The following is a 270,291-nucleotide window of genomic DNA, read 5'->3' on the forward strand; positions in this document are numbered from 1 at the left end:
ACCAAAACTTTAATAAAAATATAAACCAATAATTAAACCTTTCCACAAAGAAAACTAAGCTCTGATGGCTTTAAAAGTGAGTTTTTTTATGCACTTAAGAAAAGTAACTCTAATATTACACAAACTCTTTCAGAAATTAGAAAACACCTGTAAACTTTCTAGCTTGTTTTAAAAAGCCAACATAATTTTGATAACAAAACCTGATAAGGATATTATTAAAAAGGAAATACAGTCCAATCTCTCTCATGAATGAAAATACAAAATTCTTAACACTAGCAAATTGAATACAGAGTATGTCCAAAGATAGTACATAGTTGAATTTATGATAGGAGTGCATGGTTGGTTTATCTCTGGAAAATCAATTAATGCAATTCACCTCATAATCAGATAAAGGAAAGAAATCATGTATGATTATATTAATAGAGTCAGAAAAAAATCATTTGATTAGATTCAACACCCATTCATGATTTTAAAAAAGAAAAAATAAACTCAGTAACTTAAGAATGGAAAGGAGCATTTCTTAATTTGATAAAAGGATATTTATATATCATAACTCTCAGACTTAATGATAAATAAATGAAATCTCCCTGAAACCAAAAAATGAGTTATGGAGGCACATTTTCAGCACTTCTGTTCATTAGCCTGGTGATCCTAGCTTGTAGAATAAGGTAAGAATAAGGAATTAAAGAATAAATGACTGAGAAGAGAGATATAAAACATAGTCTTTATCCTTAGATTTTAGGTGTGTTTTATGTAAACAGTATATAGCATGATAGTGTATATTTTAGTTATCTGTTTATGTATAACAAATTACCTAAAACTTAGAAGCCTAAAGCCACAAATATTTATTATAGATTCTGTGGGTCAGGAATTCAGAAGTGGCTTGTCCGGTTGATTTGGCTTAAGATCTTTCATGACATCAGTCAAGGTTGCAATCATCCAAAGGCTTGATTGGGGCAGCAAAGGATCCATTTCCAAGATTGCTCATTCACAGATTGTTGGCAGAAGCCTTCGGTTCCTTGATTAGTATGCAATTTTCATAAACAGTCCTTGCATGCTTGAGGAAAAAAGCTCATATTCTGCAGTTGTTGTTGACTGTAATTTTCTAGATACGTCCATTATATCAAGATTGTTAGTTTTATTTTTAAAATCTTATATATTCCTATTGATTTCTGTCTGATTGTTCTGTCAAATACTGATAAAGTTATCTTAATCTTCCTTAATGATAGTAGTTAATTAATTCTTATCAGGAATTCTGTTCATATTTGCCTTACATATTCTGAAGCTTTGTTATAAGATGCATATATATATGCAAGTTTAAATTTTTTATACCTTCATGGTAAATAGAATTGTTTTCAATAATATTGATCTACTTTCTCCCTGGTACTGCTTTTCACCTTAAAATCTATTTTATCTACTATAATAGATAGCAATGTGCATATATTAATTTTTAAAATTGTAATTTAAATAATAATAATAATAATTTTTTAAATATATTTAATTATCTCTTTCAACATTACTATACAGAGTTGGGTAAATGGAATTTTTTACCCAGAGTTCCCAGAATTTCCCTCCTGGCCTTCGTCCATTTACAGACCAATGCGTGTTTACCACATCAGAGCTTCCAGTCAATCCAGGGCAAGGGGTGGAAAGAAAATGGCTTTTCTCTCTGCCCCTCTCTTCCTGGCTCTCCTCACCAGTCACCAAGGACCTGCCCATGGAGTTCCTGATGGAAAGGGCAAGCATGGGGGCAGAAAAACAGGCCCCTGCCAGAGGGGGCAGATGGAGCGAGGACTGGCTAGCGAATTCAAATAAGGTGTGAGCAATAAAAACTCTTTCTCACAGCCTACGCTTTTTCTTGTCCTCCTTTGGTTTCAACGGATTCATAGGGAACTTGTGACAGGAGGGGAACCCCCTTACTGCTGGAGCTACATATGGTCTTTACCCTTAGATTTTAGGTGTGTTTTATGTAAACCGTATATAGCTGAATTTTTGAAACTCTAGTCTGTCAATCTTTGCCTTTTAACTAGACATGCGATCCATTTTCATTGATTGCAATTTGTATTATAATTGGAGTAACTTCTACCATCTTTTTTACTATAATTTTTGTTATTTTTACTGTTTTCCAATTCCCACAGGGAAGAGAAGCCAAAAGGTCAGTTTTAATATCTATGTCATGTATGTAATTTTACTATTGATTACTCACTATTGATTATTTCAATGTTACTTTATTTTATATGTTTTTTATTATTTCAATGTCCTATTTTAATTTTTGGAAAAATTTTCACGTATGTCAAACACACTTGTTTTTATACTCTATGTCTGATAATTCCTACAACTATATTCCTTGAAGGTTTGGAACTGTACATTGTTAATTTTATTGATTCTTGCTCCTGACGGCTTGTGCAGGTATGTGTTTTATAATTTTTTATTGTGATTCATGTTGGAACTTTAACTGGGAGAATTATTTGAGAATTTGATTAAAATTAAATGTGTTGGAAAAGATTTACACCTACTTTTGCCAGGTATTAATTTTTGTCTTAGTTTCTCAGGCAAAAAAGACAGCATATATTCTGTCTCAGAATCTGGATGACAGTGGACAATTAATGCAAAGAGTTAAGGCAAGGTTTTCATGTAAAAATTTTTTTCTAATGTACTCACCAAGGTTATTGTTTTTCATATTCAACTGACTTCTAATAGTGAATGATTAAAGATAAAGCACTAAAACCATCAGAGGTATTTAGATGACCTGAGGCAAAAGTCAGTTCAGTGCTTCTGCTAACACTCAATGGCATCCCATAAGGGGAAATGATTTTCCTCTGCATTGATTCAATTCTGTACCATGACACAGGCCTTGAGGGGCCAAGTGTGTGGACTAAATATTGCCTCACTTTTCACCTTGACTGGGTGCTCTTATGCAGGGCACAACTTCATTAATGTGTGTAGAAGCCTGTGCCAGTGTTATCTCACCTTTTGGAAATCTTTTCTACCAGGCTTAGCCATGTATTTAAAAAATGTTTAAAAAAATATTGTATTAATAATTTTTAGGTGTATGTTCTGAGAATCTTCCTTTGAACACTAGATCTATCAAACTGTCAAACTGTAGGAAATAGCAGTTACCTCGTCCATTTAGTTTCACACTTTTGTTCCTTCAAGAAATATTCATTAAAGAGGGCCTACATGAGCCAATGTGTTTGGAAAACAAAAACACAGGGGTGTACAAAGTAGATGAAGTCTCTGTCTTCATAAATCATCTAGTCCAGTAATCCTTTATTTTCATTTTCAAGGTGTGTTTTTTCTCAGGGATTGCACTTTCTAGGAGGATATTTTCTGGAGAGGGTGGGGTCATAGGAAGCAAGAGCATACATATAACCTTGAAATCCTTATCCCTCTAAGTGCTTTCCAGTAAGTGGAACACATGTGCCTCAGACAACCACACCAAACCCAACTGAAGGAATACCAACTGCCCACCATACATCTGTTTCAAATAATCTAAGGACCACCCCCTAAGACAGCCCATTTTACAAGTGGGAAGAATTTGTTTGCCTCGAAACACAACCTTCTTGTTGCAATCCCACTGGCTCCACTATTTCCAGGGCTATTTTACAACGAGACAGTCAGGTGTATGCCAAACCCATATAATCCAGGGTATTGCTTTTCTAGTTTTTCTCCTGGTGCTTCCATTCAGCAGTCTCATTTATAGCTACTACTGTAGCTGTTGATGGGTTTACCCCTCTTTGCTGGAGCCACTTACCAGTTATACTTCACAGGCAGGGTTCCTCACAGTGTGCCCAAAGAATCTGGTTCTTGCTGCCATGCCACACCTGAAGTTTTCTGTGGTATCGTGTGGAAGCTCTGCTTGTCCTGCCAAGGGCAATGCTGCTGCTTCGAGACCATTTTGCCTCCTCAAACCCCACACCTAATTAACTGGTGCTAGATGAATAATGCTTCTCTTCCACCTGACCAATGGTCTTCAGTCACTACCTGGGGAAGAGCTCAGCAACTGCAGGTCTGCAGACCCACAGGCCTGTGGGAGGAGTCACATGCTCAGCTATTTCCATTAAAGTTTGGTGTCTGTCTCAGTCATTTCCCATGGTAGGACATCTGCCTGTTCCCTGCAAAGTGGGGATCCATGGCCATCAGATTCTTTACACTGACTCCTTTTTTCCTTACACTCTCTAGGCTTATGTTTGTGGATGAGCCTGGAGCTTTTGCTTCTGACTTCTCCAAGTCTTCTCCTGTGGAAGATCAGGCATACATGGAAGGTCCTATAACCCTTCTTTGTTTATTACTGAGAATCAGAGTAAAATACAAACTTTTATAAACTTGCTCTGTGTTATTGCTTGAATTGAATTGGTATAAAATGGGACTCAGTGATGTTTGTAAATTGATATAAAAAACCATCATTCTATCCTTGTATTTCATATATACTCTAAATAAAATGTCAGAGAGAGTCATCTGGCAGAGAATAAGTACTGTCTGTGTTAGGCAGTAAAAGCAATATGAAGGCGCCGGCGGGAACCCGAATTCCTGATTTCCTTTACCAGCTTTATTATCTACCAGGTCATGAACTCTGACATAGCAGGGATGATATGTTACTCATTTTTGTGTGTCCAGAGCATGGCATGAGGCCTGGAACATAATAACACTCAAATTGTTAAACTGAAATAATATCTTTGCTTCATCTTCTCCAAGTAGCTTTTCTGGGGGAATTTTATTGGGTCCACTCTATTTCTACTTTCAGCACAAGATCCCCTAGAGAGCAACTGTGGGCAGGAATCTCCACAGGGAATCAGCCTGTCCAGGCCTCTTTCTCTGTCATTGAGCCATATGAAACGGGTGTGTGTGTGTGACACACAACTCCAACTATAATTGAGGGAATACCTCAATGTGGCAGGTTTGAGATGCTCATGCATATTATTAGCAATAGTTGGGAGTGACTGCATTTTAAAAGGAGATTATCCTCACTCAGTGTGACTTAGTTGGAAGAGGGGATTGGTGATGCTGTTGAGGAAAATCCTGTGGAAAATTTTACTGTAGATAGAAAGGGGAAGAGTTGCCTGAGATCAAATTCTAATACGAGACTAGAAAAACATAGCTTCAGTGGGGAATTGCTTACCAAGATGGATGTCAACAATTCTTCCCATCACTGTACATATACACACATTCTACTCCTCCTGTCAAGTGCTGAAGTCTATGATCCCACTCCTTGAACTGGGACTAGCTCTCTGACTTGCTTTGACCAATAGACTGGGGCATAAGTGATGCTGTGTGACTTCAGGACCTAGGCCTTAAAGGCCTTGTAGCTTCTGTTTTTATCCTCTCAGAAGCCAGGTGCCATGTAAAGAAGTCTGGGCTGTCCTGCAGAGAAGACCTGGAAGATGAAAGTCCATATAAAGGAGAAATTAGGCTCCCAGTTGACAGGAGGCATCAACTGCTGGGCATGTGAGTGAGGCCATCTCAGATTCTTCATCTATGGTTGAGCCTCCCAGTTGACAGCACATGGAGCCGAGATGAGCCATTCTGTGGATCCCTGCTTGAATTCTGCATCAAAGAATCACAAGCAATGAAATGGTTGTCACAGATAACTCAAAACAGTTTCAAGGATTGGCCAGGCGACAGAGTGACTCCTAGTGGCATTTGTGTGGTGTCTTTGTTACTCATGGCAGTGGACCTGGGAACACATACATTCCCTGTAAAGCTTGAGATGGTCTCATTCAGACAGAACATGAGAGTTCACTTCAGGTCTTCCTGTCTGTGGACCATGTAAAGGAAGGGCAGGTTCTCAGTCCACAGTCACTTCCCTTGGTTGGGCTTGGCTCGACACCCAGAAGGCACAGATGAAAGAATGAATCTTCAGTTTAGTGAAATCAAGTTATCTTAGGAGCACACTATATGAGTTAGTAAGTAAGGGCACTAAGGAGGTCCTGAGTGAATTTCGAGTCCAAATTGCTGGATTGGCTATGCTTCTGGGTGCCTAGGATTGAGGCTGTGATGCTAAATTTGGACGTGTGACTCGCAGGTGTGTTAGATTACTGTCTTGTTCTTTGGGTCAGTACCTTGCCTGTTATGCCAGTCTGTCTAGTGAGAAGACCCAGCCATTCTCTTATCAGTCTGTTTTCCTGGGGATTAATGTTCTAGTCTTGAACTGCAGCCTGAGAGTCCTGCCCATTCTGTCAGTGTTCCAGCCTGCCTGTATCTCTAGATATCACCTGTTTAGGACTTTGTCCTGCTTGTCTGTCTAAACCTGGCTTTTCTCCCTGTTAAAACTTCCTATTGGCTTAGATTACCACCTGTTGTTTGCTGACATCTGTATAGTACCTGTTCCATCTGTTTTCTTCACTTCCTTACCGTTCCTGAAACTTGATTTTTCTACCTCATTTCTTGTTAGGTCTTCACTGCATCTGCTCCATTGCATCAAAATGTTGGGGTCAAGTTAGGCTGTGTCCAAAACACAGAGTCTAATTCTTCTTACACATAATCACCTTTAGATATTTGATAATAATATTTTTATCACCTTTAATCATTTTTTAAGGCTAAATCTTGCTGGCTCCCACATTATCAAGGTCACCCATCTATGGATATGATTTAGCTTGTTAATATCACACTTAAAAGGTGGCATATAGAAGTGATTCACATGCTTCAACAGAGATATAGTAGGGATACCATTTCCCATAAGGTCATTATATTCTATTAATTATGCCTACATTTATGTTATTATTTTGCATTAGCATTATAAAGGGTTTCATCAGGGATTGAGCAAGGTTTTATGGACCCTGAAGCTCATATAACTTTAGGACTCTCTTCAATAAAAAAAGTTTATAAATATACAGTTAGTTTCAAAGTCTGTGAAAATGATGGATCTTGAAGCTTAAGTTTTGTTAGTTTCATGGCAAATCTGCCTCAAATTTCCTTACTATTATTTCTTAAAATTCTGCAGTCTTCTTTACCAGAACTGGTATCTAATCAGGTTTCCTCTCTGCATTTGTGTGCCTTATTAAGTTTAACTTCGGTACTTAGCATATGGGGGATTAAGTAAGTGAACACATGAGAGGGACTTAGAACAATGTCTGAAAGCACGAGATAAATGCTAGCTATTATTATTATTTTATTACTTACTAGCAAGATTTTAGCAAACAGTTTATCTTTCTGATCTTAACTTTTTCTTTGATGTAATGGAGATAATATTTGCCCTGCCTTCTTCAAAAAGTTGTTAGGATCAAATGATAAAAGATGTGAATGTGCTTTTTGTTAACTGAATCATACACATAGTTTCACTCGACATTGTTAATTTCAGAAAAGGTTATGATTAGGAAAGAAAATATTTAACTTTGGTCGAGGTGGAGTCACTAAAGACCTCCGCAGAGATGGAAGGAGGCAAAGGACAAGAGGTGCATGCATGGAGGATAACATGCACATCCTGTTTGACCTGCCAACATTCAAAGATGAAATAAATAGAACCTGAGAGAAAGCGGTGTAATTTTACAAATCAAAGAGCCCGGAGGTATCCTGTGTGTGTCTGTCCACAGTTGGGCCCGCCCTAGGTCTCCAGCCTCTTTTTGAGCCTTGCTCTGCTCTGCAATGCAGGCCTCTGCGGCGGAGAAATCCTGCTCACATTTTGGGTTCAGCAAAATAGCCCCTCCTCCATGGGGAGTTTCCCGGTCTCTCATATTCCCCCCCACAGGAAGAATAAATGGCTTTTTTCAGCGCCCTCTCTGTAAAAGCGCTTCTAGCACTTTATATTTAGGGGCACCTTCTTTTCCTTAATTCTGTGACTCCAGGACCTAGCCTCCTGTTTGCCTTCGAATATTCAGTAAAGGTTTTGTCAGTGAATGCACTTCGAAGAAGTAACTTTTAAAAGCTGACTAAAAGGCCGTTAAGGCCGGGTTCGCGGGTAAGAACGCCTTGCATACTTTATTAGCAGTCATTATCCAGAACAGTTCTGGGGGCGCGACACGCCCCTCCAGCGCCCGGCACCCGGCGACAGCTCGCGGCGAATCCCGCGGGAAGGGCTGCCCCGGGGGCGTGGCTTGGGAGCGGGGGGCGTGGCGCGGCCCGTGGGGGTTTCCGTGCCGGGGGCGCGCCCGGCGGGGGCTTAGGAGGGGCTTCCGCCGCGAGGGGGCGGGGCTGGCGCGCAGAGTCTTCTGACGGCCCCAGCCAGGGAATTTCAATTTGAAACCTAGCGGAGGGAGGAGGCGGAGGGAGGAGGCGGGCCCCGCAGGTCGGCGCTGGAGCTGCAGCAGGACGGTCCCAGCGGCTGGCAACCTCCTGAGGCGCGGTGTCCGGGTAAGGAGGAGTGCGGGGCTACGGATTGGTGGGCTTGGGGCGCGGAGCCCGGGCCGAGTGACGAGTCCCTGAGGAGCTGCAGGGGCGGCTCAGATTTTTCCTCTGGCTGCAGCTGGGAAGCTGATCCCTGGCAGGAAGCGGTGGCGGGACGGTCCGACCGCGGGGGGCAGGGCGGCCGGCTTTGGGATTTTCTGCGGCTCCCTCTCTCTTCCCCTTTGCGTTACCCCAGTCCTGTCCCGCGGTCCGGGTGCTATAGCTCCGGGCCGGATCGCCGCTTCCCCGCTCTCTGCGGTCCTCCTCTCACCTCCTTCCCGGGAGCCAGGAGAGGTGGGGGCTTGGGGTCACGCGTCGCGAGGACCGCGCAAGGGCCGGAGGAGGAATCCGGCTCCGTCCCGGGCGCGGGCTGTGGCTCACGAGCCTATCCCGGCAGGGAGCGGCCGCCCACCTTCGGCGCCTGGCGTTGTGCGCGGGAGCTCGGGGGCGGCGGCGGCGGCGTCCTTCGAGAGGATGACTTTGGGAGAGGAAATGGGGGCGAGGACGCCGCGCCTCCCTGGGCCCGCCGCTCGCGTGGGCACCGCGGGGAGCAGGGCGAGGGCGGCGCGCCACCTCCACGCGCAGCTCATGCCGGGCCGGCGTGGGTCCCCGGGCGCCCCAGGTTGCCGCCCGCGCAGTCGCGGAGGACGCCCGCCGCTGGGGCGGATGCGGGAAGGGAAGCACGTTTTTGCGCTCCGATCCTTACAGTTCCAGTGCCCGGGCTGTCTCACTACAGATTGCTTATTTTCCTTCTCCCGGGCTGGGGCAGAGGGTTGGGAGCGTTTTTTAGGTGAGTTGTAGGGTAAAGACGAGAACAGAGCCGAGCAGGCAGGATAGTAATTGGCCACCGGGGCCGCATCCTCAATCCTGAGACTGTGCCCCAGCTGCGGTGGGAGGGGAAGGAACGGGATGGACGGTGGGGGTGGGGCCGGGCGTCGGTCCCTGTGCTTCCCGAGATTACAAACCTCTCCTGACGTCAAGTTTTTGATGAGGTTAGAAGGGCTCTTGTCTAGTCTATTATTTTCGGGATGGGTGGTGGGGGTCTCTGTGTGGAGCCTTCCTGACCCGGGATGCTTTAAATTGGACCACCATCACCACATCCGCTGCTCCTGTTTTTAAGAGGGAGGGAAGGTGGAACCTGGAAGCCATGGATGTCTTTTATTTATTTTTTTGAATTAACATCTTTTCCTCAGTTTCTTGAACTTCTTGCATCTGAAATGGTGTCTTGGAGTGTGCCTGGCGTCTTGTTCTTCTTACGGTTTTTTAAGATTTTAAAAAAATGATTCTTACAGTTTTCCCCTTATTCTTCCATTTTCTTCAGTTCCCTTTATTTTTCCCCTTGTTTTGTTCTTTTCTCACCAGAATCCATTATTTCCACATTTTCTACTTACAAATGTATGAAAAATTAGCATTTTAGTCGATGGGTTTAGCATTTGAGGGAAAATGACTCAGTTTCTCTACTAACGGAGCTGGGACGTAGAATTTCTCAGGCTTTGAACAGGTTTACTGGGCAACGAATAGCACCTAATTTCTATTTTGCAGGCACATTGCTGTGAGAAATCACTGGATTGCTCTTGTAACCACTGATGGGGCTGTATTGCAATGCAATCTTGGATTGTGATAAGGGCCAACGGGTACATCCATCAGTCTGACATTTTTTAAAGAGCTAGGCAGTTCACCTGCCAGAGTTTGGGTGATCAGTCCTATAATTCAGTTTGAGAACAACCATCAAACCTCAGATAGTTATTCTTTAGAATTTATTGGAGAACAATGGTGTGGATTTAGGGCTAATTTAATCCTATCCTGTCTTCCTAATTTCTTGGGCAGAATTCCCACCGTAGTCAGTAGTGGTCTTGTGTGCAGAAGGACTGCTGAGAACAAGAGGCTGCTCATTTAGAGTAAGGAGAGGAGACAGTTTCTTTCCTTTTAAAACATTTCTCTTTAAGAAAGACTTAGTCATACAGTTCTTCAGTCTTTTACCTTCAGTCGAAGTAGAGCATTGTTGTGTGCAAAGACTTTCTAGAGAAAATAGGGTAAGTTGAGCCCCCAGCTTCAAATTCTTAATAGTTAAATTAGACAGGAATTGTTTAAAATGATTAAAAGTGGTAAATCATTTAACAAAAGTTAGAATTTCAGTAAAATTATTACTAACTCATGTAAAAATTTTAAACTGGTATGGAATATTTTCAATTGGGTATGTATATTCAACTGGGTATGTGTACAACCGTGTATATATATTAAAACCTGAAATTCAATTCTGAGCAGAAATAAGCCAATTTGCAGATTTAGAGGATGAAGCTAAAGACAGGCCCACCAAAAAATAACTGCAAATATAAAACCAGGAAATTCAGATAAGTCTTAACCGTATTTGGAGAGGGAGCTGTTAGTACAGTTTGCATATGTACATGCGTTAGTGACTGCCAGCTCATCATTAAGTGTGTTAGCACTTGGAGGTTTCCAGTTTAGCTTTGTGCTGACCTGAGTTGGTAAGCTTGTGAGGTTCTTTGCTTCTTAACGTAACATTCTTGTGGTTTACCCTTTCCAAATTACCAGTTGTACAGAATTGAGTTTAGAAAACCTATCCAGTTACCAGATTTTAAAAATAGATTTTTAAAAATCATAACCATGTCCACGTGTACTACCCATCAGCTTGCTTTCAATTAAAAATGCACACAAGATGACAAAGCAGTGTTTAACCAAAATATTTATTGGTAAAATTACTCTAATTAGTAATATCGTATAGTTATGTTTAAAATAGGTTTTGCTTTGAATCACCACTCTCATATTACTGTGGCTGGAGAACTACAAAGGTTTTATCTTTGCTATTTTATGTAGGAATAATATGGAGGTTTATATTTTATATAGTAGAATGCTAAATATTTTGAAAGATTTGCCTTTGTTTCTGTTTCCACTGGAAAGTATGGGTCTTTTTCTCTGTTTTGAGCTGAAGTAGTCTTTAAAGGCTGTGTGTGGACTTTTTTGTAAAGTATGAATTGCTAGTATTTTTATAAGGCAGTAAAATAGTTTATAGTGATCAATACTGCTGAGAGTTTAATTTTGCATTTCTAAAATTTGTGTTGTTTACTTGGAGAAAACAATGAAGTGCCCACCTCTCCCACCCCACCTTTTTTGGGGTTTACTTAGAAACATTTCCAGTGGCCTTGTTTGTTTTTTCAGATTCAGAATTACTGTACCTAACCACTGGGTACCCTTACAGATTTAAAAGCCTCAAGTAAATGTTTATGCTGGCTTCAGTAGTCAGCAACTACTGGCCAAACCCTAATTTACTACCCTTTTATGGAATTTTGGAATCTCAGGGTTGGACCTTTAGGAGTCAGAAAGCCCACTCAGCCCTTGCCTTTCTCCCCAATGCACAAACATTTCCAGCCTCTTAGGAAGACCTGAGTTAATAGATTTGTGTGTGATGCCCCTACAGATTGCAGACAGAGTATCCTTTGGGAATGCCCAAAGGATGTTTTGTGTTTGGCACAAAGCAGCAATTTTATATTCATAAGATTTTTAGATTGACCTGACTGGGCAGTTCCTCAGACTAAAATCTAAAGTGGAGTTAATGCCTGGTATCATTAACTGTAGGGGAAATAGCTTGAATACCATGTTGGAGTGGAAGCTACAGGTAAGCTAAAAAGGAAAGAAAGAAATCCTCTCTAATAGCTAGAAATAACTGATAGTGATAACCAGTGCCTTTTTAGTTTTTCTATAAAGTGTGTATGAACGTGTATTTTGTGCGAGAGAGGGAATACATCTATCTGTACATAATATATAATTGTACACATATACATGTATGTATATATGTTATGTGAAGCACCTGTAACATTTGTACTTAGTACGTTTGATGAATCTATTCATTGACTGTTCTGTAAAATATTGGAGGCACTTTGAGTGAAGATTCTTTGAAAGTTGGAGTTGACATTGAAGAACCTGGTACTATTTAATGTAGAAAGGAAATGTAGGTAATATTTCATAGAGGGGATTTACTTTTCTTACTATTGGATGTTGTTTCCCCTTGTTTTGTGGTTGGCTTGAGGTCTGTGGGTTTCTTGGATGCGTGTTTTTCATGTCTAGAAGGGCCCATTTTCTAAATACCTGATGTTTGGGATAGTATTTATTTCAATGAGGATTTCAGTGGTTTTCTAAATTTTCTCATTTTTAAATTGATGTCTCTTACCCCTTAGGAGAAGGGAGCATGCCGCCTATGAGTACATTCTTAATGCTTCTGGATTTTTTTTTGAAAGATCGAAATTAGGCTCATTTCATATTCTCAGCTACTTTTAGAATGGAACTGTCCTTTTATTTCACAGATACAGCTCTACATTTTAGCATTTTTTTGCATTAGTGTATTAGAGTCATACAGGTCTAAATGTATATGGATTGTCTTCCAAATAATCTTTATAGTGTATGGATTACATTTGAGGAATAAAAATGATCTTTTTATTTACTCTGAGAAGTATCTTAGATAAGGTTTCGCTTTAGGTAGCCAAGCTGATATTTCACAAGTGTAACTAAATTCTGTGTTAAGAACCAGAGGGCATGGAAAGGGTTCCAGGGTGATTTTGTCACTGTTCATCTGTAGGACCATCTTGCCTAGGTCAGGCAGGGAAGTCCATCATACCTAAACTAAGTCTTTCATGCTGTGATTGAAAAGCTCATTTCCTCTTGCTTTGCTCTTTTTATTGCCTCACTGTCTACCTCCATGAAATAATTTTCAAATGTTTAAAAGACTTATGTTACCCTCTAATTGATTTTTTTCAAGGTAATTGTGATTTTAAAAACTTTTCAGATAGGTCTGATACCAGCTCTCTAATCATCTCTTCCAAGCCCTTAATTCAGGTTTCCAGACCTCCTGGTGAGGTGGACCCATATAACTTACAGTGCTGAGTTTAATAATATTTTTGAGTTTCCTGTATTCTACCAATATATGTACATGTTCCAGTATTTTGAAGACATTAAATTAAAATATAATTTACACTTACCATAATTTTTAGGTTCTTTTTCTTTTTGCCTGAACAGGTTACTTACTTTTCACCTGAGGTCCATTTCCCTAGAGGACCAGAAAGGAGAGTGGGTTCAAGTTCAGACTCTTGACCTTGAGTGGGGTTAGTAGGGAAGGTGTTGCCCCGTGTGTGGGCCTCCGGGTTCAGGAATCACCTGAGACTGTTAGCAGAGAGTGAGTGAGTTAGTGTGTGTGTGTGTGTGTGTGTGTGTGTGTGTGTGTGAGAGAGAGAGAGAGAGAGAGAGAGAGAGAGAGAGAGAGGTTGTTGATGGAGTAATTGGACCACCTCATTTTGTGTGTACTGCCCCAAGCTGCTCTCTGGGTCTGAGTTGTCTGAGACCAGAGCTTTTCCTCCTTCAACATGTCTAGAGGGTAAACCTCCTGTCTTCTGGCTGCAAAGGTTTGGAGAGAGAGAGGGAGAGAGTGTGTGGGTTGGGGTGTGTGTTAGTGTAGGAGGGGTTTAAATGTTCCTTGTATTTCCAGCCGGTCTCCTGTTTTGAGCCCTGTCTTTTACCCCAGCCCTCAGAGGTATCTGGAACCTTTAATTTCTAAGGGTCCCAAGGGCTTCTCCAACTGTCAGATTGTTTCTTGTAGGCCCCCACCAAAACAGGAATTCAGGTTTTGGCTTCCTCTGTTCTGCTAAGTCAGTTACTTTGTACATCTGTTTTCCATCTTATAAAATTCTGTTGATATATCTCATCTGCTGGCCTGTATGTGTTTTTTTGTATGTGTGGATTTGTACCTTTTTTTTTAAACTTACTTAACTGTCATTTTGGTGTGGCTTTGGGAGGGAGCGGAAATTAAGTCATGTTCCATCCACTGATTTTAGGGTTTTAAATTGACAAAAATAAAATTCCCAAGTTTGCCGTGGTGCTCACAGTTTGGTAAGGACTGCAGCCATAATAAAATTGTCCTTTTTCACTCATGCCATATGTTGAATTGAACTTCAGTTATATAATATATAGAGAGAAGTCAGGTGATTGAGTGACCATGTAGAGTGAATGAGAGTGGATGACCGATATGTCATTAACAAAAAGGTGTTTTCCAGGAAGAGTTCAGCAAATGTGTATATTTTTTCCTGTGATATTTCAGGGATTAGTTCAGTGCACTTATAAATCTTACAATAATATGCTTGAGTTAGATTTAAAAATACACAATAACATTGGTGGATATGTATTAGAAATGACAACCTTATTTTAGAGTGTACCAAATATTTATATTTAGACTCACACATGGTTTACATGCAAAAATTTAAATATTTGAAAATTGATTTGGTGATTAGAAGGAACCTTTGAACTCATGTGGGCCCTGTTAAATACTTGTAGGGAGAAAAATTTCATTACTAGGGCAAGCATAGTGAGAATTACACTAATGTAAAGACAAACACAAGTTAGGGATTTTTGTCTGGGGTTTGGGGAAAGTGAAACAAAAATGGAGATCCTGAATAAGGTAGTGGCTGTGAGATTTAAAGAGGCTTCAGGAAGGAAGGTCCAAAGGCTCATGCATGTGTGTGGTTAGTGTTAAGTTGCCCAGTAGGTTTTAGAGATTTATAAATTCAAGTACTCTATTCACTTAATATAGAAGATGTTCCGGGCAATAGTTTGGGACAGTATTTCCTCAAAGTGTGGTGGTACATTAAAATGATTTGAGGTGGTACACAGGGGAATCTTTTTCTTTTAATTGTTAAATATATATGCCAGAGTGCATCAGAAATACATACAAGTACTTCAAAACTATGATCTCATTGATATTATTTAGCATAAGATGAAAGTAGGTATTTTTTAAGTAAACTGATTTTAAGATAAGTATTAAATAATACAGTGGCTGTTTGTATTTGGCAACAATTATGAAGTAGGTATGTGAATAAAGTTTAAGAAACATTGGGGGGTTCAAAATGTGATTTTCTTGAGATCACAATACATTTCTTTCAATAGGTAGTAGCATGAAACTATGGTGACTTCTGGCATAGACTTTTTTTTTTGTTAATTCTGTTTTAGTATGTAAAGTTTTTTCTTTTCAAAATAATCTCTTAAAATGTTTCCACTTGGTTCTTAAAAAATTTCATACCATAGGTGTGACAGATAAGAAAAGTGACCCAGGAAAAGGTTAAACTTACCCAAAGTCATTCAGCAATTTAGTAATAAGAGTTTCAGGTATAGGCAGGGTCTCCTCCTGTCTGGAGTTCTTCCCTCCACACTATGCTCTTTTGCTGTTTAAATAGAGTTGCCAGTTGAAGTTTTCTTGGAGAACTCAGGAAGCCTGCCAAGTTTTTTAGCTGGAGGGCTGTCCTGTAGCTTTCATATATTTGTGTCTTGAGCCCTGAAGGTAGACAGCTAAGGTCTTCCAAATAGTTCAATAAATGTGTCAACATTTTGAAATACTACTGAAAAAACAAGAAGTAGGAGTCCTATGGGATTATGGGAAGATGGTGCCAGATGCCTTCACAAGTATGGGAAGCAAATGTGGCAGTGGTTTTATGCTAGACGGTGGTAAATACTCAGGCTTCATTTTTTGGAGCCCGTTTTTTATTATGATAATATTTCACTTTTCCCCAGTATGCTCTGTTTAGTTGCTTTTAGACTCTGGTAGAAAAGCTGCTAAATGAACATCTTCCTTGAAAGATTTTCTTTAATCCACTATCTTCAGGAGAAAGAGGAAAAAACATTTTTTCTTGAAAAACTGAATAAAAATTGCATATGGGAAAGGTTAAAGTGCCAGGTAATGAATTGGGTCTGTCTACTGACAAAGGAATCAAGTTTATCCATAAGCTTGTAACCAGAACTGCTTTTGGATTTTGGCCATTAAAATCAACATCAGTAAAGACTGTGTCTTAATTTCCTTAATGCCAAGATTGTCTGTTTTAAATTGCGCACATGTGGAATGTGAATACATCCGTCCTTCCCCCCATCTCCCCTAACCCACAAATAGAAAAATAAAGGTATGTGGAAGATATTTTTTCTTGACTTTTGCAACTCTGCAGTGAAGAGCCAGAGATGTGGGCAGCATATGTAGGGCAGATGTGGCTCTAACTTTTCTCCTAATTGAGGCCAGTTCACTTTCATCCCCCATTCTGGAAGCTTAAATGGAAAGAATCCAGGGTGGATTTGAGAGCATTCTATAGATCAGTGATCTGTGTGTTACTTGCTGTGTGCAGCACACAGCAGTGAAAGATAATGTCTCCCTTCTTGAAGGACCGTTTTTTGTTAGATATTTTTTAAGCCACATTTTTACTGTATCTGATTATCTATTGAAGTGGTTTTTTGGGAGAAACAATGCATCATTGTTGGTTATAGAAAACTTTAAAAAACTTTTTATTATGGAAATTTAAAATGTATTCAGAAGTAGAGAGAATAGTAGTATAATGAACCCCATGTGCCCTCCCCCAGCTTTGACAATTCCCAGCCGGTGGGCCAGCTTTGTTTCATCTGTGTTTCCTTTCCACTCCCTGAAACCCCCTTTCCACAAATTCTTTTGAAGCAAATTCTAGACATTGTGTCATTTCATTTATATATAAGTAAGGTATTTTCTCCTGCCATTTCTTTTTGGCGTGTGATTTCTTCTGATCTCTAAAATAGAGGTCATGTTCATTATTGCTTCTGTAGAAATACAGAAATTAGTTTATGACATATTCAGTTGTCATGTTTTTGGAATAAATATCTGAATATTGTTATCAGTGAAAGCAGTTTCATTTAAATGTAGTATTGTGGACATGGGAAATGCCTTTGTCAGTGCTAAAAAAACCTAACAATTTCTAAACGACATCGGAACCAATTTTCAAATTCCACTATATTCTTAGGGTAATTTTAATGTTCAGTATTTTTTTCCCATTGCTCCTATGTTTATACTAGATTTTAATATTTTAATATTTTCCTTTTTACTCCCCTCCCTTTCCTTTGCCTCCTTGCCCCCATCCCTCTCTCTTCTCTCTTTCCTTCTTTTGCTAGCATGGTTTAGTTGGTAATATATTGGAATTAGATCAAGTGGAATATTTCTTTTTTCAGCTGACTGAATTTTAATGGACTGCGCAGTTACTATGAAATTACATGAATCCCGCCACGTCTATAGTCTGCCTGGCAGTGTGGAAGGGAAAGTACATGCCTCAAACGTTGATTATATATTAGTGTAGAAATCATATGTAGGACGCTGATATTGTAGCTGAAGCTGACAATCATTTAATAGTTGAAGTGCTTTTTCTAACTAATGTGGGCAGAATTTTTATGTTGGTGATAGTTTATATTTTAATTCATACTTTTAATTAAAATATAGTATATTTTTGTAGTCATTGCATATTGAATTAGTTTAAATTGTACTTTCATTAAAATATAGTTCCATATATTTTCTTTGTAAAGACATTGCATGTTAAATTAGAAAATACATTTCTTGAATACATAAAATGTGTCAGACACAGTTCTATAAGCACTTTTACATATATTTATTCATTGAATCTTTACAGTAACCTTGTGTGCAGATACTTTTATCCTAGGCTCGCCTGGTAAGAAAACTGAGGAATCACAGTGTCAGCGTCACTCAGTTAATGGCCAAGCATAGATTTGAACCCAGGCTGTCTGGTTCTGGAACCTAGAGTTGTAACTATTGTCCTGCATTATCCTTGAGAGTATGTAAATTCCTTTTTCACACCTTTTCCTACGTGCATTTCTGTTCCCAGAGGTAAGTGTTTGAACCAGAGCCAATGCTACGTTATTGTATCAGGGTATATAACTTGATGACGGGTAGTTTTCATTCATAAACTTGAAAGCAGTTAATGAGATTCTATTCATGTTCATTTACTGCGCTTTAGTTATCAAGGAGAAAGGGAGGAAAGTGGAAGCACATAGAAAGTAAGGTGGTAACCACTGATGTCTTCTCTCCCACTGTTTTTTTAAATGAAATGTTGAGTCCACCTGGAATGTTGACAGGTTACCAAGAAATTGCTGAAGTTAACAGTCAGAGTAACATTGACTGATGAAAATTTTTGTCTTTGCATGGTTATCTTGAAATGCCAGGTGTATTGTGGGAACTTTGGCTATCACTGATTCATCCTGAAAAGTATAGACTTCTGTGGGAGTTTGTCCTGGGTCTACAGTGATTGGAATTTTAACGGACAAGTAACTGATTTTTTTCTGAAAAGAGAAGAGGGTAGAAAGAAAACTGTTGTAACTCCAAGTTCCCCCCAGCCCCAGTTTATCAGTTACTAAGTGTGACATGGGGCAAGTGATATTTCTTCTGTGTCTTTCTCTTAAGTGTTTCTGATGCCCTGGAATAAGTCCTAATCCACATAAGATATTGTCTGTGTCTCATTCATTTGTCTCTGTTTGTAGAGAAGTTGATTTAAAGTACCTTTCCTTAGAAGAAAAACATAGATGTAGGATTTTGGTAAAACATTTGGTAAAGCTTTCATGATATCTTTATAGAAACTTTGGGAAAAACTCGTGGAGGGAAGTTGTAGTGGTTGTGGTTATTTATGAAATTTTAACCCTGATCATCTCTTCTCTGAAATATTTTTGCCAGTAATACTTAGGGTGACAGACAAGGACTGCCGATAACATTTACAGATTTCATGGAAGTTTGTAGGGAAATCTAATAAGCCCTCTACATATTGTCTTACTAGCTACAAAATGGGTTGATATAAATAAACAAGATGAAATTTGCTAGAAATAAAAGTTAAGTCTGCTTAATTATAAGCTCCTTGGAAAGAGTTGTAAAACAGTACAGTCGTGGCCTTCTATTCATTGTGAAATTTTATTAAAAAGAAGTAGATGGCTTTTATATTCTTCAGTACAAGACATTCTGACTTCTGGTCTCTCAACTCCACTGAAATTTGTTCTTTTCCAGGTAATAGATGGTCCTGTTGCCAAATCTATTGAATATATTTTTTCCCTTTATTTTTGACATTGTTGACCAAACATACTGTTTTTGAAATTCTCTCTTTACATGTTAGAACTCTTTGTTTTACTTTTTCTTCAGCTCTGTGCAGATTTCTTTTCCTCTATTTCTTCAGTATTTCCTGTTGCCCAAGGTTCTATCCTCAACCTTGATTCTTAGCTCTGATTTATTTCATCACCTAAGACTTCATCTGCCATCATAATCTATTAGCCCAAATCTCTTTCCAGGCTGTCGTCCTCTTGAACTCTGGATGCTTATATGACTTAGAAGAATTTCTACCAGTATCTCAAAGAAAGTTTTTACATGAATATGTGAAATATTTATGCAGAACCGTGGGCTGTAACTGATTATTCTGCATTGACCTAGAATATTTTGTTAATTTTTCGATACTGCATTTTATGGGTATGTAGTATGCACTAAGTATGTATTTGTTCAGTAAAAATGAGCAGAAGCTTAGACAAACTGACACCATATGGGTCCATGGATGTTAAGCTTAGGAGAAATTATAGCACATGAGGAACTAGCTGTTGAAATAAATGAAGGGTTGAGACTTGCTGGAGTGAGCAACTTGAGCAACCCATTTATTGAGCACTGGCTTTCTAACTTTTTTTGACATAATCCACTGTAAGATAGATTTTATATCTTGGCCCTTTTTCAATATGGAAGTCTGTGTGTATATATTGAATAACAGATTGTGTATTGAATAGCATGTGTATTGAGTAACAGAAACAAGCTTCATAAATTAGTTCTTGGCCTTAGTATGTGCATTATGCTCCAAGATTTTTTCTACATAGTAATAATAATAATAATAATAAATGCTGGTCAACCATTCACAAATTTGATTTCACAGCTCACCAATGGATTGTGATCTGTTTTTGAAAAACTCTTTTTCCATGGGTAAAACTAAGAAGTTTTGGAGAAGGGACGTTTCCTTCTTAGTATGGAAGGAACTTTTAACAGTTGGAGCAGGCAGAGAATGGAATGGGCTGCCTTGGGAGGGAGTGACTTTCCTAGGGATTGAAAGTCGCAGGCTTGAGGCTGGTAATTGCCTGTTAGAAGGTGGGAGGAAGATTCACTGGGTGGAACATGGGACTTGGTGACCACTAAGGGTTCCTCCAAATCTAAGATTTTGTGATTCTTATTTTGTGACTTGTTGGCATTTGAAGGCGATTGAAGTTACTTAAAGATGAAAAATATTAATTCTGAATTTATTTAATATTCTATGTAAGTCAAAATGTTCTTTTTTAGACCTTAAAAATTTTAAAAACTAAGAATAATTTTGTAAGCTAACTTTATTTCCTTTTTTTAATGAAAAATCTCCATTTGGAAGGTTTTAAATATATACAAAAGTAAATTGACTAGTGTAATGACCAACCCCCTGTAGAACAGTCCTATCACCTAGTTTTACTTTCTGAGCTCATAACTAGCCCTGTTTTTTTATCTATATGCCTATTCATTCCACCCCCAATGTACTATTTGAAGCAACTCCCAGGCATCTTGTCATTCCATCTAAGTATATTTCATTATATATTTCTAAAAGCTAAGACTGTTGAAAAAAATCACTATGCACTTAAAAAATTAACAGTAAAATCCTTAATATCATGAAATATTCACTGTTCAGATTTCCATTTGTCTGTGTTTTCAGTTTTTTGTTTGCTGGATTTATCCCTGTGGTTTAGTTTAACTTGTTTTTCTGTTCTGTAAATTGGTAGTTATATAGATGCTTTTTTTTTATTAGCTTCAGGTTCAGTTTTTAAAATACTTTTTTGCCACAAATATTTCATTGGTTCTTTTATTTCTTAAAACCACTCAGAGTTTACCAAACTTAATTGTAAAGGCGACTGGATTTCTTACTTAGTTCTTCATTGTTTGAAGTCATTTTCAGCCAAATTCCCCATAAAAACAGATGGAACCACTTAGAAATTTGGGAAGATAATAATCCTGTGCAAACACCACATCCAAATACAAATTACCCAAGATTTTCTAGTCCAGCTTCATTTTCAAAAAAGAAAGGGAGAAAGTAGATTGCTTAGTAATTTCTACAAACCACAAACCCAGTTTTCAGTTAAAGTGAGACATTTCACAGTAAAATCAGCCTCGATTTTTCTAGCACAATGTGGAAACATTTCAGTTTTGCTGGTCAAATTCCCACCCAGTGAGCAAGTATTGTTAGTGACTACTTACTCCCCATATCTCTCTTGGCAGTTACAAGTAGAAGGTTAAAAGTGGGAAGATGGCAAGTCAGAAATAAATAAACGCATTCTGCACTGACTGAAGGATATATGTAACCTTGTTTTTCCCTCTTTTTATCATGGAAAATTTCAGATATACAAATAAATAGATAAGATAGCACATCCATATCCTCAGCACCTAGTTTTTTTCCCCTCATGTTTAGTACATTTTCTAAAAGTTGGGTATTGGGTCACATTGCTGTTCACTAGAATCTTCTCCTTTTTCGTTTGTTCTGAGGCTTGTGGCATAAGCCTTACATCTTTTTTCTTTCTTCTGTCAATGTTGTTCAGTCTTTTGCTAGATTTTATCTTACTTAATTTAGTTGGTGTTCATTATGTTAGGTAGTAGATGCAGAAGGCTCTGTGATTAGGCTCCATTCCCTGCCTCCTTCTTAATTTTTTTTTAAATAATGGAAGCATGTATAAACATAGAATAGAATAATGAATCTCCATATACCCATTTTCTGGCTAATTATCAACATATGATCAAATTTGTGTTATCTGTGTACCCCCAAATCCTTGTCACCCCCTTGTATGTGGGTTGTTTTAAAGCAAATCCCAGATATTCTATTAATTCATTCAAAAATACTTTTTTATATGTCTGTGATGAGTAAGCATTAAAAAAAAACCCCACAAATCCGTTGTCATTTCTAAAAAGTTTAGTATTTCCTTAATGTCAAATAGTCAATGAAGTGTTCATATCTTCCCATATTTTTGATAAATTTTTTGTAGTTGGTTTGTTCAAGTGAGGACCCAAATAAGGACCACATTTCATATGGTTGGTATATCTGTTAGAGCCCTAACATACAGCGTCTTCCTCTTTTTCTTTCAGCTCATTTGTTGAGGAAACATATTCATTTTCTTAGAAACCACCACTTTCTGGTTTCTGTTGATTTCATCCCTTGGTCAACAACAATCCTAACAAATTGATTTGGTGGTGTTTAGTATGTTTCTCTCTTGAATTTCCTGTGAATTGTAGGAATATCTGAGGCTTAATAAGATTCAAGGTTGATTTTGGTGGTGGTCATGGTTTGGAGAATCCCTCAGAATTGGTGTTTATTTCTAATTTAATCTCTTTGGAATACAGTGTATGGTGGGCAGTCTTTTGGGATGAAGGTTGATCAGTGAGTTCAGGTGTTGTCAGCCAGTTTGATCCACCTATTGTGAAGTTTCCCATGAAGCTTTGCCTAATGTTTTTTAAAAAGCTGCCATTGATGATCATTGCTTACTTATGTCCTTTTTCATTGCGTTAACTTTTTACCATATAATTTTTCTCTGAAGTAACTTATATTATGGAACTCATGACATCTCACCTCCATTTCTTTATTATATCTTTGTAAAAAATATGGATATTTCCCCATTTAGCCAGAATACCATTATATATAACAATCAATTGGCAATAATTCTCTAATATTATCATATATACTCTATATTAAAATTTCTCCAGTCATCCCCAGGACATCTTTCCTAGCTTATCAAAGCAGGATCCTGTCATGGAGAACATACTGCTTCTGGTTATGTATGTTTATGTGACATTTAAGTCTCTCCTGATCTAAAATATAAAATAGGTCTGCTCCCTTACTTTCACTGTCTTTTCATCACAGTGATCTGCTGGAGAGAGAACAAGAGAAGGCCTAATATCTAGTAGAATCTTCTTCTGGGTTTGTTTGATTATTTCTATGTGGTGGTACTTAATTCAGTCTTCTATACTCTTTATTTAATGTAAAGTAGAATTTAGAGCTAAAGGCTTGATTAGATTCAGAATAAACATTTTTGGTAAGAATATTTAACAGCCAAGTTTTATATATCATATTGCATCATATCAGCAGTCACATAATGTAGTTTACTCACTATTAGTGAGGCTAAGATTGATTAAGATGATGACTGATCTCCCTGTTGTAAAATTGTATTTTTCCCTTTGAGACTGGCACATAATCAGGGAGGATGGGGACATTGGCGCCATCCAAATATCTAGTGCCTTGTCAATCTTTCACTTGTTAAATGAGTCACTTTTGGTGATGTTTACCTGAATTAGTTTTCTTATTGGCAGTGGCAAAATGGTCACCAAACGGGATTTAAAAAATTGTGAGAAAATACACACACGTAACATAAAGTTTACCATCTTAACTGTTTTTTAAGCATACAGCTCAGTAATGTTAAGTACACTGATGTTGTGCAACTAATTGCCAGAACTTCACGTTTTGCAAAACTGATACACTGTACTCTAAAGTGGGATTTTTAAGTTTTGTCATTCCTTCAACTTTATAAGCCTGCAATTTTCTGTGCAAAATAGCTGTCCTTCATCAAGTGGTCTGTTTGATTCCCATGGACTACAGTTTTCTATTTGAAGTACGGGATAAAATTACCAAATTTCATAATAAGCCCTTATTGGTTCTCTCAAGTTTTTTGTTTGTCTTTTTCTTTTCGAGTGTAATTTAATTATTGGCATGTGGATTTCTATATATTCAGTATATTTCAGTTAAGCACAGGCTTTCTTCTAATGTTCAAATTGTCTTAACTTTGGCTAGTAGGAGCCCCTTCAGATTGGCTCCTGAGTCCCTTTGAAGTGACCCTATCAGATGCTGAAAGCAAGGAATGTATTTATTTAAAAGCGATAAAATTTCCTTTGAAGTACAGGGTCAAATCTCTATTAGGCGTAGCACAGAAAGCATCTACATTATGGAAATGTGCCATAGAGCAGAATAAAACCTTGATACCGAGGCTTTAATTTGTCAACATATGGAAAAACAGGGTGAAGTTTGATTATGACTAAGGCCTCTTCTCATTTTATGTTCTGTGATCTTTTACCATCTATAAAATTGTTTTGCTCTTTGGTTATTATTGGAACAAAATATTTCAAGAGTTTGTATGTTGTCAGATTTTCTCTTAAGCAAACATCTTTATTACCTTCTTACTATTTTGATAGTCAGCTTCCTTGGGCTGTGGATTAAAGGACCATGAATTTGGAAATGCAAGGACTCCAGTGTATTTCACAGTTATGAAGTCCATCCTCAGAGGAAATGAGAAGGGTTTTGCATCCTAACCTTTGTCTTTTATTCCAATGTAATGTGGCTAAACATTCTGCATAGAGAAGGTTAACCTTCTGTAATGCTGGATCCGTTTGAGTAAATGAATGAAGTTTCAAGAGTTTAAATGTATCACAGTTTGTGAAGACCTGTTTTGTATATCATAATACTTGTATCATGTTTCCAAACATGTGGGAGATCACTGTCTGACATTAAAAAAAAACACGTTAGTTTTCTAAATTGACTTCGCTTTACCATTTTTAGAATTTTATGTGGATAAATTCTATATAAGCAATAGCTCTTTTCAGTTTAGTGTAGTTTCTTTTCTAGAATGAATGTGGCCCAGTTTTATCATTATGCTCCCAATAGTCACTTTCATGACTCTTTTAACTATTAAGTATGAATTGCCAGTTTTTTAATACTTCCAACACTTACTGAATGTTGGGCAAAAGTGCAAATAATACAGCTGCATACCATACTAATAAAAATAAAATGATGTGCCTTGAAAAACTATTTCTTCTCCAAGAATAGAAATAAGTATTATGAAATCCTGTGTTTATTCATCAATGAGTTAAGCTTTTAGGGGTAAATAAAAGATTATATTGTATTTTAGTTAGAAGTGTTAGGCATGGTTGGTTTGTAAAATAACCTTTTAAGATATTTATGTCCATAAGAAGACTATTAATTTTTTTTTTACAAAAGCCAACACTTTTTAAAAAAGTGTGAAATTGCTTTAACTGTATAAACTGTGAATATCATTATATCTAGTAAATAAAGTCTAGTTTGTGAAATTTCCAGATGTGACAGCAATTGGAAGAATTTGATTCATTTCTTTCCCATTGATGATATTAATGAATTGTGAATTAGTGCAATTGAAATCTACTGGATTGTCCACAGAGGCTTGGTGTTTCCTGTATGAAAATACCAGTGTATGTATTTAGAGAAGTAGTTATGTATGTACTCAGAGAGGTAGTTTTTCCCCCTATCATTGTATAGTAAAGGTTTTGAGGCATCTTATAAGGAATATATATAATAAAATCGCTTAAATAAAGACAAATTGAGGTCAGGTAAATTAGGAATAAAAAGCAAATATTAACATGAAGATCTGCCCTCCACGTGGCTCCATGTTTATTCTGTTTTTATGTCATCTTTGTGCACATATTTGTGTATGTTTTGTTTTTGCTCCAGAAATAATTTTAAAGAATATAATGCTTGATAAAACCATTACTCTTCTCTGAAATGTCTGCTGGAAATTATTGAAAAGTTTTTCCCATGAATATGATCCTTAAAGGTTTTGGCCTTTTTTTTTTTTTTTTTTAAATAATTATTTTTTATTGAAGGGTAGTTGACGCACAGTATTACATTACAGTAGTTTCAAGTGTACAACACAGTGGTAGAACATTTATATACATAATTCTAGGTTCCAGCTATCACCCTACCAAGCTGTTACAATATCTTGACTATATTCCTTATGCTATACATTACATCCCGGTTACTTATTTATTTTACCATTGGAAGTCCTTTTTTTTTTTTTTTTTTTTTTTTGTGAGGGCATTTCTCATATTTATTTATCAAATGGTTGTTAACGACAATAAAATTCTGTATAGGGGAGTCAATGCTCAATGCACAATCATTAATCCACCCCAAGCCTAATTTTCGTCAGTCTCCAATCTTCTGAGGCATAACAAACAAGTTCTTAAATGGAGAACAAATTCTTACATAATGAATAAGTTACATAGTGAACAGTACAAGGGCAGTCATCACAGAAACTTTCGGTTTTGCTCATGCATTATGAACTATAAACAGTTCAAATATGAATACTCATTTGGTTTTTATACTTGATTTATATGTGGATACCACATTTCTCTCTTTATTATTATTATTTTTAATAAAATGCTGAAGTGGTAGGTAGATACAAGATAAAGGTAGAAAACATAGTTTAGTGTTGTAAGAGAGCAAATGTAGATGATCAGGTGTGTGCCTGTAGACTATGTGTTCATCCAAGCTAGACCAGGGCAATAAAACATCCACGTATGCAGAAGATTTCTCTCAGAACAGGGGGGGTGAGGTTCTAAGCCTCACCTCTGTTGATCCCCAATTTCTCACCTTATGGCCCCCCTGCGACTGTGCCTGTCTTAGGTTGTTCCTCCCTTGAGGAATCTTACCCGTCTCTGGCTAACCAGTCATCTTCCGGGGCCATACAGGGAAATGTGAAGTTGGTAAGTGAGAGGGAAGCCTTATTGTTTGAAAAGGTTAGCTTTTTACTTCTTTGCATATTTATGCCCTGTGGCTTCTATGCCCAGCATTTGTCTTGAGGTATCTTTACCACTTGGAAGAATTGTGATACTCGGTAAATTTGATATGAGGTACGAATTCTATTTAAGGGTTGTAATTAGGAAGGAAGAAGAAAAGCTATAGAAGTAGCAGGCGGAAGAAAACATGGGAAGATTGATTATTTCTTTGACATATCTTCTTGTAGAGTAACTTCAGCATGTATAGGTTTTAAGCTACTACTTAAATTGCGCACACACATTAACATAATAGGAGTATAGTTACATAACCAAAGCATATCTGTAATTACCAGCCATCTCCAGTGAAACCAAGAAAACCAGTTAGGCACCTTAGGCATTTGTGAAAACTTATCTATGATATGGTGGATATTGTCCAACTGAACTTGAACAGTCTGAGAGAAATCAGACAAATTAAAACAACCCATTCCTGGGGACTGTTCACATGCCATATGTTCTTTTAACAGTAAATAGTCTGTAGTTGTAAGACTTTGGAGCGCTACAATTTGCACTTCTCCAAATTCTTGGTTGAGTTCCAACAGTATAGATCCAGTCAAATTTGTTGTTTTACTGTATGCACAGGCCAGCTTAGATATCTCCTTCCTCATTCCCATGGCAAGTCCAGGAACTGGTGGGATGAGTGCATCTACAGCTGTAGCAGTGCGTGGATCTTTGTTGGGGTTTTTTGATGATCATCTTCTGGCATGAGTCTTCCAGAGAGTGCAGATGTTGGAAGTTCTTTTTCATATCGTATCTTAGTTCATTTTCGGGGTAGCCCAATTAGGCTTTGATCCTCTGTATAAACACAAACAGACCCTTTGCCTACACTTTTATATGCCCTTTATACCCTTGTGTAGAACTCATTGGAGGTTACCACACAGGAACTGCCCTTTTTTTTTTTTTTTTTTGCTTTGTTTTTGGTATCACTAATCTACACTTACATGACGAATATTATGTTTACTAGGCTCTCCCGTATACCAGGTCTCCCCTATAAACCCCTTTACAGTCACTGTCCATCAGCATAGCAAAATGTTATAGAATCACTACTTGCCTTCTCTGTGTTGTACAGCCCTCCCTTTTCTCCTACCCCCCCATGCATGTTAATCTTAATACCCCCCTACTTCTCCCCCCCTTATCCCTCCCTACCCACCCATCCTCCCCTTTCCCTTTGGTACCTGTTAGTCCATTCTTGAGTTCTGTGATTCTGCTGCTGTTTTGTTCCTTCAGTTTTTCCTTTGTTCTTATATTCCACAGATAAGTGAAATCATTTGGTATTTCTCTTTCTCTGCTTGGCTTGTTTCACTGAGCATAATACCCTCCAGCTCCATCCATGTTGCTGCAAATGATTGGATTTGCCCTTTTCTTATGGCTGAGTAGTATTCCATTGTGTATATGTACCACATCATCTTTATCCATTCATCTATTGATGGACATTTAGGTTGCTTCCAATTCTTGGCTATTGTAAATAGTGCTGCAATAAACATAGGGGTGCATCTGTCTTTCTCAAACTTGATTGCTGCGTTCTTAGGGTAAATTCCTAGGAGTGGAATTCCTGGGTCAAATGTTAAGTCTGTTTTGAGCATTTTGATGTACCTCCATACTGCTTTCCACAATGGTTGAACTAACTTACATTCCCACCAGCAGTGTAGGAGGGTTCCCCTTTCTCCACAGCCTCGCCAACATTTGTTGTTGTTTGTCTTTTGGATGGCAGCCATCCTTACTGGTGTGAGGTGATACCTCATTGTAGTTTTAATTTGCATTTCTCTGATAATTAGCGATGTGGAGCATCTTTTCATGTGTCTGTTGGCCATCTGTATTTCTTTTTTGGAGAACTGTCTGTTCAGTTCCTCTGCCCATTTTTTAATTGGGTTATTTGTTTTTTGTTTGTTGAGGCATGTGAGCTCCTTATATATTCTGGACGTCAAGCCTTTATCGGATGTGTCATTTTCAAATATATTCTCCCATACTGTAGGGATCCTTCTTGTTCTATTGATGGTGTCTTTTGCTGTACAGAAGCTTTTCAGCTTAATATAGTCCCACTTACTCATTTTTGCTGTTGTTTTCCTTGCCCGGGGAGATATGTTCAAGAAGAGGTCACTCATGTTTATGTCTAAGAGGTTTTTGCCTATGTTTTCTTCCAAGAGTTTAATGGTTTCATGGCTTACATTCAGGTCTTTGATCCATTTTGAGTTTACTTTTGTATATGGGGTTAGACAATGGTCCAGTTTCATTCTCCTACATGTAGCTGTCCAGTTTTGCCAGCACCACCTGTTGAAGAGACTGTCATTTCGCCATTGTATGTCCATGGCTCCTTTATCAAATATTAATTGACCATATATGTCTGTGTTAATGTCTGGATTCTCTAGTCTGTTCCATTGGTCTGTGGCTCTGCTCTTGTGCCAGTACCAAATTGTCTTGATTACTATGGCTTTATAGTAGAGCTTGAAGTTGGGGAGTGAGATCCCCCCTACTTTATTCTTCTTTCTCAGGATTGCTTTGGCTATTCGGGGTCTTTGGTGTTTCCATATGAATTTTTGAATTATTTGTTCCAGTTCATTGAAGAATGTTGCTGGTAGTTTCATAGGGATTGCATCAAATCTGTATATTGCTTTGGGCAGGATGGCCATTTTGACGATATTAATTCTTCCTAGCCACGAGCATGGGACGAGTTTCCATCTGTTAGTGTCCCCTTTAATTTCTCTTAAGAGTGACTTGTAGTTTTCAGAGTATAAGACTTTCACTTCTTTGGTTAGGTTTATTCCTAGGTATTTTATTTTTTTTGATGCAATTGTGAATGGAGTTGTTTTCCTGATTTCTCTTTCTGTTGGTTCATTGTTAGTATATAGGAAAGCCACAGATTTCTGTGTGTTGATTTTGTGTCCTGCAACTTTGCTGTATTCCGATATCAGTTCTAGTAGTTTTGGGGTGGAGTCTTTAGGGTTTTTTATGTACAGTATCATGTCATCTGCAAATAGTGACAGTTTAACTTCTTCTTTACCAATCTGGATTCCTTGTATTTCTTTATTTTGTCTGATTGCCGTGGCTAGGACTTCCAGTACTATGTTAAATAACAGTGGAGAGAGTGGGCATCCCTGTCTAGTTCCCGATCTCAGAGGAAATGCTTTCAGCTTCTCACTGTTCAATATAATGTTGGCTGTGGGTTTATCATAGATGGCCTTTATTATGTTGAGGTACTTGCCCTCTATTCCCATTTTGCTGAGAGTTTTTAACATGAATGGATGTTGAACTTTGTCAAATGCTTTTTCAGCATCTATGGAGATGATCATGTGGTTTTTGTCTTTCTTTTTGTTGATGTGGTGGATGATGTTGATGGACTTTCGAATGTTGTACCATCCGTGCATCCCTGGGATGAATCCCACTTGGTCATGGTGTATGATCCTTTGGATGTATTTTTGAATTCGGTTTGCTATTATTTTGTTGAGTATTTTTGCATCTACGTTCATCAGGGATATTGGTCTGTAGTTTTCTTTTTTGGTGGGGTCTTTGCCTGGTTTTGGTATTAGGGTGATAAGGTTTTGGCCTTTTAAAGCATAAAAATGAATAGCATTTTTGAAAAAAGAAAATTATGGTAATTAATAGTTGCAGTATATTTTTTTCAGTTTTTAAGAAAATGATAAACATTTATATGCTTAAGAGCCTGTTTTTTTAAAGTACCATTGATACATAATTTTATGCATATGCAATATACAATACATGTATAATATATGCATTCACATATACAATGAAGTGTGCCCACATTATTAAATCCTCATCCCCTCTAGTGCAGTCACTATTTATCAATGTAGTAAGATGTTACAGAATCATTAATTGTATTCTCTGTGCTGTACTACCATCCCCGTGACCAACCTATATTGTGATTGCGAATTATTTTGCCTCTTTATCCCCTTCCCCCTCCTACCCAGCCCTCCCCAAGCCCTCTATCTTGGTAGCCATTAGTCCCTTCTCCGTGTCTGTTAGTCTACTGCAATTTTGTTCCTTCTGTTTTGCTTTGTTTTTATACTCCACAAAAAAGTGAAATAAGTGAAACCATTTGGTATTTATCTTTCTTTGCCTGGAGAGCCAGTTCTTTGAAGCCCTGGTCCCTGTGAAAGTCATATCATCCAAGGCACACAGCTCATATGTCAGCTTTTCTGTGAAGTCTTTTCTAATTTCTTCAAGTAGAGTTAGTATCTCTGTTTTCTGTGTCTCCCAGGAAATTTAGTGGCACTGACCATGTTAGACTTTGCAATCCTAAAAATGTCAGTTTTTCCCATTATGTAAGTTTTTCCAGGGCAACAATGCATTGTTTCTACCTTTTGGCTATTGTGAATAATACTGCTATGAATATTGGTGTACAAGTATTTGTTTGGTTCCTGTTTTCAGTTCCTTTGGGTATACATCTAAGAGGAATTTCTGGATCATAAAATAATTGTTAAAGTTTTGAGACTCTGTCCAACTGTTTCCACTGCAGCTATACCATTTATCATTTCTGCCATGAATTCACAAGGTTTCTAATTTCTATACGTCCTTGTATGTACTTATTTTCCTCTTTTCAGAAAAAAAAAAAGTTATATTAGCCATCCTAATGGGTGTGAAGGTTGTTTCAATTTACATTTGCCTAATGATTTAATGATACGGGATATCTTTTCATATGCTTTTTGGCTATTTGTATTTCTTCTTTGGAGAAATGTCTATTCAAGCCTTTACCTGTTTTTGAATTGGGTTTTTGTTGTTACTGAGTTGTTAGCTTTTGATTTTCAAATGTAACATGAATAAGAAGGTACCTTTATGAGGTTAAGTATACTCAGCTCACCATTGGTGTGTGTTTAAGATGGTTACCCTACAGTTATTTTTTTGACAGGGCTGGTAGCTAAGAAAATTCCCTCTTTCAAGCAGTTTCTCACCAGTACAAGTTGTCTGTGACTTGGGATATTAACTGATGTAGTAAAGGGCACTTGGATTTTAAAGTTCAAGACCTGAGATACGTCCTTGCCTTTCCAAGTTAACTTGGTAAGTAAGCCAACCTGCAGCATCCTGAGGTGAGGGTCACATGCTGCACTCCTGGCTCTCGAGATTAAAGTATGATTCTGAAAGCACTTTGTAAAGTGGATAGTGCCTTTTAATATTTTTTTACTTTGGCCCATTGAGATACTGTGACCTGTGCCAACCAGTTTTTGAATTTTGAGAAGAAAATGAAGCATTTTCTCCAAAGGAACTAAAATATTTATTTCATTGATTCCCCTTGCATTCTCAGGAGCTGACAGGAGGTAAAGGCTACTGTATACTATGGATGGAAGAAAATAAAAGAAGGATGAAGCTTTTGTACTGTTCCACAGTTTTCTAAACCGCTATGCCTAAATCTCTTTAAGCAAGACTTCATTGGGCTGTTGTAAGACTGTTAACTTTTTCTGTGGTTGTTGATATAATAATATACAGGAAACTCTTTGACTCGTAAATTTGGTCCAGGGTTTATCTGGTAAGCATTTCTTTGAGTGATTTTTCTCTTCGAATGTATTTTCAGGAATTTCTGTCTCAGAACCAAAGCCATTTTGAGATTTGCTGTATAGTTTAAACAGATGCCTGCTTCCTCTTCCTCTTTACACATTGTTCCCTTGGGAATAAGTGTCCTTTGTCATATGTGGCTACGCCCTCTTTTTCCTCAAGAAGCCGTTCTGTGGTATTTAAGCAGGTTAAATACATCTTCTGCCAACGTAAATATTAAAACAGAAATTTTTCTCATTCTCATTTGCATACATGTTTAAATTCAACCTTCAGAACTGGAGAAAGATTGAGGTAGAAAACATTAGAGCTTCATACTCAAAATCCTAGAAAACACAAACTCCGTAATTTCCATGGCTCATTTTAGAGTGAATATAATTAGTAACTCATGGGTTAGATTATTTATTTGTTTTGCTTATAAATGTTTATAATTCTAGGCTTTTCAGTTATTATGTTTATAAATTATTTTATTTTTTGTGGCAATTCCCACCTAATGGAAGAATTGAATGAGGCAATTAGGAAGTTCTGAGCTGTAACATTGTCTGAGTTGGATTTAATTTGTAGTTAGTAAAACTTGCCGTTACTTAAATTGGGTAATTCTAATTCTTAGAATTTAGGATGTATTCTCTCAAACTGCTTATTGGCACAAAGCTACTGAATTTACTACCTGTATGCTGGATTATTTTTTAATCATTTTGGGTACCTGGTCAGCCCTTTCTGTGGCATATTTTTGTGTGCTATTATTTAAGTAGCTTACTTGCTTTTATCTTCCTGTTTAATCTTTCTGTGTTTTCTCATTCTTAACCTATTTGCTTATTTTTTTACCCATTAGTCCAAATGGATATTGAGGTAAATCTGTCCTTGAAGGTGAGTACTTAAACCAACAATTCTATCATTTTGCCTCTTTTTTTGGAGGTGCCTACTAGGTATTTAGCGCTGTGCTACATTTATATTTTCTATAGTCCTCAATAAACTTTGAGTCAGAGCCTTAGGTACCTCTAGGCTGAGGATGTCATTAATTTTTAATAGCAGCTGATTTTGTATACATGTAATTATATTTGACTACAAGTGCACTTTTACAAGAAGAGTCTGCTGGAGTCATTATATAAATGATTCAGATTAAGAAAATTATTTAATACCAAAGTAAATGCTTGAGAAATCACCTGTTTAGAAATGCAGTGCATTCTAAAGAAATAATACCTGGGGATCTTTGCTCCATATATTATTTTGAACTTACTATCATACAAAGGAAAGTTTACATTAAAATGACTTGCCACTCACTTTCAGCTCTCTGAAGGTGTAACAGTTATGCAAGTAGGTCCTGGCCCTTTAGTCAATAGAGAAATGCTTTCAATAGAAGCCTGTTGATATAGTTTTGACCATTAATGGAGCACCTACTTTAGTGGTTGCTTTTAAATACTTTAAAATCAATGGTTGGAGAGGCAGTCATGAGAGGAGGAAGTTTAGGTAGCAGGGAGGGCTGCTGAGCCCAGCCACGCTGTGAGAGGCTGCAGTGCCCGGTGGTTAATGAAGGGGTCAGGCCCTTTGCCTCCTTCTGGCTTTGTTCTTGAGCATGTCACTTCTCTGAGGCTCTGGTTTCTCATAAGGTTGTCCTGAGCTTATAGAGCACAGGTCCTGGTATGGAGCAGCTAATAGTTGGGTCTTCACTCTTAGTAGACCCCTGAACCTCTTGTTAAAGTAATTGAAGCATTTCAAACAGTGGTACAGTGGTTTTGAGAGTGTGTGTGTGTGTGTGTGTGTGTGGCTGACTGCAATCCACATGCATGTTATCCTCATTGTGTTCGGGTGCTGCATAGAAAAAACAAACCAAAACAAACCCTCCCCTGAGGGTTTCATTGTTGGATAAAGGGTTCAGCACAATCAAATCATGGTTCAGACTTTTTAGGTAGTGTGGCACCAACAGCTGTGTCCTATTAAACATCAACTTATAGCAGTTTGGTAGCAGTTAAATGTCACTGGAATGTTTGTGCAATTGCTTTGTAATTTGATAGGCACCTTCAGGTTTCCAAAGTAAATGTATGAAATATAAGTCATTCTTTGACATGTGAATCATATTCAGGATTCCCTGGAGAGAAATGTACTTTTAATTTCTGGAATTAATTTGGCAATTTAGAAACAGAGCCACAGCTCTAATCCTTTAGGCCTGTTTCCCCACTCCCCGCTTTCTGCATGTTTTAAAAACTTTATTTCCATAGAATGGTAGAATGTAAATTTAGCTTTTGAAAGGACAGCGATTAATGTACTATTTACCCAAGTGATTCTTCAGAATTTGACTAGAGGAATTTACTAACAATGCCTTTTCACAAATGCTTAAGTGGGGAGTGGGGTAGGAGATATTTTCAAGTTTTTGCAAAATAAACACTAAACTGTTAAGCTTTTCAATCCTAAGCAAACAGAGGTGGCCTCAGCCTTCATTTGATGCTTTTCCCAAGTATAGCCCACCAAAAGGGAAGTAAGTCATAAAGAGATGAAGTCTTGTATTTCCTTGCCAGAAGTTTGGAAAGGAGAGAGGTACTAGGGAGGAAAACACCCATGTAAATGTGGAATGTTGAAGAAAAAAAAAAACTGTTTAGTATTCTCTCTTTAGGGTTATGACTGAATTACACTGTGTCTAGGGTTATGACTGAGTTACACTGTTTGGAGGAAGGGAAGGTTGAAATGTTTGCTCTCTGGTCAAAGCAACCGATCACCAAAACTCCAGAGAGAATTGTTCTACCTAAGCGCAGCTCTATCCAGCTGAGTTGAGCAGTCATGGTGTACTGTCAGTAAATTGCCCACTCACAAATGCAGCAGGACTTATGGGATGTGTGGAGAATTGGGAACATACGGAATAAAGACATTACAAGTTCAGATTATTTCTGAGTGAGGAACATTGCTTTTAAGTAATTATTTATAGCATTTGAGTCATATGATGACTCAAGTCTGATTGGAGAGCAATAATGAAGACAAAAATATATGTGTAAGTATGCATTAACTTGAAGAACTTGCATGAAACTGGTATAATTTAGTAGATGATTTAGATAATTTGTTATCTGATTTAGAGACTGCATAACCTTCTTCTGATTATGGAGACAAAAAGTTCTGTTGTCTGAAGGCTACTTCAGTGAGGGACCTATACTTAGACAGTGTAGTATTTCAGTGTTCAAAGTACTGGATCAGATTTAATGATTCCATCATACGTTTATAGTTAACATTTTCCCTTTTAAAATAATCAACTGGTAAGAATCAACTTCTTGTATTGTCTAGTATGTCTTGAGCATCAGACATTGGGGTATTTTTTCTTCATTGCTTTATTCCCTGGAGAGAAAATTACTACCCTGAGGGATGACCCAGTCCATTAGTGACAAATAGCACATGACTGGTAGTCTCAGAAGGGGAAAATGAGTTTTGTACACAGAACAGAAAACTTGCTTTGTGCACATGTCACAAAGGACTTAAATACTAAATACTTTTCTAAGCGTCCTGATAATTTCTTTGACTTCTCTGGAAATAGTCTTTTACAACAGGTATTAATTCTTAGAGCGTTTCAATAATTCTGATGTTACTGTGGAGTGACTGGTGATTTGAGTTGGTTTGATCTCTCTGTTTGCAGTAGTAATGAAGGACAAATCTACTAAATGAATTATAACTGCTTTTAAAAACTCAGATATCTAATTTACAAAAACATGTTGGAATGTTGGCTTTCTGTTTACTTTTATGTTTTTGTCAGATCTTTTGAAATTATTTTGGCAGCCATCAAATATGTGTACTACAGAAGGGATGTTTGAATTTTGTTTAGGCACTTACAATAGAAGTTAGGATGCAGAATTTCCAGTTTGCCTTCCTTGGAAATATTTCAAGGTCTGGCAGTTTCAAATAAACTATTTAAAATTGGGTATCAGCACAGTTAATGATTCTGTAACATCTTACTACATTTTTGGATAGTGACCACACTGGAGGGGGTGCAGACTTGGTCATATGGGTTAATGTTGAACCACTGTGTTATGTGTTTGAAACCAACATAAGGTTGTATATTGACACTTAATAAAAAAAATATCAGCAGAGAGCTGAATTAACTTTGGAATAGTATGAGACTCTTGGAAACATGAATATAAATTAGATAATTAAAATTTTGGGGGGGAAGATCAAGCTCATGTTCATTGTTAAATCTCTAATTCCTAGTTTAGGAATGCAATACATTTTTGTTGAATGAATAGGTTTTTTTGGGGGGATGGGGAGGCTTAATAATTTGAAGCTTTCCTAGTTTGGGGACTATCTTAAGGCAGTGCTCATTTAAAACACATAGTTGTACCTAGGAAATTGCACTTACACACAGCTTTTGTAAACTGTTGTGAAAAATCAGAATTAACTTTCCATGTTTTCCTCATGTGATATAGAAAGAGTTGATCTCTATTGGGCATGAAAACTGAATAAGGATTAAGGTTCTCATAGATTATCCTTCATTTATTTAGAAAAGATGATCAAGCTGCTATCCTTTAGTGAATCTAGTGATAAACACTGTAACAAGAACTTAAAACCACACACGTATTTCTTTTTTGCTGATGGAATGTCCCCATAGAGTTTCTGGAGTGACCAGTCAATCCTCTTGCTGTGACGTCTGGTGGCACATGAGCCATTGTTCATTGGCTGCATTCGCCGTTGGCCTTGTATCTTTTTGGCAAACATTGTGTCTCTGCAGGTTTGTGAAGTAATGGGTAATAATTGTCTGACTTCCTAGGCAACAGTCCGTGGAGACCCAGCCTGTGTTCCAGTGGGAGTTACATTTGTGTTGGGGCCTGGCCCTGTGCAAAGGATGCTTATTTTCTTATTGTCAGCTTTTGTTATATTAAAATTCATATTTGGATGTAAGTGATACACACTTGGAAAAAGAGTCTAAGTTATAGGCTTTGCTGTTAGGACTAAGTGTATTTCAGATTTAAAGGAATCAATTATGCCTAATCATTCTGGCTTGAAGAAAGAAAAAAATTTCAAACCCAAACCTGCTACAGACAGGAAATTTAACTGTTCTTTTAGTATTTGTTTATCATCATGTACTTTTCATCATTAGAAAAATGTGTCTTTTTCCTATGCATTTTGTCTGGTCCTGTATATGGTATGTACTTGGAATGAGGGGTGAATCTAAAAGTGGTAAAAATGTTTGTATTTGAGCTTACATAAAGTTAGGTAATGAGTAAAATAGATAAAACATTGACAGAGTAATTTTAAGCCCAGTAATAAGTATTTTTGAGGTACCTAAAGGAATTTATAGTAAGGGACGTTTAGGAAGGATCGATGAGTTCAGTTAGAAAAAAGGGGCCTGTGGGAAAATAATGAAAGTCAACCAAACAGTCTACTAAGATGGGTGAATGGGAGGGGGCAGACCGTGGCTAGAGAACTGGGCAGAGTGGACCTCCCCTGCAAACCAGAGGAGTCAAAATGTGATCTAAACAACGATAGGGATCCATTGTAGCTGCTAAGGTGTGGCAAGATGAAAATAACACTGAAAAAAATGAGTAGGATTTGGCAGCCAGGTGCAAGGTTTGTGTGAAAGTCCTGATTTGGTGGTGTACACTAGGAGAGACTGGTTTATTGATACATAGTGGCTTCCCTTTCAGCGAGACATTTATGTTATTAGACCACTTTAGCCCAGAGTTTTGTCAGTCAGTATCTTGTTAGTAATGGAGCTTGGAAAAGCTTAATCTTGCCCTTAATCTTTCCCTGCCAAGCTGGAAAACAAATAATCTAACGCTGTACTCCTACAAACAAATAATGAACCTTTAAAAGAGATGGAAGGCTCTAAATTATTAGAATGCCAGTTTATTAACTTATAGTGGGAAATAAATGGGCAGGAAGAGTAAGTATGAACATCTCTCTAGTGTTCTGCTGGTTGGCTACATGAAACATTGTCAAGTGGTGATTTCTGAGTGTGGACTCACAACTGGAAGGTCAGTTGTAATATTAAGAGAAGGTTTGTGAGTAATTCTTTGCTGTGTTTTGTATCCATTATCTGCCTGTTCCTGGATTCGGTGCTTTGTCTTGCTCATATTAGCATCAACAAAATGGATCCATTCCCTGCTCTCATCCATCCTCACAATAAGGCTGTTCTTGTTAGAAAGGACTAGAATGTGGGTCAGTCTGACCACATACTTTCTCCCTCTGTCTGTATTGTTGGCTGCTCTTTAAGACTGACAAACTTGTCTTAAGTCATTTTGGTAATTTCAGTCATAGTGCCTCAGGTGTTAGTGACCTGGGGGCTGTTTGGTATCTTTTAGCTATTTTGCACAGCTTTGCTTTAATCCACTTTGTGATGAACTTTTCCTATGCTATTAGTGGATAATCTTGTATTTAGGTTTCCCTTGGCCCCTGTGAACTGCATACAATGCCAGCTCAGTGGTTCAGCCTCTACTAACAATGATATTCCAGCTCTGAGGTTGCCATGCTGCTTACATGGTATTTCCATACCTTAGAGGACTTGATGTACAGGGTTTGCTGTGGGAATAAAGACAAAGGATGAATCTACCAACCTTTGCAAAAAACAGGTGACAGATGCTAGTTATGATGAATGTGGGTGTGGGAGAAAATAGTTAGACACAACTTGGAAGTGAAAACCCAGGGGGAAGTTGACTCTGTGCGAAGATAATTGATCTTTAACAAAGGCCCAGCAGATCATCCAAGTGGGGATAAATATGGGCCAGAGGTTTGGTTGATTTTGGTGATTAAGGCTAGAAGTGTATATTTGGGCAGTCTACATTAGAAATAAGGGCTGGCTGGTCTTGAACAAGTCTATTAAAAGTAAAAATTCATGCCCTAACTTTCTTAGGATATTGTTTAATAATTAATAAAATAGCCAGCATTGTGGTATTAAGTACTTTTGTATGCAGTATCTCATTTAATTGTCAAAACAAATTTAGGAATTGGATACCCTTATCCCTGTCATATGGGAGGAGGAACAGGCCTAGAGAGGCAGCCCAAGATCACATGCTTACCAAGGGTGGAGTTGGGACATGTGCTTGTCTGACTGCTGAGCTTCCACCCTTCACCACTATACTGCATTGCCTCTCAATTAAATAATGTATATGAAAACATTCAAAAAGGCATATGGCTTAAAAGGAACACTGAAAAAATATGAAATAAGCAGAGTAGAATGAGACCTCTAGAGGAGAAGGAAATGGGCTGGACTGAGTTTTAGAATGATACCCATAGAGAATGAGGAACATAGAGAAAGCAGACTAAGAAACAGAATTCAGTGGATGGCTTTGAATCCAAATAGAAGTGTGTTAGGAATGAGGTCATTTATTGTTAAACATCAGCAGAGGATATAGTAGAGGTTTGGAACTGAAAATTGTACAGGTTCGTCTTTTCTCATCCTCAGTTATCACCTTAAATATCACTTCATCAGAGATGCCTAGAATTGTTGTGATGGGACAGTATAAGCTTCCTGAGTATCCAGTGCTTAGTATAATTTCTAGTGTACCGTAGGCCCTTATCATCTGTTAAATAAAGGAATTGTGGCAGTATACTTCGGGGGATATAAACTTTAATAAGACATGGTGGTCCCTGCCCTCAGTGACCTCACAGTCTTGTCAGGGAGCTTAAAGCATAAGTACATTGTCTTGTGCTAGTGAATAACTTGCCTAGGTGGCCTGAGTGCTTTGGCTCCTGGTCCTGCTTATTCACCATCTGTCTGTCACATGCCCTTCTGTGACAGAAGTGGGAACTTCTTGAGTAGGGGAGGTTTAGTAATGTCGTAGCCTCTTCTTGGCCTGGAAAGAAGGTCCTTTTTAATGAGCACTCCTCCTGCCTGGCAGCTCTGCACTCTCAATTCCCAGCTGTCTCAGCCGGAAGCACCCTGCCCTAGTGATACCAAATCACAAGTGGTTTTGCTCAGAAACATGGAGTTTGGCCACATCTTGGGCTTTGTTCCTCTTACTCCCTCTGGCTGTTTGTCCTTTCCTCACCTGCCAGATTTCTCTTGATCTTCAGAGTTCAGCTGGAAAGGTGGTCATCCGAATTAACTTCCCTTGCGGTGCCCTCAGCCCTGCTGCCGCCGGTATCTCCTTCCTCTGTGCCTCTGCCTCTGGTGGGGACCTTTCATACAGCTTTATAATTATGTGTTCACATTGGTCTCTTGATGGTGACTGGGAGGGCTTGGAGAACATGAGCCATGTCTTTCTTCCCTTCCTCCTTTTTTCTCAGCGTTTAGCCCAATGCTTGAGTCATATGGAGTGCTCAATGACTAGATCCTGAATGAGTGAAATCATAATGGCTGATTGCCACTTAGGAACTGCCAGGTTTCTCCAGTATTTGTTTTTCAAAAGGTTTATTTACTTGATAGGAAAAGAAAGTAAATACTCCTGTAGACATTGAGTTCTGTTCAGGAAAGAGACGTTTGTATTTGTATCCACTGAACTCTTTGGCTCATGAAAGATTAAGTGGAACTAATTTTGGAGGGAAGATGAAGGACAAAAGGAAAAGAAATATATAGTAAAGCTGTTTATATCCTCCCAGTGATTTTTTAGGTCATTGTGATTATGTAAACTTTTAAAATAGCATGTAAAATATTAATGCATTTTAAGTGTTTGATTTACTACTTAGTAATTACACATACATATTAAAATAGCAGGATATCATTCATTAATGTGGAAGACTGCTTTTGCCATTTTTCAATTTTATGAAACATTTTGTGTTTCTTTTTATCTAAGACAGTTTTCTAGGACATCACATCTTCATTTCCTTCTAAATGATTTCAGATTGAGCATTTTTAAAATTAATTCATTCAATGTACATCAATGCCAAGTAGTATTGTAGGTTATGGAACTAGAATGATTTACACAACAGACAAAAAAATTCATGTCTACATGGAAATCACGTTCTAGATTTGAATCTGGTATGATGATGTCTCAGAAATTTTATCCAGAGAGATGTCACTGAATATCTGTGATATCTGTGATGGCCACAAAAGGTTAGTCTTACAGAATTCCATTTTTAAAAGGCTATTATACAATGACATTATTTATAATTGAAAGGAAATACCCTCTAGGAACAATGGATGATGACATACGGTTCTTAAAGAGGTAGCTTACCATATGCCATAATATAACTAGAATATTTTAATTCATTTAAACTCCACTCTCAATTTATGGTGTGATAATGTCAGTAATGTTCATTTTGGAGATGAGGAAACTGAGGAAAGGAGATTAAAATGCTTGTGGAACAGCAGCTAGTTGGTTGAGCCAGAATTCGAACTCAAGCATGTTAATAATTTATTATTCAAAATAAAGCAATTAAGAAATTGTTCCCTTTGATGAGAGACTGTGAAGATTTTACTATAAAGGTGGTGGAGGATAATCTGTAGGAGATGGTATAGAACGTGTAATATGAGGTATATTGTGTAATGATTAGAATCTCTGCTGAAGCCAGGATGCCTGGGTTTTTGTCACTTAGCAGCTGTGTGCCATAGTTCCATCATCCATGGAATAGGAACAAGAACAGTACCTACCTGTAGGGTTTCTGTAAGGTTTGCAGTAGTATATGCAAAAGCTCTTAGCAGACTGCCCCGTGTTTGGGAAGTGTTAATTTTGTTATTGCTCTATTATTGCTAATATTACCAGTTTTAAAAAGGAGTCCCTCTTTACTGAGGGTTTGTTTGTTTAAGTGTATACTTATTTCCTGATCTATTTTTCTTTTTTGTGTCCATTTGGTGTTCTTGGACAGGGTTTTGCTCAGGAGGGTGGAATGCGGTTCTGTGAATCAGTGTAGGGTTTTTAATGTTTTTCGTTAATTCTTGTTCACTGTACCTGCTAACAAATAGTTAGAACCACGAGTATATAATATCACAAGTCCTCCAGTCTTGCTTGCTGAATAGATAGTCTTCCGGGTGAGCTTTCTTCTGTGGTAGAATCACAGCACTCGCAAAGCCAAGTGAGGAGATGTTAAAGGGAGGGATTCGAGTGAACGCAAGGGCTGTTCCGAGAGCCTGAGGAGCAGCAGTGTGAGTGCTAAAGAGCTGGGGATGCGTGGGGGATCCCACCAGTAAACAGGGCAACTTTGATTATAGTCATCCGTGATGGCCTGCTTGATTTCATCTAAACTGTTGATTGGCATCTCTCCCTGAATATATTTTAGGTATTTAGCATGGAAAATCAATTCATTCGTCTTTTTGCTGTCATTGCATTCAGCCATGGATAACTCCAGTGTTGGTAGTATCTGGGAATGTGTGTAAGCAATAGATAGCGAAAGGAAACTACTTTGAGTCAAGGAAAATAAACAAGCTAGAATTACAGATCATTTGGAACATATTACCAAGGAGAACAGTACAATAGCACTACTACAGCAAAACTTGAGAGAGGCTTTACAAAAGCTGTAACCAGATATTCATAGCTTTAAATTACTGTCGTATTAAATGAAAAAATCTGAATAAACTAAACATTACATTTAAGACAATAGAAGAGAACCAAAAATAAGCACCAGTAAATAAGGAAGTGGGAGTTAATGACATGAACAAAAGTTGGAAGAGAAAAAACAAATGGAATTCTGTGAGGTGGGGAGTGATGGGAAGTCACCCAATAAAGGGTAAGCCTTTAGCTATTTTAGCTAGGAAAATAATGAGAAAAAATTGTATAGCTTCAGATTAGAAGACATTATGAAGATAAAACTCTAGTACCTTAGAAATTAATCAACAAAATAGAAACATTCCTAGGAATATATATAATGTTTTCCTCCATAAGAAATAGAAAATCTTGGAAATTAATAACCATAGAAGAGATTGAAAAATGAGTTGCTGGGCCTAGATTATGGAAAAGTGTTTTTATATTATTATGGAACAGAACACTCCCTTACTGTTCCAGAAAAATAGAACTCCATTAAAGCATTCTTGAGAATTTCAAGACCAATGTAACCCTGATAACAAACTGACCAGGGTGTTGAAGAAAAAAAAGAAAATTATAGGCTAACATCACTCATAAATTATGTAAAGATACAGTTAAAAAAAAAATAAGCCTACTATAAGCCTACATCCAGTGAATTTACAAAGAAACAGATTCCAAGATCACTCCCTGCATCCCCCACAAATTCTGTTCTTTCTTTTTCTCTCCATTATAGATTGGTTTTTTAAGTGCTGTGAGCTTTTTTTGTTCATTTTGGTATTCTCCACAGCATCAGCCGTGTGTGTGTGTGTGTGTGTGTGTGTGGTGTTGTGTTTCCCTGTTAGGTGCTTAATAAATGTTTGTAGGATGAATTCAGGAAGAACTTTCTGAAAGTGAATACCTGAACAAAACTAGTACTATATTAATCATGGATGGAGAAGAGTAGACAAAACTAGTACTATATTAATCATGGATGGAGAAGAGTAGAAAGGATTTCAGTGCTCAAAAGTTATACAGGTTCTGAAATTGGTTTTCAGTTAACCTGTTAAGCAGTATTTTCAAACATTCCTTCACTAGCAAGATCATTTAAAACCACTGATTATAAAATTCCAGGGAAGGATTGTCCAGGAAAAGGTGTAATAGAAAATAATAGTAAATGGGGAAAAATCACAGTATTTTGTACAAGTATATAAGCCAGCTTGGAAGTTTACAGTTTTCTTCTTAGAGAAGTTGTTCTCTAGCACCAGCTTCTGCGAATTGTTAAGCCCATTGGCAGCCACACAGAAGACTGCCCTTTTCACCCTTTCCAGCCCACAAATGTAGACGATTCATAGCTGGAACCTATCTTGAAGAAACTGCTGGCTTTATTGAGGCCAAATGTGTAGAGTTTTTCATTTAGACACATGAAGGGCCTTCAGTGCTTTTGCCATGTATAAAGTAAACCACACAGAAATACTTAAAAAAAGCCAAAAACGCACAAGCAGGCAAACAAAACACCCTTGACTAATTGTGTGTAAATACAGATGCAAACATAACTTATTTGGTAATAAATACATCTCTGTCTTGTGCCTCTTTATCCTTCTCAGGGATAGCTGTGTGCTTTTTAACATAGTAACTGTACAATATATAACTAATTGAATATGGGGGGAAGTGGGATGAGAACTGATAGGAATCAGTGACTAATTCCACATTTTTCATCTCTTTTTCTGTTTAAAAGTCCAATTATATTTTAAGATGGGTTTTCTAATAGTTTGGGAAATTTAAATGTGTGACAATAGTAAAGCGATTCCTTACTTGCCCATTGTCTTGCCAGTGGATTTTGCCTCCAGGCAAGTTCTCTATGGATTCAATGTGACCAAAGAAATGGACAGCAAAACGTTTTTTGGGGTGAAAGGGTTTATACCCAACTTTATTTCCAGGTGGCAGATCAGTCACTAAAATCCCGTTCACTCAGAGCGAGTCTGCTTGCAGCAAGCCAGTCTCTGCCTCTGGGCCCCTCTGTCCACACAGCTGTCCTCTGGGCTTCTCTGCACAGTCGTCCTGCACAGCTGTCCTCTGGGCCTCTGTCCTTGGCGCTGCCACCACTCCAGCCTCTGCTCTCCTGCAATCTTGCAGCCATGCCACCGTGTCGTGCCCAGAGCACTGGGCAGAGCTCTTTATATAGAGCCACCAGCCATGTATTGCCCACAGGTGTGCAGTGAGCTAGTCAACCACGGCCAGGTGAGAATCCTGGCCACAGGAACTCTCATTTTATCCACACCCATATAGCCCAGATCTGAAGTAAACTTTTCCAGGCTGAACTTCCCTAACATGGGACAGAAAACCCATGTGTTGGAACAGTGAACTTGAGTGCTTGGACTTCTCATGCCAGACTTCTGGATAACCTTTGGCAGCTGTTCTGTTGTGACTTATTTGAAAGTATGGGGACAGTTAGTTAACTCAAGAAATGCTTTTACTGTTTCTTTGGTGATTATCTTACAGGCTATTTCATGCTGGTGTTGAACAGCACACAAGACTACCTTGTACCCCCAGAGTGAATAAATCTCCAACAGGGAGTCCAGTTCTTCCTGCTCCTTCTGCAGAGACTCATAAGTGTTAAAAATTAGATGTACTTTGAAGATGCTGATAAGTGATAACAATAGTATGAAATTTCTTTGATACTCTGTTTTGCTTATGGAGATGAAAGATGGTCTGGTTCATTATCAGTGAAGGCAAGCAGTGAATGAAAGCATGTTTATAATTAACCTCCATGTGTGGTTCATCTATTTAAATTTTCTGGAATGATTACCTAAAGTAACAAGGTATGCCTTTTATACTTAGATACAGGCAAGCCAGGCCTTTTTCCCTACTAGACATTAAGAATTTTAGTTTGTATTCCTTGGTTTGCTTCCCAGAATCATCTATAGGATTTATTTTGGGGGAATAGTTCAGTCAACTTCAGAACTTGAACATATTTTAAAATAATGTTAATATTGGACTCTGAAAAATATATTTTTTTATTATCTTTTATTGAAGTTATTGGTGTGCATAATTGAATAGAGGTTCCTTTGCTTATCATTTTGTCTGTGTGGTTTGGATAGTTTCTGATATTGTACCCTTTTGGAGAAGTTGCCTTTGTGTCATTATTGGAATGTGTTTGAGATTGCAAGTCATTTTTGGAGACAGAAAATGTTCCCTGGAAGATACAGGGCTGATTTGCCTTTTCAGTCTTTTCCAGTGTGAGTTTTGTTCACCAGATTGAGTTTTGGCATTTGACTTTCCCAGGGCGGTGCAGTATCCAGCTTCATTTTGTGAGTAACTGCAGATGCCTTTTTGCCGTTTGGACTTCTTTCTTTCTTTCTTTTTTAATAAATGACCAGTCTGTGAAATTTTTAGCCAAATGGGGTACAAAGCAATTCCTGGTTTTCAAAGGCTCTTCTTTAATTTATATTCAAAAGACAATTTGACTTTATTTTTAGAAATTAAGTATGTCCACAGATGTTGAGTGATTTACGACCTCCTGCCCTCACCTCACTTAAATAACTGGAGGAGAAAAATACACAGCAGATTGATTTTGTATGCCTGAAAAAAAGAGCTGAGAAGAGCTTCATCTTCATTTGTGGCTTGCCCAAATACCTTTATGTGATCCTTAATAAGATTGTAGAAAAACCTCAGGTTCAAAGGGAAGATTTGAGGTCTTTTTTTTTTTTTTTTAAATCAAAAGGCAGATGTACCTATTTGAACTATTTGAAACATGGCAAGTTGCAAATAGTGGGAAGCCGAGGACAATTAAGCGTCAGGAAATGGCTTCACGTGTTGCCTCTTGCATCCTGGACAATTTGGATAAAACAGAAACAGCTGTGATGCCAAATGCCCTGTAAATTCAAATGCTGGCGTAAAGAGTGGTGTAGCACACTTTATGAGCTGATTTAATAGAGCGCTTTGCCCACAGGTCTTTGGTGACTTGCTTTCAGTTTTCTTCACAAAAATGCAAAATATTTGGGGCCCTTTCATATTGCTAAATGAAAAGTTGTGTGCATTTGGCCCCATCAAGCAAGTAGCCTTGAGAAATGGGCCTGCCTAGAAATTGACTACATTTTTGTGGGAGAACGGGTGAAAAGGGCAGTTTCCTGTGTTGCTGCCAAAAGGTCTGAACAATTTGTAGTAGCTTGTGGCTAGAAAACAACTTCTGTGAGGCAAAAACAGCAACTGCAAACTGGCTCAGGGTATGTGTGAGAAAATGCTCTTCTTTCCTACTCAGTTGTTAGGCTTTATAGAAAATTTATGTAGTGTTTTTTTAAACTCAGCCGCTTAAAAGGCTGTTTTGGTTGATTTGGACAAAAGCCTTGGAATATATTTGGAGTTAGCACAAGTGGTATGTAGCGGGGTCCTTAAAAAAAGGGCAACATTTATATTTTGTTTTTATTTTATTCATAGCTTGGATGGTAATCAGTTTTTTCTCTTGCCTTAAAAAAGTGCATATAAACCTTGGCATCTAAGTGTGTGTTTTTACAGGAATGGGCTTTTTCAGTTAACTTACTTGGAGTGTGTTTTCTTAGTTCACTTGGACAGTGTGTTCCATTTTGTATTAGAAGTATGTTTATAAAATATGTATATGAAACTACTGGTGACAGCCACTTACTAGTACTTACAGTATTCCAGGCACCATGCTAATGTCTTTATATTGGTTATTTCGTTTACCTCTCTGGATGAGGCACACAGTTTAGAGAGGCCAAGCGTCATATAGCTAGAAAATGGTTGAAGCTGGCTGGGATTTGGAGTCTGGCCTGTGTATTCCTAATTATTTCAAAATGGTTGCTACTTCAGATACTCACTTTGCAGAATTAAAACCTGTTAAAGATTTTTTTTTTTTTTTGGTAGAATGGGCTTGGATTTGTGGACTGAAGATAGATTTGTTTGATTTAGTTTTAATGTTTTCACTAAGCTCCTCTTCGGTTGCAGCTTCCACCACACCTGAGCACCTGTGTACTTATTGTTACTTAAATGCTCTAGACTCTGCTTTACGTTTTTGGCCTTAGTTTTGACCTTTTCTCTTTTTTGGTGATATCTATTAGCTTTTCACTTAAATGCAAGTAATAGCTGGTTAAGACATAACATTTTTTTCTCTTAATATTTTGCCCTGTTCTTCAACATGTTTCTGCTTCATTGCATATTTAACAAATAGCCTGATGGTCATAATCAAGCACAGTGGTTCTCAGTTGGGCTGGGGGTGGGTGGGTGATTTTTGTCCCCTAAGGGATGTTTGGCAATTTCTGGAGACAGCTTTGGTCACCAGAACTTGAGGGCCCACTAATGGCATCCAGCGTATAGAGGCCGAAGCTGTAGCTGAACCCCCTGTGCTATACAGGACAGCTCCTCACAGCAAAGAGTTAATCTGGCTAGAATGTCAACAGCACAGAGGTTGACAAACTCTGATCTAGCTAACATAGCATACAGACCAAATCTAATTAACTCCAAACTGCTCCTGCCTTCATGGGACGTTTTCGTAACAAACCAGCTCAGAGTAAGGAGACGAGCTCTCCTATTCAGCAGGTGGAGGAAGAGGCTATCTGTCTGTCTGTTCACCCAGCCCTACACCAAATAACACAAGTTGACCTTACACGAGGTTCTGTCTTCGAAGTGCTTTCTACCTACATCCTCTATCCCGACTTAAAAGCGCTCACACCTTAAATAAACTGTTAACTGCCATTATTTTAGTGACATTGGGCTGCCTAGTAAGATGGTGCATGCACAGCCTTGGCCTGGCGTGGGAAAGAAGCAAATGAATGAAAGGATGCCCACCACAGTTTTGACTGGGATGAGGGTCGTGGTGTGCCTCTCAGAATCATATTGAGTATGGAGGGTGCAGTTGGGAGTGATAACACAGAGGTCAACACGTATCTACCAGGTCGAGTGTTGATTAGCTTTGTAAACTAAAATGTAATGGGAAAATGGAATTTTTAGATAATCTTTAAAAGAAGAACTCTCTGTGTCCACTATCTGTCAAAGAGCTACCCTGCTAGTAGGGAAACTGACTTGACTTTTGCATTTTATTCTCTTATGTGTTCTTGGGCCTAACCTTTGTGATTTTGGTTAAATGTAAAATGTTTAAGGAGCAATTTGTTATGGTATCTTGATGCCTTTGCAGGCATTCTTTTCTTTGCTCCTTCATCCTGCAGAGATGGCTGTGATACTACCTCACTCCATTCTCTGCTCTTACACTTTTTATAGATGCTTTATTTAGGTTATTTCTCAGAATGAGTTATCATCATTGGCTTCCTCCCTTTTTCCCTTACACAGTGGACATTTCCTAATGTTGAGTGAATGAGTGGTGGAGGAGGAGAAGCAAATACTTTAGCAGTCTTAAAATGAAATAACAGTGGTTGGTAGGGCTTTTGAAAGTTAGGGTGCTGGAAAAAGAACCTAAATGAGTGAAGTCAGGAATTGCATTGGCATGATCATGTCGGTGTGGTTTAGTGCTGTACTGGGTGACTGAGGTTGGTTGGGTAGCCTTGGCCTTGGCTACGTGTATGAATCCAGGTGGTGGTCATGTCTGCTACCTGAGGGTCCTCCAAGGTAAATTATCCTCTTGCTCTGGAGGGCTCAAAGCCTTTGCATGTTCTGGTATATAATCTGCCTATTTGCTGGCATATGTGATTTCAGTGTAGGCATCTCAGTTGTGTTAGTCATGTGCTCCCCCTTCTACTCCTCACTGAAGAACTGAATTTTAAAGTGATAGGAATGACTATGTAAGTCCCGCAGTGCTTTCCCAAGGGCAGCACTCTTAACAGTACATTAAATTCAGGGCTTGACTTTGTATTGCTTCCTTGGGCAGATACATCTCCTTAGCTTTCACCTCTAGTGGCGCTTGAATTTCAAGAGACACAGCTTCATTTTACTCTGGGGTTTATGATATGCATTATGTCACCATTAGTGGCCTGGGTTAGAATAAATAGCATCTCCATAATGTGTGTGTTCTGCTTTTCTGTTGAACTGCACGAAGGCATTTATTAGACATTTTGATTCAAAGTAGACATAATTATGGGAAAAGCTGTTCAGCAAAAGGCCCACTGACAGGGCATCAGTGCTTCTCACTGTGGCCTTGCTGTTGGACTTGTCCCTTGCAAATTGAACATGCCTGATTGCACAGGTGTTTGCTTGGTTGAACAAATTATTTTTGAACAGTAAACTGTTATGCCTGACTGTGGTTAGAGAGGCAGGGCAGACTTGCACATGGACTACTTTGGTAAGAGAATTCAAGAGAGAATATTACCAAACACTTTAATACAAGAAGACAAACAAAAACACTTTGAAAGTAGATATACTTTAGCTTTTATTCTTTAATGATTAAGTGCCCTTAAACTTAATAATATTGTAAGTTAGTTTGTACTGGGCAGATTTTTTTTTTTTTAATGAATGGCTAGTATAACACTGAGGTGTTAAACAATACCAGGTTTTCCTTATTGGAGGAAAACTTGTAGTTAGATTGTAGGAAGATCCAATTTCCAGTGTCATATTATTTATAATTTTTTGTTTTATATGTAGGTATGAAATGTATGTCCAGAAGCGGGGGTGTGGGTTGATTAGGGAACTGTTGTATTTCTGGAGATCTCTATGAGATTGGTTAAAATTTGTGGCTATGAATTTAAATTGAGGAAATTATCCTAATTAGTTTTGTTTGGCTGGGTGCAAGTCTGAAGTAAGGCCTGCGTTAGATGGAACCATACAGCATGAGAAGGTACTGGAGGAGGGAGGGCCTGGGAGTTAGGGTATAATAGTGGCCTGTGGAATCCAAGCTGCTGAGGAGGGTAGTGAGGACAGGGCTATGGGAAGGTGGTGGGAGCACAGACTGCTCAGGGTCAAAGAATTGTTGAAGTTGGGGTTCAAGAGGGATTGAGCTGGAAAGATGCATGAAATTGGAATAATTGAGTTTATAGAGGTAGGGCAGAATTTTTCAAGGAGTCATTTTAGAAGGCCATACCTGGCATTTTAGAAAATGAAATAGAATAAACAACATGAAAGTCAGAGCCTTATTTAGCCTATATAGACCTTTTGTATTCATTAAAGAAAGGCTTCTTCCCCTTTGTGAAAAGTTTTCAGTTTAGCAATAATCACGCCTTGTATAAACCTCATTAACTGCTATACTGCCGCTGCCCAAAGCTGCTGCTTTTGGAGAGAAAAGAAAAAGGCGAGTGGGAGGAGCTTTTTTTCCGGGCTGAGGCCCTCCACTGGCAGGGAGGGGCAGAAAGGTTGCGGCTGGATTTAGCACAAACTGCCTGAGTTTAGGTTTAGTCCTGATCAGAGTGGATTACATAGTCATTTTGAAAATTTTGTTTCCATTAAAACTGAGTGTGTTTACCATGTATTAGGTTGCAATGTAAGTATTTTACCCTGGGTCACAATTGGAAAAATTTGAACTCAGGGATATGATCATGGGAATGGGTAGCTTAGATGGTGAGGAGGGCAGGATCATTGGGATTTGCTTTTTGAGTTAAGAATGAAAGCATACCCACATATCCTACAAACTCTTCTTTGTAGAAAGTGGGGGGTATGGGTAATAAAAACTACTTTGACTTGGAATGCATTATATTTGTGAAAGTTTGGGATTCAACTCCCCTCTCCCCTAGGAAGAACTTTAAGCATTGTGAGGTAGTAGAGAAAAATACGGCTGGGAATATTGGTTGAGCTTCTGGCTCAACACTGCATCTTCACTCTCCAGTCTGAGGGAAACAGATTGGAAAAATGCCAGAGTCTGGGTCATCTCTAGGATCCTGTGATTCTGTAAAAGCTGGGCAGTGAGGAGAGGGGTCATAGGGAGAGGGCTTTCTGAGGTGTAGGCAGTTATGGGTTGACCACAAAACACATAATCAACAATAGAAAATTGAAAATTAAGGTTTAGAGAGTTGTGAGGGTAACAGCTGTAAAAGATCAAATAGACAGTCTTGGAAATTGCAAGATACAGGTTTCTAGCTTTTTTCCTCCTGAATTGATGATTTTTAAAAATTAAACAAAATTTAACATTAGCATCCAAGTGTGATTTCGATTTCGGCTTTGCCTTTAGAATAAGTAAAAACAGACTTTCCTTGCCCATCTCCCCATTGCTATGAGTAGTAAAATCTTGATAGTAAGCATTCCAGACTGAACTTGGGAGGTGGAGAGTCTACTTTCCCTTCATACAAGATCATATTGGTTCTGGAAGCAGGGGGTTGCATTCTGTGGCTCTTAGAAAGGGAATGAAAGGTGACCAGGGCATTGTGGAGTGGAGTTCGGAAATTTTGGTGGAGGCCCAGGTATCTTTAGCACTTCATCCCCCATCTCCCAGAGTTCCCATCCCAATCTGTTGTCAGGTACCCCATCTCTGGTGGGCCCCGTGTGGAGGAGTGGTGGGGCAGGGATTCTGCATTGGACTATCTAGTATGAATGGAGGGTGGCAGGATGTGTCATCTCCCACTCATTCTTCCAGGACGCAAATATGTTTTAGTTGAAACTCTGTTTTGTCTGTTTTCCTTAGAAGTATTAAAATTTGTGGTTTACAAGTACTTTCAGGGGCATTATAGACTAATTGGACCTTCTTTAGGAGGTTTGGAGAGTTACACTTCCTTTAAGGAGTGTTTCTGCAGTGAAAAGTACTAAAAGCTAACATTTCCTGAGTCCTTATGTCAGAAACCATCATTCTACCTACATTAATTGATCTTATGTGCAAGATAGCCAGGCATAGTGTTCTTAGCCTCATCTTACAGGATGAGGATGGAGGTGCACACCCCCAACTTCAGTTTTGTCCCCATCATCTCAGGCCCCCACTATGCCCAGCCCTTCTTCCCCAACCAAATCCTCAGTTCATCTGAAGTTCGGGTGTATGGATGGTTCTTTTATTCAGGCCAGTGACTCAAAGTCAGGCCTATTGTGAGTTGGGGATTGCCTGTAGACAGCCATGCAGAGTGAGTCCTCCTCAGGCCTGCCAGGTATTAAGAAAGGTTTAGCGCGGCTGAAGTTTGGCCTTCCAATGATGGTCCTGTCAGATAGTTGATGCTGTGCTCTATACAACCTTTAAAGCTGAAAACTTGCCAGTACAGGGCTTTGTAAGCCAAGCACAGTCAAGTGTGACAGATTTCCTAGGCCAGGAAGGACTGTATTTTTAATGTTAAATACCATTAGGTGGGTCAAGGGATTATGGCCACAGCTGCAGTCCAGAGGCAGTTCAGAGCCATGGCTAGTAATGACATCACCTCTCCAGGTGGCAAATTCTCTTTTTTCTATATATGGCCTGCCCATTTTTTGTTTTTTTCCCTTCTTCTTTCTTCTTTTTTTAAAGGACATTTAAGTTACTACCATGAGGTTTTGTTGCAAAAGTAAGTATGAAATCCAGTTCTGGGTGTGTGTGCAGAGGGAGAAATATCAAAATACAGTGCTTTTTGAAAATCACAGTCCCAGAAATTCCAGTTTTAGGTTACTTTCGTTCAATCACTCCCAAGAGATTTTTGTGGGGAAGAGTAAGGACAGAGGAGGGGATTCAGCCTAGATGAGAAAAGTAGTTGTGGAAAAACAAAGTTGAGGGGTTTACATCCCCTTTTTCCCTCCTAATTGAAGACTAGACTACAGTGATTCTAAAATAATTAGATTCTAGCATATTTCATAGAGGCTGAAAAACTGTGATTCCAGCTGTTGAGCTTGGATTCAAGGGATTGGAACTTTTTAATGATACATCTGTGTTATGTTGAATAAAATTTGGAATATAGAGAAACATAATAGCCAACCTTATTACCACTTTCAGATGCAATCACTGTCTAATGTTAGGTTGTTTTTATCCTTGTACACTATGTTCATCACTTATAGAGTATTTTAGTAAATGAGTATTTGTATACATTTCACAAACTGGGACTTATATATTTGTTTTTAATGGCTATTTGCTTTCAACTTTATTTTATGTACAGTTTGCTGTGCCACGTAATTTTTTTTAAGTGTAGAATTTTAGAACTGTGAGGCACTTTTAAGAGATAATTAATCTTCTGTTTTATCGATGAGGGAATTTAGTAAAGTGAAAATTAAATGACTTGCTCAGTTACTGTTAATTTCAGAGCTGGAATTAGGACTGATTCCATCTATTTCAGTATACTTTTAACTGCCATTCTGCCTATTTTATTTTCTTTACTGAGGAGAATTTGTGAGATATTATCCTCAAGTATAAATTAGAGCTCACTGCCCAGAAAGCTAAATCTGTCTAACTATAACTTTGAGTACGAAAAAAGTGAAACATTGAGACTATGCAAACACACCTGTGTAGTTAAATTAATTTGCTCTGAGTGATTTGGAGAAGTTTGAAACCATTAACCATTAAAATATGGCTGGATCACTGCTGTTTTAAGGTTATTTGATGTGAACCTGAAAGAAGTAGAGTTTAGAACTGTACGTTTTAAGTTTAGAATAAGCATAAGCATGTCAGAAGTTTTTCTTTTCCACCATGTTGAAATCCAGTGAGTTTCCTAAACTTTTTAGTGGTTTTGCTAGCTGTTAATTATTATGTTATGTGAAATTTCTCCTACTCTGTAATATATTTGCTTTCTTGTGCTGAATTCCTATAGGAATTCTTAACTGTTTGACTGTTGGCAGTTGCTCACATAGTCTTATAACATTTTTTTTCTACTGTTGGCTTGAAATTTGAACATTTTTTGACTGTTAACTTTCCATGGGTGTGTGTGTTAGCAGTCTAGATTATCAGCTCTTCAAGGATGAGGATATTGTCTTGTTATTCTCCTTCCTTCCTTTTTGCCTCTCTCATCTCCATTTTGTTTCATCACCATAGTACTACTAGCAGAGCACCTTATAGGTTCTCGCTGTTATTATTAGGACTTGTGAAAAAGGTTCTGAGCACATTTAGAGCAAATTAGGGAATGTGGCCTCTTCTCTCTTCTCTGTGGGATGATAGTCATGCCAGCACCACTGATCTGGGAAATACTCTGTAGGAAAAGCAAGTCTAGCAAGATTTACACATTTTTTTGTTTGGTCAACAGGTAGATGTCCTTTTTGTGGCAGTTGTTGTGGTTTCAGACTGTACTGGCACACACAGCCTCAGACTCAATGTCACCTCTGTTTGAACTTAGTCAATCTAGAAGAAACTATGTATATAAGACAGCTGAAGTGACTGGTGAGATGGGAGGGATGTCTGAGAAGTAGGTGATGGAGAATCCTCAGTTTTTGTTATTCTTGGAAAGATCCCTCCACGAGAAGCATTCAGCATTATTAAATTCTGCGTCTTGAAGACTTAACAATTTTGTACATTGAGGGAAGGCTTGCTGAAGGTGAAATGAGGGGAATGAAGAAATTCAGTGTTGAGAATCTGAGGAATAGGGAGTGAGGAAGAAAGGAAATAATTAGGATACATTTGTAGGTGGGAGAAGGAAAAGGAGAAAGGATAGAAAGAGATCGAGAAATCGGGATAAAGAGCCAAGTAGTAGGGTGGGGACAAAATCTGAAAGTCATTTGACAAAGTTGATTATACTTTTGGATCTTTGCCAGAAGTTTTTCAGATGATTGGAGTGGGTAGGGAAACTCCAGTGGAGATGACCTCTTGAAGTGGTGAAGAAATGGGGTGGAAATAGCCTGAGTGGCTAACGTAGGAAGAAACAGAATTAAGAAAATTTTTTTCTAGCAGTGCTTTTCAGTTCTTGTAATGCTGGGCTTAATTTGTTTCTCCAGTGTTGTACGAAAAAGTTCGTTCAATATACTACAGAGTATCTCCTTTTTGTTCAACCGCTTGCTTTTTCCTTGTCTCTCTATAAGCTATTTGCCTTAAAATGGGCATCGGAGCCCTCCCCTCCTCCCAGTTTGTTCACTGTGGAAGAGTGTCAGGATATAGAATGTGTGATCCAACAGGAGACTGATTCCAGGAGCTGCACACGCAGGCAGCCTTGGCACTGTATGGACTTGTGTGATGTGCGTGTACACACATGTATGCTCTTTTTCCTTAAAAATAAGTACATAGTTGTGGTGTGCATAAAGTTTCATGTGTTCCAAGAGTGTGATCTTAATTCTCTTGAAGTCTTTTCTTATTCACTGTATTTCAGTAATAACGAATCTGCATTCTTTCCAGCCTCTTTGTAATTATTTTCCACCTGCTTCAAGTTGGTTCTGTGAAAAGAGTAAAATAATTTGGGAATTGAAACTCTACTTCCTAAAGATATTTATGTTTGGAAAAAGAAACTCTTACTTCCTGAAGATATTTATGTTTACCATTATATCTTTGGAAAAGAAACTCTACTTCCTAAAGATATTTATGTTTACCATTGGATTCTAGTATCAGTCACATTATTTCCTGACCTGGGGCTGGGCCATCTCTGAAGGAAGCATTGGGAGCTGAGTCGTGTCAGCACTGCTACTTAAGGCGTTTATCCTAATCTGTCCTTGGGTTGTGCGGTGCAGTGATCTCAGACCTGGCTGCAGGTATGAGTTCTGAGGTCTGAGATTGCCCAGCAAATCCGTTACCAGTAATTGTGAATTGGTGTTTTCCTTTGGTGGTTCTGTTTTGACCACATGAGGGGTAGTGGTATTTATGTTGTTTACAATGTCATTTTCCTAGAAATGGAAAGAGTATCTGGGAATTCTGTGTCAGGGGACCACTATGCAGCAAAAGCAAGTCGCAGAGCTGGTTGAGATGTGGTCCTGATTTGGGTTTTCGGTGTTGGGGTGGCCAAGTTTCCTGGAAGACAAACATATATTGTATTTGTGTAGCTATATCCTAAACAGTTCTGTGTAATTGTTGCCCAATTATATTTGTGTACGGAAGAGTAAATTAGCTTCAGCTCTGACAGCCACAGCTACTGCTTTCTTGGACAGGCACCCCTTCAGTTTTCCAGCTGTTCCTTGTCCCTGCCTTCTGCTGTGATACCAGCATGAGCAGTGAAAGGAAGATCCTCCAGACCTTCATCTGATAAATGGAGAGATTACAGTAATGCCTGTAGTTAAAAAGAAGATGAACAAACTAGTCACTAGTCTACATTTTCATACAGTTTTACACCTGTAGGGAATCAGAAGCTGAGCAGTGTGAGATGCATTGAGAAAAGAAGATGCCAAAAGGAAAGTGTGTGTGGAAAAATAAGCTCCATTTGAGAAAATGCTGAGGGGCAAATTCATTCAGAAATGTGAGCTCTCATCACCTGGTTGATGTAACAGGTTAATGCAGATGAAAAATACGTGGCAGATATCCTTTGCCATGAAGTTAGGTTTCTGCATTTTCTCAGGATAGTCTAAAAGAAAAGGGGGTGGGTGGGTATCCCTCAGTCACTTAGCTCAATTTAAAATTTCTTAGATTCTGTAATATCTAAATTATTTTTTCAGTTCCCTCCCAGATCTAAAATGATATGATTCAGGAGGACAGTATATCCCAAGATAAATTACCATAGGATTTATTTCAGAGCCGTCTAAATTTTCTTCTTGCTTTTCTTAGAATTTAATACCTTTTTAAAGTTAATGACCCTTTAGATCGGTCTTAACCCATGAGAACCAATCATGCAGGGAGAAAGTAATAAATACCACTCTGTATATTTTCATAATATGAATCTTAAAAGATGGCATGAGATTTCTTGTTACCAACATGATAAATAATATTTGTTTCATTAGCTTGCTGCTTAATTTTAATATTAGTCTTACTTTATTGAATTGTTAAGGTGATTATCTTGGATAATAGAAAAATAAGATGATGATGCCTGGGATTGTTTGACAAAGTAGGTGTGCTGATGTTCTTAAAGGTGTTTTCTTATAACGTCATTTCTTTTCCACTCAGATAGACTAAGAATAACTTGTGTAAAGGGTGTGTGTGTGTGTTTTTGCTGTGGAGGATGTAAGGATGAGTAAGTCTTATTTAGTAGGTGGGTCAGGTGCAGACATCAGGCCTCTCCTGTAGAAGAGAGGGAGGGAGAGCTGGAGTATCTGAGCAGGGAAGGATGGTGTCAAGCCGGGAGTGGCAGGGAAGGTGGCAAGGTCATAGCACGGTAGCTGGGCTTTGCTCAGTGGGTTGTGGTGGTGATGTGCATGCCACTTGGCTGGCTGGCTTTTGGGAAGAGGCTGGAGTAATGAGCCTGGAGACTGGAGTGACTTATTTACCCGCTGAACAATAGAATTCATCATGGACGGTACTGAGCTGGAGGACTAGAAAGGAAGGGCTAGCCAGGGCCTGGAGGACTCTGCATTTCAGATGGAAGACTTTGGGTTTTATTTTAACAGTTAACTGAGGTTTTCCAAACAGTTCAATGATATGATCAGAACTGGAGTTTAGGAAAATAAGTTGGGTGGGGATTCAAAGTAGGGCTAACTAGTAACTTATTAGAAACAAGTAGAAAAGTGTACCTTTTGGTAACTTACTGGTTTTACTCTAATCAGAACCAATTGTTTCTAATTCTCACTGAAGGTTCTCCACCCCCTCCCCCACCCCCCACAACAATACAAAAGTCATCATATTGTTTTTTAGGGTACTATCCGCTAAAGATAACCATGTATGTACACTTGAGATAAAAATGAGGAACAATCAGCATCTGGTCCTGATTACAATCTTTCTCCACCCAGTATGTCTAGATATTTATTTTGTAATTAACCCTGGCTCTTGGCATTCTCTGTTCTTTTTCTGAAGACATTTCTTAAGCCTTTCTCTTTCCTTACATGAAATGTTACTTGGTTAAGAGTGGGTATATCCCAATTTCCCTTTCACTCCATTTATTAAGCTTCCAGTTCCATTTTAGTATGCTATTTTAGGCAAGTTCTTGTTCCATTTTTAACAATAGTTTGTCTTAAATCACTGTGAATGTTCTTTGATGCTGATAGTGTTGAAATTCATAGTAAAAGTACCTCGGGGAAGAGTTGGAGAAATTCAGATCTGCCTGATAATGCGTTTGTATCTGTAAGTCTTAGCTTCCTTATCTGTAAAGTGGAGGCACTGTAACACGTCTCATAGAGTGGTCATGAGAAATTAAATGGAATGATACTTGCAGTTTGCTCAACATAATGCTGGCATAGAAGCACAGTGTTTCTGACTCTAAAATTAAACTTGGTTGATTCAATTGGTAAGAATCCCATGTTGAATTTTTCTTTTTCTTTTCAATCCTAGTGTTTGAAATTGTCCAATTTTGAAAATGTTCAGCACTCTTTTACTTTTTTGTTCGATAATAAGTGAAATGTATACCCTCAATAGTTTCTTTTAGTTTTTCCCTACAGGCTGTCATTCTACCGTTCAGTTCTGTTTTGTGTTAATTTTGACTGCCTTTTCCACCCTGAAATGCAAGAGTCCTGTAGTGTCCTAGTGGAAACATTGTTCTCTTTGTTAGGGCTAAAGAAGTGCCTTTGTCATTCCTTTAAGACATTCTGCAGATGCCATTTTGCAGTTCTGAAAAATATGTCCCTGTCCCAGTTGTGCTGTGTTAAGCTGTGTGTGTGTATGACTTGGTATTTTAATGAAGTTGTAGTGAAAACTTGACAGTGATACTTGTCATATGATAGTAAAACAAAGAAGGGCTCTTTCTTGATTGGATGTAGATACGTGTTCCCTGTCTCTCCATGGCGCTGTGTGGTCTGAAAGTAGATCCCTCCTGCACTTAGATGTGACTGCAGATGTTTGATGCTTTTTGACTAACTTCACAGGAAACTGTTAAAACAACTTCTGTGCAGGAACTCTAAGCCTTTTGTTGCTGTGTATTGCTTTTTAAAGACCTCTTAACTTTTATGTTCTGAATAGCATTTTAAGTGGCAAGTATACACTCTAATTTGGTAAGTGGCTTTAATCGTTGTATTAAAATGAAGCAGGGGGCAAAAATCTGTTGAAAAATTGCTCTGATAAAAGCCAGGAAATTCCATTCATTCTTTTAAATCCAGTTAAAGTCTAACTTAAAAAAAAAAGTCCTCTGATATAACAGTGTCTGAAAGCATGTGCTTCTTGGAGTCCAGTGATACCTTGTATATACTGCCAAACTCAGAAAGGAATAGTATAAATGTACCTCTGTGTGTTAGGTAGATCTATACCACATGATGGCACAATATATACCAGATTACTATAATTTTTCTGGGACATAGTCATCTTATTTTATACTGCTTTAAAAACTGTTCAAGTAGGGGTATAGACATAAAAGGAGGAGGTATCATTTTTTTGTTTTAATGGACTTTAATCTATTTACAGTTTTTTCTTAATTACAGTAATAACATACTCAGTGAAGAAGACTTGGTAATATAGGAAAATACAAATAGAGCAAAATTTCCTGTTGCCCAAATTCAGCAACAACTATTATTACCGTTTTGAAGTAAGAATACGTACTTCTGTCTTTCATCTGAATTATGTACAGATGAAATTGTATGAATTGAGTTTATGGGTTAAAACAATGGCATTATCCTTTTAAGCCTCATTTTTCCTTGGCTAAATATGGTGAAAGTGTCTCTGTAAATTCTTATGATAGTAGTATTAAATTTTGGAAATGTTCATCCACAGGGCATTCACTTGTTTAAATAGACTATCTTGAAACTTCTTAATTAGTAGAAAGTGTGTACATTTATTGCCTAAAGATATATGAGTCATAAAGGGATTGGCTAATCATTTTGGATGTTTTCTGGGATCATAAAAGCATAATTAGTTTATATTAGAACTGTTAAGAAACCTTTGAAACAAGTAAAGATCTGATCATATAAGCCCTGGGCTCATCCTGGACAGCTGGCTCACTGATTTCCAGCGAGAGCTGATTCTCCTGTGTCCCAGCTCCTGTCATTTGGGGCAGAGGCACACAGGGATTACATTGTATATGTCTGGCCATCAGCTCAGCTTGTTTTATGTAATGATACCAAGCACTGTGTCATGCCATTCCATCTGTTTCTTTTAAAGATAAATATACAGTTGGTACAGGACAGATGTTACAATAAACCCAGTGGCAGAAATAAATTCTTTCTTTATATGGATATTCCTGTATAATTAGGGGTCAGAGTGGGAGGAAACCCTCCCCAGGAGATTGGTGGATACTGGAACCATTCCTTCTCCAGAAGAGGAAGAAGTACCTCGGGCCCCATTCTGAGTATTCTGGGGTTCAATGGAAAGAATACTTCTGACGTACAGACAGTAAGAAAGCAAAAACAAATGATCTTGTTCTAAGTGTTCTGTTTTATTGGTTCAGATAACATTTACTGAATTTAGATGTTCTAGTATGGTCAACAGAGAGTTATAGGGGATAATGAGAGGAGGTAAAAGGGACTGACAAGGAGGTTATGAGAGCCAGATTATGGCTCAACCCACGTGACTTGAATAGAACTAGTCAAAATCATTAGACTGGGGTTGACACTGGTGGGTAGAAAAGATCAGGGAGATGGTGACAAACAAGTTTGGTGTGGCAGCTAAGTTGATTGTTGTGAGTGCTACATTTCACCCCTTTTGTCTGATAAACATGCACACATTTCTGTACACTTAAGTGTAATATGTAAATGTGTTTGTGTTCTTTCAGTTCAGCTTTTATAGGTCCAGTCGCAGGTACAGTCCTTTGCTCACCAATAGCAGATTATACAAAGTCCTGTTGACCTACTGTGTCTAGAGGCAGTATCTTGTCTCGTAGAACTCTGTCTATTGGTGATGGTCATTCCTCTTTTTCTGTTTCCGTCCAGCCCTCGTTAGTGGGCAGCCCCGTTGTTTAGGTTTCTCCCAGGAGAGCTTTGCCCTGCGCTGTCCCCATCAAACAGCCTTGAATAACTTCCTGTAGGTCATCGGTTGTGTAGTTCATGGGGTTAATGATGAGGTAAAGTAAGAGCACTGATCCTCTGGGCATAGGTTGTCCTTGAAGTGTGCTTCCTGATCAGATCCTAACTGCTGGTGGTTCTCTTGCTGGGAGGATTGCCTTTACCTTCATGTGTCTCTCAGGGCTGCCTTGAAGAAGGGGCTGCATTGCTCTAGCCTCAATTTAGTCTTACTTTCCTTTTCTTGGCATCTTGCCTACTCTGTCAGTGGGTATTGCTGGGTGGTGGAAACTCCCTATTGGGTTGGCTTGCTGTCTACCAGACTTCTCTTTCCCAGCCCTGTGATTTATGAGTATGTCTGTGTACCATAAATTCACAAATAACTTGATTGGGCTTCCCCAGCCCCACTTTTTTTGCTGGCTCTCCGTGCTTTAAAAAATCAGTAAGGAAACTAGTGTTACTTAGGTTTGGTCATAAACTGCTTATTTTTGATCTCATATCTAGAAGCTTGGGTTGGACTTTTTGGTCCCCAAGTGTAGACATGGGAAGTGGACAGTCTAGACAGAGGATAGTCAGCATTAATGAGGAGACGGAAGCATGAAAGTTCATTTCCTTTTGAGGAGGCTGGTATGGCTGGAGTTCAGGTGATGGGAAGCAGAAGACAAGCTGCAAATCTGGATTGGAGCCAGCTAGTGCTGAATCTGCACAGAGGAGCTTGGTTTCCATTCGCCTTGCAGAGCTACTGGAAGCCTTTAAAAAATTATTATTGTTATTATTTTTTTTTCAAGTAAGAGATATAGTTACAAACATCTGTGTTTTAGAAACATTACATGCCAGGTTTTATGGAGAATACCTGAGTTCCCTTAGCATACCCTGTCCAAGGAAGCCTCGTTTGATATTTCTTTTATTTGTAGCTTCTAGGTGACATATCCGACTTCATTAGCACTTGTGTATTTCTCTCTCTGCAGTAAAATCTGGTGCTGTGATGTTTCCTTTCTCAGTGCTATTTATTATAAAGGCGACTACGATCAAATATTTAACTTAATTACAACAGTAAGTCTCAATGTTACCAATTTAATACATTGTGTTTACTGTAGAATAATAATCTTAAATTTGGGAATGCTGATTTAAGAAAGTATGTTTGAATCTGTTGCACTGTTGTGAAACAAATTTGTGCCCAGTCTTCCTCTCTGCCAGGCTGGGGATTCAGAGATAAGTAAGAAGGCTGAGGTGCTACTAAGTTCATGGTAAACTAAAGTGGTAGAGTTCAAAAGTGGTCATTTCAGCAGTAGAAATACATGTGGAGAAAGGACAACAAAGTGAGCCTAGATGAAGAGAGAGATCGGACTGATGCCTGTTCTGAGTCTATTTTTTTGTGTTACTTGGATTTTGTTTGTAGCTGTGTACTACTTAATGAATATGATCTAATTATTCATTCACTGGTCATGTTCCTTTGAGTACACTGCTGTATGCCACTACTGTATTAGGCAGTGGGGGATATGGATGTAAGATTTCAGTCTTTGCCCCTAGGAATCTTGTTGCTCACATGGAGAGTCAGCCAGTTAATAGCAAAGAGAGGCATTCTGGGGACTGGAAATTACCCTGCAAAACTGTGGATAAGTAAACATTTATTTGGCATCATTTTGTTTAATATTTAATGGAATCTTAGCATGTATCAAGTATGTGAAAGGGAGAATCCTTTTGTAAATTACCTCATTAATAGTTCAAGTAATAACTTGAGTGAATTAATTAATATATCTTTTGTGTAAGAATAGGTTTTTACAAATTAGTATTAATTGAAAAGAACAGTTACATTATTTACTACTGGCTATCCTTTCATGGAAAGGATATTTTTTATTTTTTATTTTTTTTATGTTGAATTTTCCAGGAAGTATCACTGTCCTAGGGTTTCTGTCCAAGCACTTCCTGAAGCCAATGGGTGGGTTTGTGTTTAGATCCAAGAGAAACAAATTATAATCATGAATGTGAACTTTTCAGTTTTCTCAAAATAAAAGCTTGAAAAAAGAATACTTATGTTTCTATTTTGCAAGGATATATTTAAGAAATATCCTTTCCTAAAGAGGAATAAAACAAAGATAACATGTTAAACATACTGGATCTTCACATTGTTTCCACCTTCCATAGTAATTAGCACAACGTTTCAAAATGTTCATTGAGAATTTTTGGCCATAATTTCAAATCTTAAAAATTGGTAAAAAGAACTATGTATGTGCCAAAATTCAAATAACATCAGACATTGCTGTTTTAAAGAATGTAAACATTTTGGGAGTCAAGGAACAAAAATACAGCATTAAAATTTGAAAGCGAGCAAAATAAAATACAGATATCTAATAATAGCTTTCAATTGTATGAAACATAAATTAGGCACTTTGAAAGCCTCTTTAATTTATTAACTATGAATGCAATTGGGAAATGAAGGCTTTATAAGTTAAAAAGCCCCTATAAATGCATACTCAGTATAGTACACAGATTTCATAAGGCTCCCCAGTCCTTGACTGCCATCGTGGTTTGTGTGAGTGTGGAGGAGGACGCAGCCATAGAGATGCATGTTACTAACCTGGTTGAAGAGGGGAGTGGAAATAAGGGTAAGAAAGGAGTACCACAGCCGTGAATTGACATATTTTAGGTTCACAACTGCTGGTGTTTCCAAGTCATAGACTTTGAATCAGGATTGCACAGTTTAGTACTGAAATTTACTTTATACAGGTTGTAAGCACTTTCAGGACATTTACTTACATATTCTAAGCATGGTGTGGACCACACATATTTGTCATATTGAATTGTTTTTACCAGACTTTGTTCCCTTGCTGTTGCACCAAACAGAGCACCTCATTTGTGCTGTCTTGAGCCATCTCTTTGCTTTGCCATCACAATTCTTTCTGTATATCACAATTTGCTTTATACCATTTTTCTTGTTCCTAGTCCTTATATTTAAAATAGACTTCTCATAGCTTAGAATTGGGCATTACTTTTTACCCAATCTGAAAATCTGTCCTTTAATTGGTGCATTTAGACCATTTACATTTTATTTAATTATTGATGATATTGGGTACCATACTGCTGTTTGTTTTCTATTTGTCCTGTCTACTCTGTTTCTTTTTCTTGTTTTCGTGTCTTCCTCTGGATTATTTTTTCTGATTCCATTTTATCTCCACTGTTGTCTTACTCATTATTATTCTTTGTTTTCTTATCCAGTTTAAATTGAGCTCATTAACTTGTCTCTAAATGCTCTGTTCCTCCTTGGTAACTATTTCAGTGACTGGCTTTGCCATCCAGTTAACTGCTTGCTCTTTACTTTCTCTCTCCCTTAACTCTCATGTGTCTCTGGATTCTTACCATTGTACCAGTTCAATATTTTTTGAATTTACCCACTTGATTCCTTTGACACATTCCATAATTTCAGATACTGTAACCTGCATAAGGTTGAATACTCTCATGGTCCAGTTGTAACTTTGGTAGCCAAAGAAATACAGTTCTCAACACTAACAAAGATATGATAGACTATTTATGTTTTTACTCTGGTTTCTTGAAAAACAAAGTAAGTGTTTTCATTGTAACAGCAAAGCTTAAAAGAAATTCTCTTCATCAGTTTATGAACTTTTCCCCATCACAGTATATAGAGCAGTCCTCATATTCTCCCTTAAACCAATCTCCTCCCAAACAATAAACACCAGCTCTCCCTCAGTTTCAGTTTGTCCTTATGGACCTGTTATTTTATTTTCTCTAAGTAATGGGTAAACTCATACCATTCCACAGTAAATCAGTTAAGTTGCTTGCAAAATTGAGATTAACAGTGGCAGAATTCTCTTTGGAGGAGACAGAGCAGAAACTATGGCTACCCATTTGTTAGTACTTTTTTTTTTTTTAATGTTAATACAGCTATCATTTCTTGTCTAGATAATGTCATATTCTCTCTAGTTTTCCTGCTGTTTTTTCTAGATTTTCTTTAATTTGTCATATAGTAGACCGAGTAGTAGTTTTATGTTTGAAATCCTGCATGGTACCATTTTGCTTTTCAGAAGAGGCCCAAACTTTTTAATGTAGCTTATAATGACGTACCCTAGAAGATACTTGCTGTTCTAGATTTTAACTTTCTAATCAGGTATTCCTGCACACCTGTCAGGTTTTCTCTCATCTTTAGGTGTTTGTATGTGTTGCCAGGCATATTCTACTCTCAGTTCTCAATTTAGATATGACTTCCTCTGGGCAGCCTGCCTTCTATGGTTCTTATTCCTTCTCCCTCCCTGTTGTATATACCCACTCTGTGTGCTTCAGAATAGTCTCCATCTTCTCAGTTAACTCTTTACTACCCTTTCTCCCCTGGATACTTCTAAGCTCCACAAAGGCATTTATTACATATGTGTTTACAGTTGTCTGGCACTTAATGGGCTCTCAATAATTATTTCCTGAATGATCTGCTGTTGGGCTTCCTGCCCTTCATTCTTGGTGCTTATTTTGCCATGCTGGGCTGGTTTTGTAGCCAGTGTTCCTTTGGTGGGTTAGCCTGATATTAAGGCTTCTTTCTGAATATTTTCTCACTAAGCACATGTAGGTGACTGTACCTGCTTGAGAAGGTCGATCCCATCTATCATGTGTATTTTTTATACTGACTTGAATTCTATTTTGTTATGTAGATTTTTATCTAGTTGTAGTCCCTTTGGATGCCCTGCCAGTCAAGTAGATCTTCCTTGGTTTTAAGATGCTTTATCTCTATTATTGTATTACCAAAACTGTCAAGAATAGTCACTTGGTTGAAAAGAGGGTAAAACGATTAGTAATAGTAACAATATTTAACAATATCTAACAAGCTAGAATATTAGGGTCATTCCTTTAGCTTATGGGGTGACTACCAAATAATCAGATCTTTCCTTGGTTTCTGTAACCCTCTTCTAAGAACTTAGATGTTATATTATCACTTCAAACTCCATGTGCCTAGAAGTCCCCAGGTCTTGCAGCTTCTCCTAGTTTTTTTGGGCTTGAAATCTTAGCATTATATTTTAATTATGCCACTTATTTTTTTTTTTTTGAAGTATCATTGATAAACAATCTTATGAAAGTTTAACATGAACATTGTGTTTTCAACATTCACCCATGTTATCAAGTCCTTACCTTCCCACTCCATTGCAGTCATTGTCTATTAGCTTAGTAAGATGCTGTAGAATCATTACTTGTCTTCTCCGTGTTGTACTGCCTTCCCTGTGACCTACATATATTGCGATTGTGAATTATAGTGCCCCTTAATCCCCTTCTCCCTCCCTTTCCACTCCCCTTCCCCAACCCCTTCCCTTTGATAATGCTAGTCCCTACTTGGAATCTGTGAGTCTGCTGCCATTTTGTTCCTCAGTTTTGCTTTGTTGTTATACTCCACAAATGAGTGAAATCATTTGGTACTTGTCTTTCTCCTCTTGGTTTATTTCACTGAACATAATACCCTCCAGCTCCATCCATATTGTTGCAAATGGTAGGATTTGTTTTCTTCTTATGGTTGAATAATATTCCATTGTGTATATGTATCACCTCTTCTTTATCCATTCATCTGCTGATGGACACTTAGGTTGCTTTCATGACTTGGCTATTGTAAATAGTGCTACGATAAACATAGGGGTGCATGTGTCCTTTTGAATCTGGCATCTTGTTTTCTTCAGGTAAATTCCTAGGAGTGGAATTCCTGGGTCAAATGGTACTTCTATTTTGAGTTTTTTGAGGAACCTCCATACTGCTTTCCACAATAGCTGAACTAATTTACATTCCCACCAGCAGTGTAGGAGGGTTCCCCTTTCTCCACAACCTTGCCAACATTTGTTGTTTGTCTTTTGTATGTTGGCTATCCTAACTGGTGTGAGGGGTTATCTCTTTGTGGTTTTAATTTGCATTTCCCTGATAATTAGCGATGTGCAGCATCTTTTCATGTGCCTGTTGGCCATCTGAATTTCTTCTTTGGAGAAGTGTCTGTTCATATCCTCTGCCCATTTTTTAATCGGGTTATTTGCTTTTTGGGTGTTGAGGCATGTGAGTTCTTTATATATTTTGGATGTTAACTCCTTATCAGGTAAGTTATTTATTAATATATTCTCCCATACTGTAGGATGTCTTTATGTTTTGCTGATGGATAACCTTTGCTGTACAGAAGCTTTTTAGTTTGATGTAATCTAGTCCCACTTGCTCATTTTTGGTTTTGTTTCCCTTGTCCAAGGAAAAAGTTGCTCATGTTAGTATTTGAGATATTTCTGCCTATGTTTTCTTCTGAGAGTTTTATGGTTTCATTACTTACATGCAGGTCTTTAATCCATTTCAAGTTTATTTTTGTGTGTGGAGTTTGTTCTCTTACATGTAGCTGTTCAGTTTTGCCAACACCAGTTGTTTAAGAGGTTGTCTTTTCCCCATTGTATATTCATGGCTCCTTTATCATATATTAATTGAATTAATCCTCTTCATTATCTGTTATGTATATGGAGATCAACTCTATGAATGTTTTTCTCTGAAATTTATTATCATTATCTTACTCCTCATTACTGCTTCCAACACAGGCCTTTTTTTCCTCCCCATTTTATAGAGGCATAATTAACAAAATTGTAATATATTTAAAGTGTACAACATGATTTGATATACATGTTCATTGTGAATGATTCCTACAATCAAGTTACACATCTATCACTTTATTGTTACCTTTTTTTTTTTTGGTAAGAATGCTTAAGATCTCTCAGCAAATTTCAAGTATATAATACAGTATTACTGTTATTGCATTTTAAATGTTTTTCTTATAGAAACTTTTAAACATATACTCAAGTAGAGAGTGATAAAATGATCCCCTTTGTACCCATCGCCCAGTTTCAACTAATATCAACTCATGGCCCATCATCCTCTCCTTCAATACACAAGACAGTATTATTATAGTCAGTATTGCTGTATTCAGAACTTACTCATCCTATAACTGGAAGTTCATACCCTTTGACCAACATCTCTCCATTTCTTCCATCCACATGATCTTTTTTAATGTTGCTTTCCATTTGGACTGTCCCTGCTTCTGTCTCTCCTTTTCTGTTCAGGGTTCTCAAGTGTGTCTTCCTCAGGCAACATTTAGTGGTCATCCTGCTTGGCCACAATCAGATATTCAGGGGATTGAAACCTGTGTATGATGCTGGTGGTAATGTCAAATAGTGCAGCCATTTTGGAAAACAGTCTGGCAGTTCTTCAAAAATACTAACATAGAGCTGTCATTTGACGTATACTCCTAGGTATCTGCCTAAGAGAAATGAAAACTTGTGTGCATACAAAAAGTTATATACTAATTTTCACAAAAGCAGCATTCATAATAGCCAAAAATGGAAACAACAACAATGTCCATCAGTTGATAAATAAGTGAACAAAATGTGGTATAGCCATAAAATGTGATATTATTTGGGCATACAAAGGAACAATGTACTGATACATGCTACAGCATGGATGAACCTTGAAAATACTATGCCAAGTGAAAGAAGCCAGATCTAATAGGCCATATATGATATAATTGTCTTTCTGTAAAATGTCCAGTCTAGTGAAATCTATAGAGACAGAAGATAGGAATTGCCTAGGTCTCGCAGTTTTGGGAATGATAGCTAAATAGTATGAGAGGTTTTTTTCCTTTTTTTTTTAAACAAGTGATAAAATTCATATAACATGAAAGTCATCATTTTAAAGTGTACAATTCATTTGTTTTTATTACATTCAAAATGTTGGGCAGCCATTGCCCCATCTTAGAACATTTTCATCTCGCCAAAAGAAACCTTGTATCCCTTAAGCATCCAGTCCCTGCTCCACTCTACCTGCAGTGCCCTCTGAACCTTGTTGTGCCATTTTATATTCTCTAGCAGCAATATATGAGGGTTCTAATCTCTCCAAATTCTTGTCAACACTTGCTAGAGTCTTTTCAATAGCCATTCTAGTGAATTTGAAGAGATATCTCTATGTGATCTTATTTCCAGTTTCTGGTGACTAATGTTGAGCATCTTTTCCTGTGATGATTGACCATTTGTATGTCTTATTTGGAGAAATATTTATTCAAGTCCTTTGCCTATTTTTAAATTGGGTTGTTTGTCTTTTTGTTGTTGAGTTGTAAGAGTGCTTTATATTACATATTCTGCATACTAGATACCCTTATTGGATATGTGGTTTATAAATACTTTCTCCCACTTTGTGGGTTGTCTTTTCATTTTCTTGGTAGTGTCCTTTGACTCACAAATGTTTTTGATTTTGGTGAAGTCCAATTCATATATATTTTTCTTTTGTTGCTTGTGTTTGAGGTGTCATTTAAGAATGTGTTTCCAAGGTCATTAAGTTTTAAACTACTTTCTTTCAAAGCGCTTTATAGTTTAAACACCTATATTTTAGGCCTTTCATCCATTTTGAGTTATATATGGTGTGAGGTAGGGGTACAGAGTCATTCTTCTGTAAGTGGATATCCTGTTGTCAGTATCATTTGTTGAAAGATTATTCTTTTTTCATTGTATGGCTATGGCACCCTTGTCAAAATCAGCTGGCTATGGATGTATGGGTTTGGGACTTTCAGTTCTATTTCACTGATGTGAATATCGATCCTTATGCCAATGTCACAGTATTTTGATTACTCTAGCTTTGTAGTAAGTTTTGAAATCAGCAAGTGTGAATCATCTCACTCTGTTCTTCTGTTTCAAAATTAGTTTGGCTATCTGGGGTTCCTTGCAATGCCATATGAATTTTAGGATTAGTCTGTTCATCTCTGCAAAAAAAGTGGTTGGAATTTTGATAGGGATTATATTGAATCTGTCAGTCAATTTGGGGATTGTTGCTATCTTAACAATATCAAGTCTTTGAATCCATGCATATGGATGTTTTTTAGGTTTTCTTTGATCTTGAGCAGTGCTTCATAGCTTTCAGTATACAGGTCTTGTGCTTCTTTGGTTAAATTTACTTCTATATATTTTAGTCTTTTTGATGCCAAGTGGGATTATTTTTTGGATTATTTATTGCTTATGTATAGAAATACAACTGAGTTTGTATATTGATCTTATACCCTGCAACTTTGCTGAATTCCCTTATTTTTTTGTGGATTCTTCAGGATATTTTATGTATATTGTCATGCCATCTGCGAATATAGTTTACCTTTTTCTTATTTGAATATTTTTTGTTTATTTTTGTTGCCTAATTGGCCTGGTTTGAAGTTTTAAGTACAACATTCAATAGAAGTGGTGAAAAGGGTACATCCTATTTTGTTCCTGATCTTAGGGGGAAAGTTTTCAATCTTTTCACTGTTACATATGTTAACTGGGGGTTTTTCTAGATGTTCTTAATCATACTGAGGAAGTTCCCTTCTATCCCTATTTTGTTGAGTGTTTTTATCATGAAAGGATATTGGATTTTGTCCCATGCTTTTTCTGTCTGTTGAGATGGTCATGTATTTTTTTCTTCTATTAATATGATATATAGATTGAAGTTCAAATGTTGAGTCACCTTGGTATGACTCTAATTCATTTGGGTACGGTGTAAGATTTTTTAATATGTTGCTAAATTTTGGTTTTGTTAAGAACTATTGTTTCTATATTTATTAGGGATATTGGTCTATAATTTTCTTTTTTGGGATGTCTTTGTTTGGGTTTGTTATGAGGCCTCTTAGAATGAGGTGGGATGTTTGGGGTTTCTTTTTGGGTTGATAAAAATGTTCTAAAATTGTTCATGGTGATGATTGCACATCTGACTATACTAAAAACCATTGAATTGCGTACTTCAAGTGGGTGACTCAATAAAGCTGTTACCGACAAAAAAAAAAGTCTTTAGGAGAGCTGACCTATTTTCCTTAGCCCAAAGTCCTTCTCCCGGCTGTCAAATCCCTCAAGATCCAACTATCATATTTCAGCATTACCTCTTAACTTATCTTTGTATGTGACTGATCCAGTGATGGTAGTCAGCCCACTGATCCATTCAGTACTTCCCAGTCCCCAGATCTCCAGGACATCTTGTACATCTTGCTGCTTCCCTCTGTTCCCACTTATCTTGAATGTCCCTATCCCTTTTTCTCACCAGTAACAGTCCACTCTTTTCTTGCAAAGTTCTGCTCAAGTTGCTTCTATTTATCACTTTAGCCACAGTACATTAGTCTCAAACCCCAAAATCTGATAATTATGTTACTCCACTTGAAAAAAAAAATTTACATGTGATCTGGAATATGTGAGTTTCCTTAAGGGGACAGTGAGGCAGAATATTTGAAATCAGAACTGTTCTGGGAAATCTGGTATATGTGTTTGTAATACCCATGGGCATATACTTTTTAAAAATGCTTTTACAGGTAACTCAAGTTTATAAGGGTGGTTTTCCATTTGCACTTTTCTTCTCCTCTCCCCAAATGGTTCTTAATGCTTTGAAGAAAGGCATGATGTGATGGTACATAGTCATTTCATATGCCTGGTAAGTGTCTGTTGATGTATATGTATGTGTTTGGAAGATAGGAAGATTGCAGAATTTTCACTTGTGTCTCACAGTTTTCCTTATGTATTTCTAAAAAACATGTTTTTTAGAAAATGTATTTTAATAGAAACAGTTGAGTAAAGTCCTAATGTATAAAGTCCATGTGCAAATGTGAGACATGGGTAGGTGAGACTGTTGATGCAAAGCTGTTCTGGTGTTTTGTAAAGTATAGCTGGGAGGTTGCATAAGCATCTGGTATAATGTCAGGAACATACTTAAAACAAAATGCAGTTGGATTCAAATCTCAGGTATCTATCTTACACATCATTAGGGTATTAAGCCAGGATCCAAATTCAGGTTTGTCTAACTCTAGGACTGATGATTAACCACTATATTATTTTGTATTCCATGCTTATTTAGGGAAGTTATTTCAGTTCTCTGAGCCTCTATTCACATATAAAATGAACGTGATAATACTTGCTGTGCAGAGAGATTGGGAGGCATAAATAAGGATTTTTGTAAATCATTTAGCAGAGAACTCACTCACAAAACAGGCAGGCCTGTTACTATTAGTAAAATATTTTGTTACTTCAAAACAATAGCACCAACAAGAGAGAGTTTGAAAGCATGTCTGAAACTTATTAAGAGAGATTTGCTTATCTCTTCACTTTAGAATATTGAATTCTTTGCTTTACATTTTGGCATGAAGTTTTCCAGTATTCTGTTTCTCTAGAAGTTAGATAATTTTCCAAGGAAGTCATTTGTTAATAATTTCTCTCTCATGTCTTTTTTTTTCAGAATGAGTTATTGTTAAAGAAGTAATAGAATTATGCCTTCTGGCATTAACTTCCCTTCTGAAAAATTGTAGAATATCTTACAGTTGTGGTTAACTGCAACTTTTACATATTTAAGCCTTAGGTTTTGAAGTTTCTGGAATGACGTTTAGGAAGACTGATTTTTTATTGGAAGCCATGATACAAATGAACTAGAGAAGTGGTTATTGGTTTTCATCTTGGCTGCAGAAGTACTTCTCTAAGAGTATGTGTTGGTGTTGCTATAGAAACGTTGTCAAAACTACAGCAAAGAAAGCATCACACATAGAGCACTGATTTAGTTACCTTAAACTATTGTTCTCACTTTTGTGGTGTTATTCCTGATTGATTTCAAAATGCCTCTGATCTTTTTTTCCGCAGGTGTCATAAGAATCCAGATATGTGTTCAACATACATCAATATTGAGAATATTAATACAATCATCTAAAACTTTTTGGTCCCTGTTACTCCTTTGAGATTTGAGGGGGAAAGTTCTGCTAAGGCGAATCCAAATCTGTTTGCGATGGTGATGGATTATAATGTAAAAAGAGTGTATCTCTGTGTAGCTTTGGTACAGCTGGGGATTTTTCTCAATGAAAACCATAAATAGGTACTTTTTTCAAGTTTTATTTTATATTTTCCCTTACAAATTTATTATGGAGCTATATACTGGCCGTGCTGTCCATGTTAGCTTTTTAATAAAGCTACAATTTGGACCAGGAGAAAGTGGTTCCACTAAGCAGTTTGTAGGGGAAAATAGCTCTGCTTTTGGCTTTTATAGACTCTCTTGCTCAAAGGAAGGACTGCTATTGAGTCAGTTACAACTCCAGTGGAAGATGTCTTGCAGCTGTGCCTCTTTGGCTTTGTTCCAGAGATAGTGTTTGCACTGTCAGAATGCCTTAAAGGCCCACCCTGGAAAGGATTCAACTCTATAAAAGGAGTTTTGTTTTATACCCTTTCACATATTCTTAAGGGGTTCTGGTGGTGATGGTGGTCTTTACTGTCTTGTCTTTTAAACTGGCATTTTATTGAGACACAGGCCTCACAGTTTGAGAATAGGAATTAGTTATAGTTACTGTATCTTGTAAAATACATTTAGCCAAGCCCTTGGAACATATTATTGTTAAAACAGAACAAAACACCCCTCTTCAAACCTTGGGATTTCAGTGAGTTATTTATTAACTTCTTCTCTGCCTCTACACTGGTATGAAGATGGCACTCACTAGATTATATTCTTCTGGGTGGTTTAATAGATACTGGTTTATAAGTCAAGTTTATACTAGAAGATTATGCAGGGAAAAGTTTAAAATGCTAATAACTTTTCATTTTGAAAAATGTTCATTTAACCTGTTTTGAATCATATGTTGACATGAATACTTAGAAAATTATCACCGAATATATTCTAGGATACTTACCATCTATTCTCAAAAAATTTCCCTTTTCTCCTCATTTTTTTTTCCCTTCCCTTAAAATGCTCCAAAGTTATCAAAGCTATTTGGGATGGAGAACATTCCTATCTTTCTAGCTTTCTTAAACACCCCCTACCTCTTCCAGACCATGTGTGTTTCCAATTACCTTCCCTTTGGCCTCCGGGATGGAGGTACCCCTCCTCCTGTCCAAGATTAAACTTTTTTGTGGTTTTGATCTTTTTCTGCTTTCTCTTGTGAACTACCTGCTGTTCATTTTTTAAATTCTCCTTTGTGTCTTGAACCTGTCCCCACTTTGTCTCCCCCAACAAAAGCTTGCTCACAACAAAGTGATCAGGTTATCATCTGTCCCTTAACATCTTCTTGCAGCCTTGAATATGCAGTTCTTACTTCCCTTTTCTCTAGTTTTTCCTTCATCACTAAACTTGTGATTAATTTTCAGTTATCTCTTACTTCCTCTCTTCAATATTTTTTCTTTTGCTAGTTGGTTTCTCTGTCACTGTCCACTGAACTTGTCCTTTGAGGTTACCAGCACTCTTGTCATCACACTTGGAAAACCTGGTTGCCTGCAGTGATCTGCATTTGGTCCTGTCGTCCACTTTCCCCAGCTTGACTCTTTTCTCCTGGCAAATACTTTCTTGGTTTGCTGTCTTTCTCTTACGCTGATCCTTCCCAGCCTCCTTTATAGGTTCCTTACTCTCTGCCTGGGGATGCATTATTATGAGCATTGTTCTTTCTCTGTTTTGCCTGGTGTTTCATCTACTTCCATAGCTTGAAATAACATTGATTGACTAAGAAGTTCCATATCTTGGCATGGAAACCTGAACTCTGCTGTTCAGACACGTATCTCCAACCATCCTGATTTTCCATCTGGATGTCACACAATCACTTCAATCCACATGCATTAAAAGTAGAAGCTTGTGCAAACAAAACGAACAAAAATAGCAGTAGACTCAAACACTAAGAAGTGATGGTGGTTACCATGGGTGAGGGGATAAAGGGGCACAAAAATTCTCAATCATAATATAAGGTGGTCACAGGGATAGTAGTGCAGCATGGAGAATATCGCCAGTGATTCTGTAATGTCTTCCTCTGTTGACAGATAGTAGCTGCCCTAGTTGGGGTGAGGATTTAATAATATGAGTAACTGTTGAACCACTGTGCTGTATATTTGAAACCAATATAAGATTGTTTATCACCAATGCTTGAATAAAAAAAAAAAGAGGAGAAATAAAAGAAGCTTATGCTTCTTTCATCTCTGTTTTCTACTGTTTGGAAATCACTCCCTAAGTTAATGGCAACAGTATCTGAGCTTTGACTGCTGGGAACCTGGGAACTTGATTCGTCCTCACACCCATAGTCCAATTCACTATCAAGTCCTGTCTACTTTATCTACTAAAATCCTTACTGACTCCATCTCTTTTGCATCTTTGTTGCCTCTGTCTTAGTTTAGATGCTATTTCTGTGATCCCTGGAGCTCATTGTAACCACTTTCCTTTCATTGTGTCACTTGTTCACACATGACTGCCAGTTCAGAATTACAAAATTAATATTAATTTCCATTAGCTACAGGATAGAGTTCGAACATCTGACCTTAGCATGCTTTGTCCCATCGCCACTCCCCGCCCTGTGTTCCAGGCAGATGAGGTACGGAACGTTCTCTACAATGCATTTATCTTTCACGATTGTGTGCCCTTCACTTACTGTTCCCACGGTGAGGAGTGTGCTATACCCACTGACAGTCAGCCCATTAAGCCCCTCCTTATCCTTCAAGGTCAGCTCTAATGTCACTTTGGGGAACATTCTTCCCTCATGAAGTCAGTTACTGTTTAATTGCTTATGCCTACATTCTGGCTTTTACTGTTTTTGCAGTATAGTTATTTATTTAAATACCCTTCTCTTATGCTTCTGGAACCAAGTTTTCACAGGTTTGTATCCTCAGCAGCTATCAGTAAGCAAAGATTCCTCATTGGGTGAACAGATTTTAGCAAAACCCAAAAGTGCAGAATTAAAATCAAGACCTCATAGGCAACAGTAAAAGTGCATTAAAAGTAGTGAGTTAAATTAATTGTGAGTACTCTGGTTTGATGTTGGATGTATTTTGTTCATTGTTTTTTGTGGGTTAGGGGCTGTGGATTGAGAAGATTATTAGCCCTAGTGCTTAGGGTATTCTTTTATAATTGAAGTTTGGAGAGTTAAGTGTTAAAGGTGAAGCTCGAGGAGGACATGAGTGGAGCTACAGTTTCAAATTTTGGAGCCAATAAAGTTGTGTCACGTTTGAAGTACACTGGGTTCTCAAGCAAGTGCCCAAACTGTGCTGATGGCACCTATCAGGCAGAAGGAAGACTGAGATGCAGGTGAAGAGAGGAGAGGGCCCTAGATGGCGTTGTACCTGCCTAGGGCATGATGTATAGCTGTGCTCTGTTTATCACATGTACCCCCCATATTTTCCGAGCTGGCCCTAGTAGAAACAGTGTTACTTTATACAACACATTTTTTGACAATAGCCTTGTGTTGATATGTTTGCTATTACATGGTTTTAATAAAGTCTCTTGAAAAGGAGAGAAAAGAAAGAAGGGAAAATAAGGAAGGTGGTTTAGTGTGGGGAAGCAGTTTTCTTTCCACAAATTGGGGAAAAAATGGATAAATGGAATTGGTGGAGATTACTATATGTTAGCATTTGGTTTTTAAAAATAGGGATAATGTAATGATATATTTAAGGACTTTTTAGGAATTTTTTGACCATTGAAATTCTATGTTTCATAGTAGCTTGCTTTCATATATCATTTTGCACTCTGCCAGGAGCTGGGGTGGTGATTGTTCTGCGGTTACCAGCAATCTCATTACACAGGCAGGTTATCTGCTGTACCTTCATTTTACAGATTTAGCTAAGTTGCAACATGAATACATCCAGGCTGTTTGAGTATGAATTTAATGTTCTTTCAGATTGGGAAAAGTAGATGATTTCATGGCAATTACCTCTTTATTTTTGGAAACCTGTAATTTTTGGGGAATGGGACGGTTTAAGGTTTTTCTTAAATCCAGAGGGTGAAGCAGCGCTGGGCAGCGTTTGAGGTTGGCTAGATGCCTAGTCCCAGGGATCTTTTTTCCTTCTGGTCCTCAGACCAGCCACAAAGAGCCTCTCTCTATTCCTTATTCTCTTCTTAACAGTGTCTCTCCCTTTTCCTTCTCCTCCAGGCAGGGCAATCTGCTATAGGGAAAGAAAATGGAATGATTAGATCTGACATCCAACCTGGGTTCTGCTACTGACTTACTGTGTAACCTGGACAAGTAACCTAGCTTCTGGGCTTTAGGTTGTCCACCTGTGAAAGGCAGAGGCTATTTGGGCTATAAATTTCGTCATTCTGTAAAAACCCCAGTTTGCTCAGTCATATGTAGAGTGTTGCACAGGTGCTAGCAAGATCTTTGTTTCTACTTGGTATGTAATGGGCTTCATGATAGGTGGTTTTATTTTATTCCTTTACTCCCTAAGGCAAGGTGTGTGTCATTAGCACATTATTAGCAGTAGCATTTGTTCATTTAAAATGAGAGACAAATGAACCCAAACATTGTAAGCCTATAATACTTCCCTTGACCTCCCCAAGGGAGTTGTCCTCTTTGCTGTGCTCTTCCTGTACCTCTGTTATGGCCTTTATCACATATGGTCTCATTATTTGTTTATGTATCTGTCTTATTTGCTAGCCTATGAATTCCTTGGAGACTCGTATTGCAAGAACCTTCCAGTCTAAGGGCTTAGACCAGTGTCTGGTGAAATGAGGAACTCAGCAAATGTTTCTTAGACACAGGTGGAGTGAAAATAATACATTTTAGAGTAAATGCTGGATTATTACTGGTCTGAATGTATAATTCTAGTAGTGATGTTTTTGACTTTTGTAGTTAAAAAAAGATTTGTTAAGAGCTTTGTCCTAACACTTTTTAGATGGTTTCAGAACATTTTTATTATATGTTCCCAACCTGCTCCTATTATCTCACCAAACCCCCTATAAAAATCTGGGTGCATACAAGCATATTTCTTTCCCAGAGTCTCATAAATCTGTGGTACTTTCTATGGTTACATTTTTAAAGATGTGGGAGGGAAGAAACTTTGCAAATGACTTGTGCAGTTATGCAAATTATTCTGGATTTAGAACTTGAGAGAAGTTAAACTGTGGTGATGTGTGTTCAGAAGAGAAGTTAGGCATAGAAGCCATGGAACTAGTGGGGTTATTTTTGTTCTTTTTTTCTTTTTGCTGACATCAGATAGCAATGATCCTTTGAAATGTGGGCTGTTAGAAAGTTTAATAGACTAGTTGACGTTCATCCAGATTGAAAGAGTCTTAAAACTTAGCCCTTGTTTTTTTTTGGGGGGGTAGGTACAGACTTGCACGATGATTGCTAGATGGAAGGTCAGATTCTCTGTAAACTCAGTAGAATCAAAAACAGGTGGGTCTTTTTTTTTTTTTTAATGCTTTTTAGCTTACTTTAGGGTTATGCCAGAAAATTGTGTTTGCTTTTTTTCTGGTGTGGCAGATGATTCCTTCTCAGGCAGAGGCTAGATGAATAAAGGTAGGAAGACTGAAAAGATCTGTCTTCCTCTGTCTTTCTGCAACCCTGATAATTCTATTTTTTAACTTTATTTTCCTTATGGTTTTGTTCCTTATGGTTTTAGAGTTTATGTTCCTTATGGTTTTGGAGCTTTGCGTGAGCACTCATATTTTGGGTTATCTACATCCTACTCAATTCCATTTTTTGTCCCCATTGAAGCCCGTAGGACAGTTTTAAAAAGCCAAGAAATTATCATGCTGGGTTTAAGGTAAAATTCTGTTAGACACAAACTCACATATACAAAAACAGGGAAAAATGTCCCTCACCCTAATCCCAACCAACTTCTTTGACTACTTAAAAAATATAGTATTCTGAGGATAAACTTCTAATATCCCTTTTAAAAAAAAAAGGAATAATGACACAGTGTCAAAACATGGCTATTTAGGATCTTCCCAAGACAGATATAATGGATATAAATTCATATCGATGATTTTTTATATTAAGATATTTGTGGATGTTTCAACTTAGGTATTTATATGCACTTTAATGTGTTTAAAATCTTACTGGAAATGAATAATTTAAGTGACACTGGACCTGGTTTGTGTACTTCTGCCAGTAACCCACTGAGTAACCTTATAAAAGTTATTTCAATTCTTTGGGTTTTCAGTTTACTCATCCAGGAAACAAAGGCATTAAAATAGAGGTAATACAGCATCGGTGGAAAAGCACACTGGCTTTGGAAGGCAGCTGTGCTTACTGCTATATTTCCCGATGCTACTAAGCATTGGTTTTGAAGATAGACCAAACTGGTGTACAGGTTCTGGCTGTACCACTATTGGGTATATGAGTTTGGAAACTCATTTAAAATACTCTGGATTCTTGTTTTATTTACTGTATTAATGGCTCTATTTCCAAATCAGAATGTCATACAACTCTCTTTATCTTAATTCTCTTAACCTTTGAACATGAGATTCAGAAGCGTTATGAGCAGGATCCTGTAGCGTATTGAAGCCTGTAGGAGTATGAGCGACAGCAGTGGGCCCCATAATTAAGAAAGTAGGTGCCTTAGTCAGTTTGGGCTGCTATAAAAAATTCCATAGATTGGGTGACTTAAACAGCAGGTTTATTTTCTCACAGTTCTGGAGGCTTGAAGTTCAAGGTCAAGGTGCCAGCATGGTCAATTTCTGGTGAGGGTACCCTCTGTGGCTTCTAGATGGCTGCCATTTCTCTGTCCTCTCATAGCAAGACCAGAGCAGGAGAGAGTGAGAATGAGCTAGCTGTCTGGTCTCTTCTAAGGGCACTGATTCCATCATGAAGGCCCCACCCATATGACCCCATCTAAATATTATCTCCCAAAGATCCCTTCTCCAAATACCATCACATTGGGTTTAGTGTGTCAACTCTGAATTTGATGGTGGTGGGGGGCTGCTGGGGGACACATGACGACAGTTCAGTCCATAGCAGTAGCGGAGTTAAGAGGGCAGGAGGAACTGGGGTAATGAGAGATGCCTGGGATGGATTGTAGAGGTCTATCTATGTCAACTTTACCTAATTCAGGGCTGTGATCAGTAGTTGTGGGACTTCTGGATTCCACAGAGCAGTACATTTCAGAATAAAGGTTTAGAGCCAGTACTGTTCCAAGTAAGTATATTGAAATAAATTTGCCATTGTACTGCATTATTTATTAAAAAAATACATGTAACGTTTAAAAAAGGATGGATGTAATCTGAATGAAAGATGATGATTTGGATAGAATAAAATTGGCTCTCCTGTAAAAATCACCTGATTGCCCTTTTGTGAATCAATGAAAATTTTGTGGTGGATAAGAAAGTTTACTTCATTATATAGAATTATTATTTTTTCTTTTTTTGTAAGTTTTGTATCTGTTCATTTTTGACAGAGATAAATCTCTTTAGAGTTGCTACTGAATCGTAATTTATTAAGTTCCCATAAAGCAAACCTTACCTTTTCTTTACCAGTTGGTACAGATGACATCTTATTTAAATATCTAAAAGTGTTTTCTTTGTAATTAGAAAAAGATTTATTATTTTTTTAAGACTGCTGTAGGTGAGTGTGAACATATAGTACTCATTGAGTAATGAGCTGCTTGCCCGGAGATCAGTGTGGTAGCAGGGTGAAGTAAAAATTCATTTCTTGGATTCAGAGTCTGCCTATCTTGTTCCTGATTTGTTAATGTTAATGTCTGCATTGGAAATAAAGCAACAATAACCAGAATTTAAGTTGTAGAAATGAAAAGTGGCAGTGGGGGATTGGTGTTACAGAATTAAGGAAGATTAGCTGCTTCTCTGATATCGCTGTCCCGAATCTTAAAATTAATGCATTTTCCCTTAGCAACTTTAAATTTACTTTTCTTCCATATGCATTTGTATTCATATGACAAATGGATGTAGGATTACCTTTTGTGCCCATCATTTCTCAGTTAAGGATTGACAGCATAATAATAAAACAGGACTTTTGCAGCTTCATAACTATATATATATGATGGTACCTATAAATCTAGATTAAAACGAGCCTCCATTTTAAAATACAATGAGAATGAGTGAGCAAATTCTTTTACAAATGAATCACAGTAGATAGTTCATTTTTATGTTGATAACCGGACTATATATTTGCATGGTCTGTCTGTATCAGAAAATGTATATATCAGCTTATAGTAGTTTAAATAAAGCTGATTAGATTATTAGACTCCATGTTGTATAAATACACTTTTGGTGTCTGTAGGGTGAATTCAAAGGACAGAAACAGAAACAAAGTTGAGGGGTAGAAACTCACAGCAAAGCAAAAATGATACCCACAAAAACGGAAGACAATTTTTTTAGCAATAGTGGAATTATAAAAATTTGAATCATAGAATTACAATTGCATCATGAAAACTATTCTTCATATAAAGTGTTCTTCATCTCGTGGGTAGCATAGGCAGCAGGGAGTTGACTTTTTCTTTGACCCACGTGGATTTTCTCACTGAGGAATGAAGTTGGAACCAGGCTGGGCTTTTTCTACTGAGCATGTTCTTTTCCAGCAGGGTCTGGCCTGGGAGGGGCCAGTCTTGCTCATTAAGCTTTTGGAAGCTGGATTTCCATCAGCTTTCCAGTCTTCTAATGACAGGCAGCAGCAGACAACGAGCTCAATGTACTTTTTAAAAATCTGCGTATGTATTTCATGGGGGAGATTTTTTTAGGAAATTACTTTTGTAGCATTTGGGGTTTGTGGTATATGCCTGATTATTTTTGCTTTTGAGGAAAGTTTGCCTTTAAGACTATCAGTACCCAGGGAATTGAAAATCTGAAAAGTATAATGTACAGAGTACATGGAATCTGGGTATGTACACTGTTTGGCAAGTGAAAAAAGTTGTTATATTTGAACCAAGTCCTATGAAAAAATTTGGTCTGAATTTAGTTTCAGTGTACTTGTTTGATGTTTCTAGTCAGATGTTGGATTTTGTCAAGTTATTTTTAGGGTAATTGCCTTTTCAGATATTGATCTATGAGAATAATACAACTAGTGGGTTTATTTTATATACTTGTCCTGCTGTTTCACAATTGATTTATTCAGTGGTCTAATATACTATATGAAAGTTAATTTATTCCTAAGGCACAATGAGGACTATGTAAGGCTAATAGTATACAGTTATTTTTAAACATGTTAAATCATGGCAGATTTCATCTTAATTAATTTATTCAGTGCTTCATTTTCACGCTAACTGGTTTGATTAAAATAAGTTGTACTGTGGCCAGCAGGGATTTGAATTCACATTTGTTACCATCTGCAGATAGTGGTCATTAACAGTTACCTAGTACTGTATATTGTTTTGATGTTGTCACAGTCTAAATACTGGGTGAGTAAGGTCAGGTATCAACATCTTTCACTAAATTTTTTATCTGTTGTCACATTGAAAAAATGTGAAAACTCACCATGTTGCCCAGATTCTGACATCCAGACTTGGAAAAAATTATCTCCCTGCTTTTTCTTGATGTAATTTACCAGTCTAACGACCTTCTTTCAAAAAGAAGCTTGTTTCAGGGTAATTTTTAACAAAATGAAAGCAGTACTACTCTTTAAGGCCAGATGATCTCTGTGAGGTCCTGCTTTGTTGCTGACACTGCAGGGAATGCGCTTACACTTTAGCAATTTGGAGAGGGGTAGGGGGGATGCACACATGCGTACTTGTGAGGTTGGAGTTTCTATGTTTAGTCCTAACAAAGAATTGTCTCTTCAAATTATTGGCAACTTGGGTGTTTGAATAAATAACTGTGGAGCTGATGCTGATTACACGGACAACCACCCTAACCCCCCATTGCTGCCCCATCCATCGCCTTTGTAGTGTTCCTATATTGATGACCTGAAGTGAGCACCGAAGCTGGATCACAGCATTGGGGAGGGAAATTTTAAACTTACATTTAGTTGGATTGAATGCTTTGGTGGACTTAAAAGGTTGAATGCCTGGCATATTCCTCAGCAGGATCCTTTTCCAGATCATGTTTACAAATGTAGAATTTTGAGAATCTTACCTGCAAAGAAACAAATATATTTAGCTGAAATAAAAACTAGTTGTAGCTAGCATCACCTAAAAAGTACTTATTTGAAGCTCTTATTAATAAAGTTGTTTTGAACTAAACTAATGCTCAGAGTAGAAATACTTGGGGGAAAAAAAGGTTTTAAACATTCCAAATTACATGTCTTTAATTCCATTGTGGTTCCCGCCTGGGGAAAATTGCTTTTACCATGACATGCCAGGCTTAGAGGATCTGTACGCCACGTTTGGTGGAGGATTGGCATCAACATTTTGATCTGCTTACCTAAGCTAGAAAAATCACTCAGTTTATAGTCTCACATTTTAAGAATAGATGCTATACACTGGTGTAACTCTTTCGTTGTGCTATTCATATTTAAAATGGCAGAAGAGCTAATGACCAAATTTTAAAAAATAAGGGGTGTTTTTTGACAAGGTTTACATAATTATGCCTGTCCACTGCAGTGTTCCAAAGCTTAACGGAGAAGAGGATTTAAAAGTGAGTTCAGTGTAGGCTCCAGCTTGGTAGCCTTGTCATCCTGTGGGGAGTTGATTGAATTTGACAGGCTTTTGTCTTATGACCTATTAAAATGCAGCGTCTGCAGCCTGTGCCTTTATCCCGTGCAGTTAACCTTGGTGGATTTGTTGTTAGCTTATTGGGGAAAAGCCTCCTGAAACCAGTGTTATCTTTTAGCTAAAGAATTTAGAGTTTGATTTGCCCAGAAATAGTATTCGAGTGGTTGTAGATTACCAGTTGATACCAAGTGAATTGTATGATGGGGCTGGGTAAGGATCCTATGCTAAGGTAGTTGTGGGATGAGCTCAGAGAATCTATACCCCCAGGTGTCGGTTATAATCGAGAGAGCTGGTCGGTGATGGCCTTGTTCTCTTTTGAGCCTGGTTATGGTGTCACTGAAAGAATCTGCGCAGTTGTGTATTTTTCTTTTCTGTAGAACGTTTTATGATGGTAGTCCAAAGGTTCCCCCAATGCTAGGGACACCAAAAGATTTCATGGAGAAGGCACCTGGATGCATACACTGCCCTAGGAACGGGTAGTTGATCATGTGCACGAAAGTTTCACCCTCTTCCTGTGAACATAGCAGATGGAGGGCAGGGAAGGGGTGTGGACAGGAAACATATCCATGTGCTTGGCAGGGCAATTTTGTTCCTGCTTTTTCCTATAAAGGAGGAGGAAGCTACTGACAGAGATTGGGGATGTTGATGTAAGATCAGCTTAGAAATTTAAATCTCTTAATTTTATTTAATGAGAAATTTAAATTCTTATTGCTTTGCTCTCCTTTAAAAAAATTTCCTCAACTTTCAGAGAAATTAACTTCCAAGTTCCCTGTTTCCCCTTCTCTAGCAGAGAATAGGAATGATCTTTTTTGGCCTACTTGTGTATGCACTAATATTATTAACAAAAGATAACTTTTTGTTTTAACTCCACACTGAGGAGAAAAAGTATAAAAAATCTGGCAAGGTTTTCTCAGGAATTAACATAGGTATGTGGCTTTAAAAAAAAGAATAATTAATACACTTTAAAAGATGTCTAGTTGCTCTAAAAGCTTAGGTTTTGAGCAATCCCTACTTATGAGGGCAGTCTGTATAGTGTGAGGGGTGATTTGTGAAATATGCTAAATTGGAGGATAGCAGAAATCAGGTTCTTTGAGGGTGTAGAGACAATCTTAAATTTTGTATGCCAGCAAATCAATTTTATTTGAGTCTAAATACTGCTGCTGAGCTGGAATATCCTGGAAGGCTTTTTTTCCCATACTGTTTGCTCATTTGTGAGGCCAGGGCTCTGTGTAGGGCAAGGTGGCACTGTTGTTTATGGCTATTGGGTTGTCTCTAAGGAAGCAGATCAAAAATCTGGGTTCACTTAATGCATAAGGTACTTTTAAGCATAAATATTGTCCTCCTAATAGAGTATTTAGGTGCTTCAGTTTGTGCAAAGTTATGCTTAGTGAAAACTTTGTCTCCCAGATCTGTGCCTCTGCACCTCATCTACTCAGCGTTATCCATCATTCCCCATATCACTGTTACTCTCTATAACCTTCCCTATTTTCTTTATGTACATACAGGTGTATATGTGCATGTGTTATCACTTACTGATACCTCCCACATGCTTTGCTTTCCATCCATAAGATATAGTATATCATGTGCTATAATCTTGCTTTTCTTCTTAATAGTGTAACTTGGAGATATTTCTGTAATTGAGATGGAAACTTGGCCTCTATTTCTTTATAGCCGCATATTACTGTTGGTGTGAATGTAGTATGTCACCTATTGCCGGACATTGATCTGCTATTACCATGTTACAGTGACTCATCTGTATATAATTATTTTATATATGTGCAGATATATCTGTAATACATATTCCTACAGGCAGGGTAACTGATTTAGAGTATATACACATGTGGAATTTTGATAGCTGCTGGCAAAATGACTTCCCTTGGTTCTATACCAGTTTACTCTTCTGACAGGTATGTGAGTATACCTCTGTGCCCATAGTCTTGCTCAGCAGTTACATGATTAACCTTTTGGATTTTTCCATTCTGAATTTTTAGCTTGCCACATATGCTTTTGTGTCCTTTGTATTTCTTTTTATGTTAACTCTGTAGTCATCCTTGAGCCACGTTTTTTTCCAACTGGGGGCTTAGCCCAGCGAGTTAAAAAATGAATCTGTTTTAGATTTTTGATGTTGAGGAAATTTATAACCAGGACTGTTTTACTTGGGTTTTACTCAATTTACTTAAATTTCAGTGACAAACAAATATGTCTGTAGCAAATGCACTTGAGAATGAGAATCAAATGCTCTTTATAAAGAGAGATGCCTATTTGTATTTCATGAGTGTTTAGCATTTCCCTTGAAGGGACCCCATTGTGTTACTTCCTGAAGAGATGACAACGGTAGTTTTAAAACTGTTGTTTTTTTTTTCAAACTAATAATAATTTCTGAATCTGAATTTCCAAGATAAATTAGGGACAACTGGTTTGAATATATATTAATGTTAATCTTGCTACCTGTGTCCCCCCACTAGGCTGAGAGCAGGATTCTTTAATCAATATTGCTGGTATCTGGTGTGTGTATAATATATATATACATGTTACGAAAGTACTTGAGAAACATTTGCTTTGAAAGAAGGGGCTGAGATACTGATACAACCCACATATTGAAAGTGGGTGAAATTTATCAAGGGCTTAGAACATGTTGCTTATGATTGTAAACCTTAAATGGTAGTTTTGATTATTGATTTTTGCTTTTGAAACAGATAATGAGTGTCAGGCATTATTTTAGGTGCTCAGTACTAGGTATTGGTTTTACAATAGTGAAGTTTTTGGGATTGGTGACAGTATTGCATAAGGCCTCTGGAACTGGACCCTTGGCTTTGAATCTTGGCTCTTTCATTTATTGGGTATGTGGCTTCTTGTAAGTTATTTATCCTTTTTTTCCCTTCTTCATCTGTAATATGGGAATAATTTTAATTCTTAACCTCAAAAGGTTGTAAAGTTTAATGAAATGGCTACATCAGAGTCTCTAGAACAGTACTCAACAAGAAATTGGTATTACCATTATTTTTATTTCTGTTCTTAATATTACAACTATTGCTATTGTTATTTTTAGTGAACAAACAGACTTAGTTCCTTTTTTCTCAAAATCTCTGTTTGGTGACAGTGGCCCACCATTTATTATGAATTTATTATGTGCCAGCCACTTTATGTATAGCATCTGATTTAATCCTTAGAGCCACCCAGTGACTGTGTATCACATCCCTGCTTTGCTTACGAGGAAACAAATTCAGCAAGACTAACTAACTTGTCCATGGTTACATGGCTAAGAAGAGGCAGAGCTGGAATTCTAATCCTGGTCTCTTTAGTTCCCAGTCTTCATCCCCAAACTACCATGTTATTTTATCCAAACGTGAGTTAGCTTTGCACAGAAAGAATATAGCTCCAGCTCTGGCCATTAGAGAAATTAGAGGCCTATCTGAGAGAAGGAATTGAGCAATTGAAGTTCATCCATATTATATCTGACCACACAACTCAGTGTGAGTAATTGGTTGATGAAATGCCAGCAGGGTTCTGGATGTTGCTATCACCTTGATTAGTGTGTACTGTTGGAGTGCCCAGTGCTTCAAGGTTATGTGCATTTTGATTATGAGAATCATGATGACCAGTATTGTCATCCTTAATGATTATGCAGTGCCTCTGGCTAATTGAACTCTTACTCCAGGAAAAGGTAGCTGTTTCTGGGATGACCCCAGTTGCTTGTGGAGAAGACTTTGCCTGGCATAGATCCCTTTCTTGACATAATTCTTAATGAGAGCAGCAACGACTTGCTTTAAACAAATAGGGTTGTTAGCACCTATCCTGTTAGGGTGTTACTGAATTGGACATTATTGAAAGTTGTGCCTTGATTTTCATATAGCTCCCTCCAGTATATGAAGAATGGAAATCTTTTATACTTTGATGAACTTTAAGATTTGTTTTGTTTCATTCTTATTTAGAGTTGTTGGAATAAAGAATTAATGACTTACCTCACTAATCTTAACTCAGATACTAGGTTTTTAAAAATTCAGCATCTGGAGAAAATGAAACGTTTTGACAACCATGGTCCTCAGGCGAGAGGGTCATAACGTCCAGGGGAGACAGTTCTGGGTGTGCTTCTGGTTTCTAGGGCTTATCCTCTATACTGCTCGCCTCAGAATATGCAGCGGCTAGTAGAGGCTGCAAGGAACTGAAACCCCTGGCTCAATTGTTTGAACAAGGGTTAGGATGTTATCTCACGTAACAGGAAGCTCAAGCTTGGGACTCGGGGCTGGTCCTCTTCTCTGGAATTCTCTTGCCACTGCCCTGACTAGCTGTCACTTTGTCTTCAGGCTTCCTCCTTCCCTTCATGGATTTTCAAGGTGGCAACAGCATTTCTAGGAGTCATGTACAGTGCTTAGAGACAGAAGAGAGACCTCTAACTTGTGGCCCGTTTTAGAGAGAGGAATCTTTTCCGGGAGCCCACTAACAGGCTTCCTGCATGTCTCCTTGGCACAGGGAGGAGGACTACATGATTGCCCTAGACCAGTAGATGATTGCCTTGGGGCCTGGCCTGGAACCAGCCTCCACTGGCATGCATGTGGAGGGCGAGAAAAGCTGAACAAAATTTGGGTTCTCTTTGAAAAGGAGAAAGGGTGGAGGAAATACATGGTCTGAATGTAATCCGATCTGCCTAGACTTGACCTAGCAAAAGGCAACAGTTCATATCTTTTGTATATGTGGGTTTAATTTAAACCAGATGCTAGCTTATATCTTTATAGAAATAGTTCTGTCTGTCTTATAGGTCCTTCTTATGCCTTTAAGAAGAATCAAACGATATAGGGTGTTATTAAGGTAACTAGGGTGGACAACATTGGATTATTAAAAAAAAAACAACTTTGTTTAGCCTCACCATATAGGTATTTTAAACTAACCAGTGGTCCCTTTGAAATATAGTTGTACTTTAAATGTGGGATATTATTTTTTAGACCTTCTGCCACTTGAGAAAAAGAAACCTACCAAGGAGAGGAATGACTTGTAGTCTGCTTTGAGTCAGCCTGTTTTTGTTACTCCTTCTCACTCTCCAGGCTTTCTTTTTTCTCTTTCCTTCTTCTCCTCTTTTCCCTCCTCCCCTCCTTTTACATGTTGGATATATTTGGAAAGCATCACTCTTATTATTTCCTAAGTAGAGTTAGGTGGCTGCTGAATCATTCCTATATCGGGATTGCTGTTTTATTTTTCTCACATTTGATGCTTCAAGGGAAGGTAATGGGATATTAAAAGACCTCTTGGGCTCTAGGCTATTTGGGGAGATACACATAAGTGATTCTGGGTATCAGAAAGTTGTTTGAAAGATCCTTTGCCCACTCACAATGGATGAAAACAAGTTTTGGCAGACTTAGGAGGTGACCAAATAGGAACTGTGTGCACATTATCAATACTATTGTTATTTTTGCATAATTTTCTTTCCCAAATTTCAAAGGAAAGCCTCTCTTCATCCTCATCATCATTTTGAAGCTAAGAGGTACATGCTTTCTCATTTTGTAAATCTTGATTCCCCTAACTAATGGATGGAGCTTTGTTGGTAGAAATTAAAGGCCTCCTATTGCTCTGACCTCAGCTGAGGATAAGAGCCCCTCAGCTACCAGCAGCACCCTTTCTGCTCCCTACACGGGAATTTGTTAGGGCAGCCCTGGTTCTCTCAAGGTTTTAAGGAAACATTTGGACCCAATTTAGCATGAACTCCTTGCTCAAAGCTCTTTGTATAAGTGTCTAGAGTTGTGTATCTGTGCTCTTCTTGCTGTAGGTCTCTGTTAAGGGCCAGTGTTCTCAGTAGCATACTGTTAAGTGGTAGGTAGTTCAGACTAGTGATAGAGACAGCACCTTGGAATTTACCTCCATTTTTAAACATATGACAAAAGAATGGTCTTGCATAACACAGCTCCTTACCTATTCAGTGCTGATCCTCCATTGGTGATGGTTTCTGCGTTGTCACTTGTTAAATGATGCCTGCTTTTCTTCAAGGAGCAGTTACAGTAATGACTACTTTATCAACCCAGATGGAGCATGCCAACATGTAATTGTGTCAAAACCACATGCTTGTGTAATGGACCCCTGTTCATAGTAATGTTCTTTCTGGTTGCTGAAAACTGAAACAGTCTTTACTTAATATGTTATATAACTGTACTAATGGTAGATTTTAGGTATTTGTAATTAAAGCTTACTGGAATAAGCATTGCTGGAATTTAGCAAACCGTAGTTCTGCTTTTGGCTTCATGCATCTAACTTTGTGATCTCAGGCAAATCTAATCTCTCTGAGCCTCAGTTTCCTTGTTGATGAGATAAAATGATAAGTTGTTAAGATAAAAAGATAGATGATTTCACAATACTCATTCAGTAAATATCCAGAGCCTCTTACGTGCCAATCTAAATGATGGGAGAATAGTAGTAAAGAAAAGAAAGATTCCAGCCTCATAGGGCTTCCGTTTTAGTGGAAGGGCTTGGGTTCCACTGTAGGAATTTTCGTATTAGTGGGTGATGGAGTTTCAAGGCTTAGCCACATTTGAAATTCTGAGAGTACAGGTCATGATAAGTATGGTGAATGGACATGCTGTGATCATGTTTTCTTGATGGTAATTTGTTCAAGAAACCATTTTATCAACAAAGAAGGTACTGTTAAGGTTTGAGGTATTTTGATCTTGACACTATTTTAAGAATGTACTTATTTACATATAGTTATATTCACCTTTATTATTATTCACAGTCGGACCAAACATTTCCATTGTTTTTTGTTTGGATGGGCAAATAAAAAAAAAGTTCCATTTGGATGGGCAACATTGACCAGCTTTAAGGTTCTTAAAAGTGTTGCGAATGCAGTAGTGGTTGAGGGAGGGTTACGCTCTGAGGTGTAATGGTCAGGTTTATCTGTGCTCTTTGCATTAGCACCTTGTCTTCAGCTCACTTGTGATTCTGTGGCCAAGTAATAACCTTCAAATATGATTTTCTATGTGTTGGGGACTCAAATAAGAAATTTCTTATTTGGGGAGGGGCAGGGCTAATTACAGTAAATCACAGAATAAATTCATGTTGTTTTGTAGTCATTTTCACAAACGGATGTGAATCTTTGAGGACTGAGCCAAGGGCTCTGGTTGATTTGATCATTAGTAAACAATGGAATTGTGACTGCTTCATGAAATGCAGGTGACAAAGGTGTAAATAGCTGTGTGGTCCCCACTAGCCCTGGACAAGTCCCTTAACTTTTAGTCTTCAGTGTGTTATCTGCAAAATGGTGGGAATAACTATTCTGTGGGATGTTTTGACGAGTAGTAATTATGTGCACAATGTCTGACACAGTAAGTAGTGAGTAATAACTGTTATGATTACAACACAAACATTAATGCATTTAACACAGTAGTGTAAGCTTTAGTTTTATATTTCATTTGTTCTAAAATATTTTGACCAAAAATTAGCTTTAGTTGACTCATCTCCAGATTACTTCTCACAGCTTAAGTTGTTAGAGAGCTGCCAATTATCTGGTTAACTTGGGCACATAAGAGATATTCTTATTTTAATTTTTGCCAGGGTATTGATTCAACTCTCAAAATGTAATTAGAGAGTGTATGCTTAAAATCAACTCTGCACATTTCATGATTAATGTAAATTATACCTACTTAAGGGGTCCATGGAAAATGGTAACTTAAGGAAAAAAACTTTTTTGTGCAACATGGAGCCAATTCAGGTACTCATAAGGGTCTTACTGGAAGACATTATTTTGAATTTTAAATGTCTAATAGTGGTACCACCACTGTGAAAAACAGTATGGAGATTTCTCAAAAGATTAAAAACAAGTACCATATAATCCAGTAATTCCATATCTGGGTATTTATCCAAAGAAAATGAAAGCACTAACTCAAAAAGATATATGTACCCATGTTCATTGCAGCATTATTTACATTGTCCAGCTATGGAAGTAGCCTGAATGTATTGATGGATGAATGGGCAAAGAATTTGTGGTATAGATTTATAATGGAAATATTATTTAGCTATAAAAGTGAATGAAGTCTTGGACATTTCTGACAACATGGGTGGACCTCAAGAGAATTATGCTAAGTGAAATAAGTCATGCAGAGAAAGACAAATAGTGCATGGTCTCTCTTATATGGTATCTTAAATAATAAGAACCACAACCAACTCATAGATAAGAGAAGAGATTGGTGGTTGTCAGAGGTGGGGGTGAGTGGTGGGGGAAATGGGAGAGCTGTTCGTGTATGTTTTACAGTTTAAGTAGAGAAAAACAGCAACTTAGAATAGAGTTGCCATTCATAAAGCTATTAACCTGGGCTTTCATCTCAGATCTTAGGAGGAAAAAGCTCAGTAATAATATTGAGCTTTTTTCTTGATAGGAAAGAAGCTTGATATAATGACTTTACAACATATATTTGCCTTACGTCTTCCTAAATGAAAATGATGCTTTAAAGTATTTTACACATTTTAGTTTATATTGTAGTAGCTTTCATACAAAGCTATATAAAGCAGATACAGTTTAATATTGAGCTATGTACAATATACCTGCCCATTTCTGATCTTCAGATAGTCTGATATTATTTTTCTACAGTATAACAGGCTGAAACTATACAGCTAACCTGGCTCTATCTGTTATGTTTACTTCCCAGTAAATGTTGACAAATATATAATGTTTTAAATTTGATGATCTGATATCAATACAGGTATAAGTTAAACATGTTACTACAGACATTCACATATATACATTTATACATTCTAGAGATACTGAACTCATATGTGCATATTTCCAAACATGGATAGAATTATATAATTTAAAAAAAATGTCTAAGGATGAGAAGTAAGCCTGGACATGTAAATGTTACAGTTACCTAACTATTCCCTGTTTTGTAGCATTTCAAGGACAGTATTGCCCCTGATCCCTCTGTCTCACTATGTATTTCTTTTCCTCATGCCTTTTCTTACTGTCTCTTAAATATTGGTGGTGATAAGAGTTCTTTTCAGGACCCTTTCAGCTCGAACCGCACATTTCTTTAGGTGATGTCAGTGTCTCCTGTGCTTTTAGCTGTCACTCAGATGAGGACAACTCCCAAATGTGCACCTCTCCTGCCTACACTCTGCCTCCTTTCGAGACTTGTGTGTCAAGTGGCCAACTAGACACCTCCACAAACTTCTCAATTGCAATGAATTCAGAATTTAGTTTTATTGTCTCAACCAGACCCTCTTTTCCTCATGTTCCCTATTCCCATGGATAGTTCTGCCTTCTCTCTATAGTCTCCCATGACCTGGGACTTTTTCTTGGTTCTTTCTTTTTTTTTGATTTGCCATATTCAGCGTGGATACCATGTCATGTCCAGTCTACTTCTTTACCATTAGATTCATTTCTTACCCCTTGTCTTAATGCTTATGCCTTAGAACAGAGCGTCATCTTCTCATGCCTGGATTACTGGAGCAGCCGCTTGCACATCTATTTCAGTCTCTTCTCTTCAACCTGTACTTCACAGCCAGATTGGACTATGTGAAATGTGAATCTAATTATATTACTCCTCTACTTAGAGTGCTTGTATGACTTCTCATTGCCTTTAAATAAACCTCCAGACCTTTCTTAGCATGATACACAAAACCTTTCACGTTCTGTTTTGTGCTTGCTCATCATTACTAATTCACCTCCCTCCTTCCTTCCTATTCCCACTCACAAGCCCCTGCTTCAGTTGTACAGTGCATTTTTTGTTCAGTACTTGGGGTTTCCTATTGAAAGAATATTCTCACATTTCCACTCTTCCCTGTGCCTGGCGCATGCCTACTATCTGGCTCCCTTGCTTGAATAATGAGGGCTCATCATTTTAAAGCAACGCAGGTGTCAACTTCTGCAGAAAGACTGCCTAATGGCTCCTCCTCTCCTAATCTGGTGAAGTGTCTGTCATGTACTTTTTGAGCAGCATGCTCTTGACTTGTACTGCCCATTCCTCAGCTCCTTGCAGGCAGTCTCTTCATGTGCTCAGTACTTGGCACATTGTAGGTGTCCATTAAATTTAGGCTGACTGACTGACTGAATGTTTTTATCCTTGCATATTAGAAATGAACAACATTTTAAAAAATATTTTTTATCATTGAGATATTACCCTTTTAAAGGTTACAATTCAGGGGTTTTAAGTATGTTCAGAAGGTTGTGCAACAATCACCACTGTCTACTTCTGGGACGTTTACATCGCCCCAAAAAGAAACCCTGTACCCATTAGCAGTTGCTCCCTATTCTCCTCTCCTTCCAGCCCTTTGTTACCACATATCTACTTTGTTTCTGTGGATCTGCCTTTTCTGGAATCTTATAAATGGTATCATACAACAGATTCGACTTTTGAACCTGGCTTTTTTTACTTAGCACAGTGTTTCCAAGGTTTGGATGTGGCTGCGTGTTATCAGTACTTTATTCCTTTTGGTGACTTCACAATATCCTCTTGTGTGCACATAGCACATTTGGTTTATCCATTCATTGGTGGCTGGGCATTTGGGTTTCTTCCATTCTTGGGTTATTATGAATAATGCTGTTAGGAATGTTCACTGACAAGTGTTTTTGTGAACATATGTTTTTGTTTCTCTTGGGTATATACCTGGGAGTAGAATTGCTGGTTCGTATGGTAATATATATTTAACTTTCTGAGAAACTGCCAAACTGTTCTCCAAAGTGGCTGCACCATTTTACGTTCTGCCAGCAATGTTTGAGAGTTCCAAGTTTTCCATGTACTCACCAGTACCTGTTACCATCTGTTTTGATTATAGCCAGCTAGCATAGGTGAAGTGGTATGTCACTGTGGTTTTGATTTGCATTTTCCTAATTTCCTAACACTGATGGTGTTCAGCATCTTTTCAAGTGCTTGTGGCCATCTCTATATCTTCTTTGGATAAGTGTCTACTCAAATCTTTTGCCCTTTTGAAGTTTTTTTTTTTTTTTTTTTTACTGTTTTTTACTATTTGTAAGAATTTTTAAAAATGTATTTTGGATACTAGCCTCTTTAACAGGTACATGGTTTGTAAAAATGATGGTGAACCTATTTTAAGAAACAAGTATAATACTGATACATGCTACAGCATGGATGAACCTTGAAAACATTAAGCTAAGTGAAAATGCTACATGTATAATTTCATTTATTTGCAATGCCCAGATAGGCAAATCCATAGACTGAAAGTACACTTAGTAGTTGCCAGAGGCTGGGAGGAGGGGATACTAGAGAATAACTATTCATGGAAGCAGTGTTTCTTTTTGCAATGATGAAAATGTTCTCAAAAATAAGTTATGTTTAATTAGAAAACATTCTCAAATTAGGTAGTGGTGATAGTTGCAAAACCTTGTGAATATAGTCAAAGCCATTAACTGTACACTTTAAAACAGTGAGTTTTATGGTATGTGAGTTATATCTCAAAGAAATGTACTGTGTTTTTTGAGCTCTCCAACTTTGTACCACTTTTGAAGATAGCTGGGAAATTATGCTTTTGGCCAGGCCTCTGAACACTTTTATCACTGGCAAGAGAGGAGAGAGTGTGCTGTCTCTACCATTCCTTCCTGTTGTTTTTTTGGTCAGTATTGCTGATATATTTTGAAAGCCCCTCTTTGCTTGTGTAAAATTTAAACAACCAGTTACTTTCAATTTTGTTTTCATTAGTTGTGATAGAATCAATCATTGCATGCATTCTTTTTCCATCCTCCCATGTCTTCATTTGGTTCAGATTAGGGGCCCCTAGATACTCTTTTTATAATCCTACATACAAGGAAAACTGTGTTTGAGGTTGGGTGGTGGTGGAAGGTTTGGAGTTTGGATTATCGTTTGAATACCTTTCCCAGAAGACTTAACTTTTGCATTGGAATAATGATGGTGAATTATAGGATTTAATATTGGAACAAAAAGAATACATTTCTGCTCCAGGTTTAAATCTCTCACTATGAAGCCCCCAACATTTAAAATTCATTTCCATAACCCCTAATTTTAGTTTTGACATATGCAGCTGTGAAGTGTAGCTCAGTACTTTATAACATTATCAGTACCATTTCATATAATAGAAGAAAGGATACCAATTATAGAGGAAAGCTATTTGCCTTAAAAAAATGGCTTTTTGGGGGGCAAATTTTTGTTAATAGCTATAAAACCCAATAAAAGCAAGCACTCTCTCTAGAGCTCTTGGTGATTTTAAGTTCCATCTTGGTGATTTTAAGTTCCATCTATACAGCTGTTGTGACGTCAATGTTGGTTTTTAGATTTGTTAGAGAATTCTTAAAGATGGAGTAGTAATCTCCTTTTTTCTCTTGTGCTTAAGAACCTTCTTTCTCTACCTGTTTTCTCCCCATCATCTTTCCCACCCTTCATTACCCTGCTCTTTGCCTCCAAACTAAACCTGGGAGACTTTGTTAAGTAACATTTTGCAAATTCTGTTCTGTTTAGAGCACAAGCTGTGACCATGACTACTGAAGTAGGTTCTGCACCCGAAGTTAAGGAGGAATCTGACCAGTTAGGAGCAGAAGCAACCAAGGAGGAGCCCGACGAAGTGGTGGAAAATCAGCAGAATCAGTCATCTGGTCCAGAGGAGGAAAAAGGTTCCCAGTCATCTCCTACAGCTGAAAGCCAAAGTAGTTCACGCCGCCGCAAGAGAGAGAAGGATCCGTCTGAGAGAAGGGGCATATCTCGGTTCATACCCCCATGGCTCAAGAAACAAAAGTCCTACAACTTAGTCTTGGTCAAAGATGGAGGAGATAGAAAAGAGCCTACCCAAGCTGTTGTGGAAGAACAGATTTTAGGTAAAGTGGAATCTCTTCCTGCTGAAGAACGGCAGGCCAAGGGTGATGCTGAAGAAATAGCTCAGAGAAAACAAGAGGTTAAGGTTGATGTCAAAGAAGAGAAACCTTCAGTGAGCGGTCCTGAGACACAGGTAGGTTCAAGAAGTGATTGTCTGGAAAGGAAAGCTTGATGGCATGACCACGTACCAGAAAGGATTTGTTTTGAATCATTTCTGGAGTTCTTTTGTTAAGATAGTACTTCAGATTACTCTATCTGGAATGTGGGTCTTGGATGGTCTGCCCAGCCTTCTCTTGTTACTTCTTTTAAAACCTTCCAAAATAATAAAACAAAGCAAAAATCTATATATGCAAACCGTAAAAAAAATCTCTTTCTTTTAAAGAGATACTCTCAGAATTCTGCCTCCTCCTCTTTTAAATAGTACGTACTTGTTTTTTTTTTTCCCCCAAGACAAAATAATTTAATAAGAGTGGTATTGTTTTACATTTTTTGCAAAGCTCTTTACTCTCTAGCATAATGGAAGACAACTGGGTTTTCATACATACTTTTGTATCCAGTCTGTTGTTATATGTTATTTTGGCTGAAATATATAAAGAAAATCTAGCCTCATAAAGATAAATAGTTGGAACAGGGAGGAGTATTTTAATAGCCTTTTCAGATAATTATAGATGTCTTTCTTTTATACTGCACCCAAACTGGACAAGTAGTGATTTCTTAAAGTTACAATGTGGAAACTGAAACCACATAAATGAACTACTTGTACCCTGCTACATTCATGTATTGGTCTATTTTGCATTATGCATGGATTTTTTACCCACTCATGATTTTGTTACATCATACATTGGTCATTTTGAAAACAGTGACTTACTTAATTTGAGGATCTTCAAATGTTAATATTCATAATATAATAGTGTTGACATTTGTTCATATCACCAAAGAGCTTATCCAAAAAATCTTAAGTACTGAAAAGCTACCAATCTCATAGTAGCAGATATGTTTTCCTATTTTTTTTTCTTAAAAGCTCAAATATTTGGCAACAAATACTGTTAGTTGTTTTTCTTGAAGTGTCATCTCACTTCATTTTAAATAAAATGTTCTTCCATATACCCATATTTGAGTCACTGTATTTTTTGTCTGTAAGTCATTTTTTCAGATGGTGTTCCTTGAAAAAAGTAGCCAGTTGAGCTTGCAGCTCAAACAGTTGCACAAGCGCTTCCTCTCATGACAACCTTCACAGCTCAGTGTGCAGCAGCAGTACTTTATGGGTTCTTCCCATCCCATGATACAGAATACTAAAGAGATGTGTACTCTAAATTTAGTAGAAATTTAATAAAATTAGTAACTTTTATCACTTCTTATCAAGAACATTTTAAGTAAAACTGCCTTTTTTATTTTTGGGTCAATGCAAACGAATGGGATGAACCAAGTCAATGATAGTTTAATGTTACTTGCCTTGACTAATGCTAATAAGTGACAGTAGTTTACTCACCACTTTTTTTTTTCAAAATGTTAAATGAATCACTTTTTGTTTTCATTTTTTTTGTACATGTCTTAGTATTACTGTGAAAGTAGTTAAAAATTTTTTTTTAAATTTTCCTTATTTTTTTATTAAGGTATCGTTGATACACAATCTTATGAAGGTTTCACATGAGCAACATTGTGGTTACTACATTCACCCCTATTATCAAGTCACCGCCTCATACCCCATTACAGTCACTGTCTATCAACATAGTAAGATGCTATGGAGTCACTCCTTGTCTTCTCTGTTCTATACTGCCTTCCCCGTGACCTGCCCTACATTATGTGCTAATCATAATACCCCTTAATCCTCTTCTCCCTTCCTCCCCACCTACCCTCCCCACCTCCTTTCCCTTTGGTAACTGCTAGTCCCTTCTTGGGGTCTGTCAGTCTGCTGCTGTTTTGTTATTTCAGTTTTGCTTTGTTGTTATACTCCACAAATGAGTGAAGTCATTTGGTACTTGTCTTTCTCTGCCTGGCTTATTTCACTGAACATAATACCCTCTAGCTCCATCCATGTTGTTGCAAATGGTAGGATTTGTTTTCTTCTTATGGCTGAATAATATTCCATTGTGTATGTGTACCACCTCTTCTTTATCCACTCATCTACTGATGGACACTTAGGTTGTTTCCATATCTTGGCTATTATAAATAGTGCTGTGATAAACATAGGGGAGCATATGTCTTTTTGAATCAGGGATCTTGTTTGCTTTGGGTAAATTCCTGGGAGTGGAATTCCCGGGTCAAATGGTATTTCCATTTTTAGTTTTTTGAGGAACCTCCATATCGCTTTCCACAATGGTTGAACTAATTTACATTCCCTCCATCAATATAGGAGGGCTCCCCTTTCTCTGCATCCTTGCCGGCATTTGTTGTTCCTTGTTTTTTGGATATTGACCATTCTAACTGGTGTGAGGTGGTCTCTCGTTGTGGTTTTAATTTGTATTTCCCTGATGATTAGTGATGTGGAGCATCTTTTCATGTGCCTGTTGGCCATCTGAATTTCATTTTTGGAAAACTGTTCAGATCCTCTACCCATTTTTTAATTGGGTTGTTTGCTTTTTGGGTGTTGAGGCATGTGATTTCTTTATATATTTTGGATGTTAACCCCTTATTGAATATGTCATTTGTGAATGTATTCTCCCATACTGTAGGATGCGTTTTTGTTCTGCTGATGGTGTCCATTGCTGTACAGAATATAGTATGTACTTTTATACCTCTTTGATTTATTTAAGTCTTTAGGAAGTAGGAGGAGGTACATTTCTGTGTGTATGCAAGTCAGTTGCCTAATGTAGCCTAGGTTTTGCCATGGTATGAGATTATAACTGGAAGTTTTATTATTGAAATGATATTTAAATTGTGGTTGCAGGATATAGTTTATTAATTGAATGCTGAAATTACCAAATTGGCAACATGAGAAAGGTTGCAGTGGATTTGGGGGAAAGAAGATATAGGAAATATCTTTTCTCACAGAATTTTGAAGGTTTTAAAAGTCTTAGGCCTTCAGTGTTTTAACAATCACAGTTCTTACTAAAAATTTTCCTTTTAATATGTTGTCTTCTGCAAATTGGTTAACTTCAGTATGAACTTAATTTTTTTCATCAATAGCCTGCTGAAGAAGTAAGTGAGGAGAAAGAAGAGAAGATAAATGAAATACAGGAAGATAAATCAGAGGAAATAACAAAAAGGGAGACAAAGGAAGTACAGACCAATGAGCTACAAGCTGTGAAGCCCTCTCAAAAAACTGCCAAGAAGACCAAAACTGTCCCGTGTAAAGTGACCCTCCTGGATGGCACTGAGTACAGCTGTGACCTGGAGGTGAGGCAGGGACTGATTGGAGAGCTGTCTGTGTTGGGGGAAACAGCACTAGCCTGTCGTTGTGGCATGGCACAGTGGACACAGTTTTGTGTTCCTATAAGCGGGTGTGTCAATTTTGCGCTAAATACAAGAAAACTTAGAAGAGGGTCATTGTTTCCATTACAGGTGATATTTCTTGACCCATGGGTGTAAGCAGGGCTGATGCTCTGCCTGTCTGCCCTGGTATATTGACTGGTGTCTATTCTGAATGGGCATTAAATAGTTTGAGTATTAGCTCTGTCTGTATATAAGGTGTTTCTTTTAAGGAGAAATGGTAGCACTAGGCTGATATTTCAGTCATGAAGTTTCAGCATTTTAACCCCAAGTGTTTTTATCCTGAGAAAAATAATGGCTTTAAATCTAGTTCATTTATTTAGTTTCTCTTAATTAAAAAACACTTATCATTTGCAAAGCAAATAATTTGTTAGCACCAATGTTGATTGAAGCCCGTATAATTTTTTTAAAGCACCTACACTTTTATAACTTATGTCAATCAAAAGAGTTTATTGCTTTTCATAACGAAGTTACTTTCTTTACAAGACATACTAACATAGGTAATGTCTACAGAAGAAGTGTGTGAAGACCTCTGAATGGATTGCCTCATGTATTGTTTACATAAGAATCTATATGGGTGGGTAGGTGTTGTTATGGGTGTCTGTGTTGTTACAGTGCAGTATGTTAGATAACTAGAGAGGTTCAGTAGCTCGCCCAGAATTTCACAGCTACTTAGTGGCTGAGCCAGAATTCCTGTCCTGGCAGTTTGACTCTGGAGGTCATGAACCTGACCACTGAACTACACTGCTTTATCTGCTACATATGGGACTGATCTTGCTCATTTAAGATAATAAGAGTCTTTGATCTTCAAATCTATTGAATGTCAAAACCATTTTTTCCCTAATCTCTTTCACTCTTGTTTATTAAAAACTGAATTTATACTTTAACAACAATAAAAATATTCAGTGTGGTAAGATAGAAATCTTAGGTCTGTCTGTTTGAACAATAATTTATTATATGTTTCAGTATGTATTGTAGTGCAAGGCGTGGAGGGTACTAAGATGAATGATTCATGGGTCCTTGCCTTTAATCTTCATATTAGCTAAAATTTTATTCTACTCATTTCCTTTACAGTTGTTCTGATATTTCAGTTATTTCAAGAAGAGAAGTGACAAAAGAAAATGAAAAAAATTCCTAAAGTTTTGTGTGTGGTGTGTGTATGTGAGAGAGAGAAAGAAGCTGATACTTGTGTGTCTCAGGAGTGAGGTGGGGGCAATAAAGAAAACAACAGAATGGTGTTTTGAGTTTGATTTACAGTGTATTTTACCACACGTCCATTGTTTTTCCTTCCTATCCTAGAAGTTAGAGAGTCGATTTTGAGAACCAACTTGATGATTACTTGTTATGTGAGCTTGAGTCTTTTACTTTGCCTCTGTGGGCCACACTGATGCCCAGGAACTGACTTCAGCTATAGGACATAGGCTTACTTAGATAATCTAGAAGGCTGCTGTCATCTCTAGAGTTCTTTATATCACCAAGCCTCAAGATTGACCAGTGTGCTTTATGGTTTAAAACTCTTTCTGTTCCCTATCTTTTTAAAAACCACAATATATTTAAGACCTACAAAAAATAAAATAATAAAAGAGACATATATTTATCATAAAAATTTTAATCAGATATTACCATTTTGCAATGTGCTTTAGATTTTTTTAAAGGACATACAACATTAAAGACATTGCTAAAGACTCCTTCCCATCTCCTCTCTTGCTCTGCATGTATCTTTTTACGTTTAAATCTACCTTATTCATTGTAACTGCTGTATAGTATTCCTTTGAATGACTAAACCAGTTTATCCATTTCCTTCCCGAGGGATGATTGATTTCTTTATATAGTATAATAATCACTGCTTCAGTGAACATTACACATTTCCATGTTGTGCAAGAATTCTTTCAGGGTAGACACCTAGTAGTGGAATTATTAGGTTAATAAGATGCAGTTTTACATCTTCAGTTTTCCCAGATGCTGCCAAAGTAATCTCCAAGGTGCTTGTGCCAATTTAAATTCCAACCAGCAACTACTAAATTTAATTCTTCCGCATTGTCTACAGCACTTCTAACTATCAGACTTAACTAATTTTGACCAAATCATATGGATATGAAATAACATCTCAATATTTTGATTTGCATTTATTTCATCACTGTCAACTTTCACCAGGTTGTGCTGCAGTAACAGCTTCCAAATCTTCTGGGCTTACAGTAACAGTCGTTTATTCCTTGCTTATGTTACATTCCCTCGGTGGGTTGGCTGTGGTTCTGTCCGTGTCTTCTTGATTTTTGGACCAAGACTGAAGGTTGAAAGTGTAACCTCTACCTAGAACATGTTGGTCTCACAATAGAGGGAAAAGGAAACACAACAGAACCCACTGTGGCTCCTGAATCTTCTGCTTGCAAGTGGTACATATCACTCTTCATCTATATCTCACTCGCCAAGCAAGTCACATGGTGAAGGCTGAAGATCATATACTAGGTGGGCAGGTATGATCCTCTCACAGGAAGAAGGTGGTAAATAATTGAAAACATGGAGATAGTATTACAGTTTACAACTCAGGAAGCAGAGCATCTTTTTATAAGTTTTATCTAGGTTTCTGGGATTGCACTAGGATTTTTTAAAATAGATATTCTTTCTCAGATTAAGACTATTTTCTTAGTTTCTAAGACTGAAACTGGAAAGCTTCAAGATTGGTTGGTGATGATGAATAAGTGTTGAATTTTATCAAATGTATTTTCTACATCAATTGAGAGGATCCTGTGCTTTTGTACATCTGTTAATGTTTGATTTACATCACTGTTTTCTCATGTTAAAATGTCTTTTGAAATTCCTGATATGAAACTCTGCTTTCTCAGGATGACTTGGCATTTGTTTTGTATTTTTTAATCTAGGATTTTGCATATTAACCTTGATTCTCTTTTGTCAATTTGTCTTCATCAGATTTTGCTTATCTGGGTTATATACACTAGCCTTAAAAAGTTGCTTCCCTCTTAATAGTCTCTGGAAAATCTTGGATAAATTAGGGATGAACTTTTCTTTGGAGATCTAGTAGGACTTTCCTTTAAAACTGTCTTGGCATTGCCTTTTTGTGGAAAGAGTATGGTTGGAGAGTAGGTTTTTAAAAAAAGCATCGATTTGATTCTCTTATAGTCTGTTTCTGTTTTTTCTTTAAGTCAGTTTTAGTAATTAACATTTTCAGTGGAAAACTGTCCATTTTATCTAACTGGAAAAATCTACTGATTGACATAAAGTGTATTATATTATTCTCATTTTGTATATTTTATTTTGATCCCTTCTTCATTTCTAGCGGTGTTTGCCTTTTTTTTCCTTCAACATTAGTGCTATGGAGTTAGTATATTTTCAAAGAAACAACTTAGTTTTGTTTGTTGTTTCTTTTCTCTTCTATTTTGTAACATTTTGTCCCCCTTACTCTCTCTTTTTTCTTTAGAATTAGCCTGTTCTTTTTCCAATTCCTGAGATGAGTATTAAAAAAACTTTTATGGCCCTGCTTTTCCCTTAAGTACCTCTTGTTGAGTATGTAAGTCTTGAATTTAGCGCTTTCCATTGCCACCTAGTTCTTAATAATTTCTCATCTGATTACAGGTCATTTTTGACTACTGAAGTTTTTATAAGTGTGTTTTTAAATGTCTATAGTCTGTATTTATCTGTGAATATATGTGTGCATGTCTCATGGGAAGAGGGCATTTTTCTTTTGTTCAGATTTCCTGTTTTATTACACTGTGGTCAGAGTGTGACCTAAATAGGATATTCTGTTGTATTTGTTCAGGTTTTTGTCTAATATTTAGTTCGTTTTTGTCATAGTTCTTTTTCAGTTTGCAAAAGGACATTATCCTTTCATTGTTAGTACAGGTTTCCAGATCTGTCCTCTTGATCAGACTTAGTAAATTATGGGGTTATGTTGTCTATATCTTCATTAATTGTTGAACTGGTTAGTTTATCAACTGAGAGAGTTGTGTTGAAATTTCTCCCTATAATTGTTGATTTTGTAATTTCTTTTTGTAATTCTGCAAATTTATGCTTTCTAAAATTTAAGGCTAGATTATTACATGCACACATTTGCAGAATTATATGTTCTTGGTCTCCCCGCACTCAGCATCCCCCTTAAACCTCATATAGTACCTTAAAATTTGTTGTATTCGGTGTTAATATTACTGTACTGGCTTTATTTAGGTTAGTATTTGCTGGAATATTTTCTTCCATTTGTTTGCTTTTAAACATTGTGTTTTTATGTCTTTAACTAGATGTTTTAAAATCCCATTTGAGGATTCTATCTTTTAACTGGTAAATTTAGGCCATTTATTTTATGTAATTACTGATACAGGTGACCATATTATACCATCTAATTTTGGGTTGTCTGTTATTTGTTTACTTGAATTTATTTCCTTTTTTCTCCTTAACTGATGCTCTTATGAATAATCTTTAAGTCTTTTACAGACATAGTTGACTTTATTAAGTCTAGTATTAATTACTGTGCCTATCCTCTTCTTTCTGCATCTTGTTTAGCTCTCATCATTTTTTGATGTTTGATCTCATTTTGAAATGGTACAAAATGAAGTAATTTCTTACCTGTATGACTACTCCCTCTTCTATGATTCTAGTACTCATGGGGAATCAAGTTACTGTGTTGCTTAAAGCAGAACTGAGAAGTGTCCAAACTTAAAAGCAGCAGCTTAGTCCTTTAATTCGTGAAAATTTATATTGGTTGTAAAGCATAGGAGTCTTTATTTTTATGACTATATTCATTTATAGAAAGATTGTCTTTTCAGTTAATGGTAACAATATTCCATTAAGAATGAATTTCTAAAGATAGATAAATTTGATGTTTTTAATAGGTAAGTGTAAAATAAGTGTAGCATATAAATGTTGGGCAAACCTTTTTTCCCTTTCAAGAGCAAAGCAAAACAATTTGAGTAGACTTTAGTGATGTGATCTCACAGCAGATTTTATGTACCAAGAGTTCACTGGAATTCTAGGCAGTTACTGACCATAAGCTGTAATTCATCTGTGCCATAATAGTATTTTAGAACAATCGAGATGTTATAAGTTGTATTCCCTATTTTGACTAATTTCTTTTTTATCCAATTCTCCTTCCCATTTTGGTCCCCTAGTTGTTGCGTTAGTATCCTTAGGATGGGTCTGATACTCATCAGACATGCTGTTACTTCCTCCTCAGATGAGGAGCCCAGAGAGATAGCTCCATGTGGTTTGAGTGTGCTCATGCTTCCCACCCCAGAACTGGCTTAGACAGATGGGTGATAAGCGCGTGCTGCTGATCTGTGGGTCGGTGGCTTTATACCGGAAATCTGTGTCTGAGGACTACTTGAGGAAGTTGTGGGAAACTAGCTATTGATGAGCTTGCAAGCACTCAAAAAGGATGAATACAATGTGGGAAGTAAATACTTTACTTCATTTGGTTTGGAAGATTAGATTTGTGAGATTAGATTTGTTTCCATCTGTTTACTGTTATTAAAGATTATGTCTATCATGAGTTTTTAGAAGCCTATGGTTATTTCTTTGGTTTCTGTATGTACCTGTGTCTAAATTTCAATTACTCCTTTAGATCATAGCATGCTCACTGAAGAGGGTTTAATTGTCTCCACTTACGGCACCTTTAACAGTAGAGAGAAGCACGGCCTGTGCAGGAAGTCTCAAGGAGTTGGAATTACCTGACTTGTTGGGACCTTAAAGGGTACAGTGAGGTTCTAGAAGCCCTCCAATGCCAGGAGGTGAAGATTAAAACTGATCCCTAGAGCAAAAAGCTTCTTATGGATGAGGTTGTAAAGTCATTGGTATATAAGACCTAGCAAGGTGAAGAATGCTATTTAGATTTTAGAGCATGGTTGCTAATTATATGGCTACAGTAATTTAAGGGGGACATTTTTATTCACCACATTGGTTAAGGTGTATATCAGTGGTCTTTATAGATACGATTTTATTAAAGTGACTAGAGCAGTGGGAAAGTTAGGCAGTTTCCTGTTTGTGTTACCTATCAGTATACCTTTAGTCAACAAAAACACCCCTTTAAAACCATTTAATATAAATATTACTGTATTAACTGAATAGGTTTTTTTTTAAATCAAGGAACATAATTCTTGGGGATGTTTTTGTTCATTTGGTGTCCTAATATTATCTCTGCTTCTTAAATTACTCCCTTAGAATAGATACCTAGGTAAGTGGGTAAGTAGATTGATCTCTGTATATATATCTATATCCCTTCTTCCTCCCCACTCCCCATACTTTTTATTGCTCCCTGTTTTTCCTTCTTCTGTGAACCTTCTGAGCCTATTCTTTCTTGAGCTTCAGGAATTAAATGACTAAGACTGCCCAGGGAGCCAAAGCTGCTCTGGTTTCAAAAACTTACCATCTTTGAAGTCTGCATTCTTTTGAGGAAAGAGTATATGTTTCTATTAGGTGGATAAAAATGCCTCTCACATGTTTTATGTCAGCATTTATGAACATAAATTGGGTAATGGTGCATTTTTAGAGTATGGTTATGATTAAGTAAAAAACAATATGGAAATGGCTTGACTATAACTATTATTTTTGGCTTCTGTGACAATAGGCTTATTGCTAAGCCATGTATTAATTTTGACCCTAGGCCTCTGCAGTCTTCATGCATTTGTTCTAAATCTCTGTGTGAAGTATTTTTTTAATTGTAGTTAATAAAAACTGCATTTTATGTCCATTTATCATCTATTGATAGTAAACTGAGGTCCCCAATGATTTTTTAGAAAAACTGAAGATTATTACATTTTTTATTGAAGGAACTATAATTTCAGTTCTTTGGTAGATCAATTTTACCCTATTGAAATATTTAATGGTGTGTGACAAGCTCCTTTGGTACCAGAATTTACATGTGAAGAACTTTGGAGAGGGTCCTGGATTCTTCAGGCTTGCTCCAGTGACCCAGCTGTAGAACTTGTAATACTGCTGCTGAAGTCACTTACACACTGTGTATTAAAACAGCGGGGAGGTTTCCTCTAAGGAAAAATACAGTAAGATTTAAGTAAGTTGAAGCCATAGATATAAAGTCAGATCTATGTTTACTTTTCTTTGGACTCTTTGGATGTCTTGGGGAAGTCACTTCCTTTTCTTTCTAATTCAAATGGCAAAGTCAGAATGAAAGCTTAAACTTCCTCTATTTCTAAGATTGAGCTGGTTTCACTACAGCTGGTAAGTCTGTATATATTTTTTTAAACTCTGAAAACAAATGTGAAAGCTCCTGCAAGACTTTGGAAGCAGTAGAGCTGCTCACATTTTCCTCTGGCATCTGAAAGTTGTTCCCACGTGTTGATTTTGTCTGAGAATTGAGGGCATTGTTTCTGCCCACACAGGAATGTCAGTGCCGTTTTTTCTTAGTGCTGTGAATAAGGCTCTTTTCCTCAGTGTTCTGATGATAATAGTATTTATCAGAAAGTAGAATGTGTCAAGGTCTTCTTGACTTTCTTGTATAGAGTACTGGTCCCAGAAATCCAATTTGATATCATTGCTTTCAAGTGTGTTTTATTTACTTGATTGTTTATGTCTACTTTCACCCTCCAAGGTTGTTTATTCAGACCTCTGGTACAGACCCTTACTAGGTTTATTAAATAGTTTTAACTATCTACGTATTTGTGGAGCATCTAGAAGTTGTGGCACCCTGTGAACGCCCATAAAATAGTGTTAGATTTAATATGGTTTAGGAACTGGAAACAATTTAATAAGTGTGTATTAATGTGCAATTTAAAATTCAAACAGTGTAAGTCCAGCATAGGTCTGGCTAACTGTTAATCTATCCCTTTGGTTTAAAAAAAGATTTAAGGTGATAATTCTATGCAGTACCTCAATTTTTATTTGTTAAATGGGAAACAGCTGCCATGCTACATGTGATTGAATACTTCCGTCCAGCTTGAAGAGCACTAGGGATTCACAGGAGCAGAGCAGAGCATGGCCTTCTCACCAGGCCACTCTTCAGCTGGGCATTCAGGACTCTGGTTAGGTAGGGCTGCAGCCTGTCTTTTGATCTATTTCTGCTGAATTTTCTGAGTCTTCCCCTGCCAGCCAAACTGGTGTTTTAATCAGGTATATCCTGAATTATCTGTCCTGTAAATTTCTGTTTAGATCATCTCCACATTTTTTAGGATTTCCTCCCTAGCCACACGAATCCTTTCTATCTTTTAATGTCTAACTGAAATCCAGCTTTCAGAATGTTTAGTTCCTCTGACCTTGTTTGCACCATTACTTAGGCAATTCATCATGCACTGCCTTGTGAAAGAATCTCTTGTATTGAACAACTGCTAAACTCTTGTAGTGTTGTTTGATTTTTCTCATGCTTGTATTGTTTTTTCCCTGGATTATTAGTTCCTTGAGAAAAAACTTTCTTCTTCTCTCTCCCCATAGGACATGAACACAGGACTTTGCCTATATAATTCTCATAGAAAGTAATTGTTGATTTCTCTCTAGTTTCTTGTGTATTGTATACAATTTTTATTCTTCTTCTCTAAGCTACATGATCACATTTGCTTATTTATGTTCCTAATAATTCTGTCCATCCTCTTCAATTAGAAAAGAAAGATTTGGATGTGTGTATACTGCCCCATCCCTGAGCATGGCTACTTCTCTGCACAACTGCCCTGCCTTTTACATACTTAAAGAAACAGCAGGCTAACTTCTTGGAGAAATGCTTCAAGCTTCAGTAAATGAAAACCATTTATTAAAGTTCTGCAAAAGGCTATGAATTTGCTAGGCGTGAGAGTGATGGAGAAGTGGGTCAGATGTGACCTTGGCCCCTTAGGTGTTCACAGCCTCCAGGGGAAGGCAGACTCCCAGAAGCTTAAGAGTTCTATCACCTGAATGGGAGCTGCCACGGTTAGGTTGCTTGCTGAGTGGGAGGAGGACACAATTAATACTTTATTCCTTGCCTCTTTTTCTCTACTAATGCTCCTCTTGAGCAAAGTAATGAATGATATGGTTTTTATCTCTCAGCAGTCAAGAATTCTACCGCATGCTTTATCCTTTTTGTCTTCCTCACTTTTGCTTTCCAAATCTGGGGGTTGCCTTTTTTGCTCTTGCGTCAATGGTATTTTGAAAGTATTAAACTTGACACTTGAAAGTAACTTCTCTTTATGAATAAACATCTTGACATATTTTGAAGGCCACAGCCATCTCTTCCTGGCCCTATCTTGCTGTGCTGCCAGGCAAGCTAACTCCTTGGTAATTTAGCACTTTGTTAGCTTTCACTCTAGCCTCAGGGTGGTGATCAAACAGGCGCCGGATCTTTGAATTACTTTTCTGTTTTGGATTGAAAATTATTTGAAGGTTGAGTTAGATTAGAAATGGCAGGGAAGGACATTTTCAGGATAAGAGTCATACTTTAAAATCCATTTGGATACATTTTTCTCATTCTCTAAAATATGTAGTATTAGAGTTCCTGAAATGAAAACATATAATCTAATTTCTCCCTGAGCCAAGAAAAATATAAAATATCTTTTGTTAAACCCACTCTCTGTTGAGAGTCCCTGTATTTTCATCACTGTTTTATTTCGTCTCCTTTCCCTACTATTTTCTCTTCTCCTAAGCAAATGAAAGACAGTGATACTGATAAAATTTTTATTTCTCAACTGCTAGGATGAGGAAGGAGAATATCAAGTAAAATTCCTGCCTCCCTATTCGCCTTCCCCCATTAAGATTCCTGTGGAGATGTGTATAAGAGCTTGACTGGGGACAGAGATTTGAGAATCCTGCCTCTACCTGTGAGTGTATTTATTTCACAAAAGCTGGAGCTGGGGCCATTCTTCTCATCCATACATTCCACAGCAAGATGCATACTCTGTGGCCCAGAATAAACAAAGACAGAATTTATCACTAGTATTTACAAGTCTGTAATATAATAATGTGCTAACATTTGGATCTTAAAGGGGACTGAATGTAATATAATGTAATAGAACGCCATCTGTAAAAAGCCCTGGATTACTCAGAAAAAGAATTTCTTCATGGCTAAATGATTAAAGCACTGATAAATGACCTGTCACATTGCCTTTGTATATTTGTGTAATTAATTCTGCCCCAGATTTCCACATTAACTGTGTTGGAAAAAATATAACCAGGAATGTTACTTTTCACTTGTTTTTAGCTCTTCTATAGAGAGGCATCTCAAGACTGCTCCATTCTACCTATTAACTGAATCTCACAACTGTGTGCTTCATTTGTAGAATATGCTATTTTAACCTTTTTTGAGGTTGAGTCTGAGCATCGTCTAGTTATTCACATGGAGAGGAAATGTGATCTGAGTCTTATCATGATCTGTTTGTTATGTTCATTGATCTTTTTCCATGTGTCTTCCAGTAGAAATTTAAAGTGAATTGAACAGGAATGTACTACCAAGCTATTCTTCAATAGTAAAGAAAGCCTGTATGAATCAAATGTCAAAATTCATTCTAGACAAATAGCTTACAGAGAATGTGCTAGCCTACAGAAATTTGCTGCTTACGGTTTTTGAAATAAATTTTAATGGAAATGGTATTTAGCTACTTTAAAAAAAGATACCTAAAATTTGCTGTGCTTATCTGGCTAAATAAATAAGCCAGCGTTTTTATTTATCTCACAATTTTAGTCATTTTCATAGATTTTATATATTTTATATTTTCTCATAGGTTTATACCACATCTTGCTATTCAAAGTTGGATAATAGAAAAAAGTTGGACAAAAGGAAGTTAGATTTTCATTTCCTTCTTTTTTTGGTTTATTTATTTTTTCTCTATCTTGGATTTTCGTTTCTTGATTATTTTCATGACTAGGTTGCTAATGTCCCTTAATGATGATAGGTAAATCTTTTTTTTAAATAGGAAAAAATAAGAAAAATGGGAAGTTAAGAAAGACATATTTGTACAGCATTTTACAAATTTGGTCTCAAAGTAGTAGTCCTTTAAATATATCTTGTGTGTTCAGAAATAATTGTTATCTCCAAATATTTTTTTGGTTCCTATCTTTTCTGAGAAGATAAAAAGAAAAGTATAAGGTATAATTTTCCTCTTAGGCTGCTTATAAGTTTTACTTTCAGAGATACACTTTACACATGAAACAAGAATAGGAATATAATTAATAAACTACTGTCTATGGTTTAGATAAATAATATAGAAGTGCCATATAGCTATGTGATGGAATTGGTAAGCAAATCTTCATCAAGGAGAAGGGAACTCCTGGATTTTGAAGAATGAAGGAAGTGTTTAGGAAAACTCATCATCACCTAGCCTATTACATTGTTAATTTGAAAATGGCTAAATAGTAAAATCCAAGCAGAATTTGGGGGCTAAAAGAAAAGGTTTTAATGCCTTATTTCCTGATATGTCAAGGATAACAACGTATTGTAAACTTTGTTAGGAGAAAGCCAGTGTTGCTATTTTTGAGCCTCACTTACCTTGGGTTGGCTTTACCTAGAAATCTTCCCATCTTGCAAAACCAGTGTATCTGAGATTTACTTCTGCTAAATGTTAGGGGAAGGTTGAGCTCCCATCCATAAGAGAGGTTGTAAAGAAATATTCAGACCTATCTATGGGCTCTATCTCCTATGCATTCTGTTTGCTTTCTGAAATTATGTTGGCGCCGATTTCATTCTCTTTCTTCTTTCTCTTGTGTCAGGGTGGAAAAAAATGAATATGTAATGTGCTTGTATGTGCATATGTGTTCACGCTACATTATTTTAGAGTCTGAATAGCTTCCCTAGGGAGCAGAGCTAAATGTATATGTTTAGCCTTCCATCTTTAATTGGAATTGTACTTTCTACTTAGAAAAATTTGAGCAATGAGTATGTTTTATTACTTGGATAAAGTAAAATGCCCCCCGTCAATATAGCACATATCAGAGTTGCTAGGAAGCTTTTGGATATCTTGCTATAAAAAGACTTTTGATTGGTTGTGGTAGCTTTAATAAGATCTATTTTAATATTGTCCATTGTTTTCTTGCACATGCTTTTTGTTAGTTTTCATTTTCTTCCTTATTTCCTGCAGGTCTCTAGATAATCCATTTTCTTTTGCATGTATGTTTAATGGGATGGTGTAGAGAGGTGGGTCATAGGAGATGAAAGGATGGAAATGCTATCTGCTTAAAATGCTATTTTGTTTTTTTGCAATTAATAGGTGTAATTCAGTTCTTATCCACTTGGTTTGGGTCATTATCTTTTTATAAGGTATGTGGTTTTGGTCATCAAGCATTTGGTGACACCTTTAGGAATAATTATAGACTCCTCTGGCCCTGGTTGGAGCCCATGCAGCAAAGGGTGGGGCTGCATTCCCATGCCTGGGGCTGGAATTCAGACTCTCCCCATAGTAAGACTCTGTTCTGGATGTGGTAATTTGGGGAAGCATCAAATGTTAACATTTCTGTATAGCTTTTTAATTTATAGAGTGGTTCTTAATTATATTCTCATTTATCCTCATAGTAATTGATGGGGAGAGGGTGGGGTGTTATAGACAAAGCACCGCTTTTGTGTAGCAGCTCTGAAATTTAAAAGGCACTTCATTTCATCGTCAACATTAGTGTTTTGAACTCTGGGTGTATCTCACAATATATGTCAGAAGAAACTTGATTGCTGTTTTCTCCCCACTTTCTTGCTGAAGTCTTTGATAATTTTTCAGAGATAATGATACTATTTGAAATCTGCAGAGTAAGCTGAGAGTCCAGTTGGAGACCAGTAGGATGCTGAGGCAGGAAGGGGGGGTTAGGAGGGATGCTCAACAAGATAGGACTTGGCAGTTTCACTGTACAGGGTCTGGTCCTCAGCTTTGGGGTATACATTAGTTCTTTATTCACTGTGCTGAAGTCAGGCAGAGGAAAACTGGCCCATACTGACCAGTCCTATGAACGTAGACATTTGATTGCCAGGAAGTGAATTCACAGTGAGAAATAACTGCCAGTAAGAGTGATATTCTGTCATTGATGGGTCAACTCATTCTTTACTTCATTGTAAGAAAGTCATCAAATGGTGCCAGATGATAATCGTTAAGATGTAAAGCCATTAAGGATGAAATTAAAAGCAGGTGGTATTATAGCAGCATAGTAACTGGTGTCTTCAACCCACTTTGGCTTGATCCAAAGCCATTGTGGAGCATTGAATACATCTGCCAAGGTTAAGAGTAATTGTTTTTAGGCCAGGTCCCCTTCTTCCAAGTGATGCTGATGAATTCTCAGTGTTTGTTGTTACCCAGGAAGCCTAGTTGGGACTGTAGATTTGGATGCATGTGCGCATGCACACACACACACACACTTTTCCGTCTCCTGCAATCAGATCATTTCATCCCTTACATATATTGATTTTACTTTAATTTCTCAGTACATGTTAAACTATCTCCAAGTTCTGCTGGAAACCTTATTACAGACTTTAGTATTTATAGTTGGGTATATTGTCTTCCCTAATAGGCTTGGGATAGGAATTGAAGTTGGGAAGGAGAATGATTGGCCTGAAACTCATGCTCCATGTAAAAATACTGTTTGTTGGAAAAAAGTGTAAATTTCAAATAGATGTCACATATTACTTTGCATTTTAAGGCAGAAAAAATATAGGGGGGCTTTGAGTTGACCATCTGGAAATACATAGTGCAGAAAGTTTTCAGTTTATGAACAGGTTATCTGCATACACCATACATCAACAAATGACAGTGTGTTTTCCTGTGGAAACATGCTCAAATTATTAGCTTTCCACATTGATTTGTAGAAGTCTATACCTTTAAGTTTTTGAAATGAGTTCTGGGTGTTCAATCTCTGAGCAGGTGGATAAAGATAGAATTTCTACCCCACTTTCTTAACTTAGGCCAAAATTTAAAATTCCTTTTTTTCATATTATTTCATAGTTCTTGGTGCTTTTTCCCCAGAGACTTTCTTGTTCTTTGCTATCTTATTATTCTGTATTATTATGATACAAAAAAAATGTTCTATATGCTTCCTGACTACTTTTTCCTCCCTCAATAATTGGAAATCCTAGTTCTTCAAATGTAGCAGATCTCTCAGCTAAGTACTGAGAGGGTCAGCAATTTGAGTGAATGACTTCAGTGTGAATAATTTCCTGTACTGCCTTTTAGAAGAAACCTGTCCAGTCTAAAGAGTGATAAGTGATAGAATTTCAGTACTGAAGCCAAGAGAAGTGAAAAATTAAGGCAGTTGTTGAGGCTGGAAGGCTGGACTTGTAGTGTCTTTGGGTCAGGTGGACACATTGTTGGTAAGGTAGCCTTTTTGAGAGGCATGCCTCAGGGCCACACTTCCTGCTTCTGAGTCCCCATGTTTCTCTCTGATATCTTGTGTAGTTCAATAAATTGATGTGTGTGTGTTTTAAGTCAGCAAAGTCTTAAAGATTCACCCAGGTTCTTCCCCCACTGCTGACAAAGATTTCGTTGTCACTTTCTCTTTTGTTTTATGTTAGTGTGTTAGCCATCCACCAGGAATGAAAAAGTTTTACTTGGGGAAAATGTCAAGCTGAATGGAAACACTGTTGTCTCAGACCAATGTATTAAAAACAGATATTTCAAAATGAATTTTTTCCCCAGATTGCCCAAAAGTTGCTTGTCATTGAATTTCAAGAGTCAGAAATTCAAAGTGATAAGAAAAGGAAAGTCTTATCTCTAAAAAAAACTCAAGACCTCTCTCTTTGCATCAGATCCTGATTCTCTCTGTTTTACAACCCTAGTAAAGTAAATATTTAAGTGATTAATACTTGTCATTACAACTTGACTTCCACTTTGTAAGTTGTTAAAAAATACTTTAAACACTCCCTACGGGTAGAAGTGAGCATAGTTTCCCTGGGCTTGGTTTGTGATGCAGTATGTACTGTCAAACGGATGTCCTGTGCTTTTTCACCTGGTATTTCTTTTTCAAAGGTAGTTTCAAATACAGTTTTCATTAAAGATTACCAGATAAATTTTTTATTACCAAGCTATATGAACTAGTCATTTCTTTTTAAAGGATTTTAAGTGAACATGTGAGCAATTGATATTTTTTCCAGTCAGTCCTGGCTTTTGTGTCCAGGTCTTTGAAAGGGAAGAGAGCCAGATGGAAAATGGAAAGTTCATGGATTTGTAGTGTGAGGGCGGATAGCCTTTCTCTGGGAGAGGGGATCTCTTTGCTGACCTGGGGATCAGCCTTGCTTCATTCACGGTCAGAATCCTTGGTTAAGCTTTTTAAAAATAATGGAGTACAGAAGAGTTTAGAGCAGTGAAACTACTCCTGATGGTAGGAGTAATAGTGGAGGTGGATACATTCGTCCAAACCCACAAAATGTGCAGCACCAAGAATGAGCCCCAATGTTAACTGTGGACTTAGGGTAATTATGATGTGCCAGTGCAGGTTCATCAGTTGTAACAAATGTTCCACCTTGTGGGGGATGTTGGTATTTGTGGGGGGCGCTATGCATATGTGGGGATAGAGGTTGTTTGAGGAACCTCTATATCTTCTCGATTTTTCTGTGAACCTAAAATTGTTCAAAGAAAACACAATCAGATGCCCAAATCACATTTGAAGGTTCTGACTCAGCAGGTCTAATTCCAGGCTCAAGCACAGCCGCAGTTAAAACCTGCTTTGAGAGGTTGTATCATGCTGCCTGGCAAAGCACTCCATGCCACAGTACCTGCTCCCAGGTGTAGGTGAATTCATCAGTCAGCTCCTTGTTACAATGTTAATATGGCTGGTGGGGAATTTCCCCTAGTGATAGGAAAGTGAACTGAATAGGACCCTACATTAAGACTGCAGAAGCTCTTATTAAGTGTCTCAGGATTCACTCACTTGACAGATAACTTATTTCTTAACTTGAATTAGTGGCTGACTTTGGTTCTGATTTGCTTGAGCAATGCCCAGCATATAATAAGCATTAGTTGCAATTATTATCATTTTATTTAAAAACCCTGATTATATTTTTCTCAAGATCACATACTGTTTTGAATTTTTGAGGAAAATAAGTTCTCTGCCTTGGATAAATTCTAAATATTATTGTTATATTTTTATCAATAACTCAGTGACTTGGAAGGCCCATAATGTAAACATATGCCACTTACATATTCACGATGACTTTGTAATTTAAAGAACTTGCTTAGACTCAAAAATCAAACTTTAGTTAGTCCTTTTATAGTAAGGAAAAACCACAAGATTTAGAAACAATATACTTTCTCTTGAAATTTTGAATAAACCAATCCCTTTTGATGGAGACTCAGAAGAGAGCTATTGGCTATAACGTATTGGGTTAAAAAAAAAGAAGAATGTCAAAGCTGAATTTATTTACTTTGCCAATAAAATAAACTCTGTGAATAGAAATACAGTTGGATTTTGCAAATGAGAAATTGCAGGCTATTTGGCAGATATTCACTTAGATCAAATGAAGATTTAGGTGATTCTTCCTCATTTGCTACAATACCATCCCATTAAACTTTTATTACCAAAGGAAGGCATTCCAGGGACCCTGCTTTATGAGCAGCTGAGCAACTGACATACATTAGAAACTGACAGGGGTGTTTATTATTTCTTATCATTTAGTTAAAGCCAAAAAATGAGTAATATTCTTTGTGTAAAATTTGTGTGTGGAAATTTACATTTCATCAGTAAATATGGTTTGCTTAACAAGCTTCAAGATCCATCGCTCTGGCATTTTTTTGCAGCTCCGATTCCAGATGTTGGCTTTGGGATTCCTCTGGAGCCATCATGTTGGTAAGAGGAGTGGGAACTGGCTCTTGGCATAGCTTCCCGCAGGCCTGGTCCGCGGCATGCAGGTAGAAGTCATCCGAGAGGGCGCCCTCTGGTCTGCTAGCTGATTGTCGCGTCCTGAAAATGATGAAAACCTCCGGCTGCTGAAAATAAAACCTAAAACCACCTTAGAAATACAGGATGTGATTGTGGGTGACAGATTAAAAGTTTAATGTTTTTTTAAAACTAAAAATTAGCATTTATTTGCGTTGGTAGGTGGAAGAAAGTCATGTCCACAGACTTAAATTTGTGGTTGTGTTTGTGAATAGTAATATTTAGGAGCAGGATTTCTGTTGTTGTTTTACATTTTCCTCGTAGCATAGAAATGAAATATTTTTTCTTTCTTTTTTTTTTTGATCTAAACTTACCTGGTTGCTTATGAGATAAATTGTGTACTCAGTTAAGAAATCTGAAATGTTTCAAAACCCAGCCTACTGGGGTAGAAGACACTGTGTGTGAATACTTCATTGATCCTGGCAGCATTGTGCTCATGAAATAGGATCTTACAACATGTAAGAATCTGGCAAGCTGCTCTGTCCTTGAGGAGTTAATTAAGGTATGTAGTGTATGGTTTTATTAAAGGTGAGCCCATATTGCTTCAGCTGCAGTAGGGTTTCCTTTAAAATTATTGCAGGATACAGTTACTGGGAGGGTATTGTGCAGTCTGTTCTGGTCTAGTGTTTGTTTTTTGTTCCAGTAGTAGCCTTTTAATATATATTCCCAGTACCTAAAACTACTTTGAATAGTATTTTATGTTGTTCATGACCGTAGCACTTGGAAGTTTCCCCAGTGATCTATCATGATCCCCTGGATCCTGTAGAATGGAAAACAGATTCTGCGATGACCCTGTGACAAGTTTAGTTCTTTCTCTCTCCTCCCTTTTGTAACCTAGTTTTGAAGGAAAGTTTCTTCCTATCATTCTCTGTAGTGATTTATAAGAAACCTACATGCTTACATAACCTTGATAATGCATGTTTGTGTTTTTCTGTCTATGGATGTACATGTGTATAGTTTATAGATCACTAATGAAAAATTTATTTTTCAACTAAAAAAAGGGAAGCGTCATGTATTTATATATGTATGTGTGTATATATATAATGTATGTATACGCACACATTTCTTTATGTATTTTATATATATATAAACACATACCTTTTTTCTGACTAGTTGGGAGAACTTTTTCAAACTTAATTCTTATTAATGATCAGAAGAACTTAAAACTCTTCTTTTACTATAAATGAGTTATTTACTTCTGAAATTTTTAACACACACAAAATCACTTGATGTGGGTATTTTTTGTTGTTGAGGTTTGAATGGATTTGGAGACAGAGGTGTAGGCCGACAGCTCACTCAGATTGGTAGGAAAAGAATTAGCTGATAAATGATGCCTTAGGCTATTTCAGAGGCTCTCTTTCCCCTCCTGTATGGTTTTCTTTGATTTCCTTCAGACCCGCTTGACAATGTATCAGTTGTGTTTGCTCTTTGCATACCTTTCTTTCCTTGGCCTTTTATATTTGCATAGTGTAGTGTAGGGCTAGCGCAGAATATACAGCTCAAGGGCTGTGATGTATGGATTGCATTGTGTGCTTCCCAGCACTGTCTCCTCGGCACACAATAACTGCAGTGTGGACAGGCCTACACGGAGACAGTGATGGTGTTTTATAAAACGCCAGTGGTGTGTGGCATTGACTGCAGTCTGCCGGGTAAGCAGTTGCACAAATTCCTTCAAGTTGAGAGGCCTCCAGAAATGTCATGTTTTGGCCTCAACAATGAATGCCACAAATAACAGCACAGGCACGGGGACTTTGCTCAGCATCTCAGATTCCAGCCTGCCTTTCTTTAGCTGGGTCAGCTGAAGATTGCTTTGCCTTTTCTTTTTTTAAATGAAGTTCCCCCAAGCTAGTCTTCCAATTTGTGAATAATGTATTTTAAACCCATCTAAATTATCTTGTTTTGTCTCTATCCTTTGGATATCTCTCATGTATTAATGCAGTCTTTTAAAGAAAAAAAAATCTGAAATGTGGGAAGTAGAACAAATGACTTTTTTTGTTTTGTATTTTAAGTTTTTAACCCATTGATTTTTCTGCTGGTCAGTGGAATAAGTGGGGTTAGAGCAAAGGCAGATGGGAAAAAATAGATTGTAAAGGTTCTTTGTATTTAATATAAAAAATAAGATTTTTGGAGTATACTTGGCAAGTTTTATTAACAGTTTTATGGTTTTAATTGTTTAACTTGATGCAACATAATCACAGTAGAGATTGACATAATATGTACTCTATAAAGATTCCAGTTTAAGAAGAGATACAAGCAAAGGTATGCTTCTGATGGCAAGAAAGCAGTGAAACTGATGTTGTAGTGAAGGAATGTGCAAAGACTCTGCAAACACCCCAGTGTTACCTTCTGCACGGGAGATGGCCTGCTCCTAAGAGAAAGGGGCAGACTGCCCTTTCTGCTTTCATCATTCCTCTACTTCCCAAGAAATATTTAGAAGTGCTGTAGTTACTAAGGAAGAGTTTAAGTACAGTGTTGACTTGTGCAGGAAAATGTAGGTCTGTGGCTGTTCTCCTCCCAGAATCTAGTTGGCAGTATGTGTTTGGTTCAGTTCCTTGAATATCTACGGCTTGGTAGTCCATGAGCTAGATCCAGGAGATGGCATGAGACTGCGAGCCAGAAGGCTTGAATTCTAGACTCAACTATGCCAGTTTTTGGCTGGTGTCATAGCACTGAGCCATTCCCTCCAACAGACATCTTTCTGGCTCTGGAACTAGTGAGTAGTGAGCTAGTTACTCAGTGAGGGGCTGCAGTAGGAGACATTGAAGTGAGTAAGACATACTTCTGCTTAAAGAACTCAGTTTCCAAAAGTAGTATCACAAGGAGTAGAATGTAAGAGTAAGTAACACAGATGTGAAATAAAATGCTTGGAGGAGAAAGATGAATATTGGGAGTTTGGAGTAGACTTCATAAAGGAAGGAGAATTTGGAGATTTATCTGGAGGTAGAGTTTTAACAGTTGGAAATAAATCAAGGTAAGCCAGAAATTTAGAGTATGTCTTGGCAAGTCAGCAGTCCTCTCTATCTGGGGCAGTACCACCGCCTTGCTGTAACAGCTAGTGAACCAGCTGTATGTTCTGGAATCCTGGAATCTTATACATTGTAAAACAAAACATATTCTTGGTTAATAAATATACATTTGTAGTCCTTGTGTGTAATAGAATGCAAGTTGTTGTTTATAAAAAAAATCAGGACAATAATGATAGAAGAAAATCGCCTTCCTGATAGAAATAGAGAGTACTAGTGTTTATGGCTGTCACAAATAGAGTTCAATTCTTTAAAAGAAATTTATGAAACCAGACTGAAAAGTTAGATTGGTTACACTCTCTATAACCTTAGTTTTCTCATTTATGAAATGAGATTGGATGAAATAAGTGTGAAAGGTCTTTAATAATACCTAAAATCAATTACTATTTTTAGAGCAGCTCAGAATGGTCCTGTGATTTCAGCTGCCTTTAATGAATCCATGTAATGTGCCAAACATTTTATTAAGCACTTTAAATACACCTGAGTTAATTCTTGTATCAACATTACAAGGTGAGTATTTTTATTTTAAAGAGAGGAAACTGAGGTATAGCAAATATAAGTAATTTGCCTGAGGTTACACAGCTGTTCAGAAGTAGAGTTGGCATTCAGAAGCATGTCGCTGGGATCCTCCTGCAATACCTTCTCCCTTATTGAGAATCCACGATTCTAATGAAAATGGTGCATATGAAATCAGGGAGGGGAGAAGGAACAACAGCTGGCATGCTCCTATACGTTTTTCTGTATTACCGTTATGAGTTGTGTCCTGGCTCCTTTCCCCCAAGTGGTAAGAATTATTATTTATGGAGTGTTGTGAGCAGCGTGAAGACAAAAAAAGTTGTGAATCACTGGGTCATCTTGCTGTCAGAGCATACCTAGGCAGGTTTGGTTGCAGCTTAATACTTACACAATGTAATAACTTGGAGCATTAAATGTGTAACATTTAATATGTGTCTTGATAATCTGACATACTCTTGTTTATGTTGATGAGATAAGAAATGTGCTATTTTGTTTGCCTTTTTGAGTTAGCTTCTGAAAGCAGATCACTTTCAGGTTTCTTAAGAGTAATTTATCTGGGTTTTGTGTTATACTTTTCTTTACTCAGTCCTTAGTCCTTAGCTCATGTTTCTTTCCCTCTTGTTTCATGGCTTTATTATATCTATTGTTGTTTTGTGTGTGTGTGTGTGTTTGGCTTCTTTTATTCAGTATGTTTCTTTTGAGATTCATTCATGTTTTTATGTATATCAGTGGTTTGCCTTGTAAAAAAATCACTCCATTGGTACCACAATTTATTTATACATTTCCCACTGATGGACATTTGAGTTATTTCCAGTTTTTGGCTGTCATGAAAAAAAAAAAAGGTATATGTACATTCTATGTACCTGTCTTTAGGTGGATATATGACCTCATTTCTCTTATATATCTTGGAGTGAAATTGCTAGGTCATAGGATACATAGCTATTTATTTAGCTTTAGTAGATACTGCCAAACATTACATCTATTGTTTTTAAATAATGACTGTCAAAACCTTTTTAATGAGTATGAATGAGAAATTAATTGAATTAAGTTGTATTTTATCTGGCTAGAGATCCATTGAGTTTCCTTACATTGAGAGTTTTAGCCTTTGTCAGCCACTGTGTCCTTTAATAGTACCACTTTCTTATGTCTTCATCTAGAACTCTGAGGATATATATATATATATATATATATATATACATACACACATACCACCTTATTCTGTCTTCTATGTTTGAAATTCTTTTATAGTTTCCATCTTTTGGTGCTTTATACAGAGTAGTTTTTCAGGTCTATCTTCCAGTTCACTGGTTTTCTTTTTAACTGTGTCAAACCCTATCCATTTGGTTTTTATTTCTAGATGTTTTGTTTGGTTCTTTTCAGAATGTGCTTCTTGCTAGTTTCCCTTGATGGTATTTAAAATATTCGTTTATTTATTTAAACATATAAAACATTTATTTTGTGTTCTGTACTTGATAATTCCAATATCTGTAGTTTCTGAAGATCTGATTCTGATATTGTATCTAATGTTCAATTATAGTGACTGGTTTCCTTGTGTGTTGTTTTTTTTTTTTTTTTGGGATTTTATCTGTGGGAATCATTTGCTTTGGCAAACAGCTGGCATATCCAATCCTGGACCAGTTTAAACTGAATTTCTTTTTTTACATTTTTAAAAAAGATAATGGATGAACGGTGGCTCTCCCCACCCCCTCACCCCGCTTTTTTCCTTTTTTCTAGTTTAGAGAAATAGTTTATTTATTTATTTTTTTAAAGGATACTGTTAATGTCAGTCTCCACATTTGTCTCCTAGACCATCGGTCAGATCATGGTCATTTTTCCTTTCCCTCAGTGCTTGAGATATGATTAGTGGAACAGTAGTTCTTCTGTCAAGAAGTTAGTGAGTGTTATATTAAAAAAGATAGTGCTTCATTTAGCTAAATAATTTTGGAAAACATCAGGTTGAATGATGAGAAACAAGGTTTTTCACCATAGAATTTCTCAGGTATCTTAATATGCAAGTAGGAGTTTTGATGCTCTATGATTATGTACATTAAACAGAATTTTTCTTCTACTCTTCTCTCCTTTGGGGGATGTGGGTATGTATGTAGAACGTCACAGGGGACCAGTAGAACATACTTTGTCAAGTGCATGCTGCCTCTTGATAGCCTTGGCTTCTGCCTTCTCTTGCCTTCTGTATTTGCACCACTCTGTTCTATGTCTGTGTGTGTGTGTATACATAAAGTATGTGTATATATCAATCTTATATTTAAACTCTTTGAGGGAAGATGTGATTGTATCTGGGAATCTTTATTCCCAGAAGAAGACCTGCACTTTGGTAGACTCTTGTGTCAGGATGTCTCATAGGCCATTGGTCAGTGTCCTTTGGACCAGTTGCACCAGGTACCTAGTTAAATCTAGAAAGATAGATTGATAGGACTTATTTTGGAGGGGGGGTTCTTTTTTATTTTCTGTCTCTGCCATTTGAATGTTTCCTGAGACCATGTATGTCTTATTTATTATTGTTTCCCCAATGTCTTAACATAGGACCTCGTACATATTAGATGCCGGATGAATATATGTTGATCGTTTAACCTGGCAAGCTCTTGCAGTCATCTGAGATTGGGACAATATAACTGGCAGTTGTATTGCATAGCTTGTCCATTATGGATGGGTTACTTTTTAAATATAACTGTATACTCTAATATCTTTTAAATAGAAATTGGCTCTGTCAGACTCTCTATAAACATCCAAAGTGAAAAATAAGTTCTTTGGAATATGCTGTTTCTCTGCATAGAAAAAATCATTTCCTTGTTAAAGATTCATTGCAGATGCCACAGTCTTGGTGAAACCATGATTTTTCTCAGATACCATTACTTGATCCGTTCTTGGTGTTCCCACAGCCCTTACACACAGCTTTCAGCACAGACCTCACTATATTGTGCATTTTGTCTTTGCAGCCAGACTTTGAATTCATTAAGGTGGAGATGCTGACTAGAAGCTTAAGTAATGTATGTATACAGTTAAGATCTTATCATGTATTTAAAATATCTATTTCCTGGAGAAGGAAAGCAGAGAATAGTAGAGAAGCAACCTGAACATCCAGAAGATACTTTCATGTTAGATGTGGGCTAATGATAGGACACCTGGGAATAGAATTCATCTGTGATCGAGTAAGGCACTTGGTTAGCACCTTGACATGCACCTTCCTGTTGGGCTAATTTGACACTCACTGTGAGCTGTGAGATAACTGTGATTACATTTCACAGTTAAGGAGACTAAGTGGTTTGCCCATTGCCACACTTGTCTGGTTATAGCAAAGTGCTTACAAAATGTTGAATGAGGTAGGAACAGTGTCTGACTCTAGCCCCTCACCTGCCCAGCATACCAACACCAAGTTGTGGTGGTGAGCTTCATAGATGTTTTTCTCATTTTCTTTTAGGGGAATTCTGTCCATGAGAGCATGTTTCTGTTTTTTGAAATAGAAACCAGTAGGAAAATATGATTTATTAATAAAAAATTGGCTTTAAGCCAGTGTTGGAATGTTTTCTCTTTGAACTGAGGTATGCATTTATAGGCACCAGTTGTGTTAAGTATTTTTTTAATCCTAATTTCAAAGAGCATTCACCAAATAAAATAGTATGAATCTCCTTAAGACTCTGTCACATGTCTTCACATTTCTACAGCTAATTAGTTTCAGTAGTTAGCTTATTTGAAAGTAGTTATCATTTCTGTCCAGATGTTTCATAGAAATGATAACTTTGGGAACTGTATCTGATTAAAGGTCAACTTCTTATACAAGCTTCCATCGAGTTCTTAATGTCTTTCTAAATAAGAAGATAATTTCTGCTTTATAGTAGATAAATTGTGATTCATTATAATGCATTATAAATGCATAGTGTATGATGTCCAACTAGATGTGGCAGGAGCTATAATTAGCTTGCTCTCTTTGTTACCTCAGATAAGGAAATTTCCTAATTACAAAGTAGGTGCTGAAATTATAGTTATGGTCAGTCACTGTGAGCCTAAGTGGGTTAAATGTCACTTCATTTAAAGCAAGTACTTTATTTATCATTTAAATTTGAAGCAGGAATTAAATGGTTTTCTGATACAAGTTGAAGGAATTCAGCACCACTAAACCATCCCTACAGGATATGTTAAAGCTGTAGATGGAAATGTTCCTAAGGCCAAATAGCTTTCACCAGTGAAAATAAACCCACAGTAAAGGTAGCAGACCAAGTAATTCCAAGCAAGTATGAAATAAAATAAAACAAAAGACGCAGAACAACTACTCACAAAATCAGTCAAGGGATACACAAAAAGGCAGATTATGACATCTAATACAAAAAATGTGGAGGAGGAGGAAGAAGAAGAAAAGTATCTTTAGACTGTGTTTGAAACAGAGTAATCAGCAATTTAAGATAGACTGTTGCACAGTAAGGAAGCTGTCCTTGAACATTCGGTAACAACAAAAGTAAAGGCTGCAATAGATGAGAGAGAGAGAGAGAGAGAAAGAGAGAGAAGACATCCATCAAATAAAAAGAGAAGAGGATAAAAGGGAAAAGGAACAAAGAGGAGATATAAAATAAGTACTTTACATGTATATAGTACACTGTAGTTGTTTTTCAATTGATTCAGCAAGTATTTTTTTGAGCATCTATTATGGCTGGGTAGTCTTCTACTCCCTGGAGATTCAAGAGTGAACAATGTTGAAATTAATGTCAAAGAAAGTGAACTCTTCCTTAGATTATTGATTATCTTTAAAATACTCTTTGCTATTACTTGCCACCAAATCTCTTTGGCACCACATCTGCTCTGGGCTCCTGTAAAGAAGACACAGTGGATTTTACTGCATACTTAAGAAAGTAACTGTCATAATTTGACTCACTGCTTCAAAGTTAATTTAAAATAACCTACAAACTCAGAATTTTGATTATATAGATTAATAATTGCGTACAAATATATAATGTGATAATGAAATTTAGAACCTTTCATTTTAAAAGCTTAGTCAAAATTTCATATGCAAGTAAAATTACAATCATATTTCATGTTATAAAACTCCCCAGCTTGTAACAATAAGAGCCAATATTGATTAAACACTATGTGCCACACACTGTTCTAAGCTCTTGTTATGTATTACAACTCAGTACCACACGCTTTTTGGTAGATTCTAGTGTGCCCATTTCACAGATGTGCGAAATAAGGCCAGTAGAAATAAATATCTTGTCCCTGGTCCCAGCCAGAGCTTGTAAATAATGGACACGTATTACAGCTTTGCTATTTGGAATGCAGAGCCCAACACTCTTATTTACTATACTTTATTTGTATGTACATTGAATATGTGGACATATAAACACAAAACTGTCTTAAATATACTTAATAATTTAATTTTCTGAATCTTCAGTGGTGTGGACAACACTTTGCTTGTTATGTTGAAGTAATGTAATCTGTGTGGCATTCTCCCTCAACCCTCGACTTTTTGATATAATTGAATTTTTTTTAAAGGAATGTTTTAATAATAAAAGTTCCAGATTCTCTTTCACAAGTCTTTCAGGCATGAATTTCTTCCTTCAGCTCCCACAGAGAGGAGGAAGGAAAGGTTAGAAGGGAGAAACAAGCACTTGAATTGGGTTTTTATGAAGACTATCTTGTGAAACCCTTATCAGAGTTGTACTTGAAGTTGCAATGTCTTTTCTGTCTTACTCTGTTACTTATATATGTGTGGGGAACCAGTAATGTTTACACACTAGGTGAACTGACAAGTATACTTTTGGTAGTGTGAGGGCATTTATCTTGAGGGTGAAAATGTCTGATGGCTTATTCATTTTTCGCTGTGGTCCAGGGGTTGCTTCTATCAATGCAGGAGGCGGGAGGCGTGTGTCTGGCCTGCCCCTGCAGTGGGGCATTCCCAGGGGTGTGCATCATGATTGGAAATGAGTCACCACTTTGTTTTGCCATTGATTAGACAATGAGCTTTTCTTCTGTGACTGTCAAAAGCTTTTATATCTCTGTTGATCACAGCTTCTTAAAAAATAAAACACAGTAAACTATTTAAGGCAAAAATATGTTGAATCCTTTGAGGCAACTGATTTATTATCCCTGTTCTATTACCTTATATTTTAAAATTTTGTTCTACAGAGTAAATGTTCTATCATTCTTGTAAAAAAGTATATCTTGTATTGAAAAAATTTTTTTTCTATTTTACAAATACCACAGGACAAAATCAAACCTAAGTGCTGATGGGATAAATTATGTTAGGATACACTGAGGAATGGGGCTATGTAATTTTCCTCCTGGTGGGGACGGCGTATACCTTGTAGAAATGACATGGGCCACCTTGAAGAATTGAGGGAGGCAGTTTGGACATATTTTTGTCCTGTTGTAAAAATAAATAAATGAATTCTTTTAAGTCCTTTTTGTTTTTTCACAGAGTAGCCCTAAACATAGAGCATCTGTCTGAATGCTTTCATTTTAGAATTTAGAATAACATGTGTATGTGGGTTATCTAAAGTGAAAAAAATATTAATCACTTCTTTGTATTCTAAAAGAAGATTGGGAAATATTTATATTCACTTAAGCTAAGAATGTTGTCTGACACGATGCCCTTTATTTGCTGCCCTCATAGAATCCTTAGTGCTTGGAAAGTAAAGATATTATTTCTTTTCCCTCAGAAACGTGCAAAGGGACAAGTGTTATTTGACAGAGTGTGTGAGTATCTCAATCTCTTGGAGAAGGACTACTTTGGACTTATGTTCCAGGAAAACCCTGAGCAGAAAGTAAGTGAAGTTATTTCAAGTTTATTGATACTTCTTTAGAAAAATACTGTATTTTTTTCTTAGCTAGTATAAAATTTAGCTTTAAAATATCTTATATTTTTATTATGCCATATTTTATGTTCATTGTAGTTATTTGGTAAATATTGAAAGCTTTTATAGAAAGAATCACCTAGATCTTTTTGCCATTGTGTGTGTCTGCTTCTCCATTTGATAAGCAGAATGGAATGTCTTATCCTATGCTAATCATTAGAGACTGAAAGGAATTGATTTAAGCAGTTTTCTGTTTAACTTTTAGCTTTTGAATTCACCTGTCTGCTAGAAAGCATGCCTGAAAAGCTGGGAAGGTGATGTATTGGAAAGATCATCAGGAGTACCTCATGTACTTGTCTGGAGTTTGGGAGAGAGCATTTGCTTTGATAAACAGACTAGTGACTGTATGGGATGAAGGTGTTCCTTGCCCTGCTGTTGGGTTATTGGGGTCAAAAGAAGTGAGGCCCAGCCTAACTCGGGCTAGATTTGACTGGCCAGGACCCTGTAGATATATGCCTGACATCAGAAGTATGTTGAGATTGTTCCTGCTCCAGGAATTTCTCAAGACACTAAGCAGGAGCATCAGAATGCTCTAATGTTTAATGATAATTCCAGGGAACTTCAGGGCTTCTCGGTTCCATACATAAATTAAAGAGAGAAATATTAACCAGTTGGCAGTTTACCCGACTTAACCTGTAGCCTTCTGTCTTAGTTCAGGCATTTCCAACAAAGTACCACACAGACTGAATGGCTTATAAACAACAGACATGTATTTCTATTAGTTCTAGAGGCTGGGAAGTCCAAGATCAAGGTGCCAGCAGATTCTGTGTCTGAGGAGGGCCCACTCCTGGTTCATACATGGTGGCTTCTTACATGTCCTCATGTGGTGGAAGGGACTAGGAGCTCTCTGAGCCTCATAGGGCACTAATCCCATTTGTGAGGGCTCTGTCTTCTATGGCCTAATCACTTCCTGGAGTCCCCACCCTCAAATACTGTCACATTTGCATTATATTTTCAGCATAGGAATTTTGGGGAGCAGGGGAGGATGCAAACATTCAGTCCCTAGCACTTCCTCATTGTTAAGAAAGGAATTCTCCCCTTCTACTTCCCTTTGTGAGTCCCGGAGTTAATTGGTTGGAGAAGATACTGAATATAGGAGCAAAGAGTAAAGGTTTGGTCCAGGGTTGTACCACAAGCTGTTGGATTATGGCTGTGGACAGACTCACTGAGATTGTTCTGTCTGAGGATGTTCACAGTACTTGGTCACAGTGAAGGGAGTTAATTTTCAGTATCTAGCATTCACCTCACAGTCATAGAACAGAGCAGTACTCGGTAGATGAATGTAGGCTGTAAATTTTGTTATTGGCCCACATGCCATCATTATTTGTACTTATATGCCCTGGTAATGAAATACAGGGTACTAAGGGTGATAATTATATATAAATTAAATTTTCTCAGCTTGCTTAGTTTTAAATTCTTGATACCTAATTTGTGGTTTCATTACACATTTAAACTAAAGACAATTAAATTGCATGCTCGCGTGCTGAATAGTAGTGCGAGTATCTTATTAGAACTCTATTTAGAATACTTTTTTCAGAAGTAATAACATAGTAGACATGCAACTAAATAAACTAGGACCTCTTTTTAGACTTAAATTATAAGGTGGTCTTGATAATGTTTTAACCATTGTACCCTTCTGTTGGCTCTCAGAGCCACAAAACAGAAAGTGGTGGGAATTTGATTATCATCTACTTTTTTCTGTGATTACTTATTGGTAGATTCCTAAAAGCATTTAATCTGTAAAATAAAGGGAAATCACCCATTATGATGTAAAATGTGTCAAATAACATGGTCTGTTAGTAGAAACAGATAGGCTACATTAAGACATCTGGTATTTCTGGAATACTAGATTTGCATAAGAGAGTGTTACTTAGTAGAATTCACTATTTTTTATTTTGATGACTCCCAATGTAAATGTCCAATCCATATTTTTCGCCTGAGTCTCAGACTCCTCATATACTTAACTTCCTGCTGACACTACACTCAGTTGTCTCTAAGCAAACTGGTCATCTTCCCTTTAAACTTTCATCTGTCTCCTGAAGAGGGGGTATAGATTCCTTCCACTTCTTATGCCCACTTTTTCATTGCTTATTAGTCAACAAGATCTGTTTTTTCTACCTGCATATATCCCTCTCCTGGTTCTCTCTGTCCACTATTCTTTGGTTTAGACCCCATCCTCTCTTGTTTTGACTATTTTGTTAGCCTCCTAAACATTCCCAGTCCCAGGCCCTTCTGATCATTCTTCACACTGTGATAGATTGAGCTGTCAGGAGAGTGTATGAGATTTTCACCCTTCCTGGTTTAAAACCATTTAATAGATACAATCTTACCCTCTTGGTGTGGTTTATAGGACTCTTGGTCATATGACTTCAGTCTATTTCTTTATCTTCATTTTTCAGTGACCTCTCACATACTGCCTATATTCAGTCCACACCAGATTTCTCTACTAAAAGAAGCCTTGTTGGTCTGTATCTATTACATCTGCTTGAATACACTATTCCTTACATTTGGATTGTCCTTCCCATTTTTTTCTTTTTCTTTTTCCTGAATACCTACCTTTCCTAAGATCCAGCTTAGGTTTGGATTTTCCTTAACCACTTTCTACCACCGTCCTCCCTGCCCCCATTCAAGGAGGGTTGACAGTTGTCTTCATCAGCTATCTAGACACATAGCACAAACCTTATTTGTGTGTCAGTCTTTTTCCCTATTACTCTAGGAACTTCTTTAGGATAGAGACTCTATCTTTTTAATCTGTGTAGACTCTGTATCTCTAGACATTAGCAAATATTTATTAAATACTATCTGTGTGCATCTCACACCCATTAGGATGTCCACCATCAAGAAAACAAAAAATAACAAGTTTGGTGAAGAAATTAGACCCCTTGTGCACTGGTGGTGGAAATGTAGAATGGTGCAGCTGCTCTGGAAATCAGTATGGTGGTTACTGAAAAAACTATAAGTGGACTTGCCATGATCCAGAAATCCCACTTCTGGATATATATCCAAAATAATTTAAGGCTTTTGAAGAGATATTTATATACCCATGTTCACTGCAGCGTTCTTCAGAATAGCCAAGAGGTGGAACCAACCCAAATGTCCACTGATGGATGAATTGGATAAACAAAATGTGGTGTGTGGAATACTACTGAGCCTTAAAAAGAAGGAAATCCTGTCACATGTTATAACATGGATGAACCTAGAGGATATTAAGTGATATAAGCCAGTCATAAGAAAACTAGTATAGTATGATTCCACCTATATGAGGTATCTATAGTCAAACTCAAGGAAACAGAAAGTAGAATGGTGGTTGCCAGGAACTGGAGAGAAGGGAAAATGGGGATTCATTTGATGGGTATAGAGTTCCAGGTTTGCAAGATGAAAAAGTTCTGGAATCTGTTACACAATATACATATTGTTAGTATGGCTGAACTGTACACTAAAAAATGGTTAAGGCAGTAAATTTTGTGTTTTGTGTTTTTTACCACAATTAAAAAAAATTCTACCTGTGTGGAAACCAGTGTACTATGAATCTTGCAGTAAACAAGTTTCTCTACACTGTGGGATATAATATAATATTATATCCCCTACATTGGGGATATAATAAAGACCCTGCCTTCACGGATGTCCCCACTTAACATTCTGTTTGAAGAGACAGTAAAAAGTTGGAATTAGAGTTACTGAATTTTGATTACTGCTTTATGGGAAAGATTCATGGTACTAATGGGGAAGATTTCTTAGGAGAGAATGATGCTACTGCAGAAACCTAAAGTATGAGTGGCTTTTGGCTGGGTGAGGGGATATATAGGGCTCTGAGGCAGGAATAGGAGGCTGCTTGAAAATTGTCAAGTGTGGTCAGAAGGGGAAGGATGACATTAGGCTGGGAGAAGAGGGTAGAGGTCAGGTCATTCAGGGTCATCTAGGCTAAATATTAAGGCTTGGGAGATTTACTTACTCCCAAGAAAAATGATAACTCATGGATGGGCTGAAGCAGTGATGTGTGATAGCCAGTTTTACTTTAAAATTGTCACTTTTGTTGGTAGAGAAACTGGAATGAGAGGAACTTGAACAGGACAGATCACCCAAAGCACAAAAGTGGCCTCAGTTGAGGTTATGGTAGTGAAAGTAGACAAGCAAACAATCTAAGAAAGGTTCAGAAAGGAGGGAGACTCAATATGATGATTGACTGGGTGTAAGGGATGACAAACACAAGGACTAAGGCCTGGGCTTCTGGATGGGTGGAGGTGCCATTCAGTGAGGAAGGTGGGGAGGACCCATCTGGGGCATGGCAGGGTATATCAGGACTTTAGTTTCAGACATGTTGAAATGTAGGTCAGACAACAACTTTTGGAAGGACAAGTAAATCAATAAATGAATTTTTGATATGCTTTAAAGAATGGCAGCTAGCATTGAACAAATACTCCAGGTGGAATCTACCTCAACAGTGCAAAGTAGTGGAGTGGTTTCATTTCCTGATGGGATCATCGTATTTATCAATTGAGGCCTGTAGTCAGGCATGCTTATTTTAACTTACTTCTTTTTAGAAGAATCTGAGGTGGCTTTTATCATAAAAATATTACAAATAAAATAGGCATGACTATTAACAACTAATCATTCTGGAATTCTTACAATGCAAGAGGCAGCATTCTAAGCACTTTACATGTATTATCATATAGTTCTGAGAATGGCCCTAAAAGGTGTTATCATCCAAACTTGAGAGATGTAGAAAGTTGAGATTTTGAGAAGTTAAAAAATACACCCAAGGTCACTTACGGAAAAAAAGCTGAAGTTGAAGGTAAGGTTCAAAACCAGGCAAAGGAGGAGGAAAAGAAAATGCAACAATTCTAAATTTCCTGTCAGTTAAGGTAAAAATGGGTATACTATTTTATAGCTATCATAACTAGAAAACTAGAAGAATGTCATCTCTTAGAGGAATTTTTCATCTTACCAAATTCATAACTAGAAAACTAGAAGAATGTCATCTCTTAGAGGAATTTTTCATCTTACCAAATTCTGAAAGTCATCTTGCAAGACTTCATGTATGGGGCATTGAAGGGTGTTGTGGGCTGGGTTCCCAGTATGGGTTTTATTATATCCCCTACATTGTTAAACATCCCAGTTGTTGTTTCTATAATAAATTGTGTCAATAAATTTAAGAGATGACCTGATTTACTGATGGTGATTCTCAGGAGTCCATGCCCATGCTCCTCAAAAGGGACTTCTTCCTTTTTGTGAGAACCACCTGGGAGATGAATTTCCAACTAGAAATCTTATTTCTCTTCTGCCCTCATTGTTCACACGTAATCTCTCTCTCTCTCACACACACACATACACACACACACACCCTGGTACTTGTGCTCACTGTGTATGCCATGATTCCTCCCTTCCCGGTTAAAAAATAGTGCTATCAATGGATAAAGAAGATGTGGTACATATACACAATGGAATATTATTCAGCCATAAGAAAGAAAACAAATCCTACCATTTTCAACAACATGGATGGAGCTAGATGGTATTATGCTCAGTGAAATAAGCCAGGTGGAGAAAGACAAGTACCAAATGATTTCCCTCATTTGTGAAGTGTAACAACAAAGCAAAACTGAAGGAACAAAATAGCAGCAGACTCACAGACTCCAAGAAGGGACTAGCCGTTACCAAAGGGGAGGGTTTAGGGAGTGTGGGTGGGGAGGGAGGGAGAAAGGGATTAAGGGGCATTATGATCAGCACACATAATGTAGGGGGAGGCACGGGGAAGGCAGTATAGCACAGAGAAGACAAGTAGTGACTTTATAGCATCTTACTATCCTGATGGACAGTGACTGCAATGGGGTGTGTGTGGGGGGGACTTGATAATAGATGTGAATGTAATAACCACAGTGTTCATGTGAAACCTTCATAAGATTGTATATCAATGATATCTTATTAAAAAAATAGTGCTATCACTGTTTACATAACGGATATTGAAGAATGCTATAGTTAGTTGTGTTACCAGGTGAGATATGTCATATCTCTCACATGTCTTGGAGCAGAAATAGATTCTTAACTTTTTGGTCAATTTCTTAGCCTATTTGGACTTCTATACCAAAATACCAAAGGTTTATAAACAACAGAAATTCATTGCATTTGTGGAGGCTGGAAAGTCCAAGATTAGGGCTCTGACATATTCAGTATCTGGTGAGGACCTGCCTCCTGGTTCACAGACACTGCCTTCTCACTGTGTCCACACATGAGGGGATGAGGGAGTTCTCTGGAGCCTCTCTCAGAAGGGCACTAATTCCAATCATGAGGGCTTCATCTTCATTTACCCCTCAGAAGCCCCACTTCTTAACACCATCACATTGGGTATTAGGATTATTGGGTATTAGGATTTCAACATAAGAATTTTAGGAGGACATAAACCTTCAGACCATAGCAGTCAGGTTCATATTACCAAGTATATAGGCTTCTAGTAATCTGAGTTCCATGGCAGAACTTAACATACCTTGTCCTAAATACCAGCTGAACATTTGTTACTGATTAGATAGACACTTCTAAGTTTTACTACCTGACAAGGCCCTGTGGTATGAATATTTTGTATTGTTGTTATAAAGGCAGATCTGTAAATTTTGGAAATATTAATGGTTTAATATTAACATTCTGTTGTAAAAATTGAGAAGTAACCAATATTCTGGATATGTGGAGGGAAGGGACATTTGCCTAGGAGAAAGGTAATGGCTCCATGATGGCAGCTCACTGTCCGTGAATGGTCCTGGTGTGCACCAGGAAATGCAGGCAGTTTGACTGGGCTGGGGGGTGTGGCAGCTCCACGGCCTGTACAGGAGGGACCTGTGAGCAATGGGGAAGTTAGAAGGAGTTGGAGATTTTTCTGGAAGCTGTGTTTTATCAGCAAGCACAATGTTTTAACTTACATCATGGGTTAATTTAAGATGGCTTAGTGGGAGGTGCTGACAGAGATTATAGGAAGGCTAGGCAAAGATCATTGTTTGGAAGGCCTTGTGTCCTGTGCTAAGGAATCTAGATTTTTATCTTGATGTGAAGGATTTTAAATAAGAAGTGACGTGGTCAGATTTTCATTTCAGGAGAAGTATCCTGTTCCTGGTGTGGAGAGAGATTTTAGGGGACTGAATCTGGAGGCAGGAAGGTCAGTTGTTCAGTCCAGACGTGATGGAAACTAGGGTAGTGACTTGAGGGGTGAAGATGAAAAGACAGATACCGAGTGGGTGATGTCTCTTCAACTCTGAGGTCTGACGGTGAGGGCGGGGTTGAGGGTGAGATCCATGTTTCCAGGCATGGGTGCCTGGGGAGCTTGTTGGAGACTTTGAAGTAGGAGCAGACGTTGGGGCTTAGGGGGCAGAGTGGAATCTAATTTTCATTTTGCTAATGAAGTGTTAAAGGGGTTCCCAGTGAGCTATGGTCATTGTGGTTAAGAGAACAAAAAAGGTTGAGCGAACTAGAGATAGTGATGAGATGGTACCCAAGCTGACTATTCATAGGAAGGAGCATAACTGTATGGGTTATGGGTTGATAGGCTGGGAAAAAATGGCCGGGGTCAAGGGATGGATGTCCAAAGAAATTGAAGAGCAGGCATGAATGGGTAGAATGAATGGGTGGGCATGAATGGGTAGAATGAATGGAAGGAGATGAAATGATTGCATGTGAGGAGGATGATGAATCCTAACGAGGCGGAGAGCTCTGTGGTGATGACAAGACTGAGCTGGGCATCCAGTCATGAAAATGCTGAAACCAAGGGGAGGCTAAGGTCATCAAGGCAGAGAATATTAAGATGAGGTTACGTTTGGAGGGGTTCTCCATGGGTTTCTCATTGATAAGCAATGCTGATGCTAAATAAGGACCTCATGATTCCTTATTTTACTTTGTAGTTCCTTTTATAAAATGCAAGGTGAAAATGTCCACAAAATTAAATAACACTTTGTTGTCTGGGCTTTAACTATAGAACCCTGGGAGAATAAACAGTGGGGTATTCTTTTGAAATATAACTTTTCAGAAAATGAACACTCAGGTGTAATTGATAGTAAATTTAATTTTTTATATACAATTTGGTTTGCTTTCATAACTTTCATACTGTATAATTTTTTATTCCTTTTTACTTATGTAGACAAAATCAAGGCCTCAAGAAATCTAGGCAAAACAACTCTTATCTTTCCAATGTAGATTTTTATGGTGTCTTATTTTTTTCCAAAGAAAATTATTCCTATTGCACCCAACTGAGCTTAATTAGTCCTATTTTTGAAACCTATGCAGTTTCAAAAAGATACTAATAAATAAATAAATAAATAAATAAATAAATAAAAAGATACTAATAGGCTATATGAATTTAAGCTACTTTTTCATGCTGAGTATTACCATGTTTGTAGAAGTTTCAGACACTTATTTCAATTTGTTATAAAGTGAAGGTGAGGTAAAGTCATGGATATTTGTGTGAAAACTTTCCGTGGAGAGAAAATCTAAAGTTTCTTTTTATTTTGATATAGTACTATGTCTCTCATGGTTGAGACTTTGAGTTGGAAGCCTTTCAGTTCACTCTGAGTATGAAAATCTGTCATTATTAGTGTTTGAACTTTTTAATGTCTGTTGAGAACTTATGTAAATTTGACTATGGAAAATGTCATTAAAAATATGTAGAGTCAAACAACTTGTTACTTTTTTATATATAGAATTCCAAGTCCATATAGTTCTTGCATTCATATCTAAATGGAACCATCATTAAGGGTTTTGGCTTCTTTTAAAGGGAAATATATTGTCTTGAGTTTTTGATGTTAATAAGAGTTTGGCATCTGGCCCAGGGATTATAATATCATTATGCTTCAAGCCATATTTAAAGAGGAGATTGCTAGAAGTGTAGTTGATATCCACAACTAACTTTATGAAAATTGATTAAAGTATTTGCCTGATAACCAGACCATTTACCCCCAGAAACTAGAACTAAAAACTCAAATATTAGTTTGTCATATATAAACTATTATTTAATACAATTCTGTATTCAGTCCACTTACACCTTATAATACCACAAACATATGAGTTGAATCATGTTCTCCCAGATGCACAGTGAATATTTCACTGTAATACAGAAAGCCTGTAACGTTTCTGCTAACACCAACATTATGGTAGTGTTCTATTAGACCTAATTTAGGTGAATGTGTAATAAAAGGGATCTGTTTCAGTGCTATAAATTTTTAAGGGAAAATGCAGATTTTAGACAGAATTACTTGTGTACTTGTAATATTTGGTGGGTTGGGCTGAATTTAATATTTCTTACCTGGCTGAATTAACAAGTACCAAAGTGACTGAGGAAGGTATGGCTAAGCATTTAGAGAACTTCTAATTCTGGGATCTTAGCCTCTAGTCTGGAGGGGAGTTAGGTGAGATGGATTTTTTTGGGGAAAGGAACTAGATGATAGATGTCATGACTGTATCTTGAGTTGTTACCTGGGTCTGGGGTCGGCGGCCTGCAACAGGGCTGCAGCTTGGACTGCTGGTAGGTGCTGTCAGTTGGTGGCCCTGGCTGCTCCTTGTGGTCAGGTGACCGTGGTTAGCACTTTTGTGGAATAAAAAGACTATGGATCTTGACATTATTTGATACAGCTGTTTAGTGTGATGGGGCGTTCAGAAAATGTGGGAATGTGGCAGCAGTGACCTGCCAGGCTTTCTGCAGGAGGCTGTCAGCAATTAGAATATTTAGCTAGGGTGGGCTGGGCGGCTACCTGATAAGCCTGTTAAAGGACTTGAAAAATGTTTTTCTACATTCAACCTTCAGGAAAAGACAAGGAATTTCTATATAAGAAAATCTAGGGCTACACTCCTCAAAGGGTGGGCCAAGGGCCAGCAGCATTGACACCAGCTAGAAGCTTGTTAGAAATGAAGAATTCCAGGTCCTCAACCTAGCTTTACTGATTGTAATCTGCATTTTGACTAGACTTTCAAGTAATTCATGTAAAGCTTTAAGGTTTCAGAAGCACTGGTCTTGGGCATAAAATGTTCTTTTGAGGCAGAAGAGAGAATTATAGGAGTTTGTAATGTCACAAAAGCCATGGGAGGAGGGGACCCTAATAGCCGCAGGTGGCTGGTGGCTCCAGAAGTGCTCCAGGACTCATGGCCACTTAGGTAGGACTTGGGCCATCCCCATTCTGCATGGAAATTTGGACCAGGTAGTATCTGAGGTTTTTTGTTACACGCCATCCTGTGAATATAAATATGATTCATTATCAAGCTTTCATTTTGTTCTGGATGTTTCTATTATTGGAGGATAATTGAGAATCCTCTTTGACACCTTTTCTGAGAACCAGTATGGAAAATGTAAGGAAATGCCAGAAGACTTGGTTGACCAAGATTGTTTTCACCCTCAGATTTGTAGTAGATACGAGAGTAGGATTAAGAAGCTTATCTAATTAACTGACAGAAGGACTTCAACATAAACAAATAAACAAACAAAAAAAATATATGTACAGCTGTTTGCTATATAGTTAAAACAGTTCTGTTACCTTATAAGTTGGTTTTTTTTTTTTTTAAGCTTTTCTTGTGCCATGTATGCCTTTGGCAATCTGGTGAACTCTGTGGGCTGCTTCTCAGAATGGTATTTTAAATGTGTAACTATAACAAAGTACACAGGCCTATAAAGGAAGCCAATAAATAATAACATTCTCAAGATAATAATTTAAAAATTTAGGATAAGGTAATCATCAGTATCTACTCTTTACTGTGATTCAAAATACCAATTAGCGTGAATGTACTTTCTTTAAGATCTGCAATAACTTGTTATGTGATAGGGAAATATTTTTGATTCCTACAAGTGACAAAGCTAACCATACTGCTGATATTAACCAGGTTTTTCTTCTTGATTGTAATACTTAATTTCAGTTAGAAGTTAGTGAAAATAAAGATGTGACATTTTTTCCCCTAAATGATTGATAGATTCCAGATTTCATATTCTAAGGTGTTTATATATTCTAGGACCACATTTTAATTTTTACTTCTGTTGGAAACCTCTGGTAGGATTACGTGTAAAGTTGTAATTTCTTATTTACCTAATGTTCATTCAAAAGTATTTGCTGAGTTCATACTTTGGGTACAGAGTTGGGGTAGGAAGGATACCAAATTGAATGAATGAATGTCCATACCTTTAAATATTAACTGGAAAAATACTTTTATTTCTAAAAACCAAGATAAATTTTATAGAAATCCAGTATGTATTTTAGCTCTTTTTAAGTTTGCATTGTTGCTTATACCTTAAAGTTTGGGGAACACAGAAAACTTCAATTTACCTGATCATGAATTACCTGGAACTCTCACTTAGATTCTGAAGCTCCTTCCTTGGAGAATGTTTCAGGTGGGTGATGGGTAAGCCTGTCCTTTTAACAGATTTGCCAGATGGATCCTTATCAACAGGCAAAATTTAGAAAAGCTGAGCTAGATAATACTTTAATATGTACATAGAAGCACTTGGACTAGTCACACTAGTAATTATTTTCGTAAGGAGGGATTGTGCTGTTTATCTTGTCTGCGTTTCTAGGAGGAATCTTCACTACAGTAGGGCAACTTTGTAAAAAGGCCTGACATTGGCAGATGGCTTCCTCTAAGGAAAAGGGGTTTTTTCTTTCATCTGACCTGTGAATATAGTGACTGTATTTTGTGAACCCAGAGTCTGATTTACAAACTTTTTGTGGGTGGGAATATTCATATAAATTTTAACTTATTTAATATATGTAACATATCACTTCTAGAAATATAAAATTAGGTGAAGAAGGGATATATACCAAAGGATGACAGGCTAATTTATCATTGCAATAAAAGCCATTTATTACAGGCACTGGGTAAAGTACTTTGCATGTGTACTTCCTCTTCAGGAAGTATTTGAATGAATGGTTGAAAATAACTACCCTATGAATTAGATGTTATGATCCTCATCCTACAATTGAGGAAATCGAGTCTTAAAGAAGTCAGGGAATGAGCTCAAGGTCACCGAGTTGGTGGAAAGCCAGAATTTAACTCCATGCATTCCAAACTGTATCTGTGACAGCCAAATCTTAAAAAAAAAAAAGGTAATTATGCTCTTTGTCATAGTGTTTGCACACATGCACATAGTCATGTCCATTATGTCATTCTCTTTTCCATCTTTTTTCATCTCTTCTTGATCACTCAGTACTCCTTAAGTGTCAAAACCAAGACATTCATTTTTATTGTTTGTAAACAGTTTTTTGTCTACTTACTTGTAATCGACTGAGCATAATAGACATATTTCTTTTTAAAGTTACATTGTTAAGTTTTGTTTTTTACTTATGAATTTATGACCCTAGGCAATAAAATTATATCCCATTTATACTCTTAAGTACTCATTGGAGCTAATTATTAAAAGAATAGCATAAAACTAATATAACCTGTGGTCTTTTAAGATGACCACGGCCTGGGCTGACATCAGTCACCAGGTGCGGATTTAGTGCTTGGTGGGTGCCTAAAACTGCCAACTGCTGTAGAAGAGACAGGTAACAGGGCATGCCCTGACCCTTGCAAAGTTGTTCTCTTGGGGAGAGGGAAGACCCCTACTCCTTGGTGGGATTGGAACTCACAGTGTGGAAGTGTGTGTGGTTGGCAAAGGGAACACGAGGTAGGTGAATGGAAGGAGTTATTTCTGCAGCTGCTGTGTGATCATATTAGGTAAACTGCCTGCTTAGTCATTGGATAGGGATCTGAAATACAGATAAGAAACCACTTCAGTCTTAATATTCTGACTGGCACCGTTGTGGAAAATAGCGCAGGAATGACACTGAGTCTGCATTTGGCTGTCTGGTGCACAGAAACTTGTCACTCGTACTGTTTGGTCAGTAGAGCTCTACTGATTCTCTCTGTGCTGGGCAGAAACTGTCAGGCACTTTGTACAAGGGGTTGGTGTTTTGGTTGAAAATGAAAGATGCCAAATGCATGTGACACAGGATTATTCCTTGGGGTCACAGAAGATGATGTTGTTTCCGCCATCTTCTAGAACAGAGAGTCATCTTTTTCTCTTCTGTAGCAGACATAATGAAACTGGAGATGTGGAAGCTTCTGTTTGAGTCTTTAAGACCAACAGTTTCCCCTCCACTCTCTTCTTTCCCTGTGTTAACGTTCTGGGGTTATTATTATTTTTTTTCTTTTTCCCTTTCAGTTTGGCACCAGTTATCTCTGATTCAGGTCTTGCTGTGGTTGTTAGTTCCTTGGATGAAGTGTCAACACATTTGACCCTCCTTCGCCTCTTCCCCAGCTTCTCCCATTTGGCTAAAGAGTGAATGAGGTGTTTTTCTCATTCTTGTGCACTCACCATAGCTGGCCGTTTGTGAGGCAGCTGTTGTGTGGGACAGCAGCTGCGGGGCATGGAGGCTGAATGCTGGGCTCTTTTCTAAGGGGAGAATTAGAGCTGCTCCCTAGCATAGCACCGGAGGTACCATTAGAGGGTACTGCTGGCCCTTCACATCAGTGGGCTGTACAGCTGGGAATCCAGTAAGAGGAAACTAGATGAAGCTCTGGCAGTTCTTTGTCAAGAGGTTTGAATATAACCAGTGTTAGAGCAGAGCCATGCACACCTTGGATCTCTGCTGTCCTGCGTGCAAGCTGTGAACAGTGTAGTAAAACCTGCAGGGGTCCGTGACGCTTTGCTTTCAAAGCATCCTGTTATTACTTCTTAATAGTAGAAGTTAATGTTCTGCTGTATCAGCTCCATGCATTATTGAAACAGTAGGTTAGTATTTGCTACATAACAATAAGCATTTTAATTGTTTACTTTATATATCTGAATAAAATTCTGTTTAAGTACAGATGCTCTATTACATTATTTGGAATACTTTTAGACTGAATAAATCTTATTTATTGCAAAGCCAATAATTTCAATCATGTTATTATATTTCAAAAAATGTACTTGTTCTCTTGTGTTAGTAAAGATAAAGTAAGGTGAACTTTAATAATAATTGGAGATAAGGTGGGAGACTTATTAAAAAACTATAAACCAGCAAACAAAATGTATGTATTTTGATGAGTCTTTTGCCTGTGTAGAGACATATACTTAATGTCCTTAGGTGATATGAACCTAAGTCGTTCAAATTTGGTCTTTTTTTGATTTAAGATATTATAGTGGTTTCTTAGAACCTTTGTATGTTAATTTTCTCAAAGGGGAGAAGTAAGGGAAAGTGAAAAGGAGTTCCTTATAACCCTGACTTCCAACTGGGAATAAAGTTTAGAAAGGATGTTACATGAAGACCAGGAAGGAAAATAGCAGCTCTAATCTGACAGCACTCTTCACGGCATTGTACAATTGTCAGGAGGAGGAGCTGGCTTTAGGATTTGAGATAATTGTGTTTGATTGGGGTATATATACTTTTTTAAAAATCCCAATTCACAGTGTAGTTACTATCTGACAGTGTAGAAAAGATATTTCAGAATTATGTTGACTATTCTCTATGCTGTACTTTCATCCCCATGGCTAATTTACATTGTGATTGAGATTTTTTGCCTCTTTATCCCTTTGACCAACAAATTGCATTTGATTTGGGGTGTATATGCTTTTAAACAATAGTTTTCAATTCACATTTTATCTTTCATGAGTAAGAGACAATTACTGTCCTTGACTGAGCTCTCATTTCAGTGTCCACAGGGGCTGTTTGCTGGCAGTTCTACTATAGAATAAAGACTATCTTGTAGATATATTATGTCTCATCATTTGGATAAATGTTTGATGCCAGAGCCAAGAAAATGAGACCCAAGGGACCCATCTTAAAAGTCTTTTAGTATTCACTAAAAAGCAAATCAATACTTAGCCCAGTGGACTGCTCATAGGTGAAACCTACTTTGAATAAGACTTAATTAAAATGTTTACACTTAAGTATGTGAACTGTGAATTGTTTAATTTGCGGCTCTGGAATATTTCTTATGGGTTAATTAACCTTTTTTTTTCTCCTCTTGCAGAATTGGCTAGATCCCTCAAAAGAAATCAAGAGACAACTGCGAAGTGAGTATATAAATAATCATATTGTGAAATTAAGTTCATCTTTACTTCCATTTCTATCTTTGACAAAAATCAAAGGAATGTAGACTAGCAAAATGAGAGAGTGATAAGTGATCGGCTCTGTTTTCTGTTATATCATACAGAAGTTAAAGTACTAGCAGTATTTTTGTTGAATCGTGACATTATTTTGTGTATCGCTTGGGGACTCCTCTGTCGGTCAAGAGGTTCTAGACTCCTAGTCTTAAATACTCCCTTGCAGTATATACCACTGTGAAGTGGTACCTGACATTTTTTCTCTAGGGGAAAGAATAAGAAGCTGCTTTCCTGTAACTTTCACTTTTTATGTGAATTTTACTATAGGTAACCTGTTACTGTTGCTTTGTCTACCTCACTTTGGAAGCACATAATTAGCTTAATTAATGTGCGTAGCCCAGAGGCATATAGATGCAGTGTTCCTCGGTGTGCTGCAGTGAGGGTCTGGGCAGAAGAGCGTGCAGACCAGTCTTTTCAGTCCTCTGCGGTCATTGCCTTTGCTTCTCCTCTTCCACAGTCTAAGGCTGCTTCCTGTGTCCTTCGCATCTGGGTTGTTAGTCCTGCTTGGCCCTTTCTTCCATTTCCCCATCTGCTCCCATTGTAGCCTCCCCCAGTGACTATGGGTCCCACCCTCCCCAGCTCCAGCTCCTTCAGAAGGTTCTGACCCTGCAGGTTACCTTGCCTATGTCTGGTTTGTGATTTCTACACTGAAAAATGTTGTCACCACAGAAAAATCTCTCCTAGGGATGTGGATATATAGTCAGTTGATTTCAGGGTCTGTGAATGACTGAAGCAGGAATGGTGGGGAGCCGTGAACAGCTAGAATTTTTAGAACAGAATTCTGTCAGCTCTTCTAGACTGTGGGCCTCAGAGCTGCTCAAGGAGAAGCGACTTGCCTGTGTGCCAGCCTGTGGAAGATTTTTTGTACTGTTAGTTTCATTTCCCTACTTATTTGTTATTTCCAAGGTCAACATCCTGGAGCAAATCTGTACTTTTCCCTTCTGTTCCTTACCCCCTTCCTCCTTTCTCATTTTAGTTTCTGTACATTTGTTTTCTTTCTTTCTCAAATGGTCACCCTTTTTGGTAGTTTTCCTATTAATTCTTTGCATCTCATTTTTCTTAGCATATACCTTATTTTTTCCATTTCTTCTCCTCATAGAGGAAATCTTTATCTTTCTTTGTTTCCATCTTTGATTTAGGGTGACTGTCCTGATTTGCCCACGATTAAGGGACAGAGGGGTTTAGAGCCGAGGCTGGAACAGTTCCACGCAAACTGGGATGGTTGGTCACCCTGTCTTTTGACTGTTACCCTGGCTTTCCAGCATCCTTCTCCCTCTCTCCCTTATGCCCCTTGCTCCCTGCATTTATTATCTTGCTGTTTCATCCATTTGTGTTTGCTTCATGACAGAAAAGAGGAAAAAGAAAAGGAGTAATTAGACGTAGATGAATTTAGTTTTAATTATGGAAGAAGCTGTATGGAATAAGCTTGCCCATGATTAATATATAAACAGTCCATAGCTAGATCAATTTATATATAGGTAGGTAAAAAATACAGTAATAGATAACTCAGAGCTTAGCATTTTTGGTGCTATAAGTATTCTATTAGAAACTTATCCCTGTAGCTATAGCCAGGTAAGCCTGTGCTCGTGTTAATATCTGGAAAACAGAAAATAAGGATCCATTAAGGGATAATTCTGTGATGACTCTCTCTCCTTAGTTATGGGTTAGCAGTCACCTTGAAGAAGTGCATATTCACACTCAGCTTAGTGCTCTAGACCCAGAAACATCACTGGATGCCATTATGATATTTTAAATGTGCAACGCAGAACTGAAATCTGTTTCTTGAATTCAGCAGGATTGACTTTATGGTAGATTAGTGATGTTCTGAGCCCAAATCCAGCAAAAGTGTGTGTGTGTGTTCATAGTAGTCATTTAATAAGTGGCTTTTGAGTGAGAGAAGCTAGGGTTCTGATGGTGAGAGAAGGACAAAATGACACACTGAACAAGAGAATGGGAGTGAATAAAATCTTCTCCAAGCCTATAAATTAAGACAATCATGAGGGCTTCAAATATGTATAGAATGAAATGGCATGCACATGTTTTTGTTTATATTTAGAAATACTATGAACTTTGAGCACAACTCTAAATTCAGGCCAGTGGAACTCTTTGGATCCATTTAACAGCATAATAACTGTCCTCTCCTTAGAGTTGTGTGTGTGTGTTTTTAAGCCATCCAATATAGTTAGCACTGCTTAAATTTTAATGTGCAAATAGGAAATGTTCTGACTTTTAATAAGTCATTTATGACATGGTTGTTCTATATATTAATTCTTTGTGGCATAATACTTTAGTGTACTTACACACTGACTTCATAAAACCTGGGAAATAATTTTATTGCCTTAAAGTATTAAAACATTTTGCCATTCTCCCTTTGGGATTTGTTTTAGCACTTCCTTCAAATAGCCCATTAATCATTTCTTGAATAGCTATGGTGATCACTTGATCATCACCCACCTCCTCTCAACAACGTAGAAATCCTAAAATTCTTTTTATTCAGGGGTGGAGAATATTTGGCACCTAGAGATTCTGTGGTTAAAACAAATCTTATCTCAAAGCTATTGCATGGAGGTTTTATTATATTAAAATTATCGCACAGATCACTATACAAAACATTTGTTAAAGTATTAGTAAATATTTACAAGTGAATCTTTTTCTTTAATTGATGTTTGTTTTTCCTTTTGTTTCCTTTTGTTTCATTTTGTAAATATTAGTTTTCTTTAAATGAAAAGTGAAGCTCTGATTTATAGTGGAACTAGACTATACTGTTTGAACATTGACCCTTAAGTTTTATCAAAATAAATGGTAATTCTGTTGGTTGGATAAATACCCATGATGTTTAATAATTACAGATCTTCCCTGGCTGTTCACCTTTAATGTGAAGTTTTATCCTCCTGATCCTTCTCAATTAACTGAAGATATCACCAGGTACTTTATATTTTCTTTGAAAAATGAATCTTTACTTATTCTTGTCATTTATTTCTGTGCCCTGGGAGAATGGTAGTAATTTCAAGATTAAAACCAAAGCATTTTTTTCTAAGTTAAGTTGTAGAAGTTCCCTTGGAAATGGATGAATGCCAACATATTTAGAAATATTGCCAGTTTCAAAAATTTTATTCTTTTCTGTTTTATAGTTAAGTAATGAAATATTTTAAAACATTATGTTGCTGGCAACTTTGATTCTTATGATTTAAAAAGTTTTTGGTATTTAATATTTCAGATTTCAATACTAAGATGGTATTTACTGCATAGCCCATATGTGCCTGTGTACTAGTCTCATACTACAAAGGTGATGTAAGGGTAGAAAAATGAAATAGTTAAAAACTGAACTGTTATTTTACTACCCCTCTCCCTCAAGGAGGAAAAGCCAATAAGGTAGGCTTTCTTATGTAACAGTCAACAGCTATTTCATTTCCACCTCCTTTGAGGTTGCCTGGACTATGTGAACACATGCCGAAGTTGCAAATGAAAGACTCAGTTTTAGGAGCAAGAGGGCATTTACTGATTCTGGGAGTGTCTGAGTCTTTGACAGTAACCTAGGAAAGTTTGAAGCCACAAGTACCTATATATCTTGACCCTGTTCAGCTGGGTACCAGGGAGAGAACTTCTTAGCTTTGGTAAGAATGGGTCCATAGATTACATGGCCACATAAAATTGTGTTCAGTATGTATACTTTTTAAAACCTAGAGAATCTTAGCGAAAGACTCTGCTTTTGATGCCTATGGTTCCTGTGCCCTTGAATCTTTCTGCTAGGCCAGTTTTGTTGTTGGACTTCAAGTTGCATAGGTACTTAAAGAGCACACGAAACAGAAATGATGGAGATTTTTTTTCAATATTGGATAAAGAACAGGCCATTTTTTTCTTTTACTACTTGTTGCTGAATAGGAGTTCACTGATACTAATTAAGTTGTGATTGAATTAGCTTCAACTAGTAAATAATAAATAGTAGCTTTTGTAAATACACAGAGAGCTGCTTTAGAGCATAAAATGTGACAGGTAGGCATGTGTAGGACACAGAGCCTGACCACATGGGTGCCTTTTGCACAGTGTACGTAACTGGGGCTTTGTGACCCTCTACCCTCTCTGCACATGAATTCCTCCTTGAAATTGTTTGTTTGGGGCATGATAATCCTTTGGTAATTGCACGTTGAGTATTGGTGAGTGCTTTGGCTTTCCTTTTAAATGGGGCTTGAACACTCTCCCTGTGGGTAGTGGAAGAATGAGAGTCCAATGAGGTGACTAAAAGCCTCAGCAGTGCAGCCTGAGACCAGCCCCCTGCCTGCCTGTTCTGGAAGCCTGGTAGACTAAATATCATGACTGAAACCTGGACTTGAGTGAGTATTTGGAAGGTAGGGCAGGCTGTTGAGGGCAAGAATACTGTTAGAATCATGTTTGAAGAAGGCTGTGTCCTGTGTGAAGAAGACAGAGTTGGGAAATTCAGGAAGCTGTGGCAATTTTTGTTTGAAGTTTTTGGGACTTAGTCTTGAAAACAGAGGAAAGGACTGATGTGGAAAGTAGAGAAAGTATAAAAAGGAGCAATAAGATTTTGGTAATAGATGGAATCTCTGTGTATGGGTCTTAAAAGTGCCATAAAATGTGGAGAACTAGCACTCTTCTTGATTAGACTTAGCAAATTTGAAGATAATGTGAAATCATAGTTTAAAATTTGAAATAAGTGCAGTTTTACTCATGGTGCTCTGGGGATCATGGAAACATCAAATTCTCCTTAGAGAGCTCACACAATTTATTAGAAACAATTGTACTGTAGCGATAGTGAGGTGACTTTTATTTTATCCGAAAATGATTAAGCATTTGCCTTGTGGCAAGTACTTGGCTAACTGTGGGCCTATGATGATAAACAGAGTCCCTGCCCAGCCTGACCATAGACTTGGTGGTAATACAGGTATAACTGAACTGTGTGGGGCTGGCATGGGCTCTCTGACCAGTAGCAGCAAGGCCTGGACCAGCGGCAGCACGCCCGCTAGGACTAGGACTAGGGCGGGGGCTAGGGGCCGGTAGTAGAGGACAAGAGGAGGATGGGGCCGTGACCCCCGTGTGCTTGGCAGAAGCACCTGCAGAAAGAAGGTGGCCAGCTGCCCATGGGAATGGCAGTCTCTAAAAGATCTATAAGACTGAGAGTTCCTGTTTAGGGGAATTAACCTTAGGCAAGTAAGTTAAGTTGCTCAAGGTCACATAGAGTCAGCTTTGCCTAGCCCTGAAGCCCATGCTTTTTCTTCTATAAACTGAACTAGCTGCCTCTTTAGATGGGGTAAATGGGCAAGTTAGGGCTTCAAAGTAGAGTCTGATTTACAATTGTTGTTCAAGGCATCTCAAGAAAATAAATTAGTATAAAAAGGGCAGTGAGGATAAAGGTGGGTGACCTTAGCTTTTCTTGCAAATGCCTGAGAAATAGAGATATTTAAAAAATTCATTAACCTTTACAACTTTTGAAGGGCATGCAAATTGTGATTACAGATTTAAATTCAAGGAGATAGTCTAACTTGATTGGAATATTTACCTTCAGTCACAAAACTTTATTGTAATAGTAACTATTACTGGAATTGCAGTTCAGAGTTTGTATTCTATTACTTAGTCATACAAACTCAGTTTCTGTACATAAGCCCCAGAAGATGAGGAGTCCAGGGAGCAAGGTGGGCTTTTTATTAGACTTTTTTTTGCTATATATATATATATATATATGAAGGTTGCCTATGTTGTTTATTTGTTTTCAAAGAAGTATTGGAAGTATGAGGGCTACAATCCGAACTAATTGTTCTTCCGCAACCCTTTTCTACCTCTGGCTCCTTGCAGATACTTCTTGTGCCTTCAGCTCCGGCAGGACATTGCCTCTGGTCGCCTGCCCTGCTCTTTTGTGACTCATGTCCTGCTGGGATCTTACACACTGCAGGCTGAACTTGGGGACTATGATCCGGAAGACCATGACAGTAACGACCTCAGTGACTTTCTGTTTGCCCCCGCTCAGACAAAGGAGCTGGAAGAGAAGGTGGCAGAGCTGCATAAAACCCACAGGTCTGTTGGCTTGCTTAATGGAGAGAGAATGGCCATGGCAGATTGAAATAGCTTCTCTTGCTGGACATTTGAGCATAGTTTATGGAATGATTCAGCTTTTCCTTTTGGAACTTCATCTAGTCAGGACAACCTATAAGCTCTGAGATAGCCTTTCTTGGTCTTTATGACTATAACAGCTATGCTCACGATGCTAAATGCTTTCATTTATTGGAAAAGTTCACTTTTCCCTATGATTTCTCCTTCCTACCCCCAGTCCTATCCCTTAACACACACAGTCTTGAAACAAATAAACCCACACACTTGTTTGGCATTTACTATATATTTCTTTTGCCTTTTAATTGTTTTCACCACCATATTTGATAAGAAAGCCAGGGAGATAGCAAGACTTCAGGGTTTCAATCAGAAATGTGGATGGTGATGGACATAGGAGTAGTAATTAAATAGTGCAGGTGGCTTCTCTATCCTCAGAAGGTTAGAAGTTTATAAACAGACCACATTCTTTGACTTCTCTTTAAAAAAAGAGCAGTATTTCACCCTAAATATTTCCTATTAATTTTATTCTACTCACCAGACAATTTGTGTAATTTGAACTTGAAATATCAGGTGCTGAAAATGCCATGGGGAATATAAAGATGAATGGGACATGGTATTGTGCTCTGGAAGCTTAAACTTTGTTGGTTGGGAATATATGTGTGTTATCAGCCATAGGTGTAAAATCAGACACAAGTACTCCTGATCTTCCTTATGATCATTCCTAGTGAAATAAAATTAAGGAGTAAGAATTTGTCTATTTCAGGAAGATGAAACCACTTTTTAGTTTTCTGTTAATTCATGTTATACCCATTATTGTTGTCTGTGGCTTTTTTCTCCAGTGGGAAAACATTGGAAGCAACTTTCTAAGATAAAAGGGATAGGAGTAGAGGTGTACCCCCTTGTAATGAGTAGGTTTAGATTAGAGGATCTTAAGAGGAAAATGCTAGAGGAAAATTGAGAGTTGAGCCTTCTTACCTATTTCCTACTTGTCTGCAAATTTAGCTGGGTTACTCTCTCTACCCCAAACTCTTCAAGCTCATATACCCCTTTTCCCATTTTGGCCACATTTGCTGGGTATCCACCAATAAGATAATATTGTTTCCTTTGATTCTTAGGGGCTTATCTCCAGCACAAGCTGATTCTCAGTTCTTAGAAAATGCAAAGAGGCTTTCCATGTATGGTGTTGACCTGCATCAAGCCAAGGTACTGTAAACATACTGGGGAAGTGGCATCTTTCCAGTGTGTTGATTCCAGTTTTGAAAAGACTCCAATTTCAGAATAGCCCAGAACCCTCTTAAGAAAAGGCTACTCCCCCTCATCTGAGAGTCTTTATAACATTTCTGTGGTGACTGATTGTGAGGTGTATGGTACGGGAGGGACCACATATTCTCCCCTTCTTTCTTCTGTTTCTTGTTGTTTAAATTAATATGCTTTCATATGTATGTGACAGAAGACTCACCTTGTCGGCCTTCTTGACTCCTCACCTGGTTTATCCTGTGTCCCTGCTTTCATTATGCCAAGTATGCCTCTCTCCTGCCTCTGTCTTGGGAGAGGAGTGCAGATCTTAGCATCACGCAAGGGCAAAGGCAGCTGGATGTGACCACCTTTGAAAAAACTTCCGGGTTGTGAAGGAGCCCATGAGTTGGGCTTTTCCCTGTAGTTCTGTTTTGTTGTTCTTAGCAAGTAGACTGGCCTCGGCTCGTGATGCCACACCTCCAGTCTCGTTTGAGAGGTGGGAAATAGGAGGGGGGGGTGGCCGGATGCCAGTAACAAACATCACCTGCTTCCTGATCATAGTTTAGATGGTCACATAGTAGGGGGAGTCAAGGTAGTAAGGGAAGGTGAAGGTTGGATATGGTTTCAAAAAACATGTTTAGAACCAACGTCCTGAAGAAATGTATGGTTGCCTGTTGTTAAAAGACCCTGCCGATCCCTCGACCTAGCATAGGAAGCTGAGATGACGTGGTTTGAGAAACCTTTTGGAAAGCTTCCTACCCAAAGATGTCTTCCCTCTCTAGGCCTCAGATGATTAATTCTTGCTTTTGTGTAATAGTACATTTTACAGAGTACTCCTCTTTCCTTGGTGCCTTCCTTTGTTCTAAAATGTTTTTAATATTTTTCCTTATTACAAAAATAATACATGTATATCCTAGAAAACAGAAGCAAACAGAAGAAAATAAAAATCACTGAAATCTCTTTACGCAAAAATAAGCACTGTTAATATTTTGATACATTTTCTTCTAAGAAAATCTCTGAGCAGTTGTACTCATGCATTTTGAATTGGGATCATACTACAAATATCACTTCATGAGTGTGGGGGATTTTTGTTGTTTGATTTTGCTTGCTGTTATAAACATTTTCCCAGGTCAATAAATAGTCTCTGGCAGGATCATTTCGTTTTTAACTGCTAGGTGCTGTATGCCTTTAAATATTAAAAGTGTTTTCACGTACACCATCTCATTTAAAATTTGAATGTTATATTTTACAACTACATAAAACAGAGTGTAAAGCATGACTTGCCTGAAGCCAAATATTGTTAAGCATTCCCATCTGCCTATCTCCTGATAAACTCTACTAGGAGGGGAAACAAATTTCCCAAACACTTGAGTGTTTTTCAGCTCCTTTCTTTGTATGTCGGAAATAGGCTGGGTCAGCTAAGAAACAGAAATAAGGGAGGGAGGAGAGAAAAGGTTTGGGACCAAAAAGACCTTCAGTCTGTCCACCTCTAAACTCTGTTACTCTTGCCACATGTAAATTTTCCATCTACTACTTTATTGATCATTGGTCAGAAACCAGTCTTAGATAGCAGTACTGCAGAGTTTTCGAATTCCTGTTTTTAAAGCTGTGCCTTAGAAAAGTAAAAAAGTTGTGGGTTCTCTTAGGCATAGGATTTCAGTTCTTGCTGTATAGTTAGGAGTAGATCGCTTAAACATTTTGAAGTAGAATTCCTTCATCATTCTGTTTATCATCTGATAGATAAGCAAGATACAGCCTAATGAAAAGAATTTCTTTAGCAGTTTGAAAGGACTTCCCATGTAGTATAAAGTTTGTGCCTTTATGCATTTCTCATTGTCTTGAGATCATATTAAAAATTTTTTTTAGATTTATTTTTTATTATTGAAAGAATTCTTAGTGGCACGCTCGTGTTAGGACAAGTTTTAGAGTGTTGAGTAAAAGGACTCTTGACAAAGGTACAGGGAAGCCACAAGAGTAGTATGATACCTGAGCTCCTTCCAGCAGCCCTCTCCACCTGCTGTGGGTCTGAAGAGGTGAGGACAAAGAGTGGTTGCCGAACCGAACTGGGAAGGAGGTCCAGTGGAGAGGGCTGTCCTGAGGGGAGCCTCACTTGTCAGAGGGACACAATGCCGACCTGTCTTCCGCCTTCCCTCCCTCCTCTCTCCGATCTTCAGCAAGGACTTACCATGGGCTGAACCCATTCGGAAGTCTGTGGACGTGGGATCCTGTTGATTCTATATGAGGCAGTGAGCAAGTCATAGAAGGGGCTCCTTTTTATTAGCCTATTTTTCTAACTTTGTTGCTGAATGGCAGAAGTCAAATAAGGATGACTAGGGCATGCTTTCTTCCCCTTTTGCTTGTTACCCTTTATTTGTAATTTCTATTCACACAAATACTGATACTTCTAAAGCAGTATGTGGAACACCCGAAAGTCAGCCTAGTTACTTGGATCCAGATATTGTTTGTCTGATAAAATAGCTTCAGTGTCTCGTCTAAAGATTGCTTCAGACTAGAGAGATGGCTTTGTTCAGTGTTTCAAACAAGGGTTGCCTCCTTACTTACGGTGAGAACATGCTGTCTGGGGCAGTCTTCAGGCCTGCTCTCTCTGGCCATGGCCAGTGATGTTTTTGGCAAATGCCGTTTGTATCTGGTGCCAAGTTGCTTCAGCACCTGTGCCTGATTTATCTCTCTGTTCCTAGAGAGAATTGTGGCTGCCGTGATATGATGAATAAAATACCCTTAAAAGTCTTAAAGATAAGATTTTTAACCTGCTAAAATGGTCTAATTTTATTTGTATGTATGAATTATTCAAATATCACAGCAGAGAAAGCAGTGGCCATCAGTTACCTTGTACTGGCTTCTGTTTTGAAAAAAACTAATGTGAATTGTGTTAGATTGTTTTCAGTAGCAAGACAGTTGAAATGTTACATTTTTATTGAATTGAGACCTAGACTAAATGTGGTATTTGTTTCAGCATGTTTTGTGAGAATTTGTTCCATGTTGCTAATGATTTCTGAAGATATGAATATCTCTGAATAATATTTTTTCAATTTTGCATATCTTGAATGAAATCCTGTTCCTCCCTTAAAAATAAGCAATGATTTGTAATTTTTGAGTATTTATACATATTGCATCCTCAATATTACTTGAAATGTGGAGACACAATTTTTCACTTTCATCTATGAATTTATTTGATTTTTTTAGAAGTCTTTTAGGTGTATGGTTACTCTAGATTGTCATCTATTTGAAATTAAAATGCTGGAGAAAGGAAATGATATTAATAAGCTCAAGAATAGTCCACAGTCTTGAAATATGCTCTTCAAAGGAAGGGTGTCATGAGAACTAGATGTCAACGCTCTGAATTATTGAAAAACTGCTTGAAAGAATTCAAAGTTCAGCACTGTCAGCCTAGAAAAGAAATTTTCTTTGACAGTTTGGCATTTTGCAGAATATAGTCATAATTTTAACAGCTATCTGCCAACATGGTCTATCGGGGATAAATTTGCCTGAAGTGGCTGCGTGCACCTTGGGGTAGACCAACACACTGTCCCTTAGGGTGGGTCACCTCTAGGGAAACATGTTTTCTCTCTCATATCTTCAGGATATCCAAATTGAGTCCTGTTTCCTTTCTTCCCCATTACCCCTTGCAACTGAGCTCGAGAATTCATAAGAATTACGCCTTTTAAAGCATATCACGTCCTGCAGTAATGTTACCATACCTCTTTGGCAAATCGAATTTGATTCCTGAAGATGAATAGATTTAAGATGTGTCATGCATCCTACTGTTTCTATTAACTTGAGTACTGTCACTGAAATTTAAATACCAACCCTCTAAATTAGCATTACTAGTCCTGGTGTTAAAGGTGCTATTAAGCGTCCTGATCCGTGTAACTTTCACAACTCTAACCATGGTCCAATGGCTTATGCTTGGCAGGATTCAGAAGGCGTGGACATCAAACTGGGCGTGTGTGCTAACGGTCTCCTCATTTACAAAGACAGACTGAGAATCAATCGTTTTGCTTGGCCAAAAATTTTGAAAATTTCCTATAAGCGCAGTAACTTCTACATTAAAGTCAGGCCAGCAGAGGTAAGCCGTGTCACGTAGCCCTGGGCCTCTCTGCTCAGCTTTTGTCGGTGTACCCCTTCATTGCCACAAGCTTGCTGAATTTTAAGAAAAATGAACCATTATTTATTCTTCTGAGGTAGAAAAGGTCAAAGTTCCTCATGATAAACCTGCATATATGTTCTGTTGTTAAAAAACAAGCAAGAGCCACACCTTTTACAGAAAAGAGAAAGAGTAGCATGTGCTACATAGTGGGGCTCATGAATTGATATTGGATCAACTAAGTGCCAGAGGTTGATAGAAAGGTAGAGAAATGAGTGTTAGTGGACACTGAATGATAGATGATTATGTGAAGTAGATACTTTTCACAGAAAGTGGTATTGCAGCCAATGAAAAATTAATTTTGTAAAATTATATTAGATACACTAATATTTACCTTTTTGAAGAACAACAGCCAACCTCTTACAGAAACATCTGAGTCCGTATTTTTCAGTAGCTTCTAATCAACTCTTAAGGAAATACGCTGTTTTTGGATTTATTCTAGCTGGAACAGTTCGAGAGCACCATTGGATTCAAACTGCCAAACCATCGGGCAGCCAAACGGCTCTGGAAGGTGTGCGTGGAACATCATACTTTCTACAGGTAATTTTAAGAAAGCAGCTTACAATTAATTGAACTGTTCTGGGTTCCGTCTGCCTAGTTAGAGGTGTAAAGGTGGTGTGAGGGATGTGGTGACAGCCTCTTCTCTGGTCCTTTGCTGTCCCTCCCCTGTCTTCAGTCCACTCCCACATCCTTCTGTTGCCCTGGCCATGCCTTTCATCACTCATCAGTTCGGCCTCTGCATGGTCCAAAAGCCCAGTTTCTGGCCACAGCGCCTTTTCTTCTACCGCCCCCACCCCACATCCCAGCCTTGCTTCCGTTCTTCCCACTGTCACTCATCTTAGGTTTCATTTAGTTGCACTTCTCAGCTCCATCTGCTTAACTTCTTTCCCAAACCAGCCTGAACCCTGTGGTCTGTTCCTTTGCTGCTATGTCAGGAGTGTTCTGACCCCCTCAAGCCCTGGGCTTTTTGCACATCAGCCTGCTAGTTGGTCCTGCATCAGTCCTGTGTCCCTGCCTCACCACTCCTGTACCCGTGCTGTCAAGAGCTATCTGACGTAGCACAGCTGTCCCGACACATGTGCTCATTCCTTATACCTCCGTGGGTGCATGCTATTACACGTAGCTCCTCCACAGCAGCTGGATCCTCAGTGCTACCAGGCAATCTACCTTTTTACTGTCTTTTCCATTACAAATGTCATGGTCTTCTTGAGCCTCTAGGCAGCGCTGCTCTGCTCAGATGCCCTGTGCTGTGAGGTACACTGATGGTAGAGGCTGTGATCATGAGCAGGTTTGGTTTCCTGCACCTTCTCATTTTTTCCCTTTGCCTATAATTAGGTGGCACTGCCTGCTCTTTCCATCTTTACCTCCCTCCTATCTCAGGGGAAAAATAGTTGTTCCTCTGCCTTGATCTCTCATTTCATACCTCACACAGGACCAAGCCTTGTAAGTTGTGTACTCTGCAGCAGGTCCCTTGGCTTCTTGGGCCAGTTAACGTTTTCATCTTGCTCCCTTAAAAACCAAAAAACCAAAACTCAGCAAAACATACAGAAAATTCTTAGACCTTCTAGCCATCTGTCTCCTTTCATACTTTTCTTCAAGGGCATATTTCTCAGCTTACTCGAGTTAGCCGAGTGCTTGCTGATGATTTCTGCATTTCCTCAGTTCTGTATTACAGCAGGGTGTTTGGTTGTGTATTCAGGTCCTTGTCTTTAAGGCTTTTGCTCTGGGCACTTAGGGTCTAGTCCTGTTCCACCACATACTGGGTTTGTGACTGTGGTCAAGTTACTCAGTCTTCCAGAGTTTCACTTTCGCTTTCCATGTGGTGGTAGCAATAATAGTACCTACCTTATAAGGTTGCTTTGAAGGGTAAATGAAGCAACACACGTGAAACAAATTTAGAACTGTTTCCGGTATATAATACTGTTTATCATCACCATCACAGTTATCATCATTATTCTTAGTTTGGTACCACGGTGTGCTATTTTTAAGGTGAATTGTTAGCTGGTACAAGTGAGTCCTTTGAGTTAAATTAACAAATACCTATTTTAAGGACTGCTCTAATTACTTATTTTAGAGAAGAAGGTGACTCATATACTTGAATCCATCAGACATAGTTACACTGACACATAAATCTTAGAAAAGTTTATAATTTCTCTTGGTAATGAGAAATTTCTCCTCAAGAAAACATGAGCCTGCCTCAAATAAAGCTCGTAGATAACATTTATGAGTTAAATAACATAGGTCCAGGCAGGCAGACAGTAGACCTCTCTGTCAAATAATGATAAAGCAGTAATTATTTTAGAAATGGCAAGTGCTCACATTCATTGGGCATATATTGTTGTTAGACAGAACCAGTTGCTTTACATCACACCGTCTCTTTCATTCCTTCCCCCTGCCGAGGCAGCTGTAGCTCAGAGCTGGTTGCCCACAGAGGAGCACAGTGGGCAGGCCCCTGAGCAGAGGTGGGGCCCCGGCTATCTGATTCCAAAGCCCACGCTCTCCACCTCTGCCCTAACCTCCCTCTGGTGTTTTTCTAGTAGGCGTCTCTGAGATGTTAGCCCTGCAAAGTCACAGATTCCCCCATTATTTTTGCTGACGTATCACAGACTCCATTTTAAAAGTAGACCAATTTGCTCTATAAGCTTTTGAGTTAATGGTTAACAAAAGCGATTTTGTATCTTTAAGCTTTATAACTTTTCTTATAAGTGTTCAAACAACATATCTAACATAGGGCAAATCGTAATTTGTCTACAGAGTGCTTTGAATCAAATCTGGATTTTGTTCTGTTTTAGTTTAAAAGATTCAAATGATTTATTTAAAAAGTTAAAATGGCTTTGAGATTGAAGTTGCTGAAAAAGCCCCTAGATCTTTCTATTGAAAGCCACTCAGCTAGATCAACATTTAACAAGAACGTAATAACAAAGCTGCTATCCTTTTGAATGTTTAATAGAGCCTATCATCATTCTAAGTGCTGTACATGGATTAATGCTTTTAATCTTAACAGCCTCTTCCCCATAAGATTTATTGTAACCCTTCACTTCTGAGGGACAGAGAAGGTAATAAACATGCTCATGGTCCTACAGATAGTAATGGGTGGAGGTGGAATTCAAGGCAGGCAGTGAAGCTCATTGGGCTCTACTTCTCAATTGTATTTGCAGCGAATGTGCTTCCTTGCCTTTTCTGAATGCTTTTTTAGTTGTTGTTGGTGGTGTGTAAATTAAGATCAGCATGAGGCTCTTTTAGCTTGATACTGAACTGCTATTTTAAACTTGGTGTTGTAGATCCACAGTGATCCCAAATGAATCAGTGTTATGAGCTGCTTCAGAGAGTTTTATCCTTAAGTGTCTGACTGACCTTAGTGATTGATATGCAGGTTTTTCTTAAACCCATCTAAAACATATTCAATTTATAATGTTAGGATTTTTATAAAATTAAAATGTTAATATGCTTCTTAAGCAGTAAAATATGTAAAAGCTGAATTCCTTTTTGACCTGTCATTAGGTCATCTTGCTCAGGACTGTTGAATTTAAAACTAATGATTAGTCCCTTACTGTGGTTTTTAAATTCCCAAAAAGTGAAGTGATATTTTATAGTGTTTTTAATGTTATTTTTATGAAGATAGGATCTGATGTAGGAAATAAAAGCAATATCAAAAGGAAGTAATTGTTAAGTGATCATGAGTGATAGAACTGGAATATTTTGTTGCTTGGCCTACATTTTCCTAGTAAATTTATTTATATTGCCATTGATTTAGGTTACCAAAAAGTTATTTTAGAGAAAGCTAATAAATGTGTTCAGCTTTTTTTTTTTTTGGTATTTGTTTCTATTTAATTGTATCTTAATTACTTATGGATTTCTTTGTCCTCAGAAAGTTAATCTGTAAGTTAATACTTCATGTATGTGGTCACCAGTGCCAGTTGGGCAAGGAAGTATTTTATCTCAGTTTGGAATAAATAAAATAAAAATCCTCTAGGCAATGACTTTCATTCTTTTGCATTGTGATGTATTGCCTTTAAAATATTTGCCTTGTATTTCCTGGATTTATATTTTTTGTAAAATAAGTTAGTGCATAAGTGAGTAATTATTCTGACATGCATTAAAATGGCAACCAGTTGTCTGTTCTTACAGAAAAATCAATTAGACTAAAATATGATTGTATACAATTTTTCTCGCCTAGACTTTGATACTTAACTGCTTACATATCCCAGCCTATATAAATGAGAGCCTGGTTTCATAACTGAGAAAAAATAAAACCAACAACTTCATGTTAAAATTAGGGCTCTTTGTAGTGGTGCAATTGTTTTATGTTTATGCAGACTGAAATATTCAGTAGTAGTTTTGTTAGAAGTTACAGAGCTTAGATCCCAGATTCCTCTCATCTAAAATATGGCATGAGAGAGCTCAAAAGCTGTTCTTAAATGCTGTGACTGTATAATCCTAAGAAAGAGAGCTATGAAAAATAGCTATGTAGATAATGTGTTTAGATTTTTCCAGCTATTTAAATTCAGGTGCCCTCTAGTAAAAGGTGAAATGGGATCCTCTCTAGTGATCCAGTCTGTATTTATTGAGTACCTCCTGTATATAGGCCCTAACACAGATCCATGTGAAGTTACAAAAGCACTAATGGAGGTTTTCTTAATTGTCTTTAAAATTGTTTTTCTGAAGCATGAGGCATTTCTTGATTATCTTACTTTATGAATTCAATTAATTTTGTCAAAGAGGAAAATTAATCTTTGAAATCATATCTGTTTAGATATCCTTTAAAGTTTTTCATGATTTGCAAAAGCAGGGATCCAGTTTCTAGTCTAAAATTTTCATCTGAGAAGGGTTTAAAAAACAGAATTTGATAGCATCCCTTGGCCCACAGGGGCATTAACACAGCCGCAAGGATGGAGGGGTTACTGGAACTGGAAATGTGAGATTCCAGTAAATCTTCCTATGGATCTGCTTTTTCTAGGAAGACATGGCCTTTGGTTGAGAGAGATAGTAAACTGAGGTGAGCCTATGGAAGTGTGCCAACTCCCCAAACCCCCAAATCTCAGTCTCTTCTTCACCTCCAGCCTTTTTTAAAAAAATAATTTTATTTTATTGTGGTAAGATCACTTACCATGAGTTCCATCCTCTTAAATTTTAAGTGTACTATATATTATTATTGACAGTGGGTACAGTATTGTGCAGCAGATCTTTAGAGCTTATTCATCTGATTTAATGGAAACTTTTTTCCTGGTGATTAATAACTATCCATTTCCCCCTCCCTCTAGCCCAGTGTTTGATTCTCTGAATTTGGCTGTTTCAGATACTTCATAGAAGAGGAGTAATGCAGTTCTTATCATTCTGTGTCTGGCTGGTTTCACTTAGTATTATGTCCTCAAGGCCCATCCATGTTGTTGCATATGGCAGGATTTCATTTCTGTTTTTTTAAAGGCTGAATAGTATTCCACTGTCTTTATCCATTTATCTGTCAGTGGATGTGTAGGTTTCCGTAGCTCAGCTATTGTGGATAGTGCTGTAATGAACAATGGAGTGCTAATATGTCTTTGAGATACTGATTTCAATTCTTTTGGAAAAACACCTGGGAGTAAAATTGTTGGATCATGTGGTAGTTCTATTTTTAATTTTGTGAGGAACCTTGATACTGTTTTCCATAATTTCTGCACCATTTTGCATTCCCACCAACAGTGTGCAAAGGGTCCCACTTTCTCCATATCCTCACCAACATTTGTCTTTAAAAAATTTGGGGTTATGGGGGTAGGTTTCTCCTTTTGGGTCATCAGTGCCTGTTTCTCCTTTGAGATATTCTTTAGAGATGTCTTTTTTTCCCTCTGGTTAATTTCCCATGACCTACAGAGCAAACTTCATGAATAGATGATAAAAGTAAATGTGATATTTAACTAACATGTTCTTCTAGGAGAGCAAACATTTCTTAGCCAATTACTGCAGTGATGAGCTTGCCTGTGACCCTTTTTATTCCCGTGGATTGTTGCTTTTTTTACAGAGCCTTTGGAGATTTTTGTCATGCTCACCATGATAAGTGTAGTTACCGTCTGTCACTATTCAAAGATGTTGCAATTTAATTGGCCAACATCTTATTTAATAAAATCCACAAGTGCTCTGAGATTATCTTTTTGTTTAGATGTTTTGCCAGCTCCTGATCAGACAATGAAAGTGAGACAGTTTCAGTTGTATTCCAGACAAGATTGGTTCATTTACTAAAAACATGCTTTTGCATAAGTCTGAAAGTGTTTGATTTAATTCATTATGAGCCCAGGGTTTAAGCAATAGAATTGTGCTGACAAGAAAGAATGTTAGCCACCCCTGCAGATCCACTGTGTGCTGTGTTGTGTTCTTCATGGGAAAGCATCACTTGGTGGAACAGATTCCCGAGTTAGATGTTCTTTCCCAGGAGAAATAGACATAAATATTAAGAATTACTAATGGTAATGGATTGCTACTTGGCACTTGTAGCCAGAAGCAAGAATTCAGACATATGTGTTTATATAAATGATTTAAGTTAATAGAAATAAATAACCTTTGATACACACAGAGAACAGCTGCTTTTTTTTTGCTCAGGTTGAGGGAAAACATACCATTCATGAATGCATGAATGTAGATTTTAGTCACCACTATCAAAAAGTGATATGTAGAAGCGTTTATAAATAAGGTTCCTTTTTATTAGAGAGATTAGGCATCTTTTTTTTTCAGATTGAATAATCATACTCAAAAAATGAGATTTTAAAAATATATAATTTTAAAGTTAAAAAGTCCATAAAGTCAAATTTTGTTTCCTTATTCCCCCACTATAGGCTTGTGTCTCCAGAGCAGCCACCAAAGGCCAAGTTCCTGACCTTGGGTTCCAAGTTCCGCTACAGTGGTCGCACCCAAGCCCAGACCCGCCAGGCAAGCAGCCTCATTGATAGGCCAGCGCCACAGTTCGAGCGCACCTCCAGCAAACGGGTCTCCAGGAGCCTAGATGGAGGTAAACACATTGATGCTAGTTTTAAATTCTGTTAATCTTTTTCTAATCCAGTGGGATCAGAAAATGTTGATCTACCTCTAAAGCCTCCAGAAATACCCTACAGAGATAGTTATTTTTTCTGAGTAAATAAAGGCTATTTTTTATACTAATGAGAAAATAATTTTGCAGTGTTTTGAAGTTGTCAGAAAATTCTGAGTCTACACTTTCTTTGTACTGTCCATGCACACAAATATTAAGAATTCTCACTGATGAGAAACAAACACTTTTTTAGCTTTGACTTAATTGTGATTATTTTGTGTGGCTTAACTTTTGAACTTGTTAATTAATGGCAAAAATATAATTCTGGGTTGTTTTTTTTTTTGGTGTGGTAACATGAACCTAACAAAGGAACTTAAAATATTCAAATACTCACGAGTTTAAAAACTTCTTACTGAAGTTTACCGAACTTTCCAACATGTAAGAAACCATTGACAGCATCAAAGGATAAATTTAAATACAGCATTCTAACAAAAAGAAAGGAAATACAATAATTTGTTCTTTCATCCAAGGGAAGATTTTTTTAATACTTTGTGTACTTTTTCTGTTGGAGTTCTAACTATTTACATATTTGTAGTTTTATATAAATTAAAAATAGAAATAAATTGATGTTGCTTCCCTTCATATATATATCTTACTCCTCTAATTTTGGGTTAATAGCAGATTTTCTATAAAAGAGCTAAGGTTAATTTTATATTAGAATGCTCCATGAAGGACTTTACTTTTCTTTCTACTTAAATTGGTGTGGATGAAGTAGTTTTCCAACATTTTTTGGTTGAATAATCTCAAAACATTGCCAAAATAGTAACGTTTAATTCAAAAATTTCTGTTTTACTCCTGTTTATCAACCAAAACCTTTTTGGTTGCTTACTTATTGCTGATATCTTTCTGAAATATGAACTTGAACAACTTAATTTTAAATAATTAGTTAATACAGATTGGATATGCTAAAAGATAAAAATGCTCTTTCATTAATGAAGGACTGACACTCCTTGCCCTTGATCTCTTTTTCCTGGAGTAAACTTGGAAAACAGATCTAGGCAGACACAGAGATACTTGCTAGGATTTATTGATGAACATTTTGGTGAATGTACTTATTAAATCTTGATTTTAGAGAATCGTCCATACAGTTTTATGAGACCACACAAAAATATGTAAAGAGACCATAAACTAGTTCAAATAAATGTCCACATTCCCAAATATAGTGATTTAAATTTAGAGATTTATTAATATGTGATAGCTGTCAGTGTGTCTTTCGGCTCATCAACTGAATGCTTTTTTCAAGTAAATGGAAGAATGTACCACTTTCGCAAGCCTTGAATCAGAAAATGTATACAAGTGCTGAATAAATGGAATCAGTATTGTTTAATGCCCTGAGAGAAATCATTCCTTTTTCTAGAACACTGTTTCAACCTTTGTTTTAAACTATGAGGTTTTGTAACTCTTACGTTGTAATTGTAGAGATTAGAAAGAGCAGTGAGGCACTGCGTTTAGAGGTATATAAATTGTGCTCAAGGAAACCCACCGTCTTGTATGGGCAGTCAGTGCAGAGGGTTATAGTAGGTCTGTTATCTGAAAACAATGATTTTTACAAGTAAAAGCAGCAAACATGGCACAGTAATCCATTATTTTTCTTTTTTGTGTTTTGGACACTAATTCATCAGATGTGCAAGTCATCAAAAGGATTATTGTGTTTTTGTGAAAAATAGAATGCTTTTCATGCCAATACATGACCAGACAGCCAGTGAACTATTTGGTTAGGGCTTGTATTCTCCTTTTTTTTCTCCCTAAAGCAAAGCTAGGCTGTAACTTGGTACTAAGCTTTATTTTCCCCACCAGTCCCCATCAATACATCTTTTTTTATTGTTGTTGACATGTGTTGTATTTTTTTTCCCTTTTGTTTTTAAGTTTTGCTAGACTAGATATATATATTCTTCTCTTTAAAGTTTGATGAATGAAAATAAATCTTTTAGTGATTACGTAGAATGTAAAAGTCAGTGTGATATCTAAGACCAGATATCAAAATAAAAATAAATCTAGAACAGCTGTTTTAGAACAGTGAGATTCCAATACCAGAAAATAAAAGAAGATGTACATCAGTCATTTGGGAGAACTACCGACCAAGACGCACTGGAGATATATTTGAGAGTGGGAGGAATAAACAGGGACGCTATTTAGATTGGGTCACAGGGAAGAAGAGCCTGTGGTTGAGGCCTGGAGGAGGAGGAGGAAGAGGAGGAGGCAGCCAGGTATAGAGCAGGAGGTAAAGGCATTCCAGGTAGCAGAGGCAGCAGGTCCAGAGGCTGTAGGATTAGGAAGATCTTGATACATTTCAGGAATAGACAGCAGGCAAGTATTGTCAGAGCTCAGTAGACCGGGGGCAGTTCACAGGGTCTTAGAGGCGGTGGTGAAGAATGTGGTTTTTATTCGAGGTGCTCTTAGAAACTGTTGAAGGGTGTGTGGTGTGTGTGTGTGTTTACACACTGTGCAAGCAAGTTATCTTTTTTTAAAAGTCCCTTGGTGCAGTGTCGTCAATGATTAGAGAGGATGAGAGAGGAAACAGGCCGACTAGTTAGGAGTAGTCTAGGTGAGTGTAATGGTCTTCCCCTGGGTGACTGTGATCTGTTAGCCACTTGGCACCATAAGCTCGGAGCCTGGGGCCTACAAGTTCCTCAGGGTTCTAGTGTTGTTTAAACCTGGAAAATATTACTTGCTTCAAAATGCAAAAAAAAAACCCCAAAAAACCTAACACCCTCCCCACCAACCTCATATCCCACAAACTGAAATTAGTGGTTGTTAAGAGTGTGCAAAGTCAATATTTTGTCAACTTCATTATGTAACTTTAAATTTGATATAATTAACATTTCAGTATCATCTAAAACCATTCCTAGGCCATATTTTCCCATTTTGCAGTGATTTCTGAGTATGTGTAATGGGTACTTAGAAATCAGTCATAAGTTAGAGTTACTCATAGTCATTTCCAAGGGAAAATTATTAAACTCTCAAAAGGAAAAAAAAGACCTGGAGAATAAATATAATTATTGTGAGATGTGAGTTCATTTAATGATTTGGTATGAGCTTTCAAAAGCATGAGTACTTAAGGGCTGCAGAAGTCCTAGGAGGGACCTGGTGGTAAAATAGAGATGAAAGATCTGACCACATGCAGAAATACTCCAAGGCCTCTATTGGACTGGCTGGTGTGGTGTAGCTAAGGAAGAGACTTTCTGCTTTCTGGCTTGAGGAACTGGGTGCGGGTGTGAGGGCGGGAAGACTAGGGAAGAAGGAAATTTTGGGCAGGCCATGTGAGAGGTATGAATCAAGAGTTTCTTGTAATATCCCAAGATACAGATCTAGAGGCGCTTGATGCCTCCCAAGTTCAATACAGTGACTCACACACAGTCCCTGCCCTCCAGGAGCTTGGTGCCCAAAGTCCTTTGTGTCCACTGGGCACCCTTAGGGGCATGGAACCAGTGTGAACCTCACAGTGTCAGTCAGTTGCTCACTTCCTATACAGGTGAAGTGCCCTCAGTTGTTGCTTCCTGGTCAAAGAAGCTACAGATGGACAGATGCTTTGCAGTACCACTCACCTTGCTGAGCTCTAAGGCCATCTTGGGTTGGTCACCATAGAACTAGCATTTCAACACAATGTATGTTCCTGTGCATCTGTGGGAGAGTTGATGGGAACACAGGACGGCCAGGTTTGCTGAGGTCCTGAGGGTGTCTGTGTGTTAGATTTACTGTAAGTCAAGTTGAGGCATTCAGGAGGGAGATTAGAAAAGTGAAAACTATTAAACACAAACATAGAAGTTAATTCCCTACAATCTACCTTTACTGTCATGTCACATTTTGAATGGAATTCAAATTAAAGGTGACTTGATGGGGAAATCTTAAAACTTAGCGAAGCAAATCACTTTGATATCTAGATAATTATTATTGCAATAAATAAGATTCAGAAATGAGTTCAGGCAAGATCAAAGAGGTCCTGGAGAATGAAAATACTGCTCACAGTGTAATCCAGACTCTTGTTTCAGCTGGTCGTACAGCTCCTCCTATTGGCCAATTCCATGATCAGAGTATATCCTTCAAAAATCTGTGATTTGAGAGCTTGGTCTGGTTTAATGGGTTAAAATTCAGAATATGTCTTAGTTTTAAATACAAATTTTAAATGAGTTTATTTGATATGTTGGTATTTTTAGAGCTTGAGCAAACTTCCTGTTCCTGTTGATTACATGCTGCCTATTTCTTGTGTAAGGGGATGATTCCCATAAAGTTGGACCATTTAAAAGTCCTAAAATAATCCAAATAATCATTCTTCACTAGCTCTGATTGGTGTTGTGGACCAAAGTCTTATGAAGGATTTTCCTGGCCTTGCTGGGGAGGTTGCAGCATATGGCCCCGGAGTTGTCAGCCCTGCTGCGGCGCAGGATGGCGATGGCAGAAGGGTCGTCAGAAGCCAAATTAAAGCCCCACATGTCCAATTCATTGAAGGAAAGGTATGGTAAATTAGAAGAATATGTGATTCTAAATGTGTACTTAGACTAGAGGCTGTTGCATTTGTTGTTTCAGAATTCAAATTTCATTTAAAATTAGTCAATGTACATTCCTTACTGATATTTGTGTGCAGGTTCTTCCCAGTTTGAACAGGTCTCTAACTTTTTTCTGATTGCTGTCCAAAGCACAATATTTCAACATACATTGTATTAATGCAAGTAAGTAATTTACTACCTCTTTTGACATAATCATCCTATTAAACCCCCAACTTGTAACAGCTATGATGATTTGAAATTAATGTTTGTTACAAGTTGATTTTAAAGTACATCCTGTCTTGATTATTTTAATTACATTGACTTAAAGTTTTTGAAATGAACAAAAATGGTCTTTATAAGAAAGACTGCTTTTCATTAATCTAGCACTGATGAAGTAGAAATTCTTAAGCAAGAGTAATTGTTTTGTGACTAGTGAGTGAGAAGATGGGGTATTACCCTTTGGCCTCATTTGGTGCATGCATAGCAGTCAGTAGAGAAGGAACCTATCTTATGTTTTCAGATTTGTCACTGTTATTTTATGTTACCTTACCTTGGGCAAGTAAATTCAGGTAGAGGTTGATTTGAAGAGGCTTTGATTTCTCCAGATCTCTTTTCCCTGTCTGCACAAAGCAACTTTTTTATAGGCAACATTGGAAATAAACACGAAAAAGAAATCATCCTATAGATTATAATGTTTTCTAAATTTAACTCTGAAAACTTTAAGACATGCAATATGAATTCATAAAGTATCTGCCAGATGAGGTAAGCTGCTGGTACATGAGGAATTCCTGCATGACAGCCTCTAATGCTCAGCATAGAGGGCTCAGGGACCACATGGGCCCTTATGCCACACGGACAAGGGCTTCGGGTGGCACATGCCGTCAAGTCTTCTGCATATCTTTGTTAAAAATCCTGTGAATATCAGTATTTAAAAGTTTATTTGGTTGAAAATTATTCAGTTAAAAATAACAAAAATCACATCTAACTTCTGAACTGCTGAAAAGTTGTCAGAATCATTTATAATTATGCTAAAAAGGCACCCAGGAGAGTGACTACTTAGTCTGAAACAGAAGAGCTCAGCATTTCAGTGTCTGCTCCATTTTGCCTAGTTGATTTAATACATCGTTATTTTTTGAAAAGTTCTTTTAAATTCCAAAGGAAATTCTCCTTATCTTGAGCAAACAACTGGATGTGCTTACCTTCAGTGCTTTAGAATGTCTGTCAGCAACCTGGTCTAAAAGTAATAATGACATTTGAATTTCACTGGATCTGTTTGCAACCAGTGGGAAAATAATAGTCTATAAATATAGCCTATACCTACAAATTTTATGCTATAAAAGTGGTCGAGTTTTCCTCTTTAAAAATGGATCATTTAATTCATTTTCTAACTGTACTGTTAATGCAATCCCTACTTCAGAGTAAAAGTTTTTTCACTAACAACTCATTTCTTCTTCTCTCCTCTTTCTCTTTTGCCTTTGTTTTTCCTTGGACTGTTTTTATTCTGTAATTTCATTCAATCACGGATTTGCTCCTGAGAATAGCCTGTTTCTCTGTGTCCACCTTCACCACTCATTCTCTATGCTCCATCTCTTTCCCCAAACGTGTTGCCAGTCCCTGAAATGGACTTGCTTTCAGACATTTCCGAGGAAGACCCCTTTGGGGAGGCCGACCAGATCACACTAGACAGCTTAGAGCTCCTTCCCACGGGCGAACCGTCAGAGCAAGGGGACTCCGAAGTCGCCACCCTTGAGTCTGCCTCAGATCCAGTTGTAGACCCTCCTCAGCCTGACTGTCCTCCCACCCATGAGAAGCCTCAGAAAGAGGCTGACCACAAGGATTATGAGTTTGGGTATTTTTCCTTCAGTGTCTGCGAAGCTTTTCCCCCTAGCTTCCTCTCACTTCTTGATGAAGATGGCTATCTTGCCTTCCCCAGCCTCCCCAAGGTGTGGGTCTCCTTCCTCCCCATTGACCTCTGGCACTATGTTCCCATTAGCTCGCCCTCATTCCTCCCTTCCCTCCTCCTCATCTTTGGGCTGCTTCTCTCTGCTTTTCAGTCAGTGCCATTTTCTCTCACTGTTTCCCTTCCGCTGGCTCTAGCCCTCTGCTACCTGGAGGCTAAAGCCTCTTCCTTCAATGTGTCTTATGACTGTGACTTGAGTGACAGAACAGAGGGAGAGGAAGCAGTTGCTGGCACTCCTAAATAAGCTTTAATTTGTGGGGTCAACAAAACTACGCTTCATCTTCCTAATGTAGAGTGTAAACATGTGCGTAAATTTTTCCAATGATTACCCTCACAATAGTGTGATCTGCTCATTTTCACACATAATGACATTTTAGTGCATGAGAAATAGTGTAATTAAATACTTCTCCATTGATACCCATTGACCAAATCCACACTTCCTAAGTTGAGAGCAAAGATACAGGATTACTTTGTACATGTCCAGACCATTCTAGGTCTTTCAAAAAAAAAAAAGGAGAAGGAACCCGTTTTGTCCTCCTAGACAATCCATATTGGGTCTGTCTCTCTTGTAGACAAAAAAATGCTGTTCCTTTAGAGTAGAAACTTGTTTTGATATAGAGTTTAGGATGCAGTGGATATAATGTAATTGATGTATATTAATAGAACTCCTTAGTATTGTTGTTCCTTTTGTTAGAAAGCCAGCCTCCTCCTTGCATTTATGAGGATGTATCTGTGACCCTTACTCCTGACATTTGTAGGTCTAATCACATAAATTCCTGTCTCTGTTATTGTGTTATTATAGCATTTGGGGACCAGATTAGTTTCAGGTAGTGTCTTTTTTTTTTTTTTAACTGTAAATCACGTAATTATATGAAAGAGACACTGTCAAGTATATTGTAAGGAAGATACTATTCTATTTAACAAATATGTATGAAAAATGAAATGTGGCTTTTTGAACTTAGACTGTATATAGCCCTATGGTTGGGCCTCTTAAGTGTTCTTTTATTTAAAATTAGTTCTCTGGTTTGAGGACTTTTACCCCTCCCTCTGCACTACTAAGCCAGTGTTAGCATGTGCAGTATGTTTTTAATTGTTTTGCTAAATGTGGTCTGGCGACTTAGTGTCTCATCCTGTGCATACTATCAATGCAAAGAGTAAATCACAAAATTTAGAGCAAACCTAAAGAAAAATGTGAAGATAATGTTCTGTTTAGGCATAGTGGGAGAAACCATGGATTTTAAGATTGCCTGAGGAGTACTAAAGATTGACATTTTTGAAAATTGTGTTGACCTTGACCAAGGAGCTGAAAGATGATTCTTAACAGATTGCTGTGTGGCTGTGTCTCATTTTTCCCTTCTAATAAAAAAGATACTCTGAGCTCCCTGCTTACCTCTCAAAAATACTTGAATGGTTAAAAAAAAAAAAAAGCGTTTTGAACTCTCAGATTTGACACTATCATTCCAGTAAAGAAGAAAAAAAATATATGATTTATGATGCTGCTGTAAATTAACACGCAAAGGTTAAACTTTCCATTTGGTGTCAAAATCAGTATTTTTCTTTCTTGCTATTCCTTTCCTTGAATCAGTAGTTGTCTGGATTTATGTTAGTTTTAAATTTACAGATTCATTCTTTCAGGTCATTAGATGCCGAGAACTGCCCAACTATGAAAACCTGTTTCTTTTTAGAAATTTTTATGAAAGAAAAGTGGCTATAAAATATGAGTATTTGTAATACCCACCATTTTAACATGAAAGTTACAAAAATAAACCCACTCCCCACCCCACCAAGGGAAATAAATCTAAGTTAAAAAACTAAATAATACAGTGAATGTTTGTTCCTGGCATAAAATGAAAGCCCAATCTTATATCATTATACTTTGCCCTTATCACCAGGTTGATGTACACATTCAAATCGGAACAGATTGACTGATGCCATTTTTACACTCTTATATTTTCATTTCTGAGCAAAAAAAAAAAAAATTTAAAAGCAGCACATAACCTAGGGACTGAGAAAGAGGGAAGCTTCCTTCCATTCTCCATTCCACCTTTGCAAAGGATCATTTTCATCATTTGTACAACACTCTAGGTGAAGAACCAAAGTGGCTTAATAATCTGCATCTTCTGAGGGCCAAGCAGTCAAGGTTGGTAGTCCTGGTTCACCATTCAAGTTCAAGTACAGCCTCTTTGCACCAATGGTACAGTTTCCACTATTACGCCCACTCCACCCCCCTTCTTTCTGGCCATTTGCTGTGTGACTTTCAGGAGAAGATGGAAGAGGAGGAAACACAACTGGAGGAGGTGGCTGTTTTTCCCCTAAAGTTCAGTATCTGGTGGCTGCTGCCTGCCATTACTATTGTATGTGGGGTGGTGCACTTTCAGGGTTGATTTTTGAGTTGTGCTTGTTGTGGCTCTAGGTTCTTAAGATTTTTATTCCTTTCTTATTTTAATGTCTTAGACTATCCAATTCTGGGTCATTTTCTGGTGCTTGCTGATTGATACACTTATGTTTATTTGCCTTTTCCCCCTGTGTGTGATTTAATTTCACAGAAAAATTCCTTGAGAGTAGAAGGGGATAATATTTATGTCAGACATAGCAATTTAATGTTGGAGGTTTGTATGACTTAAGAAAACAGCTCTGTCCTAATGGCTGCCAGGCTGCTGTGGACGGGAGGTCACGCACAGGCTGGCTGGCAACTTACTTCAGCACAGTGCATGAAATGCATGGGGGAAATTGAACTTGGGAGTGCATGTTACCAGTTGGACTTTGTTCTTTTTTAAGTAGCTTAGGTAGGAATATGTATACTAGAAGTTCTCAGAGTGACAACTGGGAAAAAAAAAAGTTCTGGTTAATATAAAGTTCTTTTTATCCATTGATCTTAAAGTTCTGCAAGTAAACCTATTCTCTCCTAATGGGTTATCTCCAGGGCATAAAATCTGAAGTAACATGATCTTATCCATAATATTCCTTCACCAGAACAGGTATTTGTTGATCTGGCATTAAGTCATTTGGCTCTAGAGCTGTGTCTACAGTTTTTGGGGGATGGTGGGGGTGGGTGCCCCAATGCATGTAGTTAGGAATGTGATCCATTTAAAGTATTACATTTGAGAATATGCTAATTAATGGTATTGCTTTGATTAAAAAGAAAGAATAAATGAAAAAATGAGAAAGCAAGGAGAGAGAGAAATAAAACCTTAGCCACCCAATCAGGAATGTAAAATACATTCCCCGTGTCACATGAGAACATTTTTTTTTTTTGTCTTTTTTCCCCCTTCTTACTTTAGGGTAGTAAAATGGCAGTGTATTCAGTGGAGAACTGCAGTTCTCAGTAATCTGACTAATCTGTTTGGTTGCTTTTGGCAGCTTGGATAACTGTTAAAAATGTATTTTTTGCATAACTTACTAAAATGCTCTAAAGTGTAATACATAACATTGCTTTGAACAAATGCAAGAAACGTGCCTGTTCTCAAGCCACAGTCATTATTCCATGCCATGCAAAGATTTTTAGATTTTTGTGAGTTTTTGCAAATGGCTATAGAAGCTCATAGATGAGCTACTATGCTTGTGCATGAATATGGAATATCTAATTTTGTCAGATGCATGACTTGTTCCTCTGGGAGTGTGATGAGAGCTATAATCCACGGGTGGTCCCCATGATTTTTGGAATTTAGGAAAACATTTAAAATACAGTTAAATTGGTTTCCTAAAATTAATTGCCTGCTAGCCTCACAAATACTGTTTATCAGGGCCAGTCTAAAAATTCCCACAAATAACCATTTCTCCGGGCCTACTCCAGTGAAAATCAACCTGGAAGTTTTCTGGAATCTTTTTCTGTATAAAGACCCTTCGGCATTTGGGGTAGCTGGGCCCCACATTTGTGCTTGGCAAGTACATGAAACCAAAATGAGTTTCACATATTTTATTGAGAGGCTAAACAGAAGCAGCCTCTGTAATCTGTTATTTTTATTCCTTCAGGATTAAAAGCACCATGGAATTTCCTGAAAAAAGTTGACCCTTGGTGTGTTGCCCTCCCCACCTTTTTTCGGATGATACTGGACTGGCTTTCCCGCCAGGATAAATGGGCTTCTGAGTCCACCTTTCTCTGTTTGCACTTGATTTATTGTGTTCACTCCAATCAGAAAGGTAAATTTGCAGGAGCAAATTCATAGGCTGCATTTCAAGTCCAACTATTAGGAAAAAGGGTTATTAGCCATTTTGAGTACCATTAGTTCCATGGCTTCCTTCTAAAATGGAAATAATTACTTCTTAAAAATTCTAAACAAAAAATTAGAACTCTTTATAATGTGAATCATCAAAAATTTCACATTGGCTTTGTTTTCAAATTTTGAGGCCCTCATATTCATAGGTGATAATATGGCTTTTGAGACTTGGCATTTTTCTTGCTTTACTGTGTTTTTTTAATCATAAGTTTGATTTGTCTTATTTTTTGGTTTTATTTTTTATTTTTGTCCTACTGGGTTTTTCTTTTTGGATTTCCCCCCGCTTTATTACGTTACATATTGCTAGGACCTGGATAAGGCCCAGGAAGACATACTGAAACATCAGGCTAGCATTAGTGAACTCAAGCGCAATTTTATGGAATCCACACCTGAGCCGCGCCCTAATGAATGGGAAAAACGACGTATCACACCTCTGTCCCTACAGACACAAGGGGTATGTCACTAGCTATTTGTTGGCTGTTTGTCTCACTCCAGTTCTTCAGTAAATCTCAGGTTGCTAATCTGTAATGTTGATTCTCAGAAAGTTACAAATGTGCCCATTTTAGTTTTTTATGTAATTGCTAACAAGTTTTTAAATACTAAATATTTATTAACAATGTAATAATTGATGTACATTTTAGGTAATTGAATTTTGAAATAATTTTGGAATAATTTTACTCTTTTGCTCGAGTAAATTAGTAGACAACATTAATAAAATGAATTCTTATATGAAGTTGCTTAGAAACTGATGTTTTTAATAAGCTTTTCAGTTATTGACTTCTGCAGTAAAAGAGTTTATGTAATAAATAATAATTAAAGGGATGTAGGAATATAGACCATATTTAGCATGGTTGAAGGTAATTACTGTGCAGATAAAGTTAAACTTAGCTTCAAGGACTGATGAGCCCTGTTGAAAACTTGCAAAATATTGTATCTTACAACTTAATACTGAAACTTCTCAGTAATGAAATATAGACTGTTTTAAAAGCATTTTCAACCATACCGTCATTCCAGACACTTTCTTTTCATGGTTTATTTCTCCCTGCCACTCACGTAGGTATTGCCTTTAGAATGCATTTTCAAAATATTTCTCCATGTTTTCCCATCTATGTAGTTCTTTTCTGAGGCTCTAAAACCTGTTATCAACCAAAAGTTCCATGGGCTCATCTATCATACTTGAGGAGGTAGTGAACAATGCTGTATTTAATATGCAGTGTTTAAAAGTGTGTAAAGGTGTTATGCTACACTTTCATCTTTTCTCTTTGCCTTTTGCCCCTCTCTTCTCACATTGTCTGGCTTGAATGTTACCAAATTGTAGACATTTGATTTAGATAGTCTCATGCTATTTTTATTTGCTTTTTCTTAAAAAGCTAAGCTGTTGATCGCTGTAAATTTCTAAATTTGTGACAGTGAAAGGGAAATAGCTCTTTTAAGAACGGATGAGAAAAAACTGCTGAACTGAAAAAATGAAGCTGAATGACACCCAGATTTAAGACACCATCACAAGGTCTTACGAGGTTGTGAACGACTTAAATTCTTATTTTCAGATTTTCTGAAGATACTAGTGCCCATATTTCAGCAATCACCTCTAGAGCGTTGTGTTTTCTGGAGAAACAGTGTCTGGTGACATGCTAAGATTTTGTCTTTCTTTTATGTGCCGCTTCATCTGGTTTGTTTTGTTGATCTACAGAGTTGTTTTATGTTCGTGTTGCTGTAGATGTAATGTTCTTGTCTTATTTGTTGATTATGTCTATTGTTTAAAACAATAGAGAAAAGGAGACCATCTTTTCAAGGATATTTTATCCATGAAGGAGAAGCATCAGATGACAGCAACACGGACAGTTGAAGAAAAAGCCCAGGAGGCAGACAAGGTGTTCACCTTGCATCCTTGGATCTGCTCTTGCTTTTTCCCCTTTCCTTTATTTCTGTCCACAACATAAGATACTCCTTTTTTTATGTATCAGCGTAAATTTGTTTAGAAATACTTGTTGAGTGTTTGAAAAGTTCACTCTCCATGTATGGAAACATAGGGTCATTAGGTGAGAAACACTATATTGCAGAAGTACTTTATTTGAAAACTTACAATTTGAAATGCAGACTTATTGACCAGTTTAGGTGATTAAGTGGCCCCTATTTTTGATGTATGTGGCTGACAGCCGGGAAACCATGATTTCATGTAAAAATGCCCAGTTTACACAATGCTTGTGCAGACTGTGGTTGTGGTAAAATGACAAATTATGTGTGATTTAGGTCACCATTTTACTAATTTCATTTGGAAACTTAACATTTACATTTTTAAGATTTTTAATGGAATAAAAGGTTTTGGTGTCTCAAAGTGGGTCCCTCAGCTCACTCTCTGCTCCTGCTTGTATGAAATATCTGATATTAAAAAGGAAGTTAGCTTTCTGTTGCTTTTAAATTCTTACTATTCTGTTCCTACTGATTTTGCTTAGCCAGCTGGTCAGCCTATTATTTGCTGGGAATAGAATGCTTAGAATCTTAGTGGAGGAGATAAGCAGGCATGGATATTAGTAATTAGAAAATTTGGATACAAAGAACTAAATATTAAGAAGATGAAATACAGTGTTGTGTTAGAATGTGATTGGAAAGGCTGCTTTACCATTGTGGCCAGAGTGAGGTGGCCTTTGAGTTGAGACTTTTGGGAGGGAGGTGTACATGGGATTTTCCCATGTGTGGGGAAGAGCAAGGGTACAGCCCAAGACAGGAACTAAAATTTAAGGAACTGCAAGACCAAGTTGCGAAGGCCTAGAAAAACAGCAAAGGTCAGACTCCAGATTCTGTCAGGGTTGTAAAGACCGTATTCCTTGTTTGGAATTGTACTATAGGAGTGATGGGAAGCCATTGGAGAGCTTTAAGCGAGCTGGTGACATAACCCCATGTGTCTGGTGAGACTCCACTGGTGCTGGATGATGGATGGTTTATAGGAGGTATGAATGAGAGCAGAGTTCAGTAATGAAGAAGTATTTCTCTTCCACAAAGTCTGATTTTGTTAATCAGTAGAGTCTTATTCATAAGAACATAGAGTGGGGGAGGAGGCAAAATAAATGGAAGATGAAGCCTTGCCCTAAAGAAATTTGAGGTGTAGCTGAGGTGAAATATTTCCAGAACACTGCAAATGAGAAAGATGATGTCATGCAGCTAAATCAGGTGGCGTATTGATAGACTTTAACGGTTAGCTTGAAATCCAAAGCCAATCAGACTGTATGTAAAGTGATGGCCTCAGTATCACATGCTTTGAAGTGTTATGTAGTTTTGAAAATTTATCCACCAGAAGCAAGTCAGATGACATCATTTGATCAATTTAAAGAGACGTCCTTGTACTATTCGCATCAGGGAACTTTGGAATTTTGGTGAAGGTGTTTGAAATTGTCATTTTTCTGGGCGTCATAGTTTAGGAATGTACAATGGAAAGTAAGTGTAATAGAAAGCATTTACTCATTCATTATTGTAGAAGTTCAATTAAAATACTATGTGAGAATTAAATCTGAAATTTACCAGCTTTTAACATCCTAAATGGTTTTGTCCGCCCTTGAAGTTACTGCTTTATTCTTATTCCTTTCCAGCACATGCAGAAAAATAGATACTTATTTGACATAGTACGGGTTGTCGTAACTGCAATCATCCATTCATCCAGTCACCCAACAAACATTTATTGACCACTTACAGTGTCTCTCCCCCCAACCCCCCAGTACTACTAGTTGAAAGTGTGTTTACTGGAGTTTTTGACTTTTAATAGAATATCTTTCAAATTTCTGTCCACTGTATCTTATCTTCATTTTGCTACTAATTTTGCAGTGTTTTTGTAATCCTTAATGAATGTAAAATAAAATATTATGCAGTGGAATATAATTTGGCCAAATTTTCCATATTTCTACAATGAGTTTTATAGATAAAATAATAAAAGTAAAGTAGTTCTTTAAAAATAAATATATCAAGCTCTCAAAATGGCTTCAGCTTGAATATGAATGATTATGAGAGTAGAGCAGAAAATTGGAATCCAGATCATTTAGTCCTTAACAGGTAAATTAACACTACTGAACATCCTCTTAGGTATTGTGAGGATTATGACATACTTAATCTTGTATAAAAGATTCTCTCATGAGTAGAAATTACATAGGCTGTAATTTAAGGTACTTCTGAAGATATTTTATTGAATAATTAAATGTATTGCACTTACTTAACCTCCCCAGTGCTCTTTTATGGAGAACAATACCCTACCCTCTCCACCCACCCGACCCCCCCCCCCCCCCACCTCCGGGCCCCTAGGGATGGTGTAATTATGGGGATTGTAATTAAGCTGAATCACTCTAGAAGCTTGTTTTTCTCTCCTGAATATTGCGAGTGATTACGCTCCTCACCCTCATTTCATTGTCCCTACTCCTGACCCCTCTAAGTGCACTGTCCCAAGGAGCGTCCCAGAAATATCCCTCATTCATTTATCTACTTACCTCAAAGATCTCTGAGCAGGGCGATGTTAGGAGGCCCTCTTCCACACTCTGACACGAGGGGGAGCTTTGTGGTGACTCTGTACTGTTGGCATTACAGGTACTTGGGACAGTCCCCAGATTTCCTGTTGTGCCCTCAGGCAGGTTACACCATTGCCTAAGGGCCAGAAATGTGAAGGTCAAATTCCACCTTAATAGTTTTTCAGGGACAGATAATTTTCACATGGCTCACTTCTGAGTTTGTCTTCCTATTTAGAATTTTTTCTTTACCTGTTTAAAAAAAATACTTTCATTTCGTGGCATATTTAGCATGTCTGAGGGAACTTCTGTGGTTGCTGTCAAAGCACTTGTACAGAAATTGAGAATGGTTTGAAGAAGAGATAGTAGGAGCTGGACTAGTAGGGAAGGTCATCTACAAAATGCAGAATATTAAATGGACCTCAGAGAGATGACAAAATCTGCAAGGCCAGAGCGCCTAGGGAATGGCATTGGAGGCAGGAGGGTAGCATTACCCAAACTCTAACACAAGAGTAGGCACGGCGAGTGCAGAGGCCACTGAAGAGGCCATTCGGCACAGGAAGAGGTGCAGGCGAAGGAACTACCTCAAGAATATACGAAATAGTATTTGATGGGTGGTGGGTCAGTCATGCTCCGTTTGTGATAAAGCTTCAGTGATAAGCCAAGGAGTTTCAGCTGGTTTCTGTAGGTTGAATCTATCCAAGATCTCAAGCAAAGTGGAAAGCTGGCATTCAGGCAAACCACCACGTACGCCTGCCGCAGAATATTTCAGAATCCTTGCCTTTCTTTCCGTTCATGCTGTTCTGTGATTCTTTCTTGTGTAACCTTCCCTTTCTTTCAATAGGTCACTGCTGTCTGTCCTGACTTACTGCTAATACTTTGCTCTTCCTTCTCTGACTTCTCCAGAGCCTAGAAGAGGAGATAACATCACTTTTGTTTAGTGAAAAGGGCTTTTCTGATAGCATGAGAGCCACCTTCACCTCAGCCACCACTTGGACAGCAGAGGGCGCTGTTGTGAACTGTAATGCACCTTCTGAAAAGCTTTCTTCCTCGCCCTTCTCACAGTTGCCTGAGGTGCATTTTACTTTGTTTCCCCTGTTTTTAAAAGCCACATACGAGAGTAATTTTTACTTTTTTGGATATTTAGGAACCTTTTCATCCAGTGCTTTCATTGGTAAAATTAACCCTTCCTAGGAGAAACATTCAAGAAAAGACAGAATTTGGACATGAAGAAAAGATTGAGATTGGATGTTTCTCCTGCTGCTTTTGCTCCCCACACCTCACAAGTCTGCCTAAATTCAGAGAATCATTAATTATTAATTAATCGCTAAGGCCCAGAGTCTGAGTTACTATGCAGAAGGAAAACCCCAACCAATTAGAAGCTAAATATGTTTTGCAGGAACATTTTCAAGGACTAAATGTTTTTCAGGCATCTTCTGATGGCATATTATTTTAAAAATTCTGTTTATATGAAAAAATTTGAAGTGCCTGCCATACTCAGTGAAATAATTATTTTAATATTTTGGACTGACCCAAAGGGATTCCCTGAACTTGGGCAGAACCCATCTGGACATTTGAGGTTAAGTAATCCTGGTAATTCACTGACCTGTAATATCAATGAAGTGTCTGCGTTAGAGATGTTCTGATTACTAGATGTCTTTGAAGAAGTTTGCAAGTGGTGAAATGTTACTCAGTTACCAAAATAGTTTCAGAACATCTGAAAGCTCTGGGTTTTCAGTAAAACTGGAAGGAATGCTCTCTTTTTCTGTCAGTAACATGATTTACATAGTATTAATTTTGAACAATGAAAATATGCTCTTACCATGCATCTAAGAATAATAGTGCAGATCAAAGAGAGTGTGTGAGTATATATTGATAGGTGCTGCCAGGTGTTTGTCTTTTCAGACCTTTACTCATGGTTATCTATGTCATTAGGGCAGACAAACATGGGATCCTGCTGTCTGTTAAAGGAACAGCTTTTATATAGTTAGTGTCTTGACAATTTCACAAGGTTCATTTCTGCCCACAAGATTGAGAGGTGCAATGTCTGTTTACATTCAGCATGGAGATGTTTTCTTTCATAAGTAGGTCTACTGTCTCTAGCTGAATTATTTTTAAGTTAGATTATAGGCTATAGTGCCACTTGAATGTCCAGAGTTGGAAGGTCTTTATTTGTGTCAGTGTAAAGTAGTCTTTTTTATAAGTTACAGGAAAATTGTAAGCTTTAAAACAAAGTCTTTAGTAGGAAAGTTTCTACACTAGTTATCAATGCCAGAGCATAGTAATTTATTTTATTAATGCATTTGATCAACAGGTATTTGTTTAAGATTTAGATATTGTACTGCTCAACTAGAATGAATCTCTCAAGAAGTAGATGTCTGGAGGGGGCAGGAATAAGCATCTCAGATAATAAACTTGGTTTATTTCCATTTTTAAAGATGCTAGTGGAGCAACTAAATTCAAAGAGAAAACACTTGGAGCTGCCATTGACACCTACCCTTATGCTATAATATCCCTTTTGCTTGTCTGTAAGACAGCTTGAGATATTAATAACTGTTTCTGAAATGACACCATTCTTTTGTTAATAGCTGAGACCACCTATAATTTTGCCAATTAAGACCGTTTTTTAAACAAGCCAGCAAAACAAACCCCATCAATACTATATTCATTGAGGAATCCAGATTTCAGGACAGGCTTTATAATCTAATTAAAATTACAATTATTTGTTGAGTAGGTTTTAGACGTTTTATAATTTAAACTTTAAAATGTCAGTAAGCTTTGGTATAATTACATTTTCTCCCCTAGCTTTTCCACTATATCAGTAGAGCCTATAGGTGTAAATATAAGAAAAGCATTTCATCTCTTTGGGAGGATGCTGGCTGTGTGTGTGTGTGTGTGTGTGTGTGTGTGTGTGTGTGTGTGTGTGTGTTTCTGTTTCCTTTTGTATGCCTTTTGCATTTGTCTGGATTGTCTTTCACGTGACCCTGAGCAAAGATTTTGTAGATGTTGATTCTCGCTGTTATTGTCTTTGCGGTGTTGGCTGTTTGTTTTGGTGGGTGTTGAGGTAAAACTGTATTGATTTTGTGTCCTCGGTTGCTTTTTGTTTCGCAGAAACGTGCTCCTGCGTCTGAAGGGCCTTGCACTGGAGCCAGTGATGCTGTTAAGGTTCTCCCCTTTTCCATGTTAACACCATCGCCTGACCTTTCTGATCCCTGTCACATTCTCCCCGCTTCCCTTTCAGTCAGCCATCATCACCATTGTTTTCCTCCATGACATGAACCTACCATCAGTTAATTTTGGTTTCCATCGTTTTTATTTATTTATATATTTTGTTTTTTCCCTCATCCATTTTTTTTTTGTACAGAGTTCACATGAGACTCTGAATGTAGTGGAGGAGAAGAAGCAGGCAGAGGTTGGGAAAGACGAAAGAGTAATCACAGAAGAAATGAACGGTAAAGAGATATCACCTGGGAGTGGTCCTGGGGAGACTCGTAAGGTGGAGCCTCTGACACAGAAAGACTCCACCTCCCTGTCTTCTGAGAGCAGCAGCAGCGAGAGCGAGGAGGATGAAGTGGGAGAGTACCGGCCCCACCACCGAGTGACCGAGGGCACCATCAGGGAAGAGCAGGAGGAGTACGGAGGAGAGGTGGAGGAGGAACCCCGCCGAGCAGCCAAGGTAGTGGAGCGGGAGGAGCCAGTGCCAGCGGCCAGCCCCGTCAGACACGTGGGGGCCAGTGTGAGCGCAGTAGAGACAGGGACCCAGGAGGACGTAGTGACCCCAAAGGAGCCCGCAGAGAGGAGCGCGCGCCAGGGCGCTGTCCAGCAAGGCCTGGATGAAGAGACGGAGGAAGAGCTGCACAGAGTTAACGGAGAGGTGGCTCATGTTGACGTTGATGTTTTGCCACAAATAATTTGTTGTTCAGAGGTAAATTGGACGCCCAAGTGGGAGCTAACTAGAGCTGTCTCTCAGGTGGAGAGCACCTGTCTTTCTTCTACTGCTGTCCTCCCAGTTCGCCTTCAGCTTTTCCAACAAGATGCTGATTTTTTTCTCTCCTGGGAGGAAGTGGGAAAGCACGCGGCTTTGTAGATTCTCTGCCACCTCGGGTCATGGTGTCTAGCTTCTGTCCTACAACTGGATCACCTGATAGAGTAAACTTTCCTACAACAACCTTGCCATTTTTTTCTTGTCATTGCACTTTTACATTTCCTTTGCATGTTTTTGATGTTTTCAGCTGTTTGTCTTTGGTTGCTCTGCTTTCTCATGCTAAATGCCTTCTTTGTTGGTTTAGATAGAAAATTGTCTATGTGACTTGGAAAATAGTGTGAGTGTGCATGCTGTTGGTGTCCTGAGTTTGACTTTTTGTCTCATTCTCTTCAACTTTAGATGTTTAGAAAATATCATCAGGTTCTCATTACCATGGGCTCTAAATTCAGCATCTGGCAGTGATGAAAACAGTACCTCTTGACTATCACTGTGATGTCTGTTTTCAGGTTCCAGGAGACGGTTTGGTCAAGAGTGTTTTCTTTCTTTCTAGGTAGCCAGAGCCTAGACTGTTTAGTAGGAGGATGCTCTCCTTTTTCCATTCTGTGCTACCATCAATTCTGGATTATTTGCAAGTTGATTATACGTTTTGTGGATTACCTACAGTCTGTATAAATCTTCCCTGTTTTCTTTTCAAGAAAGAACTTTGCACATGCATATTAGGTCTTCATCGCTAGGTGTAGTGTCTTGGAATTGGGAGTTAAGTTAGGGTGAGGGAGGGTTTACTGCCAATGAGAATGTTTCTTGATTTCTAAAATGCCCCCAATGTAGGGATTATCTGTATTTGCTCTCTTTGATGAGCTGGGAAGTTAAGTAACTTTGTCTTGAAATAATTAAATGGATTTTTACTATGTTATTTTTAAACTGTTTCATTTCAGAGAAGACATTTCAAGAGTCTTTAAATGCTCTGAACTATCATTTTCTGCATTAACATATCATTGTTCTTCTTTAAATAATTATACAGGGAAATTTTCTCTCAAAGTCCTGGTAGTATTTTGGTAACAGTAGAGACTGGTGTTATCTGTTAAACACACGTGCTCAGCAGACAGACTGTCCTGTTACCAGGCCATGAGCCTCTCCTTTAATATTTTTAATTTTTCTAAGTATGAATGCAACATTGGTTGAGTAATTCTAGATATAGTAGTTTAATTTATGTAATACAGAAGAGACATGGCAAGTTTTAGACAAGTATAATTGAAAACAATCGTAACTGAAGATACTCTTTCTGAAAATGGGATCTCCTCGTTAATAGGGCTGAAGAGGCATTTGGGGGTAAAGAGCAAATCTTAGCCTACCAGCTGGTGTGGGATTAAAGGCAGTGAGCCTTCTCACAAACCTTGTGGGTCTTTAAACTGCAGTAAAAAATTGAGGCAGGTCACTTCATATAGTTCATTCTGTTTTGTTCTTGTCAATTTTATCATTATATCCCCAAAGCTAAAGTTTATATATCACATCATGCTTGACACATAAGCAGTTGGGACTGTCATAATTTGAAGCTTACCTTAATTTAGGGAGCCATTATGGTAGTGTATTCTTCATATATGTATATATATATATATATATATATATGCATGTGTATGTATATACATATATTTGAAGAAAAATGTTTTTTGTGTGTGTCTTAGAGTATTTACTTTCACCCTTTTGTGCATGAGTGTGTGTTTGTATATATTTTTTTACTATTATTTTTGAAGGTTCCATTAAGCACTTTTACTTCATTTCTGCTAGAATTCATTTTTCCCTTCCTTTCCACCTCAGCCACCAGTGGTAAAAACAGAGATGGTAACAATTTCTGATGCCTCACAAAGGACAGAAATCTCCACCAAGGAAGTACCTATTGTCCAAACTGAGACCAAAACCATCACATACGAGTCTCCACAGGTATAAAAACTCTAGATGTGGACTATTTGAGTGCTTTTACTTCGTCTGTTTCCTCTTTCATCTCTCCTTCTCCTAGCTTACGTGTTTCTGACTTTGATGTAGCTTTCTGTATCTCTGTTTTATAACTGTACTTCAGCAACATAACTTGGTTGCTTCCTAGATTGAAACAGAGAGCTGCAATCAAATTGGTGGCCCAGTAATTATGAGGAGAAGGCATACATTTGATTATCTAGGGCAGGCAGTACCAGTCTTGTTCAGATTATTATAAGCCATTTCTGGCTCAATGTATCCAAGAATGTTTATGCACACTTGGGAAACAGATCATCTTACAGAGTTTAATAGATCTGATGTAACTTGTGAATTAGTAGGATTTAGGCTCTCCCCTGACCCCCATCCCCTGCAGACTCCATGAAGACAGATCCAGTCAACTCCCTCTTCCTTCCAAGTACACACACATCTGCGATTATTATTTTCTGAAAACATATGCCATCATTCTTATGTAAACATGCTGTGTGTCTAAATGACCAGATTTTTGTGTTTGATTTTAGATATTCAGACATTGATTCTGTACATATGTGAAGTAAACATTAAGATGTCTAAACTTAAGGGTAACAAAAAAAGTGGAAAGTATTTGTCGTTTCAGAATGGAACCATTTAGAAATTTGTACTACTTTTCTTGACTGAGGAGTTTAGTGTTCTATAGTAGGATTGTACCATGGTGGAGGGTGACAGATTATTGCCCTCTCAAAGTCTTTTTTAAAAGGTTTAATTTGTGTGTGCCAGAAACATTCCTCAAAATTATTTTAGATATGCTATCCATATATGTGTGTAGAACCCATACCAGCACAGATGGGTTTCTTGTGAATGGATTTGGTTGGGAAGCATGTACTAGTGTCTGTATTGTGGCAAGTGCCATCACAAAGAAATAGAGGTGCGTGACCCAAGCTTGAGAGAGTGCTTCTTAATTTACAGTCTAAAAGGCTCTGGGCTTGGCAGTTATTCCCATTTGTCAGTATCAGGAAATGGAGACAGGTATGTTTGGTAAGTCTGCTAATGTTAACGTAAGCTCTTAGGCTATCAGTTTGCTTCATATTTCCTCTGGTAAACTCTAGGACTTTCTACCTTTTCTAGTATCAAAGCAAACAAAACCTAGTTAGATATATGCATGAGATTTATATGTGCTATGTTTATAGAAAGCACATAGGTGCATATAAATTGAAATTATATGCCCATATATATGCTCACCACACAAATTATTACAGGAATAATGTTACTTTAAAAAAGTCTAGAGATAGCAAATAACCAAATCACTCAAGTTTATTCTTTGCAGTCAGGTTCTGTTGCTTAGTGATCTTAGAAAATGTTTATCTATTTTTACCCACGTGTGCTTAAATAAAAAAAAACAAAAAACCCAGCACTTCTGGTCACTGTGGCAGCTTGTCTGCCTGGTTCTCCAGTTTCTTTTTCTAGCTTCTGTTAATGGCCTTCAGTCAGATTCTCTCATGACTCCTTTGTAGCTTTCAGTCCCACCTGCTACTTCCTTTCTGCCTTTTTTCTCTCTCCCTGGGGTTTGCTTTTCCACAGCATTTAACCTTTCCTTGCCTTTACTCTGTTTGAATGCTGGCTACCTCCTGGTCAGTAAAGCACCACTACAGATGTGCAAAGGGAGGCAGATAGTATGTATCATCTGCCAGTTGCCAAGATTTTAAAAGATGCCTATTTGTTGGGGAGGGGTCTTCTCTGACAACAAAATGGAGGTTAAGCATTACTTTGTGTTTTTCCCCCAATTACCCAAAGATTGATGGCGGGGCTGGTGGCGACTCGGGGACATTACTGACAGCACAAACCATCACATCTGAGTCCGTGTCAACAACGACAACCACTCACATCACCAAGGTAAAGCCAGCCAGGGGGAGCCTAAGAAGGATCTTCTCTGAATTGTTTCTTTGTTCCTGTACACACTTCAAAGTAATACACAGACAGTGGCAGTGGAATAAAAATGCCTGGACTTAAATTATCCAAGAAATTGGGCTGCATTGAAAAATATATTTAAACCAAATTACAGTTTTATAAAGTACAAGGGGGTAAAAATATGTTACAGATAGCTGTACCTAAGACAACTACAGGAGCAGAGAGAATTTAATGAAAGTGGAGGCACAGGTTTGATAAGTACAAGCGAAGCCCTCCTGACAGAAGCAAGTGAATGAAGACCATCATTCAGAATTTTCAACAAGTTGTTCAAATAATGTAAAATTCCTCTCATTGACTTGAGATACTGGTATGTTGATCTGGGGCATTTTCTGGATCCTTCCTTAAATGGTTGCGCCAGATGAACAGTGATTGTCCAGGTGTGGTCCTGAACTAGCGGCAGCAGGCTGCTGTCGTGACTGTCGGCAGCATGAGTGCTGAGGCCCAGTCCAGGTCTGCAGAAATCCTCCAGGTGGCACTGCTGTGTGCTGTAGTCCTCGGTCTTCTGACTCCAGTGTTGCTTTCCAGTGTTTCCTTGAGCTTCTCCTTCCCACATTTGGTTAGTGCTTGATGGTCTTAAATGTATCCCTCGTGCCCTCCTCGCCTCCTGTTGCAACAAAAAGCTTTGTGAATTAAAAAAGCCGCATAAATGCAAGATGATATTAGTGTTCATTTTAAGCATATTCAGGTTTTAAAGGCTAGTGATAAACCTTGTTTCTTACAGTAACATGCTATCACTTCTGACTTAGTGTATATTTCATCAGTTAATGTGTAATTTATCAGTGGTAGAGATTGGGTGTTCGCTTTCTCAGGAATGAATGGTATTTGCTCATTGGGTAAAATGTCGCAGCCATATGTTCTCTGCAGCCTCTCTCATGCCTCAGGCTCTGCCAGCTTGCCCCAAGCCAGAAGAAGAACTGTGTGCGCCAGTGCACCTGGGAGCGCCTGCCTGTGGGCCCCTCACACAGCCTAGTTCAGCCACGCTCCATGTCCACGTGCATAACTGCATGCAGAAGCTGAAACCAAGTCAGACATTGAATGGAAATCTATATATCACCCACACCCATCTTCCCAAATCCATTTAACCCAAATCCAAAGTCCTGTTTTTTATTATTGCACTAAACCAAATGAACAAAATCACCAAATAGAGGACTGTGACAGGAACCAAGCAGTCAAAAGTGTGTGACGTTAAGCATTTCCCAAACTTAAGCCAGATCCCTAAATTGTTAAAATTCCATGTAATCTATGTAAACCAAATGATTATTTTTTCTTTCTCTTTTCAAAAGTTGGGCAACTGGGATTAAAGAATGCTAGAAACTGTAGTGGAATGTCCCAGTAGAACTATTTGGTTTAAATGGCATCTGTCCCATCTTAATCTCACCTGAATCTTAATAAATCAGTTTTAAGGCTGCTTTCAGTTGAGAAATTCTTATGGGTGCTACAACTTTAACAATAGGATTCTTTATTGAGCTTAAAAATGAGGTTTTTAGTGCATCAGCTTTCCCTGCTCAGTGTTCATGGCCTTTGGATGATCAGAAGGCCTAGGTGTGTTACCTTGCTCTTTTCTCTGGTTATGTGTAAACATGCTTTAGTGATTGCTGTTCTTCCCCTCCTTTTCTTTCTTTATGACCTTTAGACAGTAAAAGGTGGAATATCTGAAACACGAATTGAAAAGCGCATCGTGATCACAGGAGATGCAGATATTGATCATGACCAGGTAAAGACCTGAGGTTTGGGTTCTGAAACTGGCCGTGTTTATTGTCTAAGTTTGGCAGCTGTCATCGTGTCACGACCCGATGGCAAACCCTTCTCCCAGTGTCTCCTGGATGAATCCACCATCTCATCCGGGCATAAAGACACTTCACAGCCCAGACACAGCCCACCCTTTCAGCTCTCCTAACCCTAAGTCATCATCAAACAGGGATTGTTCTTTATTTCCCCCTGGCCTCACATGAACTTTTCAGTGAAAATAATCAAGAGCATGCCTAGCAACCATTAGGTATTCACTTGGGCCTGGTTTAAAGGCAAGTCATCAATTACTAAAAAACGAATGATGGTTTAATGGCATTGGCTTCCAAAAAAATAAGAAAAGCCACTAAATGTGACTGATGCCTACTTTTAATGTTTTTCTTTCTAAAATACTTTTAAGTATTTTAAATTACAGTATTATATAAATTGGGCTATTCACCACTAGGGGTTTTTCTATAATTATACTAATAATTGAGGGGTGGGAAAAGGAAATCCAAAGTCGCTTACAAAGTAACAATTTACATATATTCAGAAAAAAAAATTAAAAGAATTGTGCTTCCGTTCTAATGTTAAGTTGAGCAGAATGCATGACTTAAAAAAAAAGCCAGGATGAATGGAGCTGCTGGAGACATTGAGAGTAACTTCAATTTTAGACTGCAGACCCAAGCGATGATGAGAACTTTCTGTTTCATTATTTTCGGAGTTATTTTAGCTCAGCTTTAACAGTGACCATGCTGTTTTCCTTTTACAAAAACTTGAAGAAAAGGAAATGTTCAGTTGACCATCTCAGCTGGGGAGTAGGAACAAATGATAGTTACCCAACTTTGAACAGAATATTGAACTCAGGCAAGAGAATTTTAGAGAATACAATTTCTTCTTTAAGAAAGGTTCATTATGTGGCCAAAAAGAAAATGGTTTTCTTCTATGCCTAAAAAGAAATTTACTGTTTTTTTAAAATTTTGCTTACATATTTAGTAATGTATTTTTTGTCTTAATTCCTTGAGAGTTTTAGAGGACAAAGGTTGCTGTAACTCTGAATTTTGACTAAGCAGTTGAGAGTCCTAGTAGATTACCAGTGCACGTGTCTATTTACCACTGGAAAATGAATTACCCTCTGTGGAAATCAAACCTCAGTTTCCCATAGAGAATATTTATTCTGCTTTTCTTTACTGGGACAGTTTTGAGTTCCTCTGACCTTACGGTGTAGTAAACCCTATTCTTAGTCTTTTTTCTCTGTAACTCTGACTCAGCAAGGATTTATTGAGTTCCTCATGTGCTAGGCAGGAGCCCACATGCTTTGGCATGGTAGAAAGTGAAAGATGTGGTTTTCACCCAGATTTGTCTCCTCTGCTCTCTCTCCACTGAGCCTATACCCTTTCAGGCTTTAAAATGCCACTTTTCCCTTGAGGATTTACACACGGATTTTCTTTTATGTTCATTCTTTTGCCTTCTGGCCTTTTTCACCCAAAACTCAAAACTAGGTAGTACTACTTCTGAAAGACAAATGTTAAAAACGTAGTCTGAAATGTAAAGTACCAAAGTTAGCACATACTCTTAACTCTTCCATTAGAAAAAAAAGTCAGGATGATGTGCAGCTTTAACTGTTGCTACACAGCTTGTTTGTACGATATTGCATTTCAGCCCATTTTAAAACCAAGGTCAGATATCCAAATGAAGAGAATAGATATTTAACTTGTGCATAACTTATTCATGTTCAGTTATAAGATGGTATCAACTATTCTAGGTATATTTAATTGTGGCTGTCGGTGTGCTTGTCACCAGGTGCTCATGCTGAGTTCATGTTTTCCGTGAAGCCTGTAATGAGTTGACAGAGCTATTTAAAATTAGAGGAAAATCACTTCCCTGCCCAAAACTGATGTTGATCATGGAGTGACTGTACTATCATTGACATCTTTTTCAGTTACTTGTGTGTATTAAAGGAATGTTAGTAGTGGAAGGAAACCCTTCATCTGAGCAAGGTATACAAAAAAATCTCTGTGTTGCCAAATTGAAGAGAGACACGCTTTTCTAGAAGTTTGCTTTGCAGAATCTTCACCCTGTGCTAGGCAAGCCACTCGGAGCTCCATTCCAGGGAGGAGTAACCCACACTGCAGTTGCTCACCAGAGTGCATTGCTCTCTAATGAAATACTTTCCCAGTTTGGCTGTATGCAATGAGAGTTCTGTCATCGCCTTCACTGTTACCATAATAATTAACCTTTTTGTATAATATTTAATTTCATGTACAGATACTGTGGACAGAACAGAGGTAGTAGAAACTGATTTCATATGTACTTGAAGGTAATTGTAGCAGTTTTTAGTTTTCTCTTCTTCTCTGCTAATCAAAGCGTGTTTCACATGTGCTGTCTTCCCTTGGGTGTCATTTATATTTCCTCTTGGACAGTTAAGCTGGTTGATGTAGGCAGACCTTTGTAATGAACACAAATTCAAGGTATCTGGTCAGTTGTCTGGAGCTACATTTGGCTCCATGAGATCTGTGCTTTCCCAAATTAGATTCCACAAACTAATGTGGAATAGACAGTTTTGACTGTTCTAATCTCGTAGCTCCCTTTACAGGCACACACAGATTTAGAGCCACTCAGCGGTAGTCGGCCCCCTTCTCCATCTGTAGCGCAGTCGTGGAAGCACTTTCTGCCCTTCTCTGAGATAAGGTCCCTGTTCTCCTGGCTCCACTTTCACCCTTCATCCTTTCTGCTTTCCCCACTGGACAAACCGTTGTGCTGCTGCTCAAATTGGAGGGTCCCTGTCTTGAGTTCTGTCCTGACATGGGTGGGGGTGCCAGAGTTCGCTCCTTAGTGGGAATTTAAGCACTGTGAAGTGTCTTCCTAGCTTCTGTGTAAAAAACTTTTGGTATAAAAATGATTTCTTCCTTTGCAGCTTTACCTTTTTTTGTGGTATGAGGCTCAGAGTTTTGCTCAGTAACCTTCCAGCTGACAGAAACTATACTGCAAAGAAGAAATGCAGTTGTCCCTGTAGGCAGGTGTCAGAGCCACAGGAAAAATTGTGCTGCTGCTTTCAAATACATAGTTTTCTTGTTGGGTGTGGTTCTGCCTGTCCTAGCAGACTTTCTTTTTTGTTTTTGAACTCTTGCCTGGATTTTGAATGCTCTTCTCTGTTGTTTTCTTTTACTTTCTCCCAAAGACATCTTTGAACATCTCTACCTTCTATAAAATAGGGTCTTCCCACTTTACAACAACACTCATATACAATGTACTTTCTGATAAAACAGGGAGAAACATTGAACCAGTGGAGGGCACCCTAGGTCCTACTCCTGCCCACTGGCAGGAGGGCCTGGAGAAGGTGGACCTATTGACCTTGTGCCTTCAGTGTTTCCAACTGGAAACTGGAGATCTCTACTTTGTAATCTAAAGACTAGTCTGTCTCTGTTCCTCAAATTACAGTGTGTCATTGCTACTGCAGTTGTTACTGTTCTATGCCCTAGCAGTTTATAGATATCTTTCTTGCATTATTTTAGCTCAGCAAGACATTTTGCCTCTTAACAATTACTGAGAGCCTAAGATGGCAAGAATGAGCAGGGCCTGGCCCTGTGCCTCAGGGATTGAGGCAGTTGGCTAATCGCAAGTATCATTTGAGGTTTAGGTCAAGTGCTATGCTGGGTGCTCTACACCATCCCTCCAACCTGTGAAATGAACCTTAAAGTGATCTTTACAACCTTAGCATTAGTCTCAGGTTACAGGTGAGAATATGAAGGTCAGAATCCTGTTTTCAGTTCTCATAGTGAGTGCAAGGCTAGGATTCAGAGCCAGCATGTTTCTTCTATATGTATCATTATTTAAAAATGGACTGGAGAAGTAGGAAATTTGTAGAAATAAGAAGCAGTTTCTAAAATGAACAATGAGCCCATTTCAAATCTACCTGCTTCCTCAAATAAAGCAATGAAACCATCTTGGTCTGAGACGGAGTCCTGTCGATCAGTGTGCTTCTGTGTTGCCATACCAAGAAGGGGCCTAGTGCTCCACTCACGTTGCTCTCCCTTGACCCTGGCAGGCACTGGCCCAGGCCATCAGGGAAGCCAGAGAGCAGCACCCTGACATGTCGGTCACCAGAGTGGTGGTACATAAAGAAACCGAGCTGGAGGAAGGAGAAGATTAAGGTAAGAGGGTCTGTGTCATCTGGGGTCTTTTTTTTGACTGTTCTGCACTCCTGCCCCTGCTAAGGGATGTGAAACACACTTCTGCGTCACAGCATTTCTCTCTCCCGTAAGCCATTTGACTTTATAGATTTTAATATCCCCAAGTATATCTGCTTAGGTTAATGCATATAATTACATAAACTCTGTTAACTGATGGGCATGTGTGTTAATAACTGCCATGTATTGAGGGGACATTTCTGTGTTGCTTTACTCTTTATAAAGCACAATAGTGGAAGTTATCTTAATTAGTGTTCACCTTTGAGGAAGGTGCTATTATTGCCTTCATTTAGAATAGTTTTATTGTAGAGGGCACAAAGGGGAGATGAATTAAATGTCTTAAATACAGACATTAAAAATTGTATATTAGAAATGAGCCATAAAAGAAAAAATTGTATACGAAAGTTTATATAGTTTGACTTTATAAAACTTAAATCAAACCAACCAAAACAGTAGCAAAGGATAAATGACAAAGTTTAATATTCCTGACAGAGAAAGGATTAATGTCCTGAATATACTAAAAATTCATATGTGTCAACAAAAAATTTAAACACTTAAGTAGAAAAATAGGCAGAGGACTAATAAGCAAGTAAACCAGGTAGAAACTAAGTGAGCAATAAAAAATGTTCAGCCTCCCATTGCTTAAATCAGTTCAAATTAAAAATTCAGTGTACAAGTTTTCACTTACAAGTCTGGTGAAGTTTATGTTTTTAGCCATTGTTGGGGAGCTTGTGGGAGGAAATATACTCATGCTGCTGTACAAATTAACAGTATTTCCTGGAGGGCAATTTGGCAAAAACCCACATTAAACATTCCTACCATTTAAACCACTGTTAGGAATTTATCTCAGACAATCAGAGATGTATACAGTGATTTACCCAGAAGAGTATTTATCACATTTTTATATATATATTAGCAAAAAAGTTTGAAACAGTCTAAATGGCCAACAGTAGGACCTGGTTATACATTATGCTGCTTCCATGTGATGACTAAATATGGCCATGAAAAATTATATTAAACAATTCTTAATGAAATGAGTAATTGTTCATAATTGTGTATGCGTTAGGGTTTTAAAAAGTAGGCTTTATCACACAGTACAAGTACTAAGATTGCTTTTTTGTTTTTAAAATGATCTCTGCATCCATCAGTTAATAGATAGATACCCCACTGGGATGGCTGGTCACAGAACACACACGTTTTCATGGCAAATCCAAGTGCTTTCCCATCAAGAGGGAGAGGTCCTACCATTGCACAGGCTCCCCTCAGACTTTTTAATTTTTGCCTGTCTGATAGATATAAAATGATGCATAACTTTTTTTCTGGTTAATTCTTGATAGAATCTGGGTACTAATGCTGGGCCAATTTTATGTGTTACAAATATCTGGGTTTATGCTTTGTCTTTTATCATTAATACAGTTCAATATAGTTATTACTTTATTGAATATAGTTATTAATATAGTTAATAGTCTAATTATTAAGCTTTCCTTTATGACCTTTGCTGTTTCTTGAGTGTTAAAGGTATTTTCGATCCAGAAAGTTTATCAGTGTTGCCTTCTATATATTAACCTTTAATCCACCAGAAGTCTTTAATTCATTGTTTTTTTCTGTGTGGTGAGAACACAGATCTGTTCCTTCCCTGTATAAGCAGCCAGTGTTCCAGCAGTGTTCATTGAAGAGCCTGTCCTTCCCCCTCTAAACCACGGGGCATGTATGAAGTTTCTGGGCAGTCTGATTTCTCTCATCCCTGCGTCTATCCTGCTCCAGTACCATGCTGTCTAAATTACTATAGCTTTAAAATGAGTTCTGGTATCTGGTAGAATGGGTCTCCCCAGTTGTGTTCTTTTTCTTCAGGAGTATCTTGGTTATTCTGGGCTCTTTCTGTTCCATATAAATGTCAGAATAAGACTATTGGGTTCTAAGATAAACCCAGTGGTATTTTAATTGGAATTTCATCCATTCTATAGCTCATATAGTGAGAATTACACCTTTATGATATTAAGTCATCTTTTCCACAAACATGAAATGTCTCCATTTGCATAGGTCTTCTATAATGTCATTCAGTAAACTGTAAAATTTTTTTACCCAAAAGAGGTCTTATAGATCTTTTCTACCTATTCCTGCTATAGGGAGATACAGTTGACTTTCCAATGTTGGTCTTATATCTAAATCTTAGTCTTTGTATTTCAACAGAGGGTATATAAAGGGCCTACAAGAAATTATTTAAAATTTTAGTACAAACACACTATCTGTTAACCTGAATAAACATGCTGTGTTATTTGCAAGGCTGAGGACATTCTTAGCTAGGAGTCAGAAGATCAAGTGCTGTGTTTTAATCTTGCCAGATTTCAAGCTATGTGACACTGAGTAGTTCAGTGGGGCTGGTACAATCTATTTTTCCAACTCATAGGACTTTATTATAAGGATATAGTAAGATAATGAACGAGAAAATCAGTGTTACAAAGTGTAGAATACTGCATATTTCTCTAAATTCTATGAATCAGTTATCAGGAATATAAGATTAAAAATTAGTTGCCACTATAAGCATTACCAACACCTTTTTGTAGCACTTAAAAAGTTTTAAAATGAATTAATTACATCAGATTTCCTGGCACCTTAGGTTCATTTTTGCAGTGGACATGTGCATACACAGCATTTGAAGTTTGCCTGTCACAGAGCCATCTTTTTTTATAAGCAGTCTTGTTAAACAGATTTAGGAAGTTAAAGTATAAATGTAAGGTGAGCAAACTAGATAAATTTGGAGAGATTTATTCATCCATTCATACAATATTTAATGAGTGCCAAAATGTGCCAGGGTACGGCTAGGCATCAAGGATGTGAAATGTCAAATTGGTAGACAAAACAAATGTGTTCCCTTTCCTCGTGAAGGTTCAGGAAAAGGAAGGTTCTGCCCCAGGAGGGGAGGTGTAAATACTAACAAACCAAATGCAGTTGCAAATCTGATAAATGCTCTGCAGAAAATACTGTAGTATGAGAGAACAAAGCAGGGGACTCGAACTATTAGAAATTAAACCCATTACTTGAAAAACAAAGTTTGAGGTTGAAATCTGAAGGACAAATAGGAGTTCCTTCAGTGTCGCAAAGTGATTTTAGCGTCTCCACCTTCCCAACTGGCTGCAGCTTATTTTTGAAACATATCCTTTGCTGGTGACTGTCAGGGCTGGAAAGTATGTGTTTGTACTGCTTCAGATACCCGCCGGCTGCCCTGCCAGGATCCCACAGAGGCAGCGGATGGGCCGAAGCAATGAGCAGGACCAGGACAGTATCCGTATGTATGTCAGAAAAGGAGAATAAATAACCATTTGTGGTGAATCTGTCCCATCTCCCTTTATCAGACATGAGAAGTTCTCCTGGTCTGCCTTGACCTCTTCCTTTGGAGTAGCTCTGATTTTTTGATGCAACACTGAAAGTAGGTGAGAGGGGCAAACAGAAAGCTGGTCAGGGACTGCACCTCCCGGGTCTGCCTTTCTCAGCCGGTGTCTGGCCAGCTGCAAGGCCGGGGAGCAGACTGCCGACTTGGTGAGAGAACACCCAGAGCTCAGAGAAGCACTCCTCTGAATCTCTGTGACTCTTCTGCCCTCTTGAGGACTTCTCCCTCCCGCCGTTTTCTTACATGCATAGTTATGAGCCCTACAAGGACGCAGAATGTTAACTGACCTTGTCAGCACGGGGTGGGGTCCCAGATAGTCGTGATCAGGAGGGAGAGGAGTCCAGGCGTGGTGGTGGTCTCTGTCTGTGTGGCTTTGGAAAGAAAGAGCTCCCAGAGGGGCAGCTCATGGCTGTGCCTCAGTTGGCTCATGGCTGTGCTTCAGTTGGCACTGTGGGCTCTCGGAACCCAGACTTTAAATGCTCTCAGCCCCCTAAGTCCTGAGTAATCACCGACGTAGGGTAAAGGAGGGATTGACGCCACCTCTTGTGAAAGCACTGAGCAGCCAAAGGATGAAGTGATGGAGGAGCATCCTCTCATCCATGTACTCAGTTTATTCATTTTTTGGTTCATTGCACAAATGTATATGGATGCCCATTACGGATCATCTACTGTTGTACCTTGCAGACTTGAAATCAAACGAGGTCTGTACTCACAGACGATAAATCAGTGGCAGTAGAAGAGGCATCAGGTTTAATGTATGTTCTGAACCGAGTTTGGTGGGAACCCAAAGGCAAGATCTCCAAGGATGGGGCATCAGAGATGGCTTCTCGTCAATCTCTAAGGTGATTAGGAGCTCAGTGAAGGAAAGTGTGGAAAGGGGCTTTCAGGTGGGATCAGGTGCTGAGAACCTGATACTCTAGGGATGGTGCAAAACCAGGAGCAGCAGGCTTGCAGGACACTTGTAGGAAATTAATGGGAGACAGGGGAGCAGAGAAGCAGAGGCCAGATCATAAATACTCCTATAAGCTGAGCTAAAGAGGTTAAACTCACCCTGAAAAGCTGCGGGTACTCACTCCTCAGGCATTTGAGAGATGGTAAGGAGATAAAGGTTTGTGACTTGGTGACTGCATGAGGATATAGAAGTTGAGATAATCTCAGATAATGCCCGGCTTTCTGGTTTGGAGTTGATGGTGGTACCTGTAATTTCAATCACGAAATACAGAGTTTCATTGCACATGTCACGTGCAATATGGCCAGTCCTCTTAGGTTAGCTGTTTTAAAGGTGCATTTTTTTTTTGTTCTGTGATACTACAGAAGACACCAACTGCCATAGGACTGATGGAGAAAGCTTAGAAGTGAATCCGTAAGACTGGGTCCTCCATGCACACACACACACACACACACACACACACACACACACACACACACACACACACACACACACACACACACAGTATGGTTAATTGGAAATTTACCAGATAGTCTGAGTGTTAAAAGGAGGTGTAGCAGAGCAAATCTGCTGGGTTCAAATCTACTTCATAATTGTGTGACCTGGGTAGGTAATTCACTTCTCTGTGCCTCAGTTCTGCCATTTGTAAACTGGGATGATAATAGAATTTACACAAGAGTTTGTTTCCAAGATAGGTTGTAAGAACTTTAGGACCAGACACGAATCCTTTTTTGTTCATATGAAGCGAGTAAAAATAAGAATTTTTCTGCTCTAGATATATTGAGTTTGGGATGCATGTGTATAGCAGGAGTTGGAGATTTGAAGGTCTCGTGAACATGTAGTCTACTGACGAGGCCTTCCGTTTGAGTGACATTACCCAGGCCAGGGTGGAGAGTTGAGGCCAGGGGAGCAGAGGAGACACAGGAAGCTGAGAGACAAGACGGCTCCAAGAAAGGGAGTAAACAAGCATTAAACACGGCAAAGGAATTGAGTGAATGAATCCTTTGGAATTTGTACAGAATCAACCTGGTGGCTCTGTCAGAGTACTTCAGTCAAGTAGTGGGGACGGACCCTGTGACAGGTTGAGGAAGTGGGTTTTACATGGAGAGGGCATTCAGGAAGTTGAAAACACAGTGATGAGGGCTTTTGCTTTTTTGTCCACTCTGCCTGTCTTCATCTGAAGAGATGGAGGGCAGTGGGTGTGTCAGGTCTCACAGCCAGTAGAGCTGTGCTGTGCTTACCAAAACCCTGGCACATCCTATCATTCCCTTGAGCCTGTTAGATACACTCTGAGCTCTGGTCCTCACCCCACGTTGAAAAAGCTCTGTTAGTGGTGGTGTTTTCTGTGCCATTGTGTATCCATGAATACCAATTTCTAACAAGATAATACTGTATTCAAAGCAACATTTCAAAGTCAGGGTGATGTTCAGTGTTTCAACATGAACTCAATAGCCAGACAGGAAATTGGCATTAACTATCTAACTGACTTGATGGGACAAAAGAACGCATTGGCTGAACTGAGCACTAGCTAATCAGGAGCTACTCGTTTACAAGTAGGCACTGAGGAGCGTGCCCCATCCTCCACAGAGAACAAGCCCAATGGCTTCCTGAGACTATTTTCAGTTCAGGGGGGCATACGCATATCAAATGTGCATTTTCATTGGGTTCTCTTTGCTGTGTGGCGCTAGTCTCATACCTAAAATTAGCATTTAAAGCAGTTTAGTTTTTTATATACATTTATCAAAGCTAAAATGAAGACTTCTACATAGAGATGAAAAGCCATTTTGGTTTTAGTGGGTTTCAGGCACAACTGATTTTCACTCTGGAATGCTCTGGGATGTTCTGTTAAACATTTATAAATCTGGCAGGTGCTGTCAGTCAGCTACAGTGTATTTGAACTCCCCAGCGAAAGAGGTGTTGGGTCACCCCTGTGGTGTGTATACCTGCGTGGTAGTCACACACTCTCCGGGGTTTGCTCCTGGACAACATCACGAATGACTATTGTTTTTGCAAATGAAACTTGTATGTTTTTAATTCTGCTAATAAAGAAACAGAAGAGGTTAATAACTTTTTAAAAGGGAGAAACAGAAAATGTAAATGACCCATAATTCCTCTGCCCCTTGAGGTAATCCCTTTTCAAGTGAATACATATGTGCACATGTAGTCACACAGATGCACATCTCTACTTTTCTATAGGCTGGAATTGCTGATTCTGTGGCACCCCCGGCCTTTTTCTCCACTGAGCAGTACATTGTAGGTCCTTGTCATTATCTCATCATTTTTCAGCAGCCACTGGATGCGTGATGGTATACTTGATCCCATTAGTGGGCATTTAGGTTATTGCTCAGTTTTCACAGTTAAACATGTAACTGGAAATATTATACTTGTGTATACATTTTATGATAATTAATTGCATTGTTTCTCTAGGGTAAATATTTTTAAAAATTAAAATTGGTGTGCCCTCAAGGGTTTGTTTTTGACATATTGCTCAGCTGCTTTCCCTAAAGGTTCTTCTATGAAGTTAGATGCCCCTTGGCAGTTCATGTGACTCCTTGGCTGCCCTCACACTTGCCAGATTAACAAGGGTATAAGATATTTTAAAAACCTTTGCCAATATAGGGAGGAAGAAGCATTGTTTACTCCCCTTTTTTTAATTGTGAGGAAAGAACATTTTTTAACTGTATTTTGTTCTCATAGCCAGTGAAGTCAAAATACACGTAATATATATATATTATATGCACACACATATATATGTAGACACAGTTTGATTTCTTTGAATTGCCAATTTGTATCCTTTGTCCATTTTTCTATTCATGCCTCTTATCTCTTACAGATTTGTTAAGGTTAGTAACCCCTTTGTCACAAATGTGTATTTTCCCCAGGTTTTCATTATTACTGAGAATTACAAATGGCACTAAAAAGAAGCCCAAGGCAAGATGAAGCTGACAAATTGAAGACATGCAGGCCTTTGTGCAGTTCTGTTTTGGTTTTGGCCCAAACAGTATTGTTGAGCATTTGAATTAATTATTAATGCTTAAAATGGGGAGATACACATAATTTTAGAAACATCAGAAGCTCTGACATGTCAAGCTTGCTTTCTCCCACGGTTGCAGTGGGTAAGGGGGCCCTGCCACTCTGAGGTGAGAGAAGAGCTCTCCCCATCTCTTCACACTGAGTCCTTGGTACCCAGTTACCCTGCGCATGTGCTACTCACTCAGCCTCTGAGGGGGGGCAAAGGTGGTGGTCATGACTTTATTATGCCTTGTCTAGGGCATGTTTCAGAGTATGGAGATTAAAGAGTATTTAATTTTAAACTGCATTTAGAACATGATCTCACCCCACGACCTTAGAGATTAATTTGTCATAGGTCACTTATGCTCAGGGGCATAAAATACCACCCATGTAGAGCTAAGTAATAGTCTCATTAGTCTTGAGAACTTTCCTAATGTTGGACATCCCAGATACTATCTTTTAAATATGTAAATTTGTGGATGGCATTAGGAGGGAATTTTGATGTAGTAATTAAATAATAAGTCTGTGTGTGTGTGTGTGTTTAATACTCCTGTCTTCATGAGGATTTCATTTCAAGGAAATGTTGGCCCTGTAATTATTTAACTTTCATGCATCAAAAGAGTTTAGTTGGCATGAGAGCAAGTGGGAACCTAGAGCTGTTTTCTGCAGTAGGGTGGCCAGTACTTAAATGTGGCTATTGAGCATTTGAAATTTGGCTATCCTGAATTGAGATGTACTGTAGGTATAAAATAACATACTGGATTTTGAAGAGGTTAGAAAAAAAATGTAAACTGATAATAAGTGAGAGAATGAGAGAGTTGAGTCTAGAGATTAATTCTTTTGATTTCCATTAAGCTTTTTATTTAAGTAAAATAGAAAATGAATGCCTAGCAAGTTCTTTTTGTGTGTTTCAAAGATGTTTTTCTAAATGATAAGGGTTTTGTTACTGGTTTTTAAGCACAACTTTTATTTGATGCTACAGAGAAATGTTTTCTCATTTCTGCTTATCTTATGAACCTAAGATTGACAAAAGTTTAGCTAGAATAAAGTATGTGAATGTAACCTTTCTGTAGTCCATTTGTTATTTAAAAGAAGCTTTAAGATTTTATGCTTTCATATCAAGTCCCCACAAGATTTGAGCCCAGCAGAAGGAGCCAGAAGGCTGCACTCTAGCTCTAGGCTAAATACTTAATACTCTTAGAAATCTTTGTCAAAGCTTCAGGGATTTGGGAAAACCAGTTTTTTAAAGAAGTCAGAGTCGTCCTTGGATATCATAGATAGAGTTATTCAACAACAGAGAAGAGGAAAAACAACCTGAAAATTTTCCACTTAAGCCAGCAGATGAAAGTAATAGTAAAGACAGGAGTGCTGCTTTCGTCCTGAGATACTGTACAATTCTGCTTGTTTTTTGCCCTCCCCAAGCGCCGACTCTTCAGGTTTGCCTTGCAGATTAGTCCCTATTTCATTCATGTCTATTGTGAACTGAATTATCATTATATATCATTAATGTATGCATGAATGAACATGTTCAAGGAACTGTGATAGTTGTGAGGAGGAGGTAAACACATAGGAGCATGTATACAAACAACATACTGAGTGAAAAATAGTGTTTTAAGAGCAACCTAGATAAAGTAGCATTTTCAGCACTGTCCTTCAGTAAGATTAATCCCTCAGTAGTGTGTAGGACTAGTTGAAGGTGTGCAGGATCAGATGAAGTACCCTGTAAGGAATATACTGTCCGGACATGTTTGTCTTTAGCAGAGTTGAATTGAATTTGGAAGTAAAACCAGGAGTGAAATATCTTACGAAAATCTATAAAAATAATACCAGCTAACATTTATTGAGTGCCTACTCTGTGCCCAGCTTTGAGAACTTGGCCTTTTGTTATGTCAGTGAGTTCCTACAGTCATCTAAGACATAGATGAGGACACTGAGGCCGAGCTAGGTTAAGTCCCTCACCCAGGGCACACAGTTATGTGAACAAGTACAACCATATTTTTTTCAAGTGTTAATAAGTGAGGTAGAATTGATGTTTTGATTTGACAGGATTCTCTGAAATTGCTGTGTGGTAGTAATTCTTTAAGTAGAGTGACCCAACTGTGTCAAGGATAAAAATCCTAGCAGAAAAGTTACTATTAGCTTTAAAAAAAACCCATTTAATTGGTCTGATGAGATCATTGACAGCTCCCCCCTTCCTCAAAGGTAAAAGCCTAAAGCAGGCTTAAAAGTTAAAACAACTCTGACCATTGCAGGGCAGAAGAGAAGGAGATGCTCTTCCTAACAAGTCTCCTGGTGGGGAAAGGGATGCAGCTGTGTGGATGGCAAAACCATGTTTTTGTTTTTCTTACACAAAGGGAAATGTGGGAAAACATCCCCACATTGACTCTCCTGAAAGCAAAAATACTTAATTGACTTGTGAGTCTAGCAAACTTGGAACTGAATTTTTATCTTCAAAGTGCAATCATGCTAGTGTGGCTGTTCCTGAGCACAGTGTAGCTGGCATTCAGAGGAGGCGGAGATCAGGGAGAGCCCACCTAGCCCTAAAAAAGACCTAAATCTGAGGTGCAAGCCTCAAAGGGGCCACAGGACAGCCTTGTAAGGAAAGAGTGGCACCCAGCTTAAACCTTCAGGCGAACCAAGAGAAGCAGAACCATTTTGCTGAATTATTCTTTGTAGAACAGTTGCTGAGTTTAATTTGACTAAATCAGAAGAAAACACTAGATTTATTTTTCCCTCTATTCAGCAGACTCACAAATAACGTATCTGTGAGAGAAGGAAGCTGCAAAGGTTAGAGGTAGCAGATTGGCCATCAGCAGTTCTCAGGCTTCCTGGTCTCAGGAATACTTCACACTGTTGAAAATGGTTGATGTGCTCAAAGAACTTTTGTCTGTGTGAATTATATCTATTGAAATTTACTGTAATATATATGAAAGTTACAGCTCTTATAATTTACCATATTATAAATCAGACAGTTTTTAAAACATCTAAATTAAAAATAATTCTTTAGTTTAAATAAGTCTGTCTGAGAAGGCTACATGTACTATAAGGGTCCAACTCTATGACATTCTTGAAAAGGGTTAAATAAATGTTGAGACAGTAAAAATAACTGTGGCTGCCACTGATCTCATCAGAAGAGTCTTTAACTATTGGGAAATTATCAACTCCATGGTGGTCAAAATAGGATTTTCCAAAATTCTAATTTTCACCTGAAAGCTTCAGTTTTATCACTGGTTACAAGTACTGTCAATTGTTTTCCTGGAAGTGACAGGCCCACCTCACTTTGAGGAAAATGCCTGCCAGATACCTAAATTGAATAACACAGTTAGTCTGTTAATAATTCCCTCAAGTAAAAAAGGCATTTTATGAAAAGGTGCTTTCCTCAATTCAGATTCAGGCATTCATACAAATACTTCTCCTCTGTACATCCATTATACTTCTGTATAAAGCAGGGGTGTTTTATGTATTCTTATTTCATCACACAGAATACAAAAAAGATACACTTCGAGGGTTGAGATTTAAGAAAATTAAAAATTTTTTCTGTTTCATCAAGGACATTTTTAAGTGAAACTGCCTCTCTAGTTTCACTAAAAGTGGATGATACAGTGGCTTATGGTACAAAAAAAAAAAAAGGTTGAAGAATGCCACTCCCTTGGCCTGTGCTCAGATTCCAGCAGGTTTACTCACTGTTGTCGTGAAAATGTCAACGTCCTGAGCCCAGCAGGTAATGTCTTGGTATGATTAAGAAATAGCTTTGCCTTCACCACACCCTGAAAGAATCTCAGCAACCCTCAGGGCCCACAGACCACACTTTGAGAATGGGTGGGCCTATATGATAGTGGAAATACAAACATTGTAGGAATTGACTGTTTCCTGTGGTGACCAAATGGACATGTATCATACTTGGCATTTTTGGCTCTAGGACTCATATCTTATAATAGGGATTTTGCTTAAAAAGTAAAATCACATGCAAATTGAAAATCAAGAATAGCATGAAAGTTCAGCATTAGAAATACCTGAAATCTGTAAACTATTGTAAATACAACTGAACTTTGCTCTTACATGCACAGACCTCATTTTTATTTAGAAAATAGTTGCATTGTGTCATATTTTATAGGTGTTTTTCAAGATCCCGGGCTGTTATTACTATGCTACAGTAATTGAAGCTTCCTTAATCTGAAGAAGTGTTGTGTTTTCTTGCCTTATTTTAATTATTTTGGGTGAAAACCTCAGTTTCTGCATATTTATTGAGGCTCCTCTCTGGATGAGTGCTTTACCACTTAAAGGCAATATTCTAGTGGTTTGTGTCAGACGCTTAATCAATTTCTAGAGTAGAGCACACTCAAGACCTACTATGTAAGCCACTGTCTTTGGGAACTTTTGAGGTTGTGCTTCTCAGGTGAGGTCACAGAACTTGTATGCTTGAACCTAGCTGATTTCCCAGTGATCATTGGGCACACTGAGAAAGATAGATTTAAAAATACTCAGAACCTCCTATGAAGACTTAGGGCTACAGGCAACTGACATGTATCCTTGAAGAATTTGGACATAGAATTAGACCAGTGATTAGTTGAAACAGCCGTATTGGACATAGAATTAGACCTATTCCCACATTGGCCAAAAGAGGGGGACACAGGCTAGGGGATGTGACTATAGTAGTTAAAAAATGTTGACTGACATTGTATAGTCTAGGGGTGAGAAACCAAGGCATGGAAACTGGTTTCGGTTTTTGTTTTTGTATATTTGACCAAAATTCTGAATATAATGTATAATCCATAAACTTTACAACTCTGATCTTATCAGACTTAAGATGAATATTATGACATTGTCAGAAGTGAAAGCAGCCCCAATGAGATACCACCTCATACCAGTTAGGATGGCTACTATCCAAAAGACAAGAAATAGTAAATGTTAGTGAAGATGTGGAGAAATGGAAACCCTCCTGCACTGTTGGTAGGAATGTAAATTGGTGCAGCCACTGTGGAAAGCAATATGGAGGTGCCTGAGAAAACTAAAAATAGAAATACCATATAACCCAATAATTCCACTTCTAAGAATTTACCCAAAGAAAACAAAATCCCTAGTTGGAAAAGATACATGTACCCCTGTGTTTATTGTCACATTATTTACAATAGCCAAGATGAGGATACAACCAAAATGCCCACCAATAGATTAATGGATAAAGAGAATGTGGTGTATATATACAATGGAATATTATTCAGCCATAAAAAGAGAATCCTGCCATGTTGTCATATGGATGGACCTAGAGGGTATTATGCTCTGTGAAATAAGCCAAGCAGAGAAAGCCAAATACCATATGATTTCACTTATTTGTGGAATCTAAAAACAAAACAAAATGAACAAAAGGAAGTAGACTCACAGACCCTGAGAAGTGACTAGTGGTTACCACGGGGGTGGGGGTGGGAGGGGTGGGTGAGGAGGCTGAGAAGGATAACGGGGCACAAATACCCTCAATCATATAGTAAGTTGGTCATGGGGAATATAGCCAATGATTGTGTCTTCCTGTGTTGACAGTAACTGCACTAGTGGGGGTGAGGATTTAATAATATGGTAACTGTTGAACCACTGTGTTGTATACTTGAAACTAATATAAGCTTGTATATCAATGATACTTCAATAAAAAAAAATGAGGAAAAAAAAGAAATTGTGCAGGTTGAATTAGTACGAATAATTAATGCTATCAATTTGTAATGACAAAATAAAGATGTCCAGACTTTTGTGAACATGAGGTAGAATTCAGGCTTTAAAGAAAGAAATGAGTGCTTGAAACCTTATGGATCTTAAATGAAGGGCCAGTGCCTAGTTTTCAGTTTGATAGGGATATGTGATAAGTCATTTAGATGTAAAATGTAGTCTGTTAAAAATGGCCGCATGTTTAGTATTTTATCTCACAGACACGTGCCAAAAGGACAGACACATTTAAATGTCTGATGCTTGTATGCCAGTGGTACTGGGGATTCCGGCCTCGTCTTTTCTCCTTCCCACCTCAAAAGCTAGATGTTCACTACTTGGGAATATATTTCTGTATGTGTTTAAGTTCAAGGAACAGTTAAAAAAGGATAGGTGGGATATGTAAGTTAAAAACTTGATCTAATAAATTACTCTGTCTTCATCTAAAAACAAGGAACTGGAGTTTTCTGGTACATTGAATATCTAATTAACTCAGAGTTACACTTGATTTACTGCATCTTAGAGAATGAGGAAAAAATTTAACATAAAAATTACAATAAATGTAATTTCCTTTGATTCTGAAAGCTGTTCGGGATCCTAAGAGCACATTAAAGTTGTCATTTATAATATTTATTGCCAGAAAAAAGAATTGATTTTACTTTACAGTGGTTTGATTGAAAATAAATAAAAGTAAATGATATTTGGATTTACATGGGTAACTTTCTTTTTCTCTATATGTATTTCCATAAATGTTGAAGTTCTTTGAAATCAGGATCTCTTTCATTCAATTCTTGTGTATTCCTAGATTCCTGTTTGTCTATTGATGACTTTGAAATAAGTTTAATTTTAACTTTTTTTTTAAAAATTGAAATTTTTTATATTTGGAGAAAACAGATTCAGTGAAATAATGTGATATGAAGCCAAGAGGAAATGGAGAATAGAATCCTAAGCCCAGTTCCTTCTGAGGTTTCCAGGCATTGGTAATGTCAGGGGTTATTTTCTGTAATGTAAGCTAGCAACATGGCAATTGAGTTCAACAAAGGATGCATATTCACTAAGCAAAGAAAACAGAACCACCCGCTCACAGAGAACAAGGATAGAAGGACTGGAGGTCCCAGATAACTTTCAAATCCAAATGGGTACTTTTACCCGTTTCTTTCCACCATCTCCCACATTTATAATTACTAACCTAAAAAGAGACAACTTTGTGTTTTCGCCATTGTTTCTTTTTTTCCTGCCTAGAATCAGGCAGAAGTACTAATAAGTAATGAAGTAGTCTAAAGCAGCCAACTGGGTGGGAAACAATGAATTTGATTAATCAACCTGTCTTGCATAATCAAGAGGCTATAATATCTGTGATAAATCTAAGTAGTGGGGAGTTTTTTCATTCAAACAAGACTTAATTTTACCGAACAAAAAGAGAGTCTATTCTAATTGACTTTGGGATCATTGTCTCTTGGAAAGGACATTAATTACAACTCTCCACTGTCCTCTGTAATCACCTGTCATTTGCCAAAACTTCCATCAAGCTGAAACAGAAAATGAACACAGTTGTCTTCTTAAAACCCTTTTCTTTTTCAGGGACTAAGCACCATACTTATTTTTTGCCTGTCTCCCTCTCCACTCCTATTTTAGTCCTCTCTCCTACCTACCTGCCTTTGATTGTAGGCTTGCCCAAGGTTCATGTCTTTTATTTTCCCTGTGAGACTAATCTCTTGGTTTCTCTTGCCCCTTTGTGCCAACTTGCAAATCTACACCCCTAGACCTAGACGTCACCCGGGCTTTAAGCCTGTTTTGAGGGTACCAGCCTCCAAACCTGATAGTCTTCCTGGTGCTTCCTTCTAGTCTCACCACCCTCAGGTCTTTTTCCTTCCCTGGTGTCTCTCAAGGCCTGTCTCCCACCTGGGTGCTGTAGCATCCACTCAGATCCTCGCCACATCGCAGTCACCCCTGACCATTGTCATTGTCCTCATGGAGTGTGGACTGCTCCAGTGGCCTCCTGACTGGTGTCCCCTCTTGCTCCACCCCACCTTTGGTCTGTTTGTCACACTGAAGTTGCAGTGATGCTTTCAAACCATAAATCAGGCCATGTCAGACTTCCCTCAAAACCAAAGGGGAATCAGACCAACCTCTTCCTTTCTTGGGCTTGTCATGCCCTGTGTGCCCTCACCAACTCTGACTCTCTGCCCCATGCCCTGCCTCCTGTACTCTACTCTTTATCTTTGTAGTAGTAGACTGACAGTCTGTATTTTGTCTGAATGTTTTTTCTGAATTCATTCTTTTTTTTTTGTGGATTAGGTCAATGTCATACCTCTCAGTCTAGTATTACAGAGTAGCCCTAACGTTTTTTGCCCTTGCCTTCCATTACTCAGCTTCAGTAACGTCCATTTCTATCCTGCACTTTCTCACTTCCTTGCCCTTTCCTCATTCTGCCCTCCCGCCTGAAGCACCCATTCTGTTCATTTCAGTGAAGTCAAAGTTGACTTTGGTTTTCTCCTCCTTGAATCTAGCTTTAAAACCTGCATCAGTTTCCTTTTTTTTTTTTTTAGCTGTTTACTCTATGAAGTACCTTTGTTTCATAATGACCTCTTATTTTGGTGTGCTCTGGTTTGCCAGTTGTTTCTAGTGTGCTGGTCAATTTTCCAGATATTTTAAGGCCCTTGAGGGTGGAACAGACTCTCATGTGTGTCTTCTGATAAATGTGCTTCTTACTGTAGAATGAAACAGACAGTAACTGTTGATTGCTTGATTTGGAATTCAGTGAACACTACTTATCTATTTTTTCAAGCTTCTGTCTTTGGAATATCTAAGCCTCTTTTTTCCCTCCTAGGAATTCACTTTTTAAAACAGCATTCAGCTTGGTGATCCTGAAGAATTTTGACCATCCCGAGTCTTCATGCCACACCACTGCTCCCGCGAATTCCTGTCACAACTGGTAACAGCGGCCTGAAGGATGAAAATGCTGACACCAGACCTCACCTTAGCAGCTCTGGTCTATGCCACTCCATTGCATTTTAATATATTGTTTTGTTTTATAACCACTTCTAAATAGTCTTTGTTCTTTTTTTTTTTTTAATTAGGGAGTTTTGTTTTTTTTTCCTGTTGACTTTGTGTACAACTACCTGCTTTTTATGACTCATTTTGATCAAATGATAGCGAACAAAGCCAGCCCAAGCTGGTAAGGTGCTGTTCACTTGAACAGGTGCTGTTGTGCGGAAAGGAAACTCTAATTTAGGTAGTGGCTTTCCTTCTTCCAGATCCTTCCCATTGAATTCTTACAGTAAATATTTACAGAGTTTTCAGATTGCAGTAAATATACTGTATGAGAAAATAATAATACAGATTAAAAGCATTTCTTACACCTTGAAAATTTTCTAATGTTTGAGAATTTAATTGGGGGTATTTTTTATATTGAACCCTTTCGACTTTCCAGTCCTGTGACTTTTACTTTCAGTAGAAAGTCAGAGAATCTCCAGACTGGAGAATTATGAAGAAGTTTGCGGACCTTGCACTGTGTTTAGAGACCCTATCGCACCACAGTGCCAATGCTTCTCGGACATGGGCTCTTCGGCAGCATTCCAGAAACAGGAGGGATGAGAGAGGAAACACTTTCTTCCCTTCTACTAAAATATTCAGGCAGCTTAAAACCTTAGTGCTTTCTTTCTTAACATGTCCAAATTTCAATACTTAACATTATTTGAACGCTTGCGTAGAACACTTGCTTTGTATTAAACCTCCTTGTCTACATGTAAAACTGACTTCTTGTTACTTGTATCTCTCAGATAGTTGGGTAATAAAGGCAATTCACACAGGTTTGAGGACACTGGGGAGAGGAATAGGGGCTGTGGTGGTTTTTTTGATGGTTACAAGAAAGCTATACCATTTAAAGCTTGACACCAGAAACCTGATAGGGACTTATTAACTGTGTTGAATGTTTTTCCTTTGCTTTTGACCCCATGTATAGTTACGATGCCAGATTAGATATACAACAGCTTCAAGTTGTATTAAATGATATTTTGCTTTCTGTAATACTGTTATAAAATAAAGTTTGTTTATTCTCTAAACTTGTCACTTCTTTTTCTATAAAGGTATTTTAAGAAAAAAGTCAAGTGATATTTTCAGTCAGAAGTTTTATAATATTTTGTAGTGTTTAAAGAATCTGTCATTCAGATCTTGTATAACTTGATGCCACTGTCAGCATCAGCAATGTCCAGTGGCTAAAGCGCTGTTGGAAGTTTGTAAATCTCATGTTTAGAATGCTGGGTTCCTTCTGCCTCCTTACATAATCCACCCCAGCTTTTACAAATTCTCCAAGGGATACTGTTGCTTGTTTTCCTTGTGTGTTTTTTGTTTTGCTTTCAGTAGGTGTTTTAGCTGTCCTATCTGAATCGTGCTCGTCTGCTGCTGTCCACCGGGCCTAAATGCATCAGAACCGACTTTGCTCAGGGCTGCATCCGTGTGTAATTGGGATGGTTCCTTGTGAAGCTTTTGCTGAGATGAATCAGATTAAATGGTGACTTTTCTTTTAAACATTAAAAACACTATACAGCATGTGACCAAGACGGTATATATTCCATTTGAAATGTTACGTAGAATTATTCTCCCTAGTTATTAAATTAAAGCAAGCATGTTAAGTGTTCCTTGCATAACTGTCTTTCCTGAGATCTGTTCGTACTGAATTATCCACACCTTGTGAAAGGTCTTTCTCACTTTCAGTAGAATCGTTACAAAAACAACTCTTCCTCTCTGGAGAAGCCTATGTAAGTAAGCCAAGCCTTAGAATATTATGGAACCAAATGTGATTCTGCAAGTGTCTTTCTCATCAGAAAGCTTGTATGTATAACATTCATATTTCAAGCAGAGATAGGTCTTGTCAGGGTGTTTTGAGAACCATACCCTTCCATACTTGCAGCGATAAAATGACAGTAGTAGGAGGTAAGGGTGTGTAGGACAGCTGCAGTGGAATAGGGAACACTGTGTTTGCTTATGGCCCTGTTTTGTTTACTGAGATAGCAAGCCCAGGGCTTGGGGCCCCAAAGACATCTAAAACATTGATGGGTCTTAGAGCCCAAAGAGCAGCCGGCAACAATTGATGATAAATGCCACACGTGGCCTCAGCAGTAAGGCTGTTATTTTTAATTTTGACATTTTAATTTTTAATTTTAATACAAGTATTTTGTATTTCTTGCAAGACATTTCTCAAGATATTAAAATGTCATCTGTAAACTGAGCTTTCAAAACCCCAAATGACAGAATATGAAAGATCAACAAGGCTTGCTGAGGCAACATGTCCATGAGCTAATTGTTTATCTTAGGTCAAAAGCAATACAGTTTTGGGGTGATAAGCAATAATTCCTTTTCATTGCATGGGGTTTTACAGGTATTTCATATAAGCCTGATAGCAGTCGTGTGAAACAACAGGGAGCAGCAATGCATTTTCATAGGCCACAGGATATAAAATAAGGTTATTTTAAAAATGGATGGAGTCGGTAGATGTTGGTATTTCACCACCTGTGAGTAGCTTCTGGTTTCCTTTATGATACACTGTGGGATTACTCACTGCAAAGACACCAGTTCATGCAATAATTATCACCAGGGCTCCTGCAAGGAAGCATGGAGCCATGACTAATGCCCAGCATGGACTTCGTTATTTTCCTTATTTATGGATAAAACTATTTGATATCTGAGAACATCAAGCAATTAAGAATTCAAAATAACTTGAGGGTAAGGAGGAGTGAGTCTCGGTTTAGAGCAAACAAGTTTGGCCATGAGTGGATAATCGCTGAGGCCAGGTGATGGCATGTGAAGTTTTATTGTATCATTCTGTTAAAATATTCCATAATAAAAGGCTAAAAAAATAAAGCCCCATAGTAAACAAAATGTCCGTGTATTGTGAGAGAATACGTTATTCTTTATTGTATGGTTCTGTAGTCATTTTCCACTATAGTCTAACACATCTGCATTAGAGGCTAGGAGATGTGAATGTCGCTGTTGAGACAGTAACAGTAGGGAACATAACATCGGTTATTTTTTCAAAAGTCAGTGTGGACTTGCATGGATCCTTGTGTTTACATGTTCACATATTTGCTGGATTTAGGCCCTGGTGGAGAGTTGGCTCCAGAAGAGAACATGGCCATCTGACAATTCCTGGGTGTCCAACTTCTGACCCTTGGCCACATGATCAAAAGCACTGGCCCTAGGTATAGTTATGATGCCAGGTTAGATTTACAGCAGCCTCAAGTTGTATAATGTGAAATTTTGCTTCAAAAACACTGGTCTCAGAATCTGACAGATGGGTGTTTGAATCTGCTGAGTGAGCCATGTGACTTCAATGAAGACATTTTAACACCTATAAAATGAAGGTAATGGTGCATCCCAATATGGGGGTATTCTGGTGGGGAGATGAAATAAAAATGTTTACAATGCCTCGTGGAGTTCCCAGCAAAGTAATGCCCTCAAAAAGGTAGCTGTAATGAGTAGTAAGAGCATGGCACAAATTAATCCACCAAGGGCAAATTTATGGAAGATACTGCCTTTCTGATGGCTTCTGTACTAGAATTCTATGCTATTATGAGATTGCTTGGGAAGCCTCTGGCTGTGCAGGTGTGTGGGCCTGACTGTCCTGTGAATCCTATAGTGTCAGGAACCCCTTATGATTGACACATCCTCTATTGCGTGGGGCCAACTAAGATGGCTGGTGTAAGAGGCAGCACAAATACTTTGATAAGACTGGCCACAGGCTTCCTACCCACAGATTACTGGATGGGCTTCATGGGGCTAAACTTGCCCTGTGTAGGTACAAAATTATGGGCATATCCATTTTTCCTAGAGATGATCCCTGACTTCAATCAAATTCTCAAAAGGCCTTACTACCTAAATACAGGTTAGGATCCTCTGCTTTTAATAATCTGGATTTGGGAATGTGGATTGGAACAATTGATAAAAAAACAATGGAGAGAATACTTTTAAATTCCCAAGCTGGTGGTAATTATAAATAAGACTTTGAGGGCATGTTGCCTATTCTATTTGAGCTCATTTGCCAGGGTACATGTCATTGTGTGAATTCTGATAAAACTAAGAGGTCTTAATCTGATGAACACACTGATTACAAGGTCAGAAAGCAAGAATCTCAAGAGCATTTCTCAAAATTCTAACTTCCTAAACCAAAAATGATTTTCAAAATGTGTTAAAACAGTTACGAATTCTGATTTCTAAGACAGTTTTGCCAGAGAACTTAAGACTTAAAGGAAAAGTTGTTCTTGGTGTATAGGAGTGTTTTCTCTGTTCCTGATCTTCCAATTGCTACTAAATTATACCTGGAAAATACTTGTGGCTGCTACCTGGTCAGATTGATTATAAGGAAGTTAAGAAGGTTACAAATAATATTTTGGAGAACATAATGTATGCCAGTCCTTGCACAATTTTCTGTTGTATCAACTTGTACAGGTTCTGGCTATGGACGAATGGTCCTGGATTGCAGTTCCCTAGCACCAGATTCCCAAATTACCAACACTGTTAACGAGAGCGGTGGATAGAAAATAACAGCTTTCAGCTCTGTAAAAAAAAATTCATTCTTTGGTAAATTTTCCTTGAATAAACAGAAACAGGACCTAGAGCACCCATTTAAGTATTTTATTGATGGTCTCATGTTGCAGAGCCAAAACGGGATTCTTTTTTATTTCAGAACTAGCACGAAGACTAGGAACTGTTGGGTGAGACCATCTAGGGTTGTGTGAGCATTTTTGGCCCCTGGTGGAAGGCTTTGCACCATAAGATGGAGCAAAATGTAGGATAATGGAAGGAGATCGCTGGTCTGGTCTAGGTGGCAGCAGGATGAGGAGGCAAAACAGCTGAAGCCGAAGGAGATCTTAAACTGGGTTCTGAGCACGTGAAGAGCAAAGGTGTGCTGTGCAGCCGATTGGCTGTGCTCAGTAAAGGATCTGACAAATTGAGCGGCAGTCCTTCAAGCACGTGATGCTGAGACCCTTCGGACTAGTTCTCTCCAAGAGAAATCTAACATGTTTCTGTTCCTCTCTGTGTATAAAAATCTAACAAATCTCATGATTTCATTGGAAATTCCTTACTCTCATTCAATAGCAACAAGAGAAATGGGTCTTGCTTTAAACCACTGGGTTATGTCCATCACTGAAAACATGTATGTTTAGAGCTCCTCCGTTACCACAGTAGATGGAATGCATTTTCCCTGGTGAGGCAGAGATGATGGGACGGCATCCACTGGCACCGAAAGTCAAGCTGCTGAAGTGCCTGTTTCCAGAAGGCAGAGCAAAGCCTGGTGGCGAAGCCACAGATTGATTGGCTGGCCACTGGGAATACGATACATCCTTTCACACCTTCTGTTAAAGAAAGCATTTTTACACAAGCTGATTTCCACTAGGGGCTAAAAAGAGATCTTTCCCAGAACTGAAAGAAAATTGTTATTCCTTCCATATGGCATGAACACTGTTATTCTAAATTACTTCATCCTGAAAACCCCAGCAGACATTTTCATTGTAATCAAATGCAATACAACACAGAAATGAGTGTCCTCAATTGTACAGTGAGTTTTATATTACGCAAGAAGTGCAAATGGAGACCAATAACTCACTGGATGCATATGAAGAATTGTAAGTGGGGGTGGGGCAGAAGCAGAAAATACCCATCACTGGTGGGGCATTCTTGCTCTTGGTGGTCCACACAATTTTGTATGCTTGTATGTCACTACCGAAATGGGTGCATTTCTTCCGGGCAACCAAATTCATCATGTTTTATCAAGTTAATCTGTTAGATTCACATGCAAAGATTAGTTTACCCAGACTTTCACTTAGGACATGGTAAGCATCTTTGGTTAATGTTAACTAGAAAACTGTGGAGAGCAGAATAATTACAGTCTATTTTAATTACCACTTCGAGTTAAATGTTTCTCTTCAGTTATCTATGCTGGCTCTTTGGGGCTTCCATTGAAAGAATAATTCTGCTAGTGAAATGTTGACTTTTCTCCATATTTAAAAATAGCTTCCTGATGTTTTGATTTTAGAAGCAAAGGTTTGAATTATTTTCCACGTGATTTACATGAACATTCTGTTCTTTCCTTTTCCCAGCACCAAATTGCCAGTAGTTCCAAGTCACATCATGCTGAAAGCTACATTCCTGGGTGGTCCGTCCCTGGATCCGAGGGACTCCGCTTGTTCTGCGGGTTGTTTGTCACAATGGTGGTTGATTTGTGAAAGCAACTGGGAAAAGGAGAGAAGTAAACTTGGAGCCAGAATGGTGCCTGAAGAGGTGTCCTTTGAGTCTCCAAACTGCAAGAGGAGGACGTGAAAACACATGGGGAATCCACAGAGCTCTCCAGATACTCATCTTTGCCATCCATTTGCTCTCTACCAGAGAGGTCTGGTATGGACAACGTGGGCTTCCACGGGATTATGTAATGAGGATGCTTAAGAATTTTAAAAATAATTCCCTTCAGAGTGAGCATAGTCCTATAAAAGTTTAAGTTACAGTGGATCCAGTCCATAGAGCATATCTAAGAAAATCTTGCATGTTTGGTACTCTTCTGAAGAATTGTTACTTAAGCTGAGTCTCAGAGATGTCCTGTTGGATAATAGCTGCCACTTTTCAGTATGGTTCAGAGCAAGCATCTAGTATTCTTCCCATTTTTGCTGTGGTTCTAGTTTATTAACTTACTTTATTAGCTCAGCCATTGACCTTTGCTCTCTGACCAGTAGAAATGTGCTGTGGTCTAGCCATTGACCGTCTCTGGTAGTCACTTCACTTCGTTTTCTGGTGCAGGGAAGAGCCAGCCTTGTGACTGTGCTGGCGTTGAGGAGTCTGGGACAGCTCTTCATTCACTGAAAGGAAAAACATTAGTTGATACTTCAGAGGCAGCTGAGTGCCATTGTTCATTTACAACTCAGAAATGGTTACTGGCCAGCATTTCTACCATGGTGGCCTCAGCAAGTCACAGAAGCCCCGCTCTTCCATGCAAGTCCTACCATAGGATCTCTTAACCTCCTCAACCACTTGCAAGAGAAATGTAAATGCTTATTGGTAATGGTCTCGGTTAGAGTGGACAAAGTACCACTGTAATAAAAATTGTTACATGCTAACTTTATTTTATATTTAGCAGATTAAGTGTTGATTAAATTTAAGACTTCCCCTCCCCCAACCCCACACACAAACATCGAATAAGCATTTATTAAGCATGCCTACAGGCCGGGGTTGGGGACAGGGAAATGAATAACATAGAGTTTCTGTTCTTGCTCCCCACCCGAAAATGTGTTTAGGCATTTATAGTCTTTAGATAGGTCAAATTCATTGTCTCCCTTTTATCTTTTGGTGTCTTTCACAGAAAACTGACAGTTTGGGTTTTTCATCACCCATATATCCCTTAACCGCTTGAAATGTAACTTCAGTTAAAGCTACTCTACTGAAATTTCAAAACTCATCAATGACATCCTAATTACTAAATCTGGTGAGATTTCTCAGTTCCCAGTTTCCTTCTTTAGCATTTGACACTCCCCACCCCAGGCCCCAGTCATTTCCCTCCCTTTGGCTGTTACTATGTACCACCTTTCTGTGTATTCTTATCTTCTCCTGTGGTGTCTCGCTGTTACCTCTCTGGCAAAAACAAATTTGATCTTTAGCCCTGAGATCTCTCTTGAGATTCCAGCAAGTGTACCTAGAGATCTTCTGGGGACATAAAAAAAAATGTACACTCTCTTCCTTACTGCTACCAGCACACAACTGAACCTGCTCTTACTCTTTAAAGCTTTATTTTCAGAATTATAATCAAATCAAGCCAGAGATCAAGAGCTTATAATATCTTGGGAGATAGTACATGTTTATAAAATTGAACCTAAAAATGGTCTTTTTAGCTGCCACATCAGATCTGAGCAATTTACCCTGTGCCAGTCACTGTAATGCCATGTAACCCAGGACATATGCACTCTCCCTGACCTAAATTCTTCCAGTCCTCCACAACTGTTTGTCATCTTAGTTGGGAGACATTTCATGTGCATTAGATGGTGACAGGCCCTCGGCTATGAGCCTCAAGATTTGGTAGCTAGTATTTGCTGAGCACTTGCATGTGCTAAACACAGTGTGAAACCCTTAGCTTGCCTTATCACATTTAATTCTCACAATGAATTAGGTTGTAGTCACCATTGTTATTGTTTTATAGATGAGCAAATTGAGCCAAAGTAAAATCAAGATGAAGCAATTTGCCCAAGATCACAGAAATTGATGGATTCAGGATTTGATCCCAGGCAGTCTGACTCCAGAGTCCACACTCCCAGCTACTCAGTTACACTGCCTTTCCACATATATTGCTGCTAGTTCAAAAGTATTGCTTAAGATGGCCTATGGCTTAGATAATAAACTCATTGAAATATGGGTGATTTCTTTCATTGCCTTTTATTCTTAATTATCAAACACTAACTGCAGAAGAGCTTTGAATGGGGAACCAAGAAATAAACTGTAGAGCTGAAAATGGGTGATCTAAATAATGAGATTGAAAGAAGAGGACTAGAATAAATCAAGAGGAAGCTCATCAATCTATAGTGAGTAATCTATCCAGTAAATACAGCACCTTTGCCAGGTAAGATGCAGAGAGAAAGAGAAATCAGTTAACCTTCTGAAAGAGTTTAGAACTTGGCCATCACTTTATTTCAATGGGTCTATTAAGGAGAGTGCAAAGAGAGATTAGACAGGTGAGGTTAGGCAGGTGGCCTCAAAAGCCTCTGAGTCTGTTGTGGAAAATTCTTCAGGCAATGAAGTTTTCCCCATTAGGCCACAGGTAAAGAAATGCAATCTCCTTGAGCCAGGGCTAAATCTTTATACTGAAGAATCACCACCATCAGTCATTACTCGTGTTCCATGAAGAGACTGATCAAATCTCAAGGCTTCTATAAAATTCTTGCTTTGTTTAAAATTTTCCCGTAGTTGCCTCTCATATTTGTGGTAAGTTTATTTGCCTGAGCTGAAAGGATTCATTTATTCAACAAATATCAATTGAACACCAACTTTTGACCTTGAGCAATTTACTTAATTATTACAAGATATATATTAAATATCTGTTATTAGAGTGACACAAACACAGCCTTCTTAGAATGTATAAGCCAGCAGGGGTGCTAATGACTAATAGATATTCAGAACAGGCTGCTAAGAACCTTATATGTGTATCACCTCACTTAAGTCCCATACCAACCCTATAGCTAAGTCCTGCTATTATTTCCATTTTACAGATGAAGAAACGGAAGCTTCAAGGGTTTGAGTGACCATTGCTGCAGATGTGGAATTTGAACCCCATTTGGTTTGACTCATAGTCTGACTCTTAACAATTACTCTTACTCCTCAAGGCAACTGACTCAGATTGAAGAGTGCAGGATGTTAGAGAATTTCCTTTCTTCCTTTGTAAGGAAATTGATGTTCCCTACATACTAACTAAATTTACATGCACCATTACCTCCAAAGCCTTGAAACGTAGGGATTAATGTTGAATGATTACAGTATGTCCACATGCTCTCCATCACATCTTAAAATGCCTCTCCTGTCTGATGGACTAGGATGTATGAGGCAGGTGAGCTGATTTTCTGCTTTAGAATGCAGACCTCGGGTTCTGTGAACACACCAGCTAATCTGTCAATGTCCCTTTCTTAACAGGAATCAAATGGGAATGATTGCACTTGCCATAATCCTGTCTGAAGATAAATGACATGGGCAATTGACCATCTGTTTACAGATTTTAAGTGGGAGCTGCTAAACAGAGATACAAACTGGTGATATTTTATTTGGGGCCAAGTAATCTCATTTTCCCTCAAACTGGAGAGAAGATATTACTACAAATACCAAAAATACTACAAATAAAGAATTACTCCAAAAAAGGGTGCACAGATTCCATCTGGGAGAGGAGGGAATGGTTTGAATAGAAAATCCTTGAGAGAGAAACAGGCTGCTCCCCAGCTGCCCTCCTATCCAGGCACCAGAGAGCACCCATGGCCCCCACTTGCCTCACCCCACCTCACTCGGGATCCAGCCTCAACAATGAAAACTGACATCAGGGAAGATTGCTTGGGTGCAGCCAGCTGGGCACTCCTCTCGGCGTCCTGCAGATGGTCACCGGCTGGCTGCCAGCACCACGGCACTAGTAGGCATTAGTATTCTTTCCAAGGATGAACTTCAGCTGCGACTCATGCTGCATTAAGAGGTCGGTGCCCAGCTTTTTGTTGGCTCTTTCCACTTCTCACTCTTCTGTACTCAACTCCTTCCCTGTGGCCAGGAAGCTCTAGGCACACTTCAGCGAGAGCCAACAAAAGTAGGAGATGGTGGAGAAGAGCCCCAGAGCGTGGAGGCTCACACATCACCCGGGGTGCCCTTAGCTGTTTAGAGGGTCCTGCCTCCGGCAGCAGGGGTGTTCTGTGCTAACTTTGAGACCAGACTTAAGGAGCAAAGGGCAGGTCATTCTTTAGCTGGCCTTTTGAAAGCTGACCTCTCTGACCAGACATCTATGAGGTCAGAGCCAGAAACAGATTTGTGGTGTCTCTCCTCTGGCTGCTAATGATTTTGCCAGCTTCCTTCCGTGATTTTCTAGAACTGGGATTGTTTTCTTTCAGCCCTGAAAGCCCAGAGTAAGAAATCTGTTCTAGTGTCTAGGACAATCCTTGGTATGTGGTAGAATCTCAAATATTTGTTGAAAGAATGTATGGAAACTCTGCCATTCAGAAGTAGGGTGCAAGTTTGCAGTGAGCCTCAAAATTCATGAAAGGACTCTACCCAGAGAGTGTCAGTCCTCATTATGTGAGGCTGGTCTTCTTGCTATCCCTTGGATTAAATGCTGTGTTGCAAAAAAAAATATGGAGGCTTTGAGAGGAAAGAAACAGACCCAAGGTTTGGGCAAGTCTAGGAGTGAAGCAAAGCTCAGTAGCACATCTGAATTTGAAATGAAGAAGCAGAAGGAAGTGTGAGGAGAGAGCAGCTCTCTGGGGCTCCCTGCTCCATTCACTTAAATGCTTCAGAAGCAGTTCCAGCTTTATTGAGCTATAAACTTAAGGCGATAATCATTGAGATGAGGCTCCATCTCTAGACCATCTACATGGGCAGGGATGTGCTGGGGACAGACAGTGCCTCTGTGCCATGGTCACAGCAATGTGCACGCACAGAGCACTTCCTCTGGGCATGGAACTGTGTGTACTGCTTTGCTTGCACTTCCTCCTGCAGCCCCTCCGCTGCCAGACCACACGCTGGAGGACAAGTTCACTCTCCCAGGGCATTCTGAAGGAAAGGGATTGATGTGTTTACACCCATTATTGTCTGAATTATCTAAATATCTGAGTAACGTACTATAGACCCACTTAGCTTTTACATATTATAGGTGTTTCCCCCAAATGTCACCCAGGGACAAGTAAACTATTAAAACCAAGATTCATCCTTTTTTTGCTGAGTCTGTCCCAAAGATCAGGTGCCCCACTAAAGGATCTGACCTAGAACAACTGGGGGACAGAGCTAGTAAGCCACTTTGGAATCCATGAGATTACCTCAGCCTGTTGTTTGCTTTATTTAATGCTTGGGAGAACTTTGAGTTACTAAAAGTTTTATCTGGCTGAAGAGGCAGCCCGAGATGAAACTTAGAAGTGCTGTGAACTATTCAAGTCCCTGACTGGACATTAGCATCCTTCTCTGCTCCCCAGGTGCTCAGGGTCAGTGGGAGCCCAGCATGCGTGTGAATGACAGTGGTCATTGCAAAAGCTTTAAAAGACTTTCAAAATGTAAATGTTTTCAGTAACTGGGCATTAAACTGATTTGGAAGACTCCAGAGGGACACTGTAATTAGGATCTTGGAGATTTCTAATTCTCTCTTCTTTTGTGAGGGGCTCTTTTCCAGAGCTCAGTGTTAATCAATGGCTAAGTGACAGAACATCCAGTAGACTGGGCTTGGGGCAGTGGAGGATAAACGTACTTAATAAAGAAAAGGATTTATCACACAAATGCTGTAGAGCAAGACAGAATATAGCTGGGTCACTCGATGAGAGAGCTGTTCATAAAAACAAGACACAGAAAATGAAAGGCTAGGGGGATATTTGAGTAAGTTATGACGGGAAACTTAACGATTCCGTAATTTACTCTCTAGAGTATCTTTATATTCTAAATCTTGTCTTACAAATAAATATCCCCAATTGTACTTCCATTCAATTTTAGGTCATAAATGATAGCATTCTTTATTCTAGACTATGAACATCTGTTTATATAATAACATTCTAGAAGGCATTGCTTGGTCTTGGCAAGGTTTCATGGGAGAGGAATGGTTTTCAAATTTGTTTTTTTTAGTACTTTACTATGACACCATCCAACTTAAATGTTACTGGTTTTTGTTGATAGTGCTGCAATGGCTGTTAACCTCTATGATCATAATCTCATGTTTGCTGGGCGCATTATTAACAAATAGTTTGTAGATTCACAGTTCAGTTTTATTAATTTCAAATGCAGCAGAATAGACAGTTTCAATCCAGGACCCAACTGTCATGTCCAAGTTACTTCAAGCTGCTTAGGTTTTGCTATTTTTTTTTTGGTACCTTAAGACTACAATCTCATGGAGAGTTTACACAAGTCATCAAATATCTAGTAGGGCTTGACATTTACCCAACCGTGTAATAGCACAATGATTGGCACATTTCCTTAATAGAATTTCAGTGAATGAGAAAGAAGTGTGTGTGTGTATACACACACTCATGATCACATACACATATCTATCTGTCAAACAGGAGGCAGATCATGAAAAGTGTTTTAATGCTTGTGAATCTATTTCCCTGAGAGAGACAAGTAATCACATGTCATGGTGGCTGGTTCACAGTTTGCCTGTCTGTGAGGGGCTGCAGCTAAGGGGTCCTCATAGCAAGCGTTCAGAGCCCAGCACACAGCCCACACTACTGAAAGGAGCAGCCAGACTGGGCCAACGTTCACCAGTGATGGTATCTCCAGAGAGTGCTTGTTGAGAAATACCTAGAAATCAAAGCGATATGTCACTCTAGGCCTCTCCCGAGCACTGACAGTGTATCGGCTCTTTCCAAAGGTGTGTGTGGGAAAGGACTGGTCACCCTGCCTTACGTGGCTTCACACTTACCCTCCATCAGTTTGATCCTGAAGTAGGCAATGAGAAGGAACAGCAGCAAGGTCACGGGCAGGAAGACGCCACAGAGCAGGAGCCAGCCGGGGAGCTCTCTCATGAACTCCGACAGCACTGGGCTCATGGCCGGTCACGCTGACCCTCCGACCGGGCCGGCGGGGTGCCCCTCGGGATGAGCGCAGCTTTGCTCAGAGCCTGCACTTGTTTTCTTCTGGGACTCTGGCCTTTGCTCAGCACATCTCTGTTGAAATCGTGTGAACTTTGCTCTATTTAAACAGGCCCATGAGTTCTGAGAAGATTGCTGGCAGGTTACTCTGTAACTCAGCTACAAAGTGTAGAGGAATTGAAAGGTGATTCTCCCAAACCATTCCAGAGAAGAGTATTTATCTGGCAGGGTTGGGAACTGACACCAGAAGGCCTAGGTTTCTTTGTATTCAGTTTATCTGGAATGAAGAGTACCTCCTTCAAGCAAACTTCATTGTCGTATGTATTCTACCTGTATTTTCCCAGACATAGGATGAATATTTTATGTTTTCTAAATTTCAGAGCTAAAAATTACTTAGTAGTCATGTTAATAAACTAATGAAGTTGTGTGTAGAGAAAGTAAATTTTCCTTCATAGATAGTTGATACAAATAATATTAAGGAAGGGGGAACAATATTCCTTTCATATAAAAACGCTTCCTAAAATGCTGTGACTAGATGCTGGAGGTTACAAAGAAGGGTAAGTCTTAGTCTCCATCCTCTGAGAGCAGAGATCTCAGACACAGAAAGAAGTAATGGCTGCAGGTGATAATGGCAGACTAGATGGTAGAATGGCCCCTTTCCCTTCTCCCCTTGGTGCTGCAGGCTTTGCTTGCTGCATTAATAAGCTTGCATTATCAGCTGTCTTCCGCTCACACATTCCTGTGACCCACCATCAGCAGTAGAAGGTAGGCCCTGAGTGATAGTGATGCAGGTTGCATGGCGATCACAGGGTTTCTGGGAGAAGAAAGAGCCATACACTGTGTTGACATCAACTTGTTGACTAAGCTGAGTTGCCATTCTCTGCTTTAGTGAAAAATTTTCAAAGATATTGGTCTGCAAAACTAAAACCAACTGAAATTTCCCTATGGAAAGGATCTCCTGAAGAACTGGAAATATCTTGGGTGGAAACAGCAGCCGCCTTCTTGAGTTCACACCTCTTCTCATGTCCTAAACCTGCCCCATCCCCACCTGGCAGCTGCCTTGACAAGTGGCTGGCAGTCTGTCGAGGGCTTGCTGCTGTCTGGCCTCCTGGGTGTTTTCATTAGGGGTTTTTGATGGTCATGCAGTCTTAGTTCCAGCTGTAACACTGGCTCCCTAACTTCTAGTAAGAATGGGGAGGGTCTCTGGGGTGCTTGGCTGGCATTCCTAAGCAGTGCACAATGAACTGCTTCCTCTCAAAAGAGAGACACCTACATTTCGGGAAGATTCAATCTGCACCTGCTATGCCCTTTTTCCTCCTCTTCTGCCACTTCACAAACCCTTGACTGGTGCTGCTGCTATTATACTTAAGTGCTTTCCAAAGAAATGGTTCTCTGGTGCCCTTTCAGCTTGAACAGAATGCTAATCTGTAGTGTCAGTTGACAAGGAACCTCCATGAGTAGGTGACACTACCAGGGAGATGTTAGGCAGATTGCCACATTCATTCTTTCTGTTCCATTCCGTTCAGCAAGTCTTCATTGAATGCTCACATGAGGGTAAGTAAGAGTAACAGGCAAATATGTAAATTGCAATAAAGTAAGCTTCCAGACTGACAGACAAAGTGCGATGGAAGTGCTGAAGACACACTGATTAATTCTAGTTAGTGTGTTGGGCCAAGTTCATTAAAAAGACAGCGTTTGAGCTGAGCCTGGGGATGGGCTGCTGAGGAATGCCATCCTTTCAAAACAACCACGTGGCAATAGGGCAGAGTAGGGTTTATGGAGGATGGGGAGAGCTGAAAGTAGCTAAAGAGATGGGGTCCAGACCAGAGAGTTTCTTAAGAGTTGAAGGTGGAAAAGTAGACTAACCACAACACATAGACTCTTGAATGGCCTGCTAAGATCTATGCTCTTTGCACAAGGACAACAGTCAAAGGTCTTTGGTTATGGAAGTGCATGATCTGACCTGGGAAGCACTTTAGGTAGCCCTGGAAAGAACAGACTGAGGAGAAGAGAAATCAGAATAGGCTGTCTCAACATGCCAACACGAGGCACTGAGTCTGAGATGGAGTGGCAGAGGGAAGGGAAAGAAGGCAGAAAGGCCACAAAGACAACATGAGTCCATGGGAAATAATCAGGTGGAGAGAAGTAAATGTCACCAATGATACTAATAATCATTGACCACCTACTATGTATCAGGCATTAGATAAACCCTTTATGTTTATCTTATTTAATATCCATACTAACCTTATGAGGAAGAGACTCATTATATAAATGAAGGAATGAGGCACAGAGAAGTTAAAACATTTTCCTAAGATACATATGTGTCATAAGTGACAAATCCAAGATTCGAATCCAGAGCCCATGCTCTCATCCATGATGCCATGTCCTACTTGGGTGGCTGGGAGATGATAGGGCTATAAACCTGAACACAGCTGGGCATCTGGTTTGGATGGGGGCAGATCTGTGGTTGTGCATTCTTTAGACTGGAGGTGATACTCAAGGGGAAACTGGTGAAAATATGGCGCTCAGGAGAGAGGACAAGGCTTGCAATGCAGACTGGGATCTCTTCATGTACAGATGGGCCTGCGGTCGAGGCGGTGGTAAGTTTGCTCAGAAGGGGTGTGCATGAGGGTAGATGGGAGCCAGCTGCAGCCCCTGAAGAGTGTTCTCGCTCCAGACACAGGGGCAATGAGAACCAAAGGCCTCCAAAGGGTGGGAGAGCAGCTCAGAGGGTGTAATGTTAGTGAAATGGTGGCAAAAGAAAGTTTTAAGAAGGAAGGGGCGATAAGTGGTGTTATTTACCGGATCTGAGGTAATTCTGATCCACATGAAGGGTTTTAAGAAAGCATAAACTTAGAAAGGCTCTTTTGGGGTACAATTCATGTAATAAACTATATAATTTGGTAAGTTTTGATATATATGTATATCTCCATGAAATCATCACCACAATCAAATGATGACCATATCCGTCACCCCACGAGTCTCCTCACATCCCTTCCCTATCCCTGCCTGCTCCCCCAATCCTCAGCCAACCACTGACATTATCTGACACTCTACATTAGTTTGGATTTTTCTAGAAATTTTATATAAATGGTATCATACACTATATATATCTTTTTGGTCTAGCTTTTTTCACTTGGCATAATTATTTTGAAATTCATGCATATTGTTATATGCATTGATAATATATTGCTTCATATTGTTGAATAACTGAATAACACTTCATTGTATTGATATCCATTTGTTGGCCAATTCCCCTGTTGATGAGCATTTGGGTTGTTTCCTATAGTAAGTTACCACAAAAATAAAACTGCTATGAACATTCTTGTACAATTCTTTATAGGGACATATGCTCTCATTTATGCCTGGGAACAGAATAGCTGGATCATATGGTAGGTACATATTTAACTTTTAAAGAAATTGTCAAACTGTCTTCCAAACTAGTTATACCATTTTATACCTCTACCAACAGTGTTATGAGAATTCTACGTCTTTCACATACTCACCAACACTTGGTACAGTCTGACTTTTTAAATTTTGGCTATTCCAATGGTAGGGGTATCAAACTATGGTTTTAATATACATTTCCCTAATGATGTTGTACATCTTTTCATGTGTTTCTTTGCCATTTTGTGTATCTTATTTGGTGAAGTATCTGTGCAACACTTTTGCCCATTAAAAAAAAATTGGATTGTTTGTTTCATTACTGATTCTTTCTTTATTCTGAATATAAGCCTATTATCAGATTTATGATTTGCAAAGATTTTTTTCCCTCAGTATTAGTTTTGGTTTCTCATTCACTTCACAATGTTTTTTAAAGCACAGTAGTTTTTAAATTTTAATTAAGTTCAATTACTCAGTTTGTTCTACTATGGAAAGTACTTTTGATGTTATACCTAAGAAATCTCTCCTAATGCAAGGTTACCAAGATTATCTCTTGTGTTTTTCTCTAGTCTAGAGTTTCAGCTTTTATTTTGAGGTCTATGATCTATTGTGAGTTAATTTTTGAATATGGTGAGAGATATTGTTTACTTTTTTTGCATGTGGATATTCTATTCCAGCACTATTTGTGCCTGTGCTCCTTTGTCAAAAATCAGCTGTCCAGTTATGTGAGGTTCTATTTCTGCACTCCATTTTGTGCTCTGTTGATCTAATTGTTAATTTTGGCACCAATACCATTTGGTCTTGATTACTGTAGCTTTAAATTAAGCCTTGAAATCAGGTGTTGTTAGTCCTCCAACTCTGTTCTTTTTTCAAAGTTGTTTTAGGTAGTATAGGTCATTTTAATTTCCACATGAATATTAGAATCAGCTTGTCAATTTACATAATAAGGCCTGCTGGGATTTTAGGATTGCATTGAACTAATAGATGAGGAGAGAACATGAGGAGTAAACTGATATTGTAATGATACTGAGTCCTCTGACCCATAAATATGACATATATTTCTATTTTATCTGGACCTTCTTTAGCTTTTCATAATGTTTTGCGGTTTTCAGTATACTGGTTTTGAACATTTTTTGTCAGGTTTATCTCTAAGTGTTTCATTAAAAAGATACTATTGTAAAGGGTATTGCTTTTCAAATTCCAATTTCTGATTGTATTAAAAGTTTTCTTAATTTACAAAATATGCCATACCACTAGAAACTTGTAGAAGATTAGCTACTAAAGTGTTTTGAAATATCCTTTAGAGCTTGAAAGATCTATAAAGGCACTTACTCCAATCTACACTGGCTGCTTGGGGTTACACCTAGTAAGCTTAGCAGCTATGGAAAGACTGAGATGTTTGAAACACTGCTAATCTATCTTATTTACCAGAACTCAGGGTGGGGTTCCATAGAGAGTGTACAATCTACTCCGTAATGACAGCAAATTCTTTTACCTTGCTCTTTACCATGTGGTGGGAATAATAATCACTAATGTCATTGGAAAATATATTTCTGTGAACATAGGAGGACATATTACATTGGGGATTAAACTCTGCTGTTGACTTCTTTAATAGTAAATGCTCCCACTGTTGATTTACATGACAATTTAAGGCACAAGTGATTTCAAATATTGATATTTAGGAGTAAAATTCCTAGAGAACTACTCTTACACCCCCTATTCCACTACTAGTGACAGCTGGGCAAATAGACTTCCTTAGATAATTGTGACCTATTGAAGGTAATACCAACCCACTAGGCCTCTGATTTGGTTTATGCATTTGTCTGCCTGAGCCATAAAGAGTGACTCATTCTGGTGACATGCTGTAGGTAATTGAAAGTTCAGAAGTCCATCAGTGGAAGATGCCAAAATGTCATTGACTGATATCTGGAGTATCAACTAATGTACAGCTACAAAACTAATATGAAAAACCAAATACACACAAAACTAATGAATTTCAAATGAAATGCTTCAATTTAATTCTGTGGGTAATGTTTTGCTGAAATGCAGCTTCATGCACAGTATAAATGTAGTACTGATGCTCCCATGCAAGCCTTTCAGTGGGAAAACCTGCCCTCTCCTGTCCCTTGTTAACTGCCCCCTGACTTGGCTCACTAGCCCTTGATTAAAGTAGGTGACCTGGCCCCAGTACTATAGTCAGCACAAAAGTGAGGGCTCTGAAATCATGTTGGTGGGTTAAGAGGTGATCATTCAGTAAAGAAGATGACCATGAAAGTGACAATAAAGAATTTAAGTTCTTTGAGATCTTTAAGAAAAGGTCCACCAGCTTCCATTTATTCATATCTGCAGGCAACAAATATTTATTGAGGGCTTAACATGTTCCCTGGAGGCACTGATTTAGGGGCTATGAATGCATCCATGGAGAGTCTCTGTCCTTATGGAACTTGGATTCCAGGGATATGTAAGCAATAGAAAATAACAGCTACTGAATGTGCGTGTTATTCAGGTACTAGTCTAAGTGCATGTTGTATCTCATTGCACTCATATCGATGCTTTGGGTATAAGTACCATTTCTATCATCACCGTTTTACAGATGGAAAAGCTCATGGAGCTTTCATAACTCATCAAGAATCACACCACTAGAAAGTGGCAGAGTTACGATTTGAACCCAGAGCCCAAACCCTTATCCATTATACTCTAGTCTGCATCTCAATCTCCTTAAGATTTACAGATATAAAGTCAAGTAGTGAGAAATGCTCTGCAGAAATATAATGTCAAGGAGAGAAGAGAATAATAGGCAGGTGGGGTGGTCAGGGGAGGGATACTGGCCTGCTATGGCTGCCACAATTTATTTTCTCACAGTTCTGCAGGCTGGAACTTCAAGCTCAAGGCCCCTGCAGGGTGGGTTTCTGTTGACACCTCTTTCCCTGGCTTGTAGAGGGCCACCTTCTTGTGGTGTCATGTGGCCATTCCTCTGTGCATAGGTGCTCCTGGTATGTCTTCCTCTTCTTGTAAGGAATCCAGTTGTATAGGCTTAGGGTCCCAACCTTATGACCTCATTTAACTTTTTTCTTTTTTCCTGAGGTAATTTTTTTTATTAAGGTGCCATTGATATACACTCTTATGAAGGTTTCACATGAAAAATATTGTGGTTATTACATTCACCCATATTATCAAGTCCCCCCCATACCCCATTGCAGTCTGTCCATCAGTGTAGTAAGATGCCACAGAGTCACTGTTTGCCTTCTCTGAGCTACACTGTCTTCCCCGTGACCCCCCCACACCATGTGTACAAATGATAATACTATTCAATCCCCTTCTCCCTCCCTCCCCACCCACCCTCCCCACCCCTCCCCTTTGGCAACCGCTAGTCCCTTATTGGAGTCTGTGAGTCTACTGCTGTTTGTTCCTTCAGTTTTGCTTCGTTATTGTACTCCACAAATGAGGGAAATCATTTGGTACTTGTCTTTCTCCGCCTGGCTTATTTCACTGAGCATAATACCCTCTAGATCCATCCATGTTGTTGCAAATGGTAGGATTTGTTTTCTTCTTATGGCTGAATAAAATTCCATCGTGTATATGCACCACATCTTCTTTATCCATTCATCTACTGATGGACACTTAGGTTGCTTCCATATCTTGGCTATTGTAAATAGTGCAGGGATAAACATAGGGGTGCATATGTCTTTTTGAATCTGAGAACTTGTTTTCTTTGGGTAAATTTCTAAGGGTGGAATTCTTGTGACCTCATTTAAGTTTAATTACCTCTTTAATGCCCTATTTCAAATATAGCCACACTGGGGGCTAGGGCTTCAACATATTAATTTGGGATGATTCAGCCCATTATGGAAGTTTTCTCTGAAAAGCTGACTTTTGAGCAGAGATGTAAATGAAATGAAAGAAGGAGCCAAGTGTGTATTTGGAGGAACAGAGTTGTAGGCACAGGGAACAGAAAGTACTACATTCTTGAAATGGGAATGTTTTGGGTATGATAGGAGGGATGTAAGGAGACCTAGGGTGGCTGGAGCATACTGAGAAGGGGAAAAAGTGATAGAAAATACACTTTGAGAAATATTGATCTAGAATCTTGGCCGCACTGACAATAGGCTAAGAAAATTAGCCTGTGGTGTGGTATGTGAAACTCTAATTACACCACATTTTATTGGACATTACTTGGAAAAATAGTTAAATGAATGTAGAGAATACTGGGGTAAGTAGTTTTTTTATTACAAAGTTTCTTAGAGCCTCTACTTTGGTAAGGCGCATTGTGAATCCCCAAACTTACTGGACCATCAGGTCCTTTATGCCAGGAGAATCTCAGGAGATTAGGGTCTGTGGAAAATGCTTTTGGGTATGAAACACTAGATAAGAAGATTTTCCCAGGAGCTCTGAACATAAAACCTGTTGTTAAATATCAACATACAGGTTTGGGATTCTTAGGTAGGAAACAGTGGATAGGGAACAAATTATTCTGAGAAGCTATGGTGGATTTTTCTTTTTTTTGCTTTTGTTTTTGTTAATTGTATCAGCACAGATGCTCCAACAATTCAAGAAGCATCAACATTGTCTCATTCATGAAATTCTCCAAGTGTCAGCTCATCCCACTTCACAGTTATTTTGTGCCTTGGAAAAAAACAATTGGAACATGCCCACCCGAACCCAGATTCCTTGTAATCCTATCCTATCTGCACAGAGGTAAAATCAGATGTTTCTGGTCAGTAGCAATAGCTGTGATGGGAGTGAGTGGCTCTCTGGGACTGGGATAAGGTGCATGTGTGCACTCGGGTCCCCAAGGAGGTGAGTGTACTTCTTCGACACACTGAAAAGCTATTGCAGCTTGAACAGATTTGGAGTATCAGACATGGAAGTTCTGCTCAATTCAGGTTTTCTCTCCCTTCATCCATTATGCTTTGGCCCATCAACATGTTTATGAAATAAGAGATAAGAACAGACTGATTTATACTAATTTGACTTAATGAAGTTTAAATTTCAGGGCCCCTCATTTGCATAGGCCCTTCTGAGACCCAGGGAGGGATACTGAAAACATATACATATGGTCATAGTTTTTGTAGTTTGGGAAAGAAAGATACATTAACTGCGATTGGTTAAGACTCAGCCTCTTTCCACTCCAACTTCATTTGTGTCACACTCCGTGTGTCAGGGAGTGTTGGAACAGCCGTGGTCATCTTTGGGACCAGGTCTAAGGGGAAAATGAGTTGGGGACAAATTTCATTTGGGTTAGTGCAATGTTTATATGGTTTGCAGTCATTTCTGTATATAGGTAAGTTGCAGTTGTAGTGGTTCCAGGAATATTCCAGGCATGGCTTCCAGGAATATTCCTACCAGCTGCTGTGCTGTAACTCTTGGTGGTGTGACCCAAAGGTTCAGGAGCAAAAGGTCATATCACAGTTTAAACATGTCCTATGTACTCAACTTCAGGAGTATATGTAAAGAGGAGTAGAAATAAGGTTTGAAATGTTGGGAGCCAGAGCAACTCTCAAAGTTTTTCCAAACATCATACACGTGAAAGTGTAAGTGGAAGATTTGATTCTCATTCATGCTCAACCAAACTGAAAGTTTTCTCCTACAGTGTATACAATTACAAACACAGTAAACATTTTGACAATAATTACTTAGAATAGAATTTGTCAGAATTGTGCCTGAGGACAGAAAATGGTCAGCAGTAGCACTACAAACCGTAATTAAGGCTATTTTTGTGTGATATTGCATGTTTTACAGATCCCAAAGTATAAGATTACATTTTAGTGTACATCATGGATCTTGTCTTGACAGAGTGTGGCAGTTTTGGACAAAAAAGTACATAGAATTGCCATCAGGCAGATACCTAAAGAAACCTATGTTCCAATAACAAAACTATGTGTATTTATGGAAGTTCAGTGTATGTAATGTAAAAGAAATTTAGTTTTATGGTTATATAGCACAATATAATATAATGGCCATTCATAAATTAATACATTTTATTCCTCTAGGAATTCCTTAATTTCAGTTTAGTTATGTACTTTCCAAAAGTATTCATTGTACCAAAATTCAAATATTGATGAGAAGGAAATTTCAGTGGAGGCCAAATTCAAAAATTGAAGGATTGACATAAGCTTCAGAACATCAGAAAATGTTTTTATTTGTTAGCTTTTTAAGATTTGTAAATAGTCTATGTAACTACTCACTTGCAAACAAAATTTTGTGTTTGCAATTTTTTTTTCCCTCTGAAATAGAGGCCCCCAAGATGTTTAAGCTTCAGACCTGCAAACCTAGATCCACTGCCAGGTCAGATAGAAATCTTCTGGAAGAATAAAGCCTGAGAGAAGTACTGGATACTGACGGCTTCTCATTGGTCTCTGGCTATTTGGAGGCTCTGGAACACACTTCAGATGTAGTGGGGCCTCATAAGAGAGGCATTCACCAAAGATGGCCATATTTAGTGTTAAAGATGGGGGGTTGTGTCACAGACATGATGTAATATGTCAGAGAGGAGATTTAACTCAGCAGGAATAAAATTTAACTCGAATGTCATTGATTGATTTTATGTTGTTTTTTTTTAAATTGGGAGTCAACCTTTGTCTGCAATATAGTATTATTCCTAAATATTTCCAAGAGAAGATAACCCAACATAATGCCATTATACATATTTATAGCTGATTTTTGAAATACAAATTGGAATTCTCTTTTAAAACCACAATTTTTTTCTATTGCCCTTTAGAAAAAACCCTTTGTGACTCCTGCAATATCCACAATCAATCCACAGTGTTCTTTTAAGCCTGAGTGTGTGCAGATGACTGGCAAATCTGACTATTGCTTTTGCACCAGCCCTGCTTTCTGCCTGAGAGCTACAGTTTAGGGATTCTTTGCTACAATATAGGCTAAGTTATTTCATTAGCAGAGTCAGTATAATGTGCAAGTCTGTAATAATCACTAGGGGTAACCTATGAAGCCATTACTAGAACTTTTTGCCAAGGTAGTAACAGGAAAATAGCAGCTCTTTGTATAAAGAAAGTAGGAGCTCAATTGCACGGCTACTGGAGGCAATAGGACGATAAATGCATGTTGTCAGTTCTACAGGTTTAATTTGACTTGCACCAAAATAGCATCAATACACATTGCCCCTTGCCATTCATTCCTCCAGAATGCTGATTAATTTTCTCTCATTTTACCCTGAATGCTGCCAGGCAGTAATGAGTTGTAGCCATCTGGCAGTCCTATTTTATCTTCCCACTGCCCCTAAAAAGAAGCAGAGATGGGGACATTCTTTTCACAGGCATCTATCCAGCTGCTCTGAGTTCCCAGCCCTCCTCTTGGGGAGCGCAGAGCAGATATCCATCCAGACAGTAGATTCCTGAACTGGCACACAGTTTTTGTGTTGGAGCTGGTGAGTAAAAGCCTCCTAATTTCAAATTTGGTAAGGATGTATAACAGAGCCTACATGTCAGAGTTAACAGTTAAGCCATGTAAAAAGAGATTTGTAAAGTACAGCTACTTCTATAAAGTGGTATTTTATAGATATATAATAATACAGAGTACACAAAGATAAGGCTCTTTATATGTCTATACATAAAGACATATAAAGCAATATTGTTAGTAATTGTCTTAACTCCTAAAAGAACAGAAAACCATCTGATCTCAGTAACTGCTTCCAAGTAGATTATTTTCTTTTTACAGTATTTTCAGAATAATCAGACATATTCCATTATGGGTAAAAAAAAAACCAAAAACTAAAGACTGACATCAAATCGATTTTATTTCAAGGACACTTTTTAAATCAACTTTATTGAGGTATGGTTAAAATATACAATACATTCTGCCGATATAACTCTGTATTTCAATGTGTTTTGAAGCATTTATATATTCATGTAATCACCACAACAATCAAGAGAGAGAGTATTTCTATCAGTCTCCAAAATTAATTAGAAGGCTACATGGTAATGAAGTGGCAGATCAGAGACTGGAACCCAGGTCTTTTCAGAGCCCATCACTGATTTTTTGGCCCCATCACTTAACTTAATTGAGGCCACTGGTGGTCCTAATCCAATATAACTTGGTGTCCTTGTAAGAAGAGAAGATTAAGACACAACCTCACTTGGAGGTAAGACCATGTGAAGACACAGTGATAAGGTGGCCATCTGGAAGTCAAGGAGAGAGGTCTTGGAAGAAACAAAAACCTGTTGACACCATGATCTTGGACTTCTAGCCTCCAGAACTGTGAGAAAATTCATTTCTGTTGTTGAAGCCCCCCAATCTGTAGCGGTTGTTATGGTAGCTCTAATAACCTAACACAGATGTCCAGGACAGGACCTAGGCAACAATAATTTTTTAGCATTCTCCATGTACTTTTAAGTTGCAGCCAAAATTGAGAACCACTAGGCTAGAGGAAGAAAGCAGTCTAGGGTCAAGACTAGGATCCCAGTCCTCTACTGTCCAGTGTTGAAAATAGCTTTTCTATGTTTCATCAGGTTTTCTAGTTGTTTACAATGGAAGGGTAATTCTGGACCCTATAACTCCATCATGGCTAGAAACAGAAGTAGATACTATTTAATATTTAATTTTTGACCCGTTTATTATTATTATTATTATTATTATTGAATTTGAAACTTGCTATTTGACTCAGCCAGTTTTGTTCTGGTAAGGGAAGGGAAGTTTTGACCAGCGATTCTCAATTTGTCTCATACTAGGTTTATTTGAGAGCTTCTAAAGCCATATTCAGGCTGCTTCCCTAGAAATTCTGACTTAAATGGCATCTGGTTTTTTTTTTTGTTGTTGAGTATCACTGATACACAATCTTATGTTTGTTTCAAGTATACAACACAGTGTTTCAACAGTTACTTATATTATTAAATCTCACCCTCTCTAGAGTAGTTAATATCCATCAATGGAGAAGGATGTTGCAGAATCATTGACTATACTCTCCATGCTGTACTATTGTCCCCGTGACCAGCTTATATCAGTTTATATTGTGATTGCAAATTATTGTGTCCCTTTATTCATCTCACCTACCCCAACCCCTCTCCTTTGGTAACCACTAGTCACTTCTTAGTGTCTGTGAGTCTGCTGCTGTTTTATTCTTTCTGCTTTGCTTTGTTTTTATATTCCACAAATAAATGAAATCATATGGTATTTGTCTTTCTTCACCTCACTTATTTCACTGAGCATAATACCTTCTAGATCCATCCATGTTGTTGCAAATGGCAGGTTTTCCCCCCTTTTTATGGCTGAATAATATTCCATCGTGTATATGTACCACATCTTTTTTATCCATTCATCTGTTGATGGACATTTATGTTGCTTCTATATCTTGGCTATTGCAGATAGTGTGGCTATAAACATAGGGATGCATGTATCTTTTTGAATTAGGAATTTTGTTTTCTTAGGATAAATTCTTAGGAGTGGAATTACTGGGTCAAATGGTATTTCTATTTTTAGCTTTTTGAGGAACCTCCCTACTGCTTTCCATAGCAGTTGCACCAATTTACATTTCCACCAATGGTGTAGGGGGCTTTCCATTTCTCTGCGTCCTTGCTAGCATTCTTGTCCTTTGGACTGTGGCCATCCTAACTGGTGTGAGGTGGTATCTCATTGCGGTTTTAATTTTCATATCCCTGATGCTTGGCATCTATCTATCTATCTATCTATCTATATTTAAATTTTTTATTAAGGTGTTATTGATATACACTCTTATGAAGATTTCACATGAAAAAACAATGTGGTTACTACATTTACCCTTATTATCAAGTCCCCACACATACCACAATGCAGGCACTGTCCATCTTCAGTGGTGCCACAGATTCACTATTTGCCTTCTCTGTGCTACACTGTTTTCCCCATGATCCCCCACACCATGTGTACTAAACATAAGACCCCTCAATCCCTTTCTCCCTCCCTCCTCTCCCACTGTCCCACATGCCTCCCCTTTGGTAACCACGAGTTCCTTCTTGGAGTCTCTGAGTCTGCTGCTACTTTGATCCTTCAGTTTTGCTTCGTTGTTATACTCCACAAATGAGGGAAATCATTTGGCACTTGTCTTTTTCCACCTGGCCTATTTCACTGAGCATAATACCTTCTAGCTCCATCCATGTTGTTGCAAATGGTAGGATTTGTTTCTTATGGCTGAATAGTATTCCATTGTATTTATTTACCACCTCTTCTTTATCCATTCATCTACTGATGGACACTTAGGTTGCTTCCACATCTTGGCTATTGTAAAAAGTGCTGTGATGAACATAGTGGTGCATATGTCTTTTTGAATGTGAGAAGTTGTATTCTTTGGGTATATTCCAAGAAGTGGGATTCCAGGGTCAAATGGTATTTCTATTTTTAGTTTTTTGAGGAACCTCCATACTGCTTTCCGCAATGGTTGAACTAGCTTACATTCCCACCAGCAGTGTAGGAGGGTTCCCCTGTCTCCGCGTCCTCGCCAGCATTTGTTTTCTTCAGTCTTTTTGATGCTGGCCATCATTACTGGTGTGAGGTGATATCTCATTTTGGTTTTAATTTGCATTTCCCTGATGATTAGTGATGTGGAGCATCTTTTCATGTGCCTGTTGGCCATCTGAATTTCTTCTTTGGAGAACTGTCTCTTCATATCCTCTGCCCATTTGTTAATCGGGTTATTTGCTTTTTGGGTGTTGAGGCATGTAAGTTCTTTATATATTTTGGATGTTAAGCCCTTCTCTGACGTGTCATTTACAAATATATTCTCTCATACTGTAGGATTGGCATCTATATTTTTTAAAAGCTCCATGTGACTATAATATGTGGCAAAGGTTGAGAACTACCAATTCACTCTCAAAACCCGATAGAACTTGCCAATATGTGTTCCATGGCATCCTGGTGTGAACAAAATGGCTTACATGTATGATGAAATACAGATCTCTTCTTCCCTGGAGACAGCCAGTCTTAGCCAGAGCTCTTGCCCTAGCAGGAATCAGCCTCCTCAGTTTACCCCAGCATGCCACCCAAATGCCATCATTTCCTGAGTGTGTTGTGACTTCAGAACATTGTAGCTTTTAGAAGCTAATCCCCCTTTAGTCTCTCATCTTCAGGTACCAGCTCAAATGCCACAAAACCTTTCTCTGAGCCCCCAGGGGCCATCCTTTCTCTTTTCCACCCTTTCCCATTGTAACAAAATGTGTACTTCTATGACAGCAATATTCGAGTTTTAAATCTGTTCCTACTTAAGATTTTAATCCCTGGAGGATAGGGGCTGGCTTCTTTAAAATCTTCTTGTCCTTTCTGTTACCACACAGAATAGTTTGCACTTATTGTTTATTATATTTAGGTAGGCCATTTTGGAGCTTAGTGTTTGTGTTCTGTGGGCAAAAGTGTTTCCTGTCCTTTTGAAAATATATTCTGTTAAATTATGTTTTCAGATTCTTCATAAATCAGTTGGGTGGGAGAGGCATACAAACCGGATATTTTGTGTTAACAGTATTTACAGGAGTACTTGAATTCATTTCGTGTCTCTAATCTTTTTTTCACACTGGATTAATTTTGTCCTTTAGGGAGAAGGCTTTGGTAGTGCCTTTCTGCCTTTAGGCATTTATACTTCAGAAATAAAATTGATTTTGATGAATTTTGCTGTTTATGCCATTTTAAATCTTAGGTCCAGAAATCTTTATTAGGTTAGATCATTATTTTTTCTAATAAATAAATAAATAGGATAGAAAATGAATTTCAATAGGGATAATGTGGAAAAAAATGCAAACACTAATTGGTATTATTATTGGCATAATCTATTTGGCCACATAACACCTAGCTTTGTATGTTTACTCAATTCTTTTTTTACATTAATGGTGACACGACAAGGGTCACTCTGTCTAATGTGATGTCTTTGCACAAATTAGGAAAATGCACCTTCTCTGGGCATTGCTTGGCAATTAGTACACATGAGTACTAATTGTGAAAGCACGTTGGAGGGAGAAATTAAGGAAGATTTCACTAGAGTCCTCTTAATCTTGCATGATTGCTCATATGCAAAAAAAGTTCAAAAGAAATCAAAGGAGGAAAATGGCATTTCCCTCCCATGACCCATATATTAATGGAGGGGTGAGGGGACATGTGGGAAAGAACCAGACTGAAACTCTTTGGCTAGTGCCCTCTATTAATGGCATGTTTTGGTTGGCTAAGACACAAAGGACACAGCACATTTGCAGAGTGGATAAACATGCACCCTCTCAGCCTCTGGTCACACAGAGTAAGAGTCTGCCAGCTGTCAGTGAGGCAGAGCCAAGGACAGTGCCAGCAAGTGCCAGAGTAATAGCAGGAAAGGACCACACATGGAGTCCCTTTGTGAACTAATCACTCTGAAATCTTGAATTTCTCACTGACCATGAAATTTAATTTTGGTGGGATAAGTGTATCACTTATCCTTTGACCACGTACTTGATGACTTTGGAGCCTCTTCTCAAATTGCATGCAGGGAAGGAAATGGAACACTAGCATTTATTGACTAGCCCCATTTGCTCTTCAGTGTGCTAGATGCTTTCACACACATTGTCTCATTTAAAACAATCCTTAAATGGTTCCATTGACCTAAAGAGGAGGATGTTGTAATTGGAAGAAAGGACAATTGGATGTTTCTGTTATAGATTTTGTTGATGGAAGTAATGAATTTCACTTAGGCTTGACTGTTTTTTCTAGCTGCAAATCACGGCGAGTGAATGTTGGTCTTAAATAAATGACCTCATTCATTAGTACCTGTGTTCCTTTCTTTTTCCACCTACTGGTCCTGATTTTGTTTCCTTTCCCTGCTGATGTACTTGATCTGCTTGCCCTTTCCTTTCTTTTTGGTTGACATCACATATTGATCACCTGCCGCTTCCCAAGTCCTCAGACCTGCTTATTTATAGTGTTCACCTCCAATCAGAGCCACGCTGTGCTCCCTGGGGCTCCTACTGAGTGGGCTCCATCAAGAACATTAAGAAAGATCTATTCTCCAATTATTTTTGCATATTTTTTCCTTTTGTTTCTTAAAGGGGAAGTATCTCTGCAGAAAAATAGGAGTCTCTGTCTCATCCTCTTTCCTGTTTTATTATTATTGTTAAAACTGAGCATGGTTTAACAGATTTTCATCTGGAGAATTAAGTGGGCAATGAAAAGGAAGAATACTATGTTTGCTATTGTGATTGATTTCATCTATATTGAATAAATAGAATAAATATAAGGGGCTGCCTAGCTCACACAGGTGACAGACGGCCCACCTGTAGGCCTATAGGAGCTCACAGCTCCCGGAACCTTATTTGGGTCTTGAGACCTGGCAGGTGATGCACAGACTTGGGAGAAGGGAAAGGAGGGGATCCAGATGGCGGGAACAGCCTATATGAAAGCAAAAGTGTGGTGTGTTCAGGGAACAGTGACTACACAGGGTGGCCTGAGGGTGTGGTGTGGGGAGAAGTCAAAGATGAAGATAGAAAGACTGGTTGTATTTGATAGCCAAGGGCCTTGTCAGGCCTGCTAAGGAGCAGCTGAATTTATCTTGTCTATTTGAGGAGGCAGCAGATGTTTTAATCGCAGTTGCAGCATGAGTTGGCATGTGTTATGGAAAGATAGTTCTCATGGAAGATGACAGTGAGCAGAGAAAAGACTGGAGCCAGGGAGGCTAGTTCAAGACTGGTGCAAAAGTTCAATTATGAATGTGAAAACAGGGATCAATGAAAGTTAAATCAGATAGGCCATTAGGAATGGAATCAGGAGTTGCATTTATATCTTCATACTCTTCTGTATGTTTTCTGATGCCACATTATACTTCCTGGCTTCAGAAAAGATTTCCCCAGAAAGAGTAGGTAGGCGAAAGTACTTGTAAGAATACCCACACATTACTTGAGTGCCTTCTGATTTTTCCTTTACTTGTCTCTAACTGAATTTGGAAATTCATGAAAATCATTTACTCCAGTAAAGTGAATTAGAAAGGTTAATAAAAAAAGTGTTTGAGTTATAATTATCTAAACTCTTCCTTAAGACACTATGTTCTTTTTTACCCCTTCTATTTCTCATGCCTCCTTTTCCTCCCCCATGCTCACCCTGAATTTCCCATATTCATCCACTTGAGAAAAAGTTGTTTTCTTTTAAGGTAAAAATCATCTTAGCTGCCTATCCTATATGTGATGAGCTCAATAATGCCTTTTTCAAAATTAAAAACTTTTCACAGCCAACAGGAAAGGATTTGGAACATTTTGATGACAGATATTTTAAATTGTCCACTTATAAAAGTACAGCATCAGGTGCCATGACTAGAAAAAGATTGATGAATAATGATCATGGTTTACCAGGAGGTGAGGAGAATAAGCAATAGAATAATTTAGTTCTTCACAGTATCAACTTGTCTTATTCAAAGGTTTCCTGGCTGAAAAAGGGGTGATTAGATTCTTTGTTATAGTGCAGATAAAATGACATACTGGGTTATTCACAACAGTGATGAAAATTGATTTTATTTCTCCTACTTGCTGAATTCCAGACTAATGAGATCTGACTGTTACACAGCTGTAACTGTTGTCCTGTAGCTTTACAATTACCAGAGTAGATGCTTATGAAAACCCAACTGGTATACTGTTATTTAATATTCGACTCATTTTTCTTCCTCTGCTTACTTACCTTTAACCTTCTCCCAATTATGTTCTTTTTCCTCATCAATAGTATATACCAAGTTAAGTCAGAAGGACATTTCCCCATAAGATTTTTACAAAGTGAGGCACTAAATATTGATATTACCAATGTGATAGTACAAATGTTTTTCTCCTGAAAGATTAGTAAGGATTAGTCACCTGTTTTAGATTGAAAAACAGTTAATATTAGCAAAAGCCCCCTGGAGTATTTTATGGTGTCATGGACTTCCTGATTAAGGGCAGAAATCACGTCTCCTGAAAGTGACTGACAGTGGCACAGACAATTTGGGTCGCCATAGACAAAAGTTTCTTTGAGGCATTTTGACCTTTTGTCAAATACAGAATTGTCAGATCTCCAACTTGCTTGCCAATTTCTTGTCTCCTTCTTACTTGTTCTTGATAGCAGGTGTGCATTTTCTCTTTGCAGACCACAGTTAGGCAGATATTTTACCTTGGTAAAGGCTTGCTGACCTTCGCAGAGCCAAAATAAACAATTCTTCACGATGTCATAGAGTCATTGAAGGTCAGAAATGGGTTTTGAGATTCTTTCAGCTCCACATACCCTGACTAATACGCAGTCCATGTAATGTACAGTGAAGAAGGGTGTCACAGCTGGTAATCCTCATAGATTAGAGGATGCTGCAGAATGCTCTTGGCCCTCTGTCACGTGAGTAGTAATCTTGGAGTTGCTGGACTCTTAAGCTTTATAAGGCTAAGATAATTAAATACTCTAGAACATAAGACATTTTGAAGCTTAGTTTCTCAGACTGTCTTGGTGTTTATTTTCATACGCAATTAATTTATGTTTATGATTTGCATACACAATGCAAAACCAAATACAGGCTGTGGATCAAGGACATAGTGCCTTGCACAGTACCTGATACACAGTCACTCCTAGAGAAATATATGACAAATAGATATAGATTTGAAGCGTAACAAACTGAAAATGGGAAAGGATCCATCTTTTGCATCAGTAAATGCCATCTCTACTGGTTCAAGTGTCTATGAATCTGTATCTGTTGGGCAAGATTAACTCTTTTGGAGGAAACTCACCTACAGTGATTTGCAAGTTCAATTTACCGAGGAGAGAACTGTAAATGTCTAGATGCTATAAGGAAACAGCTTACCTTAAATGTTCCCAATGAGAAATCATCTAGAAACACAGGAATTTTGGCTTTATCTGAAAACTTGTTGGAAAGAAGAAATAGGCCATCACAATTATGAATATAAATACAAATATAAATTAAGAATAATGGTTAACATGGAAGCTATGTCTAGGGTCACAGAACTCTTGAAGTGAACTTTTAAGGTCATCTAGCTCAACCACATCAAGGCAAAGGTGAAGACAGCTGGGGTGATCACTGCTTCCTGGTGTTACTTGGGTAGGCAATTCAATCTTTTTGTCTCTTTGTGTCTTTATTGCTCTTAAATCAATTCATTTAGTCCATACATATTTTTTGTATGCCTATTCTGTGCCAATCACTGCTTAGTATGTTAAAGAAAAGAAGATGGATGATTTTTCTACCATACCAAGAATCTAGAAAACAGGGGATTAGAGAGATTTAATTCTAATTTAATTCTGATTTAATTCTTATAATTATATACAGTTTTCTAAGTGTTTTTTTGCAAAGCTCATTCTATTTAACCATTACAAACAACTTTTGGATATGAGCATTGAACTTCTAATATTTCTTTAGATCTGACTAGGGAAGAGCCTTCTCTGAATAACAGATGCATGTTAGTGAGCATCATTTTTTGTAGAATGATTAAGAATGATCATTGATCTGGCTCACTAAAGAGGTTTTGAAACAATGCATGGCCACTGTAATTTACTACATGCTTCTTTTCTGGTACAACCACCAAACCTGTAAAAATTGAAGCAGCATGAGTGAATCTTCCCTGAATCAGTTGACTGCTGATGGTTGAAATACTTTAATTGTCTGGGACTTACCTCTGGGTTCCCAAGGTACTTATCACAGTGCAAATTACCTTAAAAGCCTGAACCCCTTTCCTTTGTCCTGTCACTTCTTTACAAATTTATTGGTCTTCATTAACATGCTATGGAAAATATAAGATTGTATATCAATGATGCTTCAAAAAAAAAATTGCTAAGTTCTAGACACCTCTTTGAGTTACCCATTACTGAGTTTCTCCTGAATGTATGAGCGCTGCATGGGTTAAAAAAATGATTGTTTTTCTCTTGTTATATCTGTATTTTCTCAGTTTAATTTCCAGGGCCCCAGGCAGGGAACGTAGGAGGAAAAAAGAAGAGATTCTTCCCCACTTCTCCTACAAAGGTAATGTCTTCTGAATAGTTCCTCTTATTTTGTTTCAGTCAAACTTCAAAAGTTAACCAACTTCAGGAAGAGTGAGGCCAGAGAAATTCATTTAAAATCTACACTGGAAGTCAGTGTATCCTTTTTATCCAACCCAAGCTAACAACTAAAGGAATATTTAGGATGGGTCACTGAGTACCTCTGCCCAGATTCTGCAGTGCATACCTTCAGAAGGAGCCGAGCTGGAGGCTTCGATATGAAGGGTGCCTCCTGTAGTTGTATGGTGCAACTGCCCCTGGTTGGAGCTGAACTTATTTAACATGAGGAGAAACAAATTAACCATAGATTTTCTAGAATTCTGACTTTCTTCCAAGTTTCAAAATTCATCTCTTAAAAACACTAACCAGTTAACAGAGACATGGAACTATTTCAGATACTCTGTCTGGTGACCGCAGTTTCCTCAGTAAAATGATGGTACTGTCTAAGATAACCTCCAGGAATTTTTTTTTTAGAAGAGCTTTTGAAAAAGACTTTAAAAACCTTTTTATTTTATTGAGGGGATTGACATGTTTTTTATTGTTGATAGTAATGAGTTATAGTTCAGATTAATGCAAAGCACAACTTTCCCTTTAAAAGGTTTCACCCTGCTAAAGGTTGAAAGTTTGTAGGAAATTTCTTTAAAAATACAAAAGTTGATAGTGTTTTAAAAGTTGAGATACAATTGACATATAACATTATTTTAATTTCAAGTGTACACAAGTGTACAACAAAATGATTAGATATATGTATATATTATAAAAGGATCACCACAAAAAGTCTAGTTAATGTTCATCACCACACAGTTACAATATTTATGTGATCAGTACTTTTAAGATTTTCTTTCTTAGCAACTTGCAAATATATAATATAGTAGTGTTAACTGTAGTCACCATGGTGTATATTACCTCTCTAGGACATATTTATTTTATAACTGGAAGCAAAATGTGATATCTTAAGGCAGTTAAGCCTATACTGGAAATGTAACTGTGGGCTACATAGCTGTGAAGGGAAAGTCACATGAAAGTACCTGGGTTAGCTGTTCCAGATGTACGAGGCTGGCTTGCCTGAGGCCCACTGCTGTAAATCCTGTTTGGACCCAGGAGTTTCCTGGTTTGCAATTATGTCATTTTTTTTTTTTTACTGCCTGGTTTGCAGTATACAAAACATGTATACTGATATGTCCCAGATGACAAAAATAAAAAGCTCTTTATTTTATTTGAAGAAGAAAAACTGTATGAAGCTTTCTGGAGCAAGGTGGGTATTTTGTCTAGAGAGTAGAACCTTCTCTTTTCTTCTCCCCGTCTAGTGGCTGTCCTCTAGGTGAGCAGGGCAGTCTTTCTCTCTCAGAACTATTACTTGAAGAACAACATCAAAGGCTGGTTGTCTTCTGGGTCACTTTTTTTTCTTGTCAGGCAAGGCCTTTGAAAAGTTTTTCAAAACAAGGAGAAATTCTTCTCTTAATGTTTCAGTTTAATTTTTTTCTCATTGTCAAAGTAAAACATGTTCCCTTGGCCCAGTTTTACCTTATACTGCTGACAGATGGAAACCACTCGGGCACTGGACTTAGGGCTCAGGCGTCCGCCCCCATGCCCACGCCAGTTGGAAAGCCATTCGTCTCGACTCCCACTCCTTCCCAGAGTGATGGCGGGCTAGGTGACATTTTAAAATGAACTTACTTTGATTTATGAATGGGCTTTATTCTTTCACCTTTAATAACTGCACTAACACCATTTTCCCATCTGGGTTTTGGCAAGCACTTCTGTTCATTGATGTACAATTTTCCTAGCCTCTCTCCTTTTTCCTCCACTTTAGCCACACTGGCCTCCTTGTTGCTCCATGAACATATCAGGTGCACTCTGCCCGAAGGCCTTTGCACTGGCTGTTACTGCTTCTGAATTTCTCTTTGCTCACTTATCTGGCTGGCTAACTTCATCATTTACCTCAAATCTTTGCTCAAGTGTCATCTTCTCCATGACACACTTCTGACTATATTATTATATAAATGGCAAGCCTGTCTCCTACTTTTCACTTACAACATTATTTACCCAGCTCTACTTTTTCCTTTTTCCATAGCACTTATCTACTGCGAAATATTAAGTGATCCATTTATTGGGTCTTCTGTTATTGCCTGTTTCCATTTATTGGGTCTATTATTGCCCTATCAGGGAATCCCACATGAAAACAGCCACCTTGGCCTGTTTTGTATACTGATGTGTCGCAGATGACAAAAATAAAGCTGGCATGAAGTGGACCCTCTGGAAATATTTGTTGAATAAAGAAAATATATAAGCCAGGAGGTCCTTAATGTCAGCACCCACTGTATGACCTCCAGACTGCCTCATCCTACACTTGTATCATTTTTAAACATTCTTTTTTTTACTGGAAATGATTTATTAATTGTCAATATTTCCCCCATGGACTGCAGACTCCCTTAGCACAGGAACATATCTTTTTTATTTTGTATTTTTCTTTCTGCAACATTTGCATAATACCATGAAAAACAAAGGTAGTCAACTAATTGTTTGATGAACAAATATAATGTGGATGATTTGGAAATTGTGACAACATTTTTAATCTATTTCCTGGATAAGAGATTTATTTCACACATTTATTGTAGTCTTAAGTTATATGCTCTGGCCATAACTCAGGGTAATTTGCACAGTCCCAGGTCATTAGATATGTTAATAATGCCCTAGACCAGGTATCTCTAAAAGCCAATGCCTCACTTACATCTTAGAATGACCTGAAGAAAATAACTTTTAAAATGCACATGGACAAATTGCTAAGAATGTTAATTAATTTGGACATAATAATTCTTCTTCCTAGTAGTATTTCCTGGGAAATACTTGCAGAGATTAAATAAAGTCTTCCTCACCCTCAAAACTAGTGCTTGATGACACTTTCACATTGTCCTGTTTTGTTTTCTTAATGAATTTACCTCTCACTAGATCAGATTTTCTTGTTAGTTTATTTTGTCTCTTCACGATAATGCTAAGTTTCATGGGAGGATGTATTAGTTGTCTAGGGCTGCTGAAATAAATTACCACAAATCTGGTGACTTACAACAACAGAAATGAATCTCTCACAGTACTGGAGGTCAGGAGTCTGAAACCAGGGTATTGGCAGTGCCAAGTTCCTTTTGAAACCTGAGGGGAGACTTCTTCCTTGCCTCTCCCAGCTCCTGGTGGCTGGGATGATCCTTGGCATTGCCTGGCTCCTAGCTGCCCACCCCATCTCTGCCTCCTCTTTGTACAACCTTCTCCCTGAGTTCCTCTCCCTATGTTTCTTCTTTGTGTCCGTGTTGCTATTCCCCTTCTCTTCCAAAACCTCATCAGTGGGGTGTGGAGGCCATCCTAATCCAAGATGGCCTTATGTTGAGATCCTTTACTTGATGACCTCTGGAGAAGACCTTTTCTCCAAACATTTTGACTTTATAGGTCCTGGATGGATAAATATTTTTGAGGGCCACTACTTAGCCTGCTACAGGGGCTTGACTTAGTCCACTCTGTACTCTCAGTATGTGGGATGATTCCTCGGAGATATAGTGGATATTCAAAAAATATTTGTTGAATGATATAAGGGAAAAATAGGCATAAAAGACAATGGATCCCTAGACTTCCTGGCAAATACCAAATAAAATGGCAGTGTGGTTGTTAGAATCCTATAGGACCAGACAGAAGATCCTTCTGAGGGTGTCCCAGGGTACAGTCCTTTAGAGAAAAGCCAATTCAGTCTTTGGAATTGGAACCCCTCAACTCCACCTCTCTCTTCTCCCTGCTGCTTTAGTTCTTAAGGAAGAGAACCACCGAGAAAATCAAAAGGTGGATAGGGCCAATGGTAGATTTTTACTGGGAGAGAGTTAATAATTGCATGTACTAAATTGCATACAACGAGAGACGGGAAAAGGCATGCATAGAGGCATTGGTTTCTGGGTCACCTTCTCTATAGCCGCCACTATCTGAGCTCAGCTTTGCATCAGGCACAGTCAGGTTATCTAGACACAGAATGTAGTAGCTGTTCCAGGTGACTTCCACTCTAGGTCTGAGACCAACATACGTAAAAGAAATCCCAATGCTATTAGTCTGTACCTGTGCTGTGCTATGTGGCAGAGCCCAAGTGCAAGGAAATTTAGAAAAAAGATGATAATGAGGCAGAAACTTCAGAAAACATAGGGCTTTAACTGTCCTGAAAAGATGGTTAAGAGATAGCTGTGTGCAGACTTTCCTGAGGGGCAAAGATAATGAGGAAAAGCAGAGACGCAAGCGCACACTGGGATGAATGCAGCTAAGTTGTGGGTTTGTGAGGAACAGGTCAATCCAGAGAGCACAGGACATTGGAGTATGTCATGGAGAATCAGGACAGACACATGAGGTGAAGAGGAAGGACAGCAGATTCATTTTTAAAAACTGGCTCTCTTTCTAGTTGCAGATGATCAGAATTCATTTTTTGCCTCAGCTTATTTCTTCACCTCTTTTAATATGCTCTCTCTGACAGAGGGCACCTGGGAGAAAAAAAAGAAACGTCTTCATTCGTCCTAACCAGATGAATCTTACTGTTTTATTTTTTTTAAGTTATGACCATTGAGAAATCTTTATCTGTTAACTTTTCAGCATTTTGCCCTCTAAGTAACATCATAGGTCACATCCTGCTTTTTATCTTATGAGTTTTTCCATTTCTCTTGTGATGTTTTTCCTCTCTCAAATGTCCCTTTTATTAAATGCAGTCATGAAGCAATTTCTGTTTCTTGTCATATTAGATTTCATTCCTTAAAAGTATTTGGCCAAAACCAATTCTAGTTCTGGAAGCTTTTATAAGGTTTTAATGTTCCTTAGAATGGATTTAACTATTTTGATACCTACTCAGTAACATCATGTTTGAAATGAATTGAAAGAATGAAAACTCTTTATTGTCTTCCCAGTCTTAAGACATCATTGGCATTAGTTTGATGATAATTCTCTTCATATAGTGCCTTGGAAGCTAAGTTTTTCAACTACCTATTAATTGATTAAGTACTGAAGCTGAAGAATAATTCAAAGGAATACTTTGAACAAGCACTGAATCTTTGGATTTGCTATTTCAGCCTCCTTAAATTTTCAAAGGAATCTGAAGTACAAATGTTCCAAGAATCATAAAAACAAAGGTAAAAGTACAAGAGTCAATTAAAATGATAAGAGATGATAGCATTTAGACCAAGGTTTGTGTAAAAATGGAGTGCAAAATGTCAAGCCAAAGCAAAATATGACAAAATAAAAAAATGTAGCTCTTATCTGATAGAAGGAGAAACTAACCAATCTCTAGTCAATAGACATGGATTTTTGTTCTGGCACTAATTTATTTCCTAAGACAAAGAACATTGAATATTTTGGATGATATATCAATACTTTCTTAAAAGATTCAGATTTATTCTTAATATGGCCATTTATTATGTCACTAATCAGTAAAAACCAAGGATATGATATATTCTATGTTGAATGTTTTCATATTGTAAAAGAAGGGAATTAGCATTTAGTAAGCATTGTCGCATACAGTGTTAATTACCTATCAAATGTCAATTCTCCCTTTTTTGTAAAAGTACCCAGGGCAGAGTGCCTGGCTGAAACCTAAATTTTTCCAGTCTGCTTAGCAGTTAGTAAGGAAGGTCCTGTGACTAAGTTTTGGTAATGAAGGCTAGCTCTGGGAAAGCAACCTAAGAGGCAGGGATGGATTCTTCCTTTGTTGTGCTCAGCAGCCCTCTTGACCATGAGGTGACTTTGAGGATTGAAATTAGATGGCATCTGGCCCCTGAAGAATTCTGTAGGTGTCATACCAGCCCTGGACTATCTACCTCAGGACTCCTTTTCTGTAGGAGAATAAACCCTTGTGTATTTAATCCAGTGGAGCTGGGTCTGTTTTAATACCAGTCAGATTAAATTACTAACTGATCCATGACTAACTGATGAATTACTAGTGTCTGTTGCTTTTTAAATCTTATGTCTAAGTTGTCTCAACTCCCTTTTGAGTCAAATATTACTGGATTTAGAGTTTTTTGAGAACCTGTTTAAGGTCATAAAAATATTTAGGAGAATGAGGATTTGACTTTGGCTCTGTATACATACAAGTGCTAAAATTTCCAATACACCCAGGATCTGACCTGAAGACTTGGAACAGGGACTGAATTTAGATCTGGTGTCTCTCACAATCCTTTTTGAATCTCAGTTGTGTCTCTTGGCAGTGCTAATAGGAAGCATGGGAAGAGCTTTCACTGGTTATAATCAGAGCTTAAATATAAGCTCCACACCCTTTGGGACCCATACGTTGGGAACATGACAATCAAGAGAGAAACTCTGTGAAGGAAGAAGAAAGGGAGGGGCCCATGCATTAATAGGCTCTACAATAAGCCCTAGAGATTGTATATTTTATTTTCCTAAGTGAGGTGGTATTACTTATATATGCCTACCCTCCTCACTTCTAAGAAGGTTATACTGCCTGACAGACTGATTTATGAAAAGCAAAGAAGGAAGGATGGTGACTACAAATTGACTGTTTGGGAACTGCTTTCTAAATCCATGACTCTACTCAAAGATTGATGGTCTTATCCTTCTTGCATCCCTCCTTCCTCTGTGGTTTCCTTAGCACAGGCCCCCCAGCAGTGCTTGCCCATCATATTGCAAAGACCTCTGCCTGGCTTCCCCCTGCTGGTCTCTGGCCCACTCCAGGAAGTTGTGTGCACCGTCCCTGGAGTCCCTTTTCCAAAATAAATAGGAAGCTGTTGTTTCCCTTCCTCACAAATTTCTGGTAGACGCCATTACTTTGAGGGTGGAGCCCAAACTCCTTGGCCTGTCATTTTGTCCCTTAATTCTCCAGTTTCGTCTTCTATAGTTTCCTCCCTACATTCTCATGCTCATCTCCCCATCGGTCACAATGAGCTTCCCATTCTGTAACAATCTCTTTACAACCAGCCAATATCGGGCTAACCAATTCCGACAATTTAGCATTAGCACCAAGCTATTTTTGAAATTTAACTTACATTGCTCGTTTATCAAGTGTCTTGAGTCCCACATCCCGAAGGTCTTACTTTGCTATAAAGGTGCCAGTGTTACCTTTATTTTTCCCTTTCCTCCCATTCTCTCGAGTGATTTAGCAGAGGGCTGTGGCTTCTCACAGTGAGAACTTACTGCTGTTGACATTGGGTAATATGTGCAACATACGGTGTCACTGAACAACCTTGAGGTACTGCCTCCTGTTCATTTCTACCAGCTGAGTTGGCAGGATTGCTTTTTTGTTATTCCCTAAAGAATTTGTTTTCTCAGTTTATAGATAGCGTACATTTTCTTCCTTTTTCAGCATCTCAGTTTGGTTATTTATTACACCCTTCCCCCCAAGATAAATTATTCATTGACTTTCTAATCCTTGTAAAGCCTGCAACTAAAGACTACCCTAAATTTAACCTGTCTTTTGGACAGAGAGGAGGTGTCGATTTTGAGGGCATCCAAGTTCTCTCTCGTCCCCTCACGCCAAATAATTCAAGAGAGCTTAATCTTTTTTGGGGGGTGTTCCAGTTCTCTAGGGTTATTTTAAATATCGGCTGAAGGACAGAAAGCCCAGAGCACTCATCTCTTCTCATTGCTTCTCTACTCCTGCTCTATGTGGATAATCCCCAAATCTCTCTCTGACATTCATCTCAATCTCCAGATGCCTATCTCACAATCTATAGGGCATTTTCACCACAATGTTCTGCTGGGTTAAAATTTAAAGTCTAAAAATAAACTCTCAGCATTCATACAACAAATGACCTAACCTCCAGAGGATGTAGACCTAGCTGTAGTTCCATCTTGGTTATAATTATCCAGGCAATTTCATCAGCCTAATGTTTTTCCAACTTCATGCTCTGCTATTTCCCCCCACCAACACTTCCCTGTGGTCAGGCATGTATTCACTGCTACAGAAAACATGTCTTTACCATATTTGTTTAAGCAATACTCCTGCATAAATGTTCTCCTATCTCTAATCAGCAAGTTGCAGTGATATCACTGCAGGCTTGACTCCTTCAGTCCACAGAATTATCCTGACTCCCTGAACTACGCCTTTATATTTCAGTATGTACCATTCCTTCAGTACAAATTATATATATAATAGAGGATGTAATGTGACTTGTAAAAGTTAACATGGTATAAAATTAATGATGGAAAGAAAAAGAATTGATAAAGAGCAGCAGGAGATGTTAACAGATAACCTGAGGTGAAATGTTTGCTATAAAGTTTCACACACATGGCTGACTTTCCGAGCAGCTGAGCCAAACCACAAGGCACATTGGGTTACATCATCCTCATTTTATGGTTTAACTTTTAGAAAAAGGAAGCATAGGAAAAAGCTCTGCAGAAAACATTTTTCTGTACCCAAACCTCACAATACATTTATAGTATGAGTCTTTTTTCAAAGGTAAATCTAGTTTACAGTGATAAAGAGATAAGGGTGCCTTTCACGTAAAATCAGTACCAACCCTTTATAAAACACATAGTGTGAAACTGAGGAGTGAGATAGTGTGATTCTGGAACTGTATTTTCTGTTGGTCTATCAGTAAGTACCAAGATAGAGCTGGGGAGGCGTAAAAGTAAATAGGTGGTTTGCTTGTCCATTCGACTTCGTTATATTGGATATAAAGGAGATTTTGGATTGCAGTCAGTTTCTCTGACAAGTGCTTGTTCTTCATAAAATCTATGTTGCTGATAAAAGTGAGAACCATATGCTTAGAGACCAGATGCACAGAAGGCAGAGTTGTCATCCTGTTGTGAAAATTTAGAAGACAGAGCTGCGTTCCACCCAGACGGTCCAGCCTACTCTCTCTCAGATGACCAGAAATGGAGCCAGCTTTCTCTCCCCTCCAAAAACAAACAAATGAGAAACCTTTATAAGACCATGAGATTATACCTACACAATTATTACAACTTTACAATTGAAGGTCTATGTAAAAAGACTAGAACTAGAGATAGGAAAAGAATTAATTTTTACTGAATTCAATTTTATTAAAATGGTGGAATTATGGGGTCAAATTTGGTCTTAAATTTTTCTTGGTTATTTAGGATAATGCTTAACAGCAGATAAAAATGTGAGCAGAGCTTTCCATCTTCTCCAACTAAGTTAGTTGCGTTGGATTACCATGACCTTTAACATCTTTAGCAAAAATGCTTCCAGCCAACATCTTGTATTTATCACTCCTGTCTCTTCATCCAGTGGAAAGACTGACCCAAGACAAATGGAGTGAACTAAATTTGTCTTTTTCCCCTCTTGCCCTCTAAATAATATCCTTTCCCTGGTTAAGGGCCTAATACTCTTGTAAGATTTGGTGATAGTTCCCTGGGGGATCCTTTCTTCTCTCTCCCCAGGGTTCTCAGCACCATCCACTGTGCTTTCTGGCTCTTTTGTTATTATGTAATCAGCAATAGTAATATATAATTCCCTAATACCGTTATCCGATGTTCTTAGAATTAATGATTTCTTTGTCATTTTTCCTCTATAGGTAGGATTTCTTAACATGACAAGGCTAACAAATATGTCCTACAGTTATGCTTCCTGCTGTCTCCAACTTGAAACTAGCATGGACTTTTTTCTGTCTTGTTCACTGCTGATATCCAGCTTTTACAACAGGGCCTATCAGATGGAAGATGCTCAATAAATATTTGTTGAGTGACTGAGTGCATGGATATAGGAGGCTCACCTAAATGCGGGCAGCCCTCTGATAAGGGAACGTCTTGATCTGGGCACACAGTGGAAGAGTTGCAGTTTTATCTCAATGGAGAGGTTCACAAACATAGCACTAGTACTGCAGACAAAGAGGCAAAGAAGAAAGATGTTACTGGAGTGGAGTGCAGAGGACCCTGAAAAGGTACTTTGTGAACATATGAACAGATGCAGAATAGGGGAAAGATAATTTCATTTAGAATGTCAAATAGTTTACAGAATAAAAGCTAGAATACCAACCCATCTGGTCCTGTAGAAGTCTTTTGAAAGTGCTGTGTCTTTAATCTTTCCCAGGCCCTTCAATAAATATTCATTGAATGAATAAATTAACAAAAGAAATGTAAAAGATACAAAATAGACTGGCACTATTCCTAAAAGAGCTAGGCAGTTATCTCAATCACCGTTATGGAGTTTGCTTTTACCATTTGAGGCTATTCAGAACTTCCTTGGCAATGCCCAGTTTGGCCAAACCCTCTAGATACTATTGCAATTCTTTTCTGATCTTCTTTTAATACTTTCCTTCATTCAACAGTTTAACATCTGGTTAAGTTAATGCAGGGATCATTTTGGGGGTAAGGGAGATGCATAACTGTTAGCACTTCTTCTGTTCTACTGCCAAGAAGTGCGAATGGTCTAAGATTTTACTTTACTTACAACTTAACAAGTTAGCCTGTTTCTGTTACATGACTAACTTTTGCCAGGGCAGGAGACATGAGACTCGTGGGTTAGAGATAAAAAAAACACCACTCAGCAAAAATGGTAGTCAGAGACTTGTGCCCCAGAATCACCCAGGGGGCGGCACAGGTGGACCTCGATAGATGACTAGATGCCTGGATTTTTATACAAAAATATGTGCTTCATTATTAATCTTTTCTTATGGTTGTATATCCGATTGATTAATTATGATTGAGCAATCATGACCTCAACAATGTCAGCTGTGATGTAAGAGAGAGGCAAAGCTGAGTTTGCCAGATTTAGAAATGTTTTGCATAAGAGGGTGTGGGTGTGATAAAAAGTAGGGTGAAACAGGGAAAATGAAACAATTCAGCCTTTAAAAAAATGTCATATTAAAATAAAATTGCCTCTCTAATGAAGCAAATGACACAGCCTTTTTGTGTGTAACGTTGGACAAACCAGTTCTGGGTCCTGATTAAGGTTGGGATCTTTAGATAACGTATTCCCAAGACACTTTAACAGGGGAGTTTTTGTGGAGTAGTTTTTTGATCAACTTGCAAGATTAGTTCTGCCTGAGTTTAACTAGGTCATGCTTTCTTTTTCCTTCAATCTCAGCAGAAATACACTTTATCAAAAGCCAAAACAGACCAAAGGTGGGATGTGCTTTTTAAAAAGGCAGGTTTGGGATATTAACAAATTAGTTTGATAATTTTAATGGTTTCATATTTAAACACCAAACACTTGCGTGATTGGGCTTGCGAGATCGCTAGGGCCTGGTGATTTATCTTTCTTCTGAACACCTGAGTACAGGGGTCTGTAGCATAAATTTAACAGTTACAGTTTAACAACTTATTTTGGCAACATATTGTCTTATGTTGTCACTTAATTTTCCAAATTTTGTCTCCCCAACAGAAAGAAAAGCCCTTGTGTATTAGGGCTCTCCAAAGAAACAGAATTATTAAGTTTATGTACATATACATAGAGATTTATTTTAAGGAATTGGCTCATAGAACTGTGGGACGTAGCAAGTCCAAAATCCATCAGGCAGGCTGGATGGCTGGGAGTTCAGGGAAGAGCTGATGCAGTCTTGAGTCTGAAACCTGGATGGCAGGCCAAGAGGCTAGAAACGCAGGCAGAATTTCTATGCTACAGTCTTGAAGCAGAATTCTTTCCTCCAGTAACCTCAGTGTGTTTTTAAGATTTTCAACTATTCTGAGAGGTCCACTCACATTCTGGAGGGTAATCTACATGTAAAGCCAACTGATTGTAAATGTTAATTACATCTATAAAATACATTTATAGCAACATCTAGACTAGTGTTTGACTAAACAGCTGGGTACCATAGGACACATAAAATTAACCCTCACACCTTGAAAACAGGAATTATAGATTCTACTTCTTTGTTTGCCATGGTGTTTATTGTCTGTTGAGTAAATATGTCCTGAGTCAATATAGCCTGGTTAAATGAATATTAGGAGTAATATTAGTTTAGTTTGTCTTCTGAAAATTGCAATTATTACTTCATAAATGAACATGCCAGGGGTATCCAGGTATACATTAAATAACAGATAGTCAAAACCAGCATCAGTTCTTTAAAAATTAGCTTCAAGTATGTTGAGTGGGAAGAAATAGCATTTTAGGAGATGGGAACCAGCAGAGCAACGTGGAAGTTGGGGAAGAGGTTGGCTTATTGAAGGACAGTGAGGACACTGATTGGCTAGGGGAAGTGGGTGTAAGGGCTCTGGGTAAATATGATAGTGTGGAGACCACTAGAAATCAAGTGGAGAGATTTTCACTTAAAGAAGAAATAGCCACTGAAGAATTTTGAGCAGGAGAGTGACATAATGATACTTTGTTTTTTAAAGAATCTGCAACTGGACCAGAGACAATGAGGCAAGCTGTGTCAGTTCGCATTCCCTGAGAAGCAGCTGCTCAGACAGGAGAGCTATGCAGAGGGTTTTTGTAGCATCTGTGAAAAATAAAGAAGCAGGAGAAGGCAGGAAGAACCCTGGGACCTGCGCTGTCCACAGTGTAGCCACCAGCCAAGTTGAGTCACTGAACATTTACAATACGGCTAGGTTGAAATGGCATGAGTGAAATATTCCCAGGAGTTCTGAAACTTTGTACTAAAAACAAGAAACAAAAAACAAAAAATCCCCTCACACATTGGAGAATGGAAAATACCTCCTTAATGACTGAAAATAGGGACTATATGTTAAAATAACATTTTGGAATAAATAAAATATGTACATTAAATATATATGTATATAATTAAAATTTATTCCATCGGCTTCTTTTTACTTTTTTAATATGGCTACTTAAACATTTGAAATTACATATGTGGCTCATGTTGTCTTTCTACTGGTCAGTTCTGCTTCGGACCAGTGGGGGTCTGGCACTGGGGAAAGGACGACTAGGTAGGAAGAGTTGACCACAGCTTGAAGGAAGTTGGTGCCAGGCTGATGGAGAGCCCCTCGGGGAAAGACAGCCTTTGGGAGAGTCCTGTGTCATGAGGACTGGGCTCCACCCCAGCCGTGCTCCGTTATTGTCTGGGACCACCCTGGGGGAAGCACGGCTGGGCTGACAGCAGAGGGGACTCCAGGTGGGTGGGAGCTGGAGGCAGTCATGTATACTCAGTCCACACAGTGGATTCTTTGGAAGGAGTAAGGGCTGCCTCTTGATGGTTGCCTCACAAACCAGTCCTTGTCATGGTAGTTGAGGCCACTATCTGCTTGTTTGTGCAGGCTGTTTGGCCTGATGCTATGACTTTTTAGTTGTGTTCCCAAATTCTGCACCCTGTCTTGCCTGACGCAGCCCCACTTGTGTGGGAAGTGCCAACATTAAGCCCTGGATGAGCCCCACCTTCAGGAGCCCTGCAACTTCTCTCTAAGCACGTCAACTTCCTAGGTCTCAGTGGCAAGCAGGAAGTTAAATGACCCTGACAAACAAACTTGTGTTTTTGTTGAATGTAAGGTCTGTTAGTGAGCACCTCTTCTGTGACGCTACAGCATGCTGCTGTTCTGGAGTCATTACTCTGTCAAAATTGAGGCTGTGACTCTTAAAGTTCTTATTTGGTTCATGTTCTCTAAAAAGCACCTGAGGGCTGAGAACATTGTAGAGCTCCAATGATTTCCGTTCTGAGTTCTCCATTCCAGAGAAGATTATTTCCGTAAAATGAATGCAGCCTTTACAACTGACAAGTCGATCTCGTATTGTTAGTTAAGGTTTAATGAGAGATGGTTCTGTCCTCAAAGGGATTGCAATGAGGCTCATGTGCAAGTAGAGCGGATGCAGCTTTCTCTGAGCACGACTGTTTTATGAAGTGGCTGAGTGATTGCAAAGAAGAGAGGAGAGATTTAGATGCTATGGTTTTTGATGAAGTCATCAGTCCTATTGGGCAGGTGACACAATGGTTGAAAAGAAAGATACTTTAGAATGTTACTGTAACTATCTTTAGGTTGCCTCTTAATTGTCACTCTTTCTATGTGTCTTCATTAAATCGCCAAAGAAGGGGAGAAAAACTTTGTCACAAATGAGCCCCAATAAATAAAAATAATCTCTTTATGAAGTCAGGGATTAGTCTGTAAGAGCACAGGTGTTTTCCTAGTCATTAATTACTTCAAATAATAACAAACATGGTAAATTATAAATATTAATAGGTATAGAGGACAAAAAGCCCTTGTGTGTATTTTCCTCAAATTTAAGACCTGTCAACATCTGTTTTACTCTATAAATAAGAAAGTACAGTTTTGTGAATATTTAAGAGTGTAGACTTTGAAAACCCACCAGGCTCCATTGCTTACACCTGGCAGTGTGGACTTAAGTTATTAAAGCCTTTCTGAGCCTCAATTTCTTCAACTGTAAATCAGAATGTTTGTAGCACTCAACCCATACGGTGTTGTGAGAATTAATTGAGACAATGCATGTAAATATCTAGCATTGAGCCTAACACATACTGTGCTCAAGAAATAGTTGCTAATATTATTTGAAGAGACAGAAACTGCTCCACACCATCAGCTATCTGATAAATGTCAGATTTTTTGTTTTCTAATTTAACTGAAAATTTCCACCTGCCGAAGTTAACCAAAAAGTTCAGTGTAAATCACATGTCAGGCTCTTCTTCCCCTGTATTGCACCAGAACCTCTAGAGCTTATACAGTGCAGGAAAATGTGGACATTCCCTTTTACTGTACACCAGGGGGCTTCCACTGCATTATTGCATTTGAAAACAGGCAGCTGGGAAATGCTCCCTTCTGTCTGTGACCAGGATTCCAAGACTAGGGTGACCAACACCAGTCTTTGGTTTGCTCAGAAATCTCCTGGCTTTATACTCAAAGTCCTGAATCCCAGGAACTCCCCAGGAGCAAGCTGGGACAGTTGGTTACCTTAGGACAGGTACCCAAGTCCACTCAGTTTCAGCCTGTTGGGAAGGACTAAATCTGGAACGGGAATAATCGTAAGTGTCTTTAAGGCCTGTGTCTCCACACCTAACCTGGAAACCGATGTCCCTCTGACTGGGCTAGGCCCCTCTTCCATCCATTCCCTGCCTTTTCTGATGGTACCATTTAATGTCTGATGGACCTAGGATATAAAGACAACAGGTGATTTAAGAGTTGCCTTTCTGGCAGCATATCCTCCTGACAACTGTTTATTATGCTCTAAAACTCCAAAAATGGCTGTAAATGTTCCTTGTGTCAAGGACTCCAAGGCCTGACTATATTCTAAAATGTGGGCATGTGGGAATGGGGAGCAATAATTCTATAGTCAGAAACAAAATAGATAATTTCCCAGTGGACTATTCGGCCATGCAGACTTGTCAAATTTTCACCCTATTGTACCACTACATCTAAATTGGCCTTGCCCACATATGTCAGTCTAGCTCATTAACCCAAATCTCATCTAATAATTTCTGTGGGCTTCTACTGCTCCTTGATTTCATAATAAAAAACTCAGTTTTGTTTGCTGCAAATAACTGTAAGTTTCTTCCAAAATAACTTCCTATTAAAACCCACGAAGGAAGTGAGACATAATGGACTACAGTCATCCTAACTTGTTTCCTTGCCTCTGGCTCATCTTTCTCTAACCCTTGCTGCAGAAATATCAAATTAACCTTCAGTTTCAAAACATTACTATCACCAAGGCTGTGAGTCTGCCCAAATTTATCTAAGTTTATGGGTTACATTTTAAGTCATAGCTTGGTAAAAGGGCTTCCACACACTGGCCTTAACCTTCTGTTTAAATTTCCTCTCCCATTACCAGCCAAAATTTTGACTGGTAATAAACATAATCACAATTACCATTATTTTTGTAGTGATGAACTAACAATTATTGAGCACATTCAAAATGCCAAACACTGTGCCAAGTGTTTACATGTAATAACTCCCTCGTCCTCATGACAGCCATGGAGGTAAACACTCTTACTGACTGATTTCCGGGTGAGGAAAACTGAACTGCAAATAGGTTACTCAAGGTCACTTGGATAATAAATGGCAGAGCCAGGATTTGAATGTATTCAGTCTCTTAACCAACCTATTCAGAAATTTGTATCAGGAGGTGGAGTTTTAGGTAAAGGAGCTTCAAGAAAATATGGGGAATTGGAGACAGGTTCTCAATCTGAGATAGTGTGGAAGCAATTGAATATCCTATTATTTTTCTTGGATGATAGTCTAGATAGCAGTGACAAGATAGCGAATGAAATAATTGCCTATGGACATCTGTGATCCATACAGGAGAAGGTTCTGGCAGACTGTGTTGTCACCACCATAAAAACTGTATAAAAGATATGAAAAATTGATGGGTGGCTACTTCTGATAACATTGAATGGCTTAAAGCCAGAGAGTGATAAACTAAAATCTCTTAAATTCTCAATTTAAGCCATGGAATGAAATTCCGGGACGTTGTATAACTGTGATGAAAGAACTTAACATCTCGTAGCTGTAAGGCTGCAGTAGCCAAAACTCAGAAGCAGATTTTGATCCGAAAGGGTCAAATTGCATCAACTGAATGAATTTTGCACTAAGTATGTCACTTCCATGAAAATATAGTCATCGGTGGAAAAAGAGTAGGCCCCTTGGTAGTGGGTTAGGGTCCATGAGAGGTCTCATGTCTGAGCTACCCAAATCCCCACCCTCTGTAGAGTTTATGTTTCCCAGAAGAAAAATGTCCTTTCCTTGCTCTGAGAGATTTTCTTATCTTGCTTCAAGACTCTTTTGTTGTTCTGCTGAGGAAAAAGTTCTTGAAAGAAGGCACTTATTCTCTAAATTCCTCACGTGCTTTGCACTTCACTTTCTTCAGAGAATCTCTCTGAAGTTAAACTGGAGTTAAATCTCAGCATGACTTGAGCACAAATGACAGTCACTCCTTGAATGAAAAGGTTTACATATCTAAGAATTCCAAGGCTTTGCTAATTTTATGGGAAAATATCTGTGAAGTATGTGTGGGAAAAACTGTTGATGCTTGACCATGGAGGAATACAATCATATGTCTGTCTGAATTTGTAAATTTGGATGGGCTTACCAGATATTTTGCACTCAGAGCAAGGCTGACTAGCTGTATGTGGTTCAAGTAATTTGTTTGGCTAATTAACTCAAGCCTGGTTTCAACTTTAGCCCACAAAATATTGGGCCAGATGAAAACATGTCATGGTGTAGAATAAAAAATGTAGTATTTTAAACATGGGAAATGTGGAATGATTCCTTGTATCTTGCACAATTATATCCTAAATTTTCTTACAATCTACTCTCCTCAATAAGGTCTTCGGACATATGTTGGTAAGGGAGATCCCATTTCTGGAACGGACTATTTTCTGAATACTGAGGATTCTGGGATGAGACCACGCATTAGAAATGGACTACCTGATTTCAGTGTTGATGGGAGGATCCGGAGGCAGAGGCAGGTAGCTTCACTTAATTATCAGAGATAAAAATGGACATTATTTCCATAATTGTCAGTAAGGTCGGCATGATAAATGTAAGTAGTCTGATCTTTGATAGAAATTATTGACATTAGGCTCTGCCACCTAAAGGATAATTACTCCTAGTAATTTGCTTGCAATTTTTCTTTACTTCTTATCCCTGCATGCTGGGTTTAGCTGGTTCAAATGCCTTAGCCTTAGTGTAGGGATACTTGGAGCTTAGATACAACCATGATGTTAATGAATTGGGTGCCACACTGCTATTTGGCCATTTTAGTTTCATCATGCCCTAAGACTATCAGGATAAAAAGAGATTACTGTGTGGTGAAATTGAGAAAGAAGTCTTGGCTATCAAAGAAAAATAGAGGTTTGATCTCAATGGTGGCAGGGAGAAGAGTGGATCAAACCTGTGGGATTCCTAGGAGCCTCCTCATTCCACCATTTCCTTCATTAATGCAACCTCATTCATACAGTAAATACCTCCAGGGGTTCAGCTACTCAGTTAATGTGCTGGGGGTAACTCAACAAAGCAAAAAACTCCAATTACTTGTGCTGACTGAATCAGCAAAGGGAACATGGAATGTGCCAAGGAGAAGTCAAAAACTGATGGGTGGTTGCTTCTGGTACATGAATATTGAATATCATCAATAGCTTTATGACTGTTTGCAGAAATAAGGACAATAAACTATTATATTTGACTTTCTACTGTATCAAGTTCACATTAGTATTTGAACTGACATTTTCTCCTCTCTCTTTCACCTAAAGGGTGAATTATTTGTGGTTATATTATATTTAGACCAAATGTTGCAGATGTGGGGAAAAATGTACATCAACTAGAGATCCTGGATTAAAAGCTGGGATGCAGTAACTACTTAATTTAGGCGTTTCTCTTTGTGAGGGAGTGAGAGTAATCTCAGTTCTATTAGGAATGATTGGTTTGTGTTATGCAGGATAAAAACGTGTGGACTCAAACAGGGAGACTGTAGTGGGCACTTGTAATTTTTTTTACTTTTCAATACTGAATACTCCTTATGGTTTGCACCCCACTCTCCATTTTGAGGAGTCGCCATTATATGTAGTCTAGGTGGAAATTACCTTCCTGTTTGGAAGCTAAAGGAGCCAGGTTCTTCCTCTCCCTGGAGCGCATCACTGTGGAATTGCTGTGATTTAGTTTGACAAGCTAGGCACTCTTCCTGGACCTTTCAGCCTTGATGAAATGATGCAAGGACCTGGAGATGGCATCGAGTCATTCATCGCAGTGAAGTGGTGGTGGCCTGCGGCTTGGAGGGTGCTGCTCTACCACAGGGCTGGGATTCCTGCTGACCCCCCGGCCCTGGGTTACTTTTTCTCTTCTAGATCTGATCTTCCAGTCTTGCTGCAATTTTGTGAGCCCTCAATCTTTCCATTAAATTGCCTTTTACTTAAGATAGCCAGTTAGGTTCTGCTACTTTACCCAAAAATGCTGTTATATAAATGCAAATGATTAGTTCTTAAGCCTAAAAAAATTACTGTGGTTGAAAGAAGCTCTCTGTCAAAGTTGAAAACTTTAATTTATTTTCTGCAAAGAGGTCTGCAAATGCTGTAGAGAATTGAGTTATCTGGGTTCAGCTGGATACTAATTTGTATTCCTGGGGGTTGTTCATGTTAGCAAGTTTCACTTTTTCTCAGTCCAATATCTCACTCATCAGAGAATTAGAAGTGCAGAATATCACATTTCTTTGTTAAGATGCTGTTGATAAAATTCCTTTCCCAAGTTATTTGAAAAAGAAAAAACCAAGTATTACTCACTTTTGAGTTCTGGAGCCAGTGTATGTGACTGGATCAATCACGGTGTTTATAATCTCTAGTCTAATACTTTAATTCAGACTGCTAGGCTCATGAAATGGGGAATTTCATAGCTTAATTCTTATCCCAAACATAACCCTGAAAATGAATGCCTTAACATTTTAAAGAATTTTATTCCATTAGGAATAAAACCATTCCATAGGTTGGTTTCTGGGCCTCAGTTACCCAGGTCCCCCTGACGTCACCCCTCTCTGATATCCTCAAATCATGGACATTCCAGCCACCCTGTTTGTTCCCACAGCCTGGCAAGTCTTCCTGTTTCTTCTCCATCTTGAGAGAATTTTAGCTGTTAGAAAAGAGCCAGCGCCCATATTGTCCGATTGGCACTGCATCTCTCTGCTCCGCCCAGTCAGAACACGGCTCTCCCCCAGGCCAGTGCAGCACATTCTGCACTCTAGTCGGGGGAGTGGCCCCCCAGCTGTGGCCGGTCTCTTCTTAGTGATACGACTTATTCTTTCTTCAGTCTCACCTTTGTTTTCTCTAGAAAAGATCATGACCAGAATTAAGGTGGATTTAAATAATTCTAGCTTATCACTTCAGCTTTGAATATCTCAGACTGGTGCTAACTTTGGACCCCACTACTGGTAACTGGCTCTTTGGTTGGATCCTGATACATATTCCCAAACTTATAGCCTAGTTCTGGTAATCAGCTTCCTGTCTTGTTCTCTGAACCTCAGAACCTGCTGTTTATCTCACTAGACTCAGCAAGATGAGCGTGTCTCTCATGTGGGAATCTCAGGGGCCTCATCATACAGCAGTCTGCTGCCCCCTTCCTATATTGGTGTCTTGTCCTTGACCCCAAGCCTAATAATAGGAAGGGCTCTTATGAGTGATGACGGAATGTACTGTGCCCCTGTGGCCTGCCTATGTACTTGCATCTGTGATGACGGGCAGTTCTGGATTCCTCTGTTTCTGCTCTGCCCAAAAGTAGGGCCACAGTGTACCTCAGTGTTAAGTCCCACTCCGTGGGGAGATGGCTCCTCTGGATTTCTTTCTGTAATCCGTGGCTGTGCTTTCTGGAATCCACATTCTGCTTGCAAACTGGACTTCCTCTTCCTTTCTGTTCATCTCTATCCCAGCAGACATGTCTATTTCCAAGTTCCAGCTGCTCGCAGTCTGCCCTGTTCAGCTGCTTAGCCACATAGTACCAGATCATGTGCTGAAAGGTGGAAAAACTTCTATATGACATCTATTTTGCTCTACCTTTTATTTTGGTGCCTTGTGTGTGTTTTGATGTGCTCTTTGAGAGTCATATGTCCCTCATTTTTATATGCTACCTGTGCCTATTGCAGAGCTGCAACCCTGGAGGCATTCAGTGTATGGAGCCATGAGGTTTGGGAGCCTCTTGGCAGGATCTTCTGAGGAATTAGCTCTGACTTTCGTTCTAACATCATCCTAGTTTAACCTCAGCATGCTGTGATCCTCCAGGTGAGCAGGACGTTTTTATAGGACTCTAGTTGCAGTCTCATTTGTCTCTAGCCCATGAGCCAGATTCATCTTCCCCAAGAATATAGTTTGATTATGCCACTTGGCATGTGGAAAATGACTTTCTGTAACAGAAGGAGTAAGGTTCTAAGTTCTTGGGGCTGTCAACATATCCCTTCAGAAGATGTCCCAATTTGCATGTCCAGCTAATTTCTGACAATTCTGTTATTAGTCCCTAATGACAGAGATGAACTGAACAGCTGGATTGTCCCCTCACACTGTCTGTAGTTTCCCATTTTCATGCCTATGTGAATATTTGTCAGGAGCCGGTCTGAACTGCTAGCCTGATGACACAGTCCGGGCAGTCGGATGAAAGGGACTGCACAGCAGTCTTCCCAGAGGAACAACCCTGATATCCCTCCTGCTCAAAATGTCCCTCCTAATAAATTTGCTTATTTTGGTTTCAATTCAAGTTGCCCCTTCAGGGAAGAGGTCATATCCAATTCTGCCTGAAAATTTTAGGAACTGGCCCTAAAGGAAATTGGAAAAAAACCACCACTGCCCTTGTGACTACCCCCAATGATGGGAAAGTGAGACCCCATGAGTATTGGACACAAGTTTATAGGGAGAAAAGATATGGAAAATTTACGTGGGTCAAGGTCCCTTCCCCTGCCCCTACGTGGCCTCCAAATAGCATATTTGATGATTAATGGTGACAGGTGGGTACAGAGAACAAATGATATTCTGTGGCTAGCCAGCCAAAGAACAGTCTGGCAAACTATAAAACAAATGAGAACAGGGCATTACCTAACTCCAGATCAGAAAAATCTCCATTGTAAGTCTTACTGAAAATGGGTCTGAGGCACAGTCCATAAAATTTGTCCCTGCCTGCCAAAAAGTCATGGTGTCCTTTTAGGGAGAGTTTCTTTCTTTCCTACTGGAGATGAGGAATGGGAGTACAGCTATGAAAGAATGAGGGCCCTACATAGAAACAATAAAATAGTGAGCTTTAGATAGTCATCTGTAAAGAAACCAAGAGTCTGGCACCTACCTAACTTCTGCAAGATTTTCTGACCACAGTAACTAGGAACAAGGCCAAGTGATTTAATCTCATTTTCCAAACTCATGTAACCATGCTAAGTGTCAAATAAATGATCAATGCCTGCACTTTACTTTATGTAATCAAAGAGTATATAATCAAGCTGCTAATTCTTATTAAAGGCCAGGCTCAGCTTTTGCTAGCGTCTGTGTCCTCATTCATTCATTCAGTCGCTGATGCTGTTCCTCCTTCGGAGAGTTCTGGACTCGCTGGAGCTGGACTCTGGCAAACAGCCCCATATGCTTCACTAAGAAAATCCTATTCATCCTACAAGGTCCATTGCAAATGCTCTGAAGGTGATCTGATTTGCCTTTAAACTTGATAATTTTCTTGTTGGATTTTTATTTCTTTCTGTCTTGAATAGTAGTTATTTGTGTTTTTTAAAAAATATTTGTGTATTACTTATATGAAGAGTTCCTTGAAGTTCAGGGTGCTCATCAACTCTGTACTTCACTCTTGTCCTTGGCACTTAATGATAGACATTCAATAAATATTTGTTATTTTTATTGCTATAAAATGTCAAAATTTTACCAGTTTTTCTGGGCACTTTCTCTATGGAGAGGTTTGCTCTCTATTCCAGACTTGAATACTGTATTTTAAAATACTCATATTTAAAATTTATCCTGCATTATAAGGTAAGAAATGGGGAGAGAGAATTATAATCAAATTTGAAAGCTTGTGGTATTTTTGCCTAAATCTTTCAGTGAAACACATCACCCTGATTTATTCTGAATCATCTCTGAGTCTGTAAGAGAATGACTTAGGAAGTATTTGAATACATAGAGAAAAATCATATTTTTTATTAAAAAATATGTTCTATTACAAGTTTATAGTGTTTTCCAGTGTGTTGTTTTGCTTCTAAAGTATCTTTCACATGATGCTTCTTAAATAATTTTAGAAGAAATATTATTAAGCTGCTATAGTAACTAATCCATGATAAAGAATTCTTTGGGGATGATAATATGCATCCCTAAGTATCACATTCTAATTTGAGTAAATATTATCTCTTTTCATATAATGTCAGAATCTCACAATAGTATAATTGCAGTTTCTCCCACCTTTTCTACTACTTTCATGTTTTTAACCTCTAGATATGTAATAAATGACAATACATTATTGTCATTTTTGCTTTTAACAGTCAATTGACATTTATAGAATGTAAGAAAGAAAAACAATCTATTCAGATATTTACTATTTCCAGTGCTCTTCTTTCCTAACTATAGATCTGGATTGAATCTAGTACCATTTTCCTTCAGCCTGAGGGAAGTTCTTTATCATTTTTGTAGCAAATGTCTGCTGGCAACATATTCTATCAGCTCTTTATCTTAAGATATGCTTATTTTACCTCCATTTTTAAAAGAGGTTATTGCTAGATATAGAATGCTTGGTTGACACAGATTGATTTTTCTTTCAGCATTTTAAAATATGGTTGCATTGTTTTCTGGATTCCACTCTTTTGGATGAGAAGTAAGTCATAATTTTTACTATTGTTCCCTTTATGCGATCAGTCTTTTTAAACTCTGGTTGTTTTTAAGACTTATTTTTCATCTTTTGTTTTTAGAAGTTTCCTTGTGATGTTACCTGGTCTGGTTTTATTTGTTTCTATCCTGCTTAGGTTTTGTTGAGTTTCTTAGATCTGTGGTTTTGATCAAATTTAGAAGAATTCCTTATTTCTTCATATATATTTCTCTTCCTGATTCTCTTTTTTTCCTTGTGGGACTCCAAGAACATGTTTATTAGACTGTTTGATACTATTGCACAGATAATTCAGGTTCTGTTTATTTTTTAAAATCCTTTCTTTTTCCGGGTGGTTTTATTGATCCATCTTCAAATTTGCTAATCCTTTTCTCTGTTATGGTCAATCATCTTTGAATACCATCTAATGAATATTTTATTTCAAATATTGTACTTTTAAATTCAATATTTCCTTGTTTTTTTTTCTAAAATTTTCTACAAATTTGATATATCTCCTAAAATTCCCTCTTTTCATCTATCTTACTAATCTTTTCCCATAGAGTCTTTAAATGTTTTATGATTATTTCCAAGTCCTTTTCTTCTAAATCCAGCATCTGGACCATATATTGACCTGTTTCTATTGACTAATTTTTCTCTTGACTTCTTTTCCTTTATTGACTAATTTTTTTCTGAAAAAAAAGGTCACATTTTTCTATTTTTTCACACATGTAGTAATTTTGATTGCATACCTAATATTGTGAATAGAACATTATAGTCTATTTGAATTCTGTTATCATCCTCTGAAGAGTGTGTAACTATATTCTAACAGGTAGTTGCATTACTGGAAGGTCACTGTGAGCCTGGGAAATCTTGGTTTTAGTCTTTCTTAAAGTAGGTTTAGTTTAATTTTGTCATTAGCTCTAAGGCAAATCTCTTAGTCTTTTTTTCAAAGTCTGTTTAATAAAGTATAATTTACATATCATAAATTTCCACCATGGTAAGTATATAATTCAATTATGATTGGTAAGTTTCTAGAGTTGTGCAGCTATAATATAACCATGATCTAGCTTTTAAAAATTAGGGTAAAATACATATAACATAAAATTTACCATTTTAACCATTTTCTTAGTGTACAGTTCAGTGGCATTAAGTACATTCACATTGTTGGGCTACCAGAACTCTCTATCTTGTAAAACTGCACCTTTATTACCTGTTAAACAATAACCCCCAATTATTTTCTCCTCCCAGTGCCAGAAACCCACCAATTTACTGTCTCCCTGAATTTGACTACATTAGGTACCTCATATAAGTGGAATCACATATCTTTTTGTGACTGGCTTATTTCACTTAATGTAATGTCCTCTATGTTCATCTATGTTTTATCTGTGTCAGATGAATAATATTCCATTTCATATATACCCCACATTTTGTTTATCCACAATCCAGTTTTAGAACATTTCCATTAAAAAGCTCCCTTGTGCCTGCTTGCAGTTAATCCTCACTCTTACACCTAGCCCGGGAAACCACTGATCAACTTTCTGCCTCTATAAATTTACTTTCTCTAACCATCCACATAAATGGAATCATACAATAGGTAGTCTCTTGTATCTGGCTTCTTTCATTTAACATGATTATTTTAAAAGTTGAGAGAAGGTCTTTACTCCTAATGAATGGCCCTACTGGGCTTTTAATGGAAGCCTGAGACATTTGATGGGTCTTGAAGTCAAACTCTGTATCCCCTTGGTGAATGGTCACTGAAATCTAAGCACAGATGTCTAGCTCTTCCAGCTAGCACTCCTTCTGTGCTCCTTGGAATCTTATCTTGCACCAGTACAATTAAAAAAGTTAATCAAGAATATAAGAGTAGTTAAAGCAAATTTGGGGGCTCCTACTACTCTGGTTTTCTCCTTTCTGAGATTTCATCTCTGGATTTCTATCTACTATGGTAGTCCAAAAATATTCAGGCGAATAAGATGAAGGCTCTCTACTTGAGGTTATCCTTCATGCCCTGGATTAGATTGTGTCTGCAGCGAAAAACTGAATAATGTAGGTCTTACTTATTGTGGCTGTTTCTTTCAAGAATTGAATGTCTTCTTAATTCTGTCTCCTTTTTGGTCACTCTCCAGTGACTTTGAACAGTTGCTTTTTACATTTCTTCTAGAATAAGTAATTGTAGTTGGTAAGAGGATTAGTCTGAAACAAGAGATTCCACCATACCATACACTTCCTTAGTGTGAAAAATAAGAATTAAGAGAGATGTCAGAACCAAAATTAGGATATCATCACTTCTGAATTTGTAACAATCCAGACAAACTTTACCCATAATATTTTTAAGGAAATGAATATTATAGATAAGATCATAAGAATAGTTCTTAAACTACCTATGAGGAGAAGTCCTATAACATTCTGGTCATTTTTATATTTTTCTGTTTTAAAATATTTTATTCTTTGTAATAAATATATATCAACACGTAACTATCATGCTGATAGTTGCTTGATAAGTAATGAGAACAGCTTACTTTATTTGAACACTCTTTATGTGTCAGGTACTGTTATGAAAGCTTTAAATGTCAGCTTTTTAATATTTACAAAGGAGAGAGTTTACCCAGCTAGTAGCTTCAGAGATTTAAATCCAGGAACCCAGCTATACAACCTGTCTATTTAACCGTTTGGCTATCAGGGGATGCCTCACTGACATGAGAACTTGAGGACTGAGGATGGAACATGTAGGAGAAGTTGTGCACTCTAATGTGTGTTTATTGACCCAGACCTGAGATGGGCTAGTCATGCCTGCTCTTGATGCTTCTAGGGAAGCAAGGCCTCTCCTGAGGGGGTGGATGAATGTGGCTTCACAGAATCTATTCACCCCAAAGCTGGAGGGAGAAACATTTGTTTCCTATAATAAATTTCAGAGTTTATCAAAACCCCTAGACAGGACTGGGTGACTTAAATTCTATGAGAACTACTGGATCGGCTTCTGACAGAACTCCTTTGGTGTTATTTGTATGTGGGAAGAAGAGGCTGGGGCTTTCATTAAGCCTCAAAACTTAGAAGTTCCCAGTTTCCACTGGCTGCTCTTTGGTCTACTAGGATGGACAATTTCTCACATGTGTCATCCAGTTCATGCTTAATTCCTCAAGCAGCAGATACAGGCGGCTTTTCTAATTATCTTCTGACTGAAGACAATCAATTGACTGCGGACAGTTGTCAGGCAGAACTTGTGTCCCTAATGAGAAAGCACGGCTGAATGTTGCTCTGATTATCCCATTGAAGCTTCTTTATTATACCCTACGCAGCCATCTAATTCAGTTATGACAGGAGACTGGAAATAAATGAATAGAATCTTGATGGGTCAAAATAATTCCAACATACAGACCCATGAATTTTCTCACAAAATTAGGTCTTACTGGAAATAGATATACCCATGTATTAACAGCAGTTACTCCTTGACAGTTGGTCTATGGAAGTTTTTTATTTTCTTATTTGTGCTTTTCTGGACTTTCTGTTTTCTAAAACATAATACAAATTACTTTTGGACTCAGATTTTTAAAAAATGAGGGATAGGTTAGTCTGGCCCTCGGTGTCCTACCTTTAGCATTGGAGTCAAGGCTCTGAGCTCTGCTTCGGGAAGCCATAAACCATATCTAAAGCCTAGGACTTTTAAATAAATTCCAACAGACTCAGAACTGTAATTCCTTGAAACTTCTCCAGCTACTCAGTTTCTTATACATATCAAGAACAGGATATACAATTTTCCATTTAAATCCAACACAGAGTAGACATCTAATAAACATCTGATGGATAAATACATGAAAGACTGAATGAATAACATATTTTTAAACTGCAGGTTTCTGTAAACTGAATATAAATGGACACAGTGACTACATATCTGGAAAGATAAGGGTCAAGCTGGACTCAGGTATATTTTCTTTTGCTTAGCTGCCCGTGAATTAGCTTCAAATTCTCTCTGGATCTTTTACAGGTATGTCACACAAATGTGACCCCAGACAGTTCTAGAGTTGCATTCTTTTTAAATTCAAGGTAATTTGAATTAATTTTAATTTTTATTTTTATTCATTAATTAAAGTTAACTCTTTTCATTCAACGTAAAAGAAGAGCTTTGCTTCACATCCAACTTGCAAATTCCAGGTAACTCTGTAACTGGAACACCATCAATGCAGGTCCTAAGGACCAGAATCATTAAGTGACTGAACCAAGAGCAAAGCAGCTGATAGGCAGTGAGGAGGCTAACACTTCACGGAGTCCAATGGAAAAGGTACAGATGTGCTGAGAAGCTTTAAAGTCGACATGCCACTGATAAAATGTCTGACTTTTTTTTAATCAAAAAAAGGGAAGAAAGTCTTCTGTGAACAAAATTTAGGGCTACGATGCTGACATACATTTTAATTTACAAATTAATGCCTTCATTGTGACTCTGGCAACCAAACATTCTAGCTTTTCATGTGACTTGATTCTTTTCACGTTAAGGTGACTCGTTAATTGTATAACTGAACAACTTAGCTTTTATGGTTTTAAAAAAGATAAGTAACCTAATTTTTTTTTTGAGCCAATCCAGAAATCAAGAAAAATCACTTAACTGGTCATGTGTTCTCATTTGGGGTTTGGAAACTTTGACAATATATGACTTATATTGAAAAAATATATGTTTGTGTAAGGTCGGTCATGGGAAGGTAGTGTGCACAGTGGTTCCGAGCTTGGGGATCTGGGGCCAGACCTCGGCTGGAAATCAGGCTTCTCATGCTGTTCTTTTAGTTGTATGAGCTTGGACAGATAACCTAATCTTCAGTGCCTTGCTCTCCTTATATGTCGAATGGAGGTAAGAATAGGTGTTATTTATAGGGCTGCTGTGTGGATTACAATACTTCAGTCCATCAAAGGGGTTAGAGTAATACCTGGCTAACTAAATGGTAGCTCTTCATTTTATTAGTGCTCTGTTTGCATTTGTGCAAGTTTTTTCCCATGTCCTCAGAGTAGTTGTCTTGTTTCTGTTTCTGTTTTTCTCACAGAGCCACATCAGAGAGCAAATACAGTTGCCATCCTAATTAGAGAGGCTGCATTCACCTATCAATTCCCAGCTGCCATGGCATATCAGGGAAATCATTTCATGGGTCTCGATTGCTGAAGAACTAAGTGCCGTACAAATATCAACTAATTGACTCTTTTGTGTTCCACAGTGTTGAACTCTGCACTTGAGACTGATGTGTTCCGTAAGAAGACGAGAGGATGCCCTATGGCAAGGACATTGCAAATCTCAGGAGTTAGAGATAGGAGGAGGTCTGAGTCTCTAGGGCAGAGCATTTACCACATCAAAGAATCAGGTAGCAATTGGATAAATACTTCTTTTAAATCAAGCAAAATAAAGCAAACACCAAAGCAAAATAACCAAAGTAAAAGGCACCCTGAAACCTATAACAAATTTCAAAGCTGGCAGATTGAATTTAAACTTTTAGTATTCCAAGTTAATCATGTGAGAATAGTCTAAATAATGAAAACGTAGTCTTTAATTGTATCTGTGTTTGCTTTTCAGTTACTTATTAAGAACATAAAGGCCAATTCTTTCTTCAGCTTTGTCTTCCTAGGTGAGCTGAAAGTCCACCGAGATCAAAGACCAGAACAGGAAGTGAATGGTAGTAATGAACCAATACACATTTCTTCCTGCATGCTGGCAGCTTTTACAAGCTGTTGATTTTGAGTAATGTGGAGCATACCCATACAGTTAATTACATGATGTGCCTAGACACCAGAGAATGGTGATAAAGTTGAAAATATCCCCGTCAGACTGCTTGTATCTGATTCCAACATGGAGTGAGGTACCAAGCTTATTCTTCCACTGGTCTTAGGTATAATGGGTTGATTTCCTTAGGATCCAAAAACTTTGAGGTAGAAATATGATCATCCTAAATTCACTACCTACTTTTATCTATGAACTTATGCTTTATTGGCTTTTAAGAAAAGAATCAGTACAGGTATACAAAGGACCATTCATGGACATAAAAGCCAGAAAAGAGAAATCTGCATTTTGGAAAAGAAAAGATCTGAAACGTCTTTTCCTTTAAATTTTTTTCCCCTTGAAATGAATATCCATGCTTTATATGTATTCACTCTAGGTTTTTTTGACATGTGACCTCTGTGAAGAAAGTTCTAAAACCCACCCTGGACATTTCAAATCTCTTCTATGAATGAAAGGCATTGCTGCTCTCAACACATCCACAAATATACCTGTGAATATTCTCACATTTTCTTTTTTCTTTCACCGGGCCTGGATCCCATGTTTAACCCACTCCTGAAAAGAGTTCATTCCACATGCCAAATGTTCATGGCACTCAACTGGGGGCTTGCATGGAAGTAAAATGAAGAAAGGGAAATTTCTCATGTTTGTAGAGTTTACATTCTAAGATGGGAAAAGCTTAGTTTTGTTAAAAAAAACTATCCTACTCAAGATTATTAGTCAAGAGAATTTTGGATGATTTTTAGGAGGGGTCAGAATAACTTAACATTTATCTTATAATTCTATGAAAATGTTCCAGTGGTACAATTTTAGATTAAAAAGTTATAAATATCAGTGTTAGACCATGTTTGAATTTTTATAAACTTATAAAATGGATTGTTTTCCCTGTACCATTTCTTTCAGATATTAAAAATCATGATTTAGGTTTCTGATGGGTTAAAAATATTAAAAATCATGATTTAGGTTTCTGATGGGTTAAAAATACATTCTGACTAACATTCTGCCCTGAATTCCACCATGCTCTTATATGAATAATGCCACTTCACCCCAAACTGGAGCATGGGAAATTTGCAATTCCCTCAAAGGATTGTAAATGAGCCTGTTGTCGGGCTGCCAAAGTAAATTAACAAGATTTAAATTTTGCCATAATATCTATCAGAAATTCAAATGAGTAGTAATTAAAGCAATCGTTGTCTCTTGTGACACATGCAGTGTGACAAAACAGTCCTAATATGTCACCTCTCTGCTTCTGCCTGCTTTATTATATCTAGTTGGGCAGCAGGTGGCTTATTCCATAGAGTGTCTTACAGTCTATTAAATTCTAAGTGTGAAATAAAATTAAAACACAGTAAATATTTTATGGTATGGGTGACTGTATCTTCCTCAAAGCTATTCTGTACCCTTGAGTTTTATGAGAATAACATTTTCTATAATAAAACAATTTGTTATCGTGACAGAAAAAAATTTAAAATATGCAAGGGGGAAAAACTACCCATCAAACATCACCCAGAAAAAAATCACTTTTCATGTTATTTTTGTGTATTTGGATCAAGATATTTTGCTATATATTCAGAAGTAATTGTGATTATATGACATATAATTATACAAATTGATTTTAAAACATCTTTTTTCAGTTATGAAATAACATTACTGATCATTTGGAAAATAAAGACAAGAAGAAGATAAAAACAACCGAGAATCCCACCACTATCAAAAGTTTAACTGTTTCTAATTATAATCTTTTTTCTTTTCATATTTGTGTATATTTAAAACTGTAAAATAGTTCTTGTTTGGCATAATGAGCTCCAGAAGAATATTAATAAAACTTTCCCTCTTCTCCCTTCCACACACCCAATCAGAGTATCCTAGAAAGAAGTAGTTTGGGGAGAAGAAGAAACTTCCATTTTTGGGACTTCTCTCAATCCACTGTCATAAGAATATGGAGTCATTTGGCCACTGTGAGTGCGAGTTGGAGCGTAGCTTCAGCAGGTAGTCTTTTACATGATCATTAGTTATATCATGTGAAGGATCCCAGCTTCGCATTTTATAGAAACACATGGGGCAAAAAAAACCCAGAAGCAGAAGAGAGTTGAGAAAGTCTAACTCTGTAAAGACTTGTCTCCAAGAAAAAAACTAAAAAACAAATAAATTAATTGATTTAAAAAAAAAAGTTTGTCCCCAGGCCGTCGAATACTTCTGACAGCACATATCCAATTACATTTCTAAATTTGCAATTCAAACCAAATAAGTCTCAAGAGCCCTTTTGTATAGTTGGACTATTATTGAG

At 38.1% G+C, this 270,291-nt stretch overlaps 2 protein-coding genes across 18 annotated transcripts; one reads left to right on the plus strand and one right to left on the minus strand.

The window, feature by feature from the left end:
- Window positions 1-8,132: 8,132 nt before the first annotated feature.
- Window positions 8,133-206,599, plus strand: EPB41L2 (erythrocyte membrane protein band 4.1 like 2). Of its 17 annotated transcripts, none has more exons than XM_036903795.2 (23): window positions 8,136-8,286; window positions 96,017-96,500; window positions 99,494-99,703; window positions 126,759-126,863; window positions 141,897-141,939; window positions 144,879-144,954; window positions 147,838-148,056; window positions 149,205-149,292; window positions 153,260-153,412; window positions 153,933-154,030; window positions 160,294-160,466; window positions 164,823-164,995; window positions 169,535-169,597; window positions 171,513-171,659; window positions 172,975-173,076; window positions 176,596-176,763; window positions 178,801-178,854; window positions 179,054-179,614; window positions 181,490-181,612; window positions 183,410-183,508; window positions 185,217-185,297; window positions 189,357-189,470; window positions 205,366-205,578. In XM_036903795.2, exons 2-22 carry the CDS (start codon window positions 96,033-96,035, stop codon window positions 189,459-189,461), a joined length of 3,309 nt encoding a protein of 1,102 aa, XP_036759690.2. In that variant the 5' UTR covers window positions 8,136-8,286; window positions 96,017-96,032; the 3' UTR covers window positions 189,462-189,470; window positions 205,366-205,578. The 17 variants fall into 17 exon arrangements, with proteins under 17 accessions (XP_036759702.2, XP_036759704.2, XP_036759690.2 ...); XM_036903790.2 differs by having other exon boundaries at window positions 189,357-189,462; XM_036903794.2 differs by lacking the exon at window positions 8,136-8,286 and adding an exon at window positions 8,345-8,437 and having other exon boundaries at window positions 189,357-189,462.
- A 143-nt stretch (window positions 206,600-206,742) lies between these two features.
- Window positions 206,743-219,842, minus strand: SMLR1 (small leucine rich protein 1). Its single transcript, XM_036903644.2, is given in 4 exon segments — window positions 206,743-212,383; window positions 218,650-218,805; window positions 218,808-218,924; window positions 219,569-219,842. Coding segments are annotated over 4 exon segments (627 nt in total). The 3' UTR covers window positions 206,743-212,303.
- Between the last annotated feature and the right edge of the window lie 50,449 nt (window positions 219,843-270,291).

The sequence above is a fragment of the Manis pentadactyla genome, chromosome 12, assembly GCF_030020395.1.
Source record: "Manis pentadactyla isolate mManPen7 chromosome 12, mManPen7.hap1, whole genome shotgun sequence".
NCBI classification, from domain to species: Eukaryota; Metazoa; Chordata; class Mammalia; order Pholidota; family Manidae; genus Manis; species Manis pentadactyla.

What these genes read in the sequence shown, in the direction of transcription:
- EPB41L2 (XM_036903795.2), top strand. Translation starts at nt 96,033, where the DNA reads ATGACTACTGAAGTAGGTTCTGCACCCGAAGTTAAGGAGGAATCTGAC. An exon ending in AAATAATTTGTTGTTCAGAG is followed by an intron (nt 179,615 to 181,489) that starts GTAAATTGGACG and finishes TTTCCACCTCAG; the next exon opens with CCACCAGTGGTAAAAACAGA. An exon ending in CAACCACTCACATCACCAAG is followed by an intron (nt 183,509 to 185,216) that starts GTAAAGCCAGCC and finishes TATGACCTTTAG; the next exon opens with ACAGTAAAAGGTGGAATATC.